General features: G+C 41.2%; 2 protein-coding genes across 2 annotated transcripts in view; one reads left to right on the top strand and one right to left on the bottom strand.

The window, feature by feature from the left end:
* The first annotated feature begins 24782 nt into the window (after window positions 1-24782).
* Trpm6 (transient receptor potential cation channel subfamily M member 6) lies at window positions 24783-167748 on the top strand. Its single transcript, XM_052713226.1, has 39 exons — window positions 24783-25112; window positions 51693-51766; window positions 55847-55885; window positions 58546-58723; window positions 62672-62885; window positions 63404-63528; window positions 70174-70348; window positions 77348-77516; window positions 78015-78138; window positions 80566-80638; window positions 80764-80864; window positions 83857-83991; window positions 84956-85009; window positions 86074-86214; window positions 88420-88554; window positions 90104-90384; window positions 91962-92190; window positions 95377-95529; window positions 98147-98293; window positions 100620-100748; window positions 101975-102226; window positions 104608-104782; window positions 104977-105091; window positions 107408-107601; window positions 113806-113938; window positions 129072-130216; window positions 131087-131196; window positions 137659-137776; window positions 139487-139578; window positions 141702-141760; window positions 143679-143704; window positions 145398-145448; window positions 147073-147138; window positions 149200-149486; window positions 150197-150279; window positions 150998-151203; window positions 157447-157498; window positions 163297-163403; window positions 167135-167748. The coding sequence occupies exons 1-39, from the start codon at window positions 25101-25103 to the stop codon at window positions 167266-167268; spliced, it is 6093 nt and encodes a 2030-aa protein (XP_052569186.1). The 5' UTR covers window positions 24783-25100; the 3' UTR covers window positions 167269-167748.
* A 43821-nt stretch (window positions 167749-211569) lies between these two features.
* Window positions 211570-243178, bottom strand: part of Rorb (RAR related orphan receptor B) — a 183397-nt gene continuing 151788 nt past the window's right edge. The window contains exons 5-10 of the mRNA XM_052762239.1: window positions 239412-239533; window positions 237806-237938; window positions 234422-234529; window positions 232261-232371; window positions 229456-229568; window positions 211570-214556 (exon numbers count right to left, since the gene is read on the bottom strand). Of these exons, the coding sequence (XP_052618199.1) occupies window positions 214401-214556; window positions 229456-229568; window positions 232261-232371; window positions 234422-234529; window positions 237806-237938; window positions 239412-239533 (743 nt within the window). The 3' untranslated portion in view covers window positions 211570-214400. The remainder of the gene's footprint in view (window positions 214557-229455; window positions 229569-232260; window positions 232372-234421; window positions 234530-237805; window positions 237939-239411; window positions 239534-243178) is intronic.

The following is a 243178-nucleotide window of genomic DNA, read 5'->3' as shown; positions in this document are numbered from 1 at the left end:
GTGGCAAGACCTCCTATCTCAATTAAGATCAAATAATTTCTCCCAGGTGACTAGATCTGTCAAGTTGACAACAGCTGATCACAGACCCTGTCTAGTTTCATGACACATGCCTATGCCCACTCACCCTGTATAAGTTAGAAGCAGATTTACTTTAAGAGAGAACATTTGGCCTTTGTTTTCCTGAACTTGGTTTCTCTCACCTAGTACTTTCCACTTCATACATTTTCCTACAACTTTTTGAATAAAACTTGATTACACATACCACATTTTCTTTGCTGGTAGACATCAAGGCTGATTCCATTTACTCCCCTTGTGACTACAGCAGGAATAAACATGAATGTGTTCACACACCTTGAGTAGGATATAGGATGCATACATGTCCAGAAGGGGGTATAAGCTGAGTCATAGGGTAGTTGTGTTTTTAGTTTAGGGATTTTCTTTCTTTCTTTTTTTTTTTTTTTTTTTTTTTGAGAACTTCACACTTACATAGTGGCTGTTCTAGTTTAATACGTCTACAAACAATAAGGGTTCCTTTTTTATTTCTTTGAGAGGTCTTTGTGTAGCCCTGTCTGTCCTGGAACTCTGTGTAAATCATGCTGGCCTTGAACTCTGGTCTCTGCCTCTGCTGGAATTAAAGGTGTGTTCCACTACACCCAGCTTGGCATCTGTTTTCTTGATAGCCATTTTGATTGGGATGAGATGTAATCAGTAAGTTTCAATTTGCATTTCTCTGCCTGCCAAAGACATTAAACTCTTAAAAATACGTTTTGGTCATTGTGTTTCTTTTAAGGACTCTGTTTAGTTCATTAGCACATTTATTGGTTTGGCATCGTGTGTGTGTGTGTGTGTGTGTGTGTGTGTGTGTGTGTGTGTGTGTGTGTGTGACAGTTCTTTGTATACTGGATCTTCGCTCCTTGTCTGAAGTGTAGTGGACAAAGTCTGTTGTGTAGCCCATCTCTTCACCCTACTGAAGCTTTTGCTTTGCAGGAGCTTTTTAATTTCACAGAATATTCTGTGTTAATTCTTGAGGCTGCTCTCTGTGATGTTGGAATTGGATCCAGAAAATACTGTCTGTACCTGCATTTGAGTGATGTCCCTGTGCTTCCCCCTAGCAGTTTCAGCATTCCATGTGTTAAATTGAGGTCTTGGTCCACCTTGAATTTGTTTCTTCAGATTGAGAGCTATAGATCTAATCTGATTCTTCTGTAGATGGGATCCTTTGGTGAGTGAAGATAACCTTGAACTTCTGATCCTCCTGCCTCTACCTCCATGCTGGGATTACAGGTGTGTGACAAAAGGACACCTGGTTTGTGTGATGCTGGGGATCAAACCTAGGGCTTCCTGTATTCCAGGCAAGTACTCTTAACAACTGAGTCACACACACCCCACCCCATAAATAGTACATTTAGAGGTTAAAAATACAGAGAATTGCCTTTAATTCCAGCACTCGGGAGGCAGAGCCAGGCAAATCTCTGAGTTCGAGGCCAGCCTAGGCTACCAAGTGAGTTCCAGGAAGGGCGCAAAGCTACACAGAGAAACCCTGTCTCGAAAAACAAAAAACAAAACAAAAAAAATAGAGAATTGGTAGATTTGCTAAGTAGAACAAAGGAGATGACAGGAAAGGAACCAATGAACTTGGTGGTGGATCAAGAGAGATGATCACAGCTCACAAACAAGAAGAAAGATTCCTACAGGGAACAGAATCTCAGCAGCTCATGGTGCAATATAGAACCTCAGAATGTGTCACTGGAGCCCTAGGAGTCATTGAGCTGGGGACATAGCTTGGCGGTAGAGTGCTTGCTCAATATGTGTGGTGAGGTCCTGGGTTGAGTACCAAAGGAATACACGGGAGGGGGGCTGTTGAAAGTGATATTACATAGACTTTATTTTGAGGAATTGGATCAAGTGGATAAATTTCTTTATAGGCATAAACTACTATGGCATCTTCATAAATAAGTAGCCTTAACAGTCTTGTGTCTATTAAAGACACTGAATTCATAGCTTGAAACCTTCCAGCAGTAAAACTCTGGTATCATGTAATCGTGCTGGAAAACTCTTCCAATCATTCAAGGTAGAAATAACATGATTTTCTTCAGAAAAATGAAAACGGACAGACAGTTTTCAGTTCATTTTCCAAGGTCAATATCACTGTGATTCCAAAGCTAGACAAACATCTCTCACAAGCATAAGCATAAAAGTCCTCTATAAAATGCTGAAAAATAAAAAAAATTACACATTAACATAGATATACATACTCCTCTTTGATGTCCTAAGATGAGTTTAATAGCCATTTTTTATCCCTTTACTTATCTAATTGTTTTTTATCTACATATTTCATTTTGCTTTTTAATCCAAGACAGATACTGCAGTCATGATTGGTCCTGAACATGTTTTGAATACTCACAGGGATAATGAGTCTTTGGAAACTCCAAGCTGTCGAAGTGACATTGCTCTGTGTATAAATAGCTTAGTATTTCAGTCAGCAACCAGCTTTCAAATATGCTGGCTCACCCTCCAGATGAAAGGTGGAGCTATTGCATGATGCTTATTAAAATTTCAAAACAATAGTTTTACTTATATTAACGTAGTTTTTCTGATGTGAACTCATAAAACTACAGGTGCAAAAGTGTGGGATCATTCATTGTTGCCCAGTTGCATTCCAGCTCTGCTTTATAGGCATTTTCTGAATATTGAGTTCCAGGTCAGGGTAGCAGCTGGGGACTCTGACAGAGCTGCTTACCTGCCACTGAGCTCTATCTGTGCAGAGCTAAATCTACCAGCATCCTAATGTGTGCACCCTTTTCAGATTATATAAACTGCAGTGCATATTTAGGAAATTTAAAGTGTAAAAGGAAAAGTTGAAGTTCCATTTCCCAAAGATAATTCCAGTCAATATTTTGGTTTGTTATTTCCTATCTATAATTATACAAATACATTTGAATCTATCATGGTTTATTTAATTAAAGTAATTCATGAACATTGTTTAACACATTTGATTCCCGCCCCCCCCCCCATCCCGATTTGATTTTGTATTATCATACTTCTGCTTTTTGGACTATATATGAGCTTGGAATTTCCAAATTTTCAGTGGGAGAGAGGGAGTGATGAAAGAGGGTGTGGTGGTGTATAAACATTCCCAAGACTCAGTATGTGTATGAAATTGTCACACACACACACACACACAAGCTCTCAGTCTATTAAAAAGAAGCAACTTGTAAGAATGTAAGCCAAGAGTTGAACAGAAAAAGATTATTATTATTATTATTTTTTTTTTTTTTTGGTTTTTCGAGACAGGGTTTCTCTGTGTAGCTTTGCGCCTTTTCCTGGAACTCACTTGGTAGCCCAGGCTGGCCTCGAACTCACAGAGATCCGCCTGGCTCTGCCTCCCGAGTGCTGGGATTAAAGGCGTGAGCCACCACCGCCCGGTGAAAAAGATTATTTTTAAATGACACCAATATAACTTAGAAGTAATGAATGCTTAATAGCATGGATGAACATCCCACCCAGCCTCTCTTGATGGACACTGATGGACAAATGACAATTATGGAGTAAGAGAGGAGAGGTAAACAAATATATAGTTTTATTAATGGACACCATTTTACATGAAATTTATTATTAAACACACAGTTTTATTCAAATTTAATGAAGAACATAAAATTAAATAAATGCTATTTCCCAGATAAATGTTTCTTTTAGATTTTTATCTCTCTTTTAGAGTAGTTAAAAGTACTTACACATGGGGCTGGAGTGATGGCTCAGTGGTTAAGAGCACCAACTGCTCTACCAGAGGACCCGGGTTCAATTCCCAGTGCCCACATGGCAGCTCACAACTGTCTGTAACTCTAAGATCTGACATCCTCACACAGACATACATGCATACACCAATGCACATAAAATAAAGATAAATTGTTTAAAAAAAAAAAAGTACTTACACCAAAGCTAAAAGGCTCACATCAGAATTGAGGGTCAAGAGTTTGAACATACAGTACTTGACTACAGGCTTGTGAGTCCACACTGTCTGTCTTTTGCCAGACACAGATCTGTCTTCACATTTTGCTCCATGAAGGACAGTTTGAAAGTCAAAAAGGCAAGATTATGAGGCACACAGCGAGAAGATGCACGTATGTTCCCCACTACCTCTAAAGAGTCTTCTCGTCCCTGTTCCTGGGCTTGGGGTGAGGGTGGGGTGCCTTACGTTGCCCTTTCTTTTAAGCTTTTAACACGTTTCACTGCACTTTTAACAATATTGTTCTTACATTCACTCTCCCCACACAAAAAGAACAGTTCAAGACCTATATGCTTCCACTTTAGAACGTATTGAGAGAAGGGATGAAGCAAGAGACTATGTGTGTGTGTGTGTGTGTGTGTGTGTGAGAGAGAGAGAGAGAGAGAGAGACAGAGACAGAGACAGAGACAGAGACAGAGACACAGAGAGACAGAGACAGACAGAGAGAGAGACAGACACAGAGACAGACAGAGACACAGAGAGAGGTTGATTCAATACAGCCTCAGCTCTCCATGGGAAGAAGGCCCTTCCCTGCTGTAAACTTTACCACAAAGACACGTTAAACCACATCCGTTTTGATTGCTGCCTCCAGCTTTCTTTCACAATATCCAGTTTGCTCCTCAGCTAATCAATTGCTTTACCTAATAGCATTGTGAACTTATGTATAGCCTAGTGAAGTGCTAGCTTCTCTGCCCAACCCCTTGTCTTAGAGCTTCCCACACTGGTCTTTCATGGGGCCAATTTCAGGGTCTCTAGCCCAGCCAATATCATCCAGTCTCTCAGGCTTTTCTTTTGATAGCTTCCTCCATGGCTGAGTAACTCTGGCATTTTACATGCCTACAAAACCAACATGTAGACGACGCTAAGGTCTTCCACTAGCCTGAACTACCCCACTCAAGCCTGCTCAAACTTCAGCTGCCCTCCCCTGAGTCCCAGGCAGCTGAACATAAGGGTACACACAGAGACAATTTTCTAAGAGGCATTGAAAACAGGGTTCCTCAGGATTTCTCAAACAAGTCTTTGAAATGAATTCACATTTAAAAAATATCTATCTTATTTTATGTGGATAAGTGTTTTTGCCTGCATTCATGTATGTACATATATACAATGTGCATGCCTGATGCCCATGAAGATCAGAAGAGGGTGTTGGATCCCTGGACCTGGACAGTTGTGAGCCACTACGTGCATTCTGGGAACCAAACCTGTATCCTCTGCAAGAGCAGCAAGTCCTCTTAACTTCTGAGCAATTAAATTCACACTTTTACATCTTTGAGCTCGTGGTGAGTGGAGTCTTTGATTGCCAGGATACCCTCATGACCCCTTTCCTATTGCCCTCCTGCAAAGTACTTGATTTATTTATCTGTTTAACTCTTTAGAGTTCTGTTTAATTTTTAATTATGTGTAGGTGTGTCTGTGTGTGGGTTATGTGCACATTTGTACAGGTGCCAGCAGAGGCTGGAGGTGTTGGTTTCCCGGAGCTGGATACAGGTGGCTCTGAGCCACCTGATGTGGGTGCTGGGGATGGACTCAGATCCCCTGCAAGAACAGTGCATTCTCTTACCTGATGGGCCCTTTCTCCAGTCCCCTTTGATTTCAATCTAATGGTACTTACCTCTTTAGCCACAATACCCTCTTCAGGTGCAACTTCCAACATGCTTCTATTTCGAGCAAATTGCGTATTTTCCAGTTTTTTCTTCTTTCTGTTCTTCATTCCCATTTCTCTGAATAATAATAATGGGAAATGGTTACTCTGTGTTACCACACACAGCAACAACCCCCAATTCTCAGTGTCATTTTTCTGTGTCAGACAACTTTTCATCACTGACACAACACCCAGGGGGGACTGACTTAAAGGAAGAAAAGTCCATTTTGGCTTTTGGTTTTTGTCCATGGTTGCGCTGTGGCTGTAGGTCTGTAGCAAGGCAGGACAACATGTCAGGAAGGACATGGTGGACCAAAGATGCTCAACTCGGAACTGAGGAAGCAAAAAGGATAAGAGGAAAGAGCCAGGACCCCAGGAAGAAAGAGCCAGGACCCCAATACACTCTTTTTGTTGTTGTTGTTTTGTTTTTGTTTTTGTTTTTCGAGACAGGGTTTCTCTGTGTAGTTTTGGTGCCTGTCCTGGATCTCGCTCTGTAGACCAGGCTGGCCTCGAACTCATAGAGATCTGCCTGGCTCTGCCTCTCAAGTGCTGAGATTAAAAAGCATGCGCCACCACTGCCCGGCCCCAATACGCTCTTACAGTCCCATCTCAGTGTCCTACTTCCTCTAACAAATCCCACCTCCTGATGTTTCACCAACTCCCAGTGCACCATACGGGTCAAGCCTTCAGCACACAAACTTTTGGAGGACAGAGAAGACTGAGATCATAATAATGGGTTTTCTGTCCTCTTTGTCCTGCTTGAGGCCAGATGGCATTACTCCTGCCTCCCCAAATGCTGTTAGGACGATCTCATTTCCTTGTGACTTCTCTGCCTTCCAGCACTAACTCCCCCGTCTGGAGGAGGATGCCAGCACTTGGAGTAATACTTCTGGGTTATTGCAGCATATGAAAAGTTAAAGCAAGAAGAGTGAAACTAGTTATGACTACGTAAAAGCAATATAAGCCTGAGGGACTTACATGCCTTTTTGTATACAGCTAATACCTTATATGGTCATCATTAGCTTACTCTGATTCAGTTGGACATATATAATGATCACCTGTCTCTGTGTGTTCTGTTCTGATGATATTCAGCTTATAATGTTTGTAATAAAAGTGTGAACATTGTTACTCAAAATAGTTAATATTGGGTTTTACCATTTTATGGAGATCATATCACTTTTCCCTGACACCAACAATCCAGTTCTCAAGTCTATGTATACCACATGCTTATCATGGAAGACTACATATTTTTCTTTTTTAAAGATTTATTCTTTTGTGTCTTTATGTGGATTTTGCCACATATGTACAGATGCCCATGGAGGCCAGAGAGGGTGTTGGTTCCCTTGGAGCTGGAATTACAGAAGATTATGAGCTTCTCAGCATGGGTTCTGGGGACTGAACTTGGGTCCTCTAGAAGAGCAGCAAGTGTTCCTAACTGCTGAGCCATCTCTCCAGCCCTCTACATTTTCAGTTCTTCTCTGGAGCAGTGGATTTGTCTTTTTCTGTGTGTCATTGACCCCTTCAGTTAAGGATCTTATAAATTATAACAATGGTTTTTCTGGAAATATTCACACAACCATATAGTTTAAATGCAATTTCAGGGGTATTTGTAAGACTCCTGATCTGCTTTGTATTTAGGCAAGGGTCTAGAGTAAGTTCTGAAAAATTTTATTTATCCAGTGCTTTTACACACTTGTGGACATCAATCTCTTTGACAACTGGCTAATAATGAAAAAATGATTTTGTTCTGTGCTTACAGTGTAGCCGGCACTGTGAGAGTGACTAACTACACGGATGATTGTGTGTGTGTGTGTGTGTGTGTGTGTGTGTGTGTGTGTGTGTGTGTAATTATTCTCTCCCAACTTCCTACTTAAATGTAGCTAGGCAAAAAGAAGGAGAGAATGGTGGATGAATCGGATTACCCACTGCATTTCCGGGCCTTGATGGGACGTTCGAAGCTCACACAGAACCCTTGCGACAGAAATGAAAGCGATACATAGGTGAAGGGAGAGGAGCGAGATGAATTCACTTAAGCGTCCAACAGCACTGAAATTACTAAAACTTGGTTTGTTTGGTAGGGTGGGGTGGTACGAGGTTAGGAAGATGTCTTTGCATTCCTAGAACTAACTTGGCAGGAAAAAAATGGTAAGAACTCTGAGTCATCAATCTCCTCCTAAACAGCAGTCCCAGGGCTATCAGGGAAGTGAAGTTTATAACACAATAAACGCAGCTGAAGACTAGCTCTTCTGTTCTGCCGCAGCACTGAATTTCAACCCAGGTTTTACTGTCCCTGGACATTTAGCCAGCATCACATGGTCCACTTTACCCTGTTGGAGTGGAGCCCTGCAGGAGAGCCAGAGAGAAGCCTGTACTCACATCATCTTCATGGGCTCCTGATTTAAAGATATTGCATAGACAGCTAGCCAATAAATCTCTGCCATTTCTCTTATGGGGTGAGTATATTTCCTTTCTTCTTCTAGAAGTGCCTATGAAGGACTGTTGTTGTTATTCATAACAAACCATGTAGGCAGAAAACTTAGGAATCTTTGGGGACTTGTGGGTGCCTGTAAGTTAGGTGTTCCTATTGTTCACCCTCCTCCTTTTGTCTTGACCCAAGTCTCCAGAGAAGTAAGTGCTGACTTACTCAAAAGGCCACTTGCTTAGAGGTTCATTGAGGAAACAAACAAGGCTGCAGAACACAGAGCTTCTACCACTGTTACTTATAAACCTTTGGAATTTTAAAGAAAAGGATCAAAGAGATAATCCATCTTTTAATATGAGGCACGGAAGTGGGAATGGAAAGAAACTCTTTCAGAAATCCACTTTGAATAAGAATGGCCACTCGTGAAGTTAGCAAAGGTCACAGGCACATTCTTACTTAGAATAACTGGGCACTTGAGTTGAAGTGGGGGCAAGCAGGTTCAGTGGGACAAGGAGTTTACAGCTTCCATTCCCAGAATTGATAAGGTCCTGCAGCCAGGCTACTACAGCTGGAGAGCTCTAACAGATGTCAACAGGCACGTTAATCATTTTCCCACCACACAACGTTAGTCACAAGTTCCTGTTAAAAGTGAAATCACCCCCTCTTGTTTAAGTGGAGTTAAATGCTTTTTATTTCGAGAACATTACAGTTCTCCCTTCTAGATTAAGCTCCCGGGAATGTGTTGGGCTGTTCTTTTTACAGCACTTTTCCATCATTCTCACTAGCTGGGGTTTATCTGATTGTGTGGTGGATGGAAACAGAGGAACAAAATTCAGAGTCTGAAGACTGAATCACGTTTACACTGACTATGGTAAGTCCATGAACATTCTCATTGCTCCTGCTTAGAATTATTTCTTTCATGTGAGCTTTTATCCACCACAAAATGCTCAAGGCATGCTATGGTGAACCACCATTATAAGTCAAATGCATTTAGTGGTTGATTGTGTTTAGGTGAACCTATGTCTGAACTAAGAAATCAAACAGCACAGGGAGGCATGGATGGCAAACAAAATTGCTTCAATTTCTTGGGAGGAAAGCCCTTTTATTAATGACGAAACAATGTGCTTATCAAATGTCCTTCCATGTTATTATAGTGATATTTGACTCAGTAAATACATGGGAGATATTTTTGTGTGAAGAAAATGACATACATCATTTTGATAGTTATAAACAGCAGGCTGGAAGTTGTATGGATTCTCTGGGGTCAGATGTCAAGTGACCAATAATTTCCATTCTAGTAGACATATTATTATCTTATGGTTGTGCATGTCTATTCAGGAAGACAGTATTTTCTTTTCTTAAACTCCACTTGAAAATGTCATGGCAGAATAATATCACAATTCCTTTCCTGAGAAGCAAAATTATATTTAGATATGATTAGGGAAGTGAAGAATCTTCTTGCCCTGGGTTGGGATGCTTCATTCAACAGTTTTGTTACTGGTATTCTTTCTTTTCATGCTTCTTGATGGCAGTCTATGAGCACATCAGGTAACACAGCAGGTATGACGCTGTATCTACCGAACGGATGAGTGGCACTCATCTCTAGTGCAGGGCTTCTGTATCTGGGGTTGGTTCTGTTTGGCTCTGGGGAAAACAGGAGGAGGATATGTTTGTTTGGGATCATTCTGGTGACCAGTGACAGAACATTGTGACTAAAATAACCAGAATTAAAACACACACACACACACACACACACACACACACACACACACACACACACACACTATGAATATATATATATATATATATATATATATATGTATATATGAGAGAGAGAGAGAGAGAGAGAGAGCGAGAGAGAGAATGAAAATGTCATGAAGAAATCCATTATGTTGTACTTGCAAGACTAAATTAGGGCTGGATGATGCCTCAGTGGTAAAGACGTTTAGATGCCAAGTCTAATGGTGATCTGAATTCAATCCCCAGGACCCATATAGAGGAAGGAGAGATCTGACTCTTGTAAGTCGTCCTCTGATCTTCACATGTGTGCCATGATGTGCTGGCATGCATGAGCATGTGTGAGCACACATGCAGGATTCACACACACAATAAATAAATGTTTTAATCCCCCAAATAATTTTAAAATGTGAATAAAATAAAATTGGCAGATGGTAGCTTCAAGATGCTCCTGGTATGAGAAATAGCCAGACTGTATGGCTCAAAATAGCTCCCTCTTTCTCTCTTTCACTTTTTTGTTCCCTTCTCCCTCCCTCTCTCCCTTTCCTCCTTAGTCCCCCATCCCTTGTTCTGTTATTGGATGAATTTCCTTCCAGAGGGTGCAAAGTAGCTGCTAGCATCTCCAGGAACTCTAATATGTTCTTTCAGTTCCAGATCCAGCAGGAAAAAGCTAATCTTTGCCTGAGCAATCATAGAGGCAAAATCATGACACTTACTCAGGGTTGGGGAGATCACTGGATAGTAACTCCAGTCCAGACAGTCTGCATGAAGTCTTGGGTGAACAGTTAATTCATCAATGCATGCAGTAGAGGTGAGGTAAGGAATCCAGGGGAATAAATGGAATGTGGGCTGTGATGCAGTCAAGATCTACAGCTGCAGAGGTGGAAGGAGTAAGAGGAGGAAGGCTGGAAGTGGGGAGGCCAACGCAGAGGAACTGGTTCTCGTGAGAATTCAGTGGATTCTGTGTGGCTGAAGATGACAGACAGCGATGCTGACGCCGGATGGGAGTGTGGATGTGAGGTTTAACATAGAATATCTATTTGGTTTCTGATTCAAAATCTTCCAGGAGCTTCCTGTTGTCTATAGGATAAAATCAAAACTCCTTGGAAGAGCCCCTAAGTCCTCTGTGGCTTGTTTACTGCTGATTCATCTTATTTCCTGCTTAGCTGCTGCTCTCTAGGTTTTTGCTTCAGGATTGTGGGTTATTCCACCAGAATCTTTGCTTCTTGGCATGCCCACTCCTATATAAGGTCAACATAACCAAAGAATTCCTGGCAGACCTTTCCTGCCTCACCCATACCCTTTATACTGTTTTTGGATCCAATGAGCTGTACCTGTCATCTCCTTCTTACTTTTGGAATCAGTGCTGCTCAGATTATATGAACTATCTCTTTGGTTAATGTTCATGTCCATCATTACATTACAAGTTTCAGGAAACAGGTCTCAAAGACTTGTCCTTCACATCTTTACTTTTCTGTTGCTATAATAAAACACCACGACCAAGGCAACTTATAAAAAAAAAGTTTATTTTTGCTTATGATTCCAGAGGGAGAGTCTGTCATGGTAGAGAGGCATGGCAGAGGTGGCCGGAGCAGGAAGCTAAGAGATTACATCTTTAGCAAACATGAAGCTGAGAAAGAACAGGAAGTGGGGGAGGTGCTAGCCTACCCACAGTGATGTACTTCCTCTATCAAGGTTCTGAACTCCTAAAGGTCCTAAAGCTTCCCCAAACAGTGCCACCATCTGGGGACCAAGTGTTCAAATACTTGAGCCTATGGAGACATTTCTCATTCAAACCCCCTCAATAGCCTTAATACTTAACGTGCAGTTAATATTTGAGTGGACATGTAAGTACTTGCTGAATAAATAAATGAATGAGTCAGAGGACTAAGCTAAAAGGTTGAAATGAAAATTCTGCTAAAAGGAAGTCAGAAAACAGACAGTAGTTAGGACTTGGAGATGGGAAATGTTCTCAAGCAGCTCAGGTTTTAGAGGAAATATTCCAATGTATCTTTAAAGTTATTAATTTTGGAGATGAGGGCTTACTTTGTAGACCAGGTGGACCTCAAACTTGAGCTCTTTCTGCCTCAGCTGGAATTGCAGGCATACACAGAGGAAAGACTGTATATCTGTCAGCTTTCCGTTATCATAACAAAACGCCTGAAGTAATCAAATTAAAAAACAGAGAAGGTTTGTTTTGACTCACAGTGTTAGAGGTTCTAGGCCATGACCAGTTGACCTCACTGCTTTGGACTTGTGACAAAATACCACATAATTACAGGAACAAATGGTGAATCAAACCTGATCACTTCTTGCCAAGAAGCAAAGGAGAAAAGAACAGACTGGTTTCCCGCTGTCCTTTCACAGAGATGTCTCCAATGACCTAAGTTTCTTTCACCAGGCTCCCCCTGTTACAGGCTCTGCCACCTCCCAACAGCACCACCCAGAGACAAAGCCCTTAACACACAGACCTCAGGGATGCATCCAAATTAGGATTTGTATTCTTAGCTTTGAGGAAAGTATTTCAAAGACTAAGGATAACAATGTCTTGTTTCTTCCTCCCGCCCACCCCCAAGTAGTCAGGACTTTAAGTGCTATACATTAGTACTGTGTTATAAATGTATTAATTCTGAATGATACATTATACAAATGCTTTATTTCCATCTGTTAGTGCAATCAATATTTCTTCTGACTCTTTGAACTACAAGCTCCAATGAACATCATCTACTGTTTCTGCATTGACACTTTACTGGGCTATTTATTCAAGAATGGCTTGCTGGATCTTAAATGTATATGTGTATTTGATCTAAGAAGAGCCTTATTTCTTTTCTGAATGTTAGCTGTTTATGGACCCCAACTCCCAACCAATGTCCAGAGTATGTAGAGGTTGTAACACTCACAATACTTAGCCCTGTCTACTTTCTAGTTTTGCTTGTCTGAGGAAAAATTAGCATTCCATTGTTGTCTTACTTGACACGATTATTTCCTAATAAGCTTTGAAATCGTGACATTAGAGTTTCTTCTATAATTGTATTTTTGTAATTTTTTTCATTTTTCTAATGAACCTTTGACTTTTTCTTGTTAGTTTATCTTACATGCTTATAAGGAAATGAATGTATGTAATACTGGATTACTTTATGCTGAGTTCTTCTCACTCATTAGTAAAAGCTAGTCTGATTCTGAGATAGCAATGGATGTAGAGTGCTTTTGGTTCCTGCTCCCCTCACAGGTGAACAGAGGGCACATCAAAGAAGCCACAAACAACACTTTCAACAAAACTAAGTTGACACCCAGCCTCAATCCAGCTTCTTCTTTCTCCCCATCGGGGCCTGTACCTGCCTCCCTGTCACTGGCTTGAAGAACCAGGCCAGGGACCCTAGAAAGACTTAAGACTGTTGATTTTCTGGAGTCATCTGCCCTTATTGATGAGACCTGGGTCCCATGTTTCAGGTCAAGGCACTGTGTCCCTTTGCTATGAGAAGTCTTTGCAGCAGTGATAACTTCACACTCTTTATGAGGGAGCGCACTGTTATTCTGGCTTCCTATCAGTCACAATCAGGCTATCTTCCTGGGATCCCAGAAATGCTGAGCCTCCAGGACCAGCCCTTTGGAGAAGAAGGACATTTAAAGGTTGATTTGGTTGGTGAGGAGCATGAAGTGGCTTCCAGACACAGCAAGCACAATGTTTCTCTCCAAGAAGCTTTTGACTGCTAACTTTAGAATACCTTTTCTTCTATATGTCAGGGGAATGATGGGCTCTGTGTTGCTGCTTTCTTTTTTTTAATCTCTCTCTCTCTCTCTCTCTCTCTCTCTCTCTCTCTCTCTCTCTCTCTCTCTCTCTCTCTCTGTATGAGGCAGGCACACACATGCCTTCACTGCTGAACTATTGAATACTGATAGATTCTGGCAGAAGGGGAATCATTGCCTTTAGTTGTGTACCCACTGGAGAGCCCATGAGGTTCCAAAAAATACCTCTGAACCCATAATAAATCCAGCAAAACAAAAAGACATGAATATAGGAAAGGGACTTGCATGGTGTCTGGAGAGGTGAGAAGGCAATTGGTAAAGGTGGGAAGGAGATAAGGGAAGGTAGAGGTGAGAGTAATCAGAATGCACTATAAACGTGCTGGAAATTGTCTAAGAACAAACCTAAATTTAAAATGTGACTTTTTTGCACATAGATAAGTCCACAGAAAATGTTTATAACAGTTTTTAATGACAAATAACTAATACAGCTTGAAAAAAGGAGATACAAAAGACCACTTTTACAAAACCGGGCAAGAATACTATAGAATCTAGAGATACGTATTTGGCTGAAAAAAATAAAAAAGAAATGCAAAGGGTCAGATGTGGCTTTAATCCCAGCAATCAGGAGGCAGATGAAGATGGATTTCTGAGTTCAAGGCCAGCCTGGTCTACATAGTGAGTTCTAGGACAGCCGGGGAGACATAGCGAGACTCTGTCTTAAAAACAGAACAAACAAACAAAAAAAGCAAGGGCATTCTAAAAGCCAGGTAACTGACAGAAACAATTATTAGTGTACTAGTGAAGCCAAGCTGTGGTCACTTGGAGCAGGAGATAGTGCTGTGCTTGGGGTATGACATTCTGAGAAGCTGCTTGCTGGTTTCTAGCAAAATTTTGTTCTTCACCAGGACATAGTTATGAACATGTTCACCTGGAAACACTTCCCTAGGGTAATTGCTTTCTGTATATGTTTTTTCATACTAAAAAGACAAAAACAACATCCCTGAAGATACACAAATGCAGTAAAATATTAAGTAAGTAATATTGTCTTATTTTAAAATGAGTGGATATGCAACTTCTGTTCTTTGCTTATTCACTAAATATTTTGTATTTTTTTTTCTGTATGAGCAACAGGACAAACTGGACGAGAACTAGGAGGTTCTTAACTCTACTCTACAACCTGTAGTCTTTACTCTGTAAACACCAGCTTAAATAAGCAGGGACCTGTGCTGAGAACATGCTCCATGCAGTCAGTAAACGTGGGGATTTTGCTCACGGATTTTGAAGGACTATGTTCTTCATAACGTATGAATTATAACTTGTCCTTTCCCCTGTCCGTTTCAGTTTAATCAAATCTACTTACTTTTTGCATTTGGGGGAAGGGTGGATTCTGGAGTTAGAACTATTCAGCATTTCTCTCAATGAACTCTTGGATATATATTTTTATGCCATATGTTAAAACAACACAGTGGTGACTAACCTTTGTGCTTTTTGGTTGGTAACAAACTTGCTCATGGTAATAAGAAGGATTAAGGAGGCTTCTATAGCTTTTAAACTATAATCCTGGACTAGTAAATGTTTTCTGGATACCAAATTAAATTAAATTAAATTAAATTAAATTATATTATGTATATACATATATATTTTAATTCGAATGTTTTAACTCTCTCTTAACCTCTTTTAATATTTCTGATTTTCCGTCACTGGAGTAGTTGTTGCAAACTTTCTACGGAGTTCGAAGTGTTCAGTGTTCCGAGTATGAAGGAAGGAGACACAAACACAGAGAACTTTGGGAGGGTCAAGATATCTCTGTGTGTGACACAGCTAGTAAGCAATAATACGTATTTCTGTGTGAGTCACGATGTAGAAGAGACAGGCAGGCTCATGAGCTAGCGATACAGTAAATACGCCGCACACTAAGCAGTGTGGCACAGAGACTAGGCATCATGAGAGTGGAAATTATGTGAAAAGACAGGAAATAAAAGTGGTCAGAATGCGATTTGGTTCTGGATGTGAGGCGCTGGAGCTGCAGAAAGTTCTGGAGCTTTTCCCCCTCCCCCCTCCCCTTTTTTTGAAATAATTACAGATTCACAGAAACTAGCAAAAAACACAGTGCCGAGAGAGATCCCATAGACCTTTCTTACAGGTTTCTCTGTTGGGAGCATCTACAGACCAATATTTAAAAGAGCTAATCAACGTTTAGACCACACAAAGACCTTTTCCAGTTGTTCCTAGCCTTACAGCAGCTCTCTAGTGTGGAGGCCGGTTTTCGTCAATGAGTTCAAAGAGGACGGACCCACCAAACACTGCGGCCAACACTGCTGGATAAGCTGGACCGTCTGCGAAGTCAGTCTCTTTCTGGGTCCTCCGCCTTGTAAACATTCCACATAAGCCTATGTAAACTGACCCTTGCCTCGCTCCCTAGGCGATAACTTGCTGCCTCCTGTCACAGACTTCATTCACACTAACATTTCTGTTCTCTTATTTCAGTGTGCTAAACTCCTCCTAGAAACAGGTCAACCCCCCCACTCCCACCCCCACCGGCAGCCTCGTAAGCTGGTGTGCTCTTTGGTTTTTGTCAACTTGACACCAGCGAGAGTGGGGGGGGGGGGGGGGGAGCCTCAGTTGAAAAGTCGCCTCCTCCGTCAAGTTGGCCTGTAGGAAGTCTGTGGGGCATTTTCTTGAATAATGACTGATGTAGGAAGGTCCCGCTCAATGTGGGCGGTACCATCCCTGGGCAGATGGTCCTGAGTAGTGTCAGAAGAAGTCAGCTGAATAAGCAACGGGAAGCAAGCCAGTAAGCAGTGTTCCTGCCTGATCTCTGCTCCAAGTTCCTGCTTGAACTTCTGCCCTGAATTCCTCAGCGATGGACTATGCTCAGGAAGCCAGATACACTCTTTTCTCCCCGAGGTGTCTTTGGTCGTGATTATCAGAGCAACAGACAGCAAACCAGGACAGCTACTTTGTAAATAAGTCATATGAACCTGGGAACAGTTCCTCTGCACAGACTGGCTCCCAGGTTCTAAGTTTCTTGCTCTGTCTGCATAGCTATGCAGTCGGCACTGCAAGGCAGCGTTTGTATTTTATGCACACAATCGTAGTAACGCGGTTGGCAAAGAAGCAGGCATTTTTTTTTGGGGGGGGGAGTTAGGGGAAAGATGGACTTTAGCTGGGGACTCTGCTGTGTTAGATAGTCAGAATTGCCAGTAACTCATTCTCCCAGCATTGCTTCCTTTCCCTCCACCCGTTCTTTTTCCTGCACCCTTTGGATTTCCTCCTGTCTACAGTTACCGTGTATCGCTTTGGTTAGTAAAAAGAACAGAGTTCTTCTGTGCTGAAAGAGGAGCAACTGTTTGCAGACTTCTCAGCACGGTCTTGGGGAAAGGAGGTAGATTGTGGAGCCTTGGACTCCTCTGAGGTAGAGGTGAGGAGGCTCCTAGGTCTACACATACATACTTACAAACATACACGAGAGGGTTTTGAGGGCTGCAGGCACACACATGATTTAGAATTTAACCAAGAAGCAGTATCTATGTGGAGGAAGAGCTCTTACTATCTTTGCCTTGTCTTCCTCAGTGGGATTTGAAGCCACCACGTATACCTGCGGGCGGGGTTCTGCCTGAGTAGAGAAAATCAGCCAGTTTCCAGTGGGCGTCACCACTGGAGAACTTCACATTTACATTAGGGAATGCTGACAAAGAGCTCTTCTAGTATGGGAGCTGAACTTGGTGTCATCAAATGTTCATCCTCCTGGACAGGGGAGAGCGAAGGGCAAGTATCCAGGCAGCACTGAGTAGTGTCCTTCTGAAATGACTTTGTTTTCCTGGGTGGCTCTGACCTTGAAATCGGATTGACGATCTTGATAATAGTTTTTGCTTTTCCCACCAGAGTCTCACACATCAGTGACTAGGTTTCCTAGTCCTATCCGTGCTGGCCTGGGTGGGACGGCAAGGCTATATGAACCTGCGTGCCAGGCAATTTTGAGAGTGTTCAGCCCATATAAGCATGTTTCACCACCTGTGTCTGGACAGGGACTTGCTTTGTTTCAGTAACAATCTCCTTTTGTTGCTTTATTTTTATTATGCTGCTTCAACTTTGTCAAATGCATTAGGGACACCTAATACCAACATGCATGCAATGTGTTCCACTTCTCTCTGTATACTCATGCTTGAGTTAGCATTGTGATGCCACTCCAAAATAGATTAGCTTGATTGTTCTTAGAGCTTTTTGCTTAAGGAAAATCTGTAAAGTCCTACAGACTATGACTTAGTATTGTGATTTGGATATGAAGACTCTCCTTAAAAATTACTCATGTATTACAAGGTTGCTTATTGGTAACAGCGGTATTTTGGGAGGTGTTAGAAAGTTGGGAAGGTAGAGCTGGGCGGTGGTGGTGCACGCCTTTAATCCCGGCAGGCAGAGGCAGGCGGATCTTTGTGAGTTTGAGGCCAGCCTGGTTTACAGAGCGAGATCCAGGAAAGGCACAAAGCTACACAGAGAAACCCTGTCTCGAAAAACAAAAAACAAACAAACAAACAAAAAAAGAAACTTGGGAAGGTAGAACTTGACTGGGAGAAGTAGGTCACTCAGGATAGGTTCTTGGGGTGTATATTATTCCTGGCCCCTTCCTGTCATGCTCACATTCTGCTTCCTGTTTGGATGAGATGAGAAACCTTTACCACATACCACAATGTTCTTTCTGTTTGACTACATGGGGCCAACGGACCATGGATTGAACCCTCTGCCACCATGAGTTAGAATAAACCTTTGCTTTTTACTTTTCTTGGGCATTTAGTCACAACAATGAAAGTTGACACACTTCATAAGTTATACCTATTTTCAAATACCATTTAAAGTGGCAGAGGGTTCTTTTCTTTTCTTTCTTTCTTTCTTTTTTTGTCTTTTCTTTTTGGTATTTTTTGAGACGGGCTTCTCTGTGTAATAGCTATGGCTGTTCTGGAACTCAATCTGTAGACCAGGTTGGCACAGAGATCCTCCTGCCTCTGCCTCCCAAGTGCTAGGATTGAAGGCATACACTACCACTACCCCACTAGGAGAGGGTAATTTTAAGGAAGTATGATCCTTTATATCCTTTATTAAAGAGTAGAGGTTGGCTAGGGAGCAGCAGTGTATTAAAATACCTGCTTAGCATGTGTGAGACCCTGGGTTCAGCGTGATCAGGAGAACTATAAATGCTGAGTGAGGGAAGGAGTTCCTATCTTTATGGAGCTTAAAACTAGTCCAAACAAAACCGGTTGAAAGTTTTCAAATGAATATCCTGTTTGTCATTGTGCCAAGGGAGTTCTGGCATATTTAGAGACATCAAAGTGATTGGAAGAGCCTTGCGGCTGCAGTCTTACAGGAAGGGTTGTGGGTTGGCCTGGAAGGTAAAGTGGCTATGCAAACACAGACGCTTTTAAGGGTAAAGGAGGGTGTAAATAATGTTTACACTTGAGGCATATACTGGGTTTTGGCTCCCCTAGTCAGGTAGAGTTAGGAGAACTTCTGAGTCTAACTGGTAGAGAAGTGTGCTAATCAGTTCAGTGCCATAACTGGCAACTTTGACAGTGTACTTTATTTCATTGCCTTGCATTTCCAGAAGCTAGAAATTGGAGATCAAGTGTCAGTGAGGTTGGTGCCTCTGAAGGTTGTGAGGGACAATCTGCTCAAGCTGTCTTCTCCCTGGTGCTCTTCGTGTGTTTCCTGTCATTACATTCCTGTGTCCAAAGTTTTCTTTTTTTATTGCTCTGTATTCTAACATTCTAACTTACATATAATATATATTTAAATAAAAATGCAACTAGTAGTTCAGTGGTAGAATACTTGCATAGCAAGGGCAAGGTCCTTAGTCTAATCCTTATTACTGAAAAAAAGAACAATTTTTTTTCTTCTTTTTGAAATAAAAAGTGTGTGTGTGTGTGTGTGTGTGTGTGTGTGTGTGTGTGTGTGTGGATATGGAGGACAGAAGCTGATGTTCAGTGCCTTCCTTTTCACTCTCCATCTTATGTATTGAAGCAGGGTTTCTCACTTGAATGCAGAGCTTGATGTTTTAGCTAGTCTAGCCGGCCATCTTCCCCTAGGAAATCTCTGTCTCTACTCTGGAGGGAGTGGCCTGCCATAACTCCCTAGCATTTACATGGGTATTGAGGACTTAAACTCCGGTCCTCACACTTGAGACAATATTTCTACCTTAGCTTCCCAAATGTTGGGATTATCACTGTATGCCATCCTGCCTGGCTTTGGTAGATTTTCAAAGTATGAAGTCCAAAGATTGGAATTGTGATGAAAAGGGATGTGCCTTGCATAGACTGCTAAAGTCCCTCATCCCCAATTAAGAATATTCTAGTCTCTGTTTATGTGGGAGAAGAAAGTGTCTGTCTTCGTGGCTATTAGACAGTGTTGGAGCACACAGGATAAGTGTTATTCAGCAAGTGAAAAAAATACAGTGTTTCCTTTCTACAGGAATTTGGGTTTGCAACAGTTTCAGAGAATGAATGGACAGAATTGATCTTCACTTTGAGTTTGAGCAGGAAGATTGTTTTAGTCAGGGTTTCTGTTGCTGTGATGAAACACTATTATCAAAAGCTACTTGGAGAGGAAAGGGTTTATTTCATCCATACTCCCAAATAACAGCTGATCAATCATTGAAAGCAGTGAGGGCAGGAACTCAAACAGGGAAGGAACCCAGAGGCAGGAGCTGATGCAGAGGCTGTGGAGGGGGTGCTTCTTAAGGCTTCTTCCTCATGGCTTGCTCAGCATGCTTTTTTTAAATTGAAAATACATTTTTTAATATAATATATTTTAATCATGGTTTCTCTTCCCTTGTCTCCTCCCAGACCACCCCCCCCCCACTACCCACTCATCCAATTCCATATCTTTTTCTCTTTCTTTACAAAACAAACAGGCTAATAAACCATCAGTATAAAACAAAACAGACAAGCAGAATAAAAAAAGAAAAAGCATGAGAAACACACACGTACATGTGCATACACACACACACACACACACACACACACACACACACACACACACACCATAGAAACACAAAATCGGAAACCATAATAAATAACCAAAAGACTGGTAAGGTTAAAAAAGAAAAACACCCTAGCAAAGCATTGTGAGACAAAACTTCTCCAAAAACTCCACTGAGATCGTTTTGTGTTGGCTATCTACTGCTGGGCATGGGGCCTGCCTTCAGTGTGGTTTAATACATCCAATGAGACTTTACTGGAAGAAACTATGTTTTCCTTTGTGAGTGGTTGTCAACTGGAGATAGCTTTTGGATTAGGGATGAGGCCTCAAGTACAGTTTCCCTCTCGGTGTTGGGACCCTATCTGTCAGCCTGCTTTCTTATAGAACCCAGGACTACCAGCCCAGGATGTCCCCACCCACAATGGTCTGGGCTCTCTCTCCCTTATCTATCACTAATTAAGAAAAGGGCCGTCTCTTTCTCTTCCTTCGCTCTTGTCCCCAGCGACTGGTCTCTGCTCCCTTCTCTGCACCCTTCCCTCCCCTCAGTAAGCCTCCCACTTGGGCCCTGTTGTATGGTGTGACTTCCTCCCGGCTGGTTTAAAAGTACGTTTGGTGCCTAGACTTGGATAGGCTCTCCTTGCAGTCTGAGACATGCCGGGACCCTGAACCTGGGCCACCGGTGACAGCCCCACTTTTCCCACCCAGCGGATCACTGGGACTCTCGATCCAACTCAACTCCCTGGAGCTCACAAAAACCAATCCTCTGTGTTGGAGCCTGGACAGTGAAGCGAAATAGCCAGCTACCCCAGGACGTGGCCAGCACCCCAGCTTTCTCAGGTTCCGCAAAGATGATTGATGCCCCCCAGGCCAGCAGGAAGCAGTCTTGAGAACAGGGCACCCTCATCCCCACCTCACCTGCTACCCTTTCTAACTAAACAAAAGGGAAGAATGTTGGCATTCAGGCATCTGTACTGGCCTGCCCTCAGGGTCCTGTCAGGCATTCTCTATGTTTCCTTATAAAAGGCGGGCCTTCTACACCTCCTGTCTCTCTCTTCTTTCCATCTCATCCCCAGGTACCAGTCTCTGTTCCCTTCTCTGCCCCTTCTCTCCCCTCCCCTCAATAAACCTCCCATGTGAAAAAAAAAAAAAAAAAAAAGAAAAAGAAAATGCCCTACAGGCATGCCTGTTCACAGCATGATCTTATGGAGGCATTTTCTCAATCGAAGTTTCCTCCTCCCAGACAACTTTAGTTCTTGTGACAAGTTGATGTAGAACTAGCCAGGACAAAGGTCTAAAAACAGAAACAGTTATGCAGAAAGGGCTGAATTCCATCCTTATTACTGACTTTTCTCCAACTTGTAAAAACATATTTTTTGAGACAAGGTTTTGTTCTGTAAACCTAACCTGGCCTTAAACACCCAGAAACCTTCCTGCCTCAGCCTCTGATGTGCTTGGATTGCAGGTGTAAGCCACCACACCTACTCTGATCCCCTTAATAACCAGTAATTCTACATTTCCCCCAGTTGTACAATTGCTTATTGTAATTGTAGCTGGGCTTGTGGCGGTTGGAGTATATTACCTTTCAGAATGGCACTGTACTTTTTTTATGTTCTCTGTGCTTCTGAAAGCAAGAGTGATGACTCAGTGTGAGAATCGTAAGCCAGGCATGGCAGCGAACTGGGCAGGACCGCTCCCACACATGGCGCCTTTTCTTCTTGGTGTGAAGAAAAAGAGTCACTCATTTCCCTCAGTCCTCAAAGAATCCGAGGTATTACTTTGGAAAATTTCTAACAATCCTTCCATGGAAAGGAAATGAAACCAAAACCAAATTCAAATCCAAGCCTGCAACCGTTCTCCTTCAGAGTTGGATATGAATATTAGAAATTATCCCTTAATGTTCTTGATTATTTGGGGCTTGTTAAGAAATGAAAGCATGGTTGGGGCACCATCCTTCCCAGTGAAAAGATATCAGCTGTTCAACTCCACCCTAAACTCACTAACTTGACTTTTAATGTTGAAGCCCTAGCTTAAGAGATGTTAGCTCAGACATCAAAACTCCCCATGTGCACATGCACATTAGAAGGCTTGAAACTTAGAAAGCTCTGGGTAAAAGGAGAGACCAGACAAAAGAGAAGAAAATCTAAGAGAAGGATGGACGGAGGAAGAACAAGAGGGCAGGGTGTGGTCAACGGAGGAGAAGAGAAGCCCTTGACGTTGCTGAGGCGTGGGATGGTGCTCCAGGTGTGCTTTCGGTTTTGATTGTTCACCCTCTAGTAAACTTGAGCTCTTTGAAGGCTGCACAGTATCTTACTCACCTTTGACTTTTCTGGCATCCAGCATGGTCTGTCAAACAGTCTGTGTTTGGGGGACTATTTGTCAGTCTGAATCAGCCCACCCTAGACAAGTAATGAATGTTCTGAAATTTAAGCTTCCCAGCTAGAGATATGTTTGTGGCCAGGATAGTTTTATAGACAATTTTTTCAATGAATTGAGGGAACTATGAAAGAGATGCCTGGGCTCTACCTTGGAAGTCCTAGGGGAGGGTCTGAGGATCTGCCAAATGAAGCCCAGCATTGAAAATATTCCTAGTGACTGTGCAGTGATTCATGTGGAATAATACGTTTTTTCCATTATCATGACTTTGATGGACAGCAAGAGGACTTCAGGCAGCCTCTTAGTTAGTCAGTGGCACGAATAGCCTCAAGGAATAATGGCCATTGTTTTTGAGATTCACAGAGCAGAGGAGCTCATCTGCGACCAGGCCTTCCAGTCTGCTGCGCATCCTTTGCTCTCACTCCGTATCTCTGGAGGTCCTCAATAGCCTGGAAACACCCACTAATGGCTCCTAGAAGACACTCCTCAGTCAGCTGGGTTTTTGAGACTGGTATCCTCCAACGTCTGTCTGAGCCGGTTCTTCTAATCAAGTCACCTTTCTGGGCATAACTGGCCAGCTGTACAGTGAGCAGCTGCACTGGGTTTGGTAAAACACTTATTCCAATGCCTCCAGTATTTTTGAAACAGCCTGGAACCAAAGCGTCTTGTAAACCAGCACATTTAGTTGGTCAAAGCATTTAGGGGTCACCTTGGGCTCCAAGTGTCTTGAAGCTTGATCTGAAAAGCACGTGTGACCACCCTAACATCCGCAACTGCCAGAGAGATTAAAGTAGAAGATTCACAATCACAGGGCACTGAGAGGTGTTAGCAGGTTCAGAAATGACCTACGGAGGACACATGTCTGGATGGAGGCTCTGGCTTGCCTCATAAGACCATCTGTGCATGTTAGATGTCTACAGACCGTTAACAATTGGAGGAGGTAAACCAAAAGGAAAGGACTTCTCATTTTTTAAGAGACAAAACAAAATGCCAATATACAAACTTACTAACAAACAAGGAGATGAACTTTAAAACCACACTGAGAAACGAGGGAACAAGTTTTATTAACTGTGACTGCAGATGTGAGCTCACCAGGCAAAGCTTTGGACTGGACTTAATAGTAGGTGCCACTAATTTAAAGTCACCTGTCCAGGATAAATGCCTAGTATTGTTCATTGTAGTATTTGTAATCTGCTGAGCATCATCTCTCTCATGTGTCACCTCTTCCAACACAGAGAGATACATACATCTTGAGTCACTGACCACAGCCCTAGCTAGACAAGACTGTGTGGTCAGAGGACCACCCCTCGTGCCCCTCTACGCCCCACCCCTGGGTCCCCATAACAGAAGTCACAAAAAAGCATTAGTATAAGACTTCATAGATCAAACAAGGTAACTGACTTTGTTCAGTGTAACCTCTGTGAGAAAGGTGAGTTTTCTTTATTATTCTCTCTGTATAGGTAGGTAAACTGAGTCCCAGAAGGGCCTTTTGTCATGCTCATCAACTCACCGGTGTTTAAGAACACCAAGAACCTAAACTCTTGAGTGTCTTCTCACATACAGCTCTAACCCAAGAATCTAAAATCTGTCTGATGACCGTGACCATCCCTTCCGATTCTCGGACTACTTCTTTGGAGTCATCTCTTTCCTACACAGGAGGTAACAGAACCCAAAAGGTACTGTGATAACTTCACAGGGCTGTAAAAGGCAGTGTCCCCGTGAAGGTGGAGCCCAGATTTTCTGACTCCACAGTCCTCAGACAAGGTTTTGGTAGCTAGTTTGGAAAATCGAGGATGAAAGCGGAACCGCGGCGGAGCACTCTCTGGTATTGCACGGGTCAGGCCCGGGGCCCCAGGTGGCTGTGGGTGGAGCCAGGCGCACGCGTATCTAACTGCGATCTAGAATAGGTAGGATTTGCGAAATGCTAGCTTTCAAGTCCTCTAGTCTCCACCCGAAGATGATTATCATAGCTGAAGTTTTGGCAACCTCGTGGACCCTCCCGAAGGGCAGGACCCGCAGCCTTTCCTCCCGGAGTTGGGACCCGGCCAGAGCTGGGTCGTGGCCGAGCGGAAACCGAACCCGGGGTCCCGGCGGCGGGGCGCGCGTGTGAGTCCGGGTCTACGGAGTCCTGGAGGAATCGAGTCTGGTGAGGTGTCCGGGTCCCGGAAAAATCCGCTGTCGCTTTGGCTCCTGTGGCGGTGAGAATGCAGGTCAAGGTAAAAGTTGGGTCTGAGGCTGTCCGTCTTGGCCCCTGTCTACTGCCCCTGCGGGGGACCCCTGCGGCGCGATCGAGGTTTCGAGGTCGTGGAGAGTGACAGCGCCCAGTCCAGCGCTTTAGAGGAAAACAGAGTGCTGTGTCTGGGTGTCCTCTAAGACTGCTGGGGCACTAGCTGCCTATCATCTCTACAGGTTTTTCTTTACTTCCATACATTGTGTGAGAAATTATATCACTTATTGTGCCCGTTGTGTTTCAGGCATAGTTCAGGCTTGCCACACGTTGGCTCTTTTCAGCCTGGCCTGGCTGGTAAGAGCACATTCTCTGTTGTCTTCTCAGGCAGCCTGAATTGGCATCTCGGCTCCATCACCACCATTGACCCTGGGAGCTTAGTTATTAGCTTCAGCTCTCGCATTTGGAGCAACTGGAAAATACTGTTTGAAGATTAAGTGGGATATGATACGCCGTGTGCCCTTAGAATAATGTTTGATGTATTTGACAAATTGCAAGAGCGTTCCTTTTCCTCCTGTGTGTGGATTTGATCCCACAGCCTCCAGTACCCAAGCTCTCTACTACTAAGCTACATTCCCATCCTTTTAAATTTTTTTTTTTTTCCGAAGAAGGAGCTCACTAAGTTTCCCAGACTAACCTTGAACTTGTAATCCCATGGACTCACTTAGCCTCTCCGGTAGCTGGGCTAATAGGCCTACACCACCAGGCCTGGCTTAACTGTTCCATCCTGACAATAATCCAGTAATGTCCTGAGTGCCATCATTCTTCTCCCAACCTTCTTCCTTTGGGGAGAAAACGAAACTGAAGAGAAAGTAGAGATTTGAAGTCAAGCCCAGGTATAGACTACTTGGAAAAATCTAGCCGGACATGGGATGGTGATGGTCTAGTTTGTTCTAGAGAACTATACAACTCTTAACCACTCAGTGAGAAATGCATTCTTCGGTTTCTTTGTCCCTGTGTGCATAAATATATGTATATATATACACAGACATTTATATATAAACATATTATATATTATACTTATATATAATAATATATTATATTTTATATATATAAAATCATATGGATTGCCATGGTGGCATGTGGAGAGCAGATGATAGCTTCACGAGTTGGTTCTCTCCTTCCCCTGTGGATTATTTTTCGGTTACAGGCTTGTGCAACAATTGATTTTATACACTTTTACTTGATGAGCCATCTCTCAGGCTCCCATATGACTTTGATGCACTAATCTAGTCTTTGCTTTGGATTCCTCCACAACCAATATATCATTAGCTATTTATCTGGATTGCCTAATTTAACTCATTGGATTTGAGTTTAACCTGTGAGAATTTGCTTGACTGTTTCTTATTTCTCATGAGGGGTTTGTAACTATATGAGTGGAACAAATTATTTAGGATATATATATATATACATATATATATATATGTGTGTGTGTACGTACATACATATATCCATACATATATTTATGTATATCTCCATGTTTTAATTTGTGCATTTTTGTAAAAGGAATCAGATTGCGCTGTTAATAGTTTCTAGGAAAAAAGTCCAGATCAATACATATGGTGCTTGCTCAAATTAACACCATATAATATATACAGCATTTTCTCCTTATGATTATCACTCTTCTAGATTCATTCAACCAACCCATGTTTGTGGAGTGTCAACTATGTGATGAGCCTTTGCTCAGAACCTGGGAATGTGGTATGAAGGGGACTTTTATTGTTGAGATAAAGAAGGGATGATGAACCCTATGGTATTGAGTTTAGCTTCTGCTACAGTTAGCTTGCTTTGTTTTTCCCTTTCCTGGAGTGCACGTGTCATACAGTCAAGCGTCTCTCCCTTACTTCCCTCCCTGTACAGTAATAACCGTTAGCATGTATGCCATCAGACCCTCCCTCAGAACTGTATCCTTGAGAGATAGAAGTAGACTTTCTGAATGGGCAAACAATGCAACACTTGCCTACATGCAACAGAATCTTTTAGCCTTGAAAAGGACAGAAGTTTTGACATTTGCTGGCACATGAATGAAAATTGGGGCCGTTATATGACAAATATATGACTCCACTTATGACATATTTAAGAATGTCAAGTTCATAAAAGTGAAATGTTGAGTGATGATTGCCAGGGGAGGGAGAGCAGAAAGATGGAGCTGCTGCATGGGTCTGGAGTCCCAGCTTCGGAGCATAGAGGAAGGAGTTCCAGAGATGACTGCATAACAATGTGAATATATGAATCCATACTGAACTGCAAACTTAGAAAACAGGATAGTAAATATTATATCATGTATCTTTTATCAGAATGACAAATACAAGCAGACCAGTTATAATGGTCCATGCTTATAATCCCAACACTTAGGAGGCAGATGCAGGAGGATCATGAATCTAAGCCAGCCTGTGTTACATCCTGAGTTAGAGGCCAACTTCAGCTGCAGAGTGAGACCTAGTAGCAAAATCAAACATCAAAGAAAGATGCTCACGTAAACTATGTAAGGAGATTTCTTTTTCTAAACTTTGGATATGATTGTGTAATCTGAACTCAGGTAGAAGTGGGGAAAGTGTGGTAATGGAGTACCCTGGAAAATTTCCCCTTGATTTGGGCAGCCCAACACTTACTCTTTCTCAGTGTCTTTTGATTCAGGGTCTCACAAAGATTAAAGACCTGCCACCATGGAAACTTCTTTCCCTTACTCTTGATGAGTGTTGGCATTTCTGCTTTTCTGTGGAAGAGGTTCTTGGTCACGGCTACTATAGGAAAACTCTAAGACTGTTTCAGAGTGTCGCAATCAGTTTCCAGCAGTGAGAAGCAATCATTTGATTTGCCTTAGAGGTTGGATGCCTTCTCAGGGTTTGGCCAGCAGTTCCTTCTTGCCATTGCCACAGCCCTACAGTCCATCTGTGTAGACATTCATGTGGAGGCCAGAGGTCAATATCAGGTGTTGTTCCTCAGGATGACTGTCTACTTTGTTTTGAGACAGAGTCTCCCATTGGGATCTGTTGTTTGCCTGACTCGGCTATGCTGGCTAATTTAGGAGCCCAGGACACTTCCTGCCTCCACCTCCCCAGCATTGAGATAACAAGCATGCACCACTGTCTGACTTCTTATGTGAGTATTAAGGATTAAACTCAGATCCTGTGCTTGTGCAAGTACTTTGCCTACTGAGTCGTATCTCCAGTTCCCTACAATCCGTTTTGACCGGGAAAGAAGGGTACTCAAAGCTCAGCAAGGTGTCTTCCCATATGTGGTTGCATTGCATTTCCCCTGCTGACCTTGGGTATGTCGCCTGTGCAAGCCTGGCATGGTTGGCACCATGGGGAACTCATTAGTTCACCAAGGAAGGTATTATCATTCTCTGCCTCATGCTGGCTCCAGATCTTCTGGAAAGAGCCCATGCCAGATGGGCATCAGATATCCCAGGTTTCTAATGGTAAGATTAATCTTGTGAATTAGATTGTTCTTTATTTCTGCCTCATCCTTAAACTGTATGTGGACATTCCATGGAATTTCCTTTGCCAGACTCAAAAGTCTAGGACATTGGATGACCATAGTTTCTTACTTGCCCAGTTATGGACTAGTAACTTCTTACGAATGGTCCTTTTTTTACTTAAGCAGAACAGCCAACCAGGGAAGCAAAGATCTTGGTGAAAAGTAAGTACCTTCTATAGCAGATGTGTTAAGAGACCTCGGAGAAGGGTCTTTGCTTAGTGTGTTTAATTTTGACATTCTTCACCCTCCTTAGTGTTGGGAGATGTTGGCATCTGGCTTGAGAGGGCCAGTTCCAGCTGCTCCTGCAAACCACAGTTAATTTTGGGGGCAAGGCAGAACTTTTTGCTCATGATTAGATCATAATGTCTGAAAACCACGTGCTGTTTTCAGAATGGATGTTGTGTTACCTTTTTATGGAGTTCTCTCTGTTGGGACTAAATAAGAATTAAGAAATAGCAAGAAGCCAGGTGGTGGTAGTGCACACCTTTAATCCCAGCACTTGGGAGGCAGAGGCAGGCAGATCTCTGTGAGTTCGAGGCCAGCCTGGTCTACAGAGCGAGATCCAAGACAGGCTCCAAAACTACGCAGAGAAACCCTGTCTTGAAAAAAGAAAAGAAAAGAAAAGAAATAGCAATGACAAATATTTGGGGATACTAGCAACAGAAGTAAAGAAAAGAGAGGTCTAGGGCAGCAGTTCAGTGTCTGAACACTTGCCTGGCATGTACAAGGGCCTTTAGCACTGAAGAAAAGAATGCAATGGAAAGAACCCATGTTCTCCTGTTGGCTCTGTGGCCTCTGGACTCATAAGTAACCTCACTTGCCTTACCCATGAAACAAACAGCCACCCTTTACAGGCCACCTCTTTCTAAGCATTGTGACTGTGATTTGGGTCTGAGATTCCATTGGAATCTGTTGAAAGCAATAGATGAAGGACTTGAAATCACAAATGGAGTGGAACCCAGGTATGGCTGGCACCACAGGAAACGGACTTCTGCACCAAGCTCTGTCTTGCTAGGGCCCCTCAGCTTCAGCTTTCTGTTGCCAGATTTTTCTTTCCTTCATTTCCTTGCTAAAGAAAATACAAATAATACATATTATTTCTTGAAAGGGAAATTTTCCAGTTTTCACATTTTGATAGTTGGTTCGAAATTTTTTCTTAAACTGTCTACACAGTTTAAGAAACACATCTGTGGTCTGCAGTCTCTGTGTGGGCTGTTATTTATTTCTATGTGCTTTTGTTTGTTTTCTGAGGTGAGACTTTCTTTCTGCCTGTGTTCCATTCTTTTTTATCTTGAAGAAAAAGTTATGTATGCATACATGTTTGTGCATGTGTGTATGTATTTGGTGTATGAGTTTGTGCGTGTGTGCACAGGTGTTCTTGTTCACACAGAGACCAGTGTTTGATGTCAGATGTCTTTCATAGTTACTTCTGCACCTTTGAGATTAGGTTTCTCAAGGAACCTAGGCACTTGTAGAACCCTGGCACTAGACTGGCTAGCCAGCAAACCTCTGGGATTTATCTGCCTGTCTCTGTACTCAACACCCCCTACCCCCATCCCCCACACCAGTGCTGTCATTATAGGTATGAGCAGTCACATCTGACTTTTTATGTGGGTTCTGGGAATCTCAACTTAGGCCTTTATACTTAGCAAGGACTCAGCCCTCTTAACGTTATCCAGCCCTTTCCATTTTTAAAGAAAAAAAAATCAACAGTTTTATTGAGATAGAGTATATTTATAATTCACTGAAATTGTCTAATTTTATGTCTTTTAGTATAGTCCCAGAGTTGAGAATCCATTCCCCAAAGGAATCCCACTGGTATTAGTTACTACCTCCTTCTCCCATATCTATATTATCCTCTGATCTGCCTTCTGTCACTGTTAAGTTTCCCTGTTCTGGGCATCATATATAAAGGGTTGCATGCTGCTGACAGTTCTTAGTGACAAGCTTATCTCATTATGGAACACCCTCTCTTTGTCTTATTAAACAGTATTCCATTGCATATGTATATATATGTATATAATAGTCAGTTTTTCATTAGTCATCTTATGGACATTTGGTTGCTTCTATTTTTTGGCTCATACACAGATGCATTTATGAAAACTTGTGTGCAAGATTTTGAGTGGATTTGTTTTCATTTCTCTTGGGTAGACATTTAGGAGTCGCATCGCTGGGAGATGCAGTAAATCTGAGTTTAGCTTTTTGAGAAACTGTAGACTTCTTTCCTAAAGCCTCTGTACCATTCTATATTCCTACCAGCAATCTATGAGAGTTCTATTTATTATTTTTGCACCTTCCTTATTTTCTGACTTTCTGACTATGGCCATCACAGTGGATGCATAGGCAACCTCCTGGTTTTGATTTGCATTTCCTTGAAGCCTGACAATTTTGAGCATCTTTTGTGTGCTGATGACTGTTTGGGTGTTTTCTTTGGAAAACTGTGTATTTAGGTCCTTTCCGTGGCACTTATATTTGAACCAACACTTGAGATTGTCTCCTGGACAATCCACAGAAAAGCTGACTTGAAATTCCTAATGGCTCACAACCCTCTTGTCATCTCTGTGGGTCTCAGGCTCACACAGAGGACATGCCCAGGGGACTTTCCTGGGCATTTTTCATGCTTGTATATGAGGAGCCTCACAGGATTCAGGGGGTGAAACAATATTTAAGAAATTAATTTGCAAACCTTAAAACACTGCTGTTAAATTATCATTCTTTTTTTTTAGATTTATTTTAGTTTATGTATATGAGTATTTTGCCTGTGTGAATGTATATGTGTATATCATGTAGGTACCTGGTACTTGTGGAGGTCAGAAGAGAGAGACTGATTCCCTGGAACTGGAGTTACAGATGGTTGTTAACCACCATGTGGATGCTGGGACCTAACCCCAGTTCCCATAACCACTGAGCCATCCCTCTTTCCAGCCCCCAACCATCATTCTTGAGCTGGAGGTTCTCTGATGTAAAGAGTTCATCAAACCATTACAGAAAAGTACCTGGCATGGAGACAAACCCCAGAGCTACTATCAACAAGTGAGGCAGCAGCTGAAAATGGGGCTTCTGAAGCTAGGGGCCAAGAATAGTGTGTGTGTGTGTGTGTGTGTGTGTGTGTGTGTGTGTGTGTGTGTGTGTGTATGTGTTTGTGTGTATGTGTGTGTGTTTGTGTGTGTGTATGTGTGTGTGTATATGTGTTTGTGTGTTTGTGTGTGTGTATGTGTGTGTATATATGTGTTTGTGTGTGTGTATGTGTGTGTATATATGTGTTTGTGTGTATGTTTGTGTGTATGTGTGTGTGTCTGGTGTGTGTGTTTGTGTGTGTGTATGTGTGTGTGTGTGTGTGTATGTGTGTGTGTGTTTGTGTGTATGTGTGTGTGTCTGTGTCTGTGTGTGTGTGTGTGTGTGTGTGTCCCACTATGGGTATTTAGAGGTCAGAGGACAACTCAGGTGTTGAGCCTTGCTTTCCAATTTGCATTTTGAGACAAACTTCCTCAGCTTACTGCTGGCTGGTGAGCTTTGTGCTCCACGCTGTGACTTTTTCATGGGGTCTCAAATAGACCCTCATGTTCACACACTTTATCCTCTGAGCCATCTCTCTAGCCCCTAAGAGTATTTTTGGAACAGTAATTTGGGAAGGAAATCACACGTTGCACTCATCAGGCCTATGTGGGATACAAATGAGAGGCAGAATAATGACAAGTAGGAACAGTGGAGGGTTATTGTTCATAGTGAGAAGACCTCAGCAGTAGTGGACTGGTCAGGGGTATGGCCTGGAAACTTCATCTGAAGTCAGTATGGGGTGGTATTTGGGTCAGCTGCCTGGGGTTTAGGTTATAGTTTAAGCTCATGCCCAAGAATGTGAAAAGTGCAAGTGTATGCCACCACTCTTAGCTTGGTATGAGCAATGCATTCTGCAGATAAGAGATGGTGCACTGAGTTGCTAAGGGCATGAATCTGAGTCTGCATGTGAGTCCTGAGTGAGACTGCTCAAATATGAATGCTAGGTCAGAGTGCCCACTTATGAACCCTGGGTCAGACTGCCAACATGCAGATCTCACTGTTACTTTTATAAGCTGGTTAGTCCCTTGGGCACATTATTCACCCTCTGTAAGATTTAGTATCTCACTGATAGAATAAACAATTGCCCCAGGGGCTCTGGGGCACATTTAAGCACTTGGCATTGTGTAGGTGAGGGCGTGGAGAGGGCAGAATACATGCTTACCCCACTGTTAATATTATTTTACAAACTGGGCTGGACTTTGAATGTGGAGAGAGCTTTCTTCTTTCTGCAGAAAGTAGATATCCTCCATTGCTCTAAGGACCAAGAGGTTTTGTAAACGGAGCCCTGTAATCGTCTCTGAGAGACCGTTTTCTTCCCAGATGAATCTAAGTCTAGAGGGCACTTCACAGACACTTGGCTTGTATCCATTAATCCTTTCCAGCCTTTGTCTTTATGGTCAGCCTGTGCTTCACAAGGATTCCCAAACAAGACACGAGAAAGCAAACCTCAATCTTTGACCTTATCTGTGCTAGATAAACTGGGCCTTCTAAGCAGCCAGGTTTCCTGTTTGACTCCAAGACCAAGTAAGGAGGTATTTTTCAATGTGGAGAGAAGATGTTAAGCAGTTTTTGTTTGTTTGTTTGTTTTCGAGACAGGGTTTCTCTTTGTAGCTCTGGCTGTCCTGGAACTCACTTTGTAGCTCACAGAGATCTGTCTCCTCTGCCTCCTGGGTGCTGGAATTAAAGGTGTGCACCACCACCACCCAGCAAAGAAAAAAAAAAAATTAAAGACAACATTTCTATATTCTGCCCTGGCAGTTCTTGAATTCTTGGCCTCAAATGGTTCTCCTTTCTCAGCCTCCCATTGGATGGGGCTGCCGGAGAGCACAGATGTGTTTGGCTCTAGGGGTCAAAACCTTGCAACTGAGCATCTCTCTAAAATTAGTGAGGTTTTCAAGGACAGCTTCAGACAAAGTAAACTGACACAAGACACTTGCAAACTGGATTCCTATTCTTGCAGGGAACACAGAGGTAGGCTAAATGAGCCCATATTTGGCTTGCTCAAGTTCCTTGCAGCCACTCCCGCTATGAGGGAAAGCATTCCTCAGAAGCAGCCCTTATCTTGGAGACATTACAGACAGAAGTTATGTTTTGCTGGCTGCCACTTAGGTTTAGCAAACATCTAGCTGAAGAGCGGGGTTGGTGGCTGAAGGACCAGGAGCCCTGAAGGAGCCCTTCACCACCCTCGTGCTAGGGGTGTGCAGTTGTTGTCTGGGTCCCTCGGTTCAGCAGAAGGGCAGGTCTGTGGTGGAGCGGGTGTCTGAGAACTTCTAGGAGGTGCTGGAATTCCTGTTTGTCAGCTCTGTTTTCCAACTGTAGAAAATGATGGTGGGTTCCTTTAAATTATTTTAATTTGCATAGTTTGGGCTTAGGCTTGGTGGCAGCTAGAGTGAAATGTCCCTCTTTATAATACAAATCACAAGATGTTATGAGCATCTGAGTAATATGTTCTGGAGTAGGAAGTTTGCTGTTCTTTTTGTTTAATCCCTCTTTTGTAGCTGCCTGTTTGAGTTAAAGTCTCTTCCTTATGATGGATTGTATTTCTTCTCATCTTCCAATGTCACAAGAAATCAAACAAAGAAGGAACATCCTAAGAATTAAAGCCCGGGGAAAATGGAGGCTGCCATGTGGTTTGCTGCTGGGTGACTCTTAGAGGGAGGTGCCGGGTGGTGGCGGTGCCCTCTTTCCTTCCTGAGTGGCCCCGTGTACAGTCAGCCCCCACAGAACAACACTGGAGCTTTGAACACCACAGCAACAGCAACAAACAGAAGTCGGGAAATTTGGGCCTAGCAAATACTTCATGCCTGCCAACCTCTGTTAGTCACAGCATTCTTGCTCTCCTACTGACTGACCGACTGCTGAGGCTTCACTTCCTGGACCACCCTCCTTCTCACAAAACATCTTTTTCCTCATAGAATTTTAGGAGAATGAGTTATTCTGAATATGGGAAATTTGATATTAAAATAGTAAAGGTTTTCCAGATACTGTATCTACTTATTATTGTATATGGCATATATGTATGTACATGTTTGTGTGTGCACATGTGTGTATTTGTGTGTGTGTGATGAGTTGCTTAGAACCCAGAAGTTAATGTCAGATGTCTTCCTGTATTGCTCTCTACTTTATCTTTTGAGACAGGGTCTCTCACGAACCTGGAGCTCAATGATTTACCTAGACTGGCTGGCTAGTGAGTTCTGGGTTTACTCCTGTCGCTTCAGTGCTTCAGTCCTTCAGTGCTGGGGTTACAGATCTAGGCCTCGCCACCCTCAGCTTTTGTGTGGCTTCTAGATATTTGAATTCAGATCCTCATGTTTGAACACACTTTAATGGAAAATCTCAGGGCCCCAGCAGCCCGGTGGTAGAGTTAAGTCAGCATAAATGAAGCTCTGGGTTTAACCCCAACATTGAAACAAAAACAAACAGAAGGGTGGCCAGGATAGAAGGGAGAGAAAACACAATGAAACAAAAGCCCCACAAGTAAAACCAAATGAAACAGCACATTAATGGCTCAAAACGTTCCTGCTGAATTAAAAACATTTAAGGATTGAGATGAAAAAAACCTTTGTTTTTCTATTTTAAAATAACACCCAAAGACTAAGGTTAAAAATCTTAACATGATAGGGGGAAAAAAAGGTTTAGGCAAAGAATATCCTTTATTGAAAATCTCCTAGGAAAAGAATTTCCCAAAATTATGTCCCAAGGGAACAATCCTGTGATCTCCTCAGAGAAATCCCTGGCCAGATGTTTAGAGGAACTAGCAACAGATTATCTGGATACTCCCCATATTTTCAGACACGTATATGGTTATAATACGTTTTCTTTCCTTCCATGTTGTACCTTTGTTTTGCAGGATGGAAAGCAGTACTAAATGCTTGCACACAGCCCTGTAGGCACGAAGGGGGCTGCAGTGTTGGCAGGTGGGCAGAGTGCAGAGGGTTTAAATAGGTCATAATGGAGCAGTGTATAGTGGGAGTCCAGAGGCTCAGAGGGCACACAGAAGGAGAATTTGATCCAGATTTTCATTCTAGGCAGCAAAGGAGTGGAGAGTAGCCTACAGTGAGAACAGCCTGAAGAGAACTCCTGGAGGTAAATTTAGGGGCCTGTGAGTTGTTCAGTGGATGTGAAATGTGGAGGTTGAGGCAGGGAGAAGAGTACCCAGGATGTGGTTGGCAGTGAGTGGCATGTGAACGAACAGTGAAGGATTCCAGTACCCCCAAGACAAAGGGGAGCCACTGGGTGGGTTTCCGGTGAGACTGACTATCTCACTTATTCATTCTACAAAGACAACAGGCTTTATTGCAGAGATTGGGCCAAAGAAGAGCAAACTAGAGGCAGAAAGGTCTGGGTGGTAATCGATCCCAAATTTTATGGTGACTTTAGCTAGGGAAGTGGAGGCATTGAGTAAGTAGGTTAGTGGCGAGATAGATGCAGAGACGTAGACAGTACACGAGCTATTTCAGAGATAGGCCCAGCACTCCTGGTGTGACTGGTTGAGAAGTAATGCAGCGACCGAAGGTCCGGTCCTGCTCTGGTTTGAGGGATCCAGTCACTTAAAAGACTGTTAGGAGAAGAAAAAGCTTTCCTGAGCAACAAGCCAGATATTGGAAGATCAGTGGTACACACTGTTCATCTTGCTTGGTGCTATGAGAGAAGGTGCAAGGTATCTTTTGTGAGAATGTATCCCAGAGTTCAGCAGGTGGGTGTCAGGGAGGTTCATCAGTTTTGAAAAGTGGCCAGTTCTGAAACACGGACTGTGAATGTCTTAATCCAGGCATCCCCAAGTATCCTGACCTATACATCCAAGGAGCTTGGTTCCTGCTTCCATTGCAGCCAGTAACTGCTCTATACTTTTCTGACAATTAATTGGGACCTTTCCTGGAACCTGGAATGGGGAGAGCACAGGGGAAGTGGCTGGTCCATCTAACGCATTCCACAATTAGTCATAAAGATTTGGAGCAGGATGAAAAGAGGAAGCAAAGTTATGCTCATCAATAGAAAAGAAGAAAGAGAGGAAGAAAAATAACCCCCCTTTTAATTCAGGGTGCAACTTGAGCAAGGATGGGGATGTCCTAGTTTCTAACGTGGACACCTAGGTATAGTGAGGAGCCCTTAGAGAGCCCACTAAGGGCAGCAGTTTTGGTGGCGGAAATGGTGGACAGGCTAAGTGCCCAAGAGGACTATTATATTCCTTCTCAGATCTGATAAGGTGAGTGGGTATGTCTGTGTAAGCACTTGGTTGAATTGCTGACAGATGAGTAGACTGCCTATTATCAATGCCAACAGGAGGTCACTGTCCTTGCACTTTGACCCCCACTTTTCTCTACTGCTAAAATGTCCATGACCTCTGTTGATGTACAGTCAGAAATCACTGAGCACAGAATGCTCTCTTTAGAGATGTTTTCTCTTGTATTTGTTGTTCAATATCCTCATGTTTCCAGGCTGCTGATACAAATGATTTCAACCTTCTAAACATTCAAGGCAGGGCAAGGAGGTATTTTTTTTCTACCAGTAAAGTGAGCCTTTTACTTATTGTATTTGTTATTATTACTTTTAAGTGGGAGGAATTTTGTTGCTTCAAAATCCTTTTGAACATAAATAATAATGAGTTGGTAACTATCTGAGGCAATTGAAATGCATTATGGTGAGAATATTCTCTAACAAGATATTGCCTAGTGGTTACTAGTAGCTTGAACTAGTTAGTGTTTCTGTCAGCTTGATACAAGCTAGAATCATTTAGGAAGAGGGAACCTCATACGAGGAATTGATTCTATCAGAGTGTCCTGTAGACAAGTCTGTGGGGGTGTTTTCTTGATTAATGATTGATGTGTAATGGCCCAGCCCACTGTGGGTGATGCTACCCCTAGGCAGATGGTCCTAGGTTGTTTAAGACAGAGAAACCAGGAAGAGCAGCCAGTAAGCAACACTCCTCTCTGATATCTGCTGCAGTCTCTGCTTCCAGGTTTCTGACCTGTTTGAGTCCTGCCGGACTTTCCCCTCAGTGATGAACTGTTGCCTGGAAACACAAATGATGAGATAATAATATAAATAATAAATATATATGATGAGATAAATCCTTTCCTTCCCTGTTTGTTTTGGTCAATATTTGATCATAGCAGTAGAGAAATAAACTAGGATATAACTCACGTTTTTTACTTATAAATTGACAGTCTGCATGGAGAACAATATAGTAATATCTGCATTTCCTTAGATTTCTACTCTAAAAGTATAGATGTGCATGAAAGCTATGCTTTCAGGGACATTTTGAACAGAATGAAAAATGATACAGACTTACATGAGTGGGTTATTTGCTTTGTATAGAGAAATATGAGTTGAGTTCCATAAACAAACATATAAGATTATTATTAACATCATTATGAATGTTAAAACATTGAGGCATAGGGATTTATGTGAAAATTTTTTGTATATATTTATAAATGCCCAGAATATCTCTGGAAGAATGCTCACTGCAGTGTAACAGAGCTTAGCTTTGAAAACAGAAACTGGTGGCTGCAGCCCAGGGGTGAGATGGGCAGCTCACTTTCACACTAGCATTTGTAGCCTTTTGTGGATTCTGTACCATTTGTAACATTACCTATTACAAGGTACGTTTTGGGGACATAGCTCAGAAGTAGAGCACTTGCCTAGCATATGTGAAGCCTGGCTTTGAGCTTTGGTACTGGGAAAAGAAAAGACCCCCCCCTTCCCAACCCCTAAAATTGCCAGGACCTGGTTTAGTCTGTCAGGACCCATGCTTACTTCTAAGAACCCACTTTGGGTGGCACACAACTGCCTGCAACACTGGCTGCAAGGGTCCAGTGCCCTCTTCTGGTCTTTGTGGGTACACGTATTCCTGTGCACGTACACCCCACTCCCATCCATCATACAGTTAATTATAAAGTAGTTTTTTGAAAAGACTTATCAGTTTTGCTATTTGGAGTCACTTGTAGGCTAGAGAAGACAGGAAGCTTGTTTTAGCTCTTCCTCCCCACAGTGTCTTATCCTTTCCTTGAGTGCAGGTAGCTGCAGGTGCACTAATTTTGAGGCTCATGTGTGGTGGTATTGTGTTCCCCAAAATATTGTGCACCCTAATAAACTTATCTGGGTTCAGAGACAGAACAGCCACTAGATACAAAGGCTAGAAAATGGTGGCACTCACACCTTTAATCCTAGCATTCCAGAGGCAGAAATCCATCTATTCAAGGATACAGCCAAGCATGGTGACTCACGCCTTTAATCCCAGAAAGCGAGCCTTTAATCCCAGGGAGTGATGGTAGAAAGCAGAAAGGTATATGAGGCGTGAGGACCAGAAACTAGAAGCTTTTGGCTGGTTAAGCTTTTAGGTTTTGAGCAGCACAGTTCAGCTGAGAGCCATTCGGATATGAGGACTCAGAGGCCTCCAGTCTGAGGAAACAAGATCAGCTGAGGATCCGGCGAGGTGAGGTAGCTGTGGCTTGTTCTGGTTCTCTGATCTTCCAGTTCACCCTAATGCCTGGCTCAGGTTTGATTTTATTAATAAGAACTTTTAAGATTCATGCTACACTCATATTTCTAAGTTCAATTTTAAGAGAAATTCTTATTTATTATGTAGCAGGAAGATTGTATTCCCTCTGGAGTGTCCAATAGGATGCTCTGAATGTTCCAAATCTATCAAATTTAGTGGGTGCTTTTCATGATGTCTTAGTTACTTTTCTACTATTATGACAAAGCACCATGATCAATTTATAGAAGAAGTTTATTGGGGTTTACATTTCCAGAGGATGAGTCCATGACCATCATGGTGGGGATCATGACAGTAGTCAGGTGCTGGAGCAGTAGCTGAGAGCTTACATCTGACCCACAATCACAGGGCAGAGAGGATGGGGTAAAGGAGGGAGATTCATCCACCCTCCAGAGATATGCCTTTTGCAACAAGGCTGCATTTCCTAAAATTTCTCGAACAGTTCCACGACTGGGAGCAAATCATTTAAATATGTGAGTCTGTGGGGGACATTCTCAATCAAATCACCAGGGATTATAAGAGCATTTCATGTGCATTTCATGTGCATGGTGAGCCAACGCCTCACAAGACACACTGTGAAAACACACTGCTATGGCACGGAACTGTCTGGTGCTAATAGCAAGAGGGGGGATGGTGGATTCATTGTGTGTTTCCTTCCTTTTTCTCTCTGGATGAGAGCGAAAAAAGTGAGCACTGAGATTTACAGCCTTTAGAGCTAAATTGACTGTGACATTTTATAGAACACAGAATAGAGTCTTGGACAAAATTACCAAGAAAAATAAGCTTGTCAGCACTCTTTGTATGTCAGGGGAGTGATCAATTTCTGCAATTCTGAATGCTTCCTTTTCTTTTGAAAAATGAAACCACAATTATGGCTTGTGTGTGTGTGTGTGTGTGTGCACATGTGGTGGTCAGAGGACACTTCCAGAAGTTAGTTGATTCTCTCCTTCCATCTTGTGTGTGCAGGGGTTTTGAGGGATCAAAATGGCCTGGAGTTGTCATGCTTGGCATCAAGTGGCCTTCCCTGCTGAGCCATCTCAGCCACTGAGCCCTTCTTCTTGACTGTCCAGACCGTTTCTGTACAGCCCCATCCAACCCTCACCAAGATCTCCACAGTCATTTTCCTTTGCTCTCATGTCTTCATCCCGTCCCTCTCTCCTTCCTTCCTTTATCTTTCCTTCTCCCTGAGATGCTTTCACTCTATCTCTTTTCACTAATGGCTTCTTTGTCTACAAGAAAGTTCTACTTTCCTTCACGTAAACTTTCCCTATAAAATATAATGTGGAAAATTTCTGCCCTTGGTTTTTAGATCAGTGGTTCTCAACCTTCCTAATGCGGTGACCTTTTAATATAGTTCCTCATGTTGTGCTGACTTTAAACCATAAAATTATTTTCATTGTTACTTCATAACTATAATTTTGCTATTATGGATCATAATGTAAATATCTGATATGCAGGATATCTGATATGCAACCCTTGTGAAAGGGTCATTTGAGCTCCCAAAGGTGTTGTGACCCACAGGGAAATGCAAATCAAAATGACTCTGAGATACCACCTTACACCCGTCAGAATGGCTAAGATCAAAAACACTAAAGACAGCTTATGCTGGAGAGGATGTGGAGCAAGGGGAACTCTCCTCCATTGTTGGTGGGAATGCAAGCTTGTACAGCCACTTTGGAAATCAATATGGCGCTTTCTTAGAAAATTGGCCATCCATCTCCCCCAAGACCCAGCTATACCACTCTTGGGCATATACCCAAGGAATGCTCAATCATACCACAAGGGCACATGCTCAGCTATGTTCATAGCAGCATTGTTTGTAATAGCCAGAACCTGGAAACAACCTAGATGCCCTTCAACTGAAGAATGGATAAATAAAATGTGGTACATATACACAATGAAGTACTACTCAGCAGAGAAAAACAATGACATCATGAGGTTTGCAGGCAAATGGATGGATCTAGAAAAAAATCATCCTGAGTGAGGTAACCCAGACTCAGAAAGACAAACATGGTATGTACTCACTCATAGGAGGATACTAGATGTAAAACAAAGGATGACTAGACTGCTACTCACAACTCCAGGGAGGCTACCTAGAAAACAGGACCCTAAGAAAGACACAGGGATCGCCCAATGACAGAGAAATGGATGAGATCTACATGAGCAAACTGGACGTGAGTAGGGGTAATGAAGGGGAAGGGTCGAGGGAAAGAGAGCTTAGGGGAGCGTGAGATCCCAGCTGGATCAACAACAGAGAGGGAGAACAAGGAATAGGAGACCATGGTAAATGAAGACCACATGAGAATAGGAAGAAGCCAAGTGCTAGAGAGGTCCCCAGAAATCCACAAAGATAGCTCCACAATAGACTACTGGCAATGGTTGAGAGACAGCCCGAACTGACCTACTCTGGTGATAGGATGGCCAAACACCCTAACTGTCATGCTAGAAATCTCATCCAATGACTGATGGAAGGGGATGCAGAGATCCATAGCCAGGCCCCAGGTGGAGCTCCAGGAATTCAATTGGTGAGAAAGAGGAGGGATTGTATGAGTGAGAATTGTTGAGACCAAGATTGGAAAAAGCACAGGGACAAATAGCCAAACTAGTGGAAACACATGAACTATGAACCAATAGCTGAGGGGCCCCCAACTGGATCAGGCCCTCTGGATAAGTGAGACAGCTGATTAGCTTGAATTGTTTGGGAGGCATCCAGGCAGTGGGACTGGGACCTGTCCTTAGTGCATGAGTTGGCTGTTTGGAACCTGGGGCCTATGCAGGGACACTTTGCTCAGCCTGGGAGGAGGGGACTGGACCTGCCTGGACTGAATCTACCAGGTTGAGCTGAATCCCTAGGGGAGTCCTTGCCCTGGAGGAGATGGGAATGAGGGGTGGCCTGGGGGAAGGGGGGGGCGGGAGGAGGGAGGACAGGGGAATCCGTGGCTGATATGTAAAATTAAATCAAATTATAAAATTTAAAAAAATGGAAAAAAAAGAAAAAATCCACAAACAAAAACAACCTCCCCTCAAAAAAACACAAAACAGAGAATCAGAACACTCAAAAGACCAATAAGACAAAAAGGCAAACAAACCCCCAAACAAAAACAAACAAACAATCAAACACCACAGAGTTCATTTTGGCCAATTACTGTTGGGCATGGGGCCTGGCCTATGACAACCCAGGGTAGGAAACTGATTATCCCTTGGCCAGCAGGTATTAATTGCAAATAGCTTCTTGGTTAGGGTTAGGACCCCACTTCCCCTCCCCCCTAAGGCTGTGACCCTGTCTGGCTTGAACGTGTGCAAGTCTTATGCATGCTGTCACAGTGTCTGGGAGTTCATGTGTGCATCTGTCCCACTGTATCTGGTTTCCTTGGAGTCATTCATTATGGCTCTTACAATCTTTCTGCCTCCTCTTCTACAGGGTTCCCTGAGCCCTGAGGTGGGGAGTGCGATGAAGACATCCCATTTAGGACCGAGTAGCCCAAGGTCTCTCACTCTCTGCACATTGTCCAGTTGTGGGTCGCTGTATTAGTTCCCATCTTCTGCAGGAGGAAGCTTCTCTGATGATGGCTGAGCACTGATCTATGAATATAGCAGAATGTCATTAGGAGTCATTTATTGCTATGTTCCTTATTTGAATAATAGTAATACATTTTCACCTAGGCCCATAACATAGCTAGGTGGGTTGGTTGTACCTTGACATTTATTGTACCAGTATATCTTGCAGATATACTGTTGATGTCTCAGGGTTTGTAGCTGGGAGATATTGGTAATTATCTTACTTTTCCAGTAGCATGCAGAGTCCACCACCATGAATGTTACTCAGTAGAGGAGAAGCTTCTAGCTGGGTACCAGTTCAACTCCATGTTCAAGGATATAAATGTTGTCTTCTGCAATAGGGCTTTTTGAACACATCAGGTTGTGACGATAGCCCGTGATGCTTGGGGGCCTTTTATGGTCCCCTTTGGACAGTGACTCAACAAGAAGTAAACAGTTCTCGGTGCTGGAGGTTTTACTTGGATATACCTACACTTTTAAATGTTTCTCAAGCTTTCCTGGAACTCATTATGTAGCAAAGGTTAGTCCTGAACCCACAGCGATCCTCCTGATTTAGAGTTTGACTGCTGGTTTTATAGGCATAAGCCACCACAGCTGGTTCTTTTCTCTTATTGCTTTAGAGGAGAGTTTGTTTGCTTGTTTGTTTATACATACATTTGTTTACTCAGAGACAGGGTGACTCTATGTAGCCCCAGTTGTCCCGAAACTTGCTATATGTAACAGGTTGACCTTAAAGTCACAGATCCACCTGTCACTACTTCCTGACTGCTGGGATTTAAAAGCATGCACCATTATGTCCTGCTTTTTGAAGAGATTTGAATTTATCTAATTTTAATAATGTGGTATAGGTTTCTACCATTTTTTTTCCTACCCCAAATTTGAGACGAGTTCTCACTGTACAGCCCAGCAAAGCCTGGAACCCTCGGCAGTCCTCCTGCCTCAGCCTCATGAGTGCTGGACTAATAAGCCAGAGCATCATGTCCAGATGCACTGGGTTTTAAGAAGCAACATTTCTTATGTTCTTTCTGCTGTGCTACACTGAAAAAAGGTGTCACTGTAGATAATGAAAATAACATTTAGCCTGAAATTCCTAATACCTTTCCTCAGAAAGTTACATTTCCTTTAAGTTTAACTTTCAATTAATTAAACATGTAATTTTATGAGTGTTACATTTTGAATGTAAAAATACCCTCCACAGATTATGTGTCTGAACATTTAGTTCCCAGTGATGCTGGGGATCCTGCTTGTGTCACTGTTTCGGTGTCTGTGAAGCTGTTTTGGGATACGTGGCCTAGCTAGCAGAAATGGGTGGGTCTTGAAGATAATACCCATCTATGACCTGGGTATGAGTTCTCTGTTTCCAGATCCACCTGGCTAGTTAGGACCTCTGTGTTCCTGCTTTCCCTGCCTTCCCTCCATGGTAGGCTAACACTTCAGAAACTGTGAGTCAGCGCTAACCTTTCATCCCAAAGTTATTTACTCAGGTATTTATCACAGCCATGTGAAAAGCAATGTAGTCAGTTGTCCCCAGAAACTGTGTCTCTGACTATGTAGTGGCCGTGGGTGTTGTCTTACTAACATATTAGATAGTTCGATGGGATTTTTTTTTTTGAGAATAAATGAAGACCATCTGTAGGAACTGGGTTGTAGCTCAGTGGTTGATCACTTACCCTTCATGCATAGGTCCCTTGGTTTGGTCTTGAGCTCATAGGCAACACATTTGGAGGTATCTTGCTCTTTGGAAGTGGGAGGGGCTTTTATGCTTTTATGCATCTGCTGGGAAGGTCTTAACAGGTTAGAGCTGTTATGCAACAGATATCCTGTCATTCACCTTAAAGGTCTACCATTTAATTATCCAGGGACATCTGTTTAAAAAAAAAATGCCGGGCGGTGGTGGCGCACGCCTTTAATCCCAGCACTCGGGAGGCAGAGCCAGGTGGATCTCTGTGAGTTCAAGGCCAGCCTGGGCTACCAAGTGAGTCCCAGGAAAGGCGCAAAGCTACACAGAGAAACCCTGTCTCGAAAAACCAAAAAATAAAATAAAATTAAATAAAAAAAAAAATCAAAGAGATTTCTATTTCTCCTCCTCCTCTTCCTCCTCCTCCTCCTCGTCTTCCTCCTCCTCCTCTTCCTCCTCCTCCTCCTTTTCCTTCTCCTTCTTCTTTTCTTCTTTTTCTGAGACAGGTTTCTTGGTGTATTCATTGCTGTCCTGGAACCCACTCTGTAGACCAGGCTGGCCTCCAACTCACAGAGATCCCCCTGCCTTTGCCTTCCAAGCACTGGGATTAAAGATGTTCACCACTGCTGCCCAGCTATTTCCTCTTTTTTTCTTATCAAAATGACTGAGCATGCCCAGAGAGTCTAAGTGTCTTATATTTGCATTTTTTAGGGGGATGTTTTTGAGACAGGGTTTCTCTGTGTAGCAGCCCTGGCTGTCCTGGAACTTGCTTTGTAGACCAGGCTGGCCTCAAACTCACAGAGATCCACCTGTTTTTGCCTCCCGAGTGCCACCACTCCTGACTTAACATTTGCATTTTTATTCCTTAAGAGAATGGACAACTGTGTGTGACAACTGAGGAAAAGTTATCTTTCACTGATATCTTGAGATTCCATTTTTGAAATTCTGAGCCCTTGAGAATATTAAAGAATGTAAGGAGAGACAGGAAGAGGCATGGCCTCACTTCAGTTTGCAACTTTATTATATACGGGAGGTCACTGCTGTTGCCTCCAATCCCCCATTTGGCTGTGTGAATGCACATAAATATATTGTTTATTTGCCCATGAGTTTATGCAGTCTAGAAATTCATTCTGAGATTCTTTTTTAGTTTTTCGAGACACGGTTTCTCTGTGTAGCTTTGTGCCTTTTCTGGAACTCACTCTGCAGACCAGGCTGGCCTCGAACTCACAAAGATCTGCCTGCCTCTGCCTCCCTAGTGCCGGGATTAAAGGCGTGTGCTACTACTGCCTGGCTCATTCTGAGATTCTTAATGCTTCCACCCTAACAAAGCAGCATGGGAAGATCTTTAATTTACACAGAAGAAATTGCATTTTAGTGATTCATGGGTTAATTTGGCTGACATTCTATTTTAGGGATGTTATAAAAATTACTAATATAAAAATGGCTCTCACCTTTACTATCAAAAAAGAGAAAAAAAGAATAAGGTACTTGGATTTTTTGTTCTGAATGTATTACTAAATTCTGCCTCCTGGAAAGAATATTTAATGGAAATTCAGTCAACATACCTCATGGTAGGGTTGGTAGAACAGATACTAAATACTTGGATATTTTGGGTATGGATGCTATTTTTTTCTGAGATTGTTCCTCTTGAGGGAGAATGCAAGGCACAAAGCTACACAGAGAAACCCTGTTTCGAAAAACAAAAAAAAAAAAAAGAATCTCAGAATGTATTTCTAGACTGCATAAACTCATGGGCAAATAAACAATATATTTATGTGCATTCACACGGCCAAATGGGGGATTGGAGGCAACAGCAGTGACCTCCCGTATATAATAAAGTTGCAAAATGAAGTGAGGTCATGCCTCTTCCTGTCTCTCCTTACAGTCTTTAAAGTTCTCAAGAACTCCTTGCAGAGTTCACACAACACTTACACAACACTTCCCAGAGTTGATTCTTCCAAAGGAGTGGCCTGTCTTCCCTGAGCCAGCAGATGGTTTATCTGTGAGATACATAGTTTGAATGAAGGAATTGCTCTAAGGGAAAAGTCATACAGAGTAAGCATCAAATGTCACTCTAAAGTCTGAAATTATTATCATTTCATTAGAGCCATTCTTGTGGGTTCCTATAGATTGTGAATTCCAAGATACATAAGATAATAGTGTCTTTAAGTAGAATCAATCCTCAAAGACTGGCTTGTTCTCTCTCTCCTTCTCTTTCTCCCTCTCCCTCTCTCTCTCTCTCTCTCTCTCTCTCTCTCTCTCTCTCTCTCTCTCTCTCTCTCTCTCTGTGTGTGCATGTGCGTGCATGTGCACTGTGTAAGTGTGCTTGTGGTGGCTGGAAGTTGATATTGGCATCTTGATTGCTCTCTATCTTACAGATGGAGACAGGGTCTTTCACTTGATCTCAGAGATTGTTGATTCCACTAGTCTAGCTACATAGATTGTCCCAGGGACTCCTTATCCTGCCTCCAACATGCTGGCACTATTGGTGAGTCACTTTCATGTGGGTGCTGGGCAGGGATTTGAGCTTCAGACTTCACTGTTGCAAGGCAAGTACTTTACCAATGCACCTCTAGGCCAGACAATGCCCCCCCCCCCCCCCCCCCCGCCTCTTTTAGAGGTGCTGGGTTTGGAATCCAGGGCCTTGCACATGCCAAGCAAACTCCACCGCTGCTGGCTTGTATCTGCAGGGCATAATGTCTGCCTTTAAAGTGGTTCATGATAAAGTTAGTAAATAAAGGCAGCGGAATGTGTTCAGTTAGACTGTGTCGATGCTGTGCTGTGTGTAATGTAGAACAGATGACATCAAAGTGGAGCGAGTCACCTTCGTTGGAGAAGTTTTTGTGAGCTTTTGGAAGGTGTGAAAAAGTTTTGGGATGAAAATAAGTAATCTGTTCCTTTGCCCCACCCACTTAGCCCCTCATATGTTAAAAGAAATGATTAGTGTTTAAAATGAAGAGATGCCTCTAAGATTCTGTCTTTTCAGACATTCCCCAGAGAGAATTTGTGTTCTGAAAATACTCCAAAACCTCAGGGCCCAGGAGTATGGTTTGGTAGTAGGGCCCTTGGGTTATCACATGGGAAGTGTTGGTTCAATCACCAGCAATCACTGTAAAGAAAAATCAGTACCATGAACCAGGACCATTCATGGATGGTGGCTATTACAAGGCCCGTCTCTGGATGTTTCTTTGTATTTCCCCATCTTTACCTCAGGTCTAAGATTGGATATAAAAGCTAATTTTAATTTAGAGTAAAGGAAATTGAGGCTACCACTGGTTCTGCTCTGCCTATTCCTCCTCCAAGGACAAATTGAAAAACAAATTCAAGTGCCCAATCTGGAGGCAACTGCAGCACCTCATCCTCACTATGTGGCCCAGGCTGGCTTTGAACTATCTATCCTTCTGCCTCAGCCCCTCGAGTGCTGGGATTAGAGGCCTTTGCTATAGTTTTGAGCTAAGACACAGGAATTACAGGAAAAAAAATTCTCAGTTCTTGTTATGTTACAGGTTTCTTGTTTATACCTTTGAAAGGAAAAATTTATGCAATGGTACTCAGAGGTCTGTTTGAGTGTGTTCATTTCATTGTTGTTCATTCATCAGTCGGCTGGGGGCCTAGAGCAACATAAATGACTGACACTGGGCCTACATCACCTGGACTTCAAGAAGAAAGTGGACGTGTAAGGCCATTACATCATATTATGAGGAGTCCTATGAGGGAGATTTGGAGGTTCTCACATTGTTCTGTGGCAAAAATAAAGCAGAGCTGCCAACAACCAAAAACTAATTTTAACCTTTGGTAGGGCTAATGATGATAGCTAAGCTTTATAGAGTCTTTGGAAGAATTAAGTCTTTGGAAGAAATCTAAGCTTTAAATGAGCAGATCTTCCCTGTGAAGGAATGTTATTATAAACATTGTTTTTGTGCTGGGATTGAACCCTGGGCTATGCATGCCAGGCACATGCTCTACCACTGAGTTACATGCCTGGATGAGCTAGTCTTTTCATTTTTGCAAATGAGCAAACAGATAATGAAGAAATTGAGTGCTTTGGTCAGAAAGTCTGATCACAGAGCTGTTATCTAGTCCTTGAAAAGAATAGGCTGAGGGGCTGAGGGGTGGCTCAGCAGTTTGGAGCACTGGCTGCTCTCAGAGAACCTGGATTTCATTCCCAGTACCCACATAGTTACTCACAACTGTCCATTGCTCCAGTTCTAGGGAATCGTGTGCCCTCTTCTGGCCTCTGGAGGCACCAGACACGCATGCAGTGCACTTACATACACACAAGCAAAACACTCATATGCATAAAAAGTAAAATAAATACATCTTTGAAAAAAGGAACAAGCTGTGCTCAGCTTGATATATATATATATATATGTGTGTGTGTGTGTGTGTGTGTGTGTGTGTATGTGTGTATGTATGTATGTATATATATGTGTGTATGTATATGCTCCTAAACTAGGGTCCTTCTTTGCATCCAGTTGGTTGTTTTGTTTATTTATTTACATACTTGTATTTGGAGATAGCATCTTTTTGTGTTGCCTAGTCTGGGCTCAAATTCTTGGGATCAGCTGATCCTCCTCCCTCAGCTTCTGAAGTAGCTGAGGCAATAATTGGATGCTATTGTAACTGGTTCGCAGCTCTCTTTTATAGGCAATTGTGCATATGTGGTGTTGTTTCACTCTTTAGCTCCTCCCCCTCCCTATTCTGCTTTTCTTGATGTTAGGAATCGTGTCTTATTTGTTACAGATTTCCCAGTATGTAAGGAGTTTTGAATTATTTAGTTGATTCAAATGTTTTGAAATCAGAGTGAGAAATTCTTTGAGGACGTATTAATACCTTTGTATCACTTTTACTGGCACTTTGGAAAAATTAGGTATTTAATGTCTGTAGAGTAGATAGGTAAAATTACTAATGTTTTTAATAGGGATGAGCTTAATGATTCTAAGGATTGTGTCATTTCTTTTTATAATAAATACATCATGAGCTCATGTCCATTTAGTTAATTTTAGATTCTGTGATTTTGGATTTTTCTGGATTTATATTTTCACAGTTCATTGAGTGCTTTTTGACCTTTTTTTTGTTTTTGTTTTTGTTTTTGTTTTTCGAGACAGGGTTTCTCTGTGTAGCTTTGTGCCTTTCCTGGAACTCACTCTGTAGACCAGGCTGGCCTCCAACTCACAGAGATCCTCCTGGCTCTGCCTCCTGCTGGAATTAAAGGCGTGCTCCACTACCACCCAGCTTAAACAGTAGACTTTTTTTTTTTTTTTAATTTTTCAAGACAGGGTCTCTCTGTGCAGTTTTGGTGCCTGTCCTAGATCTCGCTCTATAGACCACGCTGGCCTCGAACTCACAGAGATCCGCCTGCCTCTGCCTCTCAAGTGCTGAGATTAAAGGTGTGCGCCACCACTGCCCAGTCTGAGTGCTTTTTAATACATAAAAAATAGTTGTAGACTGTGAAAAAGGGACAGAAGGATTTAGGATCCAACTGTCCCCTCTCTCTTCTGATTAACATTTGGACTCTGTTATCTTGTGTTGTATTTAGTAATAAACACTTGGATTTAAAGTTTGTGTATTTAAAATAAAATTACTTCCATCACATTCTGTTATACTTTGTATGGATGTCTAAAGTTATATCCACACTTCTAATCTTATGCTATTTGGTATTAAAATATTTTCATATTTGGGGCTAGAGAGATGGCTCAGTGGTAAGAGCAGTTGGTGATCTTGCAGAGGATTTAGGTTTGGTTCCCAGAACCCACATGGTGGCTCACAACTCTAGTTCTAGAATCTAATGTCATCTTTTGGCTTTCTGGAGCAGTTAAGCATACGTGTAGTGCCTATACAAATGTTCAGGCAAAATATGTTTACACATAAAAAATTAACTTCTTGAAATGAATAAATAAAAATAAATCAAAAAGTATTTTTATACTATGACAAAACCAAGCTTATCTGTTAGTTGGGTTCAATGGTAGTTCCTTGTCTTATGTTTGCAGACTTCTAATGCAGCTTCTAGAGGAGGTTGGCTATGATTTGAATTTTGTAGAATAGAAAGTATTTTGTTAAAAGAGAGTGAGTTTCAAGTCTCCATGTAGGTTTTGTATCAAGGAGTGAAGTTGCCAATGGTAAGCTGTGCTTACAAACTGTCTAAGGAAATTGCCAAGATGATAACTGTTCTTGGACGTGCTTTCCAGTCTTTTGACGTCTTAGCCATGTTGGGATTTAATAAGTGATAAGGCCTTTTTGTCCTTGTGACTATTATTTTAGTGAATATTTTCATTCTTTTTACCAGAGTATCTCTATTTTCTTCATTTTCATTCTCATATTCTTGGCTTCTGTGCTATCAGTGTTTGTGAGAGCAACACCTTTGTCTCATACCTGAATATCTATGACAATGGAGCAGGGTTTCAGTTTGCCTTATGTAGAAAATGATATCTCTACTATTTTAATAGATGTTTAAAGAAAAAACTCATTGAGGTTGAATTAAGGTCAATTAGGAAGGAGTTATGTCTAAATTTGGATTAGAAGATCTTGTGACTGTCTCCAGTATCCTGATATTATTAGCCTTGGCTTTTCTGATTGAATGGTTCATTTCACATACCCCTGTGATCTCCTTGGAGAAAAACAGCAGACCTGTACGTCTTTTCTTCCCCATTATGTAAACAGTAAATCGGAGTGTTTGTTCTTCTTTAAAAAACCATGTATGGAGAACCTAATATTCATGTGTTGTTTGGATTATGGCCCAAGATATGGAAGTAAATCTTAGCAGGTTTGTGGGAACATATCAGTTATAGCTTTCCTAAGATCTTGTTCCTCAAGATGAGATTATTTTGGGTGAACATTTAGCTGTAGAATCTACTGAGTACTTAACCTGTTTTGGTTTGGTTGGTCTTGGCAGTTTGTGTGTGTGTGTGTGTATGTGTGTGTGTTAATGAACACATGTGTGGTTGTCCATGAGGAGGGCAGAGAGTGACATTGGATGTCTTCCAGTATTGCTGAGTCAGCTAGATTGGCTTTCCTGTAGGCCCAGGGATCTTCTTTTCTCTGCCTCCCCAGAGCACCACTACAGGTGCATGCTACCGCATCTGGCTTTTATGTTGAGTGTTAGGGATCTGAACTCAGGTCCTCAAGGTTGTGCTGCAAGCACTTCACTGAATGAACTGTGTCTCCAGCCCCAGTCATGGTATTTTAATGAACATCATTTTATATATATATATATATTCCTACCTGAGTTACCACAGTTACACCACACTCTCATTTCATTAAAACAGAAAACAAAATAATATTTTTCTTTATTTCAGAAATCTTGGATTGAAGGGGTATTCTACAAGAGAGAATGTAGCAAATTCATACCCAGCTCAAAAGACCCTCACAGGTACAATTTTAAATTACATTCTTTCTTTTTACTTCAAGTGCTGTTTGAAGAAATTTAGAAATATCACTTATGCAGAGTGTTTAATGATAGCTTGAAGTGACAGTATTTTATCATTTCAATGTGTTTGTTCCTGTGCTCCATAAAAGCATGCCATGAAGACTGTAGAAAATCTAGTAAGAGAAGGAACCGTCAGTTTCCTATGATAGCCTCAGTGCTTGTCGCCAATATGTTCCTGTTAAATGTCTGTTTAAAGAAGTAATCAACTCAAAAGAGGAAAAAAATTGCATATAATAACAGCACTTGCTTGTTGCACTGTGGTGGGTTTCACTCCGCGTGGTACTGCAGTTCCCCTTGGAGGCAGGACAGATGTCATAGGGCTATAAGGCTGTAACCCACCAAGTTAGGGCAAATGATTTTTACTATCTCCATACTGAGTATTCAAAATGCGGTGACTATTCTTTATCCCAACTAAAGCATCCTTGGGAAATGGTGACTGTTGAGGGAGGACGTGTCAGGGACATTGGAGACTTAGTTGTGTTTGCTCCTGAGGCTTTGTGTTTATGCAGATTGCAGGCGGCAGGGCTGAGTTAGAGAACTCCACGTTCTGGACAACCCTATGGAAACTCTCCTTGTAGGAACAAAGTTCAGCAGCTGGAGAAATGGGGGAAGAAAGGTCTACGGAAAATTCCTCAGGGTAATCAGGTCTGTGAGTTAAGACCGGATGTCATTGCCCTGGTGGAAAATTGATGGGGAAATGTAAGTATTTTAATTAGGGTAGCTAAGTCTATTTTAGATCCCCTTAAGCCATTGGCCTTACATTCATTTAAAGTTTAGATGTCATGAGTACATGCTTATGAAGGAAAGCATGGTAAGGTCCTTTGGCAAGGACTAAAATGGTGTTCTTTGCCTTTGTTAAACATTGACTGGTCCCACCCTCACTGAATTACCTATGGTTGGTAAGCTCTGTGATTGGAAATTCTCATTTTACCTGTTTACAAAGTGTTTACAGGATGCCAAGGTAACACTGTTTTTTTTTTTTTTTTTATTTCCATTCATCTTTTATGGGATCATGTGACATGACACTCATTTCACTTCTTTAAATGGAAAGTCATCTTCATAATTACCTTGGACCTCAGGAAGAGTGACAAAATGCCAAGTGTGGTTAGCCTTAAGATGAAAGGAGAATGTTAAATCTGGAACAGAACTCAGTGTTAGAGCATGCATTTAGTGTGCATGGGGCCCTGCCATCAATTCCCAGCATCAGAGAAAAGAAAATCATTGGGTACATATTTAAGATAGGGTATCAGTATGCAGTCTGTGCTGGCCTTAAATCCACCATTCTCCTGCCTCAGCTTCCTGGGTACTGCAACTACAGACATGTGCCACTATACCCGACTCCACTGAACATAATTCTATGAAAGATTCAAGACTTCCTACATTTTATGAAGGAAAAAAATCAGTCTCTATGTGTGATTACAAAAAATTTAATAGATGACCATGATCATTCCTCTTATATTGTCTGTTTTCTTGGGTTCTAGTAAGATTCTCAAGAAAAATAGCGTTTGTGTGTTTTTGTCATGAAGTAGTGTATCTGTCACCTCTTCACCCTTGAGATGAAATACCTGACACAACAGGCAGGAGGGACTTGTTTTGACGTTCAACTCTGGAAGGTCTCAGCACAGCGTGCAGGGTAGACCACTTTGTCTCTGTGTGTGGTGGCATCTTGTTGACATTATTCACACCAGGAAACAGATTGGAGCGAGTGGTAAGTCATGACCTTCAAGGGCCTTCCATCAAGTGAAATATTTCTGCCAGTCAGGCCCCACCTCCTAAAGGCTGTCCACCTTCACACAGCACCACAAACTGTGGGGTGGACATCAAACATTCAAACATTAACCTGGGGTGGGGGTGGAACCAGATTCAAACTGTAAGACTAGGATTTCACTATTTTATACCAATACAAATTTCTCTCTTCTATTAAATCTTTTTTTTTTTTTTAGCTCCTAATAAGAAAACAAATCTAATAGGCTTGATTATAACTTCTCTTTTTTCCTTCTTATTTTTAAGAAAAGACACAAAGGTTGGTGCAGGAAAAAAATGAAGGTTAGAATGCCAGGTTTTAAACAGCTTAGAATGATCATTGTTTTATGAACAGTGTCTTTTTTTTTGTTGATTAATTACAGTTTTTAAACATTACTTTACACTGACCATATGATCACTCATGAGTAAATCCTGGAAGTTTTTCTGAAAATTAAAGAGGAAAACTAATGAGGAAAAGAATTATACTCATATTAAGTCCCAAATAATTTTACAGATTCAATAAAGTACTCATCATGAAATATTTTTTAAGGGATTTGAAAAAATTCATATGGATATATATGTGTCTAGAGAGGTAAAACAATTTTAATCCTTCTTTTTCATTTATTTATTTATTTATTTATTTATTTATTTTGACACTGGAGGAGGAATATAGGACTTCACATACTTCCCAGCCAAGAAAAGTAGACCAGTATTTAAAAGAAGACTAAAACATAGAAGACTTGCCTTTGAGATGTCAATGATGCATTACCAAGCAGCAGTGATGAGAACTGAGTCCAGAGCTCTGTGGCAGAGCCTAGAACGTGCAAGGCTTTGGATTCCATTCTGAGCACTATGCCAAACAAGTAAACCAAAGCAAACCAAACAAAACCAAATTAAACAAACCAAACCAAATCAACTAAAACAACCCAAAACCAAACCAAACTAAGACAACTAAACTAAACAAAATCAAAGCAAGCCAGATTAAACTAACCAAACCAAACTAACTAAACCAGCCAAACTAAACCAAGCCAAACCAACCAATAAAAACAATCAAACTAACCAAACAAACAAATAAAAAAATGCTCCAACAAAACAGTGTTATGAAACAGAGTGACATTTGGCACTCCTGTCTAATGGAGGATCAATTGATATTGTTTCACACACACACACACACACACACACACACACACACACACACACACACACACACATTGAGACAGTGTCTCTTGCAGCCCAGGATGATCTGGAACTCAGGATGTCACAGAGTATGACCTTGAACTTCTGATCTTCCTCATTCCACCTCTGGAGTGTAAGAATTATAGGTGTGTTCCTTCATACCCAGTTTATAAGGAACTATGGATAGAATCCAAGGCCTCTTTTGTGCTAGGCAAGCTGAGGGAGCTACATCACCGGTCGGTCCTGTTTTATGACTTTAAAATATTTTAAAATATGTTTTATTACTTGATTTCCTGGAGTTCTGTGTTATCTTCATTGTTTAGTAATTATAATAACAATGATATCAACAATAATCATAATACCTACCTATCATGGTTAGCCTCCATCACCAGCTTGACTGGATTAAGAATCACCTACTGAATTAATGAGGCACACTTCTAGGTGTGTTTATGAGAGTGTTCCCAGAGAAATTTAACTGAGGAGGAAAGACCCACCCAGAACATGGTTAGTACATTTCCCATAGGCTGATCCCAGAATGAATAAAAGAGGAAAGGTTGTGAACCAGCGTTCCTGTCTCTGGTGCCTGATTGCTGATGCAGTGTGAGCAGCTGCCTCTCACTCCCACCTTCATGACTTCCCACCTCGATGGACTGTGTCCCCTCAAACTGTGAGCCAAAATAAACCCTTCCTTCCTTAAATTGCTTTTATCAGGGATTTCGTCACAGGGGTGAGAAAAGTAACTAATGTACTTTTATTCCATGTACTGCAATGTACCAGGTGGCATGAGCTACTTCAGATATATTAAGATAATCCTTCTTATCACCTTATGGGGGTCAAAAAGGGTTTGAAATTATTTCTAAGTGTGAGATCTAGGGCTTAGAAGAATTACTGAATCAATGATGTTCAAATTTAGGTATTTTGGTTTCATAGTCCATGGTTTCTACAGTATAATTATACATAGGAGATGATATGGAAAGTAAATGATGCATGAATATTTGGCAAATTCCAATTTTCAGACTGTGAAAAATGATATTTACTAGATCAGCATTAAGTTCTTATCACACATATCGGTAAACTAACAATGCTTTTGTTTCTTTAATTCAGATGCACTCAAGGCTGCCAAGTCTGCCAGAATTTAGTCAGGTGAGGCTTGACAAATCAGCTTCTTTTCATTTTAAGGTGGTGTGTTGAAAAGTGCTTGGGAGAGTTTCTTCAGATCTCCAGATTTTTTTTTTTTTTTTTTTTTTGAGTTTCTAGCAGGGGAGCTCAACGCCTTGTAAATCTTAGACTGAGGAACAGTCTCCTTTTTCTGGGAAGGTTGTCACTTCAGTGGAGCACAAAGCTTTGGGAGGGACACCAATGGAACATTGAGGGGGAAACTGGACACCCTTGAAGTGGGCTGGATCAGGGGAAATAACTCTGTTGATTGATGGGTTTCAGAAGTTGAATGGACTCAGATTAAGGCACCTGTTATTTTCTCTGAAAAAGATGGAGGTATAAAAGGGGTGTGTGTGTGTGTGTGTGTGTGTGTGTGTGTGTGTGTGTGTGTGTGTTCATTCTTCTCTTGCTTGCTTGAGCATGATACTTGAATCTACTAGAAGTCTCTACTAGAGTTATTGAGACATGCAAACATCTTAGGATATTTGACAAGAGCTTTTACCACCTAAAACATGTATGAAACATTACATTTTATTTTGCTATCACATTGTATTTGGATAAAATGTAGCTCTGTGTTGCATATGCAAGTGAGGTATTTGACATGAGTTGCACCTGTTGTATTTGCATAAAAACAGGCAAAACACCCACACTGCACAATAAAGTAAACTTTGCAGTGCTGTACACATTTTAACAGTCATGCACATTTTAAAGTAGGTGTCATCAAGTGGGTTTACCCTTCCTTTTTGTCAGTGGAGCAAAATAAAACTTCCTTAATTCTGACCATACCCTAAAGCTTGTGAGTTTAACCAATGCTAACTTTAACTTTCATATTATTTGATTTTTATATTTTTAAAATTTGAGATAGAGTCTTGGGGTCATGTTAAATTGCCTAGGGTGGACTCCCATTTCTAATTCTCTGGTCTCAGTCTAAGTAGTAGCTGAGATTGTAGGTGGTGGCCATCACCACACTTGACCTACTGGCTTTTTTTTTTTTTTAACATGGTCTCCTGTAGTTTAGGCTATTAAACTTGTCATGTAGCTAAGGATAAACTTGAACTTTTGATTCTCCCCCTTTATAGTGCTAAAATTATTGGTGTATACACCATACCTGATTTTTGTAGTGTTGGAGATCAAACCCAGGGCTTCTTTCATCCTAAGGCAAGCACTCTACCAATGGGGCTATTGTTTAGCCCTGTATTTGCATTCTTATTGGTGAAAGTTCAGGTTACTTAGTCATTTATAGAATTTTAAAATTATGAACAGAAAAACGATGAACAATTTGGTGCACTTGTAATTTCACTTCTATCATGACTAATATTTGCTATGTGGATTGATATGAACATATAATATTATTTATAAGTGAATATACATATATTGGGATCCATGCTAAGCGTTTCTGCCTTTGATAGAGTGGACTTCACATGTTTTACTCTACACCACATTATTAAACATTTTGGGTTATGCATGCCAATATATATTATATAAACATATACTACTGTATTAAGAAAGTAAAGAGTTATAAAGTGAAGGGAAAAGGTAGATGAAAAACACTGAAGCACTTTATCAATAGAAAAGCTTTTGTTTCCCTCACTCTCAACTACTTTTACTTAAAGAAGGTAGAGTCATATCTGATGGCATCCTACTGTAGTCTAACTACATAGGAGGCTGGGGTAGAAGCATTTGAATGTAGAACTTGTAGTTCAAGACCAGCCTGAGCATCCTGGTGATATTCCATCTTAAAAAAACCTGGTGCCAGGGAAACTCCCAGGAATCCACAAGGATGATCCCAGCTAACACTTCTAGCAATAGTGGAGAGGGTGCCTGAACTGGCCTTCTCCTGTAATCAGATTGGTGACTACTCTAATTGTCATCATAGAACTGGGCCGAGCTCCAGGAGTCCATTGAAGAGAGGGAAGAGGGATTATATGAGCAAGGGGGTCAAGATCATGATGGGGAAACCCACAGAGACAGCTGACCCAAGCTTGTGGGAGCTCATGGAATCTAGACCGACAGCTAGGGAGGTTGTATGGGACCGACCTGGGTCCTCTGCATGTGGGTGATAGTTGTGTATCTTGTTCTGTTTGTGGGGCCCCTAGCAGTAGGACCAGGAGCTGTCTGTGGAGCATGAGCTGGCTTTTTGGAACCTACTCCCTATGGTGGGATGCCTTGCTCAGTCTTGATGTATGGGGGAGGAGCTTGGTCCTGCCTCAATTTTATATGCCATGCTTTGTTGACCCTCATGGGAGTCTTTACCCTTTCTGAATGGAGATAGAGGGAGAATGGATGGGGGGAGGGAATGGGAGGAGACAAGGGAGGGGAAACTGTGGTTGGTATGTAAAATAAATAAAAAATTAATAAAAAAGGCCAAAAGAATAAACAAAACAACAGAAGATAGAGATGATGTAAATTCCAATTATATGTATTTATGATCTTCTTTCACGACATTGCCGACAGAGTGTATAACAGTGTTAAGAAGAAGCAGGGGCTGGTGAGATGGCTTGCTGGGTCAAGGTGCTCACTGCCAAGTCTGGTGAACTGAACGTGAATTTTTAAGAGTTCTCAATACATGACATCTATACATTGATCTGAGGATTGGAAATATTGCACCAGTTTTCTATTCTAAGTGACTGTTTTCCTGAATTTAGGTGTTACTGTGGCCGATTGATTCATGAACATCATGGGCTAGATTATGCCTGGAGCCTCTCAGCTGTTGAAGGCAGTGGAAGTGAACAATGGTCTGTTGAGAAGCACACAGTGAAAAGCCCTACAGATACCTTTGGCACCATTAATTTCCAAGATGGAGAACATATCTACCACTCCAAGGTCTGATGATAAACCAAACTACTATTTCACTAGTTTTGAATAGAAAAGGCCTTACAAGTGGACTTCTAAGGAGAGAGAGCCACATGGTGTGGATTTATTGCAAAGGGATCCATGTTATTGATCCATTGTCAAATCTAGCCGGGTCCTCCCATCCCTTAGGTATGAGGGGTATTATCTGCATCTCAGGTGTAGGGTTAGGTCCAGATGGGTGAACAGATGACAGTCTAAGTAGGCTGTAGCAGCAGTGGGGACTGATATGAGCTGAAGCTCTTGGGGCAGTTACAAGTTCCCTGCTTGTCAGTCCCTTGACGCACACGGAGGGTGGCCAGATGACACACCAGTAGGGTTCATTATCATTTTATTGTTAGGTGGTTTCTGCATTGTGAGGTCCAGGGAGGGTAGTATACCCTTTCTTCAGTATGCTGTCTCTAATAGTTCTCAAAATTAGTTTTCTTGCATGACTGTAATCCAGCTACGTGCTCATGTGGCCTTGGTGAACTTTATAAATTCATAGAGTAGCACTTTTTTAAACTTTAGGGTTATTTGTCAGTGTGTTCCTTGTGGGTGGTGCCAGAGAGATGGCACTGTTTATGTGGCCACCAAGGTGCAGAGTCTGCATTTGCAGGCGAAGTGGAGTCAACTAGTGCTTGTAAAGTGGAATCTCTCAGGGCAAGGTGCAGCCTGTAACACTGCAGTTTTACACAACATGCAGTGACTTTGGGCAGGTCACAGCCTGGTTTTAACAGCAGCCAGGGAGAAATAGGGAGTATGGACAAGGGTAACAGTACCCCTAGTGACCTAGCTTCTTTCCATTAGGCCCCACCATCTACAGCTTCTCCCCTGTCCCATTAATGCCATGGGCTGGTGAGTAGGAGTTAATGGGGTGCTTTTGGGGACACTGCAGATCTAAACTGTAGCATACAGTGTTACCTGGTCAACTGTCCCTCAGGTGCACTCTTCTGAGAGCAGTCATCACCTTCTGTTTTATGCACCTGATTCCCCAAGTGGAGCAACCTCAGGCAAGCTGAGGGACAGTCAAGCTCTGGAGGCCACTGTCAGAAGGCAGATTTAATAAAGTTGCAGTACAGCTCTACAGGAATCTACATTTAGAGTTACTCATCCTCTTGCATTTAACTGCCCATGCTTATTTCTGTTTTAGTTGGCAGAAAAAAAATCCCCCTTATTTCCTGATCCCCTTTGGAGCCTAATTCTTAGAGAACCCTGTGTGCAATTTGACACTCTTTTCTTTTGTTGTTTGGTTTGTTTGCTTGGTTTGGTTTTTCAAGACAGGGTTTTTCTGTATAACAGCCCTAGCTGCCCTGGAACTCACTTTGTAGACCAGGCTGAACTTGACCTCACAGAAGTCTGCCTCCCAAGTGCTGGGATTAAAGATGTGTACCACCACCACCTGGCTTGCTGTTTTTTTTTTTAAAGACATTTATTTATTTATTTTCTTATTATGTATTTGTGTGTATGTGTGTCTGTGTGAGTGTATGGTATATATGTGGGGTACTGGTGGAGGCCTTGGGTGCCCTGGGGCTAGAGTTATAGGTTGTTGTAAGCCACTTAATGTAGGTGCTAAGAACTGTACTTGAGTTCTCTGGAAGAACAGCAAGTGCTCTTTACCACCGAGCACCCCCCTCTCCCCCCTCTCTCTCTATGTCTGTCTTTATTTCATTGTTAATGTTTGTTTGTTGCAGTACTGGGGATCGAATCCAGGATCTTCTGTGTGCAAGCCAAATACTCTATTATTGTACCATGATCCCAGATAGTGTTTATTCTTATCCACCTTTATTTATTCCTTTTTTTTCTGTGCACACATTACTTACCGTGTGCCTATATACTCCTTATGGTCCAAAAAGAGTAGGTTTTCTGTTTTAACATTGCTTGGCATTTGGGGAGGGCAATAGGAAATAAAAGTGGAGGATGCTATGTGAACAGGTTCTTTGAGCGAATGCAAAAGATAACCCTTTCTGTCTCAGTGAGAGGACACAGTGTGCAGTGAGAAAGGCATTCAAAAGTAGAGAAAACAGGCTCGGGTGTTAAGCTGAGATCTGAAGGTGAACAAGGTGAATGGGTCCAATGAAGCTGTTGCTTGGCTTGGACAAAGGTCAAAGAACAATCAGGAAAATTGAAAATGTAGCTAGACTTATCTCCTGACAATTAGCTGGGTTTTTTTTCTTTAAATTTGTTTTTATTTTATGTGTATGGATGGTTTGTCTGTATGTGTGTCTGCGTACCACATGTGTACTTGGTGCCCATGGAGGTGGGAAGAGAACATCAGATCTCCTGGAACTGGAGTTACAGATGGTTGTTGCTCTCCATTTGGGTGCTGGGAATTGAACCTTCACCCTCTGGAAGAGCAGCCAGCAACCACTGAGCCATTTCTTCAGCTTGACAGCTAGCTTATTTGACACTCAGCTTCCAGCTGTCGTTCTTGTGTATCTGAATGCATCTTACTCCATGTCTCAGCAGAGTAGGGCTGCCTGAGCTTCCTCCATCCTTCAGGTCTGAGTTGAACAGCACCGCAGCTTGAGAGAGACTGTGTTGCAGTTTCCTTCTCAGAGACCCTCCCACCTCCCCCCCCCCCCCCACGCCTCATTCTACAAAGGATCTGAGAGAGTGTGCCTATAAGGTTCAGTCTGGGGAGTGAGTTACTTATAAGGGAAATAGAAGAGAGACGTTCAGTTGGCCTTTAGGTGGAAAAGTCAGTCCTAATAACAGTTCTTTGAGGATGTTTCTCCAAAGAACAGTATCTTCTAGTATGGGGAAAGATTTAGAGTTGAAGGCAGGCTTACCTGAGAGAAGAGCTGGGGCACAAGCAGGTGAATGGAACCCAGGCTCCACCTTTGCCTGTACTCACCCAGTACTCTCACCCACAAAACCACCTCCTAAGGGTCTGCCTGTGTTTGTCCTGCTACTGTCGTGTGCTGTAAAGCCTGGCAGCTCAGTGGCATCTCTCGTACATGGAATCATGCATGATCTTCCTTCTATTCTTCCTGTTACATGTGTATTTTGATAGCTGTACAGCCCTGGTGGTCAGAAATTCTATTATTTTAGTTATGAAATGAAGTGGTCCTATATTAACAAGTTCAAAGATGAATAGCAAACTACTTTGTTATCATCATTTTAGAGGGTACTGTGATAACTTACACTTGCTTGTGTGGAGAGTTCCATCCATGCTTTCTTTTGGCATAGACCTGTAATTCATGGTTTCCTAATGCCCTCCTGTTTGTTTGTTTGTTTTTCATAATCCTGGCTTATTCCTGTGGTTGGTTGGGCTTCTGTTCGAGGTAGGCGAACTCACCACACTGTGCAGAACTTAAGTGGCCTGTAGCCAGTTGTGCCTGTAATGTCAGACCAGCTGCAGTGACTCACTGGCTCTCCTAGGTGTGACCTCACTGGTCTTTTCTTTGGCTAGCAGTATCAGGGATCAGTGTACTTACTTTATAAAGAAAGTTTTCTCAGCGGGATAATGGTATGCAAAGAAGTTGTTGGTAGGTAAATTAAAAACATGATATAGATACTCATGCTCCTGAATTTTTAAAGTGTCTACAAATATATGAAAGGGATCAAGTAAATGCAAAGTCATGGTATTTATGAAAAGTCGCATTTCATCTCCTTTATAAAGCTCTCTCCCAATGGCTTCACTGATGTTATGATAAAGTATTTTTGCCTTACCTCCAGCCTTCTTATGAACCATGGAGGCCAAACCTCCAAACAGAGGAAGTTACCCTATAGTGGTTTATAATTCCCAGAAGGAAGTTGGAGGGAGTATGGAGCCCTTAAAAAAAATATTTCCATTAGGTGAAGTTAAACTTCCAGAGAGGCCCTGAATACTTTCTGGCCAGGCTATGGCCACCCTAGTGACTCTGCTGTGTGTTCATTTTCTCTACTGACTTGCATGTTTCACTGTGTTCTCTTCATGGGTCTATACTGTCCTTCCAGTATATTAGAACTTCTTATGATACAAAATCGGATCACCTGTTGCATTTGATGTTGAAAGAATGGAATATGGAGCTGCCAAAGCTTGTGATCTCTGTCCATGGGGGTATCCAGAACTTCAAGATGTCCTCTAACCTCAAAGAAGCCTTCAGCCAGGGTCTGGTCAAAGCTGCAGAGACCACAGGAGCATGGATAATTACTGAAGGCATAAACTCAGGTAAAGATCATGCCTGACTCCTCCCCCACCCTTCCCCTATCTAAGCATGAGCCAAATAGCCTGCTATCAAATTCCTTCTCTGTAGCACTTGCAGATGTTGATGTTAGGGAGAAAGACAAACCAAACCAAGCCAAAAAACCCATCCCCCATACAGTGGTCTCTGAACCTCATGCTTTATATACATCAGAGTTAATCTGCAGGGTATTTTATGGGCACATTGGAGAACACTAGAATGCTCATGAAGTCAAGCAGTGCATGGAACATTCTAGCCAGGCAAAAGTAGTGACCGTGTTAGAAATTGGTCAAGAAAGGGGAGAATTATTCAGGTCCTGGTCCAGCGGCAAAAGGGAGAGAGATTAAGAGAGGAGAGAGACAGGCAAGAAGCCAGCATCCAGTTCCGCTGTGCTAGGAGCCTACCTTAAGAATGACTTTTTTCATATGGTCATCTGCTTGTCTGTGAGAGTCATTGTTCTTAGTCTGTGAGCTGAAATTTGACTTCTGCTCTGGTTGTTTCATAGGAGTGTCCAAGCATGTTGGTGATGCCCTAAAAGCCCATTCCTCTAAGTCCTTGAGGAAAATCTGGACAGTTGGAATCCTTCCTTGGGGTGTCATTGAGAACCAGAGAGAACTAGTTGGAAAAGATGTGAGTAGACAATCCTTTCATAACAAAGGAGAAGGAAATGTATCTGAACTGCTTTCTTTACAATGTACCCAAATGTCTGATAAGACACCTCAAATATGATAAATCCCAAACTAACATTTGCCTTCCTATTACATCTGTCACCCTATCTCACAAAATGACAGTTCTGTCTTGCAACTGCCTAAGCCAAAAACCTTGGATTAAGTTTAGAGTGACCCCTTTTGTGTTATGCCTCAAACCTGACCTGCCAGTAAACTCTCAGCCCTACCTTCAGAATATAACCAGAATCTGCCTTTTTCTTTTTCTCTCTCCCATCATTGAGGTTGGTCCAAATGGCCAAGCTCTGACACCTAAATGCTTGGACTAGTCTTCCTTCCTCTCACTCTTGTGTCCTGTTATACAATAGCAGAATAATTCTTATAAAATAGAAATTGAACCATGCTATTCTCTGTGAAATTCTTCAGTTGATCCATCCTTCACACAGCCAATGTATGGAGCACTGCAGTGTTTACATGGAGTACAAATCACATTGTTAAGTTGACCATTTCTACTTGTTTTCTCCCAGCTTATACTCTGCTCTGCTTCATTCGTTCCTGTGTATTGATTATTTGTGTGTGTGTAAGAATGTGTGTATGTGTGTAAGAATATGTATATGTATAGAATATGTGTGTGTGTAAGAATGTATGTGTGTATGAGTGTGTGTAAGGATATGTGTGTATAAGAATGTTGTGTGTAAGAATATGTGTAGGTGTGTGTAGAATATGTGAATATGTGTAAGAACATGTGTGTGTAAGAATATGTGTATGTGTGTGTAGAATATGTGTGTGTGAGAACATGTGTTTGTAACAATGTGTGTGCATAAGAATGCATGTAAATGTGTGTGTGTGTGTGTGTATGTGTGTGTGTGGTGTGGTGTGGTGTGGTGTGTCCAGACGGTCCACACATATGTATGTAGACTTGTGTGGAGCCCGAACACAATCTTGGTATTGTTTCTCAAGTGCCCACATCCTTCCCCACCTTTCTTTTGAGACAGGGTCTCTCACTGGCCTAGAGCTCACTGAGGAGGCTAGGCTGGCCAGTCAATGAATCCCAGGGATCTGAAAATTCTGTCTCCCTAGTGCTGGCGATACAAACATGTACACATATATCATCATGCTTGACTTTTGTTCCACCTCCCCAAGCCCTAATTTTTTTTTTTAAAGTGTGCATTCTGGGGATTGTATTTGGATCCTCATAGGCTCTTTGTCATCGGAACCATCTCCCCAGACCCATGTCTGTTTCTGTCTTTGTCTGTTGAAAGGGAATGGAATGTCTAAACTTATTTATAAAGCACATGTTTTTGTTGTTGTTGAAATTTATAGTGCATTAGAAAAAGTTATGAGATAATTACTGATAATATTTAGTATGTTATCATTTTAGAATTTGGTTACATATTTGTATTTATGTAGAGTTAAAATGCTTGTTGTGTGTGTGTGTGTGTGTGTGTGTGTGTGTGTGTGTGTATGGTGTATGAATCTTTGTACATGTGTGTACACGTGCATTGCCCACAGGCACGTCTGTGGAGGTCAGCGGTTAACACCAAATGTCTTCTATTGCTCTTCACCTTAATTTCTGAGAGTTACTTGCTGAACCCAGGACTTGCTGTTTGGCTGGTCTGGCTGTCCTGTGAGCCCTCAGAATTTACCCATCATCCCCATAGCACTAGTGATGAAGATGCACATCGTCCCGCCTGGCTTTTGATGTGGGTACTGGGCACTATGAATATGATATTTGTTATTTGACTATTTAACAGTTATTTCATGTCAGTTAATGCAGACAGGTCATGGTTTACTTTGACTTCTATTTTGGAAAGCCCACATATTAAAGAGTGGTGAGGCTTGAGCCGTGGATACCATTTCTCAGCTTTAATAGCTACTAATTTGTTGTCAAATTTTGTTTCATTTATTCTTTTATCCATTTCCAAATAATGATGTTCATTATTTTGAAGCAAATTCCAGACATGAAGTGATTGTATCTTCAAAATAAGTATTTTAAAAAGTCTCCTTTTTAATCAACTCACAAAGTAGTAGTTTTCACAGTTCTTTTCCACACATCCTGAGTTTTATTGACTTTCCCATCTCTTCTTTCTATTTTCCTTCCTTAATTCCAGACTGAACACCTCCAGAATCCCTTCCTCTGCTTTCATATCACATGTGTTCTAGTATCCATCCCCTGCCATGCTTTGCCCACCTCATGTCCATTTTCTTGGTTCCTTGTCTCTATAGATATTCACTCCAGATTAAGCAAAGAAATCTAAAAAATTAAAGCTATATATAAATGAAAGCCTGAGTTGGACATCTTTTATTTTTATACTTTCTAATACAATGATTAAAGTTGCTATAATTACTTATGTGACCTTTGCATATATTTGTCAGATTCCCTGCTTTTAGTTGTATGGAATATAATATCCATGGTTTTGTAGAAAATTAATGACAAAATCTGTCTTAAAATAGAGGTTTTGTTTTTGTTTTTGTCCAAACTCCTTTCAAATATAGTATGATCCCATGCAGAAAACAGATTATTAATATGTGATCTGGGTACTATTTATAAAATCTATTACTACTACTACCAACACACACACACACACACACACACACACACACACACACACACACACACACACACACTGTACAGTTAAAGTCCAGTTCTGTGAATGTGACAGTTAACTTCAATGATTCATGTCTCTATTTTGTTAACTAACACATGCAGATAACCACAGCAACAGAATTCTTTAGTTAGCATAAGTATAGCAACTAATTATTCAGTTTTTCATACTAAGAGATATTTAAGTGCTTAAGACTTATTACTCATAACTGAAATTTTCTGAGTTTGATAAAGGAATTGAACATTGACTTAGTATCAAAATTTCAATAAACAACATCATTTTCAGCTTTTAAAAAACCCACAAAAATTTGAAGCTAGGATTTGCAAATTAGAGAGAACATGCAGTATTTATCTTTTTAGGCCTGGGTTACTTCAGTCAGTCTAATTTTTTTTCAGTTCCATATATTTCCCCACAAACTTCATTTTTCTTCATAGATGAATAAAATTCCATTATGTATGCACATGGCAGTTTTACTATTCCTTTATTCGTTGATGGCTAATAGGCCGAATCCATTTCCTAGACGTTGTGAGTAGAATAGCAACGAGTGTAGATGTGTAGGTACCTCTGTGAATAGTATGTAGAATCCTTTGGGTATATGTCCAGAAGTGATACTGTTGGATCATATAGAAGTTCTATTTTTTAAAAAAGCCTTTGAGCAACTTCCACACTGATTTCCACAGTGGCTACCCCAGTTACATTCCCACGAGCAGTGGAAAAGAATTTCCCTCCCCCACATCTTTTCTAGTATTTGTGGTCATTTGTTTTCCTGATAATACGATAGCCATTCTGATTAAGGTGGGATGGAATCTCAAAGTCGTTTTGATGCATTGCCTTGATGGCTAAGGATGTTGATAACTTTAAAAATTTTTATGTTAGTCCATACTTCTTTTTACAATTCTTTGTTCAGTTCCTTGGCCCATATTTGATTGGGTTGTTTGGCTTTTGATGTTAGTTTGTTAAGTTCTTGGCATGTTCCAGACATTAATCCTATTAGTTAATATTAACGTGCAGGTGGTAAAGGCTTTGTCCCATTTTATATTGTCTCTTCACTTGATTAATAGTCTCTTTTGCTGTATAGAAACTTCTAAATTTCATGAAGTCCTATTTGTCAGTCATTGGTATTTTTTCCTGAGTGGCTGGAGTTCTGACCAGAAAGTCCTCCTCTTGTTATATCCTAACGTGTTCTTCATAGATTTTTTTTCTTCTAGAAGAATCTGAGTTTCAGGACTTACATTAACATATTTCTAAAATACATGGGCAATTTAAGCAAATCTCATTATAATACTGTTAGTGTGCCCCGCAATTACCAATAGTTCTTGAGTATCCTTGACTTTCCAGTGTAATCAAGTTTTTCATTGTTTCATAGTTTAAAAGTTTTGATTAGTCTATAATCATTGTACAAAGTGATGGACTTCATCGTGACATCTTCACACATGCATGTAATGTATTTTGCTTAGATCTGTCCCCCCTTATCACTTGTCCCCCATTCCTCTTGCCACATTTTCTCTTCCTCTTCCTAAAGAGTCTTCTTCTACTTTAGTGTATTTAAAAATCTAAATTCAACAGTTTCATAATTTAAAATTTTTTTATTTTATGAACCAACAATGTTTCATATATCATGATAGACCAGCACATTTTTGATTTTCAATTTTCCTCATTGACCTACTTATAATTAATTATTTGCCCCTCCAATTGGTTGAAGAAATTGAGCTATTTACCACAGAGTTTCCCGCAGTTTGGATTTCCAAGATTTAACGTATTGAAGCAGGTCTAGCGTGGTTTCTATCTCTTGTCTTTCTTGTCAATTGCTAGTTTGATCTACAAGTGGGATCATATTCTGAGTTTTTTAATGCAAATTTATGCCTTGTGAGGCATTGTATCCCTTTTATGTGACTTTTGATATCTACTGATTTATGATTTTTGGAAACCATTCCTTAGATTCACTTTTCAACAGTGTTATGTCCTAGTTAGGTTTTCTATTGCTGTGATAAAGACCATGACTAAAAGCAAGTTAGGGAAGAAAGGCTGTATTTGTCTTACAGGTTACAGTCCGTCATCAGACAGGAACTAAAGCAGAGACCATGGAAGAATGCTGCTTACTGGCTTGCCACTTCTGACCTGCTTAGTTTCCTTTCTCATACACCATAGGACCATTTCCCCGGGAGTGGTACCACACACAGTCAGCTGAGCTCTTCTACATCAATTATCAGTCAAAAAATGCCCCATGGCCTTGCCTATAAGCCAATCTGATGGAGGCATTTGCCAATTGAAGTCCCCACTTCTCAGATCACTCTAGCTTGTGTCAAGTTGACAAAAAACTAATCAACATAGGTTACAAATGATATTTAATTGTAGCATTCTTTGTACACTTACTAGCTTAAACACTCTATAAAGAGAAACATTTTCATTAACATCTGTTTAACCTCATGGTACGTGAGAATACAGGAAGGGCAGAATAATAACCTGATATCTTATTTGGCAGTTTTCAAAACCTTGAGATGTTCACCTATCATTCTGCAAAGGTGAAAGATAACTTTTGGTTTTAAGCTGTCTGGTATGTTTCAATTTATTCATCCCGTGACTGATGATTCTTGTTTAAAATGTATCATTTTTGTCAAGGAAAGACTTTCTGTATAACGAGTACATTGACAACATTCTACCTTCTCTCACAACTTTGTTTTTTAGTATGATTGTATATAATTTTTTTCTCCCTAGAGAAATGTCTTGTTGCTTTTCATGAGGCCTCAATCTGTGGGCTATGACTTTTCCTGGCTAAATAGAATTCTGTTGTACTATAATTGAGCCAATTATCCCTGTGATTGTCCAGTTTAGTGGTTTCCTGTTTCTCTGATTTTCAGCCAACAATATTAGTATTGTAATAAGACATACATCTTTGGTGCTAGATTGCTTATTTCTCTAGAAATCATTGGGGCCAGTTGTGTGCATTGATATGCTGCCTTCTAGAGCATGGTAAGATTTTACATTTTTACCAACAGTGTGCAATACAGCTCATTTTTATGTGCTTCTCCCTCACCATTTTGACAGATGGGGGCAATAGCTAATTCTGATTTACATACATTCTCTGATTGTTTATGAGGTTTAGTGTCTCTGTACATTTTTATGCACTGCCGTCATTCAGCCCCGAAACATTATTGTCAGTATTTAGCATTTCTCCCAGTTTTTATTTTGTATTATTTGTCATCACTTTCTCTAAATATAAAACATGTGGTAAACCTAGCAGTGATTTTCTTTTTGGTTTCTGGCCTCAGCATTATGCTGTGGGATTATAAAGTTAACCATTCAAGTCTAGTGTCTGTTATTTCTTTGAAGTCTCACAAAAATTCTATGGTATCGGAATGATCCTTACTTAGACACGAGAAAAAGGGAGACAGAAATTACTCAGAGTTAAAATTAGCCTGAGATTATACTTGTAAATAAGACGAGGAGCAGCTTAAGGGAGAGTCCATAAATGTAAAAAAGTCCCTGAAGCCACATTGCTCTCTGTTATCCTTGATTTCATTTGGAATATGTGAAAAATTAGTGCCAAAGTGTTATTCTGAAGTATACTAGAATAATTTTATGGATTGTGGTGTAGTCTATTGACTGGTGCCCAGTCTTGAACTGTTTTTTAATGGTCAGAAACAAGGTAAGTACCCCAAATGAGAAATTAGTATTTAGAACCATTTTAGCAATATAACTACCATGACCTCTAAGCCCATGGTTGGGTGCTTATCCTGTTGAACAGGGTAGGGTCTGTGTGGGTATTGTTCAACTTGTCTCTTTCATGTACCGTGAGGTACATATTGATGTAGGACCTCATTTGATCTACAAGAAATGGGAAATTTTACAAAAGATAAGCTTGCTGAGAAATACTGCCCTAAGTGGTAAGTAATACTTTAAATCTAGATAGGTGTTCCATTAGTGTAAAGGGACAGGGTTTAGAATCAGTGAAGTCGGGGGAGGACTTTGAGTTCTGATGTCCTCTCGTCCTTGCTGTCTCTCAGGTAGTGTGCATGTACCAGACTCTGAGTAGTAACCCGCTCAGCAAGCTCACCACACTCAACTGCATGCACTCTCACTTCATCCTGTGTGATGATGGGACTGTGGGCAAGTACGGAAATGAAGTGAAGCTCAGGCGGAACCTGGAGAAGCATCTCTCAATGCAGAAGATACACAGCTGTAAGTTCCATTGGGGCTTGGCATCTGGCCGGGGGCTTGCTAGTGAACAAGGTGCTTCCTTGTACTCTGCTCAGGGTAGACAGACCTAAGTGGGTCCCTGCCTTAGACCTGCCAGAGTGTCCAGTTAACACATGTGAGCCACAAGGTAGAAGAAAGCAGGATGTAGGTGGATCCAGAATGGTTGGTGACAATAGGTCAGAGGAGGAAGTCTTTGGGGAACAGAGTAATCAGAGGAGCTTCCATCATGAATGAAACTTTAGCAAGGCCTCTGAGAGAATGTACAGCCAGATAGAGAGTGAGAGGGAAGCTTCCATGTGTAAATGGGAATTGCTAAAGAGAAATAAAGAGATGAACTCAAGAGGAATATGCATCTAAACTTTGATTGTCAAGGAAGACTGAAACTTCATGTGTGGGCCCAGTGACTTTAGGCAGGAAAGGGGTTAAAATCAGAAATGAAGGTACAGGTTGAAACTTGTAGAAATAAGGGTATGGAAGGTGGCAAGGCTGTGCTGTGCTCACACCGATGCTGTAATAATGTCATTTTTGGCTGTAGAGTACATGTAGCAGTCTGTGGGTAATCCCTTTGGCATTACACTTATATGGTAGGGTGCTTGTCTAGCATGTGTGAGGCTCTGCTCCAACCCAGCACTGTAAAGAGTGTGGCAGCGGCGGCAGCAACAACAAATGGCCATTTGGTGTTATTTGTGGAACAGGAGTACTAGGCAGGCTGGTTAGAGAACTCTTACAGAAAGGGGAGGGCTGAGTGCTTTCTGGACGAATGGAGTTCTTTTACTCAGGCATCAATCACCAAGTGGGCCCTGAGTTGTACTGAACCATGTCTTCCATAAGATATCTGTATCTTTCAAAGGGCTCAGTTCTTTGCGTCCTTTGAGTGGTGGCTGAAAAAGTAAGTCCCTTTAGTTTTTGCTCTTTGAGGCAGCAGAAAGTGTGGGATTAGAGACAATTCTGTCTTTGTTGTCCGTGACCTTGGGCAATGGAGTTAATACTTGCCAAGCTTTTAAACTTTTTAAGTGTAAAGTTTTGTCTACCTCTAACTTTTGTTGCAAGAACAGAGAACAAAAAAATGTGTTCAGTATTGTCTGAGGTCCCCCTCCCTCCTGCTGCTGTGATGAAATACTCTGACAACAGTAATTACAGGAGGGTTGAGCTTGTTCTGGCTCTTGGTTCAAGAGTATGGTCCATCATGGTAGGGTAGTCAAGGCAACAGCAGCTTGAAGAAACTGGTTACATCACATCCACAATCAGGAAGCAGAGGGAAATGAATGCATGTTAGCGCTGAGCTTGCTTTCTTCATTTTATATAGTCCAGGATATTCTTCACAGAGAATAGTCCTGCTCACATTCAAGATGGGTCTTCCCATATCAATAAGTGCAATCAAGATACTTCCACAGGCATGCCTAGAGGGCTGTCTCCCAGGTGATTCCAGATTCTTTCTGGTTGACAACTAACACTAACCACGATAGATGTGGTTAAAAGTGTTGGGTGCATGGTATGTCTTTAAAAAATGTCTGTTCTTTCTTCCCTTCTCCTCCTTCTTGGTATGGCTGTTATGAATTATTGCATGGGGGGACCCCTGAGTGTATCCTGCACATGCAGGGAAACATGCTGGCATGCTGGGCAGATGCAGCGGTGGGCTGGGCAAATGCATGCCATGCAGGCATGGTGGCAGCAGTGGCAGCCAGTAATTCACAACCCAGATGCTGCATCCACATGGAGAGTTTATTATAATAGAGAGATGAAGAAAAGATAGGAGAGAGAGAGAGAGAGAGAGAGAGAGAGAGAGAGAGAGAGAGGTTGAGGATGCACATCTCATGGGAGGAAAAGTAGAAGAGAGAGAGGAAGGGGAGGAGTTTTTCCTTAGAATGAGGCTTTTACGTCAGGATGCAGGACAGTGCCAAAGGGGTGGGGTTTTAAAGGGTGGGTCAGAATATTAACATTCCTCCATTATGATTATTATAAAAAGAGGTGCGTTATGGGAGCAAGTGGGGGAACAAGGGCGCTGAATTCTCGAGGCTACTTCAAGCTGACAAGGGGTGAAGTGGGGAGGGGAGAAGCCAGGAGTCACACATGGCAGGAGGTGTGAGTGAAGAAGCATTGTTAGTTGTCATCATGGAAATCTTTGGTGTCTGTTCCTTGAGTGAGCTGAGAGGGCAGGTTGTGGCAGTGAATTGAAGGATGATGTGTTCTTTTGGAGTGCAGGAGCCATCACATCAGCCATTTCTCTGGAGGTGGCGGTGCATCCACCCCAGTTGGTGTCCTCAGAGCTGGTGCCAGCTGGTGCAGGGGCTGGTGTATCTGGAGAGCCCCTTGGCCCGGGCAGGAGAAGGGAAACGACAAAATGTGGGTGAGGTCAAATGGGCTCTGGAGACTGTTAAGTTTTCATCAGACCAGGTTTCTTGATAAAGTAGCAGAACCTTTCCCAGGAACCTGTAGTATCTGTAAGACAGCTGGAATGGATTTAGCAGAACTTTTTCTAGGAACCTGTAGGTATCTGTAAGACAGCTGGAGTGAATTTACAACATAGCAAAAGGGTTAAAAATCCATAGAAATTTAAGGACTCTTAAGAACTCATTGTAGTCAGTGTTTTATCAATTTATCAAAGCTGCATTTATCAGTATTAAAACTTTGAACCGCTGAAGTTATATCTAAAACCAGTCTATCCTGTACCATGAAGTCTGGGGCTGTTAAACTGATACACCCTAGTCATCAAACATCATCAGATCCGAGAAGGATAAATTTAAGAAGTGAGACAGCTTTTCAGCTACCTAGGCAGCAATCCCAAGCCTCTCCACTGCTGCTGGGGGACAGAAGTCCCAAAGGCACCTATTTTATGGATTATTGTGCAGGCTGACCACTGAGGGTATTGTGTGCATGCAGAGAAACATGCTGGCACGCTGGGCACATGCACACCATGCGGGCATGGTGGTGGCGGCAGCAGTGGCCAGTAATTCACAACCCAGATGCTGCATCCATGTGGAGAGTTTATTATAATAGAGAGATGGAAAGAAAGATAGGAGAGAGAGAGAGAGAGAGAGAGAGAGAGAGAGAGAGAGAGAGAGAGAGAGAGAGAGAGGGAGAGAGAGAGGTTGAGGGTGCACACCTCTTAGAAGGAAAAGCGGAAGAGAGAGAGGAAGGGGAGGGGTTTTTCCTTAGAATGAGGCTGTTACATCAGGGTGCAGGGTGGTGCCAAGGGGGTGGGATTTCAAGGGGCGGGTCAGAATATTAACAGCGGCTGTGTGGAAGTTCTTGTGTATTGATACCTGATTGTCATACTTGATATGTCCACAGGGGATCACATATTCATGTTTACCATTCATATAGTTACTTTGACAGAATGAAAATATCTAACTATTGATTATTTCTAAAAAAACCTCAAAGCATCTTTGAAGTTGCTGTCTGACCTTTTATATCAGCAGAAAGGACTAATAAAAATAAAATAAAATAACAAATTAAATATTGCTCACATTAGAGTTGCTGAAGGAATCCCTGGCCTCAGTAATTGGCCAATGAAAGGGGCCAATGGCAGTTGTTTGGTCAGCCATTGTCCTGTCAGGATAGGAAGCATCAGTCCCAAAGCCCCTCTTTCTCCTGGTAATTTCAGTTTAGTCTCCACAGAGCAAAGTATTACTTCCCAAACTGACTGTTTTAGGAACTGTTAACGTGAGAACTGTAGTCTCCATGATTCTTATTGGCAGGCAGTAGCATGCAGTTCTCCAATGAGGTGTCTCAGCATTAGAATTTTAAATTTTTAGCAAAAATATTTACTAAATTTATCTTTTTACCTGATACACAAGGGTCAAGTTGTATATATTATTGGGGTGCCATGAATGCATTATATAAAATCCTCTTGGAGCTGGGCAGTGGTGGTACACACCTTTAATCTCAGCACCCAGGAGACAGAGGCAGGTGGGTCTTTGTGAGTTCAAGGCCAGCCTGGTCTACAGAGTGAGTTTCAGGACAGCCTGGGCTATACAGAGAAACCCTGTCTCGAAAAACCAAAACATCAACCACCACCGCCACCAATCCTCTTGGAGCTTGTGACCTGTGCTCCACTTTGTTGTCATAGGTTCTCACCCTACTGTGTAATACTCACTGGAATTTCTTGAATTCTTGCCTAGTTGTAGCTTAGTATATACTGATGGACCTTTATCCTGCCCCTCTTCCTGCTTAGGTTTTATAGTAAGATAGTTTTGGAGAAAGCAATCATGAATATAATTATTTATGGAGGAATTAATTATTGACTCAAATTATCCCTAGCAGAAATCAGATTCTTCTTTCTTCTCTTCCCCAAAATGCTCTTATTGATTTCTTTTTCTGGTGGTAGAATATTGCATTCTTTAACACTCAGATAAAATAAAGAAAGCATGCATTAAAAGAAAGGTAGAATTTTTACACTGTCACTATTAAAACTAACCATTAACATTTTCACATATAAACTTTTAGTTTTCTACACACACATACATACACACACACATTCTTAAGAATAAAACTGATATCAATGGTGCTTTTGATAGACTTTCCCTCTTTACTAAGCACAGTATATTTCCCTAGTAATAAACATAATTTACCACATATCTAATGGCTATTCTATCATACAGGATATAAGAAATTCTCTCAAAAATTTTTCCTAGGGCTGGGGGTGTAGTTTAGGGGTAGAAGACAGCATGTGCAAAGCCCTGAGATTGGTTTTCAGTATCAAGAAAAAAAAGCTTGATTAATAATATTTTTTTTTTTTTTTTCGAGACAGGGTTTCTCTGTGTAGCTTTGCGCCTTTCCTGGGACTCACTTGGTAGCCCAGGCTGGCCTCGAACTCACAGAGATCCGCCTGGCTCTGCCTCCCGAGTGCTGGGATTAAAGGCGTGCGCCACCACCGCCCGGCGATTAATAATATTTATCTAAGTTTCATTAGTATTTTGTGTCTCGATATATCCCTTTTCCTGTTTCACCTAGTTTTGTAAGATATTGTTAGAGGAGCCCTAAGTGTACCTGTTGGTATATTGTATTCTCATATTTTTAATAGTATTTATTCATGTGGAGATAATAATGAAGTAGAATTGAATGGAAAAGGAACAGGAGATTATCACACCAATTAATTAGACTATATGGAATATTTGGATACCTTCAACAGCCTACCATAACATTTCTGGCATCTGGGACAAGGATACACAATGAAATCAAGCCAACACACCAATATGCTCTACTCATTGATCTTGACATGTATAAGCTAGGCTAGTTTATGTTTAGAGTTCTTGGGTTTTAGAGAGTACTGAGCCAGAGCATCACAATTTGGCAGAGGTGGACCCTCAACTCATCCACTTTCTGTTTTTGTCTGCCTCTGGCTCAATCCTGCATTTCCAGATGGGCTACACCTTGACATCCCCTGGACACCCTAGTTGAGATCAAATATCTTTCTACCTCTTCTCTACTTCCCAAATATGCCTCTTGCTTTGCAAAGGATGTACTTGGGGCAGAGGCCCAAACAGCCCCCAGAAGCCAAGATCTTGAGGGTCTTAGGAGCTTCAGGGAGTGGGATGTAAGTATGGGCTTCTCTTGGCAGTCATACTATGTAGACCCCCGTTGTTGTTAGGGTTTCTATTGCTGTGAAGATACCATGGCCATGGAAACTTTTATAAAGAAAACCATTTAATTGGGGCTTGTTTAAGTTTCAGAGGTTTAGTCCATTATTGTCATGGCAGGAAGCATGGTGACATGCAGGCAGATGTGGTGCTTGAGATGTAGCTGAGAGTTCTACATCCAGATCAGCAGAAAACAGGAATAGAATGCCACACTGGGCTTGGCTTGAGCATCTTGAGACCTCAAAGCCCACCTCAGTGACACATTTTCTCCAACAAAGCCATACCTACTCCAACAAGGCCACACCTCCTAATAATGCCTTATGGGCATGTGTATGTGTGTGTGTGTGTGTGTGTGTGTGTGTGTGTGTGTGTGTGTGTGTGTGTGTGTAATTTTCATTCAAACTACTACAACTCCCTATCTGTGAGGATAGGGGATGGCCAGAGGAAGGCCACTTCACCCAAGGTGAAGTTCTCTGTAGCTCAAAAGTGAATATAAAATATTGTCCACCGGTTTCCCTTCTTTTGAAATGTAAAATCAAATATATAGTTTTAAAGCAACATGTTAAAATTTAAGTCAATAAGATGATTGAAGTCAAGCTGAGCATGGCAGTACATACTGTAACGTAGCACTCAGGAGGTTAAAGCAAATGGATTGTGAGTTTAAGGCCAACCTCAGTTATATAGTTATGACTTGTTTCAAAAATACCAAAAAGTCCCTTTTTAATGTTAATGGTTTATTGTATATTCTTTCAGAGATTTCCATTCACTGATAGAAAATGTATATATATGTACATGCATATAAATACATAGTTACACACAGGGCTTCGAAAATACAAATAGGATGTATTGTATGTTCCATTTTATAACTTTTTCATTTAGTAGCTTTTATAAAAGAATGGCTCAATAGTGCTGCAGCTTTTTTGTCTCCTTGCTTTGATAAGATAATATATAATCATGATAAATTCAAACAGTGAAAGTTGTACTATTCTGAAATATAAAAAACATTGAACGTTGCCCTGCCCATCATTAAAAGTTTATTGCACTGACAAAGCCTGTTTTTAATGAGTGATGGGGACACTGGTATCTATTATATAGATCTGCTTACTTTTAAATCCTTTAGAATTTGCAACAATGAAGTGTTAAAATGTTTTAAGTCCCCCCTCCCCCTTTTTTAGTTAATGAAAGCTTTTACTGATCTTTTTCCTGGTGAAAGCTTAAAGATGCCCTCACCATATCTGTGCTACATTTTCTCTGAACTCCAAGTTTCTGATTTAGTCTTGAACTGATCAAACAGGAAGGTTGGGGTGGTAGTTGAAGGACTGAAGTGTAGAAATCAAGGTGGCTGGCTGACCGAGGCATGGCAGCTTTGTGACAGCTTGGTACTGTTTGTGGCCTGAAATAGGTTCAAGACAAGGTGTGCCCGTGGTGGGGCTGGTGGTGGAAGGTGGCCCCAATGTCATCCTCTCAGTGTGGGAGACTGTCAAGAACAAGGAGCCTGTGGTGGTGTGTGAGGGCACAGGCAGAGCTGCTGACCTCTTGGCCTTCACCTACAAACATCTGGAGGATGGAGGGTGAGTTGTTGACGCTTCCACTTTGAAAACACAGTAACTATTCATTCTTCCACTTTGCACTTTCAAGCTGTGTATTTTCGTGGGCCAGACAAGCTATATGCTGAGTCAGTCATTCCTCTTTCAGTGACTGGACTTGTGCATCAAACTCCCAACCTATAACCACAAGAGTCACTATTGTCTTAGCTAAGCAATGTCCTATGATTTTAGGAAGTTAGACCATTTGAGAATATTATGCTCAGTCTGTGAAAACTCACTGCCTTCTGGAACCCTGTCAGCTCAAGAAGACTCCCTTAGAATGTATTGTTTCGGGGGGCCTGGTGGATGAATACCCCTCACATTAAAATTCATCCTTCTCTGCACCCCCCTCCCCCTGCTCATGGGCTCTCTTGAAGGCAACCTTCTCAGTAGGGTACTCACATGGAGTTTCTCACCCCAGTGCTACTGGCTTGGTCTCATCTCTGGGTTGCTTCAAATTATGCCCATTTATTTCTCTGACAGGATGCTGCGTCCTCAGGTGAAAGAAGAGATCTTCTGTCTGATTCAGAGCATGTTCAACTTCAGCCTTAAACAGTCTAAGCACCTTTTTCAAATTCTAATGGAGTGCATGATACACAAGGATTCTGTAAGTATGATGAGTTCATGACTTAAAAAAAAAATGCCACCTTCCAGAAATCAAAATATTTATTTTTACATTAAGAAAATGCACAGAATACCTATTTTGAACTTTGATGTATATAACTCTGCAAAATGTGACCGTTCAGTTGTGTGAACTTGGATTCCTACTGCTCTGCCTTCAGTGTTACCCTTCATATTTGAAATTTCAGATTCTGTCTGGGACAAAGCACTTAGAAAAACAGTATTACACAAAAGTTAGCAAACATAAACACTTGCAAGGGTTGAAAGAGCAGCTCCAGGAGTCCAGGGGAGTAAAGTCTGCAGTGTTTGATGACCACATCACAGCATTGTGAGTGAGACTCTCAGCAGGTTTTCGTGTGTGCATTGGACAAGGGCAAACTTGAGATTAAACCATGCAATGGAAAATGTAGTTCAGCTGAGTATGGTGGCATACACCTTTAACTCCAGCACCCAGAAGGCAGAGGCAGAGGCAGAGGCAGAGGCAGAGGCAGAGGCAGAGGCAGAGGCAGAGGCAGAGGCAGAGGCAGAGGCAGAGGCAGAGGCAGAGGCAGAGGCAGAGGCAGAGGCAGAGGCAGAGGCACAGGAGATTGATCTTCGTAAGTTTAAAGCCAGCCTAGTTTACATGGTGAGTTCCAGGCTAACCAGAGCTACATAGTGAGACCCTGCCTCGAGCAAATCAAAGCAAAACAGAACCAAAAAAAAGGGCTATGACTATAATGCAGACTCGGGAAAAGGGCTCATGTTTTAGGGAACTATTTCCAAAATTTTTAATGATGTCTCCTTAGATGATATGAAGCAGAAAACTCCAGTAAATATGCAGATATGTTGCCATTTACAGTGATCCCTCCAGAACCAGGAAGCTTAGTGAAATCATGAAGGAATTGTGTTGGTGCTAAAGCATCTAACCTTACAACACCAATGGAACAAGTTCAAATCTGGCAAGAACACACATGAAAAACCCTTTGGCATCTTCAGTGACCACAGCTGTGTTTATAAGTAGTCACATGCTTTTAACTCTCTTTCATCTGAAATGACCCTAAGAATGAGTTCAAGATGGCAATGGTTGCTCAGTTCCACTTTGGAAGTTATGCAGCTCAAGGCTAGACAATTTAAGCGATCTGTCCAGTCATCCAATTAAGACATGGCAGGCCTGGTCTGAGCTCAGAGGTGCCACCCTGCCATGCTTTGCATAATTAGAAGAAAAGGCCATGTGAAAGAGATTGCTATAGTGCTTGCTTCTTTCTGTCATTATGGAGTATAATTACTGAGCAGTGAGCAGAAAGATCAAGAAAGGCAAAGAAAGAAAACCATGGTGCTTGCATCACAGCCGTTGGCCTCTGTGTAGTTAGTTGGTGGTTGAAGGTTGACTTTGTTGGCACACATAGTAGCCATGTTAGGCAAAAGGATCCAATATGTGTAGATATATTAGCATAGTTTGGAAATAGGACCTTGGACACTTACTTTCAGATCCTTACTCATTTTGTGGATATGTAACTTACATTTAGTGGCTTTAAGATATGTCCCTAAGGTGGGCTAGTTAGAGTCTTACCCGGGACCAGTGCTTGACATTCCTGGCTTTCTCTGTTAATATAGCTTCCTGTATTACAGGAGATATATTTTTATTTGGAAAGGTGTAGTATGCATGTAAATAGAAATAAATGTGGGTGAAGTCTAAAAATCTAGAAAGGAGACCAAAAAAGGGTAATATCAGATGATGAAGGAGGGTAGGGGTGTATGGGGGGTGGGCCAAAGGACGCATGGGACATCAGAGAGGAAAAGAATTTGTTGGGAGGGTCCCAAGGGGGCACAGGAGTACCAAGGGATGGGAAATGGGGGAACAAACCCCACAAAACATCATATTTTGTTAAAAAGTGTCATAATGGTATCTAACACATTATATGCTGATTTTTTTTTTTAAATCAGTCTCATACTAGGGTACCCTGGGCACTTTGACACTGCTAAGACTGCAGTTCATTGTCCCATCCATGGGATCCATGGTCCTCATCTTCCTGAGTTTAGGATAGCATTTGAGGAGTCACTTCTCATTTTGAGGCAAAGGTCTTAGTTTCTAAGTTTAAGTGGGCAGAGGGCTCTCACGGTTTCCCCTTCCGAAGGAGAGATGAGTTGATTTGCACTGGGAGTCGACAATGAGGCTCTTTCCCTGAGGAAGGTGCAGAGTAAGCTCCATTACATGTGACATTTTTATTGTTTAGTTTTTCCAAGTGCCTTTAATTCTTTGTCACCCTATTTGAAACAGTTTTCCTTCTATAAGTCAAATAATGCCATGCTGTTTAAAATGACAAAACCAGGAATATTTTCTTCAGTAGCTGAAATGTTCATCTTATTGGTACCATTCAAAGACATCTCTGGGGTAGTTTCTAAGCTGTGACTTCCTGATTTTCCCCCATCACAGATTACCATATTTGATGCTGATTCTGAGGAGCACCAAGACCTTGATTTGGCAATCCTCACAGTTTTGTTGAAGGGTGAGTGATCCACCCGATTCACAGTTCCTCCTCACTTCCTGTTCTCACATTCTAGAGGATTCTATGCTTTTCCCCTATATATTTTTGAATATGTTATATATGATTATTCCTTTCTTTCCTCCTAGGCACAAGCTTATCAATATCAGAACAATTAAATCTGGCAATGGCTTGGGACAGAATGGACATTGCCAAGAAACATATCCTAATTTATGGACAACATTGGAAGGTATAATGAAAATGAGGTTGTTTGAAAAAAGGATTTTGTGTATTGGTTTGTCAGAGAGGGATAAAGAAAAAAATTGGATTAAAGATAGAAATTACTCTGATGGCTAGGCACCCAGGGAAACAAAGGCATGTCTCTTCCTTGGTTTGCCTCCCCGAAAACAGATTTCCCTGGCTTCATGGAAGATGAACTAGGATGTTAAAAGATCAAAATAATGGAAAGAGTTTAGATTTATTTTGAATGAGTTTGATTTTGTTTTTATTATTCATAACTTAAATGTTACCTTAGTGTTTTGTTTAGCTTTACATTAAAATGTAATATTTATAGTGAAAGGCATAGAGGCTACCACAAGAAGACTCAAAATAAATACGTGGTAAGCCTTTAACCTCTCAACCCAGTGGAAACACAATGTGTGTTTTCTTCTGCCTCTGAGCTTGTCCTTCCTTCCACTCTGTCTTCATCTTTGTTGTTAAGTTCCAGGTTAGATCACAAGGCTAAGATGTCTACAGGAGCACCTTGTGACTAACCTAAGATAAAAAACTAGTGTGTTCTAAAATGACTATACAAATGGTAAGCAAAGATAAAGGGAAGAGTTATTGCTAAGATAAAGCCTTATTCCACAAGTTATCCTCAGAAAGACTTGAGGGTCACTTCAAAGGCCAGCATCTTATCAGAGTCAACCCCAGTCTACTTCAGGTCACACCTCTGAGGTGTGGGCTATAGTAACATTTGTCCAGGGTACTCTGCAGACACTTTAGCTGAAAAGAGTGGCTCTGCTTGGGAGCATACAGTTGTCTGATAGACTTCTAAAGTGGGAGACAGGACTTGGTATCTTTCTCGTCACATCATCTGCCCCTTTGCTGATCAGTCTTGAATTCTGCAGATTCTGCTGCATGTAGACATGCTGATCATTTGAAAAATGATTGGGTCAAAGACTATAAAGGGTTAACTTGACTACCTCCAGCTGGAGTGGGTCTGTGTTTCTTCTACTCAAGCATTCTCTTCAACTGCAACACTGGAAGTCCTTCATCTCTGTAACGAGGCCAAGAAGTTTGTGCAAGATGAGGACCTGACCCTTTACTCAGCAGCTCCTGAATGGAACTGAGCACTTCCTAGTCCACTAAGTACAAGACCAGGATGCTTGTGCATAAGGAGAATACTGTTTGAAACTGTGCCTGTGACTAATGGACAGTCACCAAATCTTGAACCATTCCCATAAAAGAACTAATCAAAGCTGGCAGCCTTTTGCTGAAGTGAGCAGCTGGTCTCCTTTGGCTTGGCCTCATTTCTACTCTTACCATGCCTCATGTTCCTATCTTTCTCTTCCCTGGAAGTTTTCAAATATTCTTTCTCTAAGGTTCTGAGCTTTCACCATGGTGTGTGTTAGGTCTTATCTTAGTTACCTTTCTATTGCTGTGATAAAATGTCATGAAGGAGGCAACTTATAAAAGAAAACATCTAATTGGGCGTCAGCGTTCAGAGGGGTATTGTTCATGATGGTGGAGTGAAGGCCGGCTGGCAGAAACAGCTGAGAGTTCATATGTCAAAAGCACAAGTGTGAGGCAGAGAGGCACACTGGGAGGGGTGCAAGTCTTTTGAAACTTCAAAGCCTGCCCCCGGTGACATGCCTCCTCCACCAAGGCCATGCCTCCTAATCCTGCCCAAATAATTCTGTCAACTGGAGCATTCAGATATGTGAGCCTATGTGGGCCATTCTCCTTCTAAACAGCACAGGTCTACAGACTCATGATGCACATCGTTTTAAACTTGCCTTCACAGTATCATTCCATTTTTTCTCGTTTTCTCTGCTCTTTTTTTTTTTTTTTTGATTCCTGAGTTCTGAGTATTTACTTAGTTGGTAATAATTACTTCTCTTGCTTTTCTTGTGTTTGTGTTTGGTAGGGTTTCTCAACTTCTCAGCCTCAGTGAAGCCTTATGTTACTGGTAGATTTGCATTAGTCTACCAAGTCCCGTGAGCACATTTATTTGCTGAGTGGACTTTCTTTCCTCTGTGTTCAGTGGCACCTGGAATAAATATTATTTTATCTGTCTGAAACTATTAATAATAGTCCTTTGGAGGCGTTCCTCTTGAATTATTTGGTTCTGCCTAGCTTTTGTGGTCCATTTGTGTTGATTTTTTTACTCACAGTTGGAGGACAGACAGGGAGATATTTTTTGTCCCGTGAGTTTGAACTCACGGGTCATCTGATGCCATTTTCTGGGGGACTCTCCTCAGTGTCAGCACATTCTTATCTTCTCTTGCACTGGTGATAATGTTAGAAAAGAAATGTTTATAGAGCTGGGAGGTGCAAGCATTACTGCTCATAGTAAAGGGCCAAGTGGGGACAATGACTTCCGAGTCCTGACATTAGACTCAGCATGTGTACATTGACTTCACTGTGGTGTAAATTTGTGTGATCCTTGATACTTCTCACTTCAACTGTTTGGTTTTGGGTGGACTGGAGCCAAGTACCACTTGACCAACTGCTTTTCACAGTTCATTCTGCTGTCCTCATTCCCCCTGCCTCCACTTACTTGTGAATTGATTTGTCTAAATCAGTTTCTCTGATGCAGTTTTAGTGGATTTTTTTGATAGGGGACAATTAGATGAGTATGTCCAATATGCCACTTATATACCTAATGCAGGTAAAGTTTAAATGGAATAATGATGGTACAAATTTTTTAAAAAAATCCATCAACCAAATGAATGAGTAAACATTTCCCTCTGTCCTCAAATTAAAAACAAACTCAGAAACCCTTGGATTTTCATTAGAATTACCTTTAAGACTCACCATCAGTTTGGGGGAACTTTGAGCTTGTTACAGTGTTCAGTTTTCTCACACAAGAACATGAACCATTCTTGACTATGTCTTCAGTTAGGCCCTGATTTCTTAGGAAGATTGTAGCTTTTAATGATGACATCTGTGTAGTGTTTGTGATTATTATTTCTCTTATGTTAATTGTCTTCATACTTCTTTATTTGTACCTCTGGAAGCCCGGTGTTCTAGAGCAAGCAATGTTAGATGCCTTAATGATGGATCGGGTAGATTTTGTGAAACTCTTGATAGAGAATGGAGTGAACCTCCACCGTTTCCTCACCATCCCCCGGCTGGAAGATCTCTATAATACAGTGAGTATGGAACACTTCATGTCATCTTGCTCAAGATTTGTTTGCTAGTTAGCTTCAGGTTTGTCTGTCTCCTTAAATGTTCATGTACCAACATGGTTTTCAGAATGCAGACTTACTTTCCAACCCAAGCTACACTCTTACCAATTCTATTTTATCTTAAGATGGAGACAATACTGTAAATAAGAAGAGACTGCTTTTTATTCAGTTATTTGGAGTCTCTTAACCTAAAGCCACTATTAATATGTTGCTCTTGGGACAATGAGGTGGCTCACTGGGTAAAGGCACTTGTGGACAAGACTGATGACTAAGTTCAACCCTTAAGACCTGCTTTTCCGTTGTGAAAATGTCCATTGCCCATGCCAGGCACCTTCCTGAATTGTCCTTCCTGTTCCTTTCAACACTGTCCTCTCTTCAAAGACCGTTCAAGTTCTCTCTTCTTCATTACTCCAATTACTTAGCAGTTATCTCTTTCTAGAATTTGAAATACTTGTAGCTTCTTTTCAGCACACACATCTTCACCCTGTTGGTTACTTTTTAGGATATGTATTACTCTTTATTTTCTATTATTGTGAAGACTCCCTTGAATCCCTCAGGAAGCTGAACATTATAAGGATTCAACAAAATACCAATTGATAGAATGCACTTGTATTTGGTAGAATTTATATATGATAAAGGGTAGTCATAAATGTCCAAAATTTGTACTTCTTATCACATAAAACTAACATCTTTACTATCTCTCTCTGTATACATGCTTTGAAAATTATGAACAATCATGGCTTCTCTTGGGAAACTCCATCTTTAGGATTAAATAGCTTAAGTTTCATTACTAATGATGTTGAAGAAGATTTTCGATGTTCTGGATTGCTTATGTAATTTGAAATACCTATGTAATTTTGTAGCAAGGCACCTCCAGCACATGATAGTTAAAGGAAATGATTCTTTTTCTTCTTTTTTTAAATCACAGAAACAAGGACCAACTAATATGTTTTTGCGTCATCTTGTCCAAGATGTAAAGCAGGTAACCTAAGTATGAAAGTTGAAAATTCTTTTTGCCTATTACTTTAGATTTGAGGGAGTTGAATGAAAATTTATTAAAGAAATGTTTGGATTTTTATTGTGAATTACTTACTCTTTAATCACCAAATTTTACTCTTCTAGGTTTTCCCATTTCGTTTTTTTTTTTAAAGTTTAGTCCATCAACTATGTGACATTAGTTATGAAAAACATGGATCAGAAGGATGTAGTTCAGTGACACAGTGCTTTATGGAAGACCTTGAGTTCAACTGTCAGCACCACATGAACACAAACAAAACAAACAGGCCAGATTTGGGGGTTCATGCTTGTAATTCTAGCACTCAGGAGATATGAGGATCCAGGTTTTAAGGGCAGCCTGGGCTACATATTAGACCCTGTCTCAAAAGAAACAACCAAAGTAAATGAAGAAACATAAGCAATGGGTCAGCACCCCAATAGACTATATCTATCACACAGCCAATGAGAACTGCAGCAGCACAGGCCTTTTGGGGGTGTCTAGAGTATGATTTCTGATGTTTTCTGTTATCGTTGTTTTGAGCACCCATGGCAGCTTAGGGATGCAAACAATGCTTTTGTGTGTCTGAGCCCTGTTGTAGGGAGTTAGGATGGTTCAACATCCTTTCTCATGTTTTGCTCAGAGTGTTCTCATTGAATGTTGAGTAATGTGCGACTTGAAAATTTAAAGGTCTTTCATTTGTCACTGTAGTAAAAAGCCATCCACAGTACATTTTAAGTGTTTCTCATCTTTTGAAGTGTTATCTCATTGGATAGAGTGTGGACTTTCTGCTTCTGTTGACTTAGTTGGAGAGTCAGATAAAAGGAAGATATTTACTTTGCAAATTTACAGTAAGCAAAATTGTCTATGCTGATATAAATTTAGGTTACACTGATTTGAGCTATAGCAAAATGACTTGTCTAAATTATGTGCTAAAACTCACAATATGCTGAAGAGAACGGGATGGAGAAGTTAGGCGTGTTGCCTTCTGAGAGCATGGAAAAAGAGACAGAGAAGAAAACAAAGCTGTGACTCCTTGCTCTTCCTTGTAGCATACCCTTCTCGCGAGCTATAGAATCACGCTCGTCGACATCGGGCTGGTAATAGAGTACCTCATTGGTGGAGCCTACCGAAGCAGCTACACGAGGAAAAGTTTCAGAGTTCTCTACAACAATCTCTACAGGAAAAACAAGGTAACATCATTGAAAACTAGCCCAGTGTGAGGAAGGGACATTGCAAAGTGTGGTTTTAGAAAAATGGCTGATGGAGTCCCAAGGGCAGCAGTAGCCTCTGTGATGGGTCTCCCATCTGAGGGTACACGTCACCTGCTGTACGTAGAGTCCTGTGCAAAGGGTGCGTGTACTGGCATGAGACAAATATAAAGAGACATCTTAGAAGAAACAGATGGATGGGAAAATTACCCACAATACAAAGTGGGATGTTGTGCTATATTAACATAGAAGCGGTGTTGTGATGAATCTGGTTAGAGAGCAGCTGCTACCGCTTTTCTTCCTTTTGAAAACAAAAACAAAGAGGTCAAACTCTTTTTTTTTTTTTTTTTTCGAGACAGGGTTTCTCTGTGTAGCTTTGCGCCTTTCCCAGAACTTACTTTGGAGACTAGGCTGGCCTCGAACTCACAGACATCCGCCTGGCTCTGCCTCCCGAGTGCTGGGATTAAAGGTGTGCGCCACCACCGCCCGGCTAAGGTCAAACTCTTAATAGATTTATTTCTGTAAACTAACAATGGCCTCTATAGTCTGGAGACTGGGCTAAGCATGTAAGGATTAGACTGGAAGATGAAAACAGAGTCAGCTTAAAAAGAGAAAAAGTTTTATAGATAAGAATATATTTTCTGTCATACTTTTGGAAGACTGAGATTATGAAAGGAGAGCTGCCATTATAGACCTATAGTCAGAGGAGTTAAGTTCTTTTTGGAGAAACAGACACCAGAAAAGAAGAACTGGACACTGACATAAAGAGAAAAGTGGGAACAGAGAAGGATTGCTCAGACCTCAGGGCGGGGTTCTGCAGAAACACTAAGACCTTTGTCATGGGTGGACAGGGATGAGACTGGAATGTGGCTTCCGGGAGGCTCCATAAAGAACCTGGGCTATCCAGCTACTTGGGACCTTTATAAAGAATTTGGAGAAGTGATAGCCCAGTTTGAGTTTAGGAAATGAACAAAACAACCCCCACAAACCCCATTTTTTCCATGCAAAATATGGAAAACCACATCTCACCTAGGAGATAACCTCTGCTGAGATTTCTGAGGCCGAAGGACACCCAGCATCAGCTACTGCCTTTGAAAGGAGTGGCGCCCCCATGTGGTGGTGAGGACAGGATCCCCGTGCGGCCTTGGTGCAGCTGGTTAACTGTTTACTAGGAGGCTCCATTCCTGCTTGTTCTGGAAACAGTCCATTCGTATGACATATCCCATTCCACTAGTTGCGTTTTCCTGAGTGTTGGTGATGGTGTTTCAGTGTAGACTGCAGCCAGACCACAGTGCTAGCACCCACAGAGTGTGGAGTCGGAGTGGTTTGACATCAAATCCTATTTGTCTCTTTACTTGGTTTCTGAAACATAACCTGTCTGTGTCTCCCATCTATGAAATGGGCATATTAATGTCCTGTTCACAAACTTGTGAGAATAACAAAAACCCTCCACATCCTTATTCCAGATCAGGCTTTGAGCAACTTACCAATACTCATTGTGATTATTACCGTATTGATATTATTAATTCTCTCTTACAATAATGATGACACTAACATGGCTGTTGTCACTGAAAACTCTTAACTTCATTCTTTCTATGTTCATTTTTTATCCATAGAACACAAACTGAAGGAGAGTAGAGTTTTTCCAAACCTGGGGTCTGTATCCTAGGCTCTTACGTTAGTCTCTGTATTTGTGTTTTTACTTGCTCACATTTCATTTGATGCCCATGCAGTGGAGATATTATATGCCACCTGGAAAAATTCCAGAACTTTCTAACTTCACCTTTACCTTAGAGCTCTTTGGGAGTGGAAACTTTTTCTTATCAAAACCATAAAATTTTATTGCTTGTTTTGAACTTGTTCTGAGGCTAGAGCATCCATTGATTATAAAGGAATTTCCACATAGGAAAGGAATTCAGGTGCATAATAGCAAACAAAAGAGTATGTTCTCGAAGATGTCAGGAAATAGTAGTGTTCATCAGAAGGAGACTGGGGGAGGCTATTGAGTGACAAATCTCTAGAGACATTAATTATTAACCATGGACAAGAGACAGAAGTGTCGGGTATTTGAGAGGACACATATTTAGTTTTCATCATTGGAAAGAATATGTTGTCCTTATTATAATATATATTTTTAAATCTCTCTCCTTTTTTTTTCTTTAAAAACAAAATAACAACATATACCAGAGTGTGACCAGCTTTTCTCAGAGCCTTTCCCAGCACCCTCTTCACCAGAGACATTCCTTGGGAAGTAGAAACGAGTCTTCGGAAAGCACACTGCATTCCCAGTTCTTTAGGACTGCCCAGCCCTACAAATCCAAGGTAGACGCCTTTGTTTAGAGAACTGAAAATGAAGTTGGTTTTGCAGACTGAGATGACTCCTTCATTTGACACTGGAGAAAGGGAGGGGCCGATGAGGAATCATCCACCGGGACCATAAACAGATGGTGTAATTCATGAGCATTACTGCTGACACAGCTACTCTTCAACAACCCAGAGTGCTGACAACCCAGTGGTTGTCTGGGCTTGCCCCTCAGGTTCTCTTCCTTGTTCCCACCTCTGCCTTGTACAGTTGGCTCAGGCAGGCTGTGTATGCCATGGTATTAAACATTCATAATCATTAGCCTTACACTACACTCTTAATTTCCTTGCTCAAGCCTGGTTGGATATGAGGACCATTCCGTTTGTAACTTAGCTTTTGGGAGATGTTCCTTTTGTATCTTCTTTTCCTTAAGTCTTCCTTGAAGTTAGTTTTATCCTAATTTTGCAGTATAACAAAGATAATGAATGTGCGTCTTTAGCCTGCCCATCTCTGGGGCAGAATGCTCTTACTTAAGTATTTCCGTGGAAATCATACACTATTGTCTGTAAGATGTTTGCTTTCCCACAGCTGTTGGCGTAGCCCTTGGCCACCATTAATGAAAAGATTCTTTTTTATCTGTAGAAAGAGAAGAGAAGCATTCTAATAGTTTTTGCTATGATGCTTCAAATTACAAATACTTATTTAAAAACCTTTATTATTCCCCAAGCATTTGGGAGTACTTGGTTGAGTACTTGGTTGAATTGGGAAGGTAAGCAGGCAGAGGGAGATAAAATGGTGACTGAGAAATGGTTTCACTTTTCTCAAGGTAGTAACATCGTGCAGGGCACTGAGTCAGGGACAGGAAGCCACACAAAGGCACACCGGGAGTTTGAGTGGCATGTCAGTTGAGCTGCAAAGGGTCAGCTAGCCAGGGGGATAGTGCTTATTTTCACCGGAATAAAATAAAGCAAGTTGATCTATTTGAATGTATGCTGGCAGCACAAGTGACCCGCTTCAAAGGAATAATGAAAAATCAACTTGTTAAGGTAGAAGTAGAGAATATTTAAAATAAAATTCTTACTTACCCAAATAGACTGCCATCAAAGGGCAAGTCATGCTTGCTGGTTTATCTTAATGATACTCCACATATTTTGAGACAAGTTCTCACTATGGAGTCAGGACTGTGTTTGAACTCAGTCCTCGTGGCCTTCTAAGTTCTATGTTGTAGTTAATAAAGCATGCATTTTTTTTATAGTTCTGAGACTTGAACTCAGGGTTTTGTGCATATCAGTTGGTTGCTCAACCACAGAGCTACACCCCCAGCTGATTGCTTTTGCATGCCTCATGAAATGGGCACACTGTATCAGTTTTATTGGATATTTGTACTAACAGTTCTACTGTGGGGGATATCTGGGCTTTTGTTTGTTTGTTTTGCTTTCTTTCTTCAGTGCTGGAATCTAACAAAGGTATTAACTAGTTATAAAGTATCTCTAGGATACTTGGCTGTGCTATATTTAGCTAAGCATTGTGCATCTGAGTCCCTCAGGACTTTGTTCTCCTTTGCAATAGGACAAGCCTGGAGACTCACACAAGCCAAAGAAGAAATCAAAGGAAATACACAGCCTATCCGAGGACCCTGAGTCTGCTGGCTTTCTCTACCCGTACAATGACTTGCTGGTGTGGGCTGTACTGATGAAGAGGCAGAAGATGGCCATGTTCTTTTGGCAGCATGGCGCGGAGACCACAGTCAAGGCAGTCATTGCCAGCATTCTCTATAGAGCCATGGCCCGGGAAGCTAAGGAAAGCAACATGGTGGACGACACCTCAGAGGAACTGAAAAGTTACTCCGAGTAGGTCTTCGCTCTTCACTTCACACCAAACAGCAACACCTTTCAGGAAGTGTGGATGCTGCTTTCTCCCTCACATTACCACAGGATAAACAGATTCACTTAGAATTGTGTGTTAATTTAGTCAAGCATCCCCCAAGGAACAGAACCAGTAGGGTGCATAGATAGTTATGTGAGAGGGGGTTTGTAAGAGAATTGACTTAAGTGATTCTGGTCACTAAGAAGTCCTGAGGCAGACTGTGTGGATCCTGGAGACCCAGGGATGCCAGAAACATGGCCACGTCCATGTCCAGAGGCCCCAGAACCAGGGAATCTAGGGTAGGGTTCTCAGTGAAAGGCCTTTGAACTGGGGGAGGGTGCTGGTGCTGCAAGCTGTGGAATCTTCAGGCGGTAGAGCCTGGACTGCTGATGTCCAGGGCACATGAAAGGAGTCTCACCTCTCAAGGGCAGAGACAAATTCACTTTTTGTACTTATTCCCTTTGGGCCCCTGGAGGAGCAGGTGGGCCCATCCAACTGGAGAAGGGATCTTCTTCAGGTAGTCCACTCAGACTCACATGCCAAGCCCTGGAAACATGGTCACAGACACAGTGTGATACTGATTTCTAGTTATTTCTTGATTCTGTTCATCCCAGCAGCCAGCGTTGACTATTGCCCTATACCTTGTGCATTCTTGTAGGAAAGAATGGGAAAGAGTAGAAGGAACTCTGTGGAATATAGGAGAGAAGTGACCTTCCAGTGAGGAGTGCTGAGTCCCATGGGCAGCCAGTTTTGAATTGTGCAGGTCAGCAGTCTAGATTTTAGCCTTTACTTCCTTAAGGACAGTTAATGATTTTTGAAACGAATGACATAGAAAGCCCTTTGGAGCCCCCAAAGTCTTCAATGTTGTTAAGACAACTGCTTACCTTAGGTGTCTTTCAGGCTGGGAAAGCAAACACACATATTGTAGTAAAGAATTAGAAAGTCACTGGTGGGAATGAGAAAGAGGAGAGATGTTTCCATTAATCTGATCATGAAAGTGTTATAGTCCTGTCGACGAAGGGAAGCTCAGTGAGTGACGGAAGTTATAGCTTGATTACAGACCTAGAGCATTTCTGGAGAAGGTTTCTGGGTCTAGCTTCTTAAGTATTTAAGGATTTTATAAAAAAAAAAATAGTAGTGATGATGATGATGATGATGATGATAAAACATGGTACTACAATGTTTCCTGGACACAGTGTTTTCTGTCAGAATTTCTCTATTAGGTCTTATCATGTAGACACACCCACGCCAGGATGAATGTAGTACATCACGTGGCATGGAATGGCTTCTGACAAAAATGTTAAATTCTACTTTGGGCTACCAGGAAAATAGGACAAGTCGTCTACCTTCTGTGCGGGAGACCGATCTGCTTCTGAGCAGCCGCTGTAGCTCCTGATGGCTGAGATTAAATTGCTGTTTATTACAGAGCCTAATTCTGTTTTGATCACACGGCCCAATTAACTGGCGTTTTTTGGTGTGCCATAGTAGTTAGTCTTTGAAAACATTTCTGGTGCTCTGACCGACCTTTTGAAGTGTTCTCTGTCCACCACTGTGTCACCAGGCAGTTTGGCCAGCTTGCCCTGGATGTGTTGGAGAAGGCCTTCAAGCAGAACGAGCCGATGGCCATGAAGCTGTTGACCTATGAACTCAAGAACTGGAGTAATTCCACCTGCTTGAAGCTGGCGGTGTCTGGAGGACTGCGTCCCTTTGTGTCACATTCTTGTACCCAAATGCTGCTGACAGACATGTGGATGGGACGTCTGAAAATGAGGAAGAACTCCTGGCTGAAGGTACATTATTTTCTATAGCTCACATTGTCCATGTACTGTGAAGGTCAGTGCTCTTGAGTTCCAGGTGAGTCCTCTGCAAACAACACCTTCCTCCAGGTGCGCGGCGGATCACCCATCCTTCTGGAATCTCTACACTACTTTCCACACAGTGGCTTCTCAAAACTTGATGATTGGGCTGCCCTGCCACCACAGGGCCACTCTCGCGTCAGAGTTAGAAGCAAACAAAAGCAGCACTTCACTGTGCCAAACAGCAGTGCTTCTGAGAATCCCAACAGAAACAAGGTGTGAGGATACCGGCAGGGGCTGGGTGTGTCGCTCACTCCTACAATGCTTGAGCAACATACACAGGCCCCGGGGTTTGGTCCCCAGTGCCAGAAAATACATAAATATCAATAGACAAGAAACTACAGAGAATTAGCAATTTTTCTTGCTCTCCTCATCAGTGTGTTGCTTCAGGGACTCCATGGTTGCCTTCTGAAAGGCTCTCCTCTAGCAACTCTTCATACCACTCATCATATCTAAATAATTAGCCTCTTCAGTTATCTAAAATCAAGAGCACCCAAATTCAGTGCCCAAGTTTTCTAATGCTCACTGTGGAGCCTAAGCATAGAGCTTTCCATCTTTTAGCCTCAAAGTGTATGTGTTTGTGAAATCAATAGAAGGGATGAAGCTCGATGTTAAGAGCTACACGAGACTATGTTTTACATTTCAGTTATGTTCTTCCTACAATTATTAAAAACATAGCATATCTTAAACAGGATGGCAATTATAAAAATATGAATATTTTTAGTTGGTAAGCTATAGCAAACGCAACAAAATAAGTATTGCAAAAGATAGGAAAGGCTGTGCGTGTTTTAATGTCTGCCAATGAGATTAGAGAAATAAGAAAATTGTCCATCAAAAATTATGTCCTACAATGTCACAAAATGCTGGAGAAAAAGCCGTCATTTTCCAAAGTTCTCCTCTGATCCACTTTGACTTCAGGTCTGGAAGTGACAAAACAGAGGTGGGATGGGTCTGCCTCCACTTACCCAGCTCTGGAAGTAGCTGCTTGCAAATTCCTCATCATGAGAAGGCTGCAGCTGACAACCTGAGGTAGCATTTGCCCTGTATAGTGCATATACTAACTTCCAGAAACACTGTCACCAAGAACTTAATGGATTTTTGTCTTTTATATACTTCATAATGTGACAGGGGTGTGTGGGAGAGAGAGAGAAACACACACACACACACACACACACACACACACACACACACACACACACACACACAGAGAGAGAGAGAGAGAGAGAGAGAGAGAGAGAGAGAGAGAGAGAGAGAGAGAGAGAGAGAGAGGAGATTTAAGCAAGGCAAGTCTCAGCATTTTTCTCCAAACATGCACGCACTGATTACAAGGCCAAGGCAGCTTGCTGTATGAAGTTCTCAAACTCCAGTAACCATTGTTTTCAGGTGCCAACAGTCCAGTTATCCATATTGGCCTGTGAGTTTCTGAAGCACATTTGCAAATAAGTTTGGGATGCCCTTGTCGGAACACTCCCACGTGGATGAGGTTGTGGGAGCATCACGGAGAGCTATTTGGACGGGAAAACTGATTTAAATCCTTCAGTATGTCAGACTCCAACCTCTTCTAGGCAGTAGGTTATTTGTGATCCTGCTGTGGTGGAATACTGCTTCTCCAGGGCAGTGGAACCGGAGGCCTCCCCGGAAGTAGAACTAACACACTGTAACTGTGCATCTGACTATGGAGTTTTTACACTTGGAGGAGTAATATATTTGGGGGAGACATGTCGATCGTGTTAGTACTAGAGCCTAGAGAGTTCACAGATTACAGTTTAAAATAGAACTTAGACGGTCGTTTCAGCATGGGAAAGAAGGCAAGGTTGGCAAGCATTTGACTTCATCTACTAAATCAGGATGGCGGGCTGGTGGGTTAATCTAACTTTTGATCAGTGAACTCCAGGATACTGAGGCAGAACTTTAGTTCTGACATCCACCAAGTTGACTTTCACAAATGTCATAAACATTTTAATCTGTTTATCTTGAAAGGCTATAAAAAGATTGAAGGCAAAAATTCCTTTCAAAAGACTGTTAATGTGCAAAGTATGGTGGCCTAGTGAAAAATGCTTGAACTATCCCTTAGGTTTTTCTGGCAGATGATGGTTTGTACAAGATAGGAGATGGATCTTTTATATTCTCAAGTTTATGATATAAAGTTTAATGTTTTATATGGTAATTTCTATTTGATGACTTTAAATTATTAAAATAATGTAGTCACCACAAAATGATACTTCTAACTTCCTCCTCAGGCATAGGTTTTTGCAGGGGAAACAAGTGTGATGTATGTAGTTTTAAACTTTTAAGTTGCGGCTGGAGAGATTGTACAGTGGTTGAGAGCACTAGCTGCCCTTCCAGATGACTCAGGTTTGATTTTCTGCACTGACATGGCTATTCACAGCAGTCTGTAACTCCAGTTCCAAGGGGTCTGACGCCCTCTCCTGGCTTCTGTGGGCATTGCATGTACTGCATGCCATGTAGTGCACAGACACACATGAGGACAAACACACATACACATAAAAAACTTTTAAGTATGCATATTTAAAATGTTTAATTTTACTCTTTATAAAAATTACATTTAATTTCTTATCTGTTTTTTAAAAATAGTTTTATTTATTTTTACTTATGTATATGAGTGTTTGCATTCATGCATGTATATGTACCACATGCATGCCTGGTGCCAACAGAGGCCAGAACAAGGCATCAGATCTTCTGGAACTGGAGTTATAGACTGTTGTGAGCTGTCATGTAAGTGCTGGGAACTGAACCCAGGTCCTGGGCAAGAGCAGCCAGTGCTTTGAACCACTGAGACATCTTTCCAGCCCTTACGTTTGCCTTTTTAACATTAACATTGCATTCCACTGTTAGGTCGTTCCATGTCATCTGTCCTTTGAGATTGTTACCTTTTTTTTGCCTCTGCAAACAACTGGGCATGAACACCCCTCTGTCCACCTTTCCACAGAGTTGAGGGACACATTTGGAGAACTGAAATAGTGGAGTTACAATATGTGTAGACTCAGGATAAACATTGAACCAGGAGTGGATCGGACTGTCTATACACACTTATTCTTACATCTGCTATTAAGATGTGTCCTTTGTCCTCTGCTCATCTTTATCTTGTCTCCTTTGCAGATAATCATCAGTATCCTTTTACCACCCATGATTCTGACATTGGAATTTAAAAGCAAAGCTGAGATGTCCCATGTCCCACAATCCCAGGATTTTCAGTTTACATGGAATTATGGTGACCAGAGCCTCAGTAATACCAAAGAAAATGCTTGTGTGGTGAGTACACTTCCGTGGCAAATTGTGTTTCCAGGGCATAACTATGTGCAGAGATGCAGAAGCATGGAGCTTATCTGTAATAGGCATCTGTTAAACAAAACGTTTGCCTTTTTACCGTTAACAGGGTATTTATTAACCCTACCCCCTTTACACACCTCTGTGTGTGTGTTGCTATCTTGCTATGCTTCCCAGAATGGCTTTGAATTTCTGGCCAATGTTTCAGTCCAGTGAAGTTGCAAACCACCCTGGGGCCACACATTACTCTAAAAGCCCAGGGCTGATTCATCAATCAAACATTTAGTTCCCTCTGTGTAATATATACCGGTTAGGTAGAGCATGTAAGCAAAGTGTTCCATTTCTGCTTCAAAGACAAAGTCATCCTGTCCAACAGCTGTCTCAGCTTTGCCCTGAGAGGGTCAGAACGGCTCAGCTTACCACTTCAAGCCTCCGTTAACACTGCCACACACTCCTGTGGTTCTCTTCTGTAAAGACATTTAGAATTTGTGTTGATGGGCCCTAGAGATGGTTCAGTGGGTGAGGGTACTTGCTGCCAAGCCTGGCAACCTGAGTTCATTCCCTGACCTCACACACACAGGAAGGAGAGAACTGACCCCAACAGGTAGGTGGTTCCCTGACCTCCACACACACGCTGTGACACACATGTACCTCCCAAACAAATGTGACAAAAGAGTTTTGTTGACCCTCCCACATATCTATCTCATCCTTCACATCCAGTGGCTATGGATGGGTTCTGGTTGTGTGCTCTCCCCTGGGCTGGCTCCCTTCCCCGGCAACTGACTGTCACAGCCAGGTGTCCGGATGCTGGGAATGCTCTCTCTGCTCTCTGCTCCCACTCTGACCATGACTCATAAAGCTGCCTTTGGCCCCAAGGTGTGGTAAACATCTTCTCTGCTACTTACACTGAATGAAGTGCCTTTAATATCTTATCTGATGTGCTTTGGCATGTCTGATTTATTTATTTAAATATTATTTGTTCTCCAAATACTAAATGAAGATTAACTGTGATTAGTGTTTTGTGGCTAACAGTTGTTGGTGACTGGTTGAGCAGCTGTGCATTCTGATGCCCTGGAGATCTGCCACTTCCATATCATTAAGGACTTTAGTTATTGCTCCTGGTTAGGTGTGTGTATCTCCCCCTTTCTCCCTCCTGCCTTTCTTCCTAGTTCCATCTTGAATCCTTGGGATCCAGGAAGCCAAGTGCCTTCTACTGTCTGTAGAATGCATGAGGAATCTCTTAAAAGCCTGTGCTAGCCATGTAGTTACATTTGTGCTGGTCCCAGGTCCAAACCCAGCAAAGGGAAGAAGTACAGTGCTGACCCCTCCTCTAGCGACATCACCCAGGCCTGGTGCAGAGGCGCTCTGCTCAGATGTATGCCTGTTTGATTGTGCACACCAAGTTTAGCTTGCTAGTTGAAGCTGAACAAGGAAGAAGGCTGCACATCGCCCATCTGCTTAAAATGTACACACAAATCTCACAGGATATAGACGGGAGTTTGCCAGTGGTGTGATACAATTCCACTTTCGGCTCTCAGAGACTCTGTAGAATGAGGGACTCATCAGCTCTTGAGGTTTTGTGGAGAACTGGTGCATTCATCTCAGAACTGTTCTCAGAGAACACACGATTTCTTCACAAAATGGCAGTTAAATGTGTGCTTTTAACATTAAAAACATATAGTAAGTTCTTGAAACCCCCCGATTGGTATCCCATTATAGCAGTTGTCCCTTAGTTTATTCACTGAATTAATCAATTGATATGGTTTAGATGTGGTCATATCAATTGATTAATTCAGTGAATAAACTAAGGCAGATGTGGCCTCTGCCATGATAGGCTTATTATCTGAGAATATCCATGAAACCTTAGCATTCTTCAGTTTGAAACACTTAGTCAAAGAGTTGTTCAAGAACGTTCTATTATGAATGGCATGTGATGAGAAAAAAATGGATGTTGTTTTTACTCTTTGTATTTATCTTAAGCAAAAATGATTGACTACACTTGTCCAGCCATTCCCACTCCCCCACAGTGATTATTAGTTTTCACTTGGTAGGCTATATATGAGGTATGGCCAAGAGAGAGAGACAGCAAATGTGTCTAAGAGCTAATGGTTTACAACAAGGCCAGCGACATCTCATATAACCCAGGCCCACCTGCCCAGGGATGGTGCTGCTCACCATGGGCTGGGACTGCCTACGTAGATCAACAATCAAGAAAGTGCCCCACAGACATTCCCACAGGGCAATCTTCTGAGGCAACTCTTCACTTGAGAGTTCCTTTTCTCTGATATATCCAGTTGGTAATTAAGATTAGCTGTCTCAGCCAGAAATAATGGTGGCAGGCTGTGGTGATGTAGGGCTTTAATCCTAGCACTGGAGATGCAGAGGCAGGCCGATCTGTGTGAGTTCTAAGCCATCGAGGGATATAGAGTAAGACCGTGTCTCAAAAAGTGGGAGGGTGAGAGGGAGATCTATTTATTGTTGTTTATCATTCTTCCTGGTGGCAGAGGATCTGGAAATTGAACCCAGGAGCTTACACAAATAACACAGGGGTTCTACCACTCGGCTACACCTCTAGTCTACAACATTGTTGCTTAATTTTCAGAAAAACTATGATTTGGAAAGAGGCCCTGATGAGAAACTGGATGAAAATCTGCACTTGGACTTAAGAAATGGGCCCCAGAGCCTCCCCTGGACAAGGAGAGTCTACGAGTTCTACAGCGCCCCCTTTGTCAAGTTTTGTTTTTACACGGTTGGTCTCATTACGACTGTGTTAATGATAATTAGTAGCTTATGACAATGTTACTAATGGTATGTCTCATTGCTAACCTGAGATAAAAATGTAGGAATTTCATTTAAAAAAAATGAAAGGGAGGATAACAAAGTAGGCAGGTGGGAGGGTTGGAAGGAGACAAGACAAGTGTGTGTGTGTGTGTGTGTGTGTGTGTGTGTGTGTGTGTGTGTGTATGTGTGTGTGTGTGTGTGTGTGTGTGTGTATACACTTTAAGTTCCCAAATGAGCATCTCCCTTTTCTCACTCCCCCTGGCATCCTGGTTTATTTTCTTTTTCCTCTTGTGTTTAATTTGGCATTGACTTTCACTATAAGCCCTTCGCAGCCTAGAACTGCCAGGTAGGTGTAGCTTCGGTTAATCTTGAATGCAGTAGTGCTCCCGTCTCTGCCTCCTGAATGCTGGGATTACAGGTGTGAGACCATTCTCAGAGTGTGTTTTTCTCTGGAAGTGCTTAGACTCAGCACAGCCAAGACTGACATTTGGAATGTTTAGGTACAATGAACTCAACAGCCCCGAATGTAGAATTGAATGGTAGCTGGTGGGTTATTTTCCTTTTTCAGGCAAAATAAATAAGTAATAAATAAAAAATATCAGTTGAATCAATTGTTTTGTAAGAAAATACCTTTTGGTTTGCCTTCAATAACATATGATTTGACTGTAAGAAGACTATTGAGAACATTAGTTGTGAGATCACACTCTGATCTGCTGTGGATAGTGGCCATTCAGAGAAAGCATACATGTATTGAGCATTTCTCACATTTATTTGGTAGCATTTATTTTTCTAATGTTTATCTATATTTAGATCTATATTGATCGCAGCCAATGTTTTGTATTCCAAAAAACATTTGAAGTGTGACTATAACAGGATGTCTATCTAAATATACATAATATTAGCATGTCAGGATATTGACTTGGCAGCCACGTACTTGGTACACATAATAAATATACATCTCTGGATGACAATTATCTGTTTCTAAACATCAAGTCTAGGACTGGGGTGATGGCTCAGTAGGTCAAGTGACTGCAGCACAAGCATGAAGACCCAGGTTCGGATCCCCAGCATCCATGTGAAAAGCTTGGCGTGGGGTAACGTTTCTGTGATCCCAGCACTGGGAAGGTAGAAACTGGCAGATTCCCTCCAGCTCACTGGCCAGTCCGTTCAGCTATATCAGTGAGTTCCAGGTTCAGTGAGCGTCCATGACTCAAAAGTTGAAGCAGAGGTGGTTCAAAAAGATGGCTCCAAGGCAAGAACACTTGCTGCTGGCTTGACAACCCGAGTTTGACCTCAGACCCTACAAGGTGGAAGGAGAGGACTGACTCCCACAGTTGTCCTCTGACTTCCACATGTGTGCTGTGGTCTGTGTGGACATGCACTCAACACTTTGCCTGATACCCGGTAGACTATGTTAACTGTTGTATATTATACCTAGAATACTAATCTCTTCATTTGTACATATTTATATAGGGCTGTGTTTGTGCAGCTGTGCATGCATGTATGTGAAGGCCAGTGGTTGACATCACTTGCTATCCTGCATTTCTTTCCACCTTCTTCCTCCTCCTCCTCTTCCTCCTCCCCCTCCTCCTCCTCTTCTTCTTCTTCACATTTATCATCTATCTATCTGTCTGTCTATATCTATCTATCTATCTATCTATCTATCTATCTATCTATCCATCTATCTATCATGAATGTGTGTGTGTTTGTACATGCAAGGATCCTTAGAGTCCATAAGACAGTTCCAGATACCCTGCAACTTGAGTTACAGGCAGTTGTGAGCTGTGCTGGGAACTGAATTCAGTTGCTCAAGGAAGAGCAGCATGTGCTCTTAACTGCTGAGCCATCTCTCCATCTCCTTAGCCAGAATGACATTTTAATCATTATAAAATAACACTCTAGTGGAGTGAATGTCAGCTTACTGTGAAGATAGGCATCCACTCACACTGTTCATCTGGCAATCTTGGCATACGTATTTTCCAAGTTAAAACTAGAGGGAAGGCATGGGATTCTCTCCTGGTCTGCTACTAGCTTGCCAGTGTGCATGCTGCAATAGTTAGTGCTTATAGGATAGCATCTCTTCCCTTTACTGGCAAACTGCGATTTTCATTCCTAGACTGTAGATACTTATGTTTTCCTTGACGTCGAGTCATCAATGACCAGAAGTTGGTCCCAGTTATATTTTCATGTTGTCATGTAGAAGTATGCTTCTTCTGGGCTCTGTCTGCAGAGCTCTGCTTGGCATCCTTCATGGTCACTTGAGCTCACCTCCAGGGAATGTGTGTCCCTCACAGATGGCTTACTTGGCATTCCTCATGCTGTTCACTTACACAGTGTTGGTGGAGATGCAGCCCGAACCCAGTGTGCAAGAGTGGCTTGTCATCATTTACATCTTCACCAATGCCATTGAGAAGGTCAGGGAGGTGAGTGCTCCTTCTGTGTCTTCTGCGCACCTCTGGAAGAGCTGTTCTAGGCCCTGGGGATGAAAATGGACTCACGCCAAGTGTGTGAAGGGGAGAGAGCATATTGATTCCAATTTTGCTATAAGAAGGTTGCTCAGGAGAAAGTTTCTGATTTCCTTCCTTTATCCTTACCAAATACTTTCTGCTGAACTTTGAAAACAGCCATTTGAAGCACAATCTTATTGTGTTTATTACTCAAGGCACAATAGGCAGTGCCCTCGATGTGTTATTGCACCCTCCAGCTGTTTGCTTCCCATAATGTAGCTTTCTTTGCGACATGGATTTTTAATCACCTAGCCTTCCCCACATATTGTCAGTTTTACCCAATAGAGTGACACATGAATGGCTAAGGTTGCATAATATGTAAGAAATACACTCACAGCATAAGGAAGTTCCTAGTAAACACCCTTGAAACCTGAAGCCGGATATCCTTCTGGGAGAAGTAGTTCAAGAGTTGAGGAAACAAAACTAAAAACATTTTCATTTCTACTTTGCCACTGATCACTTAAAAGTTAGCACTCTTAATGCAATTATAAGTATAATCCCAAATAGTTATGACTTTGACTGTCCTAGCTATGTGTGCATGTTCTGTGTGCCTATACATTTGTTTTGTTCCAGTGGTAATTTGGCCAACATTCTATGCTAAGTAAGCATCTTCTTAGAAACTATACTGCATTGTCTGCTAATGAAGTTTATAGCAGAGAAACACTATCTGAATTCTACCACGATTTTTGTATTTTAGGGAAAACAAGCTTACTGTTTACATTACAGTGTGTCTGCCATAGGGTTGCAAGGGAAGTTTCTTATACTAGCCAGTTCCAACATCATGTTCTTTGTGGTTTGCCAAGAGCTCACTCAGAAGCAGCTGTAGCACCAGCTCACAGGACTGCTGGGTTTCTAGTCAGTATTCTTCATCCTCAGCTCATGAAGCAGAATCATAGTTAGGCAGAGCCGCCGCAGTGCTGAGCTCTGAAATGCCCTGGTGCTGATGTAAAATTTGGTAGAAATTGGTTAACTCTTTAAATATGGGTTAATTGATTTAAAAAGATACTATTGATGGTATTCCCCTCCAGCTATGATCTTGGGGCTTGAACCCAGGGTCTTGTGTGTTGGAGGCAAGTGCTCTATCACTCTACTCCATTCCCAATCCTGTACCCTTCTTCAAATTTTCCTCTTTCTCCCTTTAGATATGCATTTCAGAACCAAGCAAGTTTACTCAAAAGGTGAAGATGTGGCTGAGTGAATACTGGAACCTCATAGAAACTGTGGCTATTGGCCTCTTTTCCATTGGCTTTGGCCTACGGTGGGGACACCCCCCTTTGCATACTGCAGGAAGACTCATCTACTGCATAGACATCATATTCTGGTTCTCTCGGCTCATGGACTTCTTTGCTGTGAATCAACATGCAGGTCCGTATGTGACCATGATTGCAAAAATGGTATGTAAGTCTCATTTTATACATGAATGTCCCCTTTCGGTGGCTCCACTGTCATGTTTCCTAACTCATACTTTAGCTTTCTCTCCTGTGATGTTTGCATGTATCCATGTTTGTTTGTGGGTGTCCTCACCTGTGTTTGCCTGTGGAGAGGGCAGAACTTAGTGTTGGGTGTCTTCCACTATTGCACTTGGCTTAGTTATTTTTCTATTGCTGTGAAGAGGCAACATGACTAAGGCAACTTATAAAAAGAAATAATTTAATTTGGGGCCTCATGCTTCCAGGGGATTAGAGTCCATGGCCATCATGGTGGGGAGCAAGGCAACAGGTAGGCAGGCACGGCACTGGAGCAGTAGCTGAGAGCTGACATCTGATCCACAAGCATCAGGCAGACAGAAAGCTAACTATGGTAGGGGCTTTGAAACCCCAAAGCTCACTCCCAGTGGCACACCTCCTCTGTCAAGGTCACATCCTTCCAAAACAGTTCCACCAACTGGGGACCAAGCATTCAAATATGTGAGCCTATAGGTGCTATTCTCATTCAAAATGCCATCACTCTTTATCTCAGTTTTTGAAACAGATGCTACTTACTGAACTTGAAGCTCACTGTTTAATCTAAACTGGCTGGCTAGGGAATTCCCAGAACCCAGACTATGCCTGGCTTTTAAATGCTTTCTGGGAATCTAGTCTCAGGTCCAGCAAGCATTTTAACACCAAGCCATCTCCCTAGCCCACTAGTTAAATGTTGGAATTGTTTCTAGAGGCGTATTGACTCATTTCTGGCTAACCATAAACTTGTATGTAAAATAGGCCTGGACAGCACGCTAGGTAGTTAGTAGGAACACTTAGTTTAGCCTTTTGTGAGGGCGGGCCATATGAGATTGAGTCACACTGGTCCTTGATTTGTGTAAGGCTGCCACCAAGAATGTTTCTCTGAAAGTGCTCACTCATTCTTTTGTCACTCACTCTCTCTTACTCTTAAGTGGTACTCACTGTGCACTGCACACTGGACTCTGTGTTTTGTACATATTAACTCACAGTGTTTGTAGCAACTTAATGAAATAAGTAGTATCATCTACTTTTTATGTACAAGGAAATGAAAATTAAGTAAGTCCCTCATGAACATATGTCGGGGATCCAGGCTCCCACAGTGGGCGGCCTGACTTTAGTTTATGCACTGAGCTTGCTGAACATTGTGCCAGGTTTTGCAGTCTGGAATTTTGAAAGTACCCAGCCATCTGCCCTCTAGACATACAGCATGAAGATTCTACTGGCATTTGTTTCTAGAATACAAGGAAAGGTCATGTTCTGGAGGGTCAGGGGTAGTGCAGAAAGGGGGAGACAGAGGGAGAAGGACCTGCAGAGCCTCAAGATGGACCTTGCTGCTTCTGCTTCCCTCTCTCTCCCCTCCCCTCTTATCTTCCTCCTCCTCTTTCTCCTTCTGGCCAGACTGGGGATTGAACCTAGGGCCTCATGCATGAGAGACAAACACTCTACTGCTGAGCTCCAGCCCAGCTCTCAGATTTTCTCTTCAACCATAAATGCATCCTCTGATTTTGGTAATGTCACATCTCTGAGAGGAGCTATGTGAGATAACTAGTACATCTCAGTGATTCGGCACAAGGTCTTTTCTCTCTGAAGCCAGGTATGATAGGTTTTCTAATTACTGACTACAGGATGCAGAATTTCTCCTTTGTGGCATGACCATGCCACTTACCCCTTTCCGGGGGCTGCTTTGGCAGCGACAAGGGTGATAGTTGAGTTTAGCACTGTTTAACAGCCCAGACAAAGTCACTGTTGTCGCTCTCCAGACTATTGGCTACTGGGATCTTGTAGTCACCACGTAATAAGATGAGAAATGTGGAGAAAGTGGAAACGTTGGTCACTTCCAAGTCTGCCACATTGAGCAAGTGGGTTGAGTTGGTGTATTTTACAAGATGGAGGGAAACTGGTGTAATCAATTCCCAAGATACTACATGGCTCTGTGAGTTCTGGGAGATAATTCTGGGAACAGTCATTGGAATAATTTGAATATACCTTGTCCTTTTAAAATATTATCTAACCAACTCTTTGATTTAATTGATCAAAAGTTGGGTACAAGCCAGTCCAAAAAAAAAAATAAAAAACCCAGCTAATATTTGATGGCTGCTTATAGAAAAAGTCTCTGTTTGTAGTTTCTGCATATCATGTGACTCCATAGATGTCATTGTGTAAAGGATATACTGTGCAGAGACAAGAAAATAACTTAGCCCGAGAAAACTCAGCTGTTTTGGATGGAGGCATTTCAGCCAGTGACTAGACTGTCTAGCTATCTGTAAGTGTGTAGTGACGACTGCTAGGGCTTGATGTGTGGTAAACTCTGGTTGTGCTGTGCTGTTTTGCAGGCAGCAAACATGTTCTACATTGTGATCATGATGGCCATTGTCCTGCTGAGCTTTGGTGTGGCGCGAAAAGCCATCCTCTCACCCAACGAGCCTCCTTCATGGCGCCTGGCTCGAGATATTGTATTCGAGCCATATTGGATGATGTATGGAGAAGTCTATGCTTCAGAGATAGATGGTACATATGGGGTTTGCCCTCATGCAGAAATAGAACCCTTATAGATACTCAGAGCAAAAATGAATCTGGAAAGTATTCATGAGAATATTTTAAATGTGTGAAGTATGTGGCATTCTATAAAGTTAAGGGGTCAAATATTTGTCGAGGGCCCCAGGGCTGTGATTTGTCTTATCCTACTCTTGAATTCTTTGTAGTTTGCGAAGGTGAAACTTCTTGCCCTCCGGGTTCTTTCCTGACTCCATTCCTGCAAGCTGTCTACCTCTTTGTTCAGTACATCATCATGGTGAACCTGCTGATTGCCTGCTTCAAGTAGGTAACTTTCATTAACTAAGATTCTTTTGTTTACCAAACTATGGGAGCAGCTGCATTGAGTATATTCCTATGCATGTTGCATATATGACCTTTGCTGACGTGTGTCCCATGACATATTACTGTGCCTTTAAAGCAAGGACATGAAATTATTGGTAGGAAAGAAGTCAAACTCTTAGACCATAAAATAGTGGAGGTCATAATGGAAGTGTGGAAGAGGAGATCTGAGCTGTTGGAGTCCTGTAGAATGAGGGTTGGAGCTGATGGCTCCCTAAGGGCTCCATCTATGTGTGCTTTCCCCACATGGCCCCTGTCTGTCCCACTTTTGCCCAATCTCCCTTTCTGGCTCAACTTGTCCGTTTCATATTAAAAAGATCTTGGGCCTAGACCTTTGGCCTTTTCCTTTTTCTTTTTCCTTTATCATGTTTGTGTTCAGTTTTGTCTGTATCTAGGAAATCCCATTTCTATGTCCAGCTTTGCCAACACTCCAGGCTTATCCATGCACTGACCCTCCCAGTTACAAACTCTTGAGTTCCCCTCTTTCCCAACACAGACTGGTTCCATTTCCAGTTAGTTGTCCACAATCTGTAGGGAAGAAGAGCAGCTTCTCTGGGAAGTCCAACCCACAGTCATTTCCCTCCTCCCCACCTCTTTCTCTTCCTTCTCCTCCCCTTACACCCCCCCCCTTCTCAATATAAAGAACAACACCCTGAGGAACAAACAAGTGTGGCATCTCAGATCTCACTACTTATCTGAGGGGAACCCTGTGAGATAGGTTTCTTACCATTAGAGACCCTGAAATACCTTGTAAATGTCACCACCTGCTGGTGAACAGGCTGAAGTCACCTTGAATAGAAGACATGAAATTGGGACTAGCCTTGAGGGCTTGCAGAACTGCAGACTAATGGCCTCCTCACACTTTCCCGTTCCATAGTGTTGAGATAGAGGCCAAGAACATGCATGATCTCATGCACCTAGGTGATGCTGAGTCCAAGAATGTCCATGTCTGCTTGTGTTTGGGTGATCTGGCATAGAGCCTAAGAATGTCCATGTCCCCATGTATTGAGGTGATACTGAGGCTATGAGCTCAGTGATCAAGCTGAGAACCAGGGTTCTAACCCAGCCCCGTGTCAATCACCCACTTCAAGGGCACTGGAACATGCCCCTCTCAGTCTCATCCTGATCTGGTTCTTCCAAGGATAGTCATGGCTTCTCCCAATCATTGGTCAGGTTTTGGTTACCAATGTTTATTTTATGTTATGTTTTTTGGTTACCAATGTTTTTATTGGCTAAATTTGGCTCACATTCTACTCTACCATTTTTTTTTTCACTGAAGAAACTTGATTTTAAAAATGTAAGCAGAATAGGGGAAGGGCTTGGACTTGTCTCTACTGGATGTGCCTCCCCGTGGAACGCCTTGCCTTCTTGTGGGGGGTAGTGAGGGATGGGTTAGGGGGAGGCTGGGGGGGTAGGAGGAGGGAAGAGGGGGGGGGTCTTTGATTGGTGTGTAAAATGAATGAAAAAATTTTCTTAGTAAAAAAAAAAGAAAAAAATTTAAGCAGAATGTTACAATGGTTATTCCATCTGCTACCTCTGGGGTGTTAAATACGTACACAGTTCAGGGTGATAAGTTGTTTTGAAGATCTCTGCTACCTGCTAAAATTTCCATTTGGAGTTATTTAGTGTCAGTGTTCACTGGCTTCTTTTAAAAGTGATGTAATTTAAGAGAAACTCCAGAGTGACCACCAGTAGAGGCTACCTTCACTATAAAGTTAATGTGAATAATTTATCAAGTTCCCTTTGGAAGCTCTGTGTATTGGCGTGTTTGAGGAGAAATTGATTCTTCTCTCCTATGTCTTTATTCATATGACTCTGTTGCAATGTTTCAGCTTAGAATTATTCTTGCAGTTCTTGTGATGTCTGTGAGGGATGTCTTTATAAGGCCAGTATCACAGAGGAACATCGCACTTGCTTCCAATGAAGGATGAGTTACCTTCTGGAGAGGAGCTTCATCTATGAGAAGTGAAGGTGCCCCAGAGGCAGTGCTGAGTGAGACAGGGCATTTCTGTTCCCTGCCTAAAATGCTGTCACTTTTCTGATCTCTGATTTCAATGCCTGCATTCCAATGAACATACTTTGTTATAAAAAGTGCTTACTGTATTTTTTTATTTGATGGAAGAAAAATCGTAAGAGGATAATAGTTATTGGCTAACTGCTGATGATTGTTAACCAATCAGAAGTGTTGGAAGATAGGGTCTGTCACATTTCTGGGTCCCCTATTAAAATGTTGTCTCTCTCCCTTTCTGCAACCTGTAGCAACATTTACTTAGATATAAAATCCATCTCGAATAAGCTTTGGAAATACAATCGCTATCGCTACATCATGACCTACAACCAGAAGCCCTGGCTGCCCCCACCCTTCATCCTGCTGAATCACATGTGCCTGCTCCTCCAAGGTCTCTGCTGCCGTCCAGCGCCACAGGACCAGGAAGAGGGTGATGTAGGACTAAGTAAGTTTCTCCAGTGGAACAGAAGGAAAGAAGGAAATAAAGGGCAGAGACACAGGGGCTGAAGGAGGGAGGAAAATGGAGGGTGGAGACACTGGAGGCCGGTAATTCCAGTGACAGCACAGCATGAAGGCTCTCAGAGGACAGGCTGCAGACCCTCGCCTTTGCCTGGGGTCTCATGATTATTTTTTGGCTCCGTTAAATGGTCCTTTGAAGGAGAGAAGCAGAGGAGAGAATGTCTTTTGATTGAATGTGAGAAGGCTTTAGACCTTCTAGGAAACCTGGGTTTTCTCTGCTGCTCTGGGAACTCCTCTGAATACTTCTTAGAGAGTAGTCACCTGACTTGTTCTCATTGCCCTGCTTTGTAGAAAAGTGACTCAAAAGGACTGGGATCCAGGGAAACAGAGAAGCAAGCTTTGCCAGAATCACAGCTCTGGCTCCTTAACCTCCTAAGAATGGATGCGGGTCTGAAAAGGATGTTTCTTATTTTCAGAACATCAACATGAAGTGCAGGGATATAGAAATGTGTGGTCTCATTTTGCTTTGTTTCAATCAGGATACTTATATTTTTTTCCCCTGGTGTGAACATGGGAATGTAGGTCTATAAAAGAGGTGCATACTAACAACAAATCACAAAGATGTTTATTTAAAAACTATCCTGGGGGTGGGTGTAGCGATGACTCAACGGTTAAGAGAACTGGCTGTTCTCAAAGGACTTGAGCATGATTCCTAGCACCCATGTTGCAGTTTACGACCATCTGTAACTCCAGTGCTAAGGGATCTAACTCCCCCTTCTGGCCTCTGTAGGCACTGCATGCATGTGATGCACACAAGCAGGCAAAATGCCCATGCACATTAAAAAAAAAAAATCCTTGGGTATCCATTTATTAAAGACAAAGTTAACTTACATAACAATGAGATAGATGTGCTTGTTTTTTTTGACATAAAGAATTTGATGTTGACTATTTGATATTTAATGGTGTAGAGCTTTTTCAGTGTTTGTGGATATTTTGATTTTGTAAATGTCAGTGCTAAGAATCTCTTTGCCTAAATACTTGGTACAAAAGGTAAAAGTTAGAGGAATATAATTCCCAAGCCAAAATTCACTTAGTGACCCTTTTGAAACTCAAGTTAGCAACTTAGATAGCAGATTTTAAAATCACACAAAACACTTCAAAGAGATATTATTTTAGTCTTTTTCTGCTGGGGAGAATACTGCAATTGTGTTGTTTTGATAATTAAACAATTGTGTTTTTATATGAGTAGACAACTTTGTCCTTACAGTAGGGTTCTCCATGTCCCTTACCTGCAGTTGTGTGGAACTGGAGCTGGGGCGTTTTCAGCAGGATTCACTGGGGCTGTCTGGTGTGATGACAGATGCTGTCAAGTATAAGATTGAAGGCTGCAGTGAAGTCTTGTGATACAGCACAGTGAACACTGCCACACACACCTGATGATACAGTGAACACTGCCACACACACCTGATGATACAATGAACACTGCCCCACACACCTGATGATAGATACAGTGAACACTGCCACACACACCTGATGATACAGTGAACACTGCCACACACACCTGATGGTAGATACAGTGAACACTGCCACACACACCTGATGATACAGTTAACACTGCCTCACACACCTGATGATACAGTGAACACTGCCACACACACCTGATGATACAGTGAACACTGCCACACACACCTGATGATACAGTGAACACTGCCACACATACCTGATGATAGATACAGTGAACATTGCCACACACACCTGATGATACAGTGAACACTGCCACACACACCTGATGATACAGTGAACACTGCCACACACACCTGATGATACAGTGAACACTGCCACACACACCTGATGATACAGTGAACAGTGCCACACACATACACACAGTGAACACTATCATACACACCTGATACATGAGTTAAACTTTGGATTGGATGTTTGTTGTTGTGAATTCACAAGCCCTTTTTAATCTTGTTAGATTTTTTTTTTCTATCCTCACACTCAGTTATGTAACCCCATGTGAACTGTGACCCAGTTGAGGAATGTGGAGTCCAGATCACAAGCCTGCATGTTTTGACATTGACATTCTCCAAGTTCATCTTGACTGTGGTCTGACTGCCACACCTGTCACAGGCAGACTTCACTGTTTCACAAGTTGTTTGTAGTTTTTGTCCAGTAGTAACATGATTGGCCTTTTTCTAGATCATTCCTATGTAAACAGGATGTGACAAAGTCACATTCCTTTATCCCAAATGTTTAATTCAAAATGCCTCTGAGGAGCTTGTCTCCAAACCTGGCAATCTGAGTCCGTCCCCCCCACCCCCCGGGACTCACACAATAGAAAGAGAGAATCAACTTCCACTACTTATCTTCTGACCTCCACACATGCACTGTGGCCTGCATGTGAGTACGCGTGCATACACACATGTAAACTAACAGCCCTTTAATCCTACTGAACCAGGAAAGGATTCCATTGGCCAGAAGTGGTCCAGAAACAGGAGCTGGGGTAAAAGCCACTTACTTTTCCATCCCATATAGTATGACTGTCCAAGCACTTTGTTGTAGATTTTGGAGGCTGAAACGGAAGAAGAAAAACTTTGTGAGCTCTAAAGATACTACCGGTTCCAGAAGTTTCGGAAAGGGCCTAGTGCCCTATTTACATGCTCTTAAGGGCTCTGTTATCTCCTGCTATGTGTTGTCCTGGGATTGGAAGGACAGTAAGTGTTCGCTTATGGCACAGGGCCCTCCGAATGGTTTTCTTCCTCTTTGAAGAGTTGCTCTTGGTATTTCTTCTTACGTGGTTTGGCCGTTAGAAGGAAGCCAAGAGCAGGTCACCAGCAGCTTGTCATTCCAGCACTGAGGGGAAGGTGAGCCAGGAGGGTCTTGAATCATGGCAGGCCTGGACTACATAGCAAGATACTGTCTTGAAAAACCCCAAACAACAAACAAACAAGCAGACACAAAGGCGCAACTGAAGCTGAGGTAGAGGCACGCACTTTAAAATTTTCCATTTCTGGTAGACAGCTGATCCTGGCTCTCACTGGCGGTCTATGGAGACCCCGGTACAGTCTGTGACCCCAGGAAAAATCCTCGGGCTAACTGAGACTGGCCAGTCCCTGTGGAGGAGCCTTTATTGGGCTTATAGGATGGTTTCCACAGAAGACTCATTTTTTAAAAAATCATTTATTTATGTATGTGTTATGTGTATAGATGTTTTGACTGTGTGCTAGTTGAGTGCCTGACTCAAAGTTTTCGCTTCAAGGCAAGTTGACTCAGAGCACTAGAACATTCTCTTGGCCTCTTTAAAGAGCTTAAAGAGTGAGCTGACTACATATGGGCCAGCAGTGCCACCTGGTGGATAATTTTAGGAACTGCACACTCCAAGCTGCACCTGTTGGGGGACTCATCCTTGGCGTTTGAGGGAGCAGGTGTAGGGGGCAGAGGGAGCAGGGATTCGCTGCTGGTATATTTCCTGGGCCTGAAAAACTTCATACTTATAGGACATCAGAGATGGGGACTGTGAGAAATGGTCAATTTTTTTTAATGTCTAAAAGATTCTTCCACACTATATAAATCACAAAATACTATGTACTTCAGTTGTGAGCACATTTTTTTTTATAGCTAAACACGTTTTCAAATTGAAACTAGTATCTTATTGCTCATGAATTGGAAAATAAAGAAATTGTTGCATTATTAATAAATTATGGAGAAATGTAATATTTAACTTTCGTCTGACTTAAGTGAAGACATGAAAGAACTTTCCAATTCTGTCCTCTTAGCAACATCACATCCTCTTGATATTTCCCAAGTGTTAGGAACACATTTCAAGGTGATTTCTGATTTCACTCACTGAGAACCAAGGCAGTGTATAAACAGAAATGCTGAGGTTGGATGAAGGCATGCACTGGCCTCAGCACCACAGGGTGAGGTGTTCTTTAATGAGTCAATTACTTCAGGGAAGGTGTGCTGTGCTGACTGGCTATGGCTGGTAGTTCTCAGAGAAAGGACTTAGTCCATCCATACTCAGCCTGACAAGGAAAGACTTCCTCACATGGGCTGTAACAGCATCAACTAACTCTGCTCTTCCATAAACTTCCATAAACAGATTTTCAACTGTAGATTCTATTAGTAGCTAAAGCAGTTGACAGAGAAAAAAGGACAATGGCATTCTTTCTTCAACTGTATATGAATATGGAGAATTTTGGTTAACACACGAAAGCATTGCACACTATGAAAATATTGAAAAGCAAGCTTTTGTCTGTTGACTATAGTCGTCATTTTTAAAGGAGAAGGAAGAGGGCTCAGTCTAGCATTCTTAGATGTTTGCATGTACTGCTTTTCTAAGAGCACAGTGTGACTGTCAAGTGGTGATGCCTATCACATAAGCTACCACTTACTGTTTTCAGTACAGGTGGGAGAAAAGCCATTCACGCCTACCACATGGCTGTCACAAAATACCTGAGGCTAGGTACTTAATAAAGGGAAGAGGCTTACAAATGACCTTTGAATCACCAAGTTTCAACTGCAAACACACTTACATGAGAATTTTGTTTTTGAATATTTGCAGTTATTAAAAACAAAACCTGTAAGACCATACTGGGTGTTGTGACACACACCTGTAACCCAGACTTGGAGAGGTAGAGGAAAGGGTATCTGCAGGTTTGAGGCTAGCCTGAGCTACATAGTAAGACTGTTTCATTTAAAAAAAAAAAGTGACCAAACAAATTTAAAACAGAAAAAGAAAGAAGGAAACAAAACTCTCAAATACCAATTACACAGCATAGAAATTTGAGAAAAATTAAGGAAAAAGGGGGCTAGAGTGATAGTTCAGGCTATAAAGTAATTTCCATGCAGACATGAGGGCCTGAGTTTGTTTCTGGGGACCCACATAAAATGGCTGGGTGTGGCAATGCATTCTTTTAATCCTAGCACTGAGGAGGCAGGGACGGACACATCCCTTGGACTCTGTTGCCATTCAGCCCAGACTAATTGGTATGTTCCAAGCTAGCTAGTGAGAGACCTTGACTTCAGAAACAATCAGAAGTTAGACCTCTGACCTCTGTAATGCATGTGCACACATGTGCCCTCCCATGTTTACCTTCCCAGGCACACAAACACACAGAAAAACGTATATTATGAGTACATAGAATGCATTCATAGACAGTAGTGCATTTTATCATTTTGTACCATAAAATGCAGAAAAACTGTGATCACAGAACATCAGTAGTACCACTTGAAGTCAAGAGAAATGTAAACAAATACAGAGACACAGTATTAAATTGCAGCTGTGTTATATTAACTATGGCAGTACTGTGACACTTCATAGCCACTTTCTGCTGCCCCCTTGATGAGCTAAAGTTCTTTTGCTGAAGACACCGTGTGATGCTCATCACTGTGTGAGCAGTTCATCTGCTTCCCCAGTGCTGGGATTAAAAGAATGTACCCCCACCCCAAGTCATTTTATGTGGGTTCTGGAAATCAAACTCAGGCCCTCATGCCTGCATGGCAAGTATTGTTATAGACTAACCTATCAGTCCAGCCCCCCCCCCCCCCCCGCCATTACTTTCTTAATTTTGAAAAGTTAAAAAGTGATTTCTCACAATTTCATCATATATAATACATATATCATGTAAAGACTTCTCGATCACCTATACCATTTCTATAGTGTCTGGCCAATGTAGATTGTTAGGAAACCCAATTTTCTATGCAGATTTGTGACAGCAAGCACATCAGCACCTGTAGCTCCATCATTCAAGGATCTACTGTGTTTGGAGGCTGAAATTCCGAGATTGTAGTCTCCTTCTGGCCAGCTTCTGGTGATGGCCTTCTAGTCCCATCATAACATGGACATGCCATAACGTGGACGGGTTCCTGTAGTGCAAGGGTATGAGGCAGGGAAGGGGAGATGAGGTGGGGAAGGGAGCAAGAAGGGGAATGGAGAGCACTGCTTGGAGAGATGTGAGGCAAGAAAGCGGGAGATCTAGGAGTGGCTAGCTTGATGTGACCAGTCCCTTAGTCCGTTCCTGAGATGGTCCCCACGGTCTAGATATTGCCCACCATTTCAGCACCACCAGTGGATCAAGCTTCCAGCACATGAACCATGGGGGACACAATCCACATCAGTAAGTGGCACACCCCTTACCAGCTCCCCAAGCACGGCCCTTTGTATGTGTTGTGCTTATTTCCACAGAGCTCTACCTTACTGAGGAGGACTTGAAAAAGCTTCATGATTTTGAGGAGCAGTGTGTGGAAAAATATTTCCATGAGAAGACGAAAGGTCTGAATTGTAGTTTTGAGGAACAAATCCGAGTGACATCAGAAAGGTAAAGTATATTTCTTTTTAGTTCCAAAGCTGCTACCAAGTCATGATTGTTCTAGAATGTCTAAAAAAATAGAATGACTCACTTTCAAACCCCAGAGGTCTGAGCTCTGCACAGTTTGAAGCATGTATTGCAGTATGATTTATGTAATCAGTATCTATTTATTGGACATTACTATGTTCTGAATAGTCTTCTACTTCCAAGGGATCAGGGGAGACAGGAGACAGGACTCTCTGACTGACAGACTTTCATTCCAGTGTTTGTAGGTGAAAGGGTTAAGGGAAATGGAGGAGTGGAAAACACAAGGTAATCAAGGAAGCAGGCCAAGGAAACCTGCACATCAGTGTCTATCAGTAATAAAAGCTATGAAGAGTTGGGCGTCCTGGTGCACGCCTTTAATCCCAGCACTTGGGTAGGCAGAGGCAGGCATATCTCTGTGAGTTTGAGGCCAGCCTGCTTTACATAGTGAGTTCCAGGAGAGCCAGGGCTACAGGGTGAGACCCTATGTTGAAAAATAAAATAAAATAAAAAAGCTGTGGAGAAAATAAAGTAGTTGGGGCTGGAGAGATGGCTCAGAGGTTAAGGCTGCTCTTTCAGAGGTCCTGAGTTCAATTCCCAGCAACTACATGGTGGCTCACAACCACCTGTAATGAGATCTGGCGCCCTCTTCTGGCCTGTAGGCAGCATATACATATATATATACATATACACATATGTATACATAATAAATAAATAAATATTTGAAAAAAAAGAAAATGAAGTAGTTTCAGGATAAAGGAGAGATGGAGAAGAGATAACTTGCATCATGTGGTTTGGATTGTTCTGCTTCACAGAGCTTGGTCCAGAGAGGCTGCTGTGAGGAGTTGGAAGAAGAGAAGTCTCGAGGAGACAAGGGAGGTAGCCAGCAGGGCCACATGGTGGAATGTTGTCCTCACAGAAGTGACACCCACAGTCACTGCAGGTTATGTGCTGGTCCAGCAGCAGCTGCAGATCCCAGCAGGAGAAGGGCAGTGGCTAGCAGACAGGGTGGACTTCTGTAGCAGGCCCTGGTCAGCATTTGCTGGTCATGTGGCTGGAGACAACTCCACTGCCCAGGAGAGAGAACAGGAGAGGTTGAGTCAACACCAGTGACAGCTTAGGTGAGCCGGTTGACTGTGAAGAGAGAGAGAAAAAAAAAAAGACTGGGGGTGAGGTGGGGACATGGTGAGCTGCCTTTGTTATGTATGGAAATGACAAAATAAATTTGTGTGCTTCTGGAAGTGATCTTGCCTTGGTTTTTACCACAAGAAGCCAGGATAGAATATGGGCAATGGACAAGCCTACGGAGGGTCTGTAGTGAGAACACAGGTACTTGAGGCAAAGCTGTGGCTGAGGGTGCTTGTGGTTCCTGAACTTTCTGGAAGCGGGCCATTCAGAGGTTTGAGCAATGAGGACAGACGTGTTGGAGAACAGGAATGTATTAGGAAACTAGTGGATGTGTTACTATTATAATTGCATATGTATGGCATTGTGTTGAAGTGTGGAAGTGTGCACATGATTTTATGGACTTTTAAAAACAGAATTGTTCTTGTAAGTAGAAGCAAATTGACACAATATGTCCCTTCACTTTTGAACATACATGAGACTGACTATAGAACGTTTAATCTAGTTATATATGTTTTTTTCTGATGCCCCCAAATCATATAGACAGATGTGACTTCTTAGACACAACCTCACTTTTTTTTTTTTTAAACTTACTCTAGGGACTTTCTAAATGGCTTACAGTAGGCATGTCATATTTTTATAATCTTGTACTTTTTCTGTTGATAATATATTTATATAAATATGTGTTTATGTTGCTGGTTGAACTTCAGATCATATTAAATTTTGAGAAAATGGTGATTGTGGACCCATAATTTATCTCCATAGTCTCTTTAGACCATCACCATTTGAACTTCCTCTCTCCTCCTGCGTACTCTCTCTCGATAGCTCTGCTTCTGCAGCACCGTGGGCCTGCTGGACTTTGTGTGATGTGTCTGCTCTTCTTAGAAGCTGGCAGAGCCAGGCCTCAGCTCTGCTTCTACCCCTGTAACTGTATGTGCTTGGGAAAATTTATCGAACTGCTCTGAACATTAGTTTTCTTATTTGTGACATAGACGAGAACATAGGCCAATCACTTAGAGCTGTGTGGATCAACCTGGGTAACAGGGATGAACTATTCATGAACAGGTAGAAAGACACAGTGTGTGGATCAACCTGGGTGACAGGGATGAGCCATGCATGGCTGTGGAGAAAGATACATTGCTACTTATTTGGAAAAATCAGTCACAAGTTAGGAATAAAATTCCTTTTGAAGTACTATATTTGTTACTTCTCATTGCGGTGACAAAACCCTGACAAGAAGCATGTTAAGAGATGAAGGACTTTTTTTGCTCCCAGTTTGAGGGTGTTACACCTCACAGAAGAGAAATCATGGATGGCAGCAGGGGAGCGAGGCAGCTAGTCACATGGTATCCACAGTCAGGAAGCCAAGAGATGAATGTTGGTGTCCAACTTCATTTCTCCTTTTTAGTTCAGTCTCGGACCTCTGCCCATGGGATGGTGCCACCAACATTCATAATGGCTCTTCTATAGTTGGAACTCTCTGGAAACAGTCTCAAAGGTAAACCCAGAGATATGTTTCCAAGGTGATTCTAAACCCTGTCAAATTGATGATCAGCACTGATCATCATAAATACAAATTCCCCTTTAAGACCTGGAGAGAGATAAAGAAAGGCCAGAGCAGCTCTGGCTGGGATTATGAATGGAGGCAAAGTCAGGGAGAGCTCCTCACTCTACCTATGCTGAGGAAGGGGTCTAGGCACTCTGATATGGGAAGGCTTGTCAGCCTGGTAGATTTGAAGGTGAATTTGTTGGGGTCCAGGGATGCCAGGGGAGAGAAGGTGTGTAGCCCAGGCTGTGGCCATGGGATGGAACAAAGGGACAATTCATGAAGCAGAGTAGGGATCGGGTGGAGTGGAAGGGCCGGATGGAGCCCAGGTGGCCTCTCAGATCCACACAGGTGGAGCCCTCAGGGAAAGATGGCCTCGTTAGGAGACGGTTTATACAAATGTGTAGAAAAGCAACAGGGCTCGTATTTATTGAGCACGTGACTCACGGGACCCAACCACAGACATCCACACAGAGGAATGAATCTGAAGGCCCGGGCAACTTGAAACTGGAGCAAGAGAGGTCTGTGGGTGTCTGCTGTCAATCCCAGTGGGGAGTGTGACAGAGAAGAGAAGTCGAATGAAGGTAGCTAGTACCAACATCTGCAGATGGGGAAGGAGAGGGACAGAGGAGACTGGGAAGGCAAGGCCCAGGGAGTGCAAGTGGTGTTCACAGCGGGTAGTGATTAGAAGTCTTGGCAATGCTGAGTGTGTACCTGGGTACCAGGGATTCTAGCAAGTACTTCAGTGGTGATGGTCCTAAGACCTTCCGTCCTCTAACCCTCATGCATCATCTTTCTCTTGAACGTGAGAACTCAAGAACCCAAGGGATTTAGAAACAAGTACTTCAGTGGTGATGGTCATAGTATGTCCCATCCCCTAACCCTCATGTGATACTTCATTTCTCTCAGACTTGAGGGGTGGCTAGATGCTAAGTGACTGTATGGCTCCTGGAAAATAGGGATACTTCTAAGGGGTTTAGAACTTGGCTCTGAATTTCTAATAGAATTTCTCCCGATGATCGTGTTTTCTTACTAGATGACTTTATATTGCCATCCTTGTTGAGGCCATTTTTGGGGAGCTCATAAATGAGGGGTGCTAGGAAAGTGACTGAGCAATGGTTTTAAGAGGTAATATAAGGAGATCTTAGAAGTCATTGCATGTTTGCCTAAGCCCAAAGGAGGCATTAAACAACTACCTTCTAGAATGAAATGACTTTGGGGTGTGAACAGAGGGCAAGTGTTTGCCAGATTTCCTTTCTCTCTGGTCTGTGGAGAGAGATGCCTGTGGTATCTTTCCCCTTTCAGCACATTCAGCACTGTATTTGGGAAGTGCCATGGTTATTACAATTTGTGGAAGCTTCAGCACGATGCACACCCTGATTCCACTGTGCAGCCTTAACCTTAGCAAATTCATGTCTGGCTGAGGCTCTATTGAGCAATATCTGTGAGCACCTCCAGGGCCTTGTGCTTCGGGGAGGATTCCCCAGAAAACTGTGCTTTGATCCCAGATGATTTGCTGAGGGGGCTGGCTGGCTGCAGTGGTGGATCAGATGTCGACTGTCTGGCTTGATGCCCAGCCACGTGACATTGGATATGTGACCTAACCCCTTTTCTGTGAAGGGATTGATAGTCATGCCCACCTCACAGAACTATGATGCAGTGAAAGAAAACAGTATGAGTAGAACCTTCCTGTAATGCTTTGCTCATAGCGAGCACTCTATGGCAGGACTTTCAGGCTGATTATAATTGTGTTTCTTATTATCTCATTTTTAAGAATGTTGGCTAATGGCCCCACAGGTAAAACAGTCACCAGGCCTCCACTCAGACCTTGCACAGAGGAAGCTGCAATAGTAAGAATTTGTTTTATGTGTCAGAATGACTGAAAAGCTACATTGAATTAATGCAGCCAGTGGTCTAGGAATATAATTAAAATACGCTTCACAGGACACCGTGTTTTAGAAAATGAGCCCCTGTAAAAAGCAAGAGGGCCATTTCAGGCGACCAGGTTATTTGTCTAACAGGTTTCTATTGTAGTGTACCACCTGTTGCTGTGAATAGTGGCTGGATTCTATTGTATCCATTCGATGCGTCTGCAGCTAATGGAACTTAATGAGTCTCCATTACCACTGCTCAGACTGTACTGTTTTTGAATTAGATGAAACAGGGCACTGGATGGAGACGTTCCAATTAAGCATATTTGGAAGGAAATATACATATACTTTGTGCTCTTTCCTACACCGTCCTTGCCAGTTCGAACATTTTAGGTTTCAGAAGGTCAGCAAGCGTGCTTTAAGCCACCGGTGAGTTACAGAAGTTGGATTTTATACAGAATTAGCCAGAAAGGGTTCTGCTCCTATAGAATACAATGAAAATGAAAAACACCACCTGCTTTATTTGTTAAGTTCCCATCTACACCGCTCTCAGAAAGAAGGGGTGGGAGGTCACACAAATCCTGTGCTTTAGATGTGTTCTAGAGGCAGGAAACTGAGCACTGTTTTGAGTGGTGCTTGCTAAGACCTGAGTACCCTTCTTTCTGTGGAGTGATCCTCCTTCTCCCAGCCCCAAGTAAGAATGGGACTATTTTCAAGACTGCAGATGACCATATCAGCTATGAAATCACTGCTTATATTTCCTCCCTTGTTGGTTTTCAGTTTCATCTCATTATCACAGACTTTCATTTTATGTGCATAAATGCTTTGTCTGCATGTATCTATGTATAGCTCATGTGTGTCTGATGTCCAAGGAGGTCAGTAGAGAGGGCATTGGATCACCTGGAACTGGAGTTACAGACAGTTGTGAACTATCATGTAGATGCTGGGAACTGAACCTGGGTCCTCTGCAAGAGCAGTTAGTGCTCTTTAACTGTTGATCCATTTCTCCAGTTGCAAAAATATTCTTTTAAAAAAGTGTGTATTTTGATTTTATGCATATGTATGTGTGCCTGCAGAGGCCAGAAGAGAGAGAGTGTCAGATCCCCTGGAACTGGAGTTACAGATGGTTGTAAGCTGCCATTGAACATGGGCCCTCTCTGGAAGAGCAGCCAGTGTTCTTAAGCACTGAGCCATCTCTCCAACTCCACATGAAGTATTCTTTATTTAATATTTTAGTTGTTACTATTTTCATTTTTTCTTGTTTTTCGAGACAGGGTTTCTCTGTGTAGGACTATTCTGGAACTCGCTCTGTAGATCAGGCTAGCCTCGAACTTGGAGATCTGCCTGTCTCTGCCTCTCGAGTTAGTTTTTATTTCTTTAAATAGAAAATTATATGACAAATTTTAAAATATATAAGACAGAACATAAGACATTCACAGCCTTGTTCCCACCAGCAGAAATAGCCAAAGACAGTTAACTATCAACAATGTAATTGTTACTTTTAATGATTGTATATAATTCTGTCTTCTCTTGTAAGGAACATTTGTCATTTTAACATAATGAAATTGCAGCTTCCTTAAAAGTTGTAAGTAGTTTTAAAAATGTTACAATATAGAGGAAATCATTATCATTTTGCTTTCATCTCTTATTACCAAATGACTTTTCCTATTTACCATTTTCTCTTACCTTTCTTATTTTGTATTTGGGGGATTATCTCCTCATGTCATTTATTCCTTAATGATTTACAAAGGCAATTTGGTTTATTAAGGGATATAAATGTTAGAATACTAATTTTCCAATTTTTATTAATAGAATATTGGGGGCTTATAGTTTCAAAGGGTAAGATCATGTTCATCAAGGCAGGGAGCATTACGCTAGAGTAGTAGTCAAGAACTTGAATCCTTATCCAGTAGGGAGCAGAGGCGGGGGGAGGGGAAGAATGAGAACAAACTGGAAAATGACATGGGCTTTTGAAACCCCACCAAAAAGATCACACCTCCTAATCCTTCCCAAACAATTCCACTATCCAGGAATCAAGTATTCAATTATATGAGCCTATGGGAGCCATTTTTAAGTCAACCACCACATTGTACTCTCTGTTCCCCATAGGCTAATAGCAATATTATACTGCAAAATGCACTCAGTTCAACTTCCAAAGTCCCTACAGTCTTTCATAGTGTCAACACAGTTTAAAAATGCCAAGTTTCTTCTAAGATGCGGGTAATCTCTTAACTGTAACCCTCTGTGAAGTCAAAAGCAAATTATATACTTCCAACATACCATGGTGTATACAAATTTCTAAATGGTCTTATTAAATAAAAAACACGGAGCCAAATATAGGGGTGAAAGCCTTAGATCAGGGAAATAGGGAAAGCCACCAGCCTACCTCACCTCACCAATTCTGCAGCTTCCAAATATGCATTACTCCTTTCTATTCACACCTCTATTGACTTGCTGTTCTGCCCTCTCATTGGCTGTCTGAGCCCAGCTACCTCACTTCCTCTCCTACACAGCTCTGTCACTTTCTGTCTGTCTATACAGATCTCCAGGCCTCTGTGGTTGGTACTGGGATTGAAGGCATGTGTCACCACACTTGGCTCTGTTCCCTAGTGTGGCCTTGAACACACAGAGATCCTGCCTGCTAAGTGGTAGGATTAAGGGTGTGTGCTGCCTGACTTCTTTGTTTACTTAAAATGGCTGGTCTTTCCCCCCTGATCTCCAAGCAAGCTTTTTTTATTAATGCACAAATAAAATATCAACACATTTCAGCAAAAATAAAATATCACCACACAATGGCTCAGAAGATACATTACCATGCCAAAAGGGAGGAAATGGGGCATAGTGAGGAAATACTGGACCAAAGCAACATCAACATTTAGTAGGGAAAACTCCAAATACTGTAGTTTCATGTCTGATGTCAGAGCTTAGATGGCTCTTCCAGCTTTGCTGACTACAACATACTTTTCTCTCTCGGGCTGGATCCATTCCCTGTCTACAGCTCTCCTTGGTAGATAGCCCATAGCTCTGGCATTTCCAGTGCCTTGGGGTCTCCAACACAATGCAGGCTTTACTTTCACAGTTTCATGCAATGGCTGACCTATCTGGGCTTCCCTGCAGGGACTCCCCTGCACATGCCTGGCCTCAGCAGCTTTCTTTAACTGTGGAAGAAGAATCTACAACCCTTTACTCATGTATTCTTCATGACTTTAAAGCCAGGGCCATGTGACCTATGCTGCCAAGTTCTGTTGCCTGCTTGAGATGGAGCCTCTCCCGCCTTGAATTATATTTGCATACATTTTGATTTGTTGATACTTTCCTTTGTTTCATAAACTTTCCTTTCTATATGTTGGAAGCTTAGCTGGATGAGGTTTTTCCTTGAGGACACCATTCCCTTTCTTTTTTTCTACATCAGGCCTGTCATCTCTCAGAACAACCCTTGGCTCTATCACTAAATTTACTGATGCTCTTTTTCTCTTCAAACTGTACATTTTGTATTTTTTTTGCCCTGTTTGCGCTTTTTTTTTTTTTAAATTGTAGACCCTCATAAGAGTAGCATAGTAATAGCCACATAATAGAGTAAAATATTAGGCTGTCTTGATATATCTGCCAAATAAATTAATTCAAAACTCTTCAATTTAGCCTCCAGCAGATTTTTAAGACAAGGACAAGCAGCAGCCCCATTCTTTGCCCAAACTTAAATTGCTGGACCTCCATAGTTGACATTGCTCTTAGCACTATGGTCTTCCAAGCTCCTACTAGGATGATCTCTTAAGTTCTGCTTACAGCTTTCAACTGCTTTTCTAGTCCAAATTCCCAAAGTCTTCCACATTCCTCCCAACCCAACATGGTCAGGGCTATCAGAATAACATCCCACTTCCTGGTACTAACTTCTGTCTTAGTTACTTCTGTATTCTTATGATAAGACACCATGTCCAAAGCAACTTATAGAAAAAAGGGCTTATTGTGTGCTTACAGTTTCTGAGGGTGAGTCCATGACTGTCATGGCAGAGAGCATGGCAGCAGGCAGGCAGGCATGGTGCTGGAGCAGTAGCTGAGAGCTTACATCTTTATCCATAAGTAGACGGCAGAGGGAGGTGGGATCCCACTGGGTGAGAATAAGACCACTACCACAAATTTTGAGTCAAATTTGAAGCAATTAAATACTGGGCAGGATAATGGACACTGGCAAGGTCCATATTGGTGATTCCCAGAGTATGGCACCAAATTACATCAGTCAGGTGCTCACAAAGGCAAAGTCCACAAGGCTACATACGTCCCACCTTCATTCAATCAGGGGAAAGCATGCATCTTGACATATGAATGTATGTACAAGCGTACATTTCTGTCTATGTACCCCCTGCCTACATGTGATCAAGCACATGTGCAACTGGGGCAACCAACCTTGTTTATAGAAGTGAGAACATGTGACTTGTTATCTTACATAAACAACAGCCCCTGGCATTATAGGAAGTTACCTGTCCTTGGGCAAATGGGGCTTACAGGTTAGAGGCATTTTTGTTTTATAGATCTCTTAAGCACAGTAATTTAAACTTAAAACATAATTTTAACTATCACATTCAACCCTTGAATTGTATCCTGAGTCAAATCCTTAACTCTGTAGTAGGTACCTGCTCATATTGGGATCTAATAATCATCAGCTTAATGGCACTCAGATGGGAATTTATGTATCTAGTTAAGGCATTAATGATGCAAGAGCCAACAGCAATCAGCAGAAACAGAAGGGCCAAAGGCCCTATGGTGGCTGACATCAGAGTTACTATCTAGAAGAAGCCTGAAAATGAGAATAGGAAGCATTAATGTCTCTCATTTTGGGTCCTTTTTTTTCTGCAATTTTTTTTTTGGTACAGTAATATTATCTCTAATGATTCCCAAGTGGTTTGCATAGAAACAACATTTTTTTCTTAATATAATAACTTCCTTGTTCTGCATAGAGCAGGTTGAGTGCCCTATTACATTGTAGGACTATTTCAGCTAATGAATCTATTGATAGATCTGGAACTATTTAGCTCTAAAAGGTACTTTTTTGATAATGAACCTGGAGGCCAGCATGACTCCTGCTATGCCAAAAGGCACTATAGGTAGCCATTTTGTCCCCCTTTGCCAGGGAGTTTCCTTTGAACCTAATATTCCAGCCTTTTTTGAGGATAATGGGTGATGTACTCTCTTCTGTAACTACTTCCTGATGAAACTAGGACATTGTTGTCAGGGTCCAGAAAGACTGGAATGCTAGTCAAAGGCCAGAAGGGGATTAGGGCAATGCGGTATTCATCAGATGCACATGGTTAAATGACCCAGCTTAAGAAACAGGGAACTGGCTGGGCGGTGGTGGCGCACGCCTTTAATCCCAGCACTCGGGAGGCAGAGCCAGGCGGATCTCTGTGAGTTCGAGGCCAGCCTGGGCTACCAAGTGAGTTCCAGGAGAGGCGCAAAGCTACACAGAGAAACCCTGTCTCGAAAAACCAAAAAAAAAAAAAAAAAAAAAAAAAAGGAAGAAACAGGGAACAATCACATTGGCTAGACTGGTTCACCATTGGCTTTTAGCAAGTCCAGGGCTCTCCAGTTTTGTAGGACTACCAGGGGTTGGCATGGTGTAGATCACTCTTGGAGCAGTGTGTAGTACTCAGCTGGTTCCTAGATGATGTTTCTTAGCCAAGTGGAAATCTACTGGGACAGATATAGATTAAGGGTAGAAGTTAAAGTTAAGAAACTTAAAGGGAATCTTACATTTGGAACTTCCAATCTCATCGTCCTGGTAGTTGGGGGAGTGGGGGAGTCCCAAGTCTTTGTGAGAGGTGGATCCAAGTCTTCTGACTCCCTTGACTTCCTGAAACTTACATAATTGTTTTTTGTTTATAAAAGAGATAAAAGTTTTAAATATATTAACATTATCATTGTTTGTAATCTGTATTAAAATCTACATTACAGAAAAAGCAGCTAACAGGTGTCTATAAAACAGCTGGAGTAGACTCATGCCTTTGAGTCATAGCAAAAGCTATGGCTTTGGGCTAAAAAATCATGAACGTTCTTTTCTCTTCCCAGAGGGCTGGATATATGGATTGGACAGAGATGTGTTTAGCCCAATGAGAAGGACCTTTAAGTCTATACTTAGAAGACAATCAAAGGAAATTTAAAATCTTGAGCTTGTGATTATGATGTAGTCAGTACTTTACCATCTTATCATAACTCCATTGATCAATGTTAAATCTCTGAACTTTTGAAACCTTAGTATAACAATAGCATAGAGAGGGAAAGAAATCTGAAACATTTCTCATTTTTCACATACCTTAAATAACTTCCTTAGACTTTTATAACTTGCATTTACACATCTTAAAATACTTTTTTTTAGATCTTCACAACTTAAGCTTCAAACCTTTTTATTTCCATCTAATCATTTACCACGAGGCACAAGTAGTTAGTTACTGAGAACAGTCATTGCAAAACAAGTTCTTTTTTCTTTTTTTGAAATAAAAGAATAGTAAAAAGTTACATCTGAGACATGTTTATCCTTTATTATGAAGCCATTAGCAAGGTAAACCTTTCTGCCTTTCTCAGCAGGAGACCTAGTAGCTCTAGAAAAAATCAAGCCTTGATTTTTTACATATAAAATGAAGTAATAAGGTAGCTGCAGTCTTGTGGGAGGAGCTGGTTGCCTGTTGCTGCCAAAGGGACAAAGCTACAGTTAGCTATCAACACCACCAGAGATCTGAGAAGGATAAATTATAGCAGGAAGTATAAACCAAATGGCCTTTGTAGCGATTAAAATGACAGAGACTTACCTGCTACCTGGGAGGCTCCTGCGGTCTCTACAACTGCATTGCAGGGCAGAGGTTGGAGGTTTTTGGTTGTCACACAGGACTGCATTGCAGGGCAGAGGTTGGAGGTTTTTGGTTGTCACACAGGACTGCATTGCAGGGCAGAGGTTGGAGGTTTTTGGCTGTCACACAGGACAGCATTGCAGGGCAGAGGTTGGAGGTTTTTGGCTGTCACACAGGACAGCATTGCATCTCCAGTTGCTGCGCAGGAAAGCATAGGCCTTTGGCTGCCAGTCTCAGAAAGTCTGAGAGCTTTTCTTGTGGACAAAGAACTTGAAAAAATTGGTCTACTTTGACTTAGAGTAGACAGTCAACCGACAGTGTCCACAGTTGGTGCAGGGCCCTGGCAGCTGGGGAGGCATGAGGAAGTTTTTCTCAGTGGTTAGCATCACCACAATCCAGGTCTATGCCCAGTTTGTTTTTGTTTTCTTTGGAGACCTTAGGGTTGTTTCAAGGATCTGGCATTTTTGTCTATCACAGGAAGCTTTTTCCCATTAAACATTTTAAATGCCAGGTTCATCAGATCTCTGAAAAGTTTTGAGTGCCAACGATTAAGTGTACTTGATTCCATTGGGTATGGTGGCACATGCCTTTAATCCTAGCACTTAGAAGGCAGAGGCAGGTGAATCTCTTTGAGTTTGAGGTGAGCCTGGTCTACAAAGTGAGTTCCAGGACAGTCAGGGCTACACAGAGAAACCCTGTCTTGAAAAATAAAACAAACAACAAAACAACAAAAAAGTGTGCCTGATTTCAAATTAAATTTACTTTTTGTTGTTGTTATTACTTGCTTTAGGCTTAACCTTGAAAACATACAAGACGCTAAATACGTCTTATTCCTGTAATTAATTATATTAGTACTTTGCATGATTACAAGTATAGTTCTGAACACATTAAAGAATTTGATCATTTATGACTATTAGCTTGCATATCTTAATCATCTTCAACAGTTTACTATAAGTCAGTGGCTTTTGTAGGATTAAGATTTGCATTTTTATCCCTGCTAGGTTTAGTCTTAAAAAATAACAATTTTTAGCCGGGCGGTGGTGGCGTACGCCTTTAATCCCAGCACTGGGAGGCAGAGCCAGGCAGATCTCTGTGAGTTCGAGGCCAGCCTGGTCTACAAAGCAAGTTCCAGGAAAGGCTCAAAGCTACACAGAGAAACCCTGTTTCAAAAAACCAAAAAAAAAAAAAACCCCAAAAAACAATTTTTGAATTAAAGCCCTTTTAGTATCAAAATAAAACTTTAAATCATATATATAACCCATAGAGAGACTGGCAACATTACCATTACTTTCCTGGTCTTTACATAGTGCACCATTACAGAATATCACAGTTTCTTGTATGACTCAGTTTATCAAAATAGCTAAAGCTTAACAAAATTAGCAAAGACAAAGAAGCTAGACATACATTCTCAAGTTGGTCTCTGCTAGCCTAAGTAGACCTTAGGAAGGAGAGACATTCTATAGACTCTTTGCCAGACTGATTAGATCACTGTCTTTGCTGCATCATATGATAGGAACATCCCAGTTTCTAGTGTTTAGTGTTTGGTGCTCATAGTGGTGGCCCTAACTCATTTATTTATTTTTACTAATCTTTTAAAGATTACATATTAATAAAGACATTACAATGTAATCTGTTTTTTTACAATGTAATCTGTTTTATAAACTTAAAATGTCCCATAGCCTTATAAATTTAAATATTAAAAAAATCTAGTTTTTTTATTTTTTAAATTCTCATTTATTGTGGAAATTTATGACTCTAACAATAATGTTATTTCATCAAAATCCCAGAACTAATTGCAGTTAGGTACAAAACTCTGCTCATAAAAATACCATTGGGACTGAGGATTGACCATTCCTTAGTCAGACTGATGAGAACAGGAGGAAGAAAGTGGTCAGGATGGGAAGGGACCCCAAAGCAGTAATTCCAAGAATGTCACTACTGGAGGCCAGGAATGACAGAAGAGAGTTATGTTTTCTAGTTTCTTGTTATCTCTTCCCCTACTCTGGAAGGTAAAATGAGGAATTGACAGAAAACTAAGGTTTTTGGTAACACTCTGGAATTTCCTTTTAAAAAAGTTTAAGATCTCTCAACTGTGGGCTCCTACAATATAAAAAAATAACTTCAGTATCCTTTCTTTTTTACTTCAAGAGGGGAGCAGGGCACAGCCACAGCCTAGACAAGGCAAAACCAAAACCAAAGTCCAGCAATGCAAGCAACTCCATGCTCAACATCTGGATTCGCTCACCATCTTCCGGGGCTTCTCAGAGGGGCTTGGGTTACATCTCTAGCTCCACCATCAGCAGCACTGTGTCATGTTTCTGGAGCTAAGTGTCCAAAATCAAGGTGTCACAGGACTGCACTCTCTCTGATGTCCCTAGAAAAGAGTCCTTCCTTGCCTTACTAGCTTCTGGTTGCTTGTCAGTGGTAGTAGCTCTTGGCTTTTTGCTATACAACTCTGGTCCCAATGCCATCTTCTCTCAGTGTGTCTTCACATCTTCTTCCTTCTGTGCTTGTCTGTGCTAAGATTCTTCTTCTTCCTCTTCTTCTTGCCTTTGGGGGACATATTTAATGGTTTTGAGATTATAATACAGTTACACAATTTTCTTGTTCCCTTTCCTCCCTCTACCTACTTCCATGTACTTTGCCCCCATCCTCTCTTGCAAATTTGCAGCCTCTTTTTCTTTAATAGACGGGATAATATGGAAAGGGGAAAGCTCAAGAGGTCTCAACCCTAGACAAAGAGCTACAGGCAACTAAGGAAGGCTGAGAACAGGAGAAACAGTCTTCCCTAGTGAAGACCACAACAGACTGAACAGTCAGCCCCTGAATACACACATACAAATAACAGTGTATGGACTGAGAATGACTTTTTTTCTTATATTTGTGTTCCTTGTCTTCAGGTAGGGTTTAGCAAATGACCTAATGTTAACTTGACTACTTTTGTAAAGAACCAAATAAGGGTCTTGGGTTAAAATGTCAACATATGTTTTTTGAAGGAAACAAAACGTCCCCACTAGAGATATTTACAATGATATGTACAGATAAACATTTAGCAATCAAGATTTTATTAGTTTCTTCTCTGTGAATGGAATTGTTATCTCAATCCAATTTATTTGCAGTTTACTCTTAAGCGAGTCTAATGAAGAATGTGCCATATTGATTTTTCATAAATTAATGGCCAGATATCATAACTTTGAGTTCATGCATTCAAAATAATTTTAAAAATTGCCTTATGTCTTTTCTGAATATAGATCTAAAATGGATTTTATTTGGAGTATTAGAAGTATATTTGAACTACGGTGTTGGAGGTGTTTTCTGTCTCAATTGTTTTGATTTTGTTTTAGGATCTCCTCCCACTGGGATTGTCCAATAGAAGGTTTTCCAATGTTTGTCATGCAAAAGAATGAATACATTAGTGACTAACAATGGGCTGATCCATCAGATAATTGCAGTGGTAACCTTCAGGCAGCTTGAAAGTTGGCTCTGAGACATTAGAAAGACATGAGGGCTGGGCATATAGATTTATCATATTCCTCCCTGGGAAGATAGAGGAAATCAAGATCACCTGGGATTAGAATACATACTGTGTTAGAGAGAGAACAGCATAGGAGGTAGGCTTAGCTTTGGGAAGCAGGTAAGATATAGCTGTCACTTATGGCTGGAAGCAAATCAAGAAGAGAGCAAAAACAATTCCAACAGAATAATGTTTTTATTGGTTTTCTTCCTATCTTCACCATTAGGGTTTCAGAGATGTTCTTCCAACTGAAAGAAATGAATGACAAAGTATCTTTTATAAAAGACTCCCTACTCTCCTTGGACAGCCAGGTGGGACACCTCCAGGATCTCTCGGCCCTGACTGTTGACACCCTAAAGGTCCTTTCAGCTGTTGACACATTGCAAGAAGATGAGGTTCGTCTGGCCAACAGAAAGAATTCTACTTGTAGAAAACGTCCCCACAGCTGGACCAATGTCATCTGTGCAAATGTTCTAAGCAGCATGGAGGGCTGTGAAAAGAAGAAATTTCAGTACTATAGCATGCCCCCTTCTTTGCTGCGGAGTCTTGCCAGAAGCCAGCTTCCCCCAAGAGGGCATAACGGTGCCCTCATAGAGATTACACACGGTAAGAGAGAGGCCTCACATGTAAGAGAAGAACAGGAGGAAGAAGAAATTGAATCAAGGACAGTTGCTTCTGGGGTGTCTCATGTCAGACAAGCCCACTCTAAGTATGGCCAGTTTCTCTTGGTCCCATCTTCTGAAAAGCAAGTTCCTTTGCCTTTGGAAAAACCCCCACATATTTTCAGATCATCTGAAGAGGCCCACATAGATGGCTTGGCACTGGAACATATATGCCAACATGATATCACCATCCATCTGCCTGTGCAGACCCCTGCTGCCTCCCACCAAGCATTGGTAGCAGAACACAAGGAACATCATGAGGCAGTCACACAGATGTCAGACAAATATGACAAGGCAGAAGACCCACTCACGCTTAGTGGCATGCCTGCTCCCACGACAACGACTTCTCTTCCTTCCCGAGGCATCAGCATGCAAGCTGGAGGTGGATATGTGAATTGGGCATTTTCAGAAAGTGATGAAACCCGTGTGTTTAGTTTTAAGAAAAAGTGGAAAACTTGCTTGCCCTCCACTAGCAGCAGTGAGTCCATTCCAGGCAGAGAATGCCCCCTGCAGAGCGGAGGCAGGTCTGGACTGGATAACTCAAGACGACTGGCCCAGCGTAGTGAGCGCTCAGTGGTGGCTGGACCATGGACCCAGCCAAGAAGATCTTTTTGGATCAATCCTCTCTGTAAAGACAGACCTCTCATTAGGAGTCGGAGTTTTAGGTTCCACAAGGAGGAGAAACTGAGGAAGATCTGGAAGAACAACAGTAAGGAACAAATGCTTTAATTTTTTCTCACTCATTTTCTTAGTTTTTATTTTTCAAACTTTTCATGCAATGTATTTTGGTCATATTCTCTTTCATCTCCTAACTCCTCTCAGATCTTCCCCTACCCCCACAACGTCATGTTCTTTCTCTCTTCAAAGACAAATAAACAAACAAAAACAAAAAACAAGCAAACAAACCAAAACCAAGCTAGAAACAAAACAAAAAGCACACACACACACACACACACACACACACACACACACACACACACACACACACACACACACATCATGGAGTTGTTTGCATTAGCCAATTACTCCTGACCATGGGACTTGCCCTGCCTGGGGTCCAGTTGATTTAGCCGTGGTACTCCATTAGAGAAAAGTGATCCTTGCCCTGTCTCTCAGCAGCTATTAATTGCAATAGCTTCTTGGTTAAGGGTGGAACTTAGTGTCCACTTCCCCTTCTTACTGGCATTTTTGTCTCGCATGAACTTGTGGAGGTCTTATGCACGCTGTCACAGTCCTTGTGAGTTCATATATGCATCAACCCTGCTTTGTCTGGAAAGCACCGTTTCCTTGGAGTCATCCATCATCTCTATTTACCACAGTCTTTTTTTCCACCTTTTTTTTTCTGTATTGATTCCTGAATCTTGAGGGGTGAGGTGTTATAAAGACATCCATTTATGGCTGGGTTGGGTGAAGAGCAAACATTTTAAAAAGTGTGGTCATTTTCATTGTTACTCTTCTGAAAATGCCTGGGATTATTGAGGATAGCATCATTCTTCTCATTATCCCAGCCCCCTCTTTAAGACAAAATTGTCTCTGTATATGGCCTTCAGCATTCACATGTACACCATTTCTCTTCCAGGCCATTCAAGATCCTCAGAGACAGGGTCAACATGGATCAAAGCAAAACTCCTCACCAAGAACAGGAGTCTGTCCAAGAAGAAGACGAGGACTCAGGGACTCCAGGTGCCAGTAAGTATTCCTCCCTTTGTACTTCAGGGTTTGAGCAACTGAGTTAGTAGCATCTCCCCTTGGCTCCTGTTGTGAACACACAATAACAATGTACAGGGAAGAGTAAAGACATGCATTTTGACTTGTTTATCTCCTCACAAGCTGAAAGCCGGTCAGGTTGTTTCCAGTTTGGGCTAGTCTAAGAGAGCCTGAGTGAACATTTGTGTATAAGTCCTTTCATGAACATTTGTTTTAATTTCTCTTTGGCAAGTCCTTGGGAGAGGGTGAGGAATGCCAGCATCCTGTGCTGTGTAATTGTTAGCAATGCCACCACATGGCTTCCTGTGTCCATGTATGGTTTGTGAGTATACCAGCTGTTCTGCTTCCACATCTGTCTGCATGAAGCTCGGTCTTAATCTCAGGTGCACTGGTGACCCTGTAGTGTGCACCGTTGTGAGGTTAGTGAGTATTGACTCAAGCTCCTAGGAGAACTCCCATGTGTTCATCTGGACTCATCTGTCTGGGCCGTTTATAGAACGTAGAGCTGGATTTGTTTGCTGACTGTGCAGTTGTAAACTCTTGCTGTGCGTTCTAGTCTGTTGCTGGGTGTTTTTGTGACCCCTCTTTCCCACTAGAATGTTACCCCTTTGTTCTCATAACTGTTGTCTGATGTACGGAGATTTATTTTTAAAATTTTGATCAAATATTTGACTTTTTCCTTCTGCAGTTAAAGGTTTGCTTTCCCTTCCTGAACCCAAGATAATCACGAAGACTGCGTTTTGTTTTCAGATAGGATTCCTAATACTTTTAGTTTCAACAGTAGCTCTAAAGCCCATTTTAAGGTAATTTTTGTATATGAGAATAGGAAAGGACTGAATTTTCTCTCTCATATGAATATCAAAAAATTCTGTCATTTTTTGGTAAAAATGTGACTTTTTTTTCTATTGAATTACCTTAACATTTGTCAAAAGCTAATTGACTATACAGACCCACACAGTATGTGTGGCTCTATTTTGGTCTATCTCCATGCCAATACTAAATCTATCTCAACTACCGAAACTTTATAAGTTGTGAAATCATGCATAAAAGAAATCCTTCGTTTTTCAAGAAATGATTTGGCTATTTTATGTTCTTTGCATTTACGTATAAATTTAGTCTCAGATTTTAGTTTTTACACAGAAGCCTTCTGGGATTTGGAACAGAATTGCTCTGAATCTGCATGCCAGTTGTGGAAAAATTGACATCTTATCCATAGTTAGGTGTCTGATCTATTGGAAGTGATATATGTCTAGCTAGAGGTCTTTTTAAACCTTTTCTCAGTAATTCTTTGTAGTTTTTAGAATTCAGGTCTTGAGTATCTCTTGTTACATGTGTATCTAAGAATTGAAAATACATATCAAAGTTTTAAAATTTATTGTAATTTTAGTTACATTAAAACAGTAAATTTCTCTTTCTCTCTCTCTCTCTCTCTCTCTCTCTGTGTGTGTGTGTGTGTGTGTGTGTGTGTGTGTGTGTGTGTGTGTGTATGTGTGTGTATGTGTGTATGTGTAAAGCCTTGGTCTTATATTTCACAATTTTGCCAAACTCACTTTTGCTTTTGGAAGTTTTTTGATGATGTTTTATTTAAGTGATGATAATTGATGATGCTGTTTTAATTCTTAATTTTCAATCTGGACATACTAACTTTTTTTTTGCCTGTTTACACTGGCTAAAACACTTAGTGTTAAAGAGAAGTGATGGAAGTGGGCATCTTTCCATTTATTTTTCTTTGAACTATAATGGAGGCAGAACCAGGGCCTTTGTGTTTTCTTTTATTGCTCCTGGAAAGTGCTTTGTCTTTTGTCTTTAAATATGATATTTGTCAATATTATTGTGCACCAGTTTAGATGATTTTCTTCTTTACCTTGTTAATTGATTTTACAATGTTAGAGTTAAGATTTTGAGCATTAAACCAGCATTACTGGGATAAATGCCACTTGTCCACCTATGTATATTTACATATGATATTAATTTTGTTAGTCTTTTTGCACCTGTGTTGGGGCATTGTCTTTAGTTCCTTTTTTGTCATAGCTTTGGTTTGGGTATCAGAATTATCCCAGGATCATTGTCTACATTGGGTGTATGTTTTCAGTTTTGTTTTTTTTTTGTGAGTTTGTAAAAAGTTGATAATCTTTCAACATTACATATTCAGTTGAATTATCAAATAAAACCACCCTTATGGGAAAGTTTTTAACTACATATTAAGTATCTGTAACAGTCACAGGACTATATAGATGATCAAATTCTTAAGTGGTTTTTTGACCGTTTCTGTATTTAAAGTCTTTATCCATTTTGCTTAATGTTTCCTGTACATCTCTGCTCCTGGTAACTTGGGACATCTCTTCCTTTCTCTTGGTTAGTTGGGCCAAGGGTCTGTGGATCTTATTAATTGGCACAGTGTTATTTCTGATAACTCTTGCTCCCCTGCCCCTCTCTCCAGCTCTGTCTTTGAGACAGGGCATCACTATGTGTTCTGGCTGGCCTGGAACGCATGCTCCTCCCACCTCAGTGCCCCAGAAGCTGGGCTGACAGGTGTGTTCTACCTGCCTCCTTGTGATATTTTCTTGTTGCTGTTTTACTGCTGCATGAAGGACCTGTAGTGACACTGTCTCTTAAATCCTGAGCATTTGAATTTGTGTTTCCTTTCTTTGTTTCATAACTAGTCTGGCTGCAGGTTTTTATCTGTTTTGTTAATTTTTTTCTTTTTGAAAAACAAACTCAATTTTATTGATTTTTCTTTGAGTTCAGTTCTGTTTCCTTTGTTCAGTTTACTTTGGGTTTGACTTGATTTTCTCTTTCTAGTTCAAGTTAGAAAATTTGGCAAGTGATTTGGGAATTTCCAGTATTTAAAAAGAGTATTTTAATTTATTCCCTGGCAATTTCATACAGGTAAATATTTTGACTTTTGTTTTTGAATATAGGCATTCAAGTGCACATAGTCAGGTCCTCCAAACTCCAGTGACAAACTCCAGGGCTGTTTTCATGTTAGGCCAGTGACTTTCAAATATATTGTCAGAATGACTCTATTTTTCAAGAGTTCATCTTTCATGCTCTTCTTGTGTTGTTTTATTTTCTTTTTCATTTACATGTATTTTTTTCTGAATAAACTGTTGCTTAAAAAATACTCGGCGCACGCCTTTAATCCCAGCACTCGGGAGGCAGAGCCAGGCGGATCTCTGTGAGTTCGAGGCCAGCCTGAGCTACCAAGTGAGTCCCAGGAAAGGCGCAAAGCTGCACAGAGAAACCCTGTCTCGAAAAACCAAAAAAAAAAAAAAAAAAAAAAAAAAAAAAAAAAAAAAAAAAAAATACTCAGCGCTCTTTGTTACAATAATAAGAAGCATTGAAGGCTTTTTATTACTATTTAATCTCCTTATTTGTTCTGGGTCTGTTTAACTTGTTGGTCGTTTATTATTGGCTTAACATCAGTGGTTTGCATGAGTCTAGAAATTTGTCTATTTTTGCTATTTTCTACTTAGTGTAGCATAGGTTTTTAAAGTATTCTTTTTTTTAATATTCTGAATTTCTTTGGTGTCTGTTGTAATATTTTCCTGATCACTTTAGCTTCTGTTAAATTGGGTTCTCTCTTTCTTTCTTTCAGTTAGTTGGGCCCAGGGTCTGTCAATCTTGTTTACTTTCTCAAAGAACTAGCTCTTAGATTAATTGATTCTTTGTATTATTTTCTTTTTCATTAATTTTTGCTTTGATTTTTATTATTTCTTTCAATCTACTGTTTCTGGTTTGTTCTTGTTTTTCCAAATGCTTAAGTTGTATCATTAAGTCATTTATTTGTGTCTTTAAAATGTTTTTAATGTCAGTACTTGGAGCCATAAATTTTCCCGTTAGGACAGCTTTTACAGTGTCCTAGAGTTTTTCTTTTTTCTTTTTTTAAATGTGTTTTGTTTTCATTTTCATTTAGTACCAGGAATCTTTTAATTTCTTTTTCATTTCTTTTTGGGCCCATTCGTCATTCAGTAATGTGTTGTTTAATCTTCATGGGCTTGTGTAACTACTGGGGATTCATTTGGTGTTGATTTTAAGCTCTATTGCATTGTGGTCAGAAAGAATAAATGGAATTATTTCAGTTTTATGAATTTGTTAAGATTTGTTTTGTATCTCATTATGTGGTCTATTTTAGAGACAATCCCATGGGTTGTTGAGTAGAATGTACATTCTTTGGTCTTGGGTGGAATATTCTATAAATATCTATTAAGTCCAATTGATATACATTGTCATTTAATTCTGATTTTATTTTATTTTATTTATTTTTTGTTCAGATGACCTATCTACTGGATAAAGTAGGGTACTGAAATTACCTACTATATTGAGCTGGAGTTTATTTGCATTTTTACATCCAGAATTACGCTTTTTATGAAAGTGAGCTTACCAGTGTTTGGGGCAAATATGTTTAAGTTCATAATATCTTCTTGGTTAATTGTTCCCTTGACTAGAATTTCTCTTCTTATTAGTTTTAGTTTGATTTTGATTTTATTAGATACTAGGATAATGACAGTTGCTTGGAATCTCATTTGCTTGGAATGAGATTTTTTTCGTCTTTTCATTTTTTGACTTTAAGATGATACCTACTTTCAAGGTAAACTGAGTTCCTTGTAGAAAACAGAAAGATGAATTTTGTTTCTTAATCAATTCCAATAACCTTAGGTGAATGGGGAGTTGAAGCCATTGATATTTATATTTATTATTGATAGGTTGATTGATACAATGTTGTTATTGTTATCATTGCTATTTTGCTATTTGTGGTATTAGCCCTATTTTGTGTTTCAGTAATTATAGCTTTGTTCTTTTTCTATACTCTCTTGGATGCTTATTCCTGTCTTCAGCCTGGAGTATTGGACTTCCACAATTTTTTGTAGGGCTGGTTTGGTGGATATGAATTCTTTTAGTATGTTTGTATTTATCCAACTATGATGGATAGTTTTGCTGGTGCAGTGTTCTATGTTAACATCTGTGATCTTTAAGAACTTGAAGTACATTATTCCTCACTCCTCATCAAAAAAGCTTTTGTATGAAGTAGAATAAAGCCATTATAGAAACCCATAACTGGTCAAAATGCAGAGAACAACTGACCATGGGGTGTCCAGCCCCAGCCTATAGATATTGTCAACAACACAACCCCAACACCTAACTCTTAGGGAATATTTTAAAAGGTTATAGGAACTAGAGGACCAAGATGTCTTCTGTGAGGCAGTGTCTTCTGTATATTGCGTCCATAATCTCTAAAATATTGTTGCCTAAACAAGACCTGCACAATGACATCAGTTGATAGGTCAGTGTGGATGGAGAATATCTCACAAGGCCCTACCCCTAGATGGAGAGGTATGGGCAGTTATTGATTACTGAGAGAGGGAGAATCAGTCTTCTCCAGGGACAAGTCCTCAATAAGTAATCCAACTGGTTGTTACTTACAGATGCACATATGAGTAACACTAAATGGACTTAGTGTGTTGTATGTATACATATGTATGTGTATACATATATATATATATATATATATATATATATATATATAACAATAGTTAAAGAAAAAGTCATGAGTTTGAGAGGACTTGGAGGCATGTGAGGAATTGGAGGTTGGAAATGATGTAAATATAGTAGTCATGTGTACACTTCCCCCAAATTAAGTTAAAAAAGAAACAGAAGCAACAAGACAAGATGGAGGCAATTATGTAAAATCACCTGTTAGGAGGAGAGTTAGCCTGATAAGGAAGGCTACTCTCTCAGAAGATGCTGTTGGAACACCATGGGATAAGCATTTAAAGAGATTTATTTTAGAATATTTCAAATGGTCTAGTTCAACTAGGAATTCTACCCGAGCTCAAGTACTCAAAATTTCATTCATTTATTGCTTTGAAATTTACCAATTTGCCTGTTGTCTCTCCCTGGGAAAGATGTAAGACAATCATGGTATACCGGCTATCTATTGCTTCAATGTTGGAGACAATGAAGGACGGAAAGAGTAAACTAGTTTCTAAGTCCACACAAGTTCTGATGGGACAGAATTCCAATGCAAACACTTTGAATGGAAATCTTTCCCTCTCTCTAGATCAGTAGATTTTGAAACGTGATCTCCAGTCAGCGGCATGAGCTTCCCCGGGGAAGGCATTAGATATCTGAATCTCATCTCTCCCCTAGACCTTCTGAATAGAAATCCTGAGGGTGCAGGCCAGTGACTGTTCCTGAGTCCTGAGTGATTCTGATGCTTATTCAGTTCCCACATCACATTCTGGTTCTTACTCATGACCACAAAGGGAAGGCGCACAGACATGTGTGTACTGCTAGCTTGAATGATGGGGTTTGTACGTGTCCCAAGTAATTCAGAATGTGGTCAGTTCTAATCACTGCCTTCCACTGTGTGTGTCTATAAACACAATGTAAAATATTATCAGATTAGTGTCATAGCGTTCCTACAAGTGCCTGTCTCTCCAGGTGATAACGATCAATGCCTGCTATCAAAGTGATCATTTGAATCCGGAGCCAGGGGAAACAAGCTCCACGGGAGAGCACAGCGGCAACTGGCTCACTGTGTCCAACTTCAGCCAGATAAGTACGTGCTTGGGGAGTCTTGAACCCCTACAGCTGGCAGAAGCCTCTAGGGCACCTAGGATAGTAGTTCTCAACCTGTAGGTCCCAACTCTTTTGGGGTGTCAAACAACCCTTTCACACGGTCACATATCAGACATCCTGCATATCAGATATTTACATTATGATTCATAACTAGCAAAATTACAGTTATGAAGTAGCAACAAAATAATTTTATGGTTGGGAGTCATCCCGACATGAGAAACTGTGTGAAAGGGTCACAGCATTAGGAAGATTGAGAACCACTGGTCTAGGGGTGGTGTTTAGAACACTGGTGGTTTCTGATCTTCTTTTGTTTAGAGATGAAGTAGGGAGATGGCTGACCTCAAGGGCCCAGCAGATTTGGTGAGGTCTTGGAACATATCTTGAATTGAGAAGCTTTATTGTTTCTTTTGAAACATATGGCAAAATAATTGAAAAATTGAGAAACTAAAATTTGGGGAATAGCAATCTCTCTCTCTCTCTGTCAGTGTCTCATGTAGCTCAGGTTGGCTTCAAACATAATGTGTAGCTTAGGATGACCTTGAACTTCTGATCCTTCAGCCTCTAACTCCTGAATGGTAGGGTTTCAGGTGTGCATTACCATGCCTGGTTTATGCAGTGCTGGGTTTTGAACTCAGAGTCCATGCATGCTAAGCACTCTCTGAGGAGATTGAACCTACAGCCTATGCATACTAGACACTCTATCAACTCTACCAACCCCAGTTCTCAGTTAGCTCTGTATAGTCACAAAATTTTAAAGAAACTATGAGAAGATAAAACATTTTTTCTACAATTTTTTAAATGGTAATACAGTACTGTCATTGAAACTATATTTATTGTAATTTTATCATATGCCAATAGCTTTCTTTGTACTTCTTATGTACTTTTCTTATGGCACAAAAATCACATGGAAACAAATAATTATTGTCTCTTACATTTGTTACAACTCCTCGCTCTGTAGGTACAAGGTGTAAACACAATGAGATAACATCTCTCATTATCCTTTCTAAGAAAATCATAAAAATTAGGCCTGATAGAGAGCATTCATTTTTTTTCTGTCTTTTGTTGTTATTTTACTTTTGTGTTTGGGGCCCTTATAAAGGAAGGATTATTATTTTACAACTAGAATTTCATATATTTTAAAGTCTGTGGAGCAGAGTACAAGAGATGGGGAATGTAAAAAAAAAAACTGCTGAATGTGTTTTATAGAAAGAAAACCATTATGGATTATTTAATTCCTGACTTTGATAGACAAATAAAAGCTAGGGTAGCTGTGATGGCTGAGTGGGCAAAGTGCTCACTGTGCAAGTCTGAGGTCGTGAGTTCAATCCCCAGCATCTATGAGAGAGTGGAAGGAGAGAAGGGGATCCACGAAGCTGTCCTCTAACCTCCGTGTGCAAATGCCACACGTGCATGCCTCACAACAATAATAAATACATTTAAAAAAGAGAAGTAGAAGTTATTATAAATGTGAATGTGACTATAGAAGAATAGAAATAGAATATACAGTTTTCAATCACAAGGGGAAAAAAAGAAAAAAAATGAAACTTGGTGGAACTTTCCAAAAATAGAGAAAACTATATCTAAGTTTAAATAAATGTACTGTGTCCAGATTTTTCTATTTGAGAAATGTGATTTGAATGTAACACATTTCAACCAATTTTCTAATTTTTCTTCTTCTTTTAAAAACAAGGTTTAGAACCTTATATATATCAGAAAATGAAAATGAAGGAAATTGAGCAACATACCACACGAGCCAGTAACTACCTAAAGCGGTCTCAAGAGGTAAAAATATTTTGATAGTTTTTTTTTTTTAAGAATTTGTGCATTTAACACTTCATTTGTCTCTACAAGCTTTATTGCCACAGTCCATAAATGGCCTCGCTTGTTACTGGCCTTGGATGAAACCCTTGGGGGACTATATGTTCAGGTCAATCCTTGCTTAGTTTTCTAACCTCTCCATATTAGCTTTTGTTCTCTTTCCTCATGCAGTCTGCTTATCCTGGGCATGCTTAGCATAAGAGAAGGAACTCACGTTTTCAGACATGTGAACATTGTCAAATGCAAGAGAAACAAGTTCTCTCCAAACAGAGGCAGATCTAGGGTAATCATGGGGGAATTACTGTGAGACAACTGATCTGAGAAGAAACTTTTACCAATTGGAGTCTTTCAAGGATAGAATGATTGGTTCCAGAGACAATGAATTCCTAGTGCGATTAGTCCAGCATGGGCTCTGGGGATGTGTTCAGACATGGGAAGGGGACTGGAGCATTGCAGGGTGAAGGTCCTTCTGTGTTCCTCTAATGCCCGGATGTCCAATTTTGCATTCTGCTTTTCTACCACCTACAAATAAGTGCCTCGTTTTAGAGCCATCTTCACAGGTGGCATGCGACACAGAGCAACCCAAGGCAACAGATTTTCGGTCTTGGTTTGAATAACTGAACTTGGCAACTGTAAATACTACCTATATAAATATCCTCTGGAGTTCTTGCAACAATGGCATCTAAAAGAATTTGAAACTACTCACTTGAAGATACTTGTAAGCAGGACCTGTGTTCAAATACCTATTCTATCATTTCCATCTCTCCCCGCTAAGGCTGTATGCATCAGTTAGCCTGGGAGTGGCATTAACTATCTCTGTAAAATGCTATCTTTACAAGATTGTCAGTAGTATCCAACCAAGATACCTCACAGGAACATTCCTAGGACAATGCCTGCGGTATACTGTGTCTCAAGAAGTATGACTTGGATAAACAGGAATTAGAATGAGATAAATCCAGGGTAATGCTCTTTGAGACTGCCCCTCCTCATCTGGAGCAGTTGTGTACTTATGACAGGGATGTTATGATGTAATGACTGATGTTACCACATACCTAGCACAAAGAATCTCATGGAGCCAAAGGCTATTTTGGCTGGTAGTTGTAGCATATAGTAAATCACGGGCCTGGAAGGCATAGTTGGAGGTGTGAGTAACAGAGTTAGGATGCTTGCTAACATGTCTGTAGACCAGGAAGCAGAAAGGTGATAATGGCACTCAGCAGGCTTTCTCATCTCTGTTTTTAACTCAGTTTGGGACCCCGGGCCATGGGATGGTGCCATCTTCCTTCAGACTGTGTCTTCCCACCCCAGTTAATCCTCTCTAGAAATGTCCTCACAGACACAACCAGAGTTGTACCTCACTGTCTTAGTTTGATTTTCTGTTGCTGTAAAGAGATACCATGACCAAAGCAACTTTTTATAAAGAAAACAGTTAATTGGGGTTGCTTGCTTACAGTTTCAAAGGTTCAGTCCATGATTATCATGACAAGGAACATAGCGATATGCAGGTAGAAAGGGTATTGGAGCTGAGAGTGCTACATCTTGACCCGAAGGGTGCAGGAAGTCAACTGACTCACTGGGCAGTATTCTGAGCATAGGAAACCTCAAAGCCTGCCCCCACAATGACATACTTCCTCCAACAAGACCATACACACTCCAACAAAGCCATACTACCTAATAGTGCCACTCCCTATGAGGTTATGGAGACCAATTACATTCAACTATCACATTCATTAATGCCCTATATGTTTCTTAATATATTAAGTTGGCGATAAAAATTATCTATTCTATCTGCCAAGTTGGACCTGCATTCCTTCCTTAATCTGTATTTCTGTGAAAATTTTCATATGCTGCATTTTCCTTTTAATGTCTCCATAAAAGTAATTTCATTCAATTAAAACCATCAACTATGGAGCTACCCTGGTTCCATGCCGACATTATACATCTTTCTAGCTTGTGTTTCCTTTGTTGATTTAAAGAGAGGTACTGAGCCAGTCAGAGGAAGAAAGGGTGTGTTTTGCTGATGAGTCACTGAAAGGATGGGGTGGGTGTGCTGGGTGCACTTGTAATGTCTGTTCCCTTCTGCTCAGGACCCAGATGAAAACCCTTCATGGTGTCCTAGGAGTACCAACCTCAACAGGAGTTTTCTGTGAGTATTTCTGTGGGGCTCTCATCAAGAGCTTTTGGATTCTGTCCTCCAGGCTGATTAGGAGCAAAAGTTTAGTTTGGTCATAATAGGAAGAAGAGAATGCTTGTGAGATGACATTATTTTTCCTCATATTAGCAAGAGTAGAAAATAATATTCTCCTAGTTTTCCAGTGTCTGATAATAGTTCCTCACCCAAGTCCCTTTAAGAATACTGTGATAAAATATGTACTTTGACAGCCAATGAACAATTCCTTTGTAGTATCAAAAACTCACACATGGATTGATTGTTATATCTTTTCAGATAGTAAGATTGTGAGTGTGGTTTACAGTATAAAATACATATATTTTATCATAAAATAAACAAACCAAGGCCTGTTTAAATTTATTATCCATATTTAGAAATGATGTATTTACTTTCGTTTTATGTATTCTTCCTGCATATATTTATGTATACATGTGTGTGCAGTGTGCATGGAAGCCAGAAGGGATCCATTGGATCTGTAGTTATGGACGGTTGTGATCAACCAGGTGGATACTTGGAACTGAAACCAAGTCTTCTGCAAGAGCAACAACTACTCTTAACCACTAAGCTGTCATTCCAGGCCTTGTTCTCTAGATTTCAAAAGCCATTCCCCAAAGTGTGTTCCTTCTACAGAATGAGGTTGATCTCTATTTCCTGGTTTTCAGTGGCATTCAAATTGTCAAGGTATCAACTCTGGCAAGGATTGAGACAGAGAGGGAGAGAAGGTGGGAAGGAGAGAATCTGGGTGTAGAATTGAGTATATTCCTGAATTTTGTTTCTTTGGAGAAATAAAATTTGAAGCACAACCAAGTAAAGATGACTCCATTTTGTTTTAATTTTTTCAAAAGACATGGTCTCATCATGCTGCCCACGCTTGCCCTAAACTCCTAGGCTCAAGGGATCCTCCTGTCTCAGTATCCCAAGTAGCTAGTGCTGCAGGTGTTTGGTGCTGTTCTGGTGTGATGCTTCTACTTCACCTGTAGGGTGTGTGTGTGTATTTACTTTTCTAGTCATACATCAAAATATCTGCAAAGTCATGGAGTTAGAGGAAAATCATCCCCTGGGAAGGCCAGTTGATATGAAGAAGGTAGAAGATGACTTTCAGTTATGGTCCTCAGCTCTGTTGACATGGTCTTTCCTGGGAACTGCCACCACAGCCCCATGTAGGCCTGCTTCTAGACCTAAAGGACACATGACTTTCCCCTCCCAAAGGTTCAGTAGTTTGTGCTCATGCAGAGTGGTGGGTTATTGCAGCATGAAATTAAACAATAATTGTAATTGTACTTTCTTCCCCAAGGACCTTAAATACTGGAGATATTCTTTGAATGCTTTTATTCAGACTTGCCCATGGCCACTTGTGCACTTGAGCAGGGCAAGTAACAATTTAAAGAGAGCTAATTTCAGCCTGTGAACATTTAGGGGCCACGTGGGCTAATGAAACTGATTTGTGGGCTTGTCCAGAGACATTCTCAGACTCATTTGTAGGCATCTGCTTTGCATAGTTCAGGCACCCTTTAGTTTAATTGATCCAGAACTACACAAACACAGTTAAATCTTATATATGTTGTGTGATCACACAGCTAATTAAAACCACTAACGCCACCATTTCTCAATTAGCTTGGGGCATAGATAATAAGTGATTTACATGCCTTACTGGCATTAATTTTTCTGTGACAATAATTGTATGGCTATAAACTTCTCTATTGGTAAAATAGGAATAAGATGGAGCAGAGACTTTCATACACATGCATATAAAATAAATCTATTATATTTGTTATATAAAATAAAATATGTGTATATGTATATATACTCTTTGTTTCAGATAATTTTTTAGTTTTTTGGAAATTAAAGATTTAAAACAGCATTTTCTAAATCGTTTCATTTTCTCCCCAAACAGAACAAGAAGCTCAAGTGAAGCTGACAGTAAGTTTTTATATTTAAACATTTATTTTTAATTTTTCATCTTATTGATAATGGAGTTCATTGTCCTATTATGACTTTTTTAGTTCTTGACTTTGTATTCTTTTTGTTGTTGTTGTTGCTTTTGAGATACATACAAAGTAGAAAATTCAGTAGAAAAATAGAGATATCCCAGATAAGTCAGGACTGATGTGTGCTTTTACATTTCTGTTTTTATTTTATTTTTGTGATGCTGAGGATTGAACCCAGGGCCTTGTGTCCTCTGGGTGAGCACTTTACCCACTGAACTATATCCCCAGCTTGAGATTCTTTGAGCAACCTGTTTCGACTATGATTTTCCTGTCATTTCTCTGAATGAGAGCAGAGCCACTGGACTCATTTTAACTCTGTGACAATCGATAGTGTCATATCTTATAGACTCTGAGAGCCAATCACATGCTTAGGAATGGAAGCTTTCTTTTATATAGTTCTCAGGACACTGTGCCCCAAGTATCTGAATAGGGCCCGGTCACATAGCCAGCCACTCTTTGGGTGTTCTTGCTCTTTCTCTGGCATAGAGTACTGTGCTGCCTGGCATTTAGTCCATCAGTGCTCAGTTAATATGTGTTAAATAAATACCACTAAGGTCTTGAAGCTCCTTAGAGGTTGAAGTCTAGATTGAAACCCAGCTTTGTCACTGTCAGATGACCATGACATTCCATCTTCCAGGTGGTGTTAGGGAAATCCATAAACCTCAGTATTCCATGATTAGCAAACGGTTGTAATTACAGTTGCATGTGTTTTTCTCTAGCACAATGCATTTACTTTTCTGAAGGGTGAGCAACATGTCTTCTTCACTTCTCATGCCTAGCGTGACCCATAGTTGGAGCTGAAAGTCTATATTACTGACTGAATTTAGAAATGGAAGCCTTTTCTGCTGACCATAGCTCTCAGCATGCCACCTCAAAGGATGCTTGCTCCCTTCTTTATCTGGTAGTAAGAGCCAGAGTGCTCCATAAACCTGGGCTCACTTGGCTGTTTACTCTCTAGTAGGTGTGAAGTAGTTGCTGCCATGAGACTGAAGTTTCTCCACTTTAATTTTGATTTTCATGAAACAGCAAAATCGTTTCAAAGGAAACCTCTGGAGCCTTATGATTTAGGTCTGGAACAGACAGAAAAATGAGAGTTAACATGGGAGGTGGTGTTCCCAACACAGGGTCCTGGTATAGTTTAGCAAATCCCATGCTGTGATACTAGCCACCCCCTCCTATGTGTCTGACATATACTTAATGTTCTGTCATTAGTTTCAGTAAGTGAGATAGTATGCTAATAAGTTGGCATTAATATTGTCTTTGCATGGATAGGTGCATCTTGGCAAGGAGCTCAGAGGATCATGCTCCTGGGATGTCATGATGGGCAGCTGTGTGCCTTCTGTAACCCAGAGGTGTAATTGGTTCAGAGGAAATACATCTTTGAGGCTAATATTACCTGTCTTTCTTCAATTCCCTATATAAATATGCTTGGAGATATTACACTGATGATTGGAAGCTGTCAGGATACCATGCACAATAATGAGTTAAAGGATATTGGGCAAGCTTTTCTGAATAGTGAAAAGCTATTCTGATGAAGCCTTTAATAGTAACTTTGAAGGCAGTGTACAAACATGTATTTATCTGCAGCCAAGTAATTAAAATGCCAATCATTTCTATGATTTCAGAGATCTCAGCCTCCTTAAAAAGCCCTCAAGAGTCTCACCACCATTATTCAGGTAGGAAGCATGTGTGCAGAGCTGGGTCAACTGAGCTCAATGTGTATGATTCTGCACTTGTAAACATGAACATCCATCAACTCCACATTATCAATACAGCTTCAATTCATAAAATTGTTCACTCTAATGGCTAGAATAATTAGATTTCCCAACCATGGCACTGACTCAGAAAAACAAATTGCCAGGGTTTAAGAGAATTCACATAAAAAAGTGTGTGTGTGTGTGTGTGTGTGTGTGTGTGTGTGTGTGTGTGTGTGTGTGTGTTGGTAAATTCAAATTTTGAAGGAGAAGATACCTTTGGTTTCTAAAATTTCCTTGTATGCTTAGTGCTAGTCAAAATCCAAATATCTTAGTGTTTTGAACAATTTCCTTTGTACTGTTCCCTTTTTATTACCATGCTGAGGCTTGAACCCAGAGCCATGCTGGACAAGTGTTCTACCACCAAACTACACCCCAGTCTGATCCTAATGTTTTGGATTGGAAAAAGACAGACTTGAAAGTCCTCAGTGAACTTGAAAGTTCCCTCAGTGAACATAACCACTGAATAGATGCCACCCCCTCACAGAATAATGCCAACAAACATGCCTTGCAAAGATGCCGTTAAACAGACATGTCAAGGGTCTCAATTCAGTTATTAAGCAATGCTTCACAGCACTTCAGCTGTCTTTCTTTCAGAGTGGGAACGAATGTCCTTGCCCTTTCTGAGGGACAGGCTGCCAAAGGGCTTGTTGAGAATTAAGAGGCAAATACTTTGAGATGCAAAGCAACGTAGACCAGCTGGACTTGTGCCATGGTGTGGTTCCTTGGTGGTCACTGCTCTCAGTGCGTGAGATAACTCAAGGACAAGGCTTTTACAGAGTCTAGCACTCGGTGTGAACAAGACCTTGCTGACACTTTAATTACCAGTCTTATTTTATGAAGGTCATTTATTTAGGGTCCCATAATAGACGGTCTTATCCTGAATTCTCCTCTGTGGTAAATAATGGTTCTGTGGATTTCAGCCTCCTCATTCTAGGCTCCTATGACTGGGTCCTACAGCTCAGCAGTAATCTATTATTTTGACTCTAACTGCCAGCTGTAGAGAGTCTCTGGTGAGGAATACTGTAACTCATACAGACTCTGATCTGTTAGGCTATGGCTCTTGGCAGGAAAATGCAGATCACTTGCTTCTAATTAAAATTAGTGTTTCATTCTCTCTGGGAAAAAGAAGGCCAAATCTGCAAAACCAACAGTAGATGTCCCCACAGACCACTGCGCACTGGGTTTGCTTTGGTAAAAGGAAACCAGAGAATATGAAACATAGATTAAAATCCGTTTAAAAGAAAGACTCACATATTATTTGAGTTAGTGTCTAATTTGTTGTTTGGGAGAGCGAGGAGATAGCCCCTTCTTAGGCCATGTTACATAATCTCATGTAAAAGTTTCTCAAGACTAAGATATCTTTACTGTTTAAGGCACATTTTATATTTAAAACTATTATTTATAATATTTTTGCTAATGGAGAAAATAAAAATATGTTTGAAATGAAATAGTCTCAAATTTATGTGTATTTTGGTATGTGGGGCTTTCTCTAAGTTTAACTGTGGATGCAGACCTAAAGTAGTCAATCTGTTTTTGTTTGCAGCCATTGAAAGGAATAATTTAATGAGGCTTTCTCAGACCATACCATTTACACCAATCCAGCTGTTCGGTGAGTAATATTTCCCCCTTCTTGAGGCCAGGCGAGGGTAGAGTGAATGTTGGCATACAACAGAAAAAAAAAAAAAAAACAAAAAACAAAAACCAAGAAACAAAACACTATGTTGCTTTACTTGACTCACAAATTTCATTTTGACCATGCGGTAGATGAAGGAGATTCGTTTCCCAAAGTAGACATTCTTGTTCACTACTGCGGCCAGCATTGAGGGTCAGGCGCTGATACCAGGGGGATGGGACCTACAGGGGTCAGCAGTTGGGAAGCAAGCATGATGCTGCACCTGGCAGGCAGCGATTCTAGGCTGGACGTGCACAGGGAAGAAAAGAGCAAGCCAACCTTATATAATGAACACAGAAGAAAGAGCTACATGTCAGTATGCTGCAAGCTGACAGGCGCGGGAAGAGAAACCCTTTGTTGGTTGTTTTATATTTGTTTGTTTTGTTTCATGTACATGGATTGCTCTTTCTTCAGACTGCAAATGTAGTTTTGAAAAGCTTGAGCAGTAAAGAAAAACAAGTTTGTGTTAGCCAAGGGTTTCCGAGTGTTTCTGCTTAGCGGGATGGAGCACAGGCAGTTGACAGCATAACAAAGGTCCCTGCACCGGCCTCCATCTTCACCCTCCTCACTCTGTTCCAATGGGGAGAGACCAGGTTGGCTTCTGATTGTTTATGCAGATGCCTCCTTCTTCCACTTGGCTCCATGGTTCATTTTGCAAATCAATAGCTCTTCTCTAAAGCCTCTAGGAATTAGGACTCCAAAGAGCTCTTCAGTGGCATTCACTTGGACATCAAGAATAAACATTTGAGAATATACCACACATTCTCCAGATACATTTATTCATAAGGAATTAGACACAAGGGTGAGGGAATAGACGGCTTCCTTTCTGGTAACTTAAAACAGTGTTCACAGAGAACAATCCCACAAACAAACAAACAACAGTAGCAGCAGCAGCAGCAACAACAACAACAAGTAAGGAATATTTGAAGCAAAGGTATAAGAGAACAGAATCACAACCTGGAAGGAAACTCTGTGTGGCTTGTTCCTTCTCTTACTCAGCTGTAACCCTGTGTTGGGGAAGTCCGAGCCCAGCAATGACTCCTTCCTGCTCTTGAAGCTCAAAGTGGGAGCTGTGCAGCATTGAGCAGTGTGTTGTGTCTAAAGTCCTTTTAAGTGGGGTTGAGTCTGTTTCTGAGATCCTAGTTTGCTGCAGCCCTGATAACATATATGATCTGTATAACAAACCACTGAAACGGATGTTATCTTTCCCTTTTACTGATAAGGACATAGAGGGTTTCAGTAACTTGCTAATGGGCACAAAAGAAAGCAGTAGAGGCTCAGGATATGACCTTAGTACTGAGTGGTTCCCACTGGGTGAAACCCTGTGTTATTGGTGAGATAAAAATCACACTTTGTGGATCAAGGGAAACAAGCGAAACCCCACCCAGAAAACAAAAGCCATCATGTTGTTCATGTATAAAGCAAAGATACACATATAGCTCACAAACAGCACACAGCATGTTTAATATTATATGAAGGGCAGTTATAAAAATGCTTGCTCCTTAGGGGCTGGTAATGACTAACTCTAGGTTAAACTGTCTCTAGAGATATATTTGTCTTGAGCCTGGTGTCTTAGCATGTGCCTTTAATCTCATCACTCAGGGGGCTAAGGCAGGAGGATCAGAAATTTGGAGCTAATATGGGATATGTAATTATTACTAGGTCAGCCTTAGTTACAAAGCAAACCGTGTCCCCAATAAAAAGTCTACTAGTGGCAACATATTCATACTGTTTTAATACTGTTCTTGTCTAATTAGTTTCTAATAAGTACAACTTAATTCCTATATGCCATTTGATGTTTTGTTCCTCCTCCTCGCTCCCCACCTCCATCAGAGGACAAGTCAGGCTGATTTGTGCCCTGACCATGCTCTAGCCCCTGCTAGTTGCGTTCTCCTCTGATCACAGGGACAACTGAACTGATTCTGAGCTGAGCTTCAGGGCACCAATCACACCCCAGACCTGCTGTCTTATTGAACTGGCTTTTACTTCTTATTGCAGCAGGAGAAGAAGTGACCATCTACAAACTTGAAGAGAGTTCCCCTCTGACTCTCGATAAGAGCATGTCTTCTTGGTCTCAGCATGGGAGAGCTGCCATGATCCAGGTGCTGTCGCAGGAGGAAATGGATGGGGGCCTCCGCAAAGCCATGCGAGTCATCAGCACCTGGTCTGAGGATGAAGTTCTCAAGCCCGGGCAGGTTTTCATCGTGAAGTCCTTCCTCCCGGAGGTTGTACAGACATGGTATAAAATCTTTCAGGAGAGCACTGTGCTTCATCTTTGCCTTAGGGTAAGCCTGAAGTTGAGAGATCTAGGGCCCAGATGGACAAAATGAAAGTGTAGAGGTCTGGCTACATCCTTATCTAAGGTAGATTTTTTCTTCAACCAAAGAGAATTTGTTAGTTTTTGAAGGTGGTGGTGGTTTTTTATTATTTTTGTTGTGTAGGACGTTTGCTTTGGGGGTATAGAGTACTAGAAGCTAAATAATATTACATGTTGGGCAGTTAGGAACTGTTTGATCTTTAATAAGTAAGTGTATGTTAGTTAACCATTATTTTTTTTTGAGAATTTCATGAGTCCTGTATTTACAACATTTCTACCCCTTTCTTCCTCTTCAACACCTCCCGTGTCCCTTGATTCTCTCCCAAATTCACTATCTCTTTTCCTATAACTATTATGGATAAATTATATTGATCTCTCTCTCTCTCTCTCTCTCTCTCTCTCTCTCTCTCTCTCTCTCTCTCACACACACACACACACACACTCTGCTGAGTCCATTTAATGTTGATCCTACACATATGTGTTTAGGGTTTTTAGGGTTAACTGCTTGTGATTAGATAACCTATCAGGAGGCTTGTCCCTAAACACACACACACACACACACACACACACACACACACACACACACACACACACACACACGTACTTGGTCTCTCTCTATATATATAAAATATTAATCAAGTCTTCTTCTTTTTTTTTTTTTTTTTTTTTTTTTTTTAGGAAATTCAACAGCAAAGAGCTGCCCAAAAACTCATCTACACCTTCAACCAAGTCAAACCACAAACAATTCCCTACACACCAAAGTGAGTAAGCCTGGCACTGTGACTCTTCACTATATGAAGAATTCCATTTAACCTCTTCTCAGCCCATTAGACATGAGAAATACCAGACCCAAGGGAAAGTTCTCCATGACCCTTTTCAGGGTTCTTCCTTCCATAGTTATACGGACTGGTATAAAGATAATTAAATGTTCCAGACATACCTTGGCTTAAGTTCTTGAACTTATGTGAGTGGAAAGAGTATAGACAGATTGATGACCAACATTTCAATTAGGTGAAACAGGCATATGCTGGGTGTAGCTGCTAATACCCAGGGGTATTATGGCCCCCAAACATGTCTCTTTAAAGCTTAGTTGCTTGCCCAGCTTCCTAAACCAATTAAGAAGTTTGCAATCATGAACCCTCATGATTTTCCCTTGAGTATGTTGTTATGCTCGTATTCACTTATCAAGGCAGATCATAATTTGGTGTTGAGGAATTAGAATAAAGCCCTTTCCCCCATTTTACAAGAAATTTTATAGAGCCCAGCATGAAAAGTTGGATCCGGAACTTGTAAAAAAGTTGGCAAGTTTTCTCAAAGAAAACTGGGGCGAGTAAGCTTGGGAACAAACCTCCCAGTTGTGGTGATCCTTCTTCCCATAGAAAGGCCAAGGGTGGATGGCTTGTGTGGCTGAGTTCTCTGTAGGGTAACTGCCATGCTTGATGTCTTGTAGGGGATCATTGGCTTCTTTTTCCCTCACAGGTTTCTGGAGGTTTTCTTGATCTACTGCCATTCAGCTAACCAATGGTTAACCATTGAGAAGTACATGACAGGGGAGTTCCGGAAATACAATAACAACAATGGCGACGAAATCGCCCCCACCAATACCCTGGAAGAGCTGATGTTGGCTTTCTCTCACTGGACATATGAGTATACCCGGGGAGAGCTGCTGGTTTTAGATTTGCAAGGTAATTAATTGAAGATGCAGGAGGCAAAGTTCCTAGAAATCTCACAAGAATTAGGGTGGGCACATGGAGCTGTTCTACCTAGTTTGGTAGAGAGATATAGGTATTTAATTCAGAGATATTATGCAATAATGAGTGTGAGTACCTGCTCTGCTGTTTTCTACTTAGATAGAGGGGGAAATATAGGCAGAAAGTTAATTATTTAAATCTCAAATGTTGAACTAGATGGGGAATGTTTTTTTTAACCACTTGTTTTAATGTTACCACTTTGCCTTGTCTTATGTTTACCAGAAAGATTTTATATATACACACACACATATAAATGCATGAGAAACTTGAATTCTGGATACTTTTCATTATTTTGAATTTATTCCCTTGGCAATTTATAATTTAGTTTGCTTTCTTTGATATATTCCTTGACATGGCAGTTCAGGGAAGTCCTTGGCTCCAAAAGAGGGCCGCAGTATACTCTAATTTAATGGAAGCCTTTGATCTGAGTATCTCCCACAATCACCAGTTCCTACCGGATGGTTCATCCCACAGCACATTCAGTGTGTCTCCAGCAGGCTTTCCTCTTAAGGAGGGCACACAGTATGTGTGATGGCCAAAGTTTAGTTCTTGGGCTCATAGACTGGAGCTTTGGATTCAAACAAGGGATCTGGCCTAGAAGCTGTCATAAAAGTTCCTCGTTTAATACCAGAAGTAGCACCTTGAAGCATATATTATTGGGGATTCAGGACCAGAAGGTTTAAATAACTTGGCTCAGGTTGCACAGCTCTTAAAGGGGAAGCAAGATATAGACTTAAGCTGGTGTGACCCTACACATCTTTTTCTCCTCTCTGCCCTGCATTTCTTAAGAGAGTCATTCTGAGAGGGAATGACTATCTTAGGATATATTTCAACAACCTGAACTGTCTTCTTTTCCTTTCTGATTTTCCTACCTTGGCAGTTCTTGGCAAAACCAGGTTTGGAGCCTAGGGAATGCTGAAATCAACCCCTGTAGGGCATCAGGAGCAATGTCCAGGACTATGCAAAGTCACTTTGAAATCTGGGTCACATGCTCAGTGATCCATCTACACTTAAAACAGTGCACATATTACTAAATACGTCTGCCTTTTGATACTCCTGGTGTCCTCAAGGCTGGATTATGTTTCTAAAATTCAAAACCAATTTTTCAGGAAGGAATATAAACTGAATTAACGTGTCCCAAACAATTCAGCTTTTTATACCAGCAAGCACTTGATGACTACACGCCCAGAGCTGGGGTGCCAAAGGCATCTGTTTTGTAGTTCTGCTTGCAGAGACCTTGATTGGTTTCATCTGTGCTCCACTGTTTGTGTTTTTGCTTTGAATGTTGGGTGGAGTTGCTTGAAAAGCAAAAACAGAAACAACAACAACAAACAACCAAAGAAAAACTTTAAGGAATTAATGATGACTCTTCAGTGTGTTTTGTATTTCACTTGAAGAGGGTTTTATTCAATGATGTTTATGTTTGGGGATTTTTATGTCTCTTAGTAATCCAGAGTGACATTAAACAGAGCAAATGCTGCGATTATAGTCTTGGAGGGAAAAGGGAATTAACTTTATTCTTTTCCCGAGTAATTATGTGAATTGCTGAAATAGGCCACTGCAAGTCAACTATGTCAAAACATTGACCTTCAAAGAAGGTCTGAGTAGACATCACAGAACCACAGAATAGGTATCATGAAATGCATGAAACTTATCAGAGAGCTAGATAATTGTTGGGCTGAATTTGTGGAAAAACGTGAGTCTATAACAGTAATTATACAGTTATAATGTTATTGCTAGTTAACTCTAAACAAGGTTGGAAAGGAAAGTTGTGTTTCTAAGATTTTTTTTTTTCAATTTTATGATGTCCTTTGTTTACTAGCATTTCTAGTGTCTGGGAAGATGATGTATTCTGCCAGGCTCCACTGTGAACTAGCTGTATGCCTTGAGGAGCAACCACCTTGAGTCCCACCTCCCTCAGTTGTTATGGGAAAAATACTATGCCTTAAGTCATCCGGTTATTAAATTATTAAGGCGCTCAAGTGAGGCAAGTTCTCTGCATGTATCAAGCCCTGGATGAATGTTACCTGTTGTTGTCAGTAGTAATCATTGATTGGTTCTTTAAAGTGGAATTTAGTCATCAGGTATGGGGAAGCTATCCTTAGCTGTGTGGCCCCAGGGATACCACAGGGAGACCCCTGTCTATTTCAGACTCTACTCATTACTGCTCTGAGAGAAGGAAGGTTGAAGAAATATTTGGGTCGTTGATTTTTTTTCTGTTTCCTTTTTTTCTTCTTTCATTCTTCCAAGAAGGTGCCACTTGTTAACCTGGAAGCGGCCATAGCATTCCAGGAAGCTGAACTCTGAGGAGAGGCATGACCAATTTCCCATCATTTATAACTATAATGAAGTTTTCTGGTCTTTTTCCACTTAAAAATCTTACATGGGAGGGCCTGAATCATCATCATTACACTTGAAGTCCAACAGTTAATTCCCAGCAATGGAAATTAAAAACAATTGTATTTCAAATTAGAGTAATGTTTAGTTTTTTTCTTATTCTATTTTTTCAATGGACTTTTGGATATATAGCACTGTTTTTTTTGTTCAATAGAGCAATTTCTAGAAAAAGTTAGCACCCACGTCACCATGAATGATGTCACTACAAAGAGGCACCCTGTTTGCATAGATGGAATAGAAGGCCATTGGCGATGCCAGGTTGGATGAAGTTCCATGGACTTTTCTAGACTTTCTCTGGGTATATTTACTAATAATGGTGTCAGTAAAGAGAAATCATCAGGATGTTTAGATATAAAGTCAGCTTACTTGTTCTATATTTCTCCAAATATCAGAAGAGTTTGAGACCAGATGGACTGAGTTGGGTATTCTTGTGTGGCTAGAAGAGCCTGGTGACTTAGCCTAGCTAAGTGATGTGGAAGGCATTGAATGGTTGGCCTTTGGGGACTTCTCTCTCCATTCACAGATCATAAAGCCCTTTTTCCATTAGAACACCCAAAAATGTGTATTTAAGTTAAGTTTTAACATACAAAACATGGAGTTATACTTTCACATACAAAAGTGGGTTAGTGTATACTCTTTGATCCCCTCTTTGTAAGGTGTTCTATAAGTATTAGGAAATATACTTTTGGGGAATGAGAAGACATGACTTCACTGCTGGTAAGAAGATAATATTTTACTTCATGAGAGGTTCTAGATGGAATAAAGAAAATAGAGTAACGGCCGACATCGAAAGCTCTTATGGGTCAGGCATAACTCATTGAATTCTCCCCTCCCCCTCTCTGATAAGGCCGGGGATGCTGCACTCTCCGATGACAAAATTGGGCTTCAGGGAGATTAAGCAGGGTACCCAGGCCTCACAGTCAGAACATGGCAGGGCTTGGGGTGGAGCCTCCGTCTCCTATGATTTCTGTGTGTCTAACAAGTCATAAAGTTTAAAGGTTTTCTGATGAGATTTAGACAAACTTTTTTTTAACCTTGTAAAGACTTCCCCCTACCCCCAACTAATAGTGTTTCCTCAGCTACAGTATATAGTCCTGGCTTAAATTTGCACTTTACTTAGACAGGGGCCTAAAACTTTAGTCATTGCTGTAGGCTCCAGGCTTCCAGTTCAGTCCATGCTTAATTAAAATGGTGAGGACTGCAGCCATCAGCCTGTCTCCCCAGGGTGCTGGGATACACTTCTGCCTGCTGTTCTGTTTCCTCACTCCACAGTTGTAGAGAAGCAGGGGCTCCCTCAGCTGCCCCTTCTTGTCTATGTGACAAGAAAAGTACAAAGAGCTCCTTCCTGTGGCTTTGAAAATGTGAGGGCTCAGCAAGGTTTTTTCCACACTTCCCATGTGTTTGTGTTTCAGCCCAACTCTTTCTTTCCCTATTCAAAATCTGTGAAAACTTGCCAGGCTCGGGGTTGTTGAAGGGTAGACTCAGAGAGTTTGTAAACTCTGATGAGAAACTAAGTTCTACCTTATTGCCACTGACCCATTACTAGAATTTGCGATCTTCCATTATTAACCAGACCACAACCCACAGTGACGTCATCACCCATATGACTATCAGCAAGAGAAACTTCAGATATTAGCACAGCACTTTGCAATGCAGGCAGATTTCAAAACACTGTTTGTCGTCATCGCTTGTTAGATATGTTTGTGGATAACAGGCCCGGGGTAGATCCTGTTCTTGAATGTCCTAATAAAGAAGCACGTGTATGTTTTGTAATACAGCAGTTAAAATGTTTTGATAATCCTTTTCAGGACCATAGATTTCCTTTGTTACATATTTAAATCATACATGTTAAAACATTTTGAGAAAAGGGCCCCTTAGCTTCACCAGGCTGACGGAGTCATGAAACAGTCCCCTCCCCAAAGGGTGAACACTCCTACTCTAGTGTCCAGGTGGCTCTACGCTATTTTCCTGAGGAAATCAGTTTCTTAGCAGAAAACTTTGTAAGGATTACAGGTTCCTGAAAGGTTTACTATTTCAAGAGAGAGAGACAACAGCAGAAATCTTTAAAAAATGCTGCTTAAAAACACAGACCTTTGTCTTTTATTTTTAAAAAATTTTAGTTTAATTAAAATATAACTGCATTGTTTCTTCCTTTTCTTTTCCTCCCTCCAACCTCTCCTGTGACCTCTCCCTCCAACTCTTCCCATGTACCTCCCCAAGTCCCCCCCCCCGAATTCATAGTCACTTTTTCCTTTGAATATATATATATTGTAATATATTTGAATATATATTACATATATATTTTATAAACATAAATATGATCTACAGAGTCCATTTAGTTTTGCTTGTCTGCAAAACTAACCACTTGGAATTAGTAAACTGATGTGGGCGCTCATCCCCGGAGAAGTCTAATGTGCTCTCTTTCTCTCTCTCAGCAGTCCTTAGTTTTCTGTAGGTCTTTGTCTAGGGGTGGGGTCTTTTGAAAGTTTCCGCTTTAACAAAACATGAACTTTTTCAACAAGTGGCAATACGTAACATTCTAAAACTCGTATAACTGTTTCGATTCCTCACCCTACAAAGCTGGTGTTTTTCAAGCAGAGAGAAAAAAAAAAAAAGCCCTGATTAAGGGTGATCTCAGAAGTTGTTGGGTGTGCTGAGGTGGCTCATCACTGTAACTGGCTTCCCTGAACGGTTGTCACTATTGGATACGAACCTCCTCACTGGCTGCATGTTATCCCGGAGGTTTACTTTGTGTATTAAACCCAGTTCTGATTAAGTGCAGCCTTAAAGTACACCTCTGTTATCTTCGTAGGCTTTGCTCTTTTTCTTTCAAAACTAAATTTTATTGAAGACACATTCCAAAGAGTGAACAGAGCATAAGCATACACCTCAAAGAATTTCCTTAACTGGACACACAGGTGGAGGCAACTCTCAGATCAAGAATTTGGTGTCGTTTTATTCTACTGTTTATAAGTGCTGTATATAGATAGAGCATTTGATGTGTCTCTTTGATGCACAGCGGCTGTATCTGCAAAACCTCCCAGGGCCTTGCCCTTGCTGAGCGCTGATGGAAGCCATCTAAGGAGACCATGGACTAGTGGGAGGAACACAAGCATTGCCCCAGCTTTAATCCTGTTATGGCCACTTAAGGGATAAGCCATCTTTGGCAAGTTCCTCGATCTCTTTGAACATCAATGTACTCATTGATGTAAATGAGGATAAGATGTAAATTGAGGATATGAGGATAATATTTTCCTTTCATGAGAACTAGAGAAAATAAAATTAGATGCCTTAGTGCATACAACCGGTAAATGAATGGCGGATACATAGATCTCCTGATAGATGCCACTACCAGCAAGTCTTATGACGTCATTGACACACTAATTTGTGGCCAGATGTTCATTAATTCAGAGGGTGCTGTTGTAGGAGACACTGTATTCAATCATTTTCCTAACTTTGCTGAACGATTTCAATAGCACATTTAATTAGCATGTTTTTTTTTTTTAACTTTTTTAAACTTACCTACTATGGAGTGAAGACACAGGGTCTCACACTGTAGATCAGGCTGGCCCAGAATTCACTATATAGCTCAGACTCGCCTTGAACTGGTGGCAATCTTTCTGCCTTAGCCTTTCTAGTGTTGAGATTACAGGGGTGAGTTACTACATCTGGCTTGAATGTAACCTTCAAAATAAGGAAGTAGAATTTGGTTATTATTTTTATGCATTTCCTAGAAAATGAATCGTCATTTGCTTAACGAATTTTGTTTCTTCTTTGGAGGTGTTGGAGAAAATTTGACAGATCCGTCTGTTATAAAACCTGAAGACAAACAGTGAGTTGACTTACATGTTATAATTTAGAAGATTGTATTCAATTTGTTCATGTTTTTGACATTATTTTTAACCGTCACGTAAAAACATAAAAATTACATATTAATGTGTATCATGTAATGTTTTAATGGTTATTTTTCATAACATAAAAATTGATTTATAATTATATCTAAGGGTGTTTTGTCCACATACACGGTTATGCTTCATGTGAGTGCCTGGTTTCCACAGAGGCAAGGAGAGGGCCTTGGATTCTCTGGAACTGGATATAAGTAGTTGTGAGTTATCATGCGGGTGCTGGGAATTGAACCCTGAGTCCTCTGAAGAGCACCCACTGCCATTCACCACTGACCCCCAGGACTTTTTAATTTTTTTCAAAACCAAAATAAGACAGTGGAAATGACCAGGACATTGTGCGCAGAGGTCTGTCTTAGTTTCTTGGAGGAATTTAAAACACATACGTGTCTTTTAGATCCTGGAGAAGTTTTCCAACAATTACTGCACATAGATACAAAACAATATTTTTAGATTTAAATTGAGATTCTTATACTTAAAACAAGATTTTCTAAGCCACTTCAAAATAGGAAACAAGTAAAAGGAAAGAATGAGAATGAAATAAGGTGAATTGTAGACCTGGGTTAGTAAGCACGAGCAGACATTGCAAGGGACAGTGCAATTTCCAGACTTCAGCTGCAAATTTGACTCTTGCGTTTTCTACTGGTCTAAATGTAAGGGGAAATGTATAAGTTTTGTTTGATGTAATAAAGGATGCTGTAGCAGAGGCATCCTTCCTTTGTTGTCTTCCCTGTGGAATGGTGGCCTTGAATCCAGGCAGTCTCTTCACAGGCAGACTAAGTAAGAGCAGAGAACACAAAGTACTGTTTTCTATAAACAGCCACCTGGTGAGGGATCAAAGCCACAGTGCTTAAATCCGAGGCATCCTCAGATTGTCTAACTTAAATCGGAGCCAAGTTACATAGAGGGATGAGTCTTTTACCCATCTTTTGAATTGCCAGGACATCTTGTGGTTTTTGGCGTTAAGGCTCTTAGGTGTTCTGTTAAAGTAGAATGCAAAGAGGTGATGGTGGTGATTGGCTGGTGATGCTGTCATCAATATGGAGGACAATAATGCTTAAGCGTGAGCTGCCATCATTGTTACCAGAAGAGCTTGTTAAAATAGATTGTGTGTCTCACCTCCAGAGTTTCTGATCTTGTTGTTTTGAGATGGAACCAAATGATCTGCATTTCTAACACATTGCCTGAGAGGCTGACGCCACAGGGCTATCGGCATTTTGAGAAGCGTGGGTCAAACAACACTTTTAATTCTTAAAGAATTTCTTCTTTAATAGTGATGACATCTCGTTGTTGTATAACTCATGGTGGCCTTGAACTCTGGGTCCTCGAGCCTCTGCCTCCTTTGTGCTGATATTAAATAACCCATGCTGGGTTAACATTTTTTTACTTTTTACTTTTTAGTCAGACTGAGGGCCTCTACTTGGTCGCCAGGTCATAGAAAACATGTAGGACTCAATAAGTTGAGATTCCTGACGCAGTAAAATGTAAAAGTTTTGCTTTTCCTTCTCCTGATTCTCATTAAATAATCACTGTTTTATCACACCATTCTTCCACTGGGTGATTTTTACTAAATGTGAATATGGCCCATCTGCAAAATCCCCTGAGAAGATGCTCTTCTACTAAAAATATATTAGCTATTATTGCCTCAGGTGGGCTAAGGAAGATACAGATGATCCATACGGCTTCTATGTAGCATCCACTTCCTACGATATTTATTTGATAATAGAGTCCATGTTGGACTTGAGGGTATAATGGACTATTTTATTTTTTATTTTAGCAGAGCTCAAGTGTTTTCAGCCAAGCATATTATTTCTTCAGCATTCTTGTGTGCTCAAGGGCTTGTATTGGGAAATGTTTTTATATGAGAACTTTCTTTACAGTTTTTTTCAGACTTTTTGCATAGATAATGAACTCAATTTATGTGTACTCTGCCTATCATTCCTTAAATTTTGACCTTGGCATATATCACTTAATATGACCTGAATACTCCATCTGTTTAGAATCTAAGATTATATTATCCTGCTTGACAGTTAGGTATTTAATTGCATTCTATAGGAAGTGGATTTCAATTTCTATTAAGGTCACCTGGGGAATTAGAAAAAAAAAGCATACTTGGTATTCTATCGCAATGTCTGAATGGTGCCCTGACCTCTGTATTTTTTCTTTCATTTTTCTCTCATACATTATAACCTGACTGCAGTTTCCCCTCCCTCCACTCTTCCAAGTCCTCTCTCACACCTCCCGCTCCCCCAGATCCACTCCTCCTACGTTTCTCTTAAAAAGGTAATATCAGTTGAATACAGCATAGTGAGTTACAATAAAACTGGGCACAAACCCTCATATCAAGGCTGGATAAGGCAACCCAGTAGGAGGAAAAGGGTCACAAGAGCAGGAAAAAGAGTCAGAGATACCCCAATTCTCACTGTTAGGTGTCCCACAAGAACACCCAGCCACACAATCATAACACATGCAGAAAGCTTAGCTCAGACCCATACAGGGTCTATGATTGTTGCTTCAGTCTCTGTGATCCCCTAGGAGCCGGGCTTAGTTGATTCTATGGGCCGTGTTCTTATAGTGTACTCAACCCCTCTGGTTCCTGCATCCCCCACCTACTAATGCAGTGTTCCCCTGGCTCTGCCTAGTGTTTGGCTGTGGGTCTCTGCGTCTGTTCCCATCAGTTGCCTCTCTGATGACAATTGGACTAACCACCGATCTATGAGTGTAGCAGAATATCATTAGTAATCATTTCATTGTAATTTTTTCCCCAGTTCTGTTTGGTTACATCCTGTATCCCTGGGCCATCCAGCCTCTGGTTCTTGGGCACCTAGGCAGTGTCAGATATGGACTCCCTCTATTGGTGTGGACCTCAAGTTGGACCAGTCATTCATTGGTTGGTCCACTCTTAGCCCAGCACATCTTGGAGGCAGGGCAGATTGTTGAAGGTTTTATGGCTGGGTTGAGGTCCCAGTCCTGCTGCTGGAAACCTTGCCTGGTTATAAAATATGGCTGGTTGAGCCTCCATATCCCCCATTACTAGGAGTCTTCGATAGGGTCAATCTTGAAGATTTCATTATGCACTAGGTTTCCCACATTGTCCCCCAAATGTCCCCCAGTTCCTGTTGTCTCTTCCAGTACTCTCTCTTGTATTTTTTTAAGTTCCTCAATGCAATTCTGTGAAATTATTACAGCAACTTTGTTTTCCATAACTTGAGGTCAGTGTCTCCTGAAATGGGTAGAATGGTTTCATTGTGGAAATACCCAATTCTGTGTACTTGGTTTTCACAGTGACCTTAAGTTTTATTTTCTCTCAACAGATTAGTTTCATTAGAACTGTATCTAATTAATCAATGAATCTCATGAGTGTAAAATCTGTTAAACAAAGTGTGAAGCATAGGTCAAGATCACCATCAGGGACATTGCTGGAAATGAATAGGCTCCTGGCTTCTTTGTACCTGAGGAACCAGAATCTGCATTTTATAAAATATTCTGGTGAATTGGTACAAATTCAAGTCTGAGGTGCACAGATTTAAACTACTGAGGTCATGCATGCAACGACTCTGTGTGTTTATTTAACCCCAGCTCACAAGTGAGGAAACCAAGGCTCACTCAAAGTTCCAACTTCCCTGTAAGGTGAAACGTCAGTGGAAGGGAACAGTTCTTTTGAAAAGGGATGTTGGCTTTGTTGAATAATTCTAATATCCTTTCTCATGCTGCATCCCACTGTCTCCAACTCTCCCTAATGTGCCTCATTTATTGGTAGTTTGGGACTGTATCTTTTTAGCCTACTGCCTGATGGTTTTGAGCATTTGACAAGTATGAAATGGTGATGAGATGTTCTTTAGTGACTATGTATAGATGGCACTAATTAGCGTTTCCTTGTATGTAGAACCAAGCTACCACCTGCTTTTCCTGTGTTGTAAAAAAAATCTGGAAAACAGCTAGTTGTGTTTTCTTTGAAAACTTAGTTATCTGAGACTGCAATGCTTGGAGCATGCTGTGGAGTGTACATGCAAATGGAATGTCCCTGTAACTCCTTCACTCTCTCTGCTGTGGGAGTCCTCGTGTCCCTGATATATAATTTTTGTAGTGATTTTGATTATCTCATTTTAATTTTCATGAAGCTCTCAGAGACAAATAGCCTCCAGATATTATATTCTAGATATTGAAAATATTGGATCTTAGTTGGGTGTCTTCGTACCTTCCTGGGGGGACAGAAATGGCTGGTATGGGATGCAAACGAGTGAAATTTTCCAATGAGGTCACAGAGACTCCAAAGGATATCTTCCATGCTAATGACTGAACAAATACCATCATCTCTCACTGTATCAGATCAGAGAGCTCTGGTCTAAATACCGAGTGATTTTGCTGTGGTTTTTTTATTTTATTTTATTTATTTTTTTTGTTGTTGTTTGTAGGTTTTTTGTTGTTGTTTTTGTTTTGTTTTGTTTTTTCCACCTTCAGTTTCACCTGACTGAAGTAATGTCTCACCAGCTGAAGTGAAATCCAGGCAGAGTTAACAAGAGGTGGCTTATGCTGCCGGGTAAATACCACCAGAGCTGTGCTTTGTGAGAGCGATTGAGTGACCAGGAAAGTTAATCCCCAGTGTCTTTCCACTTTGTCTTCCCAAGAGGTTTTCTCCACCTACCCGGCACAGAGCAGGAGGCAATCTGAGATCAAATTGACATCAGCCCTCATTCTGAGCTTGGCACATCTTCAGAGAGCCACTGTTCTTCTGCCAAAAGGAAGTGGAAATTGAGATAAATGTTTCAATCCTCGGATGGAAAAAAAAGCCCATTTTACACCATGTCCCTTTTGAAAAACCACATTCCTCAGAAGCAAAGTTTATTGTTTCCCTTTGTGATAGTCTGCTGTGCTTTTTTTCCCTTCTTAAGACGTGGTATTTAAGAGCGGTAATTGAGTTCAGATTTTAAAATCTGCTGTTTCCACTGTGCATGTCATTAAAATAAAATATTAGCTTTCATACATTTTCTTTGGAGGCGTTCCTAGTGTGCTCTGTCCTGTGTTGTGCAGAGGGTCAAAATCTACAGAATAATGGTTGTGTGAACAGCAAGCCTAGAATCTGCAGAGGATCTTTATATTAGAATGTTCAAAACATGTCTCAGAGATACTGACACTGCTTGTGATTAATTCTGTCCTACTCTGGGCATCTGTGGTCTATTTCCACAAACTTTTTGGTTAACACTTGTCTTGACTTTCCATGAAGAGCCCAGTTAAAACAGTTTGCCGAGTTGAAAGTGGCTTTCAAAAAGCCAGGAGGTGTGTGGTGTGGGGAGAGTCGTTTTCTGAAACGTATTTGGGTGCACATCTTTTTAGAAGGTGCGTTCCATAGCAAAGTTCCTCTCTCCTTTACCTTTGGGGTGTTTTAGTAGAGCATGTGGTAATGAATGTCATTCTCTCACCCCATATGCATTAAAAAGGGTTTCACTGTATTTTGTTTTAATGTAGCACATCGAAAATTCACTCTTCTATCAGATTAGTGTTGGAATGAGTTTCACAGTAGGTCTTGGAGTTGGGTACAAAGATTTAAGTGCATTTGAATTTTAAATTTGCAAACCTAACATTGTTCCTTCCCCCAAAGTGCTCTGTTCTTGGTTGGCTCCTTTAAGTGGCTAGGTTACTATGGGATACTGTTCGCAATCTCAGAGAATCCTGGTTGGACTCCTTTTCCTCAGCTGTGATCTAATTGATATTCTGATATTTCCTCTAGATCAAGAGGGATGGTGTTTGGACCGGCCAATTTAGGGGAAGATGCAATTAGAAACTTCATTGCAAAACATCGTTGCAACTCCTGCTGCGGGAGGCTCAGGCTGCCGGGTAAGCCTAGGAGACTCTGCTTCTTCGGAGAGACTCTCAGGGAATAAGTTATTATAACTCGGGATCGAGCGAAAATCTTAACCACATTTTTATCTCCTTCGCAGCCATTCACAAACTTGACTTTCTGACTGAAAAATTTCAAGTCTTAGGAGGGATTTAAAGGACAGGGATTTGCTTGAGGTTCTGCCAAAATGTGATAAAACAACCCTGGGCCCGGTGCTTGTCATAGTCACCCCATGAAAAAAGTTCCACCTACTTAAAGGGAGTAAAACGGGGTGGAAGGCCCCATTCCTCCCTTCCAAGGTCCTGTTTGCTCGCAGACCGCATGCCTGTAGCATTTTTATTCTGTTCCAGTTTGCTCATTGGGCACCGGAGAGGGTGTGGCCCAGAGGAAAAGAAAGGCTGTCAATCAAAGCACTTCTTTATCCAGGAACAACTGCCCCTCTATTCACTCATTTGTTTGTTTGTTTTACGGCAGCGGGCTTAGAATCCAGGACCCTGTCAAGCCAGGCCAGCACTCTACCACTGAGCTGCACTCCCAGCCCCCACACCCATCACTTTAAATTTTCACTGCAGTGTGTGTGTGTGTGTGTGTGTGTGTGTGCGCGCGCGCGCGCGCGCGCGCGCGCGCGCACTCGAGCACCACTGTGCTTGCACAAAAGTCAGAAGACAACTTGTGGGTATGTGGTACTTTTCTTCCAATGGATGAATTCTGAGGATCAAGTTCTGGTCACCAGGCTTGTGGGGAGCCACCTTTTACCAGCTTAGACATCACACTAGTCCCAAGTCCTACCACTATAAGCACTAGTACTGCATCTTTAAGCAACATTTGAAAAACAGAACCATTAACTGGGCGATGGCGGTATATTGCCTTTCATCCCAGCACTCAGGAGGCAGAAGTGGGTAGGTCTCTGTGAGTTTGAGGTCAGCCTGGTCTACAAAGGGAGTTCCAGGACATCCAGGGCTACACAGAGGAACCCTGTCTCGAAAAATAAAAAGACAAAACAGAGGAAAACAAACAAAAATCAAAACCACCCCAGAACCATCTGACTTAGGAATATGGCTTATTTTCTCTGAGTCTAGTACATTAGGCACAAAACCCGTATCCTTGGCATGAAGCAAATGGCTGAAGACCTCTGCCTTCCAGTCTGGAATCTTGACTCTGCTTGGGGTCTATTTGGCCTTTTCAGAAAGGGAGCTTACTGTCTTCCTTAACCTGCTTAGCTCTTATTTCCTGGGTCATAGCAAGGGTGTCCTTACACTGGGATTTCATGAAGTTTAAGATTAGCAGCTCTTCCTGCTTATCCAAGGGTGCAGTCCTGCGTGAGGTACTGTGGCTACACCTCTGACCTAAGATGTTACAGAGGCAGGAGGATCACCTTAGTCCAGGAGCTCATGGTCAGCTTGGGCAATATAGTTTGGCCCCATATCTTTAACAAAAAGTCATACCCTGAGCTGGAAATCAGCAAAAGGGCACCCTCCACTGTAACCTGGGGTGGACCTAAAAACAACTATAACAAAAATGGGCCATTTCTGATTCTGTTGGAATTGAGGGGGGCTTTGTAAGCCAGACATAGTCAAAGAAAGGGATTAGGATTAGATGTCCAATTTTTTCCTCCATCAGTGGTGATAGAGTATGTCAACCTGCAGCGGCAGATGACGGTGTAGAAGGGCAAGGTCAAAGCAGCAAAGAGGGAGGCTGTGTTCTCAGAACTGCTCATGATGTGAACTCATAATAGATGGACAAAGAGATTGATATACAATGCTGGGTTCCCTGGGCTGGTTATCAGGAACCCAGGGAGGGATTGGAGCTGGGCTGCGGTACGTCAGGTGAAGGAAGCAGGAACTGATGAATAACTGAATCATCCCACAATTGCAGGCTGGAATCCACTCAGGAATCATCATCCTTAGGCACTGGACTCTGCCCAGTACGACTCACTATATCCTGGACAGGGCAGCTTCCTTTCTTGAAGACCCAGGACTCTATCTGATCAGCCAGGGGCCAAGGAGACTCAAGCCATTACTCACAGCTTCCAGTCTTTGGGCCCAGCTAGTTGTTGAGTATGATTAAGGGTTCATGTGTGCATGGAGGCATGCCATGGTAGGCTGTAGGCTGGAAGCCAGTTGTTTATTTTTTTCCCCTCTACCATGTGGGTCCTGGGGATTGAACTCTGGTCATGAGGCTTGGCAGCAAGCGCCTTTATCTGCTGAGGTCATCTCACCACCCAGTTTTTGTTTCTCTTTTAGCTAAAAGTAAGTTTGTTCCTTTTAATATTCTCTCATCCTGACCCACTCACTCAAAATTTTTATCTTCTTTATTTTTAAATAATATTTAAATTTACAAACTGCAAGAATTTCTAGAGTGCTCATTCAGATTCTCTCCCCTCTTTCTGTGTGTCTGAAACCCTAGTTTTAAAAATTAATATTGAAGTGTAAATAAAGAAATACTATCATCTCATATCATTGGTAATTGAATAAAAATGTTTGGTTTGGGGAACAGAGTGAGAAATACTGTTTAGTTTTTACATTTCATTTATTTTTAAGGCAGGGGCAGATTAAGACAGTGCATAAGAACCTGGAATCTAGACCCAGGCAGGCAGGGCTCATGTACCCCAGTTCTGCTTTCTACTGGCTGTAAGGCTTTGGCCTTCAACAACTTCATCTGCAAGCAAGAGATAATTGTACCTGTCTCACCAAGTTGGTATAAAGATTTATTTTATGTATATGCTCAATAAATGTTGGTTATATTATTGAATATATATTACATGTATATACATATGTGTCAGTTTTTTTTGTCTGGAAAAATTACCATTTAACATTAAAAAGTAAAATAAGAAATATGAGTTTTCCCACTTGGTAACAGAGATTGAGCCCAGGGCTTCACACATACTGTCTTCAGAGTCTACCTCTGAGTGACAATCTTGGTTCCCTAAAGCCATCACACACACCTCCCAGTCCTTGAGCTAACTAATCAATGGAGTGAAGAGGAAGGCTACACTCTCATAACTGCCCATGACATGAGTTCACAGTGGATGGGCAAAGAAATCGATGTACAGCACTATATCTTCTGGGTTGGTCATCAGGAACACAGGGAGGGGTTCGGTCTGGGCTGAGGCACATCACAACTCTGAGTGAGGGAGGCAGGAGCTGATGAATTTCTGAACCATCCCACAATTGCAGGCTAGAATCCACTCATGAATCACAGCACAAAAAGATAGATGTATGCAACATTTAATGCCCCCTTCCCTATAGTTTCCTCTCAAAGACTACTCTGTTTACTGTTTTCCTTAAATTTCCTTTTGAAATGGAAGAGAAAGGGCTTAGGAAACGTCTGATGTGATCTTTGGTTGATGAAGCTTTTATAGGTGGCCTCAGAGCTGTGGGCAGCTTTCTTGTAGAAAGCTGAGTCTTGGAATGTAAAGTCACCATTTTGATCCATTCCTCTGATCCTTCCTAAGGTTTCCATGTCTTGCTGGACCTCATTTAACTTTGGCCAGATGTGTCTCACCCCAATAGGGGGTGGCCAGTGCTTTACACAGTGACAGCATACATAGTTAGAATTTCATGTAGTCATTGGGATGGGAGAGGGTCTGAGTTTAGATATGGTTGAGTGTTTGGAATCAGTATGCCAGAGACTCTCTGAACACTTTGACTAAGCCTGAACTTCAGTCCATCTGCGAGATTCAATGTAGTCTAAGCCATCTACTAAAACTCTCTTGTTTTCTTTGTAGATTTAAAAAGAAATGATTATTCCCTTGCAAGGGAACATTGCAACTCAGGACTTGAGAAAAACACTGAACCAGCTGAGAGGCTTCCAGCAAGAGACAGAAATAGAAATTCCCTAGAAGATCACACACGCCTATAAAAAGGATCATGAGGAAGATGATGATGATCCCTTAGCTCCTTTTGCCTTGAACTCTATGATGATGTACACTGATTGATATGATTCTGACTACATCAGAATCTCTGTCAGGATGACTTAACAATGTGGAACTCCCTGGAAGTGTCCTCTGAGCCTCATCTCCCACTGCCCAGAGGACACGGTGTCTAATGGAGGGGTCCTCCCATATATTGACCTCTGAGCAGAATGTTTGGAGTACATCTCATCTCCTGGTTCTGCATGAAGACACTAGATGAGTCCACCGGGAATACTCTCCTTTATACCTCATTGCTTCAGTTGGCCATTTGGAACTGTTGGAGTAGACTGCTGTGCACTGAAGAACTGGGGGATGAATTAATTTATTTTCTCACTATGTTTGCAGACTCTATTCCCACTGCTATTCATCATTTCATTCAAGGGTCATGCACATACATTAAGAATATATGTGATTTCTTCTTCCCTCTACAGTGACACAAGTTTTGAATAGCAACCACAGGGAAAACACTGGGATAAGTGTCTGTTGGCCCAGGTGGGAGCATAAATAGCCATAAAAACGTCCAGGTTCTAGTGAACTCTAGATGCTTTGGATTATTTTTTTCTTTCTTTTCCGTTTTTTTTTTTTTTTTTTTTTTTTTTTTTTTTTTTTGATATAGAGTTTCACTGGGTAGCTCTGGCTGTCCTGGAACTCAATTTGTTTTGTAGACCAGGCTGGCTTCAAGCTCACAGAGATCTGCCTGCCTCTGCCTCTCAAGTACTGGGATTAAAGGTGTGCTCCACCACCACCTGGCTCTTGAAACCTTGGATTGTTGTCATCAAATCACATGATGCTTGGGCTCTTCCAGTTCCTCTGAAGGAAAAGTACAAATCTAAACCAATTTTCCTTACATCCCTTTATTTTTTTTAAATGCAAAAATGGGGATATGTAATTCTGCAAACTATTAAGAAAGGTTTCACTTTATTAAGCTCAGGACACTAAGGTTAGAGATCATCTCTGTTCATTCTCTCCCTCTTGGCACGGAATCATATCACAGCTACACTCTCCTTGGCCAGTCCTGTGCCGGGGGGGTGGGTGGGGGGGTGGGGGTGGTGGTGGAACAGACGCATCTCAGGCTGAAGTGCTTTGCACATATTCTCCTCCTTCCATTGCAGCGTTCTGATGGCTTGAACACTTCATCGGTTTGTGGAACTTGAAGTGAGGTGTCTCTGGAAACAACCCTGTGTTGGGGGCAGCTCCCTGTTGCATGCTGGGTCGGGTTGCCCTGCTTCAGAACAAGCATGACTTTTTATAGCAGCAGCAGCAGCAGCAGCAGCAGCAGCAGCAGCAGCAGCAGCAGCAAATATTGGGACCGAGAGATGGCTCCCCTTCACCCCTGAGCCTCTCTCTTAGCAGTGGGAACACTGGCCAGCAGCAAACCTCCTAGACCTAAACATTTTCAGCTTCTCTTTGTCTTTAGTTCTTACATTCATTGACTTACTTCTAAATCTACTTTAGAAATCTAAAGTCCTGCTTCCTTTTGCTGCACTTCAAGAGAGGTATTGCATGGTGGGGTGGAAAAGCAATTGTATCTGATTCATGTAATTTTGAGGGTTTATCTGTATTCCGTTTCCTTTGGTTGGTAGGAGGTGGGAAATTTGGACAATTTCTTATCTCTTTTCCCTCCCTCCCTCCCTCCTTCCCTCTTCCCCCACCTGTCTCTGTGTACCATAGATTGTCTTCAAACTCCCAATCCTCCTGTCTCAGTCCCTTAAGTATGTGCTTGGGGGAAACAGTGATTGGCAGTGAGGATAAAAGATTAATACTGTTGTTGGGAGGTGGTGCTTAGCAGTATTGTCTAATTTCTAAATCAGTAAGGGATCTGTTGGTCTCACTTCAGTGCTGTGCTCAACTCTACAAACGGCAGAGTTTACCTATGCAAGGGCCAAATCAAACGCACCAATTTATTGACCAAAATACCTATAAACTGGAGTGAAACTTGAAAGCAAATACAACAACTTGATTGCAAATTTTTGTGGTGTGCTTTTTTTTTTTAAACACTAAGAAAAACAACTACAGAATATTATCTGAAAAAAAGAACTGCTGGGCAAAGGACCCTGGGATTGCTTGCATGTGCTGTGACAGTGTTGACTGAGTGACATGATCACAGAGGGAGGCAGTGCTCATTCCCTCAGTCGATGGTCCTCAGCAGTCATTTGGGAATCACCCTTTCTCAGCAGCATTGTTGGTGAGGTGGTGGGGGTGAAGATCAGAATAACTGCTCTCCAACGGCTACCTCCCCCCCTCTCCTCCTCCTCCTCCTCCTCCTCCTCCTCCTCCTCCTCCTCCTCCTCCTTCTCTCCTTTTGTTCCACGTTTGGATCTCTACAAAGTCCTGAGATATTTGACTTCTAGGCAGATGTCAGATTCAGAGATGGGTCCTGTACCCTCCCTGCTAGAACAGTGAACTCCGGTTGGGGTAAGAGAATTAGGGTGAATAAGAAGACATGGATGTTCTAGCGTCTCCGAGTGAAGATGAACGGCATAATCCTTTCCTAGGGGCAGAGCCTTGGTCATGGGTGGGATCTGGATGTGAGGGTCTGTGAAGAGGCCAGGAAGCTCCTATGCAGGGAATCTAGTGTATGGAGTCTCCTGTTCATGGGCTTTCCATCTCTGGATTCTGAGTGGTGCCCATCCCTTGCTGTCTTAAAGCTTTTTGCATCTCAGAGGAGTGAGATTTAATGTAATTTGGGGCATTCCTTCCTCTGGCTTTGTAAAACAAATGCTGGGTGGTCAAGAGTTCCCAAGAACTATTCAGTTAGTGCTTGAAGAACATTTTGTTGTTGTTGACTGTTGTTTTAATGAGAGCCAATACTCTGGTTTTGGAAGTGATGACACATGCCCTTCTCAGGTCCTCTTATGTTTCTTGCCAGATCAAGCAAAAGGCATGGCTCACAGCATGAGGCCAACCATATTTTCTTTAAAAGAAATAACACAATCTTCAAATGATAGTGAATTTCATAAATTATATCTACATTTTTAACCTAGAAGGAAATGACTACCAACTCTTTAAGACCCAATATGATTCTTTTGATGTCTCTCTGTTTTAATTTCCTAGGAAATAGCTTTTAACAACCTACACCTTCTGTATTGAATTCTTAACCAGTTCTTACCCTTATCACCATTGGTGATAAGGCCTGAGTGCAGTTCTTTACTGGTAACTATTAAAATGAGATGATAACTTCCCAGAAACTGCCTAGAAATAATCATCACTTTATTACCCTTTGAAAAGAAGATTGATGGAAAAGTCATTTGAAAGATGGTTCATTATCATGTCCTAGTAAGATTTCTTTACTCACATCTCACCAAAGCACGAGAAAGGGAGGATTATTCTCTGAGGTCGGAATTTGAAGGCTGTGTGTTTGCCTCTTTGAAGTCTTGGTATTTAATTTTCTGTAGTCATTTCTTGGGCAATTTTCTAAGAAACTAGTTGAAGCTAATTTATCATAAGTTAAAGTCAAATGACAGAAAAGATTTTCCCCCCTTAACAGCATTTTATTCCACAGAGGTTAGCTTCTGAAGGAAATTGAGACTTAAATAGCATTTCAAATCTTCAGCCACATGGGTGTGGACAGAAAATAGCAAGGAGGCAGGAAGACACACTGGCTTTGCAGTTAATACAATTGTTATTATTATTATTTTGCCTTTTCCTTGTAGACCACTATGTGCAGATAAAATATATTTTTTGAAAGACTCTCCTAAAATAATTAAGTATGTTGCTTAATTTTTTGAAAGAAATGTCATCCTCATGGGATAATACACCTTGGTCTCTATCATTTTAGACTTTTAATGTAAGTTTATATAATTTGTTTAACCTTTCTGTTAACCCCTAACTCTGAAATGGAGATGAAGATACTTAACTTCTAAATGAAGGTGAATGATAATGAGACAGCATTTAGAAGGTCCTTGGAGAATCTCACTTAAAAGGCTTCTTGTGAGCCTGGAATTCAGTTCAATAAATAGTGAGAGATTTTCATTTTGGAACGATGTGATTCGTTATTGAGTATTTACAGATGAGGCTTGGTGGACCTGTTTTTTTTCACAAGCACAAAAGGATTCTTGCTTTTTCTCTCTTTCTAGAGGGAAAAGGCTCATGGTTCACTTCTTGGTTTCAAGATTAAAAGTTTCAGATCTGGAAATCCACCAGTTCCCAGCAGCTCTCCTTTGCTCTTGGAAGGCTCTAGACTTACCTGTCTTGTTTGTCCTGCTATCCTCTGACTGGAGAAAGCATTCTAGGACAAGAAATCAAGCCCAATGTGGCACCACCTAGGTGTTATTTTCAGAGGCATGAAAAGATGGAAAGAAGATACAGAGTTTGATGTTTGCAAAGCAATGGTTTTTTTTTTCTTTTTCAAGTTTTTATTAGCCTTGATTTAAATTTTGCCAGTACAGAGCTGGTTGGTAATAAGAAAATTTTGGTCTTTCACTCACCCACATCTTCTTTTAGCAACTAACATCCTTTGAGCTTTCATCTCCTCCAAGGGAACATTTACTGTAGACCCTTAGAAATTCTATCTATTGAATTAGTTACAAAGCTCTTGCAATTATTATGGCAGAAACTGTTCTGCTAATGACTGTCTAAATGTGAATGTAACAGTTGTCTTTTGTTGGAAGGATTTGGGGGGGACTCTTCATTGGCATCATGGGTTTGTACTTTAGCTTCTAATGAATCTTTTGCTCTGTATCTTATTGGTAACCAAGCAACCAGTCACAGAGCCTTGGGATGCTTTGGTAACAAGAAGAAACCTTCAGTGTGTTGCCATGTTTTAGAATTTCCAGATCACCCTTGGAATTGTGTAGACAAAAAGTGGGGGACGCAGAGGTGGTGGGCAGAGGAGTACTGGCCAAGCCTCTGTCTGTCCTGGATGAAGTTACAGTGTCATGGATGATGGCAGGGCTGGTGAATGATTTCTCTGAAGAAGAGGTGTGTTTGTAAGATTATAGGCCTGTTGCAGATGGAAACAACATGAGATGAAATGCTGTCTGATTCTAGAGTACTTCTGGAAATATCTTAGGGACAGAGTGGGAAGAGAGGTGTGGTGAGAGCCATTATTTAGTCCTTAGTTTTGTGTTATTATTCAGTGTCTGTCCTGTTCTAGAATGTTTTTTATGCATGTTCCTATATTGCACTAACACCAAGATTAAATTTAATAGATGAAATCTGATCCAACATCAAGCTTTTTACAGATAAATAAGGAATTTTCAGCATAGAAGCTCATCATTGGTCAGCAAATCACCACAGTGACAGCATCATTACTATGGATAATGCATCAAGCACTCCTTATCTCACAGGCACTGTGTGTAATATACATTGTATTTATGCAATGATATGCTTCATTGAGTCCATTATGTGTATTGTATAGGTCTGAAACCACTATAAATAAGTTAGGACATTGATTGCTATCATTCATCCAAGGAGAGCTGAGATTTGAACTTGCAGCAGATCACTGATACAGTAACTTACATGGTCTTAGCCAGCACAGTGTTAGTGTTACCCTGTGAAGATCTGAAATATAGATTTGAAAGTTGAGACCCAATTAGGCCTTTAGATAAGAAAATCTAAACTGGACTTGTAGAATGTTTCCTGGCATCATCTCTACTTTTTGTACATTGCTGGATTCAGCTCTGCACATTCAGGACATCTGTGATCATTTTAAGTCCATAAGCCAGCCAATTCCTCTTGGCATGCCATGAGATAGGTGCAGGGTGATGGGTGTATTCCTTTGGGTGGTCCTGGCACTGGGTCTTCTGGGGAAAATTTCTACCTTCACAAGGATCTCTGCCTTTTCCTTCTTTTCTCAACAACTTGATAGCCTCTAGTGCCCTGCTAGTTTATCAATATAGAGTGAAACCACAGAACATCTGTAACCTGCAAAGTTTTTATTGGCCTGACCCTCACACCATGTCCACATAGGTCTCAGAAGCTGATTTGTAATCAGAAGATGGCTTGCAGAACCAGGACAAAGAAAGGCAGATACACCAACTATCGACCGGTGTCAAGATAATTTTTTTCTCTCTCATTTCCCACCCAGCAGAATGGGTCTGCTGGTGGGAATGAAGAAGCTGAATTCTGAAATCTCTCAGCCTTATTTCAGAGAGGGCAGTTAGATTCTAGATAGTACTTCCATGAGCCACAGGAAAGCTGGACTAGTTTGAGGGATACTGGTTTCCCATCATTTTTCCTTTTCACCACCCCTCCCCTCCCTTTACCCCCTTTCTCTCCCTACTTCTTTCTTTGATGGATTCCCCTCTTTCTGTTACATCCAATAGGCCACAAATGTAGACAGATAAATGTCACCAGTTTTACAACTGAGATACAAATTTCCCCAGACATGGAATTAGAAAATGTGAGACTTTCAAAAAGTGAGAGTTCAAAGGATAGATAAGAAAGGTTTCAAAAGAGATTGTGTGCCAGGAGGTGGTGGCTCACACCTTTAATCCCAGCACTTGGGAGGCAGAGGCAGGCAGATCTCTGTGAGTTTGAGGACAGCCTGGTCTGCAGAGTGAGTTCCAGGACAGCCAGGGCTACGCAGAGAAATCCTGTCTTGAAAAACAAAAACAATACAAACAATCAAACAAACAAACAAAAAAGAGATTGTGTTTCACATATTGGAAGAGGGACTAGAACCCAGGTCCTGTAAATCACCAGTCAGCCTAATAAGAACCACATTTGAATTTTAAAGCAAATACTGGTATTCTACTATGGTGTCACATATTACTATAATTAATGAGGCAATTCCACATAATTTATCTGGTAATCAAGAGAGGTTTATTTCTGGGAAAACTTACAGCCAATAGGGGTTGATTAAAGGATCTGGGAGAGATGAGGTACCATCCAGTGGAGAACTCTGACATGGTGTCCTATCCAGCTTCCAGTACCACGAGGTATCCAGAAGGGGCCAAACATGTATGCACCTCAAGTGTTAAGGGGCTCCCTCTCAGCCACGCCCCTGGGGCAGGTCATAGGTAGATGTGGCAGTTACCTGTTGTCACTCTAGGGGCAATGTTTCAAGGTCAAAGCTGGAACAGCTACCCACTACATCTCCCCTCTTTTGTCTAAATAAGAAAATTCTGACCTAATACAAAACTATTTACAATAGGGATGATTACCAAATATTGTCCTGGAGGATTAAGGGATAATGACCTATACAAGATGAAACTACACCAAAAAGAACAACACCAAACAAGAAACACATACTAAAATCCAGAGGAGTCTGGAATATAGGTAAATGGCATGATACAGAGATCATTCCAAAGATGTCCTACATTGAAGAACCTGAATCTAATATTTAATATGTTCCAGCTAAGATACAAGAAGATTGAAATTATAACTGTTAGTCTCCAATCCCATCAAAGACCTGAGAAAGAATATAATAACACCTGAGAAATGGGAGAAGGATGCAAGCAACTTTCGGGATTCTTGAGAGAGCAGACAGAGACAACTGGCAGCCTGGACAGTCACCTAGAATTTCTTAGTATCATTGGTGTATTCAAATTGGCTACAAGGCCTAGAGTATCTGTCAGACCATTTTCTGAAGCAAGTTTTTTGAAAGACTATCCTATCCTGTCTTGGCAGAGTTTAATTATCGCTTTTCCTTGTGTCCTGCTTGTACCAAAGGGACAGTATTCATATTGTCAACAGTTGAGGCAGGGGCAGTTCTTTGCCCAATAGGCCATTTTTTTTTTTTTTGTTCTAAGAAAAAGACAAGCTTCCAAATGGAAATATCTCAGAAGCCCAACATTCTCTTGGGATCAGATCAGTGCTGTCAGGAGTAATCATGTCTCATATCAACGGAATTCTAAATTATCAAAACATTTAAATGCCATATTCTCTAGGTCTATGAAGTGTTTGAAGACTATCTATCCATCTGACATATCTTTCTGTAAGTCTGAAGAACCTAACTAACATAACTATAGAAATGACAATCGTGAGTGATTATAACTCAGTAAGTCTTCTCTACTAAAATAACTTAAGAACTAAGAATTCACATAACAAGATAAACAGTCTGTAAGCAGATGTACCATATAAGGACAATGACCGCAGGATTGTGGCATTACACAGAATAGCTTAAACAGAGATACAAGTGTATATATAGTACAATATGCAATATGACAATAATCCTAAATATATATCAATTATATAAAATATCCTAAACAGAGGTAGAACATACATACAGTATGACAAATATAATTTTACATTTGTATCAATAAACAAAACATTTCAAACAGTAGAAATGTTTGAAATGAGTAGAAATATATGTACATTACAACAAATATAGTTCTCTATTTGTATCAATATATAATTTATCTTAAATAGGAATACAAAAATAGTTGGCATTTGTATCAATATACAAGAATTCATATCAGTACCAATTATCTAAGGCTGATATTTTACTAAATTAGTTTATTAGTAAATACAACAATCTACCTTAATATTCTATACCTATCCATTCCCCCTTTTCTTTTCTAATAAAGAATATTTCCATGTTGATGTGACTAGATTTTGAGCTTGGGATCTTACTAAGAGTGTCACTGAGGTGTGTCAGGTGGTATTCTCGTCTGTTTTCTCAGAGAGAATAAGTCACTAAGTATGTGACTTCAGAATGTCAATTTCAAAAATGGTACTCTGTTAAATTATTTGTGTGTATACATGTATTTACGTAAGTGGAAAATAGCTGTTTGAGTGGCCATGGAAGACTTTAAATGAAATGATGTAAAATATTTTTATTACATTTATTTATATTGACTCTTTTGTCATTTTAGACCAAGGAAGAGCCTTGTGAAGATTTAGGGAAACAAGGCAATTTGTGTGCTGTAAATTCATCCTTGTAACCTAACGCACAGCAGACAAAACTAATAAGGAATTAAAGGGAGTCACAGCAAATCTATTATGATCTGACGCAATAGGCATGATGGGAAACCAATAATTACAATTTGACTTATTTTTGTTTTTCACCAAAATTATCTTGAACTCGGGAATTCATGGGGATGAAGCTCTTTCTTGTTTTAAACTTTCATTTTAGTAGTCAGTGGCATAGGTTCCAGAACACCAGGACTGGGAGCGTTAGTGTAAGGTAAACCAACAATAAGCAGATGCTGAAACGCGAAAGCAGCTGAGTGATGGAAGATTCGAGTCAAAAGATTCTGTGAGGTGTGGATGTCAAGGAGTGGTTCAAATATTTAACTTGAACGTTTTGATGGTGGTGTGAAAATTTATGTTCCACCTTCCTTACACCCCCTGGGCTATGACCATAAATGTGTGGGGTCTCAGTACCACTTAGGCGTTTTGGTGTTAGGGTTCTACTGTGTTTAGCAGAAGGATTCCAAGGCAGCTCTGGGATTCCTTATCCCAAGAGGACAGCTATAGGCTAGCCCAGTGAGAGGCACACATTTGTGTGTGTGTGTGTGTGTGTGTACATACCATTAACTGAAACTCAGTCTGAGGACCACAGCTACCCGCAAATGAGTTTAGGAATGCAGTCTAGCACTAATATCCACGACAAAGAGGAAAAGGGGAGTGTGATGAATGATGGCAGCTTTGTCAAATTAGAGGTTATCTGTTGTGGTCCAATTCCTCGTGTGATAGTTGTGAATGTTTGCATCTGTTGAGGTTTTCTTTCTGTAGAAGTGTTAAATAGAATATTTTCTTCATTTAGGACATGGAACACTTTTCTAACTCTCTGCTAACCAAAAGACTCCTTTTGACTAGGCCTCTTTAAAATCGTGTCACTTTAACTGTCTTTTGGTTTCCATAATTCCTTTATAATGACAAATCTATTGGGCACACACACACAAATACCTGTTTGGAACTGAAGTTGGCTTTATTGAACCACTGTTGGCTCGGTGACAGCTGTAAAATATGTCCATTGTCCCTCTTCCTCCCATGCTTGACCCCCCGCCCCTCCCCATTTTGCTCTAAGCATGAAAGCAGACACTCTTGCCCTCCTTTCTAAATTTCATGCAGCCAGCTAGCAGGCAAATAAGCAGTGAGGTAAGAGCAGACATTTACATAAGGAGCCTATTAATATACTATACAAATGAGGGTCCTGGGGAGCATGTTAATTCATTTCCTCTGCTGAATGGCCATGATCAGTGTAAATTTTCACATGGCAGGAGCTCACATAGAAGGTGGTGGAAAGTTTGGCTACATGTAACAGACAAGTACTGACAACATTTTCTGAAGAGACTTAGTTGTCACATATGTTTCCCACAAAGTAGAAGATCTTACAGCGTGGATTCATAAACTTGAAATAATACAAAGTCATCTGGTATTATTTCTTGAAGAGAAGTGTGGGTAGGAAGTGAGAATATTTTATTAAAATGCTTTCACTTGTCAGTTTTAGAAACTGAAGCATATTTAGGTATTATTGTGAAAATCAGTCCATTTAGACCAGCGAAACATCTATCAGAGCTCAGGAAGACAGTGTGTGTGGTATTTTTTGAAATTCTCCCAGCAGTTGCTTGATTGCTCAATTGGTCTAATCATTAAGTTATTAATTTAGCTAAGACTGATTCTAGGCACTATGCTAAGATTATGCAGCAGGAGAGTATATACCTTGAGAAGACAGATACCCGGAACAACCTCCTTGAACCAAGAGGTACAATTGAGACCTTTGTTAGTGTTTTAGGGTCAAGTGAAGAAAAGGCTTTGTGAAGAATGATGCATGAGAGGGAACAGTTTGCCTGGCAGAAGAAAGAGCATCTAGATCAGCTGTTTGAGGAATGGTAAATAGTTTGCAGCTACTTCTTAGGGGCACATACTGGGCAGTGTAGGTCCAGATAGCAAGAGGTGAAGCTAGAATGGACAAATGTTAAAATCTCTGTATACTCATGAGATGTTTAATTTTTTTCTTTTGGTCTTGTTATTTTGAGACTGGGCCTCTCCATATAGTCTCTTGAGTGCTGGGAGTCTAGGCATGTTCCACGGTGCTCAGACAGGAGGTGTTAAATTGTAACATTCAAGTTAGGGTTGTTAGTGAATGTTTGAAACTAAGAATTCTTGGTCAATTAATTAATTCAGTAACACTTATCAACCATCTACTAATTATAGACCACCTGGCCTTGGAAGTGTAATGGTGACTCAAATGCCCACAGGGGCCACCACTTGGGAGTTAGTATAACCAATAGAGATAGCTGTACGAGTTTTGGGGGAAGCTCTTTAATTAATTAATACCATCAGTTGCTTCTGGGTGTCTTTTTACGCCACCATCAGCATCACCATTTTTATGTGTCTGGTGGAAGTTTTCTGAATCACATGTCAAGTGTGGGTTTAGAAAGGGGTATTGCTTTCTTGTTCTATAGCACGAATCTATGAAAACACTGTCCAAGCAAAGAAAGATTCCTACTTTACACTTTCAATTATATGGCTCCCTCTCTGGTGACAGGTTTGACTGCACACAAATACCAAATTGCTCTATTGTGTGTACTGGGCTTATACACTACCAGTCAATCGCTTCAGCGCAGGGTGGTAAGTACAGAGAGAGAGAGGGGCACAGCACATGCAGACACACTCCTGTGGACACCTAGTGTGTAAGGTCAGGGGTAGGGCGGAGACATTTTTCTAGAGAAGACACTGGGAGCCTGGGAATAGGACACTCAGCAAGGAGTGCTTTGGTTTGACGGAGGTGGTGCATGACTCAGGGTCACTGCCCTGGCTGCTCCAAGGAGTGGATACTGAAAGCTGACAATGGGAGCCTAGAGTGCATGCTGCTTTGGGTTAGAGTCCTATCATCCCTGCTTCTTCACAAGTCCCATGAAATAGTGAAAATCGTGGGCCTACTATATACTATTGCTGAGGCTTGGATTTGTCCTCTAATTTCATGAGCTGGATTCCTAATTCCAAAATCCATTTTTTTTTTCCAATCTGGAAATGAAGCCTGCTGGAAGCTTTAAGGACTGATGAGATCTAGATAAAGTCATGAGGGTAGGGTCCTATCTTGTGTTAGTTACTCTATAAGAAGAGAAAGAGAGACCCAAGGTAGCATCCTTACAATCTGCATGTAATGTCCTCTGCAAGAAGGTCCCCATCAGATGCTGAGTAGATGCTCACACAATGCTCTCTTGGACATCCCCGTCTTTGCCACTGTGAACCAAGTAAACTTTTATTCTTTATAAATGATCCACTGTGGGGTATTTTATTATAGCATCAGAATACAGACTAAACAACTGCCAAGCATCCCTTCTTTCACAGTCTGCTTTTCAAGGGTGTTGGCACCTCTCTCGTGGCCTCCATGCTGTGGTCTGAGAATCTGAGGGTCGCACACTTGATATTTGATTTCCCTTGGCCTAAATGGACAACAGGTATTATCAAAGTGATTTTTCATTGGGTTACAAGGTTCTGAAACTAGGTCTGAGGAAAAATTTGTTGAGAAAAAAAAAGCATAAAAAGACTGTAGGTGTGACTTAGCTTAAAAGATGGAAAATGGTTTTGAAATTTTAGAGGAAGCAAAGAAAATTGAAGGTTAAGGGTTCTAGCACGGAAGGGGCATTTCCATGGACCAAATCCGATTCCTCATAATGTCAGGGACCCGGTGTTCTCCTCTCGTGATCTGTAGCATAGACTTTCTCTAGGAGTAGGAGCCATCTCCTCTTCCGGTGTTGTCTGAGGTACAGTCTAAGTGTCCTTTCTTCCTGACTCTTTCCTTTTGTGTTGGGCATCAAACCCAGACCCTTACCTGTCTAAGTGCTCCTTACTAAGGCAAGACAAAATTTGCCTCTAGTGGAGAAGAGAGACAGTGGTCTCAAGTTCAGCATCACCTCTCTGACCCTGACTAGTTCAGCATGTCCTACCTGACTTGACACTGTCTTCCAGTAGTTCCTCTGTTCCTGCCAATATTAGCTGACAGTGTAAAACACCTGAGGGCCATCCGTCTGCTCTTTGGGTCTCCAACTTTCAGCCCTTGCCCCTCTCCCATCCAAAGCAATTTCTAAGTCAGAAGTAAAATTTCAAATTGTGCCTCTCTGATGATGTACTTGAGTCCCTGGGAAAGTATTTTAATTAGGTTTTGGAAAATGAGCTGAAAACTCTTGTCTTGTTCTCTAGGTCAGAAAGCTTCTCCTACCCAGGGCTCCTCTCACGGCCACTTACCTCACTGGCAGGGATGCTGTGGTGCTCTCTGGGAGGAGGAAGGGCTCACAGGTCAGTGAGCACCAGCAGGCCCTGGCTCCTGGCTGCTGACACAGAGAGCTCCCGTGCCTTCTCATCTTATTTTTGGCCTCACTGAGGTACAGTAACCTCCTGCTGGTCAGCTGCCTTCAAGATACTCAGCCCAGCCTCCTGGTCTGAGCCTTCCAGCCTCAGCTAGGATTTGAACTCGTGGTCCCGAGAGCAGGATGGATTAGCGCTCAAGGGCTCCCAGGCTGACTCCATCAAAGCTTTCCACGGCACATCTCCATTATGTGAACAGCTCTGTTAACCAAACCTATTATCTTCCCCCCTTGGCTTTCAACTTGAGAAAGGGAAAGCAACTTCTTTAATGGCCCACAGATTGATGATTAACATTTTACATGTCCCTGCTGCTAAGTAAAAGAACTGCTTTGTGGACAGTGAAATGCCTAGGAGAAGGAAGCGGGAGTCAACGTGGTTTATTAACTTGCGCTGCTTCATTAATCACAATCTTTTTTTATGGCAGTGCTTAAAGGCCCATCCATTGTACTTCTTAGGAATGGGGCAGATCAAAACCAAGTGCTTTTAGGGCACCTTTGACATCTGGCATAGCAGCCAGCTCTCTGCGATATTGCTCTCCAGCAGGATGGGGAACTGCATTCACTGTGACCACGCTGGCCCCTCTGATTTAAGCTACTACAGAGGGCAATGAATTACCTTAAAGGAGCCCCAGTGCAGAACTCCAAGTTTTATGCCGGACCCCTGCCAGCTTCCCCACTTTATGAGTATGAACAATCAGACAATTGAACTGATTTGACTTTGCCACTCCTGGAGTTTCATTGCTGTGAACCTGGGGATGTAATGATGGCAATGCCATGCTAAGTGCCGCTCTGACTAGCGGCATTGCCTGCTGCCCGTTCAAGTAGGGCACCCATTCTTGTTAGTTGAAAACTGCTCTGATTTGCAGCAAGGGGGAAAATAGATCCCATGCAATCAGATTAACTCAACTCTGAATGTTATTTTCGTTTCACATGGTGGAACCAGGCAGTGTCCCAATTTTTTTTTTTTTAAATGGTAAACTCATTAAAAGGCAGGGTTCTTTTCAACGAGTCTTTATAAAACGGAGGTAGAAAGCACCTGCGAAGTCTTGCTACAGATTGCAGGTATCCACAGACACTGATAAGCATAATGTCCATATTCACCTCCCTCGAGACAGGCTCAGACTGTGGAGTCCAAGGAATCAACAGGGTGAATGTTTATTGAATCTGCTGAATAATCCACGAAGATGCAACAACTCCCTTCGAAAGAGAAAAGCCACATTGACTTTTGGGACAGGAAATTCAATGGAGATAGTAAAATGTTATTTCCAAGTGTTTCTAGAAAAAAAATTGAACTTTATTACTCAAGGATCCTGTAGGTCCCAGATTTCTTCCGTGAAGATGAAAAACAAGGCAGCCTGAGCGACTGAGAGGATCACTCTCTTCTAGGTATTTATTTGTCAGGATGCTGAAAACCGAGTCGATCACAAAGAAGGAAGCAATCACCATACTCACAGCGCTTGCTGTGTTCTCGGCCTCTTCTGAGTGCACACAGTAATCCATTTAAATCTCTTTTGCGAAAATCAGTAACACTCCCAGTTGAGTTAATCTGACAGCTTTGCAATTGAGCCTTCTTGCGAGGGGGAAGCTGAGGCACAGAAAAGTCCACTCATTTCCATGCTCAAATCACATTCAAGGGTCTGCTAGGGTCGGACACCAGCGTTTACATTTAGTGATTAAGCTGTGTTACCTCTGCTGCGTCTTTAATGTGATCACAGAAACTCATATCGATGATCCCAAATGATTACTTCACTCCCTTACAAAATACAGTGCTAAAAAAGAGGGAGAGAATGTTTCACCTAATATCAATCAGAAGTCCAGATAAAAGAAAGAATAGGATAGAGAAAAAGATCTTTAAAACAAAATGCTTGGCTCATTGCTTTAAGGAAAAAAAAATCATTTTGATTTTGTTATTGATGACTGACTAGATAAATAAAGATACACACTCTTATATATATATATATATAAAAAACTATAAGCACGGATGAAGTACTTAAAAGACTATGTAGCTACAGTTCAGATTGTACTTCTGCTCAAGAGTTGCGCATGCTGGGTAAAGACGTTAAGATGAATGTCTGACACATTATGGCGGAACCAGTAGAACAAAGGCTAGCCATGCTATATAAAATAGAAATAGGAAAATGCAGACATCAGTAAATGAAATAACTATGTGTGGTAATAAATATAATACATTTAAATACCCCTCCCCACTAAAAACTACCAATACAGGATGAGGATTTTAGAACAATCCGATAAAAAAAAAATGAAGAAATAAGTCCCATATAGTCATTGGATATCTCCAGGTACAAAATCATGTATCTTTTTATTTATTTATTTATTTATTTATTTATTTATTTATTTATTTATTATTTATTTATTTATTTTTATTTATATTTTGTGTTTATGAATGTTTTGCCAGCATACATGTGTGAATGTGCATCATGTAGGTGCTCAGTGCACATGAGGTCAGAAGAGACTATTGAATCCCCTGAAACTGTAGTTATGGGTAGTTGTGAACTGCCTTGTGGGTTCTAGGAACTGAACTCAGGTCCTCTGCAGTAGCAGTAAGGATGTTTAACTGCTGAGCCACCTCTGTAGCCCTTCCGAAAATGACATTGATGACTGAAATGGAAACAGGCAGTGAAGGCTTTATCTTTTTCTGTGGATGCTGGATATGAGACATAAGCTCTGTGCTGTGTATGTACAGCAGTGACCCAAACCTGGTGAAGAATACAGCAGTATTGTGGTGGTTCATCTTGATAAGCCAACACAAATGCAGTTAGAATACCTAGGATATACACCTCTGGGCAAGTCTGTGAGTGTAACTCCTGAAAGATTTACCTGGGAAGGGAAGAATCACCCCTGTGCTGGCACACTGTGGCTGGGCTTCCAAGCTGAATAAAAAGGAAGAGGTGGGACACCAGTGTTTAACGGTCTCTGCTTTCTGAGTGCAAATGCAGTGTGACCAGCTGCCTCGTCCTCTGACTGTCACAGCTAACCAGCCATGAGGGACTGCCGTCAGACCGTGAGCCAACGAGAACCCTTCCTTCCTTAAGCTGCCTTTTGCAAGTGTTTTGTTAGAGTAATGAGAACTACACAGTGTAACTGGGTATGGGGAGACAATAACCTTATTATACAGAGCTAGCTAATAGTTCCCACCAGAGTCCATTTCGCCAGGCATGATGGTGTGTGCCTTTAAGCCCAGCACTTGGGAGACAGAAGTAGATCCCTTGTGAGTTGGAGGTCAGCCTGGTCTACATAGTGAGTTCTAGGCCAGACAGAGCTACATCATGAGACCCAGGCTCAAAATTTCCCTCACTTTTGACACCAAATTTGGCAAATTTCAAGGGATTCCTGAATCACTCCGAGGAATGACGATCTATTGGGGCCCTTGCAGAAATCATTAAGACTATGGCACTCATGGCTTCTGTTTCCTACAAGGAAACAACCAAAGGAAGAAATGCATGGGAGACAACCCAGGAGGAGATCAAGTGTGAAGATGCTGGAATAGTTGTCCTTCTCTATGACCATGCAGTGTGACAATACATGTGGCCCACAACCAACTGGAGAAACTCACTGTGCTGTGTCTAGACTTTCTGCCAAGGATTAATTATAAACTTTCTCAATAACTGTCTTTAGTAGCCAGCCTCTCCAGCGGGTTATGTTAACACTTTGGTCTGTGGTCCTTGTTGAGCTCAGAACTGATGCAGTGTGGTCCAAAGTCTCAACATAAATTACGTTGTTAAACTGGCCAGTGACCCAAACTCCGAAACAGACATTTCTATCAGCTGGTACATTTTAAGGGTCTAGAGAATCACCTACTATTAGCCAAAGGCAGAATCCAGACCTGTTTTGGGTGAAGGTCAGTCTTTTACTGAATAAGTGCATGCCAATGGAGAATAATAAAGCAAAGAAAGAGAACAGAGAGGAAAGTGGTGGTGGCCTCTCTTGTATACAGAACAGCAGGAGTTGGGTGAGAGGGATACCCGGGCAAGAACATTTCAGACAGAGAAAGCTACAACATCAAAGGCAGTGAGGCACAAGGAGAGCAAGGAGCTGATTTCAGCTAAGGAGGAGTGAACAGAATGTGAGCAGCGGGGAGATAGTGAGTAGCAGGCTGAAAGTCAAAAGAGATTGGGAGAAAGATGGATCGTACTGGGCCTTGAATATCAGGAATTAAGTCTGAGGGAGACTGCTGGAAGAGCTTGAGCAGAGGAAAGCAAAGTTACTTGTTCCCATTAGCTTTAACTGTCAACTTGACCCAGCCTAGAGTAATCTGAGAGGGAAGCCTGGATTGAGGAATTGTCTGGATCAAACTGGCTTGTGGGCATATCATCTTGGTTGTTAGCTAATTAATGCACACAGGCCCAGAATACTGTGTGCAGCACCACCCTTAGACAGATCGGTCCTGGCTTGTATAAGGAAGCTAACTGAACATGAATCCGCCTGTGACTGAGGCAGCAAGCAGCTGCTCCCCATGCTTTCCTGCCCTGGAGTTCCTGTCCAGACTTCCCTCAGTGACAGACTGCAAACCAGAAGTGTAAGCCAAATAAATCCTTTCATCCCCTAAGTTGCTTTTGGTGAGAGCGATTTGTCATAGCAATAGAAAGGAAACCAGAATGTTGTTATAACAAAATACTTGAGATGAGGCCATTGCAAAGCTTGGAGACTGTTTGGGCTCATGTTTCTAGAGACTGGGATATAACTAAGCATGTTGCCGGCATGGTGGACTAAGTCCAGGCTCCTCCTCCATTATATAAAGGCACTCATGCTATCACAGGTTCCCATCTCCGTGATGGATTCAAATACTAATTCATTTTAAATTTAAGTCTTCATTTCTCTCTTCAGTCTGAGAGTTGCCTAGAAGAAATGTCTAGTCACTTTGGTTTTCTGGTTTTGGTGGTAGCAGACTCTTCATGCAGATGAATAATTTCTTAGTTTTGGAATTTATTGAGAATTTATTTGTGACAGAACACACAATTTTAATGAATGTACCATGTGTTTGGGAATAATGTGCACTTTAAAGTTTATTGGGTACAGAGTTTATTTATCTTATGAGATCAAACTTGTTAACCATATTGTTACAATCCTCTCTGAATTATCTTGGAAGAAACTTATTTGATCTTTTAGTATCTAAGCACTTGGTTCCATGTGGTTTTTCAGTTTTTATTTAGAGCTCTAATATATTTTAGAAGTAAAGAGTGAGGTGCATAAAGGAACCTTCAAGTAGTGAATACTCTAAGTGGTTTTGTAATTTTTTGAAATATTATGAATAGTTCACCTCTAGTTCTCTTGAATTCTTTGTCTGGTTACTGATTCTATACCCATAAAATAGTTTTTGTTAATGTTTATCTAGGATTAAAAATTAGTTTTACCATTATTATTATTATCATTATCATTATTGTGTGTATGTGCTTTCGTGCATGTGTGTGCATGTGTGCTTGCAAGTGTGTGTGCATGCACACACCCCCCACAGTGCACATTTGGAGATCAGGGGACGATGTGGAGAATGTCATTCTTTCATCCTACCATGTGGGTCCCAGAGATTGAACTCAGACTGTCACGTTGGCAGCCTGGTTATTAGCTGTAGTTGTCTATTTGACACACCTGGGAAGAGGGCATCTCAGCTGAAGAACCACCTTCATCTGATTGACCTGTGGGTATTTTCTTGCTTGTTAACTGATGTGGGAGGGCCCAGTCTACTGTGGGAAATGCCCTTCTTATGCAGGTGGGCTTGGTATATGTGAGGAAGGTATCCTGGAAGCAAGCTGGTGAGCAGCATTCTTCTGTGGTCTCTGATTTAATCTCTACCTTGGCTTCTCTTGATGATGGACAATCATTCTGTAAGCCAAACCTGTAAGTCCTTTATTCTGCAACTTATGGTGCTTATTACAGCAACAGGAACCAAGCTAAGACACATGCAGAGCCATCTTGCTGGATCCCTTCTCTAGGGTAGTTTTCTGTTATTTTGTTTTCCACTTTTCTCTTCCAACCATCTTTAAAATTCTACTTTGAACATTGCATATTAAGGCATCTAAAGATAAACAAATTCATGAGTTTATCATTAAAAGAAGACAGTATATCTCTTATAAATTATAAACACTAGTAACTTCTTTTTGTGCCATTTCATTACATATTTTTTAGTACATTATGGTTCCATTGTCTATCCTGTTCTTTCCCCTTTGAGAATTCAGTGCATTCCTTCATCTTTTTGAATGCCTGTGTGTGTTTATAATTTTGTTTATATAGGTCTGCTATTTTTTTCTGTTACTTTATGGCATTTATTACACTGTAGTTCAAGTTTTCTTTTTTTGTATCACTTCTTAATAATATAGAACTTTAAAAAGATGTGGATGTTTTACACACTTATTCATTTAGCTACCTAATAAAAATGTCTTTTTAAGCCAGGCAGTGGTGGTGCACACCTTTAATCCTAGCACTTGGGAGGCAGAGGCAGGCAGATCTCTGTGAGTTCAATGCCAACTCGGTCTACAGAGCTAGTTCCAGGACAGCCAAGGCTACCCAGAGAAACCCTGTCTCAAAAAACAAAAAAAGAAAGTCTTTTAAATTTCAATAGATCTTGAAAATCAGTTTTTTTTGTGTTTTCTAGAAATAGTTATACAATCATAAAGATGATTTTTATCTCTACTCTCTTTTATTTAAATTTTTTATTATTATCACATGTGTATGATTTGTGTTGGGGGTTGGATATCTCCCTATGTCATAGCTTCGGGGGATTCAACTCAGGTAGTCAGGCTTCCTCACTTTTGCTCATGGGGCCATCTCATTGCCCTATATTTATTTATTTAATTCTCTTTATCAATTATACTCCATGGTTTCCTTCTCTCCAGGTATCAATAAGAAATTTTATTAAAAATGTCTTTTTTTTACAGTTATTAGTAAATATGTAAGTATGTCTATATTTTTATATAGAATTTGTTAGCACACACAGATTTACCAGGGAATGACTGCCACAAGAATACTACAGTGCAACACAGAAATTATTTTAGTAACTTGATAAACAGTCTCAATCTTGAATTTCTGGTCCTATTAAAAATATGAAGGGCTTCCTTCTATCGCTCTGTTATATTTGGCTTCATTTTAAGAAGGGAAGTTGCATGTCACAGCTGAAGTTTTGAAGTCCTGCCTGCAAATATTGATCTTCTGTGACACCAGTTTTCTCATTATAGGCTGTTGAGATGCTCAAATGAAGAATACATTCACATGTAACATAGCTGTGAAGAATTCTGCAACAGTTCCCTACTGTTATTGCATGAGGTAGTCAGCTAACATCAATTAGTTAAATTTGATAGATAACTTAGTCACCTTCATCAAATATTTTCCTTTTAATCGGCGCTATGTAAAAAGAGATATGGGATCATGTGACTAGAGGCACACTGGAAATGTATTATGTACTTAGAAATGGATAACATACAGTTTTCTTTTAAAGGCAAATTCTGGAGTGTTTTTTTTTTCTTGCTGATCCTAACAACACATCTGTGGAATACAGCTTCCCAGTGGTCATTCTGGTCCAACACAAAGCTGAACAGATGCTCGCTCAAGTCCCAGCCACCTGGCAGACCATTGTTGACTTGGCAGGAACCTCCAGACTGGGGAATTTGAGGAAGACATTTCATCCCAGCTGACGGCAGGATTATGACTCGGTGAATCAGTGTGAGACACAAGGTTTACTACAGGCATCATTGGGAATGGCATGGGAAGCTTGGGGATTCACATTCATCAGGCACAAGCATCGGGAGCCAGCAGGTGAATTATGGACCAATGCTGTTATGCCAGCTGGTAAGATGTTGCAATTCAACTCCAGTGCAGGTAGGACTACCCTCATTAACAAAAAGCAATTGGGAGAACTGGTAGATACTTTGCCACAGCCTTGCCAATAGTGAATTATCACTGTACAGGGCACACAGAGATTTAGAGAAAATATCTTCTGGTTTTTCTACATTGAGTTCTATGAGTCTCTTTCTAAGCAAAAAACTAGAGAGCCCTGGAAAACCTTTTCTTGCTTCATAGTCAATAGGCATGTTCAGATGCTCTTGTATCTTGTTGGTCCTTATGCAAAACTTACACAGTTTCATCAGAAATTAATATTGAATGACAAAATAACTTAATAAAATAATTAAAATAATTTTATTTTAAACACCAATAAAATTCTCATATAAGTAATATTTTTTCAGGATTTTCTTCTCTTATGAGACTCAGATTACATATACAATTCCCTGCCTGTAGACAGCTAAACCTCTTCTAGACATCTGTGAGTTTCCAGGGAAATATTTAGATTTTCATCATCTCATAAATCATTTGAGGTTGACTACTTTGGGGGTATATGGTAATACTGCTATGATTTATCTATGAGATGTCCATATGTGAAATATCATGTGTTTGACAACTTAGTCCCCAGGTGTTGGTACTGTTTGGTAGGCAATAGGACCACTGGAATATGAAACCTGTCCAGCTTACACAGAGCATTGCAGTTGGGCCTAGAGGACTAGAGCTGGCTAGTCCTCCCTTCAGCCCAAGTGCCTTGCTTTCTGTCTACCTCTGTGATGTAACTAGTGGCAGCAACCTAAGACTGTCACAGACCAATCTGCTCAGTGGCTATGCCTTCCCTGTAGTGACCTGTGAGCTGAAATAAAACCTTGTCCCTTAACTAGTTTCTGTCATTTGTTTGGTCATAGTGATGATGAAAAAGGTAACTAATGCAAGTGCACATTGCTCACTGCACAGCCAACAGTCCAAAGCCTATGCTGCCACTTTGCTTGGCAGCTCCTCAGAGCCATCCCTGCTATGGGGAGTTTATGAGCCACCGACTGAGTGCACTGGTTTCATGATCTCATTGGCTCCTTTCTTGATATGTCCTTCATATGTCCACATGTCCATCTTTCCTCTTGGAGAGCCCTGGAAGCTGAGTTTTTCTTTTCCAGCCATCAAGTTTCAGCAGGACTGAGTTTTCTCCGTAATAAAAAGGGTCTCCCTGAACAGGTGTTAGTGAAGATAAACGATGGACATATTTGTTACTTTTCTGTTGCTGTGATAAAATACTGCGACCAAGGCAACTTATCTAAGAAAGGGTTTATATTGGCTTATAGTTCCAGTGGGTTAGGGTCAAAATGGCAGCGAGGAGGAAGCAGACTGCAGGCATGGTGGCATGAGCATGAATCTAAGAGCTCACATTTTCACACCTTGAGTAAAGCAGTGGGTTGAGGGGAGAGGGGGAGAGAGAGAGAGAGAGAGAGAGAGAGAGAGAGAGAGAGAGAGAGAGAGAGAGAGAGAGAGAAAGTGGTGGAGGCTTTTAATCTCAAAGCTCTTCCCCAGTAATGCACTTCCTTCAGCAAGGTGGTACCACCTAAATTTCCCCCAGAGCCAGTCAACTGGGAACCGAGTGGTCCAAAGCCCAAGACTATGAGGGACATTTCCCATTCAAAGCACCACAAAGGCTATCCTCTTTTTTCTTGCACATCAATCTCAATGAGCTGAAGCCAATCCCGACTTTTTTGTTTGTTTTATTTAAAAAAAAAAAACATAGGGGAAAAGAAACAAGTGTTTGATTTAGCCCATGGATGGCTACTTCTGTGAGGGCAGCATTATAGAAGTATTCAACTCAAAATTAGCCTCCACGGAGGCATGTCAGAGTTCGGTAACAGCTAGCTTCTGATCTTCCCCCATCACAGAGCACCAGATGCTCAGCTGCCTGCGGAGCCAGGAAGGTGGAAAACGGGCAGAGAGGAAACTGGGGGAACTGTGTCCTGTCTGGAGGAAGGGCTCTGCCTGGGAAGAGTCACCGTTTCCACATGTCTGTGTGGGAACTGTGCTGCCAGATCCCTTCTGTTTTCTCTTTGGTTTTACAAAAGAATCTGCAAATGTTGATTTAATATGAAATCTTCTAATTAGATGAAAGCTAAACTAAACATGTCTGGAGTAAGATTTGGAATGTAGTTCCCAATTATTCTGCATTCCAGTTCCCTCTCCCTCTCTCTGCTTCCTCTCCCTTCCTGCTCTTCCTCCTTTCTCTCCTTTTCTTCTCTTTCCTCTTCTCTCTCTTGCTTTCCCTCCCCTTCTCTCTCCTCCTTTCCTCTTTCCACTTCTGTCTCTCATTCTTTCTCTTCTCTCTTCCTTTCCCCATCTTCCATCCTCTCTCTTTCACCCTCCTTTCTCCTGCTTCTTCTCCATCACATATTCTGGTTATTCTCTTAGGACTTTGTTTACATGGGAAGCAGAAAGGTATATAAGGCATTAGGACCAGGAACTAGAGCCCTTTTAAGCTTTGAGGCTTTTAGCAGCAGTTCAGCTGAGATCCATTTGGGTGAGGACTCACTTAGAAGCTTTCAGTCTGAGGAAACAAGATCAGCTGAGAAATTGGCGAGGTGAGGTTAGCTGCGGCCTGTTCTGTTTCTCTGATCTTTCAGCATTCACCCCAATACCTGGCTCCAGGTATGTTTTTATTAATAAGACCATTTGAAATTTGTGTTACAGGCTGTCTTTTTCTGATCTCCGATTTTATCCTACAGCTATTTCCAAATAGATTTAGTCACTTCTTTTCAGTTCAAATACATATTTCAAAGTGTCAAACTATTTGTTTGCTGGTCTATTTGCCTTACTAGGCTATGGAAACCTGAAGAACAGAAGCCACGTTAACCACCTGCCTTCTCAGGAGCATCATAGAATGCTTAACACGTAGCAAACTCTCTAAGTATGCTCAGAGGATGACCGAGACAAACATGTCTCTTAGTTGAATCCTGACTGCCTCATTTCTCCCACAAGGTGAGGTGTCATGGTGCTCTGCTCTTCTCTTATTGGCCACAACAATTTTATATTTGGTCTCTGGGGACAAGCAGAAAAGTAACTGATCAAGTTTCTATGAAAAGGAAAAAAAAAGATATTGTTTTCAGCATATATCTGGGCTCTATTTTTGAAGAGCCTACTTAAAAAAAATAAACATTCTACTCCTCAAATTATTTCACAAAATAGAAACAGAAGGAACACTGCCCAACTTTTTTTTATGAGGCCACAGTTACCCTGATGCTAAAACCATAGAAAGGCTCGGCAAAGAGAATTATGGAACAATTTCCTTTATGTGCATAGATGTAAACATTCTCAATAAAATACTTGTAAAATGACTCCAAGAACACATCAAAAAGATCATTCATCATTATCAAGTTGGCTTCATCCCAGAGATGCAGGTACAGTTGAATATACATAAATCAATAAATGTAATCCACCATATAAGTGAAATGAAAGACAAAAGCCATATGGTCATCTCATTAGATATACAAAAGGTCTTTGACAAAAATTTAACAACTCTTCATGATAAAAGTACTGGAGAGATTAGGGATGCAAGAGAAATACCTCAACATAATAAAGGCAGTTTATAGCAAGCCTATAGCTTAAATCACAAGGAACACAAAGCAATTCCACTAAAATCAGGAATAAGACAAGGTTGTCTAGTCTCTCCATACTTATTCAATATAGTATTTGAAGTCTTTGCTTTATTAGCTAGAGCAAGAAGACAACTAAACAAGATTAAGGGGATACAAATAGGAAAGAAGTCAAAGTATGTATATTTGCAGATGATATGATATATATATAAGAGACAAGGTTTCTTTGTGTAGCTTTGAAGTCTTTCTTGGAACTCACTCTGTAGCCTAGGCTGACCTTGAACTCACAGAGATCCGCCTGCCTTTGCCTCCTGAGTGCTGGGATTAAAGGCGTGCGCCATCATTGCCTGGCATGATAGTGTTTTTAAAAGACCCTAAAAATTCCACTGGTAAATTCCTGCAACCAAAAAGCACTTTAAGCCAAGTAGTTAGGTACAAAATTAACTCACACAAATCAGTAGCCCTTGTATATATAAATGACAAATGGACTGAGACAGAAATCAGGGAAACAACACCTTTCACAATAACCTCAAATAATGTAAACTATCTTGAGGTAACTCTAACCAAGAAAGTAAAAGACATGTATGATAAGAACTCTGCTGGGTTTAGAGGCACATACCTTTAATCCCAGCACTCAGGGGGAAGAGGCAGGCAGGTCACTGAATCAGAGGCCAGTTTGATCTACAGAACATCTTCCAGGACAGCCAGGACTATAAAGAGAAACCCTGTCCTGAAAACAAAAACAAAACAACCAAAAAACCTTGAAGATATTGAAGAAGGAAATTGAAGAAGATATCAAAAGACAGAAAGATCTTCCATGCTTAAGTATTGGTATGATTAATATAGTAAAAATGGCCATCCTATCAAAAGCAATCTACAGACTCAATGCAATCCCCATTAAAATTCCAACAGAATTCTTCACAGACCTTGAAAGGCCAATTTTCAGCTTTGTAGAGAAACACAAAAAACTGAGGATAGTTAAAACAATCTTGAACAATAAAAGAACTTCTGGAGGTATTAACATCCCTAATTTTAAGTTGTACTTGAGAGCTATAGTAATAAAAACAGCATGGTATTGGCACAAAAACAGACATGTTGATCAATGGAATCAAACTGGAGACCCAGATATAAATCTACACACCTATGAACACCTGATTTTTGATAAAGAAGCCAGAAAAACACTTTGGGGGAAAAAGAAAACATCTTCAACAAATGTTGCTGGTCAAATTGGACAGCTGCATGTAAAAGAATCCAAATAGATTCATCCTTATCTCCCTGTACAAAACTAAACTCAAAGTGGATCAAAGACTTTAATATAGAATCAGACACACAGAACCTGACAGAAAAAAAGTGGGAAGTAACCTTGAACTCATTGGCACAGGAAAAAACTTTCTGAACAGAACATTGCTACCCCAGGCACTAGAAGCAACAATTAATAAAAGGGACCTCATGAAGCTGAGATGTTTTGTGTGTCAAAAGACACCATCATTAGACAAATCAGCAGCTTATGTAATAGGAAAAGATTTTCACCAACTACATATCTGATAGAGGGCTAGTATCCAAAATATATGAAGAATTCAAGAAACTTGTCAACACTAAATCAGGCACACACCCTTTACCTACAATGTTGAACTACCTGCATGATATGCTAGGACGATGGTGGCACAAAGCTTGTGGGAGTAACCAACTGTGTTAGGGTTTTTATTGCTGTGAAGAGACACCATGACCATGGCAACTCTTATAAAGAAAACATTTAATCGGAGTGACTTGCTTTGAATTTCAGAGATTCAAATTGTTATCATCATGATGTGGAGCACGGCGGTGTGCAGGCAGACACGGTGCTGGAGAAGCAGTTGAGAGTCTTAACCTCTTGCAGGCAACAGGAAGTCGGCTGTCTGTCACACTGAGCAAAGCTTGAGCAAAAAAGCCCTCAAAGTCTGCCCTTACAGTGACACACTTCCTCCAACAAGGCCACACCTCCTAATAGTACCACTCCCTTTGGGGGCCATTTTCTTCCAAACCACCACACCAACCAATATCTGATTTGACTGAAAGCCCACTCCACTAGATGGGACCCATGCTGACATAGCTTGGGTGACTAAGAACCTGAGACTAGATAGCCCAGGGTAAAACCAAATACTACTAGTCTAAAAACAAGCAAACAAATAAACAATTCAGCAATGAAATGACTCCTAATGGCATTCTGCTATACTCATAGTTCAGTGCCTTGTACAGCCATCAGAGAAGTTTCCTCCTGCAGCAGATGGGAACAAATACAGAGACCCACAGAAGAGGAGGCATAAAGAGTGTAAAAGCCAGAGGGGATGGAAGACACCAAGAAAACAAGGTCCTCTAAACCAACATGATCAACTCACAGGTGAACTGACAGAGACTGAGGCAACTTACATAGAGTCTGCACAGGTCTGCACCATTTGGGAGGTGATAAGATAAAAAGGGAGATCATTGAATCTACTTTTAAAAAGGAACTACTTGTTTCAAATAGGATAAGTAATGAAACTTTTTATCTAAATTTGTCAAATGTTAATGGACTGCACATTGTTAATATATATAATGGAGTTTTTTGTCTGAATCTGTCAAATGTTAATGGACTAGACACTGTTAATGTAATTCTTACTGTATATATTGTATATACTTATTGGATATAGTTTTTCTTGTATTAGTTATAAGCTTTTTAAAATTTTAGACAAAAAAGGGGAAATATGGTAATATTGTGTCCCCCAATATGTTATGCACCTTAATAAACTTATCTGGGGTCAGAGGACAGAACAGTTGCTAGATAGACATAGAGGCCAGAAAATGGTGGCACACACGCCTTTAATCCTAGCATTCTGGAGGCAGAGATCCATCTGGATCTCTGTGAGTTCAAAGCCATACTGGAAACAGCCAGGCATGGTGACACATGCCTTTCATCCCAGGAAGTGACGGCAGGAAGCAGAAAGGTATGTAAGGCATGAGGACCAGGAACTAGAGCCTGGTTAAGCTTTGAGGCTTTTAGCAGCAGTTCAGCTGAGACCCATTTGATTGAGGACTCAGAGGCTTCCAGTCTGAGGAAACAGGATCAGCTGAGGAATTGGCAAGGCGAGGTTAGCTGTGGCCTGTTCTGTTTCTCTGATCTTTCAGCATTCACCATAATACCTGGCTCCAGGTTTGTTTTTATTAATATGATCTTTTAAGATTCATGCTATAGGAAGGCCTTGAGCTGAAAGGAGAAATGTACACATGTTCCCACCCAGAAGCAATCTCCAATTGATAACCACTTGAAAATGAAAATTTAGTTTCCTCCAAGGGAATCTAACTGGGGAAAGAAACTACTCTTAAGAGCAGACTGCATGCCTTGCAGTAGATGGCCAACAGAAAACGAACTTAACAGCATCTTTGGAGGTTCCTAGTCTCATATGTAGTTTCAAGGCTGTTGGGGAATATTATTTTAAGCTGTGTTACAAAAAAATTCCCTTTGTTTATCTCTGTGAAGCTGTGATTCTTTGTGTAAATAACCTGGTGGTCTAATAAAGAACTGAACGGCCAATAGCAAGGCAGGAGAAAGGATAGGTGGGGCTGGCAGGCAGAGAGGATATATAGAAGGAGAAATCTGGGAGGAGTAGGAAAAAAGAAGGAGCGAGAGAAGGAGGAGGACGTCAGGGGCCAGCTACCCAGCCACACAGCAAGCCATGGAGTAAGAGTAAGATTTACAGAAGTAAGAGAACGGAGAAAAGCCCAGAGGCCAAAGATAGGTGGCATAAATTAAAGCTAAGGAAAGCTGACAAGAAGCAAGCTAATCTAAGACCAGGCATTCATAATTAAGGATAAGCCTCTGTGGGTGATTTATTTGGAAGCTGGTTGGCTAGCACTCCAAAAGAGTAAAAACAACAACAACAACAACATAAGGCACTTCCTTTTTAAAAATTTCTTATTTTTTATTTTTATTATATATAATAAAAGTATTACGTATATACATTTAAATATATACATTTAAATATGTACATTTAAATATATATATTTCTTTTTACCCTATAGGTCCTTGGTGTATATATCATGGCTTTCAGTTTAGTATTTTTATGGGATTCCTGAGTGTGTAAATGAGAGAGTCTATGTTTCTTGTGCCTTTTCTTGGACTTTTTTCTTCTGTTTGTTTTGTCCAATTCCAATGTGTTAGTTTTTGTTTCATCTTATTATATTTTATTATTATCCCACAGAAGCCTGTTTTTTTGTTTCTTTTTTGGTTTTTCGAGACAGGGTTTCTCTGTGTAGCTTTGCGCCTTTCCTGGATCTCGCTCTGTAGACCAGGCTGGCCTCGAACTCACAGAGATCCGCCTGGCTCTACCTCCCGAGTGCTGGGATTAAAGGCGTGCGCCACTGCCTGGCGCCTGTTTGTTTTCTAATGAGATGCAGAAAGGAGGTGAATTGGATGAGAAGAGAGATAAGGAGGAGCTTGGAGGAGTAGCGGGAGGGGAAACCATAATCAGGATATATTATATGAGAAAAAAAATCTATTTTCAATAAAAGGAAGAAAATAAATACAGAAAGCAATCTACTGAGCTATCTATCTGGATAACTGGGGAGATATTTGTCTTTCCTGGAGTGTAAGGAACATGTAAGGGGGTTGTTAGAAGATGAATGGAACTTTCTAGATCATACTGAGGACTCCTTTCTAGAACATGAATTGGAAAAAGCAACATAATTGCTGCTTTGAACCTGTCTGGATAAAGGATTTAAACTCTGCTTAGAAGTAACTAAGCATTTCCCAAGAATGATGCCATTTAATGGAGAGCTGAGGGCTCTGAAAGTTCAGATAAAATTACTTCTAAAAACTGAAATCCTAATTCAGAGAGGAATTATAATTGGGAAGGTGAATTCAGAGGAAGAAAACTTAGAGCCTTCCATATTCATCTAAAACAATTAGTCTTGATGAATAAATCTATAAAGCAAAGATTGTGTTTTATATGAACGGTATAGAATCAAGATGTGTGTGAAGGGGTATTTATAAAATTAATTTTCTTTTCTCTCTCTCCCTTCCTTCCTTCCTTCCTTCCTTCCTTCCTTCCTTCCTTCCTTCCTTCCTTCCTTCCTTCTTTCTTTCTTTTGTGTGTCTTGGAATTTGCTTTGTAGACCAGGCTGGCCTTGAACTCACAGAGATCTACCTGCCTCTGCTTCCCCAGTGCTGGGATTAAAGGTGTGCATCACTGCCACCTGGCTAAAATTAATTTTCTTATTTATTAACTATTAGTTGAATATCATCCATATATTTGTATATAGAATACATTTTGGTTGCACTCAACTCCATATATTTCCCTTATTCCCCCAGTACCCTTCCCACTATTATGCCTTTTAGCTTGGTTTCTGTTTTTGGTTTGGTTTTATGACCCACTAAGTTTGATCGGGTCACCTGAGTGGGTATGAGGGTAGAGTTATTCAATGAAGCATGGACAATTCACCAGGGACTCTACCACTGAAAACAATGTCTCACTCTCCCACGGCCCCCTCTGCCAATAGCTTCCCAAGGAAGGACTGCCCAGTGAGCCCTTCCTTATCCATGACTGAAAGATGACAGACCCAGTCTTGTGTGGGCACCCATAGCTGCTGTGAGACCATGAGTCCAATGTCATATCCTGCTCAGAAGATAGATGCTGTCCTTTTCCACCTCCTCTTTTGTGATGCTCTGTGAGTCTTGGAAGGGGTGATATGGCTGTCCCTTTGAGGGACAGGCACTCAATAGTCACTTATTTTTAACACCTTGACCATCCATTTGTTTCCTTCAATCATAGTTTACTGCAAAAAGTTCTTTTGACCAAGGCCGAGAAAAGCACTACTCTATGGGTATAAAGATAGATATTAAGGAGGCAGTTTTATAATGTATTCATTTAATGAAACAGAAACAGTAGGTTCACCATTTGAGCCTATGATCTCCCCAGCCATGGGCCCTTGACCAGGTCCACAGTGATTAGGCATGAACTCTCTCCCTTGAAGGAAGCCTCAGATCCTGTCAGAATGCAGTATCCAAGGGATTGCTTTGTTAACTTATTTGTTTGTATATTTATTTGTTCATTTTGGTATTATGTGTGTGAATGTGTGCACACGTGTGCACATGCTAGAACACACATATGGAAAGTCAGAAGACAACTTTGTGGAGTCAGTTCTCTCCTTTCCCGCTTTCAGTGGATTCTAAGGATTGAACTCAAGTCATCAGGCTTGTGTAGCAAATGCATTTACATGCTGAGTCACCTCGTCAGCACCCAAAAGATTATTTTAATGGTAAACATTTTACTCGCCATCCAGGGTTAGAAATGTCTTAGTGTATAATGGTTTTAAATACAAGATAAAAAAAATTATCAAGTTTCTATGTGTGCTATGGCTTTAGTCTCTATGATATGTGTCAGGAATTTTAAGGTACCATCGACTAGAATTCCCTGGTTGATGATGTGAATGTGTGGTTTGAAGAGAGAGGAAGTTTCTGTCAACTGAGAGATGGAAGAGAGGTTATCAATAGACTGTGTGACAGTCTTTTCTGATTTTACCTTTTCTGGTCACCAAGCCTATCATGTGGCCCCCAGTCAGTCCCATTTCACCTAATCGTTCCAAAGCTGGGGAAAAGCCAAATGACACTGTATCTCCATGTGTTTGAGGATTGCAGGATTTTAGACCTGTAGTGTTTGGTGAGAATGGAACATACAGAGCAGACAACTTGCCAACAAAGTCTTAGCAACACCAAGTGGTGTCCCAGGATGGATCATAGCGCTGGGAAATGGCTGTCCTTCTACAAATCTTTTCTGTGGCCAGTTGGTTCTGTAAGAGGATTACAAATTCTCTCCTCCTAGATAAATATTTTTTTTTCCTGGCTGTGGAGGTGCTGTGACAATCTGCAGTTTATATTTGAATTCTTAGTGTGATATAGGATATTTGCTTCCTGGGTAACGTTCATGGAAGGGGGTAGGGTATTTGTGAGTGGCTAACTTCATTTGAGTCTTAGAATTCCCACTTTAACCATTTGCCACTCCCCACGGTCTTTTACTAATTTCTTCAGATAGCTTTGTCCCCTGTCTCTGCCTCTGTTGTTGCTACTCTGATACATGTCATTTGCATCAAGAATATGCTACGTGATGTGCAGATTGGCAGTCCATAATAAAGATGTTCAACTGATATCATCATTTTCTTGAAAGAAACTTAAAGTTTTCATCATCTTATTGAATGAGTGAGAAACCACAAGATATACACACTGTTTATTAAAGCATATACTGGAGTCTTAACTTCTAGGAACTCAGAATGTGACTTCATTTAGATAAAGGTTCTGTATTGCTGTGGGATGTTCTGTATGTTAAATGTGTTGCTCTGATTGGTTAATAAATAAAACACTGATTGGCCAGTATCCAGGCAGGAAGTATAGGTGGGACAAGGAGAGAGGAGAATGCTGGGAGGTGGAAGGCTGAGGCAGAGAGACACTGCCAGCCGCTGCCATGACAAGTGAGATGTAAGGTACCGGTAAGCCACGAGCCATGTGGCAACTTATAGACTAATAGAAATGGGTTAATTTAAGATAGAAGAACTAGATAACAAGAAGCCTGCCACAGCCATACAGTTTGTAAGCAATATAAGTCTCTGTGTGTTTACTTGGTTGGGTCTGAGCAGCTGTGGGACTGGCGGCTTAGAGAGATTTGTCCTGACCATGGGCCAGGCAGGAAAACTCTAGCTATACCGTATAGTCATAATCAAGTTAAAAGGAGGTCATCAGATAGGACTAGTGTCTTTATTATGAAGGAAGAATGTAGACACAGACATGTACATAGGCATCATGCTCTGTGAGGATGAAGGCAAAGAGATATTTAGACAAAGTTTCTGCAAATCTTATATGAAAGATAGTATAAAGGTTGCTTTAAAAGAGCCAGCTACTGGGCAAAGAACAGAGTAGTTATTCCTTATAGGAACTTTCTCGGAGGGGAACAACCCTGGTAACATATTATCCAACAAAAATGTGAGAACATGCACTCCTGTCATTTAAAGCACCCTGTTTGTGACACTGTAGCCCTTGAAAACCGATACACCAGGATGGACACATTATTGATGGGTGCTTGATGGACAGGAGCAAATGGGTTCTTAGACTGTTGCCACTCACATGAGAAGCCTTGGGGTGCCCAGAAATTGTTGCTGAGTGCCTGTCTTCTAGAGTCATCACAGTAACTTATATATTCCTTCACAATTCACACCTTAAGATGGAAAATTTCTTCTTTGGTGTTTATTATGAGACACAGCTAATGTTGCTGGGCAGAGAACTCTGGAGCTCAGGGCCAGTTTTCTACCTCACAGACTCCCTCAAGATTAGGAATTACAAAGAGCTTGAATGTAGAGTATCTCAAAACGTTTCCTCCCACGAAGAACATGTATTGCTCTTTTCTTCCTGAATGATGTTAGGGACCAGACATTTTTCTACTGAGTCAAAATGCATAAATCATTTTGCATTAAGCATGTCTTTTTATCGTGATGCTTTGATATTTGGGGTCTTGCTGTCCCTAGAAAGATTGTGTCTCCCCTCCCCCCTGCCCAGGACTAGCCAATTCCCTGGGTAGGAAATGACTTGCCTGTGAGCCCGCTCTAAGCAAAGCAGTAACTGTAGATAGCAGGTCTCAACTTCCTCCTTTTCTGGGCTCTCAAGGGTGCCATTCTTCTGTCTCCCAGGCCCAATCATACAAGGGCCAGGTACCAGACAAAGGCTCAGCATTCTAGAGACCACTGAAATCATACAACTGGACAGTATCCAATCTGCTTACCTGGCCACACCTGTTCCTTCTCATAAAAATCCCAAGGTAGGATCCTGCTCACATCTCTGCTGGCTTTCACTCTCTGCCTCCTGATTGACCCTGTAGCTCTTTGAGGTATCTTTGATGGATCCTCCTTTCTGGGAACTATGAGTCATAAGCTGCCTTTCCTTTTTTTAATTAAAAATAATTTCTTTAAAAAGTTTTGTGTTTCTTAGTGTTTTAGCTGCATGTTTGTTGGTGTACCACATGCACACAGTGCCTCGGAAGCCAGGAGAAGTCAGTGGCTCCCCTGGAACTGGAGTTACAGACTGTTGTGAGCAGCCATGTCAGTGCTGGGAATCAAACCTGGCTCTCTGGGTCATCTCTACAGCTCTACAAATTTCCTTTTCAATGTCAATAATCACTCAATCTCTTGACCTTCCTGAATAATAGTGAAACCTGTATTTTAAAATGCAAATATGCACAAAAACTATGTTCTAAGGTAGAGTGCACACACCTTTAATTCTAGCAGGAGGCAGAGGCGGACAGAACTCTGTGGATTTGAGGCCAGCCTGGTCTACATAGTGAGTTCCAGGACAGCCAGGACTACATAGTGTGGTTGATATATTGTGCACCCCAATAAACTTATCTGGGGGTCAGAGAACAGAACAGCCACAACAATTAGTTCAAGGCCACACTGGAAACAGCCAGGCATGGTGACTCACGCCTTTAATCCCAGGAAGTGATGGCAGGAAGCAGAAAGCTATTTAAGGCGTGAGGACCAGGAACTAGGGCCTAGTTAAGCTTTTAGGCTTTTGAGCAGCACAGTTCAGCTGAGAGGCATCCAGTCTGAGGAAACAGGATCAGCTGAGAACTGGCAAGGTGAGGAAGCTGTGGCTTGTTCTGCTTCTCTGATCTTCCAGCTTTAACCCAATACCTGGCCTCAGGTTTGATTTTTATTAATAGGACCTTTTTAAGATTCCTGCTACAACATAGCCCTGTCTCAATATTTCCTCTCTACCTTTCTCTCTCCTTCTCCCATCAAAAGAATAACAAACAGCAGCAGCAGCAGCAGCAGCAGCAACAGCAACAACAACAACCTGTGCTCTAAATGCACAGCTCACATCATTTACCCAGGTGGCATTCTTCGTGGATCCTGGGTTCCTGATCTTTGCCACTGGTTCTTCTGATGATCTTTAGTAAATAAAACTTGTGTTTATGAGCAGACTAAACTGTGACAGATGTTTGGGATAATAGCCATTCTAATATGGAGGATAGAAGACCAGGAGGGAGGTCCTTCCAGTCTCTTTACTGAAGACTAATAGGACAAATATAGGTTTGTCTGTGAACTTAGTCTGAGAAACCCTGAGTAGCAATAACTAGGAATAAAAGATGTGATAGAGGAGATTTTTATCTCAGTTTTAATAAACTAAACAATGTTGTTTAACGCTCATGCCCCGCCCCTTCAGGCTCTGATGGTCATTAATGAGTTCAAGAGTAGTAGGCTGGAAAATCCTGCCCTGATGTATAGGAACTGGCTGTCTAAGATGGAAGGAGCTCCGATCTGAAGAAGGCAGACAGAGCCAGGATTGCACAAAGTACAATGTATTAGAGACTTACCATAGAACCATCACTTGGTAGGACCAAGGGTGCTATGCTGAACTGTACACTGGTGAACTGCGGTTAATAGAAAACACACTTCTTTCTCAAAATCTATCAATGTGTCAGTCAGAAGATGAAACTCAAATGTCTGAGAAACACTTAAAGAAACACTCAACATCCTTAGTCATCAGCGAAATGCAAATTAAAACTACTTTGAGATTTCATTTTATACCAGTAAGAAAAGCCAAGATCAATAAAACAAATGGCATTTTGCTGGCAATGATGTAGGGTAAGGGGAACACTCATCCATTTCTGGTGGGGGTGCAAACTTGTATAGTCATTATAAAAATCAGTGTGGTAGTTACTCAGGAAGATACAGCTATATCACTCTTGGGCATATACCCAAAGGATCTACATTCTACTGCAGGGGCACTTGCTTATCCATGTTCACTGGGGTCCTATTCATAATAGGCAGAAATTAGAAACAGACTAAATGTCCATCAACAGATGAATAGATAATGAAAATGTGGTACATTTACACAATATAATGTTATTCAACAATTTAAAAAGGCAAAATCTTGAAATTCACAAAATTCACAGGATGGAGTTAGAAAACTATTATCCTGAATGAGATATCCCAGACCAAGAAAGCCAAATATGGTATGAATTTGCTTATATATAGATGTTAGTTTTTAAGCCTTAGATAGGCAAAGGCATGCTATAATCTCTATAACCATAAAGGTTAGGTATAGGATAAGGCACTGGGGGGCGATCTCTCAAGTAAGAAGTAGAGTACATAGTTATGTTGAGATAAGGAGAGACTGGAATGGGAGGATTAAATGATGGGAGGGAAGAAGTGGGAAAGGGAGGGAATACAAGAGGGACAACTAATGTTAAGGACCATTTGAGAGGTCATGTGGAAACCTACTACAGTAGAAGCTTCTTTAAGTATATACACATATGAAAGAATTCTAAATGGAATCACAAAATAATGGGGGAGAGACAATAGCTCAACTTGACATCTTTTACCACCAAGTGAAACTTCCAATGCCAGGAATGAATTACATCTAGTTAAGTTGTTGGCCAAAGGAGACTTATGGAAACCTCAGGCTATTTCCAGTGCTATTGGTTGATCTCTACAAACTGATGACAAGACCCTATTACTGACAATAACGCTTACATATCTCATTAAGCAAGAAGTTGAGATGAAGCCTAACCAGAGCTTTCATCACTACTGACTAGTGTTCATGGTACTTGAAGGTATTCTGCATGCTACTAGAGAAGAAAAGTAACCACTAACCGAGCTATAATCCCTGTGATCTACAATGGTGACTTCCTGCAGAGTACACTGGTGTAATAGTGGCACAGAAGTTGTGGGAGTAACCAGCCACTATCTGATTGAATTTAAGGCCCACTTCATGAGCTGGAACCAATGCCCAAACACTGCTCAGGGGGCCAAGAACCTGAGACTCGATAGGCCATGGACCTAGAGGAAAACAAAATACTATTGTTCTGCTAAAGGAGCATAGTAACCAAGTGACTCCTAAGGACATTCTGCTATACCCATAGGTCAGTGTCTTCTCCAGCCATCATCAGAGAAACTTCCTCCTGTAGTAGGTGGGAAATAACAAAGAGACCAACAACTGGATATTGTGCAGAGAGTAAGAGACCTTGGAACACTCTGTCCTAAATGGGACATCTTCATCAAAGCCCTCCCCTCAGGGCTCAGGGAACTATGCAGAAGCAGAAGAAGAGGCAGAAAGAATCAGTGTGGATGGATGACACTAAGGAAAGAGTTTCTTCCAGACACAGCAGGACTGATGCATATGCGAACTCACAGAGACTGTGGCAGCATGCACAGGGCCTGCACAGGTCCAAGCCAGAGGAGTGCCAGTGCTGAGATGGGGAAGTGGATACAAGCTCCCATCCCTAACCAAGAAGCTAACTCCAATTAACAATGCTCTGTCTCTGTCTGTCTGTCTCTCTCTCTCTTATACACACACACACACACACACACACACACACACACACACACACACACACACTACTTTTCTCCAATGGAGTCTCACTATAAGGGTAGGCCTCATGGCCAGCAGTAGTTGGCCAACACAAAATAAAGTCAATGATATTTTTGGAGATTTTTTTTGTTTCATATTGCTTTATTTGGATATTTAAAAAATTCTTACTGGTCTCTTGCTTGTATACTATGGTTTCCAATTTTGTGTTATTGTGGGTTTTGTTTTTGTGTGTCTGTGTGTGTATTTGTTTCTTGTGCTTTTTTTCCTCCCTCCCTCCCTCCGTCCCTCCATCCGTCCGTCCCTCCCTCCCTTCCTCCCTCCTTCCTTCCTTTCTTCTTTCCTTCCTTCCTTCCCTCCCTCCCTCTCTCCCTCATTCCTTCCTTCCTTCCTTCCTTCCTTCCTTCCTTCCTTCCTTCCTTCCTTCCTTCCTTTTTCATTTTTTTGGCCTGTTTGTTTTCGAAAGAGAAATAGTGGAGTTGAATATGTAGGGAGGTGGGGAGAATCTGGGAGGAGATGAGGGAGGGGAAACCATGATCAGAATATACTGTATAAAAATTATCTTCAACTAAGAAAAGAAATTGCCAGGGAGGGCATCAGTGGCTGGCAGCACATCCGGCTGACCTTTCACCTTTACTTGTCCTACAGGTCTAGGGACAGCAGGTCACTTGGCAAGATGACCCTGTTTCTTTTTCCTAGTCACACAGCTAGACTACATTTTTAAGTCATCCTGTTGTGCGGGGCCAAGGGATTAACTCTGAATGGCTAAACGTCCATAGCCTAGCTAGTGTAAACGTGCTGGGTAATTCTGCAGGCGCTTTCCAGTGGTCTTCGCCTTCTAATGTCACTCAAAGTATGTACATTCTGATGATGACATTCATGATGATACTTCTTTCACTGTGCGACAGAAGCATACAACCACAGCCGTAATGATTTGCATCTTGTGAAAAGCAGAAACTTTTCCTTGTTCAGTGATGCATACCTTTCCAAAAGTGATCACTTCTTTTTGTTGGAGATTTTGTGATTTAATTAAAGCACACCAGCAGATTTAAGAGGGTCCTGTTTAAAAAAAATCAGGATTTTATGTAAAAAACAATGTTTTTAATGAATTTTATTATTTTCCGATTAGGGTGTCTGATCACTATTTTTTTTTCCTTTCTGTTAGCTGAGTCTTCTGTGAAAATCTGTGAAGGCACATCTGCTACATCACCTCTGAGTCACTCAGGGACACCCTGTTACTACTTCTGGCTCCATCTCTGGAGGAAAAGAAGGGGGGAGTCATTCTTTCGTGGCTGCTGTTCTGCCCCCCTCTCTTTCACCGAGCTTGCTAGAAGCATGTGTGTTTGGGGATGCTGGTAGGAGGTGACGCTAGAGTAACAGTAAATGGCTGAAACTGGAAAGAAGGGAAGTCCCCGAGCATCAGCTGACAGGTGCAGGATGCTTATATTGTACTGTGGATTTGGACTGTGTGAAGGTCTGTGAGACAAAGTCATCAAGAACTGATATCAGAGGACCACGTTATTCAATCAGTTAAGTGTAGCAAGGTTAAGACATCACCAGAGATGGCACCTGTTAGGATGACTTTTCTGGGTTTGCTGAACTTCCGCTTCCTTTCAGATTGGGCCAGGAGGCTGCTGCCACGTAGGGGAGGGGCAAACTGGGACAGACTCATTGATCCCTGAGATATCTCATGTACCTTGGCCTGGTGTGGTAATGATGACCTGCAGTGGGTTCTTGTATTTAACAAAAGGGATCTGTGTTAGGAGCAGAACTTTGCGTAGAGTTCTGTGTGCCATCATTGGTGACAATCAAGAGCCTACAATGGATTGTGATAGCATTCACCATCTCTAACCGGGCACTAGATGACTTGATCAGAGATCAAGGGACACATATAGTATCACCTTGTCACAGTGTAGCTCTGCTTCTGTGATCTCTGCACAAGGCCCCTTGGGGTCTGCATGTCCTGGGTAGAGATGTTGCTTGGCATAGCCTTCGAGGGTTATTACTGGCTCCAAAGGTGAGCTAGTCTCCATCTGTTGCTGAGTCAGCGCTTCTACTTTTGAAACCTCAATCCATGTCCCTTTCCCTAGAGCACTGTGGCTCTGGGGAGCCCGACCTGCACCGCTCCAACCTTCTGAAAGCGATTGGTTCTTTTAGAACTACTTTTTTTTTTTAACATTGCCTCACAACTGTGATTATTAACTGCTACCTCCTCTACAGGATGGCATCGCTCGAGAGTCAAAGCATTTCTTGTGTGCTGGAAATACCAACTTCTGTGGAGCTTCACTCAGAACAAAACAACAGGCAACACAGACCCAGAGACTTGATCAGGAGTTATCACCTGAACAATTCATCAGACATACGGGGGGTGTTTCACTTATTTCAAACCTGTTGCAGCTTTTAACAGAATATTCAAAGGGGGTTGCTTAGGGCTCTGCTGGGGGCGGGTGGACTTCCTTTTATGCAAGTTTTGAGAACAGAGAGTTGTTACTTTTGAGAGACATCGCTCCTCTTCTAACTGTGTGACATAGCTGTGAGGAAGTACATCTCTTCGAAAAACATTTATCCAACCAGTTCACCTTACCAAGGTCAAGTCAGTTGTATTCTAGTAAGCTTTTTGGTCAAAACGCACTCTGAGTCTTTTCTTCAAAATCACTTTTCACTTATGGCAGATATGGGAGACACAAGAGTTTTTACTGAGGCGATAGCCCATCGTTTACTGGAAGAAAGAGAACTTTGTAAGCCAGAATCTACAGGACCTTATTCTTAAGTTCCCAGCTTTCTTTCCTCTCCACCCTCTCCTTTATTCCCTGTGTGTGAAGAAAAGCACCAGGAGAGACTTTTATTTTCTTTTTCTTCTTTTAATTTGTTCAGCATCGAAGGAGGGAAGGTCATAAACATTGATTGTCATTTACAGGAAACATTCAGAAATCATGTGTGCATTATCTGGGAATGCTAACAGTATTCAACTAATAATTTACAGGACATAAAATAAGGACAAACCCCATTACATTCTAAAGTAATATAAAACTCTCTTTAGTTGTTAGGGGGTGCTGCTTTAATCTATTATATTTATAATTAAAAAAAATTCAATGCTTACTGTCTAAATGACTCAGGCTGCAGATTTACTCACATACACAGAAATTAGGGCTTATATATTAAACAAGGAGAGAGAGAGAGAGAGAGAGAGAGAGAGAGAGAGAGAGAGAGAGAGAGAGAGAGAGATCAGAAAATTGTAGATTTAAAAACTACATGTATCACTGGGTTTATTTGTAGTTTGCCTTTTTGCCTCTACAGGTTGGTAAGAGTATATGGTAATAGCATAATTCAGCTCCCGAAAAATCAGTGGTTGACTACAGGAGGCATTGCTCTTTTTTAAAAGTATACCTAGCTTTTCAGAACGAATGCTTTTATTTTACATACTTGCGGCACTGCAACGTTGGGGCACTGCTAACAGTGGTGTGCATGCTAAGGAGGAGCAAACTGCACCTTGCGCACTGCTCCTCAGGTGCAGCTGTGGAGTAGGCACAGCCACCCCCCAGACAGACCCTGGCTTCACCTCTGGACTCAGTGGCTCTGCGCTTTGTACTGTAGCCTGGAGCTGTGGCAGAAGCATTAAATCTCAGAACATCAGAAGGATAGGAAAATCATGTATCTCAATCCTAAAAGCAAGGAAGCATTGTCAGGGATTTCAAAAATATTGGAAAGTCTCATTTAAATCTAAATATCTTTTTATTTTATAAATCGATCATCATAAAATACTAGCCTTTTAAAGTCATATTTGGGATGCAGGAAAAACATCAGTTTCACTGGCCTGCTCTCGCCTATGTTGTTATTTTTACCACATCTCAGATTTTTCCCTACCTCTCAGTCTCTCCCCAGCCCTCCCCCAGCTTCTTTACAACATTTATTTGGTGGAGGTCAGTTATGGCTTCAGCAAATGAGTGGTCTGACCTCAAGTCATTAATAAGAAATAAACACGTACAAAAATATTTTGTTCATCAGAAAGCAGGGTTTGTTTTCCTTAAGCTAGTCCATGCAGAATGGATTTGGACAGAGCCATTTGCTATGAGGAAAGACGATTCCACTTAGACAACAGTCTCTTTTTAAGCATCCCTTTCTCCTATTGTCTAGTTCAGATGGAGTTTGCAGGTCTTAGGCCAGTCTTCAACACTGAATTCTTTGGAGCAGTTAGTTGACAGCCCTGTCCCTTTCCTAGTTGTATTACAAAAAGAAGCAGATACTTAACACCAATGACCCACCAAGATGCTTAAACCTTTACAACCGTTTTCCATTTAAAAAACTGAGAGGTACATAACACTCAGAAAGGAAGCAAGTACATATTTTATCTTTGTTTACCCCCCTCTACAAAATTGTTACAAAGTCTTATGCTTAAACAGAGACATAGAAAAATCAGTGTATTCACTGTCTCTAGTTATTTACAGCAAAAATTACAGAGACAGCATACATTGTATTAGACCTTCCACAAGCATATATTAAAAGTAATTACATTTGAAAAAATATTTTTTTATTTTTCCTCTACATTTCTACAATACATACTCAGTTTTCTGTGGGTGTAGTTTCCATTCTTGGGTGTGTGTTAATGGGATGAAGCAAACGGTGCTGTGCTTGGGTGTGGGGCTTGTGGCTTTCAGACATTCCCCATGAGTGTCTATGTACAGCTGTGCTGGTGACATGAGACTGTTCACCGTTAGCCACAGCCAGAGAATAAGTGATGTGACCCTCATGCTGTCAACAGGGGTGCAGACAACCTGTATTTCCCAGAGTTGGGCTTTATTTCATTCCAGTAATCTTTGTGCTTTAGTTCTGGCTGTGAAAACAACCACTAGCCTGGTCTCTCTGATCCACTGGAGGTTGTGCTTTGGTCATGCAGGAAGCAACGGTTGCTGTGACCAGTTCACCTCAGAGGAATTTCAGCAGCTTCCAGGGGGGAAAAAAGTGCACAGACAGACAGACAGCCCCACCTGCTGTGTAGGAACCCGTGACCTGCACTTCAGAACAAGGGGGCAAGGCTATCTGGATGGCAGAATAAATTGCTCAGAAATGTATCACTAAGAGAAAGTGAGAAAGTGTCACAGATTTTTGAAGCCATACATTTAAGGACAGGCTCGAAAACATGAAAGTTATACATCTGACTTTCAGAAAAAAAAAATGGACAAGAAATCTAGTTCTCTCGGCTCTTCCACAGTGGAGCTCGGCAGGACACGTGGGAGTGGCTTTTGTAAGCCACCATTCAATTGATTGGCCTCTTTCTTTCGATTGCGGTTTGGTTCGAGCCACTTGTTGCTCTATCTTTGAGCAGTGGTGGGTTAAATATCGAAACTCAATTGAGAATGAGACAGGCAAGATCTCTCTTCTCCCCCCTAACTCACACCATTCTAACACCACCCTCCATCAAATCTGGCCTGACTGGCTCTCTAGATGTGATTTTTTTTTTATATCAACTAGAGGTGGCAAGCTGGCAGTCTATGGACCTCTTCTGCTCAGAGATGTGTTTGTTTGGTCTGTGCTGTGCTCAGAGGCGACTGTCACCATTTACAACCCGAGACAGCTTCCGTAACTCAGAAGCACTGTCAGCATGCAACCTCGGCTGAACACTGGCTGTCGTATTGTAGGTAGGGCATCTCCTTGCTAGCTTTCTATGACTGCAACGCTATTTGCATGCACTCCTTGCCATTTTTTTTTTTTGTGTGGGGGGCGCGTTGAGTTTTCGTCTGTTGATTTGAACAGGCGGGCACCTCTGGTTCTGAAACATACTCCTCTCAAAAAGAAAAAAGGGTTATCAGCCCGTTTCCAAAAGACCCCAAAGCTCCCCACACCAGGCCTTTCCTCGGGCTATGTGTGGACCAGCAGTTGCATATAGAGCATCAAATAGCACTTTATCTTGGTGGCATTTCCCTCCTCTTTATAAGGGGACTCTGCAGACATTTCCCTCAGGTGCATACATAAAAGCTCTATCTACCATTCGGTGCTTGTCAGAAGAGCAGAGACATCCTTGCCTGAACCTACTGCCCTTTGTGGTAATTTCACTAGAAACAAGAGTTAATGCAGGAAAAAAAAAAAAAAAAAGAGCCAGGAAAAATGATTTGGACAGCAGCCAAAACTGTCCTGCTTCTGGAATAAGGAGAAAGTAAGGGTGTGGAATGGCGCTGACGTTACTTGCTTCTGGTGTTTTTGAAAAAAAAAAAAAAGGAAGAAAACAAAAACAAATAAACAACAAAACAGGAACATTTTTGGCTGTCCACGGGCCCTAAGAGTTATTTTAGCATTTGAGTCTCTTAGGCACAGCATTATAATGAGGCCGTGGGAGCTGGCTATGCATCTTCAAGGCTTCCTCCAAATAGTTCAGCCTGACTGCTGGAAAGTAACCTGCTGGAGAAGGCAGCCATGATGGAAATGCACTGATGTCCCCCGTTGCCTCTTGTTAACATCCAGTGGGGTACAATCTAGAGTCTCCCAGCTACTGCCAAAGGAATCGAATCACCGAAGACCACAGTGGTCTCTGCTTTTTACTTAGAGGTACTTTAGCCCAGAGCCCTGAAGAAAGTATTAAGAAAAAGAAAATGCAAAAAGTGTGCTTGGAAAGTATCTCCTGACCTTCAACGTTTAATCTGGGAACAAAAGAGCCCCAGAAAAACTGACACCAAGATAGGCCAAGTCACAGACAGCATGGCCATTCGTAACTGTCAACCCAGATTTGAAATCTCTCACTTTCCTTCCAAACTTTGCCTTTCTTTCTCCAGAGTACAGATGCACTGGAGCTGTCATTCACACAGGCTGTCAGCTCTGTCCACTGACAGTTCCATCCCTGCATTTCTTTTGCTAACAACTTACACAGGAAGCCTGGAGTAACTGGGAGATAAGTGTGGCAGCCTGGTTGTTTTGTTCTTTGCTCATTTCAGAGAATGAAACTAACGTGTTTACTTGTGTAGAACTTTCAGGCAGGTCCCAAGAAGAAAAGCAGTTCATTCATTTTCTGACACGAAGCCACTGTGGCTGGGCCGAGGCCTGTTAAGAGAGGGTCTCTCACTTCTGACACTTAGGTTTTATTGTAGTCTTTCTGTTTATCCCTTCCCCCTTCTCGATGAATATTTTGTTAATGAAGCATCCCTGAGCAGATTCAGTGCAACATCTGCATCCAGCAGTGATTGTCATCCTTGAGGCATGAAGGAGACTACAGACCCCAGATCCTTCTTCCAGCGCATAGCTCATCCTACCACATTTTGAACATTGGCCAGTTCTCAGGAGAAGGAACAGCATGCTGAGACTGTGTGTGGTAAAGGGAGTTTTTTTTTTTTTTTCTTTTCCTACTGAAATTTCCTGTAGTCACTGAGATGTTCAAAGGGCAGTGTTTAAAGGCTTTCTTAACCATTAAAAACATGACTTGATTCTCTTTTAAGGGAAAAGTTGGCAACTGCAGCCAAAACTGGAGCTCTCTCCTCTGGCTGGAAAGTAGGTTGTGCCTGTACTGCTCACCACTGTATGGTTCTGACTCAGTTCCTAGCTGACTCCTGTCCCTTTGCTTCAAAAGGTTCACACTGTCCCAGGGAAATGCCAGCACTAGTGGAAATGACACAGTTTCAACACCAATATCCCCCCCCCCCCCCCCCCCCCCCCCCCCCCCGAGGCAAATGTGGGGAACAGTCTTTTTCCTACACCACCTGTGGAGCAAAGGAGGAAAAAAATTCTCCGCCACTTCATCGATGAGGCCGATGTAAATCCTCTAAGGTAAACTGGAGACAACAAACAATTCCCTTTGCAGCCGAGCGGGATTTACGGGCTGACAATGGGAAACACTGAGCCAACAGAACAATGAAAACAAAGTTTGACATGAGTTCAAAGCTCAAAGGGGACCGCCAAGTAGACACAGTAAGCATTGCCTATTGCAAGCCAATCATAAAACATACATCGCATTTGGAAGCAGCTTGGTTTAATTGAGTGCCTTCCATTACCCTGTTTTCCTAGCAATCAGAAAAGTATCTTTCCATTAGAAGGAAATATGACTCTTGGAATTAATTCTTTATACAAAGAGCTAGCAGGAGTGACATTTAGACCAAAAAGAACCGAGTCCCTGTAGCAGCATAATAAGCAGTCTACAGCTGTCTTCTCAGAACCAAAGGTAATTTGGTTCAATGTAGTTAAATTAATTGAATATAACAGTGGTTGAAAAAGAGATTCATTATTTTAAAGCCTTTTTGTTTTCCCCCAATGGCTTGGAATTCATCAATCATGAGGTGAGAAAAGCCCGTTTTCTGAAAGGAAAGACTAACAGGACTATTTTGATCATCCACCAGAGTTCTGGGAAATTTTGGAGATGACTCTCAACCAAGAACTTCAGGAGAATGTAAGAGATTTAAAACAAACAAGCAAATAAACAAACAACCCCCCCCCCAAAGTTTCTATTAATGAAGATTTACAAACGTGTGTGTGTGTGTGTGTGTGTGTGTGTGTGTGTGTGTGTGTGTGTGTGTGTAAGGAGAAAGGGGCAGGTTTTTATAAGCTAGGGGCTATGCTACACTTACAGTACAACATAGCTTTTGATGTCTTATACGCAAATGTATCCCCTAGCTGCTTCTTTGAAAATCTTAGTTTGGACTAGGTCATACTAAAGGCCTAGGCCTTACAGAAACTGGAAAAACTATTGGCTGCAAGCTCATGCTTTTCTCGTGCTTAATTTCATAGGAATTAGGGTGAAGAGCCTGTATAGGTCACCCTTACATTCTGTTCTTTTAAGTGGTTACAAAATGACCAATATGGATAGAGGATGTCATTTAAATCTGTATAGGAAAGAATTTTGGCTTTGGGATACATCAGTCTCGTAGACAAAACATTTAATTTTTTCTAATCTTTTGAATTTTTGCTCTATTTTTATAATACAGCATTTTGAAGCTGAAAAAATTGGAGGCCCCAGGCTCTAGATGGCTTTCTCCTTTCTATTAGCCTGTTTTCTAACAAATTGTAATGAGTTTGAATTTAATGACTGACTCCTTTACTTTGTATATTCTATTTCTTTCAGTTCTTTGGGAAAAAATGATTAGAAAATGTCTGTCCAAAATGGCACTGGGACCTTGTTTTATACTTCTAGTCAAATATTTCTAAAAACATTGATGGTAGTCATAATCTATAGACTGATTTTTCCCTTTTTTTTTTTTAAAGAAATAAGCATCAAAGTCAAATTTCTTTTACAATTGGGAATCTGAATCCAAAGGGGGGGGGGAAAACCCCAATATTTTGTATTCTGGTGAAAAATAGGAAATATTATTGTCGGGTTTACAGCCTGGTTTGTGAAACAGGAAGATGGCTTCAAACCCTCCCCACCCCCCACCCCATATGCCATCTTGATAGGGCTTTGAAGTTACTGATAGAAATGGAGCTTTTAGAAAGCAGCTATACGTTACACAGATTCCTTTGTAGACTTGCTTCAGAATGGGCACTATCCTGTTGTTAGGTGTGGATGAAAACTCTGGCTGGAAAAGAAAACCCTGATTGTCTAACATAAAAGTAACATATAACAGAAAGTAAATCACATGAGAGAGCCTGACGGAACCTCCATTGCCCGTGGGCATGGTATTTGAAGCCACAGTGCATGAATACGTAATAGTCATATATAATACTCTTACATATTATATATTCATTACATACATGCACAGTACTTTCCAAGACAGTTACAAATTTCCACATGCATCAACTATCTAAAAACATAGAAATAGGTAAGCTTAGTAAGGGGATTTTCTTAAATTATATTTGAACAATCAACAGGAAAAGTAATCATGTAAAGAACGGCTCTGTTCTTGTATATATCTACAGTAAAATTCTATAAACAGTTGTCTCCAAAACATACCCGAATAAAATTAAAAAAGATAACACCCAGTGTCCTATATTTGTATATTTATGATCATTTCAAAAACAAACAAACAAACAAACCAAAGAGCCCCACTCAGGTGCATATTTACATTCTTCAAACTGTAGCGGTGAAAAATAATTCTATTAAGTGCAGGACATTCCTAATGTTGCAGTAGTGACATTTTCCTTAAGTCTCCATGAACACATTGCTTTTGTCTTAACGGCGATGCATTCCATGACTCTGAGAGTTCTCATCCCCTTCATTTGCAGACCGCAGCACAGTCAGGATTAAAGAGCTCCTTGTACAATGGAGGAAACAGTGTATTCACTATGTCTGGATGAGACTGCTTAAAGACCTGCAGCTTCTCCCCATGCAAGTTGCAGACTGCCGTGATAGTTGGTATCTTGGCTATTAACTGCAGAACACAGAGACAGAGGGAGACAAAGAGGAAAGCTCATTAGTGGACTGTCCTGTGAATTAGTGTCTTTCGGGGACCCAGATAAAGGTAAATGGCTTTGAAAAAAGAGGTTTGGAAAGAAAGAAGGCTCACTTTCAGCTTCCCTTGAAAAGAAAACAAAAACATTCCTCATCCCATGGTCTAAGGAAAAAGAGAGAGAGAGAGAGAGAGAGAGAGAGAGAGAGAGAGAGAGAGAGAGAGAGAGAGAGAGAGAGAGAAAGCAAGCAAGCAAGGAAGGAGGGCTAAGGCTCCTGGCTCATTGTTCTGAATAAAATATGCACAGGAGGCGTTCTTGTTTAGTAAGCATGAGTGGGTGCTGAGCAGGCAAGCCATCTGAATAGGAATCCTGCTTCCTCACAGTCAAGGACAGTGAGACAGTGTGACTCTGAGGCACTTTGTGGCTCAGTCTTTTCACTTGTAAAATGGGCTTGTTAATCCCATCTTTCTCTTTGAGTTATGTGGCCTGAGTGAGGAAATGGATATGAAAGTGTTCAGGAATCTGCAGGTGTGAAATGTAATTGTTAGCTAATAGTATCATTACCTGTCATTTCCTACAGACTTCTAGGACATGAATATTAGATTTCTAAGCTTTGAAGGATGACAATATTAGGAAAGGAAAGGAACTCAGTATGAGGTTATAACACACAGGCAGAGGAGACTGTGGGGAGGGAGGGATGGGAGTCAGCAGGAGGGGAGCAGGGGAAATAGAGAGGGAAGTGGGCAGGGATAGGAGTGAAGTACATGCTGTGTACGCATGACGGTGTCATAATGAAGTTCATTATTTTGTACACTAATTACAAAATTTGTTTAACGTGTGACCCATGACTATCCACAATTCTTGGAAGTCAGACTCACTGAATCTACCTGTGTCTCCCTAACCTTTTTTTGACTCTGATCCAGAAAATGAGACTACGTTTACTCAAAAAAGTCTGAGACTACTCAAAAAAGTCTGAGAGGTACTGGCTTTGATGTCCTTAGGGAAGTATTTCACAAACAAGTGGAAGACTAGCCTGTAATCACCAGGCTTTGATTAAGTCTCCTCTTCCCTTCCTCCTGCTCCTCTTCCTCCTTTTTCTTGCATTAACGATGGAACCAAACTCTTGTGCATGTCAGGTGGGTGCTCTATCATAGAGCTATATCGACAGCTAACATGTATATGTATATAAAAATCATTATATTATATACAAACATAATTACATATTAAAGTATATTTCTTTGAGTTAAGTAAGAAAACAATGTTTGATGATAATTTAAATGATTCCCCATTGTGCTGCATGCTACAAAAGTCTTAGGAGATGAACATTTCTGTTGTTAAACATGCTTACAATCATCCTTTAGTATCAAATTAACTTAAGCATATGTTCATACGACAATATTACTCTTAGGATTGAGATAAACTCTTCTACAGGGAACACTCTTACTAAAGGTAAGTGTGGCAGTTCACAGAGCTGTTTGAAGATGGACTGCAAAGTGATGATGATAAAATATAGTTAAGCAAACCCATGTGATGACCTGGTGGGCTCCCCACATTCCTCTCTCACCAATAAGAACACATTTCAGCCTCTGAAGTGGAACAGCAAACAATCACCTTGTGGTTCTTCAAAATCAGAAATTTCTGTTGGAGACCGACTCCGGACAGCTGTGTCTTGAATTTTGTGTGACCTTCCTTACTTTATCAAACCTTGCAAAAAACAGGTTCCTGGCCTAACCGCGGGCTGTACAACTTCCTGGAGTACGTGCTAATCAGCCAGCTGCAGGGGCCTGGGACCAAAGCGACCTCACCCTTCCTTAGGAATTTTCCATTCTTCTCTCCTTTTGCTTCCTCTGCTCCCCCTCCCTGCCTGAAGCCCTGCTTATAAACCTCAATACCCAGTCAATAAACGAGACCTTGACGCGACTCAGACTGACTCTGTCTTCCCTTATGCGCCTGGTCTCCTTTCTCTCTCGCCCCCATTGATCTTTCAGGAGGTGCCTCCTCGGGTCTCCCCAATAACCTGGCCCGTGGGACAGGTCAATTTTCCCCTCTTCCACTAACTTTCCTTTTAACCACTAATTATTCTGTAATGATTCCATGAGAAATGTAAAGCTAGTTTTAGGAATCGAGCTGCTGACACACTAAAGGGCTCTAGACACATCTTTATGATGTGAGGCTTCAAACATTCAAAGATGTTTGAGGCTTCTGGCTCTGCAACCTAGCCATTTCTGCTGCTGTCTGAAGAAAGGCTAGGAATGAAAAAAGGTAGAATCTTTGTAGTCCATGTCAGACTTCAGACTGAGAATCAAGACTTTATCTTCAACAGTATGAACTACATTCCTTTCATTCAAGATACTTTACAAAAATTAACTGCATGCTTATTTTATATCAAGGCTTCCCTAGACACTGGAATGCACAAAACTGTTATGGATTTTGCCCATAATGTACTTGCTAAGACAACTGGAGATTAAGTGACCACACTGACTAGCACAGAGAGAAAGGCTGTGGTCAGAGTGGATGGGTGGTAGCCAAGAAGTGGTAGATATTTGGATGTCCTAACTTCTTGTAACAAGCCTTCCCTAAGATGTGGCAGCAAATCCGAGCAGGGAAGGAAGAGTGGGAATTGTGCAGGCACTTGGGCACAAAAAGATACTGGATCAGGGGCAAAGACACTGGCCATGTAGTGTGCTGAAGGCAGCTTCGGTTTACTGAGGCAAGGGGAACATGGATTTGGGGTTAATGATGGTTGAGAGATGTGCACAGCCAGAATATGGCAGCTCTTATGGTCCATGTCACAGTCTTCGGCTTTAAACATAAAGATGACCAGAATACCATTCTGAAAGACTCACTTTGAGTCTGGGGTACAAAGGTGTCTTTTGTATATTTTTATATGTAAACAGTTTGTAAGTGTCCACTTAACTGGAGCCCTTGGGAAATTATTGAAGCTTTCTTAACCAGCTGCCTCACACAGAAGGAAACTACAACAATTTAGAAACACTTCCTGCACATTACAGTGCTCCCTGAAATAGTTATTGAGTGCAGAGAAGCTCTGAAAGCCTCCTATAATCATGTGCTGTTGAATTGATGATCTGCAGTGCTGCCGAAACTTCCAGATGCAACTGTGAAATGACTGCCAATCTTTAGTGTGATAAGAATCACTGGAGGGCTTCTTCAAAGTGCAGATTGCCAGGACCCTCTCCCAGGGATTCAGTTCCAGTATGTCAGATTCCATGCTTGAAGTAAACATCCCCTGTGAACACTCATGTCACAAGCCCGTGGAATAGGCTCTGAGAAACAGTGCCTTGGAGGCTCAGATTTTGTGGGGAGAAAAAAAACTTTTAAAAAATTGACAAGTAAATTCTGTATTCTCTCTGAATTGGTCCTATTCCTCAAGTGTCAAGTAGGTACTTTCAGGTGACAAAGACATTTTCATGTCTACAGAGGGAAGACTGTATTTGCTCCTTCTATTATATGATGAGGGACAAGTTAGGAGTCCTTGGTGACATATAAGCATTACATAGAGAGAATAATGGATACAGGGCTTTAGAATCAGGCTATTTTGAAATCCTAGTACTGCCACTCATACAATCTTGGCTAAGTTGCTTAACTCAACTTCCTTATTAGTCAGATGTTGTGTTAGGGTTCCTGTGGCTATGATAAAACACCATGACCAAAAGCATCTTGGGGAGGAAAGAGTTTATTTCAGCTTACAACTTATTAGTCCATCACTGAGGGAAGCCAGGTCAGGGACTCGGCAAAAACCTGGAGGCAGGAACTGAAGCAGAAGCCATGGAGGAGTGCTGCTTACTGGTTTGCTCCTAGTAGCTTGCTCAGCCTGCTTTCTTATACCATTTAGGACCACCTACTCCTTGTCAGATTGGCCCACCCACATCAATCATCAATCAAGAAAATGTTCCACAGGCTTGATCACAGGCCAATCTGGTGGGGACATTTTCTCAATTGAGGTTCCCACTTCCAAAATGACTCTAGTCTGTGTCAAGCTGACATAAAAACTAGCCAGCACAGATGGTGACTGTAACATTTCCTGCTTCAGAGGGAGGTTGGGAGGATTTAATGAGTCAATACACATGGTTTTATAGTGCTGCCTGCCGTCTGCTGACGACACACATGATGGCTATTGTATTAGTTACTTTCTAGTCATTGCAACCAAAACACCAGAGAACAACGTCATGTGCAGGATTTTCATTTTGAGTCACAGTTTCAGAAGCGTCAGGTCATCATGGCACTGAGGGAGTGAGAGTGGGACAGAGGGAATTTTATCAAGGCAGGCAGCTAGAAGTATGTGTGTGTGTGTGTGTGTGTGTGTGTGTGTGTGTGTGTGTGTGTGTGTGTGTTATTAGAATGCAACTGGCTTTACTTATTTTGACTAGACCCTCAGCAGGTACCCTGTGATGGTGCAAATGAGAATTGCCCCCAAAGGCTCAGATATTTGAATGCTTAGTCTCTAGTTGGTAGAACTGTTTTGGGAAGGATTAGGAGGTGTGGTCTTGTTGGAAGAGGTGTGTCACTTGGGGTGGGCTTCAAGCTTTTAAAAGCCCATGCCCGGTCCTGCTTCTTTCTTTGCCTCCAACTTTTGGATATACATGTAAACTCTCAGCTACTGCTCCAGAGCCATGACTGCCTATCTGCTGCCAGACTAACTCCTTGCCATGATGACCATAGACTCACCCTCTGAAACTGTAAGCAAGCCCCCTGTTAGATGCTTTTTTAAAAAATAAGTTGCCTTGGTCACGGTGTCTGTTCATAGCAATAGAAAAGTAACTAGACATCTCCAGAACATTCAGGATGGCTATTTCTCCCTCAGTTAGCCCCCTCTGGAAGTGCCCTCACAGACATAGTGTGGTGATTCTTAATCCAGTCGAGTAGACAATGAAAGCTAAGCTGTTTCAGTTCCATATAGCTCTTCCTTCAAGGAGTGAAAGGGGTAAGGCCATGCTCTTCAGACATAGATATGAGCAGCAGAGACCCAATTTAGTCTGTAGCTAAGCACCAAAATCCAAGTCTGAACACACTGCATGTTATTTCATGGGAAAACTAGCCATTTGTTTTTGCTGGAATGAGTGTGCAAAATCATGTTTTTTTTCATTTTCTTGTGGCAATAAAATTGCTCATTGACTGATTGTAGACTAGATCCCAGTGCCATGGTTCTTCCAGCCTTTGCTGTTTCTGTTATGGATGGACCATCTGGGAAATTGAAAGCACATGAGCAGGACTGGACCCTTGATGGCTTCTCATTTGACTAGAGGTAGGGAACTATACGTCTGGTTTTGGAGAAAGTTGACTCTTTTCCTCTTTCTGCTAAAAATTCAGGTCTCGGTAGAGCCTGGCTCATATTCCGTTCTGTCTCTTGTATGGGATTCAAATCCATTTTCTATTGTTCGTCTGCAGAATGGGCTGACTAGCTAACAAACACTCTCAGCAAATAACACTGAAAAAGCTAGAGAGCTTCGTCAAACTCTATCGCCGCAGAAGAGGCTGGCTGAGACATCCCATCAGGGATGGGATGGGAGTGTTGGTGTGGCATCACCACTCTGCAGGAGCCATAGGCCAGGAGGCCATGCAGAGACAGTGACAAGCACTTGGCAGCGCCCAGAAGGACCCAGTGGAGGAAGCAGCAGGCAGGCACTTATTGCTCATTAATATTATGTACTGCAGCTGGGGACCCCCATTTCAAAGGGAGCTCAGAGCAGCCTCAGCAGCAGTTAATGGTTCAACAACTTTTTAAACAGCTGGGGAGGTGATCCAGAAGCACTTGGAGATGGAGGGGGTAGTCAATTTGAAATCATCATGAAATTCCTTCACATCCAAATAATCTCCATTGCTAAATTAGATGGAGGATCTATAAAAGGGCATCTCACATTCTTTTTTTTTTATGGCAAGTGTTTCTTATAAGAAGGAAGCTGTAGCTTATGTCTACAGTGATCTACAAGAAGAGAAAGCAGCTATCTGAGAAGAGATAACAATCCTATGCTTCTCTCCAGAGAGTAGTTTTATGAAAGAATTCACATTTTTAAAAGTAGAACATTTGACGTTGGGGAAATGGGACAAGCAGAGGGTAAAACTAGCCATCAGGATGTTGTCCATCCTGACACAGGAAGCCAGCAATGGTTTGATCAAAGTAGCAGAGGGAGAGGCTGAATGCATCCATGTCACCTGCCCAGCTTCACATTTCTTTTTTGATTTTTGTGTAACCAGACCTAGGCATTTGGATTAAAAATAATATGGAGCTTGAGATTCCTTTTCCATGTCATAAAACTCTTCCCTTCCTCTCCTCTGCCCATTCTTGACATCCATGTTGTGGCACATATTCTTTCCACCTGGCCATTGGGGGTGACATTGGAAGCAGGCATTTGTCTCAGCTGGGACTGGGATTTGGAATCAGACTGATAGCCCCAAGGTACTTTCTAAATGTAGCCAAGACTACAAGTAACTTAAGGAGCTCAGTGTATCTCCCCATGAGGACCAGGAACTGAAGAGCATTGGAGAAAGAGAGAGAGAGAGGGAGAGAGAGAGAGAGAGAGAGAGAGAGAGAAACACACAGAGAGAGACGGAAACAGAGAGAGACAGAGACTGAGAGACAGAGAGACAGAGACAGACACACACACAGAAAAATGAACTAGGTATCTCAAGACGGATAAACGTAAGTTGGAAAATCTTAAGGCTTCCCAATTCCAGTATCTTCATGGGTGGGAACTGCTTTTTTTTTTTTTTTTAAACTTTAGATTCTACCATACCTTTCTACTGCTTCATCCCATTTCATTTTATTTTTTAGCTCAGTTGAACTTGACTCACATTACTTGTAACTAAAGCACCCCAACGAACCTGCAACTTGAGGAGTGAAGAGTCACCTACTGAGCTCTTCTGCTTTACAGGTGCTTAATCTGATGGACAGCGCTTGGAATCTTGTGGTGCTGGCCTTACAGCGTCTGCTGGTCCACTGTAAGCAGCCACAATAGACTGACACAGTCTGGTCTCATCTAGGAGTTCTGCCACACACTGTTTTCCATGCTCTCCTGGCTCCTGTATTCATAACAAATGCAGGTTGAAGTGGCAAGCTACCCCAGGAGAGAGCTGTGTTCCATGAGGATAGATTTGAAATTTAAAACTTGGGGACTCTGTTAAGGTGTTTTATGTAATTCTGCCTGTTCTTGCACTGTTCTGCTATGTATTTACAGCTGTGTAGAAGCCTGAGGGGAGCTTCAGGGATGCCCCAGATGTGGTGACATAGGTATGTTACATTGTGATATTCACTGAGTGATACAAGACATTTGAAAAAAATACAGACATTTAAAACAGCAGAACAAATTCCTAGCCAAATAGAAAAGAGAACAGTGAGACCGAAGACACGAGCCACAACATCTGGGCAGGGATGTCTTATTTTCTGATAGTACCGACTGCTTATTTCAGGTGAACTTGACCCCTATTCTCTAGTTACCCATCTAGGGAGTCTCAGACCACACTAAAATTACACGCTTGGAAAGACTACAGACACAAGGCCTCAGCATTCTGTCATTAGCCAGAGCAGTGCCTGTTTCTGACCCCATGGAGAATGCAAGGAAAAACAGCGTGAATGGCTTTCTAGTTTCCCTGGCTCCTTCAGTATTATTCAGTCCATGTGGTAAAACATGGACTCTATGGGCCAAATGGTTGTTTCTTCTATGCTCATTTCACAACGGTCTTGCTCATACCTGGTCCTCATGAGAGGATACATCAGCACTCAGCTGAGAGTGGCCAGGGATGATATAAGTAAGATTTCAAACACCAGCATGTAAAATAGGCTTAAGATTCCTATCTTTCAAGTTTTTCTCTAGTAACTTATATTCCTATAATAGAAAGACAAGGTTCTTATGTTCAAGAATTAGTTTTCTTATCTTATACTAGAAATAGGCAAAGGAATTAAGAAGTTAGTGAGCCCGCTGGCAGAACTTCTCCTAAGCTCAGTTTATCACAGGATTCTTGGGAAGGTGGAAGCCTTTGGAGGGGGTGCCTCTGAGTTTATCAAGAATTTAGGAGTGGGAACCCACAAATTAATTATTTAGCTGCTGGTAGTAGCTTAGGTTTAAATTCTGACTCTTGCTCACACACTGGTCCATTCTGGGTGAGGTATATGATCACTTGGGTTTTCAATTTTCTCTTTCATAAAGAAAGATAATAAGAGTATAACTTTGAAAACTCAAAGTCAACCTAACTGGACCTATCAGTACAGTGTGGCACACAACAAAATCTCAGCCACTCTGAATTATTCATTCTCTTGACCACTCATGTGATTTTGATCATTCATTGTTTTTTAATTGTAATCATAGCAGTGCTTTGATTTATGCTCCATGTCATGTGATATTATATCTCCTATACATATATATTGAATATTTGATCTATCATAAACATTTGTGAAGTAAATAATACTACTATGACTTAGGAACATTCTTTCCATGTGAGAATTTCTTCTGCAGTGTTAAGCGGTGGCTGTGATGTTGTATGAATATGATGCATTGCTTCCTGAAAAGTTAGGGCTTCATGCTGTAGTGTCTCACTTGGAAGGGGAAAGTAATGCTTAGATCTCTCACCCAGGTAAGAGATTATGTTCAGACACAGAGAAAGGAATAACAGGCTGTGTGTTAGGTGGGCAGAAGACATTGATCTCCCTTATGTCTGAACCTGAGAGTCCACTTCAGAGTCTAAATCAGCAATGTCCAATAGAAACATAAGAGAATTTGATGGTCTTGTACTTCTCATTCCAACTTAGGATAAGAACACAACTCCAGGCATTTCTACTTGCAGAATTTCTAGGAAAAATAAATATTAGCTATGGTTATCTCTTGGCTTTAATAATCCAGGAGGCAGAAAGGAATGACTGAATTGGGAAGGCCTATGTCAGATGTGCCTTCTAGCTATTGACTGGACCCCAAGACTTCATGAGGGGAAAAGTGGGAAATGGACTTGAGGGCAAGATTGAGTGAGATACCCAGCTCTGGCCTTCGTCTTTGATTGTGTATATACTGTCAGCATGCTCTACCTCAGACTGGTCCCTCCTTCTTCTCTGCCTCTGCCCCTATGGTCAGAGCAATAAGAAGGGAAGATTCAGGGATTTATAATGAAGAAGGATGACAGGTCAGAGGTCTGAAGTGACAGCAGTCTTCACAGTTCAGAATTTACAACTGATCTCCTTCCATCTGCTCAGCAGTCTGCTGTCCTCAACTGGACCCTGAACCTCATAGATCCTCACCTAGGAAGCAGACCTCCCCTAATGAGTCAGGTCAATGCCCGCCACATCAGGAGCTGAAACATACCCTGGAAAGCTGATGGAGAGGCTGACCTCTGGACACATGCCCCATCAACACTGCATGCTGTAAGCTTTGGTCTAGGAGACCACTCCAAACAACATGATTATGGCACACAGTAGCAGTTTGAATTAGTAAGACGGGGCGAAAATCGCCCTCTTCTCTTCCCCATTACAGTGGGAACATCCAGGGAGTCCTTGAAATAACCACACAGGACTGAGCAGTGGAGGGCAAAGGGGATGTCTGGAGGAACCTTTGTTTTTTTCTTTTGGACATCAAAGGATGTTATACTGAAGGGAACTTAAAGACCAGGCAGTCCAGCCTACTCGTTTCCCAGACAAGAAAAGTGAAGCCCAGAAACAGATGGGCTGCCTCCTCTAGTCATATGGGGCTTAAAAATATATATGTCTATTTATTTTTTCATAAGCTTTTATGAAAGTGACCAGTGTTATCTCACTTCCTGGCTTCTCAAATTCAGGATCCTGCCCAATCTAAGTACAATTTATAGCATGAATAAACCTTCTACTTTCCTACCTCCATACTGTCCCACCACATGGAACCCCATCCTCCACTTTCCCCATCATTCACTTCTGTCTATCCACCCTTCAGTGATGATTCCAAATATATGGCTTTGATGTTTGGAAATCATCACTGAAGGGTGGATAGACCTTTTCTTATTGAAGTAAATTTTCCTATTGAAGTAAAATTCCTTTTGTCAACACTATCCTAATAAAACAATAGCTTACCTAAAGGTAAATACGTTTATAGACTAGATGGAATACTTATGAATTATGTAATTTAGTCCTTGAAATACCCCTGAGACATTGGTGATACTTCCAGCCTGTTATACAGGGAGTTTAAAACCCATGTTTGAGGTTCTTGGCTAACTCAGCCCTATAACTGTAATAATTTATTAAAAAATAAGGTATACATTAATATGCTTATGAGGAGAGGAAAATCTATTCTCCAACATTTTTTTTTTTGCTTTAAGTATCCTTCCAAATGGATAAAAACAAAACAAAACAAAACTGATGAAGCTTCGTAGTTAATGGATATGGAACCCCTAAATTTTCAAATCCTCACTAAATCGAAGTTTGTCTCAAAGTATAAAGCACTGCTGCCTAAACTTTCATTTCAAGGTGTGTTGAAAGTATGTTGGAGTCCATTCTTTCAGGATGAAGTTCAACAACTGTATTTGCACTGTGCCTTTATCTTGTATCATCTACACCTATTCAGGGTCAAACAGGCAAGTGGTACAAACATTTCTATTTTCAAATTATAACAGATGCTGGTGTCCCATCCCATCCTGTGGGGATTTAACCTAAGCCTCTGCCCTTGAATACAACATTTAGGGTTTGTATGGCTTATCTCAGAAATAGCTTTAGATTTTGCCATGGGTTATATAAAGAATAAATGTTGAGAATGACCATTGTTATTTAAGAAGTGACCATGAAGGAATAAGGAAAGTTTCTGTAAAGATGGTAAAAGTCTACAGTGGGGTGGAGTGGTTTTCTCTCGGGCTTAACAACAATTTTTCCTTTGGGGGAGTTCTGTTGGATGAGTTGGTTTTCCTTGGATCTTAAATGTTCCTCAAAGGAACATATGTTAAATATTTGTTCTCAAGCCTGTGGTGTTGTTGAGAGGTAGTGAGACCTTTTAGCAAATGTGGCACAGAGAAAGGAAGTTGAGTAACTGAAGATATGGCCTTTTGGAGGATAGTGGGACTCTTCTCTCTTCCTGACTTGTTCTTTGCATCTGGCCACCATGAGATGAACAACTTCACCCCACCATGTGCTCCTGCAATGGTGTTCTATCTCTCCAGAGGCCTCAAAATTACAGTGTAGTGACAATGGACTGACACCTCTAAAACCATGGGCCCAAACAAATCATCCCTTCTTATACATTATTACTGTTGGGTCTTTTGTCATACAGACAGCAAGCTGACTTACACACAATCCTAAACAATGATAGCACCTGTGTCCTCAAAATTTTAAGGCAATCAAAAACTAGATGGATTCACTCCTGCACTCTGACACTTGACAATGGATTTGAAACTCAGAGAAATGAAGTTATGTATCTGAACCAATGGGAACAAATGAGAATCTATTCTTCACTGTGTTTTGGTCTTTCCACATTAGCAAATAGCATCTCATTAATGTGATGGTTATTATAAAGAATGGTCCAAATAAGAACCCAGCATTTACACACACACATTAGTTCTGGGAGTTAATGCTTCATCCGGTGCCAGGAAATGGTACACAAGAAATAATCCTCTCCTAGAGTCTTCCCAGGATTCAATCTTCTAAAAATATCTCTTTATTAAAAAGAATAGAATTGTGTATTTTTCTTTCGTTAAAGCTGAAGAAAGCAGGTTTAAGCTGATCTATAGAATCAATGTTATGATTGTTTTGTTGCCATCAAGTATATTAGATTTGCCAATTTGTGTCTGTTTTCTAAAACCTCAAATAGTTCAAATCAAGACTGGGAGGCCAGGATGTAGAAATTAGAATAAGCATATAAGCAGAAGCATTTCACCTTTTTAGAGGAGCAATACACTTAATCTTATAACACATCTGTACAGAAGCATTAAAATTTAATCCTTTTTGTACAGATGTTGAGAGCAGCATTTTTAGGCAAACAGACAACCTTCCTATGAAGAATAGCAAGAACTTTTGTTTAACTCTGTTTTCTTTAAGACCTTAATTTTAGAAGGTAAATGTAGAGACCAAAACGTTTGAGAGATCCAAAATACAAGCAAGAAAGTTTCTGGAGAGATTAGAGAGGATAACGGGGAGAGGAAATATAGCCAAAGTACATTATATATTTGTATGAAAATGTCCTTATGAAACCTAGTACTATGTATCATGATAATGTACCAAGACAAAAGGAAACACCTTGTACATTAATTCACCGAATATTCTTATACTAGCTAGTGTACAATTATAGACTTATATGCAGATATTTATATTGCTGCCTTTTTTGCCCAGAGAGGATCACAGTAGTTTCAAGCTTTAAACTGAGGTACAGAGAGCAAGTAACTTACCCTTAGGAAAAGCTATGTCAAAGGGAAGTATCACTGTAAAGTGGTGTGGAAATGTTCTTCCTGGTGATATGTTAATTTTAACAAACTTTATTGTAATTTAGAAGCATATTTAACTCATGGAGGCTTTTTTTTTAATAGCAGTTCTCAGTATGTGTAAAGTAAAATCTGATGATGTCTCCAAATAGTCTTTTCCCTTCCCTTTTTTAAAACAAAAATCTCCAAGGGCAGAATGGGAAGGCTTAATGACAAAAATATAAAGAGTGGGATTCCTATTATCTTTAACCAGAATAAGTTGAATTTCCCAGTTTCTTACCTTCTGAGGATTTTAGTTCTTAAGAAACCAGAGATATATTAAAATATAAAATAATGTTGATCCTCTAAAAATTTCTAGTACTTGAGAAATCAGTTTAAGATTTAAAATAATGCTGAATGTCAATCACAGACAATTAGTTCTTCCTTCTGTAATCACTTTACTTTGGTAAACAACTTTTCTCAATACTTCTCTGTTGTGTAACAGTTTCCTTGGAGACTGAAACATTCCATCCTGAAGGGATGTTCCTTAAGCAGGAAGGTATACAACTCAATAGCTCCAGGAAGTCCCTGAAACTGACAAGATTCCCTAGGCCTCTCCCTGGCAGAGTAAGCAATAAAAGCTGAGAGTCCCTCCGAGACTAGCAGAGCTAAGCTGCGAAGACTTTCAGAAGAGCTAGGCTGCAAAGATGACCCAGAGACCAGACCAGTTGCCTGGAAGAAGCAGAGACCAGCCAAGCGGCCTGGAAGAGGTTCAGATCAGAGTCACTTGGAAAGGACACTCTCTTTGTTGAGCTGCCTGCAGGCTGTGCAGTGTGCTCCAGCTTCCCACCTTTTTGTGAGCTGGTAGGGTGGGCTTTGATGATGCAGCAGTTTTTGAGTCCTGTCTCCTGTAAGTAACCCCTCACTCATATTCCTGGAAGTAACCCCGTAAAACTCATTGGTTCCCCAAGGTGAACTTTGGTAGTATCTGTGGTTCTTTGTGGGTTTTCAGTCTGAGGTAAGTAGACATGTGTGTTGTGTCTCCACAGGAAAAGTTGTCACACAAATCCCCTTAAAGATAATCATTCTTAATTAAGCTAAAACAAGAAGTGGGTATCAGGTTGTATGCATTCACCCCTACTATGTCAGCATGTTTAAGTAACCCCCAAGTTATTTCAGACATATATGAAGAGATCAGAGTAGAAGGGGAAATAAGAGATCGTTGAAAGGACTGGATGGCCAAGCCAGGACCCTAATAGGCTCCTCTGGCAGCCCTGGCATGGACCAGGCCTTAGTTTTGGTTCACTAGAACGGCCTGGAGCTGAGCAAGCAGTTCTCAGGAAAACCAAACTTTGGAGCAACCAATCAACAGGTGCCCCCCAGCCTCCAGCTGGCTCAGCAGGCACCTCTGAGTTCCTGCTGGTTCAGCAGATGTCCCCCAGACTTCTGCTAGCTAAAGATAGCTTTCTATACCCTCTCCTTAAAAAGCCCCTAGACACTAGCTCCCCCCCTCCCGCCCCACCAATCAACTACAATGGGCCACTAACCACTACAGCCTCCCACCAATCAACTCCCAGACTAATCTTTTCTCCACCAATTAGCACTAGATTAATCCCTCCTCTCTGGAATTCCCCTAACTCTGCTTAAAAGGAGCTTGTGACCCCCCTTTGGGGTTGCTATTTGCCACCCCAACTGTTGGAAACAATAAATGCTCTTGATAAATTGCATACGTGACTGTTGGTCTTTCTTGGGGGCTTCTCTCGGACCCTAACAGTCGTCAGGCTAATCTTCCACCCTGAGTAGGACTGTTGTTATGACACATCTAAGAGGTCACCAGACAGTATTTAGCAGAACCTGACAGTGGCATGCTACTTCACATGGCAGTCCACTCCTGTCTTCAGAAAGTCACATGTAGCATTTGATGACTCTTTCTAATTTTGAGTAAGAATCTAAGTGATCTTAGCTTGGCCCAGACCTGGCTCCTATGGTGGTGCAGCCTTCTCTTTCTTCACTGATAAATTTGAAGGCTTGCTTCCCTGCTTCAAGAATCTGTTCCTCTGAGGACATTGACATACCTGTGGGTCTTTTGTTTTGTCTCCCTAGGCCTTGGGTTCTGATCTGTCAATATGGTCCTTCTCTAGGAAAGCAATTCTCCCAGCCAGGCATGGTGCTATACAACTGTAACCTTAGCATTTGGGAAGCAGAGGCAGGGAGTGTGTGTGTGTGTGTGTGTGTGTGTGTGTGTGTGTGTGTGTGTGTGTGCGTGTGTGTGTGTGTGTGTATGTATTTGTGGGTGTCATGAGTTCAAGGTCAGCCTGGGGGACAGCTAGGCCCTGCCTAACAAACCAACCAACCAAAACTCGAAACAACTCCTCAAACAAAGCAACTCTTTTCTTGTGTCTCAAAAGGTACCAATCTCCCTTTGAAAAAGCATGGGTTTACATTTGTGCAGCCTAAGCTGCTGAGAACTTCTCCTTGTTCCTGTAGGGCTCTTTTTGGAGAGAGCAGGCCTGTGAGCTGAGGACTTACCTTTGCCAGGGTTTCATCATCCAGGTGATTCTTCTGAATCACATGTTGAAGTGCAAAATAGATTTTTTCCTGAAGCTTCTGGACTTTTCTTGGTTCTATCAGCCAGGCTCGGTCTGACAAGGGGAAAAGCCAAAGCATAAGAAGAGGGCACACATGCTTTGCTTCATCCCCTACATGTATGAACACTGAGTTTTGGACCCATCTCATCTCAGCCTTAAGTTGCTTTTGAAGATATGTAATTATTTATATGAAACACAAATAGCTTATAAACAATAATGCCGTGAAGCCGGCTCCACAGGAAAGCCATTTGGTTCAAAGAAAGTCTTTCTTTGCCTGGTATTGGTAACTGTTTCAGCGTTTCCTCCTTCCTCCATGCCGATGCTTAGATTTTCTTTCCAAGCAGAAATAACTGATTTGAAACCGTGTAGGAATACTGTTAGCAACCACAAACCCCTTCTTTAGCTTGAGTTATCCCTTCATGGGGTATAAAGCTGATACCATACTATAACATACAGAGCACACAATCAATTTCAGAAACTAACTTCTGAGTCTGATTTTCCTGTCCCAAATTAAATTTTAGGTAGGTTAATCCCTCCTTTTTCCTTTCCTTGCTCCCGTGCATTTCCATTTTCCTAGCTTTCTCTTCCCATCTCCATTCTTTCCTTCTTTTCTGCTTGGAAGCTTTACACACCACAGTGACAAAGTGTAGCTAGTCTAGTATCATTGCCTCAGTTTGCTCAAGAGACTCTGGGAGTCTCCAAATGGTGAACAAATACTCATGGAAAAGCACCTGGCCATGATCCTTCTGAACATAGTTCAGGTCAGGTGAGAAACTTGATTCTGTAATCCTAGACAGGGCAAGGACAAGTCAAGCCAAGAGTTAAGCATACCCTTACGTAAGTGAGCACAAAGGACTTCAGTGACAATTGTCAATCAGAATAAATTAAGTTCCCCTTTCCCTTCCTTAAGCTATTTGGGAGTAAATAGACAGTAGCTATTAAGTCAAAAGGCTGGGGAAGAGTAGGGTCTGACCTGAGAGGACACAGATCTATCTTCCGTCTCCTCTAAGCTTGTTACTATGCCAAGATGACAAACAGGGTATTTGATATTGCAAAGCTTTGGAGTGTGGATCTGCTACCAAGCCTGGAAGACTCCACACTGGGCATAGAGAATAAGACAAATAGAATGCTTCCAAACTCTTTAGAGCATAAGGACAACATCTGTAGTTTTCAAAAAGGCTAAACAGTTCAGTCGATTTCTAACTCGTGGATACCAACTTAGCCTCCTGGGATGGTCATTTCCACTGCTTTTTCAAGCTGAAGATGGCATGGCTTCAGCATTTGCTGCTAAGAGTTTACTGTGTTCCATAAACAAGCCCAAAGAGGAAGGGAGTCTTTGTAAGGCTCTTCTTTTGATTGAGCAGGAAACAGAGGAGGGGGCTGTCTTCTGCATCTATAGAATCCATCTTTCATGGAGCAGATGTCAGTGCAGACAATCAAATGCAATGAGGGCATGAGAGGACATTATCTGGTATTAAAAAGGGACTTTTGTCACTTCCCATATCTGTATTTGTGCTTTTGGGCCTTTCAGTTTTTGATGAAAAGGGTCAAATAAAAACCAGAAGCAATTTTTTTAAAGATTTGATTGGACTGTCAGTGATCATATTGTGAGTAAGATAGCCTCGGGATAGGAAAGTGCAGAGGCACCTATTTGTGACTATAGCAGGATGACATGTCAAAGGTATGATAGAATTATAACTATGTAAAAACTATTACTTCCAGTCTTGCTGAAAAATGTTAGGATGTAAGTAAAGAGGTTGATCTCAGAAAGAAATGGATTGAAGAAAGAATTAATCTTAAAAATGGGAAGGGGTATATTCTTCCTTCAGTAGAGAGCTGACAACAAGCTGTTATGCCATATATCTAACAGACAGTTGCTTGAGTGACTCTGGGAAAAGAGGGAGCACGTATTTATTGTCATATTATTATTATATGATTATACATCACTAAGCTCTTTATTATTACACTTCAAGCAGGCCATATACTTTAAAGTACATACATTGCTGCAATTTTAGTTGATCCATAAACGTCACATCTTAGCTTTGGAAAACGGTCTAGTATTTTACTGCATTTTAGAGCTAGAGAAGGTGTATTTTGCTCCCCCTCCCCCACTGTAGAGTCTATTGCCTTATTTTATCAGTGAGAGAACTACAGCTTTGGAATCACACAAAATGATGGCATGCATCTGTGTCTGAGATTCTTCCTCTTCCACCAGGCAAGCCCCTGCTCCACAGCTATCCTTCCCCTTGGAAATGCTTAATACTGCTAAGGATATTTGTCTTGAAAGATGATGGCAGTGCGTTGTGGATAGAAACGTCTAAAAATGGTAATTAAAGTCCCTATACTTGGTCTTTCATTTAGCTGTTTTCTGTAAGTTTCACTCTATTGGACTCTACATTAAAAAAAATTTCCTTTATTCTTAAGCTCAAAATAGAACCCAGCCGCTCAGTCAGGGTTCTATTATAAATTCATTTTTTTTTATTATTTGTTGAGGAACAATTTTGCTTACCTGGATCTGGGGTGATCCCTGCCACATGTGACATTCTTGTTTTAGGGGAAAAATTGGCCATTTTAATAAACGTGAAGTTACTTGCCTTTGCATTGTCCAAAGGTATCAAACAATTCCTAGAGAAAATGCAGCCCCTTTAAAGTTATTTCTTGAACGCTTTGGCATGGGTAGGTGTAATTGATGTTAAAGATAGTGAAGCAGGTTTGAAAAGAAGGCAAGGGACCCGCGCCTTCCTACCTGGGGATATCAGAACAGCAGAGGAGAACAAAGCAATCTCCTCCTCAGTCAGCTGCAAGGAACACAGATTCTTTGCAAAGTCAAATGCTTCGTTCACCAGGTCATCAGAACCTAAAAGGAAGGAGAAATCTTAAATGGAAATACTTGAACTTGGAATGGGGCACAGGAAGAAATACCTCATTATCAAGTAGATACTCAAGGTTTTGCATATTAGACACCTAGACAGGGCATTTTAAGTCCCCAGTCACATGAAGTGATTCGATATTAAAGGTAGATTGAGGAAAGTGGGCAACACCTTTACTGAGTAACTGTAGATCGTCTTAGTGATGAGGGGGTGAAATACCAGCTAGTGAGTACTCTGTGTCACATCAGCTGGGAACACATAACCTGAATCCTACAAATCTGAAAATGATTCCAGCTCAGAAGTTGTAAGTAAGCTGGATTTGACGGCATATGTGTAGGATGTCTGCATTCAAGATGATGAGGCAGGAGGATTGCAAGTTTGAGGTCAGCCTGGGGACATGGAGAACCTTTGTCTCACACCCATAAAGTTTCACCAATATGACTGCCTAGAAATGAGCTGAACGAGGACAGCAAAAGATATGTTAAAGTGGATGAGGGAAAGACCAGGAGACCTCAACTCTACACAAAGAACTGTAGACAAATAAGGAAGGCTGAGAGCAGGCAGACTGGTCAAATACCAAATGCTTAGCCCTGAAAACAGACATACAAGTAACGTGACACAGATGGAGCAGGTTATATTTAGAAATATGTATGTATGTACTTATACATATATGCTTGTAATAACAATGAAAAAGGTCATGCATTTGAAAGAGAGCAAGGAGGGGGTTTATGGGAGGGTTTGGATGGAGGAATGGGAAGAGAAAAAAAATGACATAAATATACTATAACATCCAACATAAAAAATAAAATGAAAAGGTTTTTAAGTAAGGGATTTGAGACTCCTTTAGACTAAATCCACAGCTTTGAGAGAAAACCTAGAAAATTCTACACCGGGGCTCAGGAAGTGTCATTGGTAGTGGCACTCGAACTTGGCAACATGAGATGTCCAGGGGCTTCAAACTGAGGCTTCTTACACAATGCTAATGAGCTTGTTTCATTTTATGGACCTTCACCCCCAAAATTAGATGGATTTTCATTGTCTAATTAAAAGGCTCACAGGTCAGTTTCTTAGTCATTGTGAATTTTGGCAAAATAGCATTGTATCTCTGCGCTGATCTCTGTAAATGTTTATTTGATGAAGCTGGAAATATCCTGAAGCTGCTTGCCAAGGCTTTTCCTCCTTTCTTGAAAATCTAGCCTTGCAAAGGACATGGATGCATATCAACTGTAGAAGGGGAATGGTGCTAACCCACTGGGCTTGCTGGCGGCTGCCATATCAGCTAACAGCACAAGGGTGAAAGGGCAGTGGCTTCTTTGGTGTCCATGGGTGGATATGGAACAAGTGGCCCCATCACTTGTTCAGACCTTTCCTGGCATCGGCCCATCTTTGCTAATGTTCTCATGCATGCCTCGTCCTGACAATTAGATAGGAGGCTACTCAGCACCTCCCAAGATTGATCCTGCTGGTGTGGCTCACAGAATGGTCTAGGGGTCACTCTGACTAGGTCAGTGCCAACTGTGTATGCTCCAAGAGACTCAGAGTTCACAGGCAGATACACATTTCTCTGGATGAGAAACAAGTACAGCAACAGGCTGTTGTGGTTATTACACATGGTTATTTCTCCTTAATGATTATGAATTTAATTAAGAAACTTACAGGTCACTCCTATTAAACTCCCAGTGGTCTACATAATATGCTCTGTAGAGCAGTAAACCAGAATCTAGAAAAAATGGTTGTACAAAGAGTGATCTAGAGAGGACCTAACTCATTTAGCATCAGACTCTATTTCCACAAGGCCTCAATTGTGCTAGTTTTAACAGGGCTCATGGCTCTCTCTTTCCCTTTCTGATTAGGGACTGAAATTACAGGAACTGGAGAGTTAGATGAAATACTGAACACTCACCTGGTCCAATGCCAAACAAATAACAAGATACTAGCTTGTACCAAAGAAGCAAGGCATATCATTTGCTATTTCAGTCTAAGTGGGGAAGCTGATGACACTTAGTAAAGCTGTATTGTCATCCAAGGGAAACTTACCTAAGGCTTTGAACATTTGCATTCCTCCATATTTTCCTTCAAACAGAACAGTGTTGTTTAATGGGTTGAAGGCACGGCACATTCTCACTAAAACCACTTCCAAGCAACCTATGAGATAAAAGAATTCAAAATGCATATGTGTGTATCATATAGCCAGCAATAGAGTGGTCCCCAGTGTGTATTACATAGAGTTAAAGGAATTAAAAATGCATATATCATATATCCAACAATAAAGTGGTCCTAGTGCATAGAGATGGGAAACATTTCAGAACTTCACTTTTTTGTTACAGGATTTCCCTATGTAGCCCATGTTGGCTTTAAACTCATGATCCTCCTGCCTCAGCCCCCAAGTTCAGGTATATTCCACCAAATCTAGGAACTTTCAAGGAATTCATTCTTTAAAAGTAATTTTAGGGGGTTAGAGAGATGGCTCAGCTGTTAAAAGCACTCGTTGCTCTTCCAGAGAACCCAAAGGACCCATGTCAGGAAGGTCACAATCGCCTGTAACTCTAACTCTAGGGGATTCTATGCCCTCTTCTGGCCTCTGAAGGCACCTTTACACATGTGACATGTGCACATGTGTGCACACACACAAGCACACAGTAAAAATTTTAGAAAGATCTTTTGATACTTAAAGAATTAAAGAGAAAACAGACTTTAAAGGTAGTTAAAATGGAAAACAGCAAAAACATTTTGTAGGGGAGTGAAGCATTTCTTTTGAGTTTTTGACTAGTTATAAATTTCACTCCAGTCTTTGAGCTTAAAATTGGTAAGTGGATCAAGAAGGACGTGTGTGTCAGTCTCACATCTAATCTGTAGGCCTTGGTGAAAGGGCTACTACCGAGAAAGTTCACCTTTGGGTTTCTCTGCCAAATGAAACAGCAAGAGGCTTTGAGGGAATTTCATTCAGTCTTGCATCATATTGGACCAAGGGAAATTCCCAGCACACAGTAGGTACTTAATAACATTTACTGAATGAATTCATCTACCACCTTTGTGTGTCCTCTCAACATACATTTATACTCAGAAGCACTACTGCTGCATAGTTTCTCCGTATTTTGGAGATGTGAGCTTTGCCTCATTTGAAGGTAAGACTCCAAAGCCCCAAATTCTTGTGTGAAGAACATACAGTGGGTTGGGTTGCATCTATGGTGCCTTTCTTATGCCCTCACTTTATGTTTTATTTCTTTGCTCTGCTGAATTTTCTTTACTGTTAGCCTATGGGTTTAAAGACAGGAGAAGATGCACAAATATTAGCCCAACATGGCCATCTTGACACCAGTGGGAATAATATCATTTATCTGCACTATGCAAGACAGTTTCCTGGGCCCCTTACGGTTATTATCATATTTGCAGCTTGCACCGACTGTTTCAAGTGAATTTTAGATAGCTCCATTACAGGAATTCCAGGAGGCTTTAAGGAGGTAAGTACCTTGTACACTGGAGACAACATTTATACAGGAGGCAGAGATGTTAATGACCACATCATTCGGTGGCCCTCAAATGCCAGCCCTGAATTGGTGATATCTGAATCTCAGAAATATGCTGAACTGGGTTTCCCTCTAACGGGTTTGAATTCCATAGATGGTGGCTGCATCTCTGAACTAATGGGAAGCTCTTTTGCTGCATGTGATAAAATTCTTAGTTTGGAGTTCCATGTATCTAGTTCCATCCTTTGTTTTAAAGGTTAGGACACTGCCATCTCAAGGTGTCAGTCCAAGTTAGTACATCAAATGAGTCAGATTTTATTTTTTTCAGGAGAATCACAAAAGTATCTATTCTACATGCTTCCTAAACCCCTCAAGAGGTAGAAGCCATACCTGGTACATTTGACCCTGGGCAGGCTTTCATAATGGCTTTAACTGATAGAGGATGGTATACACAGCCCATTTTGTTTTCTTAAGGTAAGTCTAGAAATGTCTGCTGTGTTGTTTTGGAATTCTAGCTCCTGGAGTCCAGTGACTATACTGCCTGCAAGTCCAGGTTGTCTGTGGAGACAGTAACTGAAGCTCCAACCCAGAGCCTTTGCTGATGTCAGCCTGTCATCCGGCACAGATTGTCCTCCATGTGAACAAGAAAGTGGATTCTCTTGTCCTGATAGAAATTGCCTCAGTGCACACCAAGAAAGTAAGCATAGCAGGGACAGGCTATTCCCCATGAACTGTAGCTTTGAGAGCAAGATGAATAACTGATTCTTTAAATTTTAGGATGGTTGGATAACTGATAACACTGGAATTAGTGCTTGAGTTAAGTTTTTTGCCCATTTATATTATTGGTTAAGGAATTAACATTATGTCACCATAACAACTATATGTGGCATATATTTAAATAGCAGCTTTATCATGATTTATGATATTGAACACAGCCTTTGACCTTTCCTCATCTTTACCATCTTTGCTTCAAGTATGAAATGATACCGATCTCATAAGAAGAAATGAGACACGTCAATGTGAAGACATGTACACATTTATTATATTTGCAGTTTGCACTGACTGTTTCAAGTGAATGTCAGATTGCCCCATTACAGGAATTACAAGAGGCTTTAAGTCGGTAAGTACCTTGAACACTGGAGACAACATTTATACAGGAGGCAGAGATGTTAATAAACACATAATTCGGTGGTCATTAAAATTTTTTCTTTCCCATTCGAATTATGTGAATTCCATTGGGCTCAACGGTCAAAGTACTTAATTTACCAAAGCTAAATTAGGAGAAATGATGTTTATAGATGTTATTTTCATTGTGGATAAGTCCAGGAAGATGAACCCAAATGCTACTGCATTCCAATTTTCAAAGAGTTCCAAGAAAGATACCAGGTTTTTTTTTTTTTTTTTTTTTTTTTTTTTTTTTTTAAGGCAACAGCATCTTCAGTATTAATTTTATGTTGAGTTCCTAAGTGGTTGCTTGTATGTTAAAAAGAGCATCAGAGAAGAAGGAAGAATCCCAACACAGAGGCATTTCTTCCAGTAGATCCCTGCTGCAGGCTATTCTCATTAAAATGATTGGAAGTGACCACAGAGGCTGAGCTCAGCCAGCTTGGGTTTTTTTTTGTTCTCTTGCAGAAGGCAAGGAGCTGGTTTTAGCGCCAGCTCAGCAATTCAGCCACCTTGACACACTAATTACTTTCACTGCCTGTCAAGCTGGGCATCTCAGCCTCCGCAATTAATAGCTCTACTTTCAATAAGCAAAATTGTATTTGACTTCAAAGGGGGAAATGAATGACTATCAGGGCATTTTTATTACTGAGTTTCCTTAGGGAGTTAGCTGACAATGTGGGTGGTAAAACGGCCTACCTGTGGAAGCAGCATTTTCCAGGACCACCAGAGTGCTGAGGGCCAGACAGTCCCTGTATGAAACAGGTCCCCACAGGTCGGCCTGGCTTACCTGACTTCAGAAGTAAAATCTGGTCATTCTGACACAACTCCATGAAGCCTGTTATCCGCTTTGCGAACTCCACCACGTACTGGATGGCGTGGGTGATCTGGATGGCACACTGCTGCCACAGAGCCTCCCTGGACTGAAGCAGAGGATACAGACCGTGAACTGACCTTTTCTAAGGAGCTGATGAAATGCGCATGCCCCATCCCTTGTCACTGCCACCCAAGGGGGGGGGGGGAAGTCAAGTGTTTCTTTATTGTTTTTTTTCTCTTTTGCGTTATGTGAATCCATTGTGTTCAACTGTCAAAGAACCCAATTTACCAAAGCTAAATTAGGAGAAACAATGTTTATAGAATGCAAAACAATTATTTTCTTTACTATTTTCCTCATTTCTTATGGAGAACTTACTCTTAGTCTGCTAGATAAAAACAAACCACATGTTGAGGCATAATGATTTTATCTTAGCATATACCTAGTACTGTTTTTATGGGAACCTGGTGGACACTCAACATAATATTTTTATGTTGTGTTCTTTCCCCAGAATTTAAGAAAAAAAATCCTGGTTTTCTTGTTGTCATTTATTTGATTGGAGGAGGGAGGAAGGTTCACCATGTAGCCTAGACTGGCCTAGAACTCAATATGGAGCTCAAAGGGACCTGAGATTCAAAAAATCCTTCTGCCCTGGCCACCCGAGTGCCGGAATTGCTGACAGAAGTCACCAAACTTGAGTCAGATGTTTTTCTTTTGTATAAGAAAAATTCCATAGGAAAGGTGTGAGTTCAAATCAAGTCACTCTAATAAGTAATATAGAACCTCAAATGTATTTTAATACTTTTAGTTATTTTCTTTAAACTAAGAAACCTAAATCTTTGTGACTTTGAACTCTGCTTTTTATGGATCTTCTTATGTCTGTTTCCATAATTATGCTAAAGTAGCAAGAATTAGATCACCACGTTGTTTAAATGATACATTTAGATAAACACATTTACTTTACTAAATTTCCATCGACTGGTAGAACTTGTGGTTGGCAGTCTCAGACCTGAAGTCAAATAATACGAATCCTGAGCCCCAGGAGCAATGCTTTCCCTTAAATGTGTCTAGCGTATTTAGAGAAACATGGTTATTACTGACAGTACAGGGTGAACTACCCTTTGTAGGGCCATTTTCAAGAATGCTGGGCAAGAATAAAAATGTAGAATGCTTTGCCCCCTATGTTTGTTTAAGCATGTTGGGTATCATTTTTTTGTGGTGATCATCTAATGTCTTCTGTTCTTTGGCTGTACCCATAGCTACCAGGAGAAGTCCCAAACCATCTGACAAAGGCACCATCTCCCTGGCCATTCAAATGGGGCCATGGCTTTCAATCAGGGCAGTTATGCCTTCTAGGGAACTTTTGGCAACAAGCGGACATTTTTGGTTGCCACAACTGTGTGAAGGTTGGTATCTTGTGGATGCTCTTCATCAGTAGAATCCAGAGAGGCAGCAAATTGCCCCTACAATGCACAGAGTAGCCTGACAGCCAAGAATACTCAGACCGAAATGTCAATAATGTTAAGAAAAAGAAACCAGAAATATGCAATCACAGAGACAATCCCCATGGCTCCCGGAGTACCTTGCTTTGATACGCTTTTATTTCTTCGTAGGTGTGGGTCTGCCATGCCAGCTGATGTAGCTCTTCCATTGTGTACTGACATGTCTCCAGATGGGACTTAATGATGTTCTGTGCAATTCGATCTATGAGAAAAAAAAAACAACATCAATTTGAAGTTTTGTGAGTAAAATTTTTTTACTCCAAGAAATGGTTTCTAGAAGATGTTCTGTAAAGTTGTAGCCGGTGATGGACTACCTGCACAATCATATGAAAACATCTAAACTCCACCTCCTACCTTAAAACTTCCAAACTCTTTATTGTCTTTCAGTCAAAAGTTTTTCATCTGCTTCTTTGATGAAAGCTTTGCTATCTTACAAGTTGTAAAGCATTCAAATAACTGTTTGCCTTTGAAACACGTATTAAATTACCCTATTGTTCATTTTTTGGTTGACAATTTCTAAACAGTTTAGTACACCCATTCCAAATACTCAAAACTGTTTTGAAAATCACTGCAGTCATATTTCATATCAAAAAGGAGGGATTAAATATACATATATGTTCTCATCTTGAAAAATAGGATTAAATAATATAATGAAAGAGAAAGACATTTATGGGCAGAAGAGAAAACAAAGTAGAAAACAACTTCATCTAGGACATGTATTTCCATCTCTATTTATGGCTGTGAATATCTCTCACAGTTAACACCAAGAGCAGGGTAGATATGAGTAACATTGGCCTATGAGTAGGTAACTAATGAAATTTGTTCATGGTGCCATTAAATTCAATCTCATAAAAATTTCAAATGATGATACTTTTGTCAAAATGTTATAAACAAGGAAACATTAAATCAACAAAAGGGGAGCTAACAGATTATCTTTTGGGCTGTTTGTCTCAAGTAAGTTATGATTTATAGTCTGTCTTAAGTTCCTGTCATTTTGGCTTTGGTTGAGTAATAGAACTGGACAGGAAAGTTCTCCAGAAAACTAGCTAGGAGTCTCCTGTGTCAGACAGAGCTGACTGGAGGTCCTTTATAGTCCCACATGCTGTTTGAACACATGGGAAAGAGGGAAACTTGAAAAGTCCAAGTACTCAGGATTCCTATATGTGGGGTGTGCATGGAACAAAGATGACCAAGTCTACCTGGTCACTTCTGTTCTTGCAGCAGCTTTCTTGTGTTTCAGGTGCTTTTGGAAATATAAGCTTGCTCTTGTTCTGAATGGTTTTACTTTGCTTCCCTAGGACTGACTGCAAAGTGATATTGGTGCTCTGTTTGTCTCTTGCTGTGTATCTGGTATATATGGTGTGAAGCTGGCTGAGCTTCAATGACACAGAGGATGAAAAATATAAGCTATGCTTCTAGTGAATTTTCTAAATGGAATTCTCCTTAGCTGATTGTTTGGAACATTGGAAACTCTGAGTCAGTGGTAGCTACAGTTATCACTGGGAGGACGTTCTGTGTGATTTCTCGCCAGGGAAGCAGTGTGAAGAGTTGGAGACAAAAGAGAGTTATTTGATATTTCAGTTAGTGCTACTGGTGGGAGACATTTCAATACATGTTAGCACTTTTCAAAACAGAACTATAAAGTGACAGAGATAAAGACACTGCGAAATGCTAACTTATGATGATGGTCATATTCTATTGGCTTCAACATCAAAATTACAGCTTTTTAGCATATTATATTACAAAATCCTTTCCTTATAAAATCTTATATCCACAGTTTATTGAATATCCTCCTATGTTATAAAGAAGGGTGGGAATTACTCTCTACATTATATTAAAATAGATTGGTAAGTCATGGTTCATTATTTTTCAATTTCATTTGGGGAGTCTAATTATTATATCCTAAAAATTAGATATCTGTTCCCCAGTAGTTATGGAATGAAAACCTAACACTAAAGCCTTACAATTTCCAGACTTAGAGGGGCTTGTTTTCATCTTCAAAGGCATGCTGATTGTTGGTGACTCACAGGCTTCAGGGTTTATAAGCAAAACCAGAATTACTACTTCAAATTGCATTGTGACTGATGACCTGCTCTTCTAGGTTGTCTTCTGAGAACTATGGACAAAAGTTTAAGAATCCTCTGGTCTTCTGCCACTTGACACTTGTAGTTTTATGGAGTACTGAAAAGGAGTACGGGGACCATCACTACGTGGAAGGGCTAAGAAGACTGGATGTTAATTCTGTACACTAGCTTCAGGACTTGGTTGCTTGCATACATGCAGTGAAGGCTTCCCTGCCTCTCTGTGGCCTCCTACAGGTGGTCATACTGTGATTTTCCCTCCTGGTGTTGAGTCCTATTCTGTCTAGGCTGACAGTGTGGTTATTTTTGTGGAACTGTCTGTCTCAGACCCCTCAAGACTCTGAACTTTCCAAGAACTAGAAAAGAATATTATATATTTACTTAACAAATACTTTTTTTTATAAAAGGCAACTGTTATATATCAGGTCAAGGTATAGACTAAAAAACATTGATTTTTATCTTTTAGAATTAATAATAGTATTATAGTATGATGAAATAAATGCCCTTAGTTATTGGGGGCTTTCTCAAGGAGAAAGTACTATCTCGGGGAGAAAGAAGGTAACATGCAATCTGAAGGATGAGTACTGGTTTGTGACATGCAAGAGAATAAGATGTGCTGCAGGTAGAAGGAACAATATTAAGAAGGCAGAGCTAGAGGTGCGCACTAAGTTAGGTAATTTCAGATGTTATCCATCACACTTGTACAATCTTTAATTCTTTATCATCAACTCCTTTTTTTTAATATTATTACTGCAGAGACAAGGTTCAGAAAGAACAAACAACTCTGGACTAGTTTACAGAGTGTTTGCAAAAGCTATTCTGGAGTCACCTCCATCTTTTCTGTCAGAAAGTCCAGTGTTTGAGACAGTGAGTATGTGGAGGAGATAGGGAGAAATGAAGCTGTATGAGGGCAGAGACTGAACCCTGACTAGCTGAGTAGGAAGGTCCAGGCATTGCTTCTCCTAGGATTGTAGACTTGACCTTTCAACACTGGGGAGCCAGAGCATGCTGTGAAGGAGGGGAGTGACATGATGAGAGTTTTGTTCCAGAAAGGTGGTCTTAGCTGTGGCAAAGAGAAGGAAGTGTATTAGTGAGTGTGTGAGCAGATTCAGGTTGTTGTGAAAATTAAGGTGAGATACAAGTTGCTGTGGACAGGTCATGACAAACAAGGGCTAGTAGGTTTGGATGCAAGAGAATTCTGAAAGAAAATAAACAGGACTAGAAGACATTGTAACAAAACTGGGACATCAAAAATAGCAGGAACTTAAATGTCACTGACTTATTATACGTAGGTTTGACAATGTCCGTACATCCATGCTTCCATACATCCATCATCTTCTGTCAAATATCCACCCAAACACTCTTCCATCCCTTCCCTTGTTTCACAAAGATTTGAGAAAGCTAAGGTTGATCTTTTGTTTGATAACCTTCAAGCCTAAGCATTTAGAATGAAGAGAAGTGAGCATTATGAACGTACTATAATTTCCCACATCCTTGTGGAAGGAAATAAGTCAAATGTCTTTTCAACATAAGGCTCATACATGGCAATGAAGGCAGCCACTGCAGTGTGTGGGATAGCTGTGTGCAGAAACTAACTTGGTCCTTTCAGGGCTCAGGTCAGCAAAGCACAGGGCAAAGCTATTCCTGGTTTTAAAAGAGCATGGCCAGAGGGCTCATTCTGTCCCTTACAAAGATGCTTGAACATCAGAGCAAGACGGTTTTCTTGGACTGAGAGTCTGCAGTTGTGAAAAGGACTTAAAAAGAAA

This window comes from Peromyscus californicus, unplaced genomic scaffold (assembly GCF_007827085.1).
Source record: "Peromyscus californicus insignis strain IS unplaced genomic scaffold, ASM782708v3 Scaffold_4__1_contigs__length_199733344, whole genome shotgun sequence".
Taxonomy (NCBI): domain Eukaryota; kingdom Metazoa; phylum Chordata; class Mammalia; order Rodentia; family Cricetidae; genus Peromyscus; species Peromyscus californicus.
The sequence above is the reverse complement of the archived record's forward strand: the minus strand, read 5'-3'. Positions and strand labels throughout refer to the sequence as shown.

Coding starts and splice junctions, on each gene's coding strand:
- Trpm6 (XM_052713226.1), top strand. Junction 149,487..150,196: donor TGCTTCATCTTTGCCTTAGG/GTAAGCCTGAAG, acceptor TTTTTTTTTTAG/GAAATTCAACAGCAAAGAGC. Junction 151,204..157,446: donor GCTGGTTTTAGATTTGCAAG/GTAATTAATTGA, acceptor TCTTCTTTGGAG/GTGTTGGAGAAAATTTGACA.